This window comes from Geotrypetes seraphini, chromosome 4 (assembly GCF_902459505.1).
Source record: "Geotrypetes seraphini chromosome 4, aGeoSer1.1, whole genome shotgun sequence".
NCBI lineage: Eukaryota > Metazoa > Chordata > Amphibia > Gymnophiona > Dermophiidae > Geotrypetes > Geotrypetes seraphini.
The window spans coordinates 210,507,368-210,795,725 of record NC_047087.1 but is presented as its reverse complement, the minus strand read 5'-3'; the positions used below and the strand labels follow the sequence as shown (position 1 = coordinate 210,795,725).

General features: G+C 40.9%; 2 protein-coding genes across 4 annotated transcripts; both read right to left on the bottom strand.

Annotated features, from left to right (window-relative positions):
• Positions 1-63,576: 63,576 nt before the first annotated feature.
• Positions 63,577-89,573, bottom strand: LOC117359034. Its single transcript, XM_033941129.1, has 7 exons — positions 89,450-89,573; positions 84,678-84,809; positions 80,468-80,566; positions 77,306-77,404; positions 70,290-70,403; positions 68,478-68,540; positions 63,577-63,820 (listed from the first exon to the last, which is right to left on the bottom strand). Exons 1-7 carry the CDS (start codon positions 89,547-89,549, stop codon positions 63,768-63,770), a joined length of 660 nt encoding a protein of 219 aa, XP_033797020.1. The 5' UTR covers positions 89,550-89,573; the 3' UTR covers positions 63,577-63,767.
• A 42,192-nt stretch (positions 89,574-131,765) lies between these two features.
• Positions 131,766-287,092, bottom strand: LOC117360152 (hornerin-like). 3 transcript variants are annotated; one of them, XM_033943886.1, is made up of 13 exons: positions 286,931-287,092; positions 284,705-284,815; positions 283,724-283,906; positions 281,833-282,015; positions 229,331-229,513; positions 210,143-210,325; positions 188,502-188,612; positions 140,021-140,095; positions 138,089-138,202; positions 136,496-136,609; positions 135,285-135,398; positions 133,135-133,227; positions 131,766-132,017 (listed from the first exon to the last, which is right to left on the bottom strand). In XM_033943886.1, exons 1-13 carry the CDS (start codon positions 287,037-287,039, stop codon positions 131,962-131,964), a joined length of 1,629 nt encoding a protein of 542 aa, XP_033799777.1. In that variant the 5' UTR covers positions 287,040-287,092; the 3' UTR covers positions 131,766-131,961. The 3 variants fall into 3 exon arrangements, with proteins under 3 accessions (XP_033799777.1, XP_033799778.1, XP_033799779.1); XM_033943887.1 differs by lacking the exon at positions 136,496-136,609; XM_033943888.1 differs by lacking the exons at positions 131,766-132,017; positions 133,135-133,227; positions 135,285-135,398; ... (1 more) ...; positions 138,089-138,202; positions 140,021-140,095 and adding exons at positions 179,437-179,662; positions 184,167-184,247; positions 186,589-186,702; positions 187,529-187,603.
• Positions 287,093-288,358: the final 1,266 nt, after the last annotated feature.

Sequence of the window (288,358 nt, the reverse complement as noted above, 5' to 3'; positions counted from 1 at the left end):
CATTTCATTGATAAATTACGATTGTAAAATCTATGCCAAAGTGTTGGCAGACCGCTTAGCTATGTGCATGCCATCTTTAATATCTCCTTTAATGTATGTTGTCAAATGGCTTCAAATAATACTAGGGTTCTCTGCCACATTCAAATTCAAGCTATTAAATCTCGTGTACCCATCTGCCTTATGGCACTAGATGCTGAAAAAGCATTCGACCATGTTGAATGGGTGTATCTCTTTGACACACTATATTGGTTTCATCTTGGTAATTTTTTTATCAATATGATACGAGTTCTTTATTCTCATCCACAAGTACAGGTTTTTCATGATGGATGTTATACGGATTCATTTCTACTTTCTTGTGGTACCAGGCAAGGGTGTCCATTATCTTCCCTATTGTTCAATCTAGCGTTAGATCCTTTACTACGTAGCATTCAATCACATCCACTTATTCAGGGTGTACATGTGGATGGCACTTCTACAGCAGTCATCAAATTAATGGCCTTTGCCGATGATGTATTCTTATATTTGGTTCATCCTGATAAATCCATTCCGGCTGTACTGCTTATTGCAACACTTTGGTTCCCTATCTAGGTATACAGTGAACAATGACAAAACAGAGGTTATATCCTTCAATGTACATTGTACTCTACAAATGAATTCAGCCTTTTCACTTAAATGGGTTCCCACACATCTTACGTATTTAGGTCTTCACTTTTCGCAATTTAGGGAAGATACTTTACACTATAATATGGACACTTTTCTTTCCTCATTGAAGACTACATGCCAATCTTGATCTCCTCTATGGCTTACATGGTGGGGGAGATTGGGAGCGGTTAGGATGACATTAGCACCTAGAATTCTATATTTATTGGAGATGTTACCTTATTCTTTTCCTGATACCTTTTTCAAGCAGGTTGATTCTATTCTGACTACATTTATCTGGGGTGAGAAATGTCCTAGAATATCTCACAAGACCCTAAAACGTATCAGATTTGCGGGTGGAGTGAACTTCCCAGATTTTAAATTATATATGACTGTATTTCACCTTAGGGGAGTTCATTGGTGGCTTACATCTAGTACTGTTGATCCCACACCTGTATGGCTCTTCTTAGAATCTCAGTTGGTTCATCCATTCCCGCTAGCGCTCACTATTGGGTCTCCTACATTGCCAGCTACCCAGAATCCTATCCTGGATGCAGCACTCGAGGCAATACAAACCTTAGATGTCTGGACAGCTCATCCTCATAATGGTACTCTGCATATGTCTCTGTGGGGCAACCCTGCATTACAAATTGCAGACAAACCTATATTTAGGAAACGCTGGATTTGATGTGATATTTATACTTTGAGAGAGATTCTGATTGATAATACTCTCATTCCCTTTGCTGATTTACGATCCACGTATGGTCTTTTAGTCTCGCAGAGATCTCCTGCACACAATTAAGTCATTGTGTTAGACAATTTTTGGCTTCCCATACTATTACTCTAGGGGATTCGTTGTCAGATGTTATGACTCTTTTGCATATTGGCACCTCACATCCTTCTATTATACCTATATGAATATGGCTGCCTGCAGGAAACCCCATCCCATACAATCTCTTTGGGAATATGACCGTCAGATGGTCTTCTTTTTGGGATAAGGTTTCTCGGCCTATTGGTTTGGCTACTATTTTACAATCTATGTACTATTTAGCCCACAAAGCCTTTTGTACTCCCATTAAGGGGAAGTCCCTGGACAAATATCTTTTCGATCAATGTTGGAGTTGCCAGAGGGCAGTAGGGACTCTTCAGCATTTATTGTTGAGTGTCCTTCAGTACAACGCTACTGGGAAGAGATTTGTCAGATCATAACTGATATATTATATCTTAACGCCTCACTTTCCTATGCTATACTTATTCTCTGAGCTTTGGCTCTCCCTGATAAGCTGACCATTGAGACTTTCACTTTATTTAATATCAGGATAGCAGTAGCCTTTCAAACTGTTTTGTCTCATTAGAAAACAACCTCGCACGCTACTGTTCAACAATGGTAGCGTACTATTACATTGTTAAGTATGTATGAATATCACAGTGCAGAACGTAATAATACAGTTTTTAGATATGATCTCCTTTTACATAGTTTTGTACCCTTGGCATCCGCTATGTAGATGTACCTATTTTAGTATGGCATTCCTTCCTGATGATGTTGCTTTCCAGATGTCTGTTTTATATCTCACTCTGTTATTGTTAGACTTGCTTCACTCATATATTGCAGTTCCATATTACTGTATGACATATCGCTCTGTTCTTGTTTCTGTATGTCTTTTCTTTTGTATTTTGTTACACAACATAACAAAATAAAATGATTGAACAGAAAAAAACCCAAAAAACACAGCAGTACAAATTACCATAGAAGGAAAAGAGCTATGTAATAGAGGTGATCTGAGGGCTACTGGGGAAAGGAAAACACTGGAGGAGGATGAAACCTTTCCAAATCAGCTTGGACACCATTAACCCCCCCCCCACACACACACACACACATACACAAAAATACACTCCAAACCCCCTAGCAAATTTGTTATGCCAAACTGCAGCCATGCCCATCACACCCTGAACATGAATCAGATCTGCAAACAGAACTTTTTATATTGATCAAAATTCATTGCCAGTAAATAAGACTACAACCCTCTCAACTGCTTCACTCTGTGCTGGTTAACTTCTGCCCCACGTTTGTATATACAACCATATTTGCAAGCCCTACTAGTAATTGCCACTCCATGTTGGTCAACTTATACCCCTTTGTCTGTATAAATAACTGTTTAGATTGTAAGGGACTGCATATGTCTGGTAGCACTATAGAAATAATTAGTAGTAGTAGCAGTAGTAGTAGCAGATCTGTATGTATGTTAACTTGTAACCCATTCTGAGCTTTCTGGGAGGATGGGATATGAAACTAACTAATTAACTAACTACCCCCCTTTACAAAACTGCAAAACATTTTTTAGCGTCAGCCAGCGCACTGAATGGTATGCACTGCTCCGATGTTCATGAGAACTCTATGAGCATCGGAGCTGCGTACAACATTCTGTGCGTCAGTTGGCACTAAAAAATGCTTTCGCGGTTTTATAAAAAAAGGGGGGGGGTTAAATAAATAAATAAAATGTGCTGTTCTAGGCAACCATCTATTTTATTTATATAAGAAAGTTATAGCCCAATTTTATCCAAGGCGTATTATAATATAACATGCATAATATGAACAATCCATGCCTGAAGAAAACCTAATTCTAACTAAGGACCTGGTCCTATACCTTAAGTAGTTTTGGGGCCAGCTTTGTTTACCTGGGCAGGTAAGAATGAGCAAACATGAAATAAAAAAATTCAGCTATTACACTTTCTCACATTGCATCAGGATTTACTAGCTAGAAAGAAAAGAAAAACTATTAGATAAGGCCTGATCCAAGAGCAAGTGAGAATGTGGATTAGTAGCTATGAATTAATAAATGAAAACTGGATAATCTGGAATAAAATGATCAGAAATACAAAAAGTTTAAAAACAGGGACTTTAAGTTACCATATGGATTTGATATATGTCATGTGCTTGATGGATATAGGGAGGCAAGCTAAGACATTTTTGTGATTGATGACTACCATATCAAATGTACTCCAGATGAGAAGATTAGGTTTCTTATAGAGTTTCTTTGTGTTAGAGTGACCAGCCTGAACTAGGCCAATCCTCAGGGAAATGTAGGCAGACAGGAGTTGGCTTTTGACCTGGTATCCACATACCAGGGGGCCCTGGTTTACCATGACTTGAGTTTGCTAAGGACAAATCTAAACCATATGTGTATCATGGTATGAATTGATCCAAAGTTAGCTATCAGAAAGTTAGGAAAAATTATATAATAGAAATTTACTTAGGTAGTTATAGGTAATATGTTAAAAAAACCAATGTAGATTAGGAATATAAAGATTAGGAATATAGTTTATTTTAATCTTCATATATCTGAAATCCTGAAGAGATCCTGATAAGGCAACAGATGGTGTTTGACCTCTGACCTTGAGCAACTTTTTCTACTTCATTGGAGAGCAACTTTTTTCTACGTAGAACCTTGATGGGAGGGGTACCTGCTCCTTTCCATCTTTTCTTTGTTCAGTCTTTGTGAGACAAAGATCTCAGAATAGAGAAGAACACTGACATTTACAGGAAAGAATATAAAATCTGAGGAGTTTTGTAAGTGTATTATAATATTGATCTATGTATTTCTTCTTTTTATAAAATATGTAAGCTTAATGTGAGAATGTAACTTTTTTAGATATAAGAATGTAATTTGTGACACGCCTATATGAAGCTAGCCTTATATGGGAATAAATAATGTGAACCAATTAGACTGCAGATGGATTGTAACGAAGGAATGTCGTCATTTAGGATATATATGGACATGTAACTGATAAGACATTGGAATTGTTAGGAGCAAGGCCAGCGTTTTTGGCTTCTGTAATAATTCTCTGATGCAAAAGATACTCAATTGATTTGCAAATAAAATTAATTGCGTACACTTATGACCTAATATTGATATCTAATAAAAAATAAGATTTTTGGATTTTATGAAAATATTTTGCATCATTATTTTTTTAATTTCATTTTCATTTTACAACCCTAGAAAGCTATAAGTACGCATGTGCGCAATTAAATGGCACCCCAGATGGGACATGTGCGTACTGTGCGTTTCTAGGTTCCATTTTTTGAACCGTTGGGTTTCGTTTGAAAGTGCAACATAAGGTATGTCTGTTCTTTGAGTAACAGACTGGGGGGCCCTTTTTGAAGCTACGGAATACCGTAAGTTATATTTTAGGAATTAATGCTTTGTATATAGGCATAGTGTTTGGGGATATTGTATTATATGTTTAGTTTGTTAAGATTTGTGGGTATAGAGAAAAATTGTATCTTCATTGCTTTATGACTTTATTTCTGCTGTCTTTCTGGCCAGATCTTTCTTTCTTTCTCTCTCTGTTTTTTCCTCTCGGGGTTTACAGCTGTCCTGTTAAGGTTGGCTGTGAGGGGCAGTGTATTTTGTAAATACCTCCTGGGGTTTGTTTCTTAAAGTGTTTGTTTTGAAGTGTTTTGTTTGCTAAGAGGAGAAAGTATTTAGGTGATTTAGGACTTGTTTGAGAGTAATTGTGAATAGTCATGTTGCCGATAGAAGCAATAAAAAAAGCTAATCCATTGTTATCTAATGAGATACAGCATTTTCATGATAAATGGTGTAGAAAAGCAGTAATTAACACTGAATCCTGGACATGGCCGAAAGAAGGGTCTGTATTATGGTCAGACTTATGTTGTTTGCGCATGTGGATTTTAGATTCAAAGAAAGGAAAATCCCAGCAGAAACATTTAGAATACTGGCATTTGTGGGATGAATTATGTGAGAATTCTCCAGGATCCCCAACACCAGTTGTTAAAGATAAAAATACAGGTCTTTCTACGGGTCAAGGGGGGAGTTTGGAGCCCCCACCATATTTAGAGCCTGGGAAGGTTACAAGCAGTCTATATCCACTTCTTACGAGTACTCCTGAAGTAGCAATTGGTTATACACCTTTAAATGTAGCTAAAGAAAAGACCCCCCTATCCACTGTGGGTCAAACCTCCATACCCACGGCACCAACATCAGATAGCCAGACTAAAGACTGGGTCTATGTATCTGGAGTCTTACAAATGAAACCTGTAGAGACAGATTCTGAGACATCCACAAATGCAGATGCAGAAGAGGAGGTGATTGTTCGAAAACCTAAAAACCCTGTAACGGGGAAGCTAAAAGGGCTTCAGACACGTCAATCAGATTTAACTATGAAAGCCCTGCAGAATTTAGAAGAACAGACAGATATATTACATAAGTGGGTAGAAGACTTATCAACAACGGGAGTTCAGGATAGAGGTGCAGCTGCTTATGTAAGCCAGGCTATGATACCTAGGGATTATGTAGCGCAGCAGGAAAATTCCTGGCTCTATGTGGTCCCATGGTGTGATAATTTGGCTGGCTGGACTGAAGTATCCAGCGCACAGATGGAGATATGGCCCAGAAATGGTTCTTTAGATCCAAGTAAATTAGATATAGCACGATTTTGCATACGGGATGGGAAAGGAGATCCACAATGGGATTACCCATATATGCAAAAGGGTTTAAGAATCTGGGAGAAATATGAACAAAGCAATGTAAATAAATCTCAGGAGCTTAGAAATGAGGGATCACCCATTTTACAAGCACCCCTGATTTATAAACCCCTAACAGGAGGAGGTGTAGCCACTACATATATACCCTGGTCTTTTACGGACCAGGAAAATATTAAGAAACAGTTACCCTCTATGTTAGGAGGAGCCAGTAATTGGATAGCAAAATTTGAACAAATAACGGCAGGATATACACTAGCAATAGGGGATATTAAGCGGATGCTATACCTTTGTCTAGGGGGTCAAGCTAGCCAAATTTTTACACAGGCAGGATTTCCAACCTTAAACATTACTAACTCTGCACACGATGGTTCATCATTTAATGCAGTTAGACCCCAGATTTGGCATGCGATGCGTATGTTATATCCTGATCATAAAGATATGAACAGAGTAATTGCACACAAATTTAAAGTAGGAATGGATATTTATGAGTTTATAAAACGGTTTGAGGATAATTGGGAGAAAGAAACAGGAGAGCCTGTGTTCGCACAAGGAATGATAGCTGTAGCTTTTCAGATGTTGAAAACTACTTTACCTAAAAATATACAAGCCAGATTAGATGCTGTAGTTGGTTTGGAAAACAAGGCTTGGGCAGAGATAGTGTCCCATATCACTCACTATTGCAGATTAACTGAAGATGAGCTAAGTAAACAGGATAAGGAATTAGTGCAACTGCAGAAAAAGGTTCTGACAATGCAAATTAAAGAGGAACAAGCAAAAGGAAAAAACCAAGAAAAGAATGATATAGTTGTGGAACTGGCTCAAATTAATAGGGCTAAGAATCCAGAAAGGTCGCAAGTGAGATGCTGGCAGTGTGGATTGATGGGACATTATAAGAATGAGTGTAGAAATGAAGCAGTAAGTCGAGGAAGATTTAGAGGAAGTGGTATAATGCGGGGACAAGGAAGAGGAAATTTTAGGAGTGTACGAGGACAAGGTAGGACCGGAGGATGGCAACCCTGGACAGCGCAGCAGCCACAATTCTGGGAACCTGAACCTGTGTCAGGAGAGGGATTTGGAAGACAGGATTGACTATCTCAGTATATTTCTTTCAAAATTCCAAAAGGTAAAAAGGGGGATCCATGTCTTCAAATTAAAGTAAATGGACATAATTATAATTTTATTGTGGATACTGGAGCCACTATGACTACGTTAAATTTTATCCCTGTAGGAGCAGTACTTTCAAAAGAGAGTATTACTACCATGGGGATAGAAGGGCAGGAAAATGAAAAATATTTACTAGAAAATGTATCTCTGCAAATTGAAGGAAAATGGTTGCATATGCAAGTGGTATATGCGCCTGAATGTCCAGTGAATTTATTAGGAAGAGATGCACTGCATAAATTGGAAGCCACAATTGTGTTTGAACCAGAATTACCATGCCAGTGGGATGAAAGGCAGGGAGTTCTGGAAACTTGTCTATGGACATCGTTACGAACAGGAGAACAGACAAGTAATCCTCCATCATTTGTGCATTCAATATTATTGAGTGTACAAGATGATATGGGTGTTCTGGGTCAAACACTAGATACTACATTTTGGATAGGATTACCACCTCCTAAGGAGAATTTACCCTCTAAGAAAGAGGAAATAATGAAGTATGTATTGGACCATGTACCAGAGGAATTATGGAAGAAATATGGCAAAGTTAAAACTGTAGATTCTATTCAAATTGAAATGTTAAAAGAAGGTATAGGACCGAAAATAGCACAATATCCATTGAAGCCAGCAGCTATAGCAGGAAGTATTCCTATAATTGAAGAATTAGTAAAAGAAGGGATTTTAGAAGAATGTTCATCTGCCTGGAATACTCCTTTGTTTCCCATACAGAAATCAGATGACTCATACAGAATAGTGCATGATTTGAGGGGTTTGAATAAATTAATTCAGTCTGAGTATCCTGTAGTTGCAAATCCTGTAACAATCCTGAATGAGGTCCCTTTAGGATCTTATTTGACTGTCATTGATTTGAAAAATGCATTCTATACTATTCCATTACATCCAAAGTCACGTCCTTATACAGCCTTTACCTTTGATGGTAAGCGCTATTGTTGGGCACGTCTCCCTCAGGGGCTTTCAGAGAGTCCTTCTGTGTTTTCAAGGATATTAATGCATGATTTGCAAATTTTTAAAGAACGGCTTCCACCAGAAATACATTTGATTTCTTATGTAGATGATTTGTTATTGTCTGCGCCTACTGTGGAAGATAATGTGAAATATACTATTGAACTATTGAATTTTCTGTGTGAATATGGTTATGTGGTTAATAAGGAGAAATTACAAATAGCAGAAGAAGAGGTTACCTTTTTAGGGTATCGTGTAGGCAAGTCAGTACGAGCCTTAACTAAAGATTTAGTACAGGAAATAGAAAAAACACCCTTGCCACAGACAGTAAAGGAATTACGAGGATTCTTAGGACTCCTTAATTATTGTAGACAATGGATACCGTGTTTAAGTACTAGGACACTTCCTTTGAGGGCTAAATTGAAAGGAAATGTTCAGAGCAGAGACAGAATTCAATTAGATTCAGCACTGGTGGTGCTGATACAGGAGTTAAAACAAGCAATTAGAGATGCTCCACAGTTTGTTTTACCTTTGATTGGGACAGAAGTGCAAGTACATTTACATATTGGAAACCCTGGATGGGGTGCAGTTTTACAACAAAATGACAATGTTTGTGGATATTTATCTGGAAGTTTTACACCTGTGGAAATGGGTTTTTCTCAGTGTGAAAAAGGTGTAGTGGCAGCTGCAACATTGGTAGGAAAACTTATGGATTTGTTGCCATACAGTCATATCACAGTACATACTTCCCATGATATTTTGAATATTTTAAAATTGCCAGAAGTAGTGTTTACTAGTCAGCGTATAGGGAAGTATTTGGCTCTGCTTACCACTGGTTTAGTGGATGTGCAACCAAAAATGAAGGATAAAGATCCAGCACAAGTGTTTTATGCTTTTTTAGGAATACAAGACAGTACTGAGCACGAGTGTTCAGTTTTGATCCCACAGCAACAAATGTTGCTACAATATGATAAACCCCTAGGTGAGGGATATATTTGTTTTATAGATGGTTCCAGTGCTACAAACAGAGCAGCATTTGCTATCACAACGTATGATAGGGATGCTGACAGCACTGAATGGAAAACTTATTGTTTACCATCAGATCAATATTCAGCCCAGACTGCAGAATTAGCAGCATTAGTCCAGGTGTTACAGGACAATATAGGAAGGAAAGTTACTGTTTATTCAGATTCTGCATATGCTTTAGGAGTAGCAAAATTGCATTTAACGACATGGAAAAAGAGAGGATTCATAGACTCTGGAGGTCATCCAGTTCAACATTTACCTTTGATAGAGAGATTGGATAGATTATTGCAGCAATACCCAGACAAAACATTGGCATTATGTAAAATTAAGGCCCATGATAAGAAAGATGAATCGTGGGAGCAATATATGCATAATCAGACAGATTTAGCAGCAAAATGGGCTGTAGAGCAACAGGGCATAATGCTAGTGCAGACTAGAGCTAGGAGCAAGATTACAAAGGAACAAGACGAGCAAAGACGACTGCTCCTAGATGGCGTAACAGAGGAAGAGATTCAACAATGGACAAATTTACAATGTCAGTGTATAGAAGGTATCTGGTATAATTCGTCAGGTGTGCCATGTATGGCACAGGTACCTCTGGTGATAATGATCCAACAAATGCACAATGCCTTACATGAAAGTGCAGCTACTTTAATTAGTCAATTGTCACAGAAAATCTGGCATCCTAATTTAGAAAAAATAGTAAGACAGATTGTATTACGTTGTGCTGTATGTGTAAAAACTAATCCTAGAGGTACTTGTGTAGCACCAGGCACTCTACCTATCCCGCAGGGACCTTTTCAGAAGTGGCATGTGGATTTTACAGACATGATAACACCTTGTAAAGGTAAGAGGTATCTGTTACTTTGTGTTTGTCCTTTTTCGGGCTGGATTGAAGCCTACCCCTGTAAAAAAGAAACAGCAGGAGAAGTGGCAAAGGTATTCTTAAATGAAATTATTCCAAGACATGGAATTCCTTATGAGATAGCCACGGATAATGCCAGCCACTTTAAAAATGCATTATTACAAGAATTGGCAAATTCACTATTGATTAAGCACAAATTCATAACAGTTTACCATCCTCAATCAAACAGCTTTGTTGAAAAATCGAATGATTTAATAAAAACTGCATTACGAAAAATTATGCCATTGGAGTCTAAAGACTGGCTAAAATATTTACCAGCAGCACTCTATGTAGTGCGTAATAGGCATATGCCTAGATTTGCTTTGACTCCTTTCCAAATTGCCACTGGAAGAAAGATGCCCCTTGCTTTTGTGAAACCGGGAAATTGTACTAATGATACTTTATTTTCTGATTATGTTGTAGCTTTACAGACAGCTATAGCAGAGATTCAATCACGACGAACTCCAAGTAGTGTGGACCAAGCACTTCCAGTTTACAGATTCCATCAGGATCAGTGGGTGTATAAGAGGTTACATACAAGAAATATATGGACTCAGCCATACTTTTATGGACCTTTTCAAGTGGAAGTGGTGTTCCCTTATGCAGTGAAATTAAAAGGGTATACACCGTTAGTACACGTGAAAGACATTAAACCAGCACCCATTGCTAATACCTGATTACCTGAGCATATCTATTGTTTCTGCAAGGAAATCAAGGACTAGAGACATTATTAGTAGTTCATCTCATTGCTATATTTGCATATTTTCAATACTGTTTATTTTTAGTTATACTAATTAGGTATTAATTTTAGCCATGTTACTTATTTGGTGTTCTCCATTACTATTCTTTACTTTTTTCCACCACACTTTTGCAGAATGGAATCTTTTCTTACCTATAGTAGGTCAGGGAAATTCCTATGAACAAATGAAATTTCGTGTAGCTAGGTATGCTAATGTAAGCAATTGCTGGGTTTGTGCCCAGCTTCCACAACACACTAGTGGGTTACCTTTTCGACCTTTTGCATGGAATGTTTCTGATCTTTGTTATTATTCTCTTTATCTTATGCCACGTAATGGCTTAGTTGCACCACAGTTTAGTCATGAGGGAAATTGTTCCTCTATAGTTCAATATTCTCTTCTTCAAACATTTACTCGTTATGCTTTTAGTTTTGACCCAAATAAACCACCAGCCCCAGTTTTAGTTAGACCAATGCGAGGATTTCTTTGTTACCATTCTAAAAGGACAGATAAAACCACCTGGTATGCTGGAAAGAGTTCATGTCAATATTATGTTACTTCAGATGGTCCAAATATTTCTCTTTCACTGGGAAATATTACTGTTTCTACCTATTTTACTGACAGGCAACAATTTGCCTGGCTCACAGGTGTTAGTAATTATTTGTTACCCTCTTATGCTGACTGCTGGTGGATTTGTGGCCCATATGCATACAGATGGCTTCACGAGGGATGGTATGGGACCTGCTATATCGGGTTCCTATTACCCCCTGTGAGAATCCTATCTGAATTGCCTCCTATCCGACCAAAAAGAAATACTCCTCTCATTTCTGAAGGGGAAAGATTTGCTATGATCCTTTTACCTAGTTATGGAGTAGGTAAATTAGTTCAAATTATAAAAAAATTATCCACCCTTATTGAAACTATGGGTAATGAAACAACAGCAGTTACTCAATCTCTGTCACTAGAGCTCAGACAAACACGCATTGTAGCTCTTCAAAATAGGATGGCACTCGACTATCTCCTAGCAGCCCAGGGGGGTACATGTGCCATCATTGGACAAGAATGTTGTACTTATATTCCTGACTCCTTCTCTGACCAGCAAGCACATATCACATCTCTAGACAAGGCATTGCAGAATTGGGAACAATTTAAGGTAGAGAATAAGGGTTGGTTTGATTGGCTAACTGCATGGATGCCTAATATATCATGGGTTAAAGGCCTATTGGGTGTTTTGATAGGCCTGGCTTTTGTGTTTCTGATTGTGTGTTGTAGTTTATCCTGTATAATTGGCATTGGAAAAACATGTTTGCAGAAAGTGACTCCCAATCTTACGCTGATCCAGAGAACAAGTCATGCCCAAAGCAACCTCAGAACAGAGCAAGGTAAGGCCACTAAAGCTCCAGGTGTGGGTCCTGGTGTGGCACTCCACTCCACGACCCAAGGGGGGGCTAAGGACCTGGTCCTATACCTTAAGTAGTTTTGGGGCCAGCTTTGTTTACCTGGGCAGGTAAGAATGAGCAAACATGAAATAAAAAAATTCAGCTATTACACTTTCTCACATTGCATCAGGATTTACTAGCTAGAAAGAAAAGAAAAACTATTAGATAAGGCCTGATCCAAGAGCAAGTGAGAATGTGGATTAGTAGCTATGAATTAATAAATGAAAACTGGATAATCTGGAATAAAATGATCAGAAATACAAAAAGTTTAAAAACAGGGACTTTAAGTTACCATATGGATTTGATATATGTCATGTGCTTGATGGATATAGGGAGGCAAGCTAAGACATTTTTGTGATTGATGACTACCATATCAAATGTACTCCAGATGAGAAGATTAGGTTTCTTATAGAGTTTCTTTGTGTTAGAGTGACCAGCCTGAACTAGGCCAATCCTCAGGGAAATGTAGGCAGACAGGAGTTGGCTTTTGACCTGGTATCCACATACCAGGGGGCCCTGGTTTACCATGACTTGAGTTTGCTAAGGACAAATCTAAACCATATGTGTATCATGGTATGAATTGATCCAAAGTTAGCTATCAGAAAGTTAGGAAAAATTATATAATAGAAATTTACTTAGGTAGTTATAGGTAATATGTTAAAAAAACCAATGTAGATTAGGAATATAAAGATTAGGAATATAGTTTATTTTAATCTTCATATATCTGAAATCCTGAAGAGATCCTGATAAGGCAACAGATGGTGTTTGACCTCTGACCTTGAGCAACTTTTTCTACTTCATTGGAGAGCAACTTTTTTCTACGTAGAACCTTGATGGGAGGGGTACCTGCTCCTTTCCATCTTTTCTTTGTTCAGTCTTTGTGAGACAAAGATCTCAGAATAGAGAAGAACACTGACATTTACAGGAAAGAATATAAAATCTGAGGAGTTTTGTAAGTGTATTATAATATTGATCTATGTATTTCTTCTTTTTATAAAATATGTAAGCTTAATGTGAGAATGTAACTTTTTTAGATATAAGAATGTAATTTGTGACACGCCTATATGAAGCTAGCCTTATATGGGAATAAATAATGTGAACCAATTAGACTGCAGATGGATTGTAACGAAGGAATGTCGTCATTTAGGATATATATGGACATGTAACTGATAAGACATTGGAATTGTTAGGAGCAAGGCCAGCGTTTTTGGCTTCTGTAATAATTCTCTGATGCAAAAGATACTCAATTGATTTGCAAATAAAATTAATTGCGTACACTTATGACCTAATATTGATATCTAATAAAAAATAAGATTTTTGGATTTTATGAAAATATTTTGCATCATTATTTTTTTAATTTCATTTTCATTTTACAACCCTAGAAAGCTATAAGTACGCATGTGCGCAATTATAACAAAGCAGATTAAAAAAAAAATCTTTAAGAGAACCTATAGGGGGCAAATCTATTGGAAAGTTAAAATGTTACTCAATTTGAAAACTAGACATATCTGAAGCTATGTACACAGGATCTGTTATTCAGACTGTGGGAGACAGTCTGGCTATCTCATGCGTTTGGCAGCGAACCCAGAAATTCAATGCCGAGCCATATCCAGCGACTAACATTGAATTTACAGTGTGTTTTTTTGGCCTCTAGAAATATAGCTGGTTAAGCTGATATTCATCAGCTAGCCAGATAAATTATAGGGGCCAAAGATAGACCTGCTATTATGCAGGTCTATCTAGCCACTCAACTTAACTGGTCACCACATATCATTCCCATCAAGTTTGGCTACATATATGGTTGGCATGGTAACTTCACATCAACAAAAAATGAAGAAAACAAAAAAATTTGTCCAAAAAACAAAAATCTCATATGACAGAGAACAAAAAACATTGATTGATTGTTTATCCCAACAAGAGCAAAGAATGTTTGAATAAATTGTTGCCTTGGGAAACATAAGGTCTGGTAATTTAATGTTTACTTGATTCTATTTTTTGTTCTCTATCATATGAGATGGTAACTTCACAACCAGCATTTAAATATGGATGATCTGGGCCTACATGGAGTGGTGGGCGAGTTTCTGGTCACGTTGTTGGGCAGACTGGATGGACTGTGAGCGTATTTTTCTGCTGTCATTTACTGTGCTAGTGGCATGAAGTCAACTAAGCTGTGTGCCTGCAAGATACAATCCTGGAACCTAAGACTTTTGTCCCAGTATAAGAACCTATGATGAAGATTCCCCTGGGCGGAAGAAAGAGATCATGAAATTGCTTGGAATCCATAGAGGGATTTATAGTAATGACCAAAGATTAGCAATTACCTCCATTTTCAAGTTTCAAGTTTATTAAAAATGTGTTATATCGCCTAATCAGACTTCTAGGCGGTATACATCAAAATAAAAAAATAAAAGGGTATAACATAAATCACAAAATAACAGTAAAAGACTTTTAAAACCGAACAATATTTTGTGCATATTAATACAGTGGCAAACAAAATGGGTTAAAACAAACTGAAACGATGGGGAAAAGGGAGATAACTACATTATATCAAGTAAAGAACGGAAAAGGGAAGATACAAGAGGGAGGGGTAGATGGAAAAGTTTAATGTTGAGAATGTTGTAGGTAAAAAATAAATAAATTTATGACTGATATTTAACAATGTACACCAAAACAAAGCAATTTTTAAAGCAAGCTATAAATTTATATTCTATTTTAGCAGATATTTTCTGCTAGATATCAGTATTAACAGTGATGTTCTTTGTTCTTAATAACTGTCTGTATATGTCCTTGCATTGATATGGCCAGTTTTCTGCAGAATTCCAGAATTATCACCTGTGTCCACACAGCTTTATTCCAGTGTATAAGGTCTGCTTTAGATGCTGGATTCTGTATGGCCACTTTCTGCTTCATCACAGTCCACACATTTTCAATAGTCTTCAAATCTGGGCTGTTGCTAGGCCAAGGTTCTATCAGTTGTATCTGTTCCTGAGCCAGCCATGCCGCAATAGATTTTGCTCCATGGCACAGTGTATCATCCTGTTGGAAATTAATTACCTTGTGAATTAGCATATAGTTTGGCAATTTCTCCTTCAAAATATTCAAATAAACAGTTCTTCTGATTGTGATTTGTTTTGGAATAAGCCACAGACCTGCTTGACCAAATCCTGAAACTGTACTCCAAACCCTAAGGTTCGGTGCTTGGTTCTTTGTGGGTATAACATACCTCAGGTTATATCTCTGATATATAGGTCTCCTTACATGTCTACAGAAGTTGTAGAACTGACTGGAAGTGCTTTCATCTGAAAACATAATTTGCTTAGAGGGTGCTGCAGGGGTTTTTAGAAGAAAATTATGTTTTCAGCACTACCCTGACCCACGTGAACAACAAGTTCACCATTGCTCACAGCACCAGGAGGTAAGTGCATTTTTCAGGGGTCAGAGCACATTTCCACCCAAACGTGCTACAGACATTTCTGAAGCCTGTATGAAAGACCTGGGTGTGAATAAACTTCAATGAACACCTGGTAGGAATAGACACACAGTTTTGCAACAAAGCAATAACAAATATTTATTGCACAAAGTGAAATAAAATATAACTTAATTCTAAACAATTAAAAAGCTTTGCAGCATAATAAAGTGCTTATATCAAATCAAAACTGGTACCAATATAAAGTGCTTTTCTTTAAAAATATCTGAAACCATACATTAAAAGCATTTCTTTAAACTTCAGCCCCATAAATTGTAACATATTCATGTATTATTTTCTTCTAGACCCAAGCTAGTGTGACCCATTGCTTCTCAAATGTATTTAGTTTTCTATTCTGTTCTCTTAGGGGAGCTCAAGAATGATTTATGTGAATGTATTCTGGTACTCAAGCATTTTTCTCTGTCCCTGACAAGCTCACAGTCTATCTAATGTACCTGGGGCAATGGGAGGATTGGGTGCTTTGCCCAGGTTCACAAGAAACAGTGTGGGTTTGAACTCAAAGCTTCAGGGTGCTGAGGCTGTAACTTTAGCCACTGCACCACAATCTCCCCCCTGTAGTTCAGAGGCTCAGATAAGTACTCTTTACTCTTACTCTGTTTGCTTTTGGTTAACTATTGTTTTAAATTTATAGTTAAATTGCTTTCCCCCTTTTTAGGTTCAAAAATATTTCTCTCACAAGAACCACATGGAATTATAAAAAAATCAGTTCTCATTGCAAGTCCAGCAGCTAGGAAAGAGTCCAGTGGAACTCTATTTTTTTCTGTTTGGAAAGAGTCTAAGCAGATTACCGTTAACTGCCAGATGGGATGGGGTAGAGGAGAGATGGACTAAATGGAATTTTGTTGTAAATAGTTAACCATAGACACTTTCAGGTCTATTCATCCTAGCAGAGAGTTATCATAAAGCAAGTGTCACCAGTCAATAAATCTTTTGTTAAAAAGACATTGGGCCTGATATTGAGACTGTGGGAAGTGGCCCAGTGACCCCGGATATTCAATTTTGGGGCTGTATCCGGCCACTGGCATTGAATATCCAGGTCAAATTTTGCTGCCTCGGACTTAGCCAACTAAGCCAATATTCAGTGGCTGAGTGGCTGTCCGGCTAAAGCATAGCAGTGAAAGATATACTTACATTTTAGGCAGGTCTATCTAGCTGCTAGACTTAGCTTGCCAGCCGCTGAATAATGGTGGTCACTGGCTATGTCACATGATATGGCTGGTCACTGGCTAATTTGATAAGCAGGATATTCAATGGGAGATAGCTGGATATCTCTCACTGAATATGAGTAGCTGTCCAAACAATGCTTATCCATTTCCAGGAGCCATTTCCAGATGACTAAGTCCTGCTGAATATCAAGGGAATTGTTTTCATTACCTCTGACGTTTGACATAAAAAAATTCCACTTTAAAAGCATTCTTGGAGTGAGAGTGCTTATTGTTTTTGAACTTTGTATAAAGATGGATAGGGTGGTACCTTAAATCCCCTTAAATCCCATGGCCTACCAAGATTCAGCCTAGCTTTGGCCTGCACTCAGCTTGACATCAGATATATTCTGTTTTGTACATCCCAAAATGATTAACCAGTGCCTACGGTGAGTGGGACTAGCAAAGGATTGGATTGGATAGATTGAATTTATTAATTTTATATACCACCAGTCAACAGGAACCTCCTGAGTTGAGGGAAGACATCATGGACTGTTTGGAATCAGATACTGAGATACAGAGCAGAGAATGTGCAGTGATGAAAGTTTCAGAAGCAGTGGCAGAGAGTTCAAGAGATAGCAGAGCTGATTGTAAGAGCCCAGGACAACCGAGGATTGGCCAAAACACCACCAAGACAGGCTGGAAGGCTCTAAATTCCAAATAAGATTATTTGAAGTAACTGAGGACGTCGGTCATGGAAAGAAAACCATGGTACCTCTTCATAATGAGTAGAGTAACCAGTGTTATAGGAGTGGCATAAAACTGCAAAAAGACTTGAGGAACAACATGATCAGCAGAAAAAAAGATTAAAGTTTGAACAACAGTATAATTAAGACTATAGATAGTAAATTCCCAAGAAAGCTGCAAAACAGGAACAAGAGGAAGACTTCATCAGCTTGCTAAGAGACTGACTTCAGAGCAATGCGGTGAGAACAGTACCAATCAAAATAAAAAGTTACAAAAAAACCAAACCTATAGACCTTGACGGTCGGATTCTGTAAACAGTACCTAAATCATCAGGTACCTTGAAAAAAATGTTCCTGCCATGTGTCAATCACACTTAGGCACTGTTTACAGAATCACGTTTAATGGCGCCTACCACAAAAATTAGCTAACAATAATGTAGGCCAAGGCTTTACTGGCCTATATTGCAGGCACCAAAGTTATTTTGATAATTACGTCTAGCAGTGTCTATCTATCTCTGCCCCCAAACAAGCCCTTTGAGACATTAGGTGTCAATAGGGGCCATGCGATAGGCACTTCATTTTATAGAATCAGGTAGGCGTCTATCGGCTAATTAAGGTTTTTTTTTGTTTAGTTTAGTTTTTTTTTTTCAATTATGAGCTTGTTAAAGCTCATTTAAGTAATTGATGAAGGCACTGATTTTGGTGCCTAGTGATGCCTGGCTTAGGTACGTCTTACAGAATCTGGCCCAAAATATATATATCAAAAGCCTACTCTGACAAAATAACTTAGACCGATAGCTCGCCAAGGCAAAGTAAGTCGATCATCCAGGATTCACTTTGCATTGGTGATCTATCAGGCCGATCAGTCTTCCTCTCCCTCACGTCAATTCGGAGAGGAAGTTCGGGCCAGCCAATCGCTGCCTGGCTGGGCGGAACTTCCTCTCCGATGGCAGAATTGACGTCGGGGAGAGGAAGACTGATCGGCCCGAAGCAGGGAGAGCATGGAGTGGCATCGGCGTCGGCTTTGGGGCCTGTAATCCATTGGTGGCGTTTGGGTCCTGTTCCCCGATGGCAGCGGCAGTGGCTTGGGGAAGGGCAGGGAGAAAGAAAGAAAGGGGGCAGGCAGGGAATCAGAAGGAAAGAAGAGAAACAGAAAAAAAGAAAGGGGGCATGAAGAGAGAAAGAAAGAAAGGTCAGGGAGAGAGGAAGAAAAAGTTAGGGGAGGGAATGAGGTGTGGAGGAGAGGAAGCATACAGGCTGAAAGAAAGATTGGATGCACAGTCAGAAGAAGAAAGTACAACCAGAGACTCATGAAATCACCAGACAAGGTAGGAAAAATGATTTTATTTTAAATTTAGTGATCAAAATGTGTCTGAATTTATATCTGCGGTCTATATTTTACAATATGGTCCCCTTTTACTAAACCGCAATAGTGGTTTTTAGCGCAGGGAGCCTATGAGCGTCGAGAGCAGCGCTGGGCATTCAGCGCAGCTCCCTGCACTAAAAACCGCTATTGTGGTTTAGTAAAAAGGGAGGGGGGTGGGTATTTGTCTTATTTTTGTATGGTTGTTACTGAGGTGACAGTGCATAGAGTCATCTGCTTTGACCTCTTTGGAAAAAACCCCGGAATAGGAATGATAATTAACAGTTCTATGCGTACAGTGTGCGTTGTGTTTTTTTAAAATTTTATTGTTGGTAGATCATTTTGACTTGGTCATTTTAAAAGTAGCTTGCGAGTCAAAAAACTGTGGGCACCCCTGACTTAGACACTTGGGAGAGTAGGCTTCACCCAAGTTAAACAATCCTTTTATCCAAAACGAGCCTCAGAGCTACAGGCCCGGCCAGGAACGCCAGAGCCTTTGTATTCAGCTATACAGCTGACCTGCTATAATCATCAGCTCCTCTTACAGCTAGCACTTACCCAGGAACAAACTCCACCCATGGGAGAAAAATACCTAAGGTATTACTAGCTATAGAGACAAAATCAAACCAAAAGCACTAAACTCCCCAGTGTCTAAGAGTGTGATAATACAAAGAACATACATTTAACAAAACAAACACATAGACAAGCCAAGTACTTAGCTGCTCAGTCCAGGGACTTCAACAGAAACAAAGTTTTCACACAGCAATTCTGCAAACACTGAAGTTATCTCCTTTTGATCATAGTTCACAATTGCAAATCTCCAGCTCTCTCTTTAAACAAACAAATTCACAGTTCACAGATCCCTGGAAGGTTTCAAACCACTGAGGGTACACATCTCCTTCTTAAATAACTCAGTCCCAGGCTCATGTGCAGCTTCCATCCGTACTTCTGGCAAGAAGCCAAAAAATTCAAAACAAATCCCTTCCTCTTACAAAAGCCTTGTTTCACTCCATTCCATTTCTTCAGGAGATAAAAGGTTGGATAAAAGGTTTGTTTAACTTAGGTGAAGCCTACTCTCCCGAGTGTCTAAGTTATTTTGTCAGAGTAGGTTTTTGATGTAGTTTATTTAGCTGACATAAGTTACCTTGAGTGTTGTGCAACCAAAATGTATATATACAATGCCTGTTAGGCCCATAAAATTGCATAAACTCTTCCTTTCTGCTTTGACCGGGGAAGAAAATTAAGACTGTGGGAATGATGAGGAGATAGGATTGAAAAATGTGGGGGACGGTGAGGGGATGAGATTACGAAGTATGCTTCACTGTGGGGATGGAATAGGAATGGGAAAAAAATATTTTATAGCGGGGAGGGAATGGGGATGACTCTTTGTCCCCATAATCACTCTCTAGTGCAGTGCTATCCCTGGGGCATAGTGATTAATTGGCTAGACAAATAAATGACTGTAAGACTATCCAATGCCTTGAACACCAATAAGTCACGTAATATGCAGCCAAAGTAGCTGGATCAGTGCTGGCAAAACAAGTATCAACATTTTTCCTCAAGCACTTAACTCAGTGTCTCGCACACTTTTTCGAGCCAGGGCACACTAAACCTAGGGCTCCTTTTACAAAGGTGAGTTAGGGCTTTAATGCGCGGAATAGCGCACGCTAAAATGCCACACGCGCTAGCCGCTACCGCCTCCTCTTGAGCAGGCAGTAGTTTTTCGGCTAGCGTGCCATAGCACACGCTAATCTGGCGCGTGTGCTAAAAATGCTAGCGCACCTTCGTAAAAGGAGCCCCTAGTGTCCCTGGCTTCAGATCCTCAGAAATGCGCCGACATCATAATATGCGCAAAGGCCCTTCACATGAGCCTTAAGCTGAGAGAAGAACCTGCGCTGAAGCGAAGGGCCAGCAGAGAGAAGAGGTGCCGGCGTCGAGTGATTGCTTACAGGACATGCCTCTCTCCATGAGAGTCATGACTGTAGACCAGTGTTCTTCAACCACTGGTCCATGGACCAGTGCCGGTCCACAGAAATTTCCTGCCAGTCCACAGGGCCAGCACGTGCATCAGACCCAAAACAGTGTTCTTCAACCGCCGGTCCACGGTGCGATCGATGTGGCATTATCTTCAAGCCAGCTCCTTCTTCCAAACTGATTCAGTGCACAAAGCCACGGGCAGTGGCTCCTACGGGCATCCTGCGCCTGAACCGGAAGCCTTCTGCAACATCAGAGGGAAGGATTCCAGATGAGGCACGGGACGTGCAAGGTGCAATTAGAACTATTATGGGGGCGGGGTCTGGGGTGGAGATTGGGTAGAGATGGGCGGGGTCTGGTCCACGACAGCCCAGTGTTCTTCAACCGCCGGTCCAAGGACCGATGCCAGTCCACAGAATAATTATTTTATTTCTGCCGGTCCATAGGTGTAACAAGTTTGAAAAACACTGCTGTAGACAGTCATTCGGCACTGGCATCTCTCCTCTTCCCCAGTGTACCGTGGCACACCTGAAATCTCAGGAGGCACACTGGTATGCCGCAGCACACAGTTTGCGATACACTGACTGAACTAATCTGGCAAATTTATTTTGTACCATTTGCAACTGGTAAATATCCCTCTGTGACAGCCCCCCCCCCCCAAAGCCTGTATTATTATAAAAAATCAAGTTGTAACATTACTAGTGGTCTGGCTACCAAAGCAAGGTTTTGTTCAGAGGATATGACCATAACTGGCAGTTAAGACTTAGAACCAAAAAGACCTTCTCTCCATTTTAAACATGATTGTTTCAACAACGTTTTACATGATGTTTTATTTTGATTCTGATTATTTTGATATGGTCTTGTTAAATTGTATTCAGCATTAAATACTACTATTATTTATCATTTCTATAGTGCTGAAAGGTGTACGCAGCGCTGTGCATTTATCATTCAATAATATACGGTCCATTCTCATAAGAGCTTATAATCTAATTTGGACAGACAGACAGGAATTGCTTGTCTTTTTATGGAGTCATGCAAACCGTTTTAACAACTGATACAAAGCAGGATATAAAATTAATGAATTCAATACAATCCAATTTTTGAAATATTATCCTTTAACTTCAAACTCAAATCCATTCAAATCTCTAAATCCCAAATGAATCACTTAAAACACAAATCAGAACTATTCTCAAAAGGGGGGAGGCTCCCTCATCTGATCAGATGTCCTCAAATTCTCACTCATAGCAGCATTCAATTTCAAATGGCATTGACTCCTGTAAACCCTGCTCCATCTGATTCTTAGACATAAGGATTAACACTTGCACATCATCAACATAAGCAAAGAAATATAATACTACCTTATGCTTAGCTAAAAATAATAAAAAAAAATGGGTAGGAGGTACAAAATGAACAAGCATGGGGACAGAACTGAACCCTGAAGCACACTGTGAGCCAAGGGCCAAGAACTCAAAAGATTGATCCTCTACATCCCATCAAATATGACTAAAATCACTGTAAGATCCCTTCACTGAGGCCCATCTTAGGAATGCATTGCATTATCATTCTTTGACTCACAGTGCCAAATGCCACTGCCACATCCAACAATAATAAAACACCCTGCTGACTCTGATCCAATGGCTGATGCATGTTGACTAAGAGAATCACCAGTAGCATTTTGATACTATGAAAACAGCAGATGTCCGCCTGGTTATCATCCAGCACATCATTTGCCTTCAGATAGTCCAGCGGCTGATGAGACATGATCTTAATAATATTCTCTAAAAAGGGCTCATTTGGGATAGACACATCTCAGGCTGAGAATTACCCTTCAAAATGGTATCAAAAGGGCTGTCTTCAACAAAGACTGAAACCCCCATCTCATAATGATGCATTCACCATGTGGTTGGGCTTAACTAAAACAAAAGGGCTCCAGCCAATCACCTGCAATGATACCAAGATATGAAGGATATGACTGATTACAACTTAAATAGAGATGCACATGCAAAGGAAGAAGTCATCTTAATCATCATCATTATCAACAACAATAGGAAGAAGTCTTGCACATGAGAGATTGTGAGTGAGAGAACCATCTTATTTTGATCTCAAGGCATGCTGCGTTGCTGCATCCTGCTCTTTCAGCTCTCATTGTGAGAAAGATGACTCTACCAACATACAAATTAATATATTTTTAATTATTTGATTACAACGTAGTTGACAGGTTCAGTAGCATTTGCTGATAGAGAGAATGAGGGGCATAATCAAAAGAAATGTCTAAGTCTGATTTGGACGTAGGGCGCTAGTCACCCAAAGTCAGCAGCGGCAAAATGTCCATTCTTGAAAAGTACGTCCAAAATAAAAATTATTTTTTTAAAAAAAAATCATCTATCTGTATGTCTAGGCGTTTGATCATCCAGACTGCTACTACATCTATCTTTATACCACTTTCTCAACCAAAAATTCATTCAAGTCTGAAACGTCAAGAACAAGACCTTTTGGACATGGGTGCCAGCATTGTGATGGACCGGCTACCCAGACATAGCAAGAGAGCAGCGGGGCACTTTACAGGGTGCCATATAAATATCTCACCACAACTCTCTTATAGGTCATGGTGAAACCCTCAAAACACCCCCTAAACCCACTATACCTAACTGTCTACAACCCCAATAGCCCTTATGGCTGCAGGTAGCACCTATATGGCAGTAGGGTTTTGGGTTTTTTTGGTGGGCTCACATTTTCCACTAATGATGTAGTAGTTAGAATGGCTTAAGGGCCTGGGTCCTCTTCTCTATGGTTCACTAGCTTCCCCCCCCCCCCCCCCGACTACTTAAGCCACCTCTGTGCAGCTCTACTAGGCTTTCCTATTCCAATTGCTGATGTTCTGGAGGTGGACATGTACATTTTTATTCTGAACTTTGTGGGGGGTGCAACGGGGTCAGTGAACATGGGGCAGGGGTCTTTACTTTGTCCCAGAAGCAGTTATCTGGTCACTTTGGATACCTTTTGGGCACTTATATGTGTCTTTACATCCTCTAAATCACAGTTCTTCAACCGCCGGTCCGCGGACCGGTACTGGTCCGCAGGAAATTTTTGCCGGTCCGCGCAGGACCGGCAAGATTGACTCATTTGAACTTCCTGCCGGTCCGCGCAGGACCGGCAAGATCAGCATCGGAAGCGTGCGCTGGGCCGGAGAGATCTTGGGGAGCCTCCTAGAGTGGCTTTCTCCCCTGTCTGCAGCTCTCCTTTACTTCCCAGCGCACCGATTCACGAAGGCAGCCTCGGGGCTTTTGCTGAGTCGCGGCTGCCTCTGATGATGCAACTTCCTCTTTCCTCAGAGGCGGCGCGACCCAACAAAGGACCCGAGGCTGCCTTCGTGAATCGCTGCACTGGGAAGTAAGAAGAGCTGCTGGGAGGGGAGAAAACCACTATCGGTCTGGGAAGCTGCTGGGCAGGAAAAAAAAGGGACAGCTGCTACTGGAGAGGGAGAAGGAGAAGGAGAGATGCATCTGGGAGGGGAGGAGGGAAAGGAATCTGGGAAGCTGCTGGGCCAGGAAAAAAAAGGACAGCTGCTACTGGAGAGGGAGAAGAAGGAGAGATGCTTCTGGGAGGGGAGGGGAGGAGGGAAAGGAATCTGGGAAGCTGCTGGGCTAGGAAAAAAAGGGACAGCTGCTACTGGAGAGGGAGAAGGAGACAGAGAGATGCTTCTGGGAGGGGAGGAGGGAAAGGAATCTGGGAAGCTGCTGGGCAAGATAAAAAAAGGGACAGCTGCTACTGGACAGGGAGAAGAAGAAGGAGAGATGCTTCTGGGAGGGGAGGAGGGAAAGGAATCTGGGAAGCTGCTGGGCAAGGAAAAAAAGGTACAGCTGCTACTGGAGAGGGAGAAGGAGAGATGCTTCTGGGAGGGGAGGAGGGAAAGGAATCTGGGAAGCTGCTGGGCAAGGAAAAAAAAGGGACAGCTGCTACTGGAGAGGGAGACGGAGAGATGCTGCTGGGAGGGGAGGAAGGGAAGAGAGTTACTGCTGGACAGGAGGAGGAGGGAAGGGAGAATGAAAAAAGGAAGGAAACAGCTGGCAGAGAGATTAGAGGAGGGGAAGGGGAGACATAGGCATGAGAAAGTAGAGAGATTGATGATAGGAAGGGGTCAGCAGAAAAATAAGCAGAGGGACAACGATGATAGATCTGGTGTAGGAGAGATAAAATGAAGAGAGCAGTGAAGCTGGAATGAATCATGTAAATAGGAGAGAGGGGCACAAGCTGGATGGAAAGGGGAGAGGGACATAGAAAGAAGACAGATACCATATGGAAGGGGGAGAGGACAGATAGTGGATGGAAGGGGCAGATGCTGGATTGAAGAGACAGAGAGGGCATACGCTGGAAGGAAGAGAGTGCAAAAAAGATTGAAAGCAGAAACCAGAGACGACAAAAGGTAGAAAAAAATAATTGTATTTCTATTTTGTGATTAGAATATATCAGATTTGAAATATATATCCTGCTAGAGCTGGTGTTAGACATAACTGGGGACTGCAAAACCCAGGCAGTGCTTCTTTAGCTTTCAGCTGGCTTAGGGCGCTCTCTGACCAGGGGGCAGTTGCCCTAGTTGCACTCCCCTAAAACTATTCCTGTCATGTGTTACTTCAGTATTCTGTTAGCATGATATTTCTGTGTAGCATTCTGTAATAATTTGGCTTGTTCAGTTTTCTTGATAGTAGAGGGGATATATGTGAAGGGGAGGGGAGACAGGGGTTTTGTTGATCCTTGCTCTGAATTATTTGTATTTATAAAATGACAATTGTACAGAATATTGTTTCTTTTTATACTTTAATAAAATACATTCAATATAAAATCATAACTGAGGCTTGTGTGGATGGGATCAGATGATTTGTGGGGACCGAGCTCGCGGAGATGGGGCGGAAACGGGATTTTTAAATTTTAGTCCTAGTAGTTTGCCGGTCCACAAAATAATTATTTTTTTTCTGCCGGTCCACGGGTGTAAAAAGGTTGAAGAACACTGCTCTAAATCACAACGTATAAGTTCCATCTATGCAGTCTCATCAAAACTTTGATTATCTTTGTAGGCTGACTAAGTCTAGGTCAGCCCATATCCTGCCCACATCACACTCTAACAACTCCTCCAAAATCTTCCCTTTCAGCTCTCGACGCACAGCGGGATTCAGAGGCTTAAAAAGTCCCTGGATACGTCTACAAAGCCATTTCAATTATCGGCACTGGACGACCTGTCTTTTAGATAGTCCAAGTACCGATAATTGTATTTCAGTTTCGATTATGAGCCCCAATGTGTATTAGAATCATTTGATTTCTGTTCATTTTACTACCTTACACATCTGTCTTAGAAAATAGTTTTTGGGTTCTTAGAACTGTCCTAGAAGTTTTATTTCTGTTTGCACTGTATCTGTGTTGTTTTACTAAATAAATATGTGAAGTTTTTAAGTTTGATTTAAAATTTGATTCTGTCGCTTATCTGGACTTCTAAGCGAGTTACAAGCAAGAAAATAAGGGGATAAAATAAACATCAATAAAATACCAATGATTGTGACATAATCATTTTAAAACAATGTATGATTCCAGTGAGTAAACTATTACAGTAATCTATTTTTGAAATAACCAGAGAGTGGACCAGAATGTTCAAAGATTTGGGTTCTAAACATTTTGAGAGTGAACAAATCATGTGGAGTTTGAAGAAACAGGACTTAACCACGTTACCTATGTGTTCATGGAATGACAATTTTTGTTGAAAATGACCCCTAGAATTTTTATTGATGAGATGCAATCAATTGGGATATTATTTAGTGAAATTGGGGCACAAAATGAGATACCTTCTTTCTAGGGGAAAATCATTGTTTTTGTTTTGGTAGTGTTTAGCGCTAACATGTTTTCATATACATAAGTGAGTGTCTATGGGAAAAGATTATTTATTTATTCATTTAAAAAATTTGCATTCCACTCTATCAACATTTTTAGGTGGATTCCAACAAATATACATAATTTATAACAAATACTGAAAATGACTAAAGTCTCAGATTCAAAATGTTGAGAATGGCCAATTTTCCATGTCATGGGTCCATTTTTGAACTCCTGTAACTTTTTTATTTTGTCATATAAAAAGATGTAGTTTAGACAGTTAGATTACAAATTGTTCGTTCCAACAGAATTCATTGAAAACTAATCGTTTGGCTTAAGGTGACTTTAGTCAACTTTTTTCAGAGATGGTAGCATATACTCCTGGCGCCTATTGTTCCTATCAGTAGATTGTAAGCAGTGAACTTCAGAATCTATTTTGGTGTGTCCTAACCCTAGATGTAATTGTGCTGGTAGCCTTAACAAATATTTCTGTTCTGTGTTGATGGCTGAAGCACCGGTAGAGAAGTGGTAGACCCTGATCAATTTTCAGAGTGTTATGTTCATGAGGAGCTACTTAAATTAAAAATAGACAAAGCAATGGGACTGAATGGTGTACATCTGAGGGTGCTGAAAGAACAAAGGGAAGTTCTGGTGGCTCCACTGATTGACCTTTTCAATGCTTCTCTAGAGTCAGGAATGGTACCAGAGAAGGATGGATGTAGTCCTTCTACACAAAAGTGGAAGTAAGAAAGAAGTAGGGAATTACAGGCCAGTAAGTCTGACTTATGTGGTAAGCAAATTAATTGAAACAGGAAATGGTGAAGTTTCTGGAATCCAGTAGATTAAAGGACCGGTGGCAACATGAATTCAATAAAGGTAGGTCTAGTCAGACAAATCTGATCAATTTCTTTGACTGGGTGACCGGAGAATTGGATAGAGGGAGTGCACTAGATGTGATGTATTTAGATTTTAGCAAAGCCTTTGACAGACGTCTAACAAATAAATTGAGTGGCCTTGGGATGGGCCCCAAAGTGAAGGGCTGGGTCAGGAACTGGTTGAATGGAAGACGACACAGCGTAGTGGACAATGAAGATTGCTTTGAGGAAAGGGATGTTACCAGTGGAGTGCCTCATGGTTCTGTTCTTGGGCCTTTTCTTTTTAACATTTTTATAAGTGATATTAATGAAGGGCTGTCAGGTATGATTTGCCTCTTTGCAGATGATGCAGTAGAGTAGACACCCCGGATGGTGTGAATAACATGAAGAAAGACCTAACAAAGCTTGAAGAATGGTCTGAAATTTGGCAGCTAAAATTTAATACTTAAGAAATGCAACGTCATGCATTTGGGCTGCAAAACCCGAAGGAATAGTAGAATTTAGGGAGGTGAAGAACTTATGTGCAAGGACTTGGGTGTGATTGTATGGGACGATCTTAAGATGGTCAAACAGGTTGAACAGGTGATGGTGAAAACTAGAAGCATGCTAGAGTGCATAGGAAGAGGTATGTCCAGTATTGATACCTCTGTATAAGACTCTGGTGAGACCTCATTCAGAATATTGTGTACAATTCTGGAGACCACACTTTCAAAAAGATATAAAAAGGATGGTCCAGAGGAAGGCTACTAAAATGGTGCATGGTCTTCATCATAAGGCGTATGGGGGCAGACTTAAAGATCTCAATATATATACTTTGAAGAGGGGAAATATGATAGAGACATTTAAATACCTGCGTGGCATAAATGTGCATGAGTCCAGTTTCTTTTATTTGAAAGGAAGCTCTGGAATGAGAGGGCATAGGATAAAGTTAAGAGGTGATAGGCTCAGGAGTAATCTAAGGAAATACTTTTTTTACAGAAATGGTGGTAGATGCGTTGAACAGTCTCTCGGAAGAAATGGTGGAGACATAGATTGTGTCTGAATTCAAGAGGGCATGGGACAGGCATGTGGGATTTCTTAGGGAGAGTAGAAGATAGTGGATGCAGCAGATGGACAGACTGGATGGGCCATTTGGCCTTTATCTGTCATTATGTTTCTCTGTTTAATTTATTAGCACTCTAAAATTTTAGTGCACATAATTAATTTAATATTTACAATGTTCAATGTGGCACGGACAAGAGGACATGGGCTGAAGCTAAGGGGGACAAGTTCAAGACAAATATCAGGAAGTTCTGCTTCACACAATGAGTGGTGGACACCTGGAATGCTCTCCCAGAAGAGGTAATTGCGGAATCCACCATTCTAGGATTTAAGGGTAAGTTAGATGTACATCTCCTTATGAGTGGCATGAAGTGACATGGGTAGGGGTAGGCTAGATGCACTTCTCTATACGAGAAGCTTGGAGCGATATGGGGACCAAAACTATGCCAGGGTACACCTGGCGGGGCCTCCGCGTGTGTGGATCGCCGGACTTGATGGACCTAGGGTCTGTTCCGGAGATGGCGCTTCTTATGTTCTTATTAATTAATTATTAATGTAGATATTCCTGATTAATTAATATGAATATGCTTGATTTGCTTACAATAAAATTGCTAATCCATGCTTATTTTTGGGTCCTATTGCAAAACTGCGCTGCCAAGCAGTGCACGTTAAATGCCTAACTGCCTGCTCTATTCCTATTGGAGGTTTGGCATTTAGCTATGTAAAAGTCCGCCTTTAGTTCTTAAACCAACCTTTGAAATAAATTGAAACAAAAAAAATCTTAAAATTGGGAAAAAGTCTAAAAATTGCCCGAAAATCAATAGTCTTACTTTCTTAATTTGAATTTACACAAAAACATTCAGGTCATTCAATATTTTGTAGAAGTCACGTGTTTACCAATTTGTGGCAAATGCATATCTCCCCTATTTTTGGCCCCCTTTTATCAAGCCACGGTAGAATCTTTTAGTGCTGGCTGGTGAGGAATTATTATTATTATTATTATTATTATTAGGTTCTTATATCCCGCCATACCCAAAGAGTTCTAGGCGGTTTACATTCGTTACATTAGGATCCGGTCTGAACCCGGATTTACAAAAATTTTATCGGAATTGCAGGTAGCGCGGAAGGAGGCACAGGTTTATCGTAGTTGGGTTAGAGGATAAAATGGAGGGAGTGGGAAACCAGAAGAGGGGGGGGAGAGGGAGGTGGGGTGGGGGGATTGGAGTGTATGCGGGGAGTAAGGACTAAGGGTCTTGTTCGCGGAAGAGGTGTGTTTTGAGAAGTTTTCTGAAATATAGGTAGGTCGGGGCCTCTAGCATCATTTGGGCTAGCCAAGGGTTCAGCTTGGCCGCCTGGAAGGCGAAGGTTTTGTCGATGAATCTTTTGAGCTGGCATGATTTTATGGAGGGGAAGGTAAACAACTGGATTCTGCGGGATTTCTTGTTGGTGCAATACATATTGAAATGTGGGGAGAGGTATTTTGGTGAGAGACCAAATACTGTCTTGTAACAGATGCAGGCGAACTTGAAGAGGACTCGGGATTCGAAGGGTAGCCAGTGCAGTTGGTGGTAGAAGGGGGTGATGTGTTCCCATTTGTTCAGGCCGAAAATGAGGCAACAGAGCATTTACCTCAGTGACCAGCGGTAAAATGCTCTACCGCGGCTTAATATAAGGGGGCCTAAATGTTATACAAGGTCTATACAAAATGTTTCATGACTGAGTTTATAAAAAAATTATAAAACAATTTTACTTATTCTATTGAGTCCCCTTCAAAGTACTCCCTTTTCCTACATATACACTTTTCCCAACATCGTTTCCAATTCTGGGAACAGTCCTTAAATGCATCTTCAGGAATCGCCAAAAGTTGCTGTGTCAAATTTTGCTTTATGTCTTCAATGGTGTCAAATCACTTTCGTTTCAGCGTGCAAGGAACCACTGTCCACAATTTCCCGAGTGTCACTTAAAAAAACAGCATATAATTGTTTCACTGCTATGACCTGCTTGTTTTGGATGAAGCACATTTGTTTTTTCTATAAATATGTCTGTAGTTGTTCTAATACAATTTATTCAGTGACCTGACCAGGAAAGCATAAATTTGAGATAAGTCTATAACTGTGTGGTTGTGTAATATCAAATTTAGAAGATTTAAGAACTGGGGAAATAAATGAATGCTTCCTAGTATCTGGGCATCGCCCTGATTCTAAACTCTGGTTAACCATATGTAATAATAATGGTACTATATAGTAGAGAAGGACACGGTGACAAAATTCATCACCGTTCCCGTCCCCGCGGATAACCGCGGGAAACCATCTTCATGTCATTCTTTAAGGAGAGAGGGAAGAATCAGAGTATAATTGGGCACAACCACTGACCCACAAGCTTTTGCTTTGAAGAATGCTGGTGTAGAAGGACCGAGGTTGAAATAGACACTAGAAAATGACATGGGATTATTTCCCGCGGTTATCCGCGGGGACGGGAACGGTGATGAATTTTGTCACCGTGTCATTCTCTACTATATAGTCCATTCCTATCCTTGCACATCCAAGAAAGGGGTAATGGATCATGAGATTTTGAAATATTTTGTATCTTAGTAGCTATTTTAGATAGATGTGGTAGTAAATATACTTCAAAATATTCCAATTTGGCTTTAGGGACACTCTCAGAGGCAAATGATGTTTCTTACTGTGTGATGGTTTAATTAGTATCACGAGGTGATAAGATTTCCTAAAGTGGTAGATGGAGTTAGGATGGGGTTAGGATATAAGTAGAAGCTTCTTTCCTCTGAGTCAGAGAATTAAATCATGAAAAAAGATCCTTAGACTGATTGCAGCTTATTGAAGTAATCCTTCTTATCTGATTTTAATTGCTTATTATATATTAAAAAAATTATTTATTTATTTTTTTAATGTACTTTATTAACAGTATCAGAATGCATAAAAACATTGCATACAGTCAAGGCTATGTGAGCCAGCCACAATGCAAGAACAGTGACAACAATGCGTATAGTAGTGAATAATGGAACCTTATCATCTTAAATAATAAAATACTAGCTGCGCATGCGCACTTGCCTCGCGTGTTCCCTGATCCCTTTTCTGTCGGGATGTGGCAAGACAAGTGCCACATCCCGACAGTGCGCTTATTACGTCACTGAGAGCAGCGAATGCAGGAAGCAGAGTAAAAAAAAAAACAACCGAGTGAGCCGGGCTGCTGAGAAAGCGCGGGAGGCCTGGCCCGGGCTGCGGACGGGTAAGGAGCTGGGGCAGTGAGCCTTCCCTGCAGCTGAAATGGAGCCTGGCCACCCTCTGCGACAGACCATAGGAGTCCGAGTCCTTTTCCGCTCACCCCCCTTCCCGTGGACCAAACTACCTTGGCGATTCAAGCAGTGTGTGCAGCAGTCTTCACATGCTGCTTCGGGCCCTTCTACTTCCCTGATTTGCTCTGCCGCGTCTCTGATGATGTAATCAGGGACGTGCCAGAGTAAATCAGGGCAGTAGAAGGACCCGAAGCAGCGTGTGAAGACTGGTGCACACGCTGCTTGAATCGCCGGGTAGGTAGTCAGGTCCGTGGGAAGGGAAGGGGGGGAGGACACAAGGACTCTGGGGAGAATGGCAGACACCGGCCCTGTACTAACTCCCGTGGACAGGGGGAGCAGGAAGGCGTGCTGATGGATAGGGGTGGGGGAAATGAAGGGAGGCCTATTGCTGGACAGAGGGAGTAGGAAGAGGTGATGATGGACAGGGGGGGAAAAAGGAAGGGAGGCTTATTGCTTGACAGGGGGAACAGGAAGAGGTGCTGATGGACAGGGGGGGAAAAATGAAGGGAGGCCTACTGCTGGACAGGGGGAGCAGGAAGAGGTGCTGATGGACGGGGGGGGAAATGAAGGGAGGCCTACTGCTGGACAGGGGGAGCAGGAAGAGGTGCTGATGGACGGGGGGGAAGGAATGGAGGCCTATTGTTGAACAGGGGGAGCAGGAAGAGGTGCTGATGGACACGGGGGGGGTGGAGGCCTACTGCTGGACATGGGGAGCAGGAAGAGGTGCTGATGGACTGGGGGGGAATGAAGGGAGGCCTACTGCTGGACAGAGGGAGCAGGAAGAGGTGATGATGGACGGGGGGAGGAATGGAGGCCTATTGTTGGACAGGGGGAGCAGGAAGAGGTGCTGATGGACACGGGGGGGGGGGCTGGGGAATGAAGGGAGGCCTACTACTGGACATGGGGAGCAGGAAAAGGTGCTGATGGACAGGGGGGAAATGAAGGGAGGCCTACTGCTGGACAGAGGGAGCAGGAAGAGGTGATGATGGACACGGGGGAAAAATGAAGGGAGGCTTACTGCTGGACAGGGGGAGCAGGAAGAGGTGCTGATGGACAGGGGGGAGGTAAAACAAAGGGAGAAGGGCTGCTGCTGGATAAGGGGAGCAGTGAAGGGGTGGTGGTGGACACAGGGGAGGTAAAAATAAGGGAGAATGGACAGGAAAAAGCGGCTAAGGAGACAGAGAGAGAAAGAAATAAAGACAAACACACATATATTCTAGCACCCGTTAATGTAACGGGCTATAAAGCTAGTAATACAAGAAAAGAGTAATTCAGAAGCCATCACGGGTTCTATGTTTCCACCATAAACATTCAGTATGGTGGATTTGCTTTTTTTTAAGTTAGTCCATCATTGTACCGTCCATGTTGCTTTAAGTTAGTGGAATGAACAGGGACAAGAGGTGCTAACTGGTCCATCGCCTTATGTGGAGTCGTGCCAAGCGTACGCTTGCTTCTCTAGGGGTAAACTGAGATAATCCTCAGGAAAGTTGCAGGACACAGGTGTAAGTTTTCTGGGTCAAGATGCTTCAGTTTGCGTATCAAAGTGGGAGAATTATTTTGCTGAGTACGTAATAATTGAGATGATTTGTGTTTTTTTTTTTAAGTAAATGTATTTCCCACTCATTCTTTGTGGAGCAGTATTAGATCATGGGCCTATATTTAGCCCAGGAATGTATCATATAAAGTTAAGAACCAGCCCTGGTGCTTAGCTGTATGCATAAATTCATTTAATTAGTTCTGCTTTATGTAGATCTAAATGCCACCGCCACAGATCATCTGTTTTATTTGGCAGGCCTAAATTAAAAGGATAATTTATCAATCCAACAGCTGAATATCACAGCTAAATGGATACATTTTGGTGTTGTCTCTGTACCTCCCTTAACCTAGCCCCTTTTTAAAAAGGACACTGATGAGTTAAATGACCTGATATTCAAATAATTATGAAACTATCCAGAAAAACAAGTTATACATACTGTATGTCACCCATTGGTGAACATATAACATGCTATGAATATCAGACTTTTTTTTTATATATATAAAGTCTTTATTCATTTTAAAACATATTCAATAAGTGAAAACATAATGAATTAAACATTTTACACTGTAGACATCACTTAAATTTTACAAGATTCATATATATTGATACCCTCCCTCACCCAATCTAATCTTTATCATTAAAATTACTGTAAAATATTTCATAGTTTCAAAAATATATAATACATATTTTAAAATAGAAAATAAACATATATAACCATTCAGACTTATTTATCAAACCACGAAAAATACCACCCTTCCTGGCCACCATGAGAACGGGCTACTGGGCTTGATGGACCATTGGTCTAACTCAGTAAGGCTATTCTTATGTTCTCCTTTCTGATAATCCCCCTAGTGTTGCTGTTTTTCAAGCCTGACAGCACAGGAATTAACTAAACTAGCTTTACCCTCTTGCTGATGCCATTAGCTCAACTATTTCAAGAAGACTGTCTCCAGAAATGAGTCAGCATAAAAGGACCAGCAAATGGGCATATGCCTCCATGCATGAGCACCCATCCCCCTTCCCCTACCAGATATCCTTTGTGTGTCAAAGACTAGTATTTAATGCCATTGCATTGTTGCTTTGATCCCTGGTGACATCAGAGCTGGCAGCAGGATAAAGGGCAGCCCTGTTTCAAAGGTCATACATTAAACTGTAGTAGAAATGCCTGTCTGAGAGGAAGTTTTCAGTGCACACCCTACTTATTCAGCAGTTTTAGCTCTGAGCCTTGTTCTTGCCATTCTGTTGAGAATTTGAGATCAAAAGATATGTAGGGTGAAGAGCCAATCCGATACTATGAGCAATTTCCTGAATGGAGATGGAGCTGTTTTATATTATTATTCATGTACTGATTCATTTGAAGTGTTACTTATATTTCCTATATTTAGAAATGTTGTGTGTGTGTGTGTGAGTCCCCCAATAAAATTGGGTACACTTAAAAGAGATAGCTGTCATTTTTTAAAACATAAAATACAAGGAAAGAATCACCCCTAGGCAGATATAACAATCACGGAAAGTAGGGATGAGACAATGGACCCCCCCCCCCAAGAAGATGAACCCGAGTCTCAGAGGTAAATGGCATTCACAATATGTATTCATTGACATGGAACCATGTTTTGGTGGCTCCCCACCTGCTGCAGGAGTCATATTGTCTAAATAAAATCAAAGCCATGCATCCAAATCAGCACAATTATAATAATAAGACACAAAAGTAAATGAATCCAAAAATTACATATAAAAATGAGTGGTGCTCTTTAAAAAAAAAAAAAAAATCAAATAACAATATAATAAAACTATATATCTCCAACTATAAATAATTGTGGGTTTATATGCAAAATATATATATATATTGTATACACGAGGAGCCACTAAGCCCAACCAACAAAGTTGGGGCAGTCTCCATCAAGGGCTATACACTTACCCAGTGATTTTCCACTTTTATCGATCCATATTTTTCCGATGGAATGAAAAAAATGAGAAATCATTGGACTAAGGGGCTGATTCTATAAATGGCGCCTAAGATAGATGTCTATTTTTTAGGCATCTAAATGCATAGATGTCCAAATAGATTGAATAATGAACATTATTAATGACTTCAATGAACAATAATTGAAACACAGGCATCCAAACATTGTGTGCAATTCTCTTAAAATGTGCCTAAAATTTTGAATGGAAAAAAAAACACACCTAGAAAGACAGGCATGGGCGTGGTTTCAATACAGATGTCCTTTTATAGAATCACTTAGCATTCAGCGTTCTTAAACCTTCTAAAATGTCTATATTTTAGCCTAAATTGTAGGTGTTATAAAAGCAAGTCTAGTTTTAAGCATCCCGAATTAGGCATTCTTTAGGCGTCTCTACATATGTGTGTATTTAGGTGTAAAAAGCATACTCCTGTTTAACAATAATGGAAAAAGATGTTTAACAATGCATTACTCAAGGAAATCTAATGAAAATAATATATTTCATACCCATAATATATATATTTCATGCCTCATTCCCAAATGTTAGGAAAATAGCAAGAGAAACACTACTCACGGTGGCTGTTGCTCAGAGCAAGTGAGCATTTTTGATGTACAAGCTTGACATTATCATGACATCATCAATATGGTTGATTGCCACTAAAAATGACATCATCAATATGGTTGATTGCCACTAAAAATGTAGGAACATGTGCTAGGTTATCTGTCTATCTCTGGGTTTCCTGTGGATTTGAACCCACCTCCTGGGGAACATGGAAGAGGCAGCCTTAACTACTGAGCCACATCCAACACCTTGTTGACTTGTCTTCCTGCCATCTGAGATGATATCTTAGATCATAGCCATCTTTTGGAGAAAGACCAAACAGCACATATCTGTGAGTCTCTTGTGGATTTGATCCAGGGAGCAGGCAGCACATCTATGATACTACATCATCCCTACACTTTCAGGCCATCCTAAACCACAACATAAATGTTCAGAGAAAGCCTTCATTTCTGTCCGTATACTGCAAGTCTCTTTTATATGGGAACTATCATCCACCAATATGTACAGATGGGCTACTAAATAGATGATGTGGCTCAGTGGTTACAGCTGCTTCTTCCATCTTCCCCAGGTGATGAGTTCATACCCATAGGAAACCTAGAGATGTATGCTATGTGGTTGTGTTTTCCTTACTATAATTCCCATGGTACTTTCACAACCACTTTTTGGTCTCATAAGAGAGTATGGGTTATGGACAGGTGTCTAACAGTTATCAAGAGGATTATGGTGTTTGCATATGCACTCTGCAGTTCCCTGGGTCAGGAGGGAAAATCATTTTTATAGATAGCTGTGGTCTCCTTAGGCATCATCCCACATGTCAGGAACACCTGGCTACAAGGCAGCTGATGTGGTTCAGTGGTTAAGGCTGCTTCTTCCATCTTCCCCAGGTGGTGGTTTCAAATACACAGGAAGCTCAGAGCTAGCACATGTTCCTATTTTTTTTGTGGCAATCAGCCATCAAAGTGGATACTGATGATGTTAAGCTTGTGTATCAAAAATGTCCACTTGCTCTGAACAACAGCCACCGTGAGCAGTGTTTGTCTTGGTATTTTCCTAGCATTTGGGAATAAAGTTTAGTATATTTGCAAAATCGGCACCTTGGAAACCGAGTTTGACTCGATTTATGAGCGCCACCCCCCGTGAACCGGCATCCCCCCAAGCAATCAGGCATCCCCCCGCTCGCGTCATCCCCCACCTATGATCCTACATCCCCCCCGAACACCGAAATAACATCCCTTACCCCGATTTGGCACCGGCACCAACGCACAGGACATGTCGGTGCCGGTGCCCGAAGATTCTCCCTCTTGGCAGTGCTGGGCTAGGCTGTGCGGCAGAGATCCTCCCTCTTGCCTGTACTGGGCTGGACTGGGTCTTGAGCATTTACGCATGCTCAAAGCCTTCTGGTCTCTCTCTCTCCGAGATTCTGAGAATCTGAGAATCTCGGAGAGTGTGAGACCAGAAGGCCTTGAGCATGCGCAAATCCCTGTATGTTGGTAACCCCACGTGGGGGTGGGGGTGGGAAGGGGGGCTGTGCAGTCTGTAGGGTTGCAACAGAAGCCAGTACGGCAGGTGATTCTTTCTGCTTTATGTCACAGTCTGTAGTAGTCACAAGAGAGGCAGAGGCTCATTATAGGCATGGCACATGGTTCATAGAGTCTGCTAATTGACTGACTATTTCCTAAGAAGCCCAGAAAAATGGGGACCCACTAGGGTTACCATATGGAACCAGAAAAAGAAGGAGGGACTGAGCCATCAGGAGTTTAGTTGCAATGCTTTAAATGGAAGTAAAACCCAGATCTCTCAGTCATCCTCTGTCTAACAGAGTTAGTCATCCTCTATACAACCATATGGCTATCCTCAGAACAAGTTCCCCTGTGAGTTGGAAACATATTGTAATTGCCTAATTGGTTGATAGTAAATATATATGAGTTGAAATATGTATCCTGCTAGAGCTGGTGTTAGATATGGCTGGCAAAGAAATTTTGAGGAACCAGGCTGCACCTTGCTCAGCTTATGGCATGCTAGTTTAGGGTTACCAAATGCCTCCAAAAAAGGGGATGCGATGAGATATCCATGTTTTACCTCCATTGTAAGCAATGGAAGTAAAACCCAGAATAGATGTCTCAATCTGTCCTCTGTTTTCTGGAGCCATATGATTACTCTAAGCGTGCTGAACTCTCTGGGTAGGGTTCCAAGGAGGAGGGGGGAGGGTTGGGGGGGGGGTAAGAGGGAGGAAGAGAGAGTGACCAAAACCAGAAATGGGATAAGAAGGGAGGAAGAAATGTTTAGCCACTGGAGAGAAAGATGTTTATGTTTATGTTTATTTTATTAATTTGATGAATCGCTTATCCATAATTTACTAAGCGATTTACAATAAGATACAAAAGCATTTTAAAAAACATATTGATAATATTAAGTAAAAGCTAAAAAACAGACTCATGAACAGACAAACACAAAGACACATAATGATAAAAGGGGAAAAGTTACATAATAGATGTTTTGAGAAGAAAAAAGGGAATATTCAAGGAAAAAACATAAGGAGGGATGACTTAACTACAGTAATTAAAAGTATTTATATTAAAGACTAAAAGCATCTTTAAAAAGGAAAGTTTTTAATTTATTTTTAAAAAGACTGAGTTCCTTTTCATTTCTTATGTATTGTGGCAAAGAGTTCCAAGTCTGGGGGGCCACAATTGAAAACATGTCATGACGTCTGGTACCTACCACTTTTAAAGAAGGGACTGCCAGTAATCCTTGTGCTAAAGAACGAAGAGAACGTGATAAATTATATGGGATAAGCATCCGATTTATAAATGATGGTTCATTTGTGGATAGAGTTTTAAATACTAGCAACAAAATTTTATATGTAATGCGATGAGTAATGGAGAGCCAATGTGACTCGATCAAATAAGGAGTTACATGGTCATACTTTTTACCATTGTATAAAAGTTTGACTGCAATATTTTGAATTATTTGTAAATGTTTTTTTTCTTTTTGTGTAATATTAATTAGTAATGCATTACAATAGTCAAGCTTTGTTATAATCAGTGAGTGTAATAAAATATTTAAAGATTTAGGTTCAAGAAATTTAGAAATTGAACGGATCATTTGCAATCTATAGAGACAAGATTTGATAGTGTTACTAATATGTTCATGATAAGAAAAATTTTCATCAATCACAACCCCAAGTATTTTTAATGAAGAAACTAAATCTATATGAATATTATTGATGATAAAAGTAGTAGCTAGCTTTATTCCTTGTTTCCATGAGAAAAGTATTGCTTTTGTTTTAAGGATATTTAATGCTAATCTATTTTCCGCAAGCCAATTTTTGATTGTGTCGAGTTTTTTATTAATCTGGGAGATTTCTTCTGTATGTTTGGGATTTAAAGGGTGAGACAGCTGAATGTCATCTGCATAGGTGTATGGAGTAAAGCCGATAGATTGGCATAAACTTAGTAACGGTGAAAGAAAAATGTTAAACGGTAAAGGTGATAATATAGATCCTTGAGGGATTCCATAGCTGAGGGAGTAAGGTTTTGAACTTGTATTGTTGAAATGGACTGTATATTGTCTGTTTGCTAAAAAAGAAACGAACCATTGTAAGACCTGATCGCAAACACCAATAGATTTTAATCTATCTAAAAGTACAGCATGGTCTATTGTATCGAATGCAGCCGATAGGTCCAAAGAAAAAAGTATAACGGAATTATGGTGATCTAGGTGATAGTTTATATTTGTTGTAAGCCCGATCAATGAGTATTCTGTGCTGTGGTATTTTCTAAAGCCAGTTTGATTCGGGTGTAAAACGTTAGTGGATTCGGCGAAGTCAGACAATTGTTCAAAGACTACTCTCTCGGTTAATTTGGCCAGAAATGGGATGTTAGTGATAGAACGGTAATTTGAAACTTCCTCAGAACTAATTGTCCGATCTTTCAATATAGGTGAAATTTTTGCATTTTTCCAAGATACTGGCACGAAACCTGTACTAAGACTTTTTAAAATAAAGGAGTGAATAAAGGGGCCTAAGTAAGAAAAATTTTTTTTCAGAATTATTGGAGGAATAATTTCTGATCGTGAACCCTTGATGTTAATTCTTTGGAGAAGATCTTCAATATGTTCTAGAGAAGGTAAGTTAAAGGTGGAACATTTAGCAGTGGGAAGATAGGTATTATGAAAATGCCAGACTATGAGGACCAAGGAGGTGATTCAGGGTGCAAGGGAGAAAGGGATGGGATTCAGAGGGAGACAGAACTGCAGATGGAGTGAGAGAGGCAATTGAAGAGGCTGGAACCTGAGAGAGGGAAAGGCAGGAATGAATTTCAGGTTTCAGGATAGGAGAATTCTACACAAAACATTACAGATAAACTTTGCAGAATGTTGAAATATTGTGCACTGAATTTTCTAAAATTATGCGCAAATTTAAATAAATATTTGCAAAGATTTCTACCAGGAGTTATATATGCACTGCAGACAACAGCAATTGTAAAGAGTTTGGTTAACACCTAAGATGGCACAGACCTGAGGCTGTAAAGCATGCGAAAGTGCAAATAAGGTCAATGAGGCACCTCAGGAACAGGCCCTGTAATTAAAGCAGTGAGTCAGACGCACAGAGAATTCCAATGGAAAAAGTATTTTATTGACATGTTCCAATACATAGTCAGAGTACATTCAGGTCCCCCACCCCCCAAATATAGATGGCAGAGTACATTCTGGTGCTTACAAAATATAGATGTCACAGTCTATTCCGGTGCCCCCAATAGATGGCAGAGTACATTCAGATCTCATCTCATAGAGATCCCCTCCCCCTCTCCCTCCCCCTCCAACTATGATGCCCACAACAGGAGATGCAGCTGATGAGGACTGGCCTTCTGGTCAGGTGGCTACCTGGAACCTTGATCTGCAATGAGACCACTGTGACATAGAGATGCGGAGGAAGTCCAGCAGAATCACAGGGTCCATGGCAACACGATTACCTTGGGGAAGGTGGCAGAGGGCATAGAGGGTCCTAATGGAGTCCCTTGCCCTTGCCCCAGCCAAGCCCTTGGCCCCGGCCCTGGGACTGAGCGCCAGGGGTAGACCCCTGGCTGGTGGAGGCCTGGCTGGAGGAGATCTGTGGGGTAGGCTGAGCTCTAGGATCTCCATGTGGGTGAGCCTGAGTGATGAGTGGGTGAGAAGGTTCGCGAGGGCAGCCTGCATGGCTTTGTGAGCATGCTGGTTGGTGGCATGCTCATCGACCAGGGAGGCAATTAGCTCACATATTGCTAGCACCTCTCTGGCAATGACATTCACAGCTGTCCTTATAGATGACACCTCTTCTCGTAGCCCCATGATCTCTGCTCTGACCAAGCCTTGCTCCTGGTGGATGTTGCTGCCAACATCCACCCTTCGCTGGGCTTCCAAGGTGTTGATGCAGGGCTTGATGGTCCCCTAGCTCATCACCAATATCCAAATCCTCTTCCTCCTCTTCTAACTTCCTCAGGTATCCCATATCATCACCCACCTCCTCCTCCACCACTTCCCCCTCCACCATTGCCCTGATGGTCTCTTGTTGCTCTCATGGGGAAAGAAGGGTTGGTGCTCCTGCTGCTGGTGTAGCTGATGTTCTCTGAGGAGGAGGAACCGCTTGAGATAATTCAGGCTGCTCTCTCTTCTCCTCTTCCCCTTCCTCCCTGGCAGCAGCTGGAGTTTGGGACGTATCTTGATCATCTGCAAAAAAGACAGAAAATGAGACATCAGTATGGGCAGACCTGTTAAGTAAGCACAAAAATGGATGACATAGCTGCAGATTAAGACACAATTTCTTCTCTAGTTTCATGTTTTTAATATACTGACTATTGCCATCACATGCAAGTAGTTAACAATATAAGTACAGTAGAATCTCAGTTATCTGGCACCCATGGGGATTGCTGGATGCTGGATAACTATTTTTCTGGTTGCTTGAGAGTAGTTAGGAAAGAAGGCATGTCTAACTCAGACCTCAATTCCCTTCTTCCATCTCCGAAGCAGCAGACGGGGTGGCGGCAATCCTATTTGTATAGCCCTGACGGAACAGCACAAGCTAAATGCCAAGCCGCCATAGGAATAGAATGGGCAGCTTGGCATTTAGCTTGCACAGCTCAGCAGCGTGATTTTGTAAAAAAAAAAAAAAAAAAGAAAAGGGGGGGTATATTAACTAATCCATGAGTTCTAGGATATAACTGAGCCTTCTTATATGAAAATAGCTAAGCGCTGCCATATCAGTGTGTCATATAAAATCATAGATTATATGCAGGAACCTTCAAGACAGAAGCAAACATGATAAAAAAAAAACCTGTATCTAAATATTTCTGAGACAATCCCAAATTGATTTTATGTGAGCATGCTAACTTTAAACTGAGAACAATTTAGGCCCTTTTTCTCAAGGTGTATTAGTGTTTTTTTTATTGCCAGCTGTTGCGGTAAAAGCTCTGATGCTCATAGGAATTCTATGAGAGTCAGAGCTTTTACTGCAGCAGCCAGCGATAAAAATCCCTAAAATGGCTTAATAAAAGAGGTCCTTAATTTGGAGAACCATTTTGATTTCTAAATTGTTTTGATTACAACCCGATGGGAGACAAAAGATGGTGTACATGCAGGGCCGGATTTTCCTATAGGCTAACTAGGCTTCAGCCTAGGGCTTCAAGATCCGTGTCACATTTTTTATAAAGGTTAGTACCAATAACAACATGTTTCATTTAACATATTGATATATATCACAGTAATGATGTATTTTATTATCTCTCATGTAATTTACAAACTTAAAAATGGGAGGTGAAAGGGCCTCATAAGTGGAATAGCCTAGGGCCTCTTTTCATCTAAATCTGGCCCTGTGTACATGCAGCAGAAGTAGAGACCACCATATGGCATAACCAAAAGATTACACATATGAAAGGGATAAAAGAAACATACCTGCTCGCAAAGAGACCTTAAGGGTCACAACAGCGTCTAACTCATTCTGTGTGGGAAAATGAGCTGCATGTGCAATAGCTGTTCTTATACAAGATAGAAGCCTCATTTTAACCCAGAATCCAGACTTATTTTATGTTCGAGATATAAGCTTCATTTTGATTCAAGATACAAGCTTTGTTTTGATTCCAATATTCCCACTCTGTTCTTATGCAAAATACATGCCTCTTACCAATCTTGATGACGCCAAACATAAACAATATATATAGAAACCCATTTAATTGACTTAAAATCATGTATACATTTACATTCATTATTAATGAAGGTGCAAGGGCCTGTTGGACACCCAAGATGAGATCATACAGCTCATTCATACTGACTGGAGCCTGAATAAAAAAATGTATAAGTTAATATACAAAAACTATATTTTATGCTAGATTAATAACAAAACAAAACACATAAATGGAATTATACCTTTTCCAAAACATAAAACCCATTCCTGAATTGACAAATCTACAATTAGAACACAGAGAGATTCTCCCCCAGATTATATTTATACATAGATAAAGATACACATGATGTTTGGTATTCATATTGCCCAATACAAGAAAAAGGAAAACAAACAAAAATGAAAATAGAAACAGCAAAAATGAGGGAAAAAAGGGAAGCAAAAAGGGGAGAGGGAGAAGAGGAAAGGAAAGGGAAAGTGGAAAGGGGAAAAAGAGGAGAAAAGGGGAAGGAGAAGACGGAGATGGGGATAGATAAGTAGGAAAATAAAAGGAAGGGGAAGGAGAAATGGAAAGGGAAAAGGATGAAGGATAAAGAAAAAAGAGAAGAGGAAAGGAGAGGAGGGGCAAGCAAAAGGGAAAGGGAGGGAGGAGAAGAAAGGAAAAAAATGGAAGGAAAGAGGAAGGAAAAGGGGAAAGGGAGAAGAAAAGAAAATAAAAAAAGGAGAAGGGCAGAAGGAGGGGGCATGTATAGAAGGGAAAGGGGAGGAGAGACAGGAAAGGAAAAGGGAAATATAGAATGGGAAGTAGAAGGGAGGGAAGGGCTGAAGCTAAGTAATAAATTTGATACAATATAATACTACAGAAAAGGCCTAAGATCCATTTCAAGATTTAATCCATTGGGTATGACTGAATTAAAATGAAATATTATCCTTTGCTTTTCACATAGTAAAATTAAGGTCAATCACCTCTTCTCTTACTGGGTCTGTTTGTTTTAATCACTAAGAACTTGAAATCACTGACATAGAGGCCTGCTTTATTCTAGTGATTGACCAGAGGGGCTGATATCACATTGTGGTTGATATAGCTATGATTCTCTATGATCCATGTCTTGATCATCCTTTTAGTTTTTCCTATGAGAACAGGGATATTGGTTGATCTATATTCTACAAGTAGAAGGCCATTTTCGATTGGATGTCTAAGCCATGTTTTCAATATCAAATTGCCTAGGATGTATAAGGACAATAGCATTTTATTCTCCACCTGGTGTACATTAAAATTTATTAAGAATTTAACACCTATTCCGATCCATCAATCCACATGTCAATCTCTATGGTTAAACTCCAAGATACAAATCGGTGAGTCTAAAATCCTCTGAAAACATTGGCTGCAGGCAGATATATGTACCTTAGATCACAGTTCTTCAACCGCCGGTCCGCGCAGGACCGGCGAGATCAACTTCTTCAATTTCCTGCCAGTCCGCGCAGGACCGGCAAGATCGAGGAGCGCAGGGCCGGAGAGATAATGGGGAGCCTCAGACTGTGCTTTCTTCCCTCCCAGCGGCTCTCCTTACAAGTGCAGCGATTCAGGAAGGAAGCCTTGGAGCTTTTGCTGAGTCGGGCTACCTCTGATGATGCAACTTCCGCTTTCCTCAGAGGCGGTGCGACCCAACAAAGGACCCGAGGCTGCCTTACTGAATCGAAGCACTGGCAAGTAAGGAGAGTTGCTGGGAGGGGAGAAAGCTGATGGGCATGGTGGAAAAAAAAAGGGACAGCTGCTACTGGACCTGGAGAGGGAGAAGGAGAGCTGCTGCTGGGAGGGGAGGAGGGAAAGGAGTCTGGGAAGCTGCTGGGCAAGGGGAAAAAGGGACAGCTGCTACTGGACCTGGATAGGGATAAAGAGAGATGCTGCTGGGAGGAGGAGGGAAAGGAGTCTGGGAAGCTGCTGGGTAAGGGGGAAAAAGGGACAGCTGCTACTGGACCTGGAGAGGGAGAAGGAGAGATGCTGCTGGGAGGGGAGGAGGGAAAGGAAGCTGGGAAGCTGCTGGGTAAGGGGGAAAAAGGGACAGCTGCTACTGGACCTGGAGAGGGAGAAGGAGAGATGCTGCTGGGAGGGGAGGAGGGAAAGGAGTCTGGGAAGCTGCTGGGCAAGGGGGGGAAAGGGACAGCTGCTACTGGACCTGGAGGGAGGGAGAAGGAGAGATGCTGCTGGGAGGGGAGAAGGGAAAGGAAAAGGAAGAGAGTTACTGCTGGACAGGGGGAGGAGGGAAGGGAGAATAAAAAAAGGAAGAAAACAGCTTGCAGGGAGATTAGAGGAAGGGAAGGGGAGAGATAGGAATGAGATGGGAAGGGGGATCAACTGAGAAATTGAGAGGGACAAAGATGCTAGATCTGGTGTAGGAGAGATAAAAATGAAGAGAGCAGTGAAGCTGGAGTGAATTGTGTAAAAAGGAGAGAGGGGCATAGGCTGGATGGAAAGGGGAGAGGGGCATAGAAAGAAGACAAATACCATATGGAAGGGGGAGAGGTCAGACAGTAGATGGAAGGGGCAGATGCTGGATTGAAGAGACAGAGAGGGCAGACGCTGGAAGGAAGAGAGTGAAAAGAAGATGAAAGCAGAAACCAGAGACAACAAAAGGTAGAAACAAATAATTTTATTTCTATTTTGTGATTAGAATATATCAGATTTGAAATATATATCCTGCTAGAGACATAACTGGGGACTGCAGTATTCTGTTAGCATGATATTTCTATGAACTTGGCTTGTTCAGTTTTCTTGATAGTAGAGGGGATATATGTGAAGGGGAGGGGAGACAGGGGTTTTGTTAGTCCGTGCTCTGTATATTTGTATTTATAAAATCACAATTGTTCAGAATATTGTTTCTTTTTATACTTTAATAAAATACGTTCAATATAAAATCATAATTGCGGCTTGTGCAGATGGGATCAGATGGTTTGCGGGGACCGAGCTCGGGGTTTTTAAATTTTAGTCCTATTAGTTTGCCGGTCCACAAAATAATTCTTTTATTTCTGCCGGTCCACGGGTGTAAAAAGGTTGAAGAAAACTGCCTTAGATGATGTGATCTCCACTGGGAAATTGCTAAATTTATTACAATTGCAACAATCGTTTGCCATTTTAAAGTTTCAAGCTTATAAATGGTTGCAGTTGAAACAGACCATTCAGAAAGGGTTCCCTGAACGTCAAAATTTTAAAACTCAGTATAGCTTGCTGGGCCTATGTTTCCAGACAAATTTGCTAGGGCATCAGACCACCAAATGGTATTAATTAATATCTGAATATTTGAACAAGAAGCCTAAAACTAGTCTAAAAGACATTTGGAGCATTGAGATAAAGCAGCAGATTTCTGCTACTCAATGGCCACAGATTTGGACTTGGAGGATGAGATGTACAACGTCAGCATCTATGAGACAAACTTGTTTTTTTCTGTTGCATAGAGTTTTTTGGACCCCAGTTTGTTTGCAGAAGTTAGACAGTTCAAAATCTAATAGATGCTGGCACTGTCATCTTGAAATAGGGACACTGGATCATTTGTTGTTCTTTTGTCCTTTGATACTCAACTTCTGGAAATCAATATGGGGACAAATCAATTTGATTCTGGAGTCTTCGATTCTGTTGTCTTATGAGGTGGTGATCTGTGGTACATTGTTGACACCTAAACTTCCATTGGATAGATATAAAAGCAGACTATTTGCCATAATGACTGGGATAGCCATGCAAATGGTTACTAAAAACTGGAAAAATTGGGATAGACTTAATTTCTCATATTGGTAGGGTTCTTTATGTTTATGTTACAAATATGAGAAAATGAATTCAGAAATTACGTGTAATAATAAGCTATTTAAATTAACGTGGGGTCCATTGACAAATTTTGTTAACACTGATTATCTGGATTATCCCCTTATTTCCTATTTGATTTACACATCCAGGGAGGGGGATGGGTGGGAGGAAGGGGGGTATTATATTTTCTTGTATTCATTAACCAAATGAAAGTGCTCTTTATGATTTTTACTGTATGTATCCACTTTGTTTCTATTCTTGAATCGGGGAGGGGGGAATGTTTTGTAGTATTTCTTTGATCGATTGAAAGTGCTGTCTTGGAGTCAATTGTATGCATATTTTAATGCACTGTTTTTGAATGGAAAATTAATAAAGAGTTAAAAAAATAGATGTCTGTGTGATGAGTTTGCTGAAACTCTTCCCAAACCTACTGTACCCACTAGTCTACCACCCCAATAGCACTTATGGCTGCAGATGGCACCTATATTGCAGTATACCGTGTTTCCCCGAAAATAAGACACTGTCATATTAAGTTGGGGCCCAAAAAAAGGCACTAGGTCTTATTTTTGGGGAGGTCTTTTTTTTCATGTACAATTATTATGTCTCCCTTCCTCTCCTCCACCCCAATTCTTCCTATTTCCTTTCTCTCTCCCACATGTGCAGCATCTTTCATCCCCTCTCACCCATTCCCATGTGCAGTATCTTTCATCCCTCTCCCCTCCTAACCCCGTTGTGCATCAGAACCCTTGCAGCTTATATCCCTCCCTTCCTCCCATCCCCTTTCGCCCTCTACTTATGAGGTATTTAGGAAACATCTAAAAACACACCTGTTCCTAAAACATCTTGACAACTGATCCACTTATCTCTTTCCTCTCAATAGCGACCTACTGTCCTTTTGATCACTTTTCTCCTCAACAATGAATTTCCTGTCTAATTACTTCTCTTTCTTCTTCCCCTCTTGAAGTCAGTCAATTTGTACCTTTGCTTAATCTTTTGTAAACCGCATAGAACTTCACGGTATTGCGGTATATAAGCTGTTATTATTATTATTATCCCCCGTGAAGCATTTTTTAATCCCTCCCATCCCTGCCGAAGCGCACACCCGCTCTCTCTGCTGACCCTTTCATTTTTACCACCCATCTAAACCCCGACCACGAGACTGAAATACTGTACCTTATAACAAATCGCATCATTGGCAGCACAGGCCTCATTGCGGCTTTCTCACACCCAGGCGTTCCTCTGCCGCATTGCTGATGACCCGGTTCAGATGGATGGGAGAGATGGAAGGGTTGCGGGAGAAGTATTGCTTCTGCTGGCAACTAGGGCTTATTTTCGGGGGTAGGGCTTATATTAAGACCAATCATGCTAGGGTTTATTTTTGGGGTAGGTCTTATTTTTGGGGAAACATGGTAGTAGGATATTGGGTTCTCACTAGTGCTGCCCGATTCAGGAAAAAATATTTCGATTTGATTCGATTCGATTCAGCCTATTGAATCGATTTTTAGATTTGATTCGATTCGATTTTCCTGCCCAAATGAGTATTTTTTCAAACAACCTGGTGGGTTTATTTTATAGCCTCTTCACCCCCTTTGCCCTTTCCTAACCACACTGGCGTTATGGTGTAAACAAAATAAACAAAAAAGACTTTTCCTCTCTGTTAAATCCTAGCTCACGTTCGTGATCTAACACCACCTCTGGCAGGATACATATTTCAAATCTGACATATTGTAATCACAAAATAGAAAATAAAATTATTTTTCTACTTTTTATTGTCTGGTCATTATTCAGATCTTGTTGGTCCCAGGCTCTGGTTCTGATAACTCACTTTCCAGGATCACCTTCTTTCTTCGTGCTAACCATCCATCTTCTATCTCTGTACTCCCCTTCTGTTTCCCTTCCCTCTCTCGGAGGTCTGGCATCTTTCCTTTTTTTCGTCTCCATCCCCAGATCCACCTTTTCTCAATTACCCTTTCATCCAGCATATCTCCCTCCTTCCCCACCACCCCAGGTTCCACCAGCTCTCCCTTTCTCTTTCCAACTACCTTCCTATCCAGTATCTCTACCGCCCCCTGTGTACAACTTCTCTCCCTTTCTGTTCCTTCCCTCCCTAAATCCCATTATTCACCATCTCTCTCCCTCTTCTGTTTTTAGATCCATTATTTCTTCTATCCCTCCCCCCATTTCCCCTCTCCCTCCCCTAACTCCCCTCTCCTCCAAGTTCATCTCTCCCTCCCCCAAGTCCATCCATCTTTCCTCCTCCATCTTCTCCACATCTCTCCTTCTCCAGTCCACCAACTCCAAGTCCATATCACTTATCCCCTCAGCTCTGACTCCCAACACAGAAGCCCAGTATTTGGCAGGCAGAGGGCAGCACTCGTGTATTGTGGCACCTACCAAGAGCTCTGGGCCCTTCACACAGCGGTCATACACTTTTGCTGTGAGTTGCAGAAGATGTGGGCCTTGCCAAAGCCGCGTGAGAAGTGTCTCCGCACTGCAGCACTTCCCAATGCGCTCGCACCACTTCTTGGGAGCCCCTGTGCAGCACCACATCACCCGGTGCTCACAGGTGCGCGGGGCTCTGGCCGTCATGTGGTCGATGAAAGGCCAGCCGCTGGCAGGACCCGGAAGAGCAGAAGCGCGCCACTGAGCAGCAGCAGCAGCAAGAACGATGCATGCAGGTGGCGAATCGAGGGCGTTTGCTGGGCTCCGGGGGGAAGCATGAGCATGCATGTGGGAAGATGAGGCACAGTCATCTGCTTCTAGCCATCCAATTAAAAATCACCTTGTTGCCGCCGTTCTGCTCCCAGAGGTCCCCTCGGCTTTCCCTCTGCCACTGGAGTCCTTGCTTCTGGTGTAACTTCCGGTTTCGCAAAACCGTAAGTTACATTAGATGGAAGGATTCCGGTGGTAGAAAGAAAGCTCGAACGGATCTCTAGCAAGGGAGCAGATGAATCGGTGAGTTCAATTTTTTACAAAATCAAATCGATTCGAATCGATTCACCCGAAGTGAATCGGTGAATCAATTCGAATCGTGAATCAGGCAGCACTAATTCTCACATTTTCCACCATAAATGTAGTGATTAGAATGGCTTATGGGCCTGGGTCTTCCTTTCTATGGCTAACTAGCCCTCCCACCAGACTACTTAAGACACCTGTATGATGCTCTAATAGGATTTCCCATTCAGATTTTTGGGGGTAGAAGTGACAACTGGGGAAGTACATGTGTGTGGGATTGTAACTTAATCCCTGCAGTGGTCATCTGATCAGTTTGCATATCATTTTAGCACTTACAGTAGACTCTTTTAAAACAGATCTAGCTCTAGATGTCTAAGTTTCATCCAGGATGTCTTGGAAAAGTCTAAGCCTGCCCAAAGCCTACTCATAACACACCTCAAACACACTGCCCTTTAATTTTGGACTCATAGCAGTTGAGATGCCTAGCAAGATGTCCAGAAAGTCAGTTTCAAAAATCGGTGCTTTTAAGGTTCTGGTAATTAGGACATCCAAGTGCCAATTTTATGATGTCTTTTGGATGTCTGCTATTTTTGAAAATGAGCCCTGTAGTGTTACAATCAGTTGTGATTCATTGTAAGGTCACAGAGTTATGGGTTCAGTGAAAGTTGTAGTGATTATACATTGCTGACATATACTTCATCTACCACATTGCATGTGTCCCCTATACACAATGTCATCAGAAACTGGCTATAATGTGGGTAAAGATAAGGGTTCATGCTTTTCTTTCAGATACTTACTCTTGAATGTGCAATTGGTAATCTCTTTTCTCTGAAGCATTTATGGCTTTCTAAGATATACTAGTGCTTCTGGATCACACTATGAATATTACTTGCAAGATGAGAAAACATAGGGCTCCTTTTACTAAGCTGCGCTTGCATTTTAGCGTACACTGTAGAATAGCATGCGCTGCCCCCCCCCCACCCCCGCTATGCAGAAAAACTAATGCCAGCTCAATGGAGGCGTTAGCATCTAGCGTGCACGGAATTGCAGTGTGCGCTAAAACAGCTAGCACAGCTTAGTATAAGGAGCCCATAGGGTCATACAATGTCTGGTATAGATCTTTCTCTTTGAACTGTCAATAACTCCTCCCTATTTTTTGTTTTTTATTGGATATATTTCTTGTGATATCCCCTAGTGTAAAATCTATTTGACAAGTTTGCCTAAGTTTTAGTGCTAGACTAATGCCTGCTGAAACCTGGTGTAAATGTTGGCACCCAAATAATTGAGTTTTAAAGTGTTTAGTTTTAATCTATCCTGCAGTTTTGTCTTTTAGTCAGTAGATGGCATAAGAACATAATAATAGCTTTACTAGGTCAGACCAATGGTCCATCTAGCCCAGTATCCTGTCTTCACGGAGACCAATCCAAGTCACAAGTACCTGGCAAAAACCCAAATAATAGCAGCATTCCAGATCATTAGTGCTGAGTCTTCTGGACTATTGTAATATTGTTTATTTATCATTAGTACTGAGACTTCTGGACTATTGTAATACGACTAAGCAAAATATTACCAGATTACATTTGATCCAGAATATTGCGGTAAGAATGATTTATGGTCTAAAGAAATATGATCATGTAACCTCTTTCTACCATGAGTTGCACTGGCTCCTCGTGGAAGCACACATTATCTTTAAATTCGGTTGCATATGTTACAAAGTCATCTATGACCTAGCCCCACTTTATTTAGATGACAGATTTTCAATTGAATCCCATAAAATATTAGAAAATCACATGCTCTGTTTACATTTCCCTCTGTTAAAGGCTGCAAAGGTAAGAAATACATAGTAACATAGTAAATGATTTGATAAATACCATGATCATCTGCTTTCATTTCAAGCAGCTTTTCATGACAAAAGACTAGATTCACTAACGGCATGGATTAGATCCGATCTGTGAGAGATCTGACCTGTGAGGGATCCGATCCGTGTCTGTGGGGCTGATTCATGAATCGCCCTCATGTAAATGAGGGCGATCAGAATCACACCCCCAACCGAGCGGACTTGCACTGTGAGGAATGGCAGGAGAGTTGGGGTGGTAGGAGAGATTCGGGGTGAGAGCAGGGCAGCGAGTCGTGGCGGCAGGATAGATTTGGGGCTAGATCCGGAGATGGGACAGAGAGCAGATTGTGGCAGGCAGGAGCTGAGAGCAGGAGATTGGGCAGGCAGGAGATCGGGGCTGAGAGCAGAGAAGCAGGGCAAAGAGCAAGGCGGCAGAAGGCAGGGCAGTCAGAAAGGACCTGAGCGACTGGTCCTTAGCAGTCGCTTATTTTTGGATCGGTCAGCCCAGTCGGTGTCCCTCATTTCTTTTAGTGAATCACTTCCTGCATACATTTGAATGCCGTTCTCCCTCATTTGCATGTGCGGATCAGAGGATGATCGGGACAAAGGTTGGGTCGGTGGGAAATCGGGTCACAAAGGGGTTGCTAAGTGGTCAGAAGTTGATCGGTGGGCTTAGTGAATCTAGCTCAAAGACTTTCGTTCACTGTTACTTCTCACTCTTATTAACACGTTAGGAAACAATTGAAGTCTTATATTTTCCCTAAGTACTTGGCTGAGTAGTTATCTATGGCCTTTTATATATATATATATATATATATATTATGTAATTTTTGTAAACCGCATTGAACTTATAGTTATGCGGTATAGAAATACAATGTTATGTTATCTTGCCAAGTGCTTGTGACCTTGGTTGGCCACTGCTGGAAACAGGATACTGGGCTTGATGGACCTTCGGTCTATCCCAGTACGGCGACTCTTATGTTCTTATTTTCTTATTCAGCCCTTTACTGCATAAGCTGAATCACTTTAAAGATAGAGCTGCTATTTATGTGGTCCAATTTAAGCAGTTTTCTTATACGGTCAATTGCATAAGTGACAACTTCGTCCTTGAAACACCCACGTTAACCAGTTTCTGCTTAGACGCTAACTATGAATTTTAAGCAGCGCAAACCAGTTAAGTGTTGTTGAATATTGGTAGCTATAACATCAAATGCACATCAAAATTTTTGTCTCAAAATTCTCATGTCAACATACTCAAAACTTCTCAGGATATCACATGACTCTTCAACTTCTTTAAACTTTTACGGGCTTCAGCGGTGGCACTTAGAGCTCGATTTCTCTCATTGCTCTAAGATTTATGCACACACCACATCATTAGCCCTTTCAGTCTTAATTTCAACATACTATTTTTCACTTTAAATATAATTTTAAATAATTAAATAGCTGGTTTTCACTTAAATATTTTACTTATCTTAGAACTGTACTAGTCCATTGGCAACGGAGAACATATCCAACATGTTTCGCCAATAAAATGGCTTTGTTGAGGACTTCCCCTTATTGTGCCGAAAATCATTTGACCCAGCTCTTTATGGACTAAACCAGTGAAAATCAGCTATTTAATTATTTAAAATTGTATTTAAAGTGAGAGAATTGAAGAGTCGTATGTTGAAATTAAATTTGAAAGGGCTAATGACAAGGCGGGTGCATAAATCTTAGAGCAATGAGAGAAAATGAGCTCTAAGTGGCACTGCTGAAGCCTGTAAAATTTTAAAGGAGTTGAGGAGTCATGTGATATCATGAGAAATTTGGAGTACTTTGAATATTGGTGGTTAGGCAGCTCTAGACAACTTAAGCAGGAAGAAGTCTCTCCTGCCTGATTAAATCTCTTGGAATATTGGCTGATAAAAGTCTACATTATAACCAGGGAGTATTGCATTTTGCAGTTGCTGATGTAGACATGACCTCTCAATAGTAACATAGTAAATGATAGCAGATAAAGACCTGAGTGGTCCATTCACCAACCATACATGCTCCATAAATTAATTTAGTTTAAATTGTCCTTTTTCTTAAATATTTCTGGCCAGAAACCCAGAGTAGAGAATGACATGGTGACAAAATTCATCACTGTTCTCGTCCCCGCGGATAACCGCGGGAAACTATCTTCATGTCATTCTTTAAGGAGAGAGGGAAGAATCAGAGTATGAATTGCCACAACCACTGACCCACAAGCTTTGCTTTGAAGAATGTTGGTGTAGAAGGACTGAGGTTGAAATAGACACTAGAAAATGACATGGGATTATTTCCCGCGGTTATCCGCGGGGACGGAAACGGTGATGAATTTTGTCACCGTGTCATTCTCTAACCTAGAGCCCTGCCCAGTAGTGTGCTTAGGTACCATCTACTGGAGTCTCTATCAAAGCTCACTCCAGCCCATCTTAACCATCCCAGCCATTGAAACCCTCCCCAGCCCATCCTCAACTGAATGTCCATATATGGGACAAAGGCCATGCAAGCCTGCACAGTATTGGCCTTAGTTCCTTCAATGTATACCCATTATTTTCAGATTAGAGATCCTCTGTGTTCATCCCATGCTTGTTTGAACTCTGTCACCGTTTTCTTCTCCAACCACTTCCTTCGGGAGCGCATTCAACACATCAACCACCCTTTCCTTAAAGAAGAATTTCCTAACAATACTCTTGAATCTACCACCCCTCAACCTCAAATTATGCCCTCTGGTTTTACCATTTTCCTTTCTCTGGAATAGATTTTGTTCTATGTTAATATCTTTGAAGTATTTCAACGTCTGAATCATATCTCCCCTGTCCCTTCTTTCCTCTAGGGTATACATATTCAGGGCTTCCAGTCTCTCCTCAAACGTCTTCTGGCACAAACCTCCTATCATTTTTGCCACATTCCTCTGGACCGCTTCAAGTTTCAAGTTTCAAGTTTATTAGATGGCTTGATTAACCGCTTTAAACAAAGTTTCTAAGCGGTGTACATTTAAAAAGTTACATAGATTAGGTAACAAAACAGACCATACAATTAATAAATAAACTTATTATGCTAAAAATTAACAATATTAAACACAAGGTAAGGAGGGATGAAATACAATTTGTAAAGTAAAGAGAAGACATCAAAGGAAAATACAAAGGGTAATAAGACATTTGAGGGGAATAAAATAAACAAAACAATAAGATAAAAGATTAACTTACAAATGCATCTCTAAAAAGGAAAGTTTTTAACAAGAGAAGATAAATTGTCTCCTTGTATTGATAATTTTTAGAGAGGGAATAGTCTTTTTATGTGCTTAGGTTCCATCTACTGGAGTCTCCATCAAAGCTCACTCCAGCCCATCTTAACCATCCCAGCCATCGAAACCCTCCCCAGCTCATCCTCAACTGAATGTCCATATACGGGACCCAGGCTGTGCAAGCCTGCCCAGTAACTTCAGCCCATCAAGTTTGTTCAAGAGCCTTCTATAAGGAACCGCGTCTAGGGCTTTGCTGAAATCTAAGTAAATTATGTCTAGCCCATGCCCTTGATCCAGTTTTCCAGTCACTCAAAGAATTAAATCAGATTCATCTGGCACGATTTACCTTTGTCACATCATGATAAATTTGAGCTTTACCCCCTCTTCTACGAAACTGCGATAGCAGTTTCTAGCGCAGAGAGCCGTGCTGAATCCTCGGATCCTGTAGCCTCGGATCCTCGGTTGCCTCGGATCCTGTAGCCTATTTGATTCTAGGAATTTCACTATCGCCGGCAGCTGTGATAAAAGCTCTGATGCTCATAGGAATTCTGTGAGTGTCGGAGCTTTTACCACAGCAGAAGGCGATAAAAAAACCCTAACTATTGCTACAACTACTATTAATTATTTCACTATCGCCAGCTACTGTGGTAAAAGCTTTGATGCTCAAAGAAATTCTATGAGTGTCAGAGCTTTTACCGCAGCAGATATCATGGAACAGTTAGTCTAACCTTGAGGACTAGTAATTCCAATTATGCAGTTAATATGTGGTAGCAAACTTTATCTGTACAGCAGCCCAGCCAAAAATGCTGGGAGCATCTCTAACAGTTAGAACATAAGAATAGCCATGCTGGGTCAGACCAATGGTCCCTCAATCCCAGTAGCCTGTATTCATGGTGGCCAATCCAGGTCACTAGTACCTGGCCAAAACACAAAGAGTAGCAAAAAAAAAAAAAAAAAATAGGATTTTATATACCGCCTATCAAGGTTATCTAAGCGTTTTTTTTTTTACAATCAGGTACTCAAGCATTTTTCCCTCTCTGTCCCGGTGGGCTCACAATCTATCTAACGTACCTGGGGCTATGGAGGATTAAGTGACTTGCCCAGGGTCACAAGGAGCAGCGCGGGGTTTGAACCCACAACCCCAGGGTGCTGAGGCTGTAGATCCAACCACTGCGCCACACACTCCTCATTCCATGCTACCGATCCAGGGCAAAGAGGTGTTATTATTATTATTATTTTACCAAATATGCATTTTTCTTTTGCAGTTAATGTCATTTAGATACAAAATCCTAGTGCAACTTAATAAATAGTCACCTAAGAAACAGGCCTCCTTTTATAAAACCGCGTTTTTCTTCTTTGTGACACTGCAGTGCTGCGTGCGTCTGGTAACGCTATAGAAATAATAGTAGATGTAGCAGTAGTTAAGGTTTTTATTGCCTTCTGCTGCGGTAAAAGCTCCGACACTCATAGAATTCCTATGAGCAACGGAGCTTTAACCTAATGTGGCTTGATAAAAGAGGGCTTTAGGGGGTCGCTTTTACTAAACTGCGTTAAACATTTCACATGGAGTTTACCAGATAGTAACTGCTGTCACAGAACTGCATTAAGGGGCTTTGTGGTATTTTGCAGTTAGCACTCGGTAAACCATGCACCATGTGCATTTTGTGTAAAGAGGTTTCTCATGATTGGAGAATGGGTGTGGAAGGTGTTTTGTGGTGAGCATGCTAGCTGACGACACACAGTTGACAAAGGACTACTTATTGTCTCCCAAGTACTACATACTAATGGATTTTTTAACACAGGACATGTAAAGACAAAGGCTGGACCACCCTCCTCCCCCAATGGTTGCTACATGTTATTTACAGCTACTGCTCAGTAAAGTCCTTCATTAAGTTGCAATAACTGCAAATTTTACTGCAGGACAGTAAAAGGGTCCCTATATGTAAATATACCATGCAATAGAAAAAAAATGGATAAATGTTTTAAGAAAATGTTTTTCCAAACCTCAGATTCCTTTATAAACCATTATTCATTCTTTTCATTGTAAAAGCAAAAATGTTTGTGGAGGTTCCATTTCTGAGCGGATAGCCCAGTTCTGCATCAGGGCAGAGATATCTTCAATGGGCAACTGGTCTGATATCTCCCTAGCAAACTCCAATAATTTCAATCTATTTAAGTTTTTGATAAGAACTCATGCTTTGAATGATTTCATCAGGGCTTCAGTCAAGCCAGATTGTCTACTTAACATCCAGATCAGCTGATCTGATGGTCTATTGATATTCTCTATGGGTCAAAAATTGAAAATCAGTGGAATCCAAGATGGCAACCAGCTAGATGCCATTTGAAAGCACTCACTCTAATTTCATTAAAAACTTTTCCTACTGTCTGCTATGGGGAAAAAGTGAAGAGTGCTAATACTTTGGTGCTTAGGTCATCTTCTTGGCCAATGGACAGCTCTGTTTTCTGGCCTGATCCAGTGGCATTATTTGCTCCAGGAAGCTTGCTTAAAATGCCAAATGCAGAAGAAGGCTTGTTGGTTTCTTGAGCTTGACGTCATACTGCGTTCAGTACAGCAAATGGCCCTGCCGAGGCCACAGGGAACTATCATGCATGATCGTACTTTGAGTGCTGGAAGTGTTTTGTCAGCCCCCAAAGTGAAGGCTCCAAATATAGCCCTTACCACAGTGGTGGTAATGGAGGGAAAATCTGGCCCAGGCCCCACAAGAATACCAGGAGTCTCCTATCAATCTGGGTGAATTGATTTGGTGCAGAATGCAGGCTTTGATTTGTCTTCAAGATTTGGAACTTCCTCCCCTTTTGTTCAGTTCCTCCCCTTTTGTTCAGTGCTGAGACATTCTCTTTTGAAGTGTTATGGGATAGAATCATGGGTTTGGAGAAGTCACTATCTGGTAAAATAACTTCCTTAGTAGAGAAAGTGGGCAATTTCAATCAACAGCAAGATTATTTTAAAACTGTGTAAGTGGATCTTAAACCAATGTGATAGAAATGAGAAACAATCTCAAGAAAAAGAATCTTTGTAAAAGATATGACTAACATTTGTAGACAAGCAATTAGAGTTTGTGAATTTTTCTGCTATGGTCAGGGGTGGCCATATAATGAGGCCAACTGAAGCAGCAGCCTCTTTAGGGAGCAGCATCATGCTAATGGCCCTCTCTGCTGCTCCTCTTCCCGGCATCTAAGACTTTCATCCTTCTCCCCACAATCGGCATTTTTCCCATTCTACCCTCCCTGCCGCCGTGGCAGCGACTACCTTTAGTTTTCTGTAAAAGTCACCGGGTGGCAGAAGGGGTTCCATGCTGCTAGTCCCTGTGCCTTCTCTCCACTGCAGCCCGTCCTCTCTGACATCTTCCTGTTTCTAATGGGGCAGCCTGCAATAGAGAAAAGACGCAGGGACCAGCGGCAAGGAATCCCTACCGCTGCCCAGTGACTTTTACAGAAAACTAAAGGTAGATGCCATGGCGGTGGTGGGGGTTTAGAATGGGAAAAATACCGATTGTGGAGAGAAGGGTAAAAGCCTTAGATGCTGGGAAAGGGAGTGGCAGCAAGATGCAGCTCCTTCAACCATGCTGCCTAAAAATAGATATTGAACTCGGGGGAGGGAGTGGGAGAAGGGAGGGATGTTGGACTCAAGTGAGGAAAGGAGGGAAAGATGGGGTAAGGGAGGGAGGGAGAGATATCAGATTTGGGAGATGGATAGGGAAGCAGAGGGGTTAGAAGAGGGACAAGGAGAAATGGCAGAGGAGCTTGAAGGGTGATAGGGACAGATAGACTTTGGGGAGGATGGAGGGGGCAGGAGAGGGAGATATGGCCTTGAAGAAGGATGGAGGGGATGTGAAAGATAGAGATGCCTAAAGTGATGAAAGGGGATCAGGAACAGATGGTAGAGGGTGTGAAAGGGGGAAACAGAGAGAGAGTGAAGGGGGAAAATGGGAAGAGAGACGGACTTGATGAAGAGGGGGAAAATGAAGAGAGAGAGATGGACTTGCTAGATGGGGAAAATATATAGAGAGAGATGGGAATAGGAGGCTGGGGAAGGGGCAAGATGGGAAATGGGAGAGCTAGGGGGTGAGAAAAGGAGGCAAAAAAAAAAAAGGAAGGAAAGAGCTAAAAAGGAAAAATCAGTAGGTCAGAGACAGATATTGTAAACTGAGGGAACAAAGCAGAAGAAAGACAGGAAAGCAGACAAGTAACTGGAACCGGCATAATACAACATAGAACCATTCAGAAAACAAAAGTAGAATAAAGTGTTTTATTTGAAATATATTAATTAAAATATGTTAGCTTTGGGAAATATTAATTGCAGATGTGTTTATACTGTATTCAGGTTTTGTATTTCACAATGTACTTGGTAGTTGAGAGCTTTGTGTTGCTATTGCTCAGATAAGATGAAAATCAGTGAATTTTTTTTTTTGGTATGGTGACTTCTATGAAGAAATGTTCTAGTTCTGATCTGCATGTTGTGGGGAGGTAGAATATCAGCTTCCATATAACAAATTTTATTATGAAGAACCATGGGGTAGAAGGAGATATACATAGATGGATCAGAAACTGGTTGTCAGATAGGAAATAGAGGGTAGGAGTGAAGGGCCACTACTCGGACTGGAGGAGGGTCACGAGTGGTATTCCACAGGGCTCGGTGCTCGGACCGTTGTTATTTAATATATTTATAAATGATCTAGAAACAGGGACGAAGTGCAAGATAATAAAATTTGTGGACGACACCAAACTATTTAGTGCAGCTCGGACTAAAGAGGACTGCGAAGAATTGCAAAGGGACTTGAACAAACTAGGGGAACGGGCGACGAGATAGCAGATGAAGTTCAACATTGAGAAATGTAAAGTACTACATGTGGGAAGCAGAAACCCGAGGTACAACTATACGATGGGAGGGATGTTATTGAAGGAGAGTACCCAAGAAAGGGACTTAGGGGTAATGGTGGACATGACAATGAAGCCAACGGCACAGTACACAGCGGCCGCTAAGAGAGCGAATAGAATGCTAGGTATAATCAAGAAGGGTATTACTACCAGAATGAAAGAAGTTATCCTGCCGTTGTATCGGGCGATGGTGTGTCTGCATCTGGAATACTGAATCCAATATTGGTCGCCGTACCTTAAGAAGGATATGGCGTTACTCTAGAGGGTTCAGAGGAGAGCGACACGTCTGATAAAAGATATAGAAAACCTTTCATATGCTGAGAGATTGGAGAAACTGGGACTCTTTTCCCTGGAGAAGAGGAGACTTAGAGGGGATATGATACAGACTTACAAGATCATGAAGGGCATAGAGAGAGTGGAGAGGGACAGATTCTTCAAACTTTTGAAAAATAAAAGAATAAGAGGGCATTCGGAAAAGTTGAAAGGGGACGGATTCAAAACGAATGCTAGGAAGTTCTTCTTTATCCAATGTGTGGTGGACACCTGGAATGCGCTTTCAGAGGGAGTAATATGGCAGAGCACGGTACTGGGATTCAAGAAAGGATTGGACAATTTCCTGCTGGAAAAGAGGATAGAGGGGTATAGATAGAGGATTACTGCACAGGTCCTGGACCTGTTGGGCCGCCGCTTGAGCGGACTGCTGGGCACGATGGACCTCAGGTCTGACCCAGAGGAGGCATTGCTTATGTTCTTATGTTCTTATATTAAACTGAGCTTTTCTTTTGCTTTCTTTCTCATTTTGCTTCTTGTTCTTTGAGCATCATATATCTCCTTCATGTTTTTGCTGAAAATCAGGTTAAATATGTGTGAGTTTGGCAGGATCTATTATTTTGCTTTAAACATGGGTGACCTGGTCATAAAAACAGTGGTGTGTGAGGCTCTACTGTCATTTACTGTGTTACTGAAGCTACTAACCTCTAAGGAGCTGCTATCATAGGCAGTTGGCCAGCCTTGTCTAATAGTTGGGGCAGCTCTTGCCCCACCGGATGCTTGGGGGGGGGGGGGAGCTCATACTTTGCCTCAGGCAGCAGATTGTCTTGAGCCATCCCTGGCTATGGTTACTACTGTTCCTAAGGTTCCTGCCAAATTGATTCTACCTTTAGTTAAAGCATATTATTTACCACAAGGGAAGAAAAAGGATGATCCAGTTCAAACTTCTTCAGCAGATATGAATAATTTGAAACTGACCAAATCAAAACCTTTGGCTTCCACTTGGTTGCAAATTGTGCTTTAGAACCAGATACAAGTAGAGACTGGCTTCTTATTTTAAACTTCAGGGCATAGAATACTATGTACATGAACTCTAACCCCTCTTCTACGAAACTGCAATAGCAGTTTCTAGCGCAGAGAGCCGTGCTGAATGCCCCATGCTGCTCCCAACGCTCATAGAGTTCCTATGAGCGTCCGGAGCAGCGCGGGCCATTCAGCGCGACTCTCTGAGCTAGAAACTGCTATTGCAGTTTCGAAGAAGAGGGGGTAAAGCTCAAATTTATCATGATGTGACAAAGATCACACAAAATAGGAGGAGGCAGTTCTTATTGTTCTGACCCACTGTTGTTAAAAAATAGGGGGGGGGGTAGGGGGTTAGGTGTTTTTTTTTTCAGCCTCAGCATCTTGCATCATTTATGAGCACCACAGAAACTGAAATATTCCAGCTGATGCTGTCCATTTCCTATTTAATTTACTAAGCCGCGTTAGGGCTTTAACGCGCAGAATAGCGTGCGCTAAATTGCCACACGTGCGAGACCTAAATGCCAGCATTGAACTGGCATTAGTTCTAGCTGTGTAGCACGGATTTAGCACACGCTAAAATGCTGCGTGCGCTAAAAACGCTAACGCAGCTTAGTAAAAGGAGCCCATAGTGGATCCATAAAAAAAATTTTTCCCTTGTTTGAAAGTAATTTCTTTTTTCATGTAGGGGTCTATTTCTATAACAGATTGGTTGCTTATGTTACCAACCCCCCCTTAACAAGCTGTGCTACCGAGTAGAGAATGACACAGTGACTGTTACCCGCGGCTAGCCGCAGGTAGCCGCGGATAACCCACCGAAATGGGGGGTGAAGTGCTCACTGTGGGTACAGGGACAAGGCCATCCACCGCTCCGGGGAGCGGTGAATGGCCTTGTTCCCGCAGTTAAGGGAAGGAATGCAAGCAGTCACTTATCGCGCGCGGCCCCCTCCTTCCTACCTACCCGAATCTATCTATCTATCTCCCTCCCTCCCCCTTACCTTTACAGTGCGTTATAAATTTGAGTAACTTGTTTAGAGATTCCGGAGCCTGCGTGCGGTTGCTTCAGAGGAGAAGCTTCTGCCCATAGATGCATGTGACTGCTCGCAGGCTACAGCAGCTTGAACAAGTTACTCTAAACATAAAATGCACCACGAAGGTAAGGGAGAGGGAGAGAGATGCTCGGACCGCTTGAGGGATGCTAAAGGGTGGTGAGGTGGCAAGAGGAAAGGGTGGTGGTGGAAATGAAATGGACACTGAAGGGGGGTGGAGAGGAAGAGACGCTGAAAGGAAATGGGGAACAGATAGTGGGGAGAAGATGCTGAAGGGAAATAAGGAAGACAGAGTGGGGAGAAGACGCTGAAGGGAAATGGGGAACAGAGACAGAGAGGCCAGATTATGGGGGTGGAGCGGAGAGAAGAAGATGGATGCCAGACCAATTGGGGGGGGGGGTGAAGGGAGAGACACAATAACAGAGATGCAGAGAGAAGACAGACAGTGGATGGAAGGAATTGAATGAGAAGATGAGGAAAGCAGAAACCAGACAACAAAGGTAGAAACAAAAATTCTATTTCTTTTCTTTTTTTTTTTTTTTTTTGCTTTAGGATAAAGTAGTATTTTAGTTGTGTTTGATAAAAATTTATAAACAAAGCCCTGCCAGCTGAACATCTTTCTCTAGTTCAGCAGCCAGAACTTTGATTTATAAGGAAGGAATAAGTTAAATATTGCAGTAGTGAGGCTTGTATTGATGCTGCGAGGATAAAAGTCATGGGGACGGAGCGAGGAGAGTGGTTGTGGGGATGGGGTGGGGACAGTGGTTGCGGGGATGGGGACAAATATTTTTCCCTGTGTCATTCTCTACTACCGAGCAGCGCAAGCTAAATGCTGAGCCACCCATTCTATTCCTATGGGTGGCTCGGCATTTAGCTTTTGATGCTTGGCAGTGCAGTTTGATAAAAGGTGTGTGTGTGGGGGAGGGGGGAAATTAGTTTATCAAACCTGATTTAAAAAATCATTTGAAAACCAATAATTGTAATAGTAAATAATACCTCCACAATACAGATACTTTTTCCATGAATTTAATTTATTGGATTGTGATCACAAACTATTTTCCTAAGAATTTAAGAAATTCCATAAATTTAGATAACAGTCAGAAAATTGTAAGATTAAAAGATCCGCAGACGAACAGGATTTGCTTTTGTCAGTAAAGTTGTTTTAACATTTCAGAAAATTTTATTTAAGCAACTGATAAATTTTGACTAGGAATGAAATAGATAATTTAATAAATTCAAACTTTTAACCGCAGGACTGTCAGGCAATTTTATAATTATTGGATACAATTGTTGCTTAGCATTTCCATCTTCAGTTCTTTCTTGTACCTGGGCACTGTTTCTGGACATCTCCATACTGTACGCCTAAAATGTGAAGCACAGAATTAGTGGAGGCATACCATATCACATTTTAACTGGTATCTTAAGTAGAGTTGGGAAGCTAAAACTTTATTGCGCTACCATTATCCACTTTTTTAAATTTAAATTCTAAAACAAATGTCATTAAGGTTGCACACTTTTTTGGGGTGCATGTCCAAATTGTGTATGCAATTTAGGACTCATTTTCCAAAACTGTGGTAGCAATTCCCCTGCGACTAAAGCATCGAAGCCCATTCAATTCCTGTGGGCATCGGTACATTTGTCACAGGAGAATCACTATGGCAGCTTTGAAAAAGGGGTCCTTAATTGCTTAACAAACCAATTAGCACTAATAATTGGGCACTAGAAATCATTGGCATTAATTGAAATTTATGCATGCACCTTTACAATCCCTGTTCTATAAAGATGTACAGTAGAATCTCAGTTATCCCATGGGGATTAGTGGGTGCCAGATGACTGCTTTTCTGGTTGCTTGAGAGTAGTTAGGAAAGATGGAGTGTCTAACCCAGATCTTAATTCCCTCCCTCCAGCTCTGAAGCAGCAGAAGCTGCGGCAGTGACGGTCCTGAACCATAACCTCCCTCCTTCCAGTCCTGAAACAAGCCCTCAGGCAAGCCCCGAAGCAGTGGCAACAATGCTCAGCTGTGAAAACCCCTCTCTTCCTCCTCCCTCCTTTCCTCTCTTCCTTATCCAAAGCAGTGACACATCAGAGAAAAGGCCCTGCTGAGGCTAGCCACAAGCAGCTTGTTTTCAGCAGCTGCCTCTGTTGACCGGCTGCTGCTTTGGGTAAGGAAGAGAGGAAGGGAGAGAGAAAGAGGGATGGAGGAGGGGTTACAACTCAGCTCTGCTGCTGCTACTTTGGGGGCCTTTTTTTTTTTTTTTCCACAGAAATTTGTTTTGCCAGTTGGGTAAGAGTGCCAGTTGCTTGAATACCAGTTAATTGAGATTCTACTGTACATGTAAATTTTTTCATGTGGATCTGAAAAGAGGGCATGGCCTTGGTAGGGGCATGGATGAATCAGGGGCAGTTCTAGGATTTCCACATGGTGTTAGAGAATTCTGGGGATCCGTTTCTAATTTAAGCATGCGGATTTACACCAGCGTGTATTCCTCACAACCAAAATTGGGGGCAGATCTTGGCACTAAATTCTATTCTACAAAGAGCACCCATTGTACAGCAACATTTATAGAATAGCACTTAAGGCTCCTTTTACAAAGCTGCGATAGCGTTTTTAGCGCATGCAGAATTTTAGCACGCGCTAAACAAGCGCTATGTGGCTAGAACTAATGCCAGCTCAATGCTGGCATTAGTGTCTAGCGTGCGCGGCAGTTTGGTGCGTGCAAAGTGCAGTTTTGTAAAAGGAGCCCTTAGTATGCTTTTTTGGGGGGGGGGCATCCAAATATGGGCTCCATTTACAGAATTAAATCTTGTGTGCAAAGAGATGGCACTCTTCTTAAAGATGGCACACTCTTTTCTCAATAGCATGCACGCGTGTGAACCACTGTGCCTGTGCATGCACGCAAAAATTATTGGGATAACATGCACACTCTGTTAGAAGTGGGCACTCTTTGGATATAGCAATCCATTCTATAACTGGGCGCTAGAGTTAAACACCTAGATGCAGCATGCTAAGAGCAAATTCTATAAAGGCATCTGGGCACCAAGATTCCATTATAGAATACTAGCCTAAATTAGCATCTATAGGCACACCCACTTAATCCATGTCAATAACTGGCAAAAATGCACATACCTAAATGCAACATTTTAGCATGTAACATACAATATTCTGCAAGGTACACAAATAAGTAGGAGCTCCGTCATGCACTGCCTCTGCTCCTCCCATGTATAAGCATCACTTATAGAACAGCACTAAAGCCCGGATTCTCTATAGGGTGCCAACAGCGGTGGCTGCCTAAAAAGTGGCCACTGATCATGTGTCAATCACGCGACTGCACCCTACTGATAATTGTGGCTCCGCGAAAAATAGGCACTGGAAATGTAGGACAGGGTTTTCCAGAACCAGCTCAACTTACAACTTTCCTGACACAGAAATGCCTGGAAAAGGAAGGAACATCAGCTAGCTAAATGTAGAAATATAAGCCCCTTGAATCAGTCATCATACTTTTCTGTATAAAGTTTATTCTTTGAATTCACTCGTAGATTCTTGGATCAATTTGAAGACTTGAGATTGTGTGACTAGTGTGAAGTTATTGAAAAGGAATTTTCTTTTATTAGTTTCCATAAGGCGTTGTATTCCTATAAACTTTCTGTATAAAATGTTTGATTTTGTTAAAATGTAAAAATTGATAAATAAATAAAGAAGTAGTGTTAAATTTTGTCAGGTGTGGGAGCACTTCTGGCAGGACCTCACACCGCGTGCTCGCAGTAGACTTTTGAATCTTTAAGATTTTATTCCCACTCTCAGCTGTTGGACTGACCATGGACTCTTGGGGAGGGGGGGGGGGGGATGGGAGGGGAACTGATTATATTGTTGAAAATGTTATTTCCTGAATGGTACTACTGTTTGTATTTGCATCTTACTGCTGGAATAATAAAAATCATTTAAACATAAAAAGAAGTAGTGTTAGGTGATACAGAATTAATTTTTTCTGCCATTGAATATTTGGAGTTTCAAGTTTATTCAAAAAATTTTTAAACCGCCCAATCAGCCTTCTAGGCAGTGACACTATGTTAAAAACATATATGGGGTAACTATACATCCTTTAAAACAATAATCATTATTTAAAACAATACCAAAACAAACAGGAATAAAAAAAGGGAAGAAGGATAGAACTACAATTTATCAAGTAAGAAAGAACAAAAGGGAGGGAGTCTTTACATTATAAAAAGTTCTAGGGGCGGTTCACAACAAGGTGAGCTAATACATGGAATACAGATAAAATACAAATTAGAATAATGGACTTAAAAACAGATAAAGACAGAAAGCATTTACAATATAATGCTGAAAATACCGACATGGCAGAGAAAGAAGTAATACATAGAACAGATAAAATACATCAGGTTGAATATAGGGAACTTGATTGAAAAAATGAAGCAGAATGCATTAAGATATCAGCCTATCAAAGAGTTGAGTCTTTAGCAATTTTCTAAAATTAAGATAGGAAGAGACATTTAACATAATTTTTCCAAGCCATACATTCAATTTAGCGGCTTGAAATGAGAGGGTTCTCTCAAGGAACTTCTTATAACGACAGGATTTTATGGAGGGATATGAAAACAAGTGCACTCTACATGTGGTATTTTTGGCGTGACTCAAAGAAAAATGAGACACAAGATAACCTGGTAACAAACCCGAAACGGATTTATAACAAATACAAGAAAATATATGCCGTGAATCGTGCCTACATGGGCACTTTAGGTCCTTAATGCCTCTTCCGGTGTTAGCCGCACCCATAGTGGCATGTGGTGGCCTAAAGCAGTGTTCTTCAACCTTTTTACACATATGGACCGGCAGAAATAAAATAATTATTTTGTGGACCGGCATCGGTCTGAGGACCGGCGGTTGAAGAACACTGGGCTAAGTCGTGGGCCAGACCCCGCCCATCTCTACCCAATCTCCACCCCAGACCCCACCCCCATAATAGTACTAATTGTAACACTATTTTTCCCATTTATTTTTCACAGATACACAATATAATCTTATTAACAACACATAATGGTTAACCACAAAATTAAACTACACAAAGCACACTGACAGCAGATGTAGATTCTCAAAATTGACATAATTCAATCACTAAATTCAAAAATAAAATCATTCCCCCTACCTTTGTTGCCTCCCTCCCTCCATGCTATGCTTTACCTTCTGGCCTTCTCCCGCCTGGCCAGTTTATGCCGCTCCCGGTGTTATCTTCAGGCCGGCTCCCTCTTCCTCATTGATGCAGTGCACAAAGCTGCGGGCAGCGGCTCCTTGAACGTCCCATGCCTCATCTGGAAGCCTTCCCTCTGACGTTGCAAGTCAGAGAGAAGACTTCTGGTTCAGGTGCAGGACGCGCGTAGGAGCCACTGCCCATGGTTTTGCGCACTGAATCAGTGAGGAAGAGGGAGCTGGCTCGAAGATAGCGCCACATCAATCGCACCGTGGACCGACAGTTGAAGAACACTGTTTTGGGCCTGATGCAAGTGCTGGTCCTGTGGACCGTCAGGAAATTTCTGTGGACCGGCACCGGTCCATGGACCAGTGGTTGAAGAATACTGGCCTAAAGCACTTATGTAGGCATGATTCTAGCATGTATTAGGAGCCAGTAGGTGTTTTAATGGTGCCATGTCGTGTCATTTTAAACGGTATTTGGTAGCTAGCTTAGGTGACGGTAGGGCACCTACCAGCGCCTAAATATAGGTGCCATTTCTAAATTACCCCCTGAGTGTGCACACAGCACTTATATGCATACTGTATGTTCACATACCTGTTTAAGTGCTAGTATTTTTTAATTTTTGCGTGAAAGTCATCAAAGGGCAGTACCACATTATCACATGCTAATCATGTTAGTGCATGCTAAACATTAAAGATGCCCATTGCAATCGTTTGGGAATCTTTAGTATTTAGCGCACTCTAATCTTTAGCATGCGCAGATGACCAAGTTGCGCCTGATCGCATCTACTATAAAAGTAAGGCAGCTCGTACCTGATCTGGCGGGTGAAGAGGAACTTTGGTTCTGGCACGTTGATACAGAGCCACTTGTTGAAACTAAGGAATGGCAAACAATTAAAAAAACTTTTATTATCTAGCATTATTTTGTTTAGTTATATAAATAGCAATAGTTTCTAATTAAATCTATGTGTTTTGATTTATCAACTTGAAAGCAAGGGAAGCAATTCCACACACACACACAAAATAAATCTATGTATAGTCCAAATAAAACTCTTATTACTCTCACATAGCTTCCTAATCATTAATCATACAAAATATGTATATTATTAAAAAGTTCAAAATAAAGAAAACGAATCCCCAAAGAATAATATGACACAAAAAAGTGTTATAGTATCGGAGCAATGTACTCAAATCACATAATTAGAAATATTATACATGTTTATTAATTTAAAAATTGCAAACTATCATTATACGTTCATAAAGCAACATAAACATACCAACACACAAACATTACAAACAGACCAAGTGTTAGAAGACTGGCTGCCTTTTTTGGCATTTCATCTTTGTGTTTGAGATTGTTTTCTGATCATTCAACCAATTACACTTTTCAATGATAGCACATTTGCTCTTGCACTTGTTGGACTTGAACTCAAATTCGTTCCTGATGTTTGCCTTGTGATGTTCTCCCGCTGGACTGTCTGCAACCATCTTGCTTGCTTTACTCTTTGTGGACATTGTTCCAGGAAGACTTTGAACTCTTAAGCTATGCGATTTATGAATTTTATAATACAGTCATATTCATATATATCTCTCTATGATTTTTTGTGGCCCTTCCAGCGCTGTTTCTTATATACTGTTTGTTATATGTTATATGGTGCTTGGTCTATTTGTAATGTTTGTGTGTTGGTATGTGTATGTTGCTTTATGAAAGTATTGTGATATTTTGCAATTTTTAAATTAATAAACATGTATAATATTTCTAATTATGTGATTTGAGTACATTGCTCCGATACTATAACACTTTTTTGTGTCATATTATTCTTTGGGGATTCTTTTTCTTTATTTTGAAGTTTATTTCTGAATCTCCTTGTTTATTAGTTATAGCTCTCTGTTTTGCTTTTATTATTAAAAAGTGCCATTTGCACCAGGAATTTTAAAGCAGGAGAGACCGGCATTGACAAGGCAGACAGTCAGCATTCTGAGGGATCCCTCTAAAAACAGTAGCCAAAATAAGTAAGATTTCAATACATTGTTAAGTGGGTATAGTATATTGTTTTAAACTAATGGCCTCTTTTACAAAGCCGTGCTAGAATCTCAGCGAGAGGGAGAATTAGAAGTCCTTGAACATGCACAGATGCATGCTCAAGGCAGGCAGGCAGAAGCAGAAGCCGGAAGATCTTCTAGGCACACTGCACTAGACGGGGGGGGGGGGGAAGTTTAAGTTGTTTGGGCAAGGGGGTCAGTTCGCGCGGGGGTGTGTGCCGGTTAGAGCGAGGGAGCCATTGCGAGCAGGGGGGAGCGATGCCAGTTATCGGGGGGTGGTGGTGGGGGGATGGGAACGTATCAAAGCGAGTTTCCATTATTTTCTATGGGGAAACTCGCTTTGATAAATGAGCATTTTGGATTACGAGCATGCTCCTGGAACAGATTATGCTCGTAATCCAAGGTACCACTGTATATATAATTTTTTTAATTCTTTATTGATTTTTAAATAATAGTGCACTACAATGAATTATCAAGAGCAAATTAGAAAAAGCACTTTACACATACAAAGCTTACAAACATATCATAGCTATATTAAGCTTACTTTTACAGAAATTGATAATATTGTGAAGAAAAACTCACGGTTTTGCCTTTGGCTTGGCTGTGTGCATGTGTTCTCTATTGGAGCCTTTGAGCACTGTGACTGCATATAACACTGCCCCTCATCACTGCCACCTTTGTAGATTACATCTGTCTCTATGTAGAGTAAGAAAAAGCAGGAAAATAAAACTTTCTGAGAAACTCTAATATTGTATGATTGATTAGGTGGTAAAGCTAACATTCTATTTGCTTTCTTAGCTGCCGCCACACATTGAGTTGAGGGTTTCAATGTATCCTACACAATGATAATTAGATCCTTTTCCTGTGCAGGGACTCCTAACACAAAACCCAGCATCATGGAGAGGGTGGGTCATGCCTAGAATGCACTCCTGAGGGAGGTGGCAGAGAGGGTTTCAATGTATCATTAACGATGACACCTAGATTCTTTTTCTGAGTAATAACACCTAATGTGGAACCTTGTATCATATAACTATAGTTTGGGTTCCCCTTTCCCACATGTATCACTTTGCTCCTATTCACATTAAAAGTTATCTGCCATTTTGATGTTCAGTATTTCAGTCTCGTGAGGTCCTCTTGTGATTTAAGAACTTTGTGTCATCACAAATTTAATTACCTCACTAACCAGGATACAACCAGGTTGTGGGCACTAACGTTTAAAAAGGAGATAGAGCAGCTTTTAAACTGAGATGCGGGGGAAAGACGACAGTCACCCAGGAGCGGATGGTTCAGTGTGAGGTATCCTTGACAGATACTATTGAAACAGGGTATTTAGGGAGTCCCAATAGAGAGGTTTCAATAATGGTGAAAGAAAGCCAGGAGGGTTTAAGAGGAAGGCAAAGTAAAAGACTCAAATTTTCCCTGTCTTCTCAGAAGCCTGTAGGTTCAAAGAAAACCCACAATTTTAAGTGTCTATACAAATGCTAGAAGCCTAAAATATAAAATAGGAGAGTCAGAGTATATAGCACTGAATGATGAGGTAGATATAATAGGCATCTCAGAGACCTGGTGGAAGGAGGACAATCAATGGGACACTGTATTACCTGGATATAAATTATATTGTAAGGATAGAGTAGATCAAATTGAGGTGGGGTTGCGCTATACTGTAAGTTAAAGAGGGAATTGAATCAAATAAAATAAACGTTCTACATGACATAGATAGTAGTATGGAATCCATATGGATAGAAATTCCATGTATGAAGGGAAGGAATATAAAGGTATTACCATCCCCCGGGACATGAGCAGACAGATGAAGAAATATTATCAGAGATTAGGAATGCTGGAGAATTGGGAAATAGTATAATAATGGGTGATTCAAAATTGACTGGTTAAATGTTACACATCAGGGCGTGCTAGGGAGGTAAAATTCCTGGACATCATAAATGACAGTTTCTTGGAGCAACTGACCCAGGAACTGACAAGAGGGGGAGCTATTTTAGATTTGGTCCTTAGTGGAATGCAAGGCATAGTACAGAAGTTAACTGTGTTGGGTCCACTGGGAAATAGTGATCAAATTTGAGCTGATATCGGAAGTGACGTCGCAAAAGAAATCTACTGTAGAAGCATTTAATTTTTGAAAAGGCGACTATGATAAAATGAGGAAAATGGTTTAAAAGAAGTTAAAAGGATCAGTTGCAAAGGTTAGGACTGGAAAACAAGTGTGGATGTTATTTATAAATACGACTGTGGAAGCCCAGACCAGATGTATTCCACATATCAGCAAAGGTGGAAAGAAGAGAAAATGAGAGCCGTGAGGTTAAAAGGTGAAGTAAAAGAGGCTATTAGAGAAAAAAAATTCTTTAAAAAATGGAAAAAGGATCTGAATGAAGAAAATAAGAAGAGACACAAGCACTGGCAAGTTAGATACAAAGCATTGATAAAGAAAGCTAAGAGAGAATATGAATTGAAATGTGCAAAAGAGACAAAAACTCATAACAACTTTTTTAGGTACAATAGAAACAGAAAATCTGAGAGTGAATCTGTGGGACAGTTGTAAAGAAAGATATAGTGGCACTAGAAAAGGTTCAAAGAAGAGTGATCAAGATAATAAAGGGGATGAAACTCCTCTCGTATGAGGAAAGACAAAAAAGGTTAGGGCTCTTCAGCTTGGAAAAGAGACAGCTGAGTGGAGTAGAATGGGTGGAGTAGAGTAGAGTGGAGTAGAATGGGTACAAGTGGATCAATTTTTCATGCCGTCAAAAATTACAAGGCTCGGGGGCACTCGATGAAGTTACAGGGAAATACTTTAAAAACCAATAGGAGGAAATATTTTTTCACTCAGAGAATAGTTAAGCTCTGGAACGCATTGCCAGAAGTTGTGGTAAGAGTGGATAGCATTGCTGGTTTTAAGAAAGGTTTTGGACAATTTCCTGGAGGAAAGATCCATAGTCTGTTATTGAGAAAGACATGGGGAAGCCACTGCTTGCCCTGGTCAGTAGCATAGAATGTTGCTACTCTTTTGGTTTTGGCCAGGGACCCAACCTGTGGGCGGGGTTTCTGCCGTCTGGGCTAATCTGGCCCTATTCTGGACCCGGCTGGCCTGCTGGATGGGCGGGCTTGGCACCCGTCCATCTGGCCAACTAAAAGGTATGGGGAAGGGGGGTGGCGGGGGTCATGAGGTTGGCCGGTGGGGTCGTGGGTCGGCGGGGGGGGGCGATCGGGGGTTCTGAGGGGGTGGTCATTGGGGGGAGGGGGGTTGTGTCGAAGGCAGGAGGGCCTGGGATCCCTCCTGCCCGTATTGTAGTGGGGGATGGGGGTAGGGGGTCGCCGGGGCCAGGAGGGATTGGGATCCCTCCTGGCCCAATCCATTCGGGGGGGGGGTCACCAGGGCCAGAAGAGCTTGGGCTCTCTCCTGGCCCGTTGTGTCGGAGGGGGGGTCGCCGGGGCCAGGAGGGCTTGGGCTCCCTCCTGGCCATATCGAGTCAGGGAGGGGCACAATCGCCGGGGCAAGAGAGCTTGGGCTCCCTCTTGCCCCAATGTTGTGTGTGTGTGTGGGGGTGATGCTTCATGGCAGGAGAGATGCCTCATCTCCCCTACTGCGATGTCATCACTCTTCTAGCCGAACTGCCACGACCCGCGGCAGTTCGGGTAGAGGAGTGATGGCATCGCGGTAGGGGAGATGAGGCATCTCTCCTGCCGCGATGCTTGCGGTGGAGAGGTAGGCAGGTTGCTGGGGCCGCTGAGCTGATCGCAGCAGCCACAATCAGCTTAGCGGCCCCTTTTTTGGCACTTAGACCTGGTTTGACTTCATCTAAGTCAAAAAGGTCTAAGTGCCGACTAGGCAACCTGCCTACGGTTTTGGTTATGCCTGTTGTACGCCTAGGTGTAGGTCGGCCCACCTCCCGCCCACCGCCCTCCCTTTCCCCTCCTCTAAACACGCCTCTTTTCTCTCTGTGCGTTTAGAGGCAGGGGAAAGGCCTAAGCTGTTTTTAGATACGTCTAAAAAACAGCTTTGGTTATGGGTACTTGGACGATCAGGCTTTTTGATTGTCCAAGTAGCCATTTAGGACACTTTTTTGACGTTTTTTTTTTTGATTATGAACCCCATAGTGATTTGCCTTTCGAGAATAGATATTTTCCCAGTGTCAACTTTGGGCATTTAGTGCCATACATCCGAATTGGACTTAGACATATGTTTTGATTATGCTCCTCCATATCAATACACTACCAAAAAAGGCAAGAAAGACCAACAGTTTTATTCTATAAATATTGTCCCAAGTATCAGAGTTTCGGCATATAATCATGCCTTCTTCAGGGGACTCTAAGAAAAGCAATAAAAATATGAAAACAAAAAAAACTAAAATCTTGCATACGTAGAAAATAAACAGTGTGTGGTGCAGTGGTTAAAGCTACAGCCTCAGCACCCTGGAATTGTGAGTTCAAACCCACACTGCTCCCTGTGACCCTGGGTAAGTCACTTAATCTCCCCATTGCCCCAGGTACATTAGATTGATTATGAGCCCACTGGGACAGACAGGGAAAAATGCTTGAGTCCCTGAATAAATTAATGTAAACCATTCTGAGCTCTCCTGGGATAACAGTATAGAAAAATGAATGAATAAATATATTTTCTTTTATGCTTGTACATTTCTGTTTTTGTTCAAGTACGATAGTTGTGTGATATGATCTTTGTATTTCACATCAAAAGCTGTACAAGGTTTAACAGTTATATTCATGAACTTGCCACCGTGTACTTACATTGGCAGCATTATACAAGCAGCTTGGCAAGGTTTCATAACCTTGGTATATCAGTGTCTCACAGCTGTGTTCATGTCGATGTGTAGTGGTGTCTTGCTGAGTGGCATACATTATTGTTGTTGCATGTTTTTGTGTGTCGGAGCTTGAATTAGAGCAACGAACAAGCATTAAATTTCTTATTAAACTTGGCAAGAATTGAAGTTAAATCAGGGACATGTTAGTCCAAGTGTATGGGGACAATGCCATGAAGAAAATGGCAGTGTACAAATGGATTAAATGTTTTCTGAGGGAAGAGAAAGCGTCACTGATGAAGAGAGGTCAGGGCTGCCAGTAACAAGCATGAAAACATTGCAAAAATTTGTCAAAATCATTGGCTGACTGTGAGCATAGCAGACCAAGGGCTCTTTTTACAAAGGCGCGCTAGGGCCTTTACGTATGGAATAGCGCACGCTAAATTGCCGCAAATGCTAGCCGCTACTGCCTCCTTTTGAGCAGGCGATAGATTTTTGGCTAGAGCACGCTACAGCGCATGCTAATCCGGTGCGTGCGTTAAAAACACTAGCGCACCTTTGTAAAAGGAGCCCCAAGTCAGGGCCGGATTTAGATGAAAAGAGGCCCTAGGCTATTCCACTTATGAGGCCCTTTCACCTCCCATTTTTAAGTTTGTAAATTACATGAGAGATAATAAAATACATCATTACTGTGATATATATCAATATGTTAAATGAAACATGTTGTTATTGGTACTAACCTTTATAAAAAATGTGACACGGATCTTGAGGCCCTAGGCTGAAGCCTAGTTAGCCTAATTAGCCTATAGGAAAATCCGGCCCTGCCCCAAGTAAACACTGATAGAGAAACAGTTAGGAAAATCATAACTAAAAATCTTGGCATGTCCTTCATGGCTCTTGCATCACAACTATGCACCAGCTCACAGGGCATTATCTGTGAGGGAGTTTTTAGCTAGTAAACAAGTTTCAAGTTTAATAAAGATTTGATATACCACCTTATCATTTGTTTCAAAGTGGTTGTAGAATAAAAATTAGGGTAAAAACAAATAAAACATTGAATATAACTTCACAAAGGACAAAAAAACATTACTGGACAAACAAGAATGAATGGGAAGAAGGGAAGAACTACAATAATTAAAGAAAAGTAAGGTATAAAGGGAAAAGCAAGAGGATGAGATTAAAAACAAGTGGATTGATAAAGAAGAAAAAATTTAAAAATCCTTAAAAGGACATTTGAATTTGAAAAGCGTCTTTAAAAAGGAATGTCTTAAGAAAAGACTTAAATTTCTCGAGGTTAGTTATCTTTCTTAGTGCATTTGGTGCTGAGTTCTAGAGGGAAGGGGAAACTACCGAAAAGGTGGAGGGGCATAATAAAAAAAAACGTCGAAGTCTCCTTTTGGCCTAAGGCCTTAAACGTCCAAAAGGAGTTTTTTTAAAAAATAATGGCCTGCCTCTACGTTCAGCTGTTTAAATGCCCAGACCACCACTATGTCTACACTAACACCATATAATCAACCTAAAAAAAAGCCTAAGTCCCAAACATCCAAAACAAGGGCATTTAGGCAAAAGAAGAGCTAGTCCTTCACCTAAAAGCTGGATTGTGTAACCGGTGTCTGTCAAACAACACCGGTTACAGAATTCCCCCCCCCCCCCACAACAATTGGGGCAAGAGGAAGCCCAAACCCTCTTGCCCTGTGGCACCCCCAAACTTTCTGACATTATCGGGGCAGGAGGAAGACCAAGTCCTCCTGCCCCGCGGCACCCCCGAACTCCCCGACACTATCGCGGCAGGAGGGAAACCAAGCCCTCCTGCTCCGCGGCACCCCCAAACTTCCTGACACTATCGGGGAAGAAGGGAGCCTAAGCCCTCCTGCCCCGCAGCACCCCCGAACCCCCGATGAAGATCAGAGCAAGAGGGAGCCCAAGCCCTCTTGCCCCACGACACCCCCGAACCCCCCCGACATGATCGGGCAGGAAGAAGCCCAAGCTCTCCTGCCCTCGATGCAAGCCCTCCCGAACCCTCAATCGCCCCCCCCCACCGACCTGCGACCCCCCCCACCGACCCCACGACCCCCCCATCCCCATTCCCCCCTCACCGTACCTTCCAAAACGTTGGTCGGACGGACGGGTGCCAAGCCCGTCCATCCGACAGGCCAGCCATCCATTGAATGGCTGGCCTTAGGACCTGATTGACCCAGGCGGCTCAAATCCCACCGGAATAAGCCCAGTAGGCTTAAGCCCCTCCTATGGGGTGCTCCTCTGATCCCTTTTATATTGGGGGGATGATGTTAAAAAATTATCAAACCCGGGTGTCACTTACCCTAGGTACACCACTGTTTGAGGGTATCTACAATGAATATGCATTAGGTAGATTTACATATAATTTGGGTTGTGTATATAAATTTATCTCATGCATATTCATTGATGATATTCTGAAAACCTGACAGGGTATATCCCAAGGACTCGGTAAAGAACCCCTGTTTAAACCAATGATCACGTTGACTGCAATTGGCTTGGATGTGTTGATTATAAATAGATGTTTCTTGAGAAAACCTGACTTTATAGAAAATAATCTCTTTTTTGATACTTAGTACATTTTTCAGTACATGGTATAGAGGTTTATACAGTATGTCTGAAGTAATATAAAGCAGTAAAAATATTGTGAAAGATAAAAGCAAGTTGAACTTGGCCACTAGAAGTACAATTTATACAAATCAACAAATGAATTCAATCTTCCACACAACAACATGTTACCCAGAAACTTCTTCAAATATCTCAGTTATTTTAAGCCTACTTTTCTAGAAATTGTTAATATTATAAAGAAAAACTTACGGTTCTGGCTATGGCCTGACTGTCTGCATTGGTTCTCTACTGAAACCTGTGAGTCCTGTGATTGCTGGTTATACTCATACTGTCTTCCATTATTACCACCTACATAGAAAGAACAAGAATAAATGTTCTGTGAGTCTCTAATATTGTATAATTGATTAGATGATAAATCTTCATTCACAACTTCCTGATTTTTTATACTGTTTGTCCAACCCAGATATTGTATAAAAAGGCTTTGTCCGGATCCTGTGAGCCCTGACTACATCCAGAGTATAACAAAAAGGAGAACAGAATCCACACAAAGCCCATATTCTCTAAATGGCACCTTAACTTATGTGTCCTACCGGCACCTAAGTTAAGTCCAAAATGCTGTCTAAAATGGCACTTAAAATAGATTTCAAGGTACCTAAAAACAGCACCGGAATTGCACCTCTGGAGGCACCTACTGGCACCTAATGCCTCTATAGGCATGACTAATGCCGGAAGTAATATTAGACACTGGTAGGCACCTCTGGAGGCACGATTTACATCAAAGGTAGGGACCAGAAATGTAGGCATTGATAACCCTGGCCTACATTTCCAGTGCCTACCTTTGACCCAAAATCGGCAGCCATTTTTAAGGCAGCCGCTGATAATGGCAGCTACCTTAACTTATGTGCCAGTAAACGTAACGTGACCATTTATTTTTTTCATCAAAACGGGACATCTATTACTATTCAGTCCCGCCCCCCAATCCCGCCCTAGCCCCACCCCAATCACTCTAGCCCCACCCCCAATCCCACCCTAACCCCGCCCCCAATTTCTTTCATTCATTTTTCATGTACACACAATATCTTATTATTTCATAATGGTAACCATAAAATTTTAAAAAAATACACAGCACCCTATATGCAGAGAAAATGTTAATTATCATTTATATTTGGAGGGTTTTCAACGATATCACCTCAGTAACTATAGAAAAATAGACAAATATAGTGCAAAATATAGACAGCAGATATAAATTCTCAAAACTGACACATTTTTATCACTAAATTGAAAATAAAATCATTTTTCCTACCTTTGCTGTCTGGTGATTTCATGAATCTCTGGTTGCGTTTCCTCTGACTGTGCATCTTATCTTTCATTTCTTTCTGCACTCAGGCCCAACAATTGTCCCTTTCTATTCCCTCCCTCCTTCCTTCCTATGTCCTTAGTGCTCCCAGTGCCTTCCTATGTCCTTAGTGTCCTCAGCGCTTCCTTCCTATGTCCTTAGTGCCCCTTCCTATGTCCTTAGTGTCCCCAGCGCCCCCTTCCTATGTCCTTAGTGCCTCCAGATCCAGTGTCAGTTCTCCTTTGTACCTTTGTTCCAGGTTTCCCTCTCTCTCTCTCTCTCCCTCCTCTGTTATGATCTTGCCTCTCTCTGCTCTTCCTCAGGGGCTCTCCCCCTCTGTCTGTACCTCCCAAAGCCCTGCTTCTGCCTCCTGTCTTTCCCCTTTGGTCCAGGCCTTTATCTCTCTAGTCTTTCTTCTACTTACAACCCCCCCTTCTCTGCCATTTTTTCTCCTTCCTTTATCCCTCCTTCCTATGTCCCCTCACTGCCTTCCAGCATTGTCCCACCCCCTCCCAAAAAGCCTCCCCCAAAGCCAGTCTGCCTGCCTACCTCCCCCAGAGCCAACCAGAGCTGAGTTCCAGAGGGAAGGGGAAACTACCAAAAAGGTGGAGGGGCATAATAAAAAAAACCGTCTAAGTCTCCTTTTGGCCTAAGGCCTTAAACGTCCAAAAGGAGTTTTTTTTTTAATAATGGCCTGCCTCTACGTTCAGCTGTTTAAATGCCCAGACCACCACTATGTCTACACTAACACCATATAATCAACCTAAAAAAAAGCCTAAGTCCCAAATGTCCAAAACAAGGGCATTTAGGCAAAAGAAGAGCTAGTCCTTCACCTAAAAGCTGGATTGTGTAACCGGTGTCTGTCAAACAACACCGGTTACAGAATTCCCCCCCCCCCACAACAATTGGGGCAAGAGGAAGCCCAAACAATCTTGCCCTGTGGCACCCCCAAACTCTCTGACATTATCGGGGCAGGAGGAAGACCAAGCCCTCCTGCTCCGCGGCACCCCCGAACTCCCCGACACTATCGCGGCAGGAGGGAAACCAAGCCCTCCTGCTCTGCGGCACCCCCAAACTTCCTGACACTATCGGGGAAGAAGGGAGCCTAAGCCCTCCTGCCCTGCAGCACCCCCGAACCCCCGATGAAGATCAGAGCAAGAAGGAGCCCAAGCCCTCTTGCCCCACGACACCCCCGAACCCCCCCGACATGATCGGGCAGGAAGAAGCCCAAGCTCTCCTGCCCTCGATGCAAGCCCCCCCGAACCCTCAATCGCCCCCCCCACTGACCTGCGACCCCCCCACCGACCCCACGACCCCCCCATCCCCATTCCCCCCTCACCGTACCTTCAAAAACGTTGGTCGGACGGACGGGTGCCAAGCCCGTCCTTCCGACAGGCCAGCCATCCATTGAATGACTGGCCTTAGGACCTGATTGACCCAGGCGGCTCAAATCCCGCCGGAATAAGCCCAGTAGGCTTAAGCCCCTCCTATGGGGTGCTCCTCTGATCCCTTTTATATTGGGGGGATGATGTTAAAAAATTATCAAACCCGGGTGTCACTTACCCTAGGTACACCACTGTTTGAGGGTATCTACAATGAATATGCATTAGGTAGATTTACATATAATTTGGGTTGTGTATGTAAATTTATCTCATGCATATTCATTGATGATATTCTGAAAACCTGACTGGGTATATCCCAAGGACTCGGTTAAGAACCCCTGTTTAAACCAATGATCACGTTGACTGCAATTGGCTTGGATGTGTTGATTATAAATAGATGTTTCTTGAGAAAACCTGACTTTATAGAAAATAATCTCTTTTTTGATACTTAGTACATTTTTCAGTACATGGTATAGAGGTTTATACAGTATGTCTGAAGTAATATAAAGCAGAAAAAATATTGTGAAAGATAAAAGCAAGTTGAACTTGGCCACTAGAAGTACAATTTATACAAATCAACAAATGAATTCAATCTTCCACACAACAACATGTTACCCAGAAACTTCTTCAAATATCTCAGTTATTTTAAGCCTACTTTTCTAGAAATTGTTAATATTATAAAGAAAAACTTACGGTTCTGGCTATGGCCTGACTGTCTGCATTGGTTCTCTACTGAAACCTGTGAGTCCTGTGATTGCTGGTTATACTCATACTGTCTTCCATTATTACCACCTACATAGAAAGAACAAGAATAAATGTTCTGTGAGTCTCTAATATTGTATAATTGATTAGATGATAAATCTTCATTCACAACTTCCTGATTTTTTATACTGTTTGTCCAACCCAGATATTGTATAAAAAGGCTTTGTCCGGATCCTGTGAGCCCTGACTACATCCAGAGTATAACAAAAAGGAGAACAGAATCCACACAAAGCCCATATTCTCTAAATGGCACCTTAACTTATGTGTCCTACCGGCACCTAAGTTAAGTCCAAAATGCTGTCTAAAATGGCACTTAAAATAAATTTCAAGGTACCTAAAAACAGCACCGGAATTGCACCTCTGGAGGCACCTACTGGCACCTAATGCCTCTATAGGCATGACTAATGCCGGAAGTAATATTAGACACTGGTAGGCACCTCTGGAGGCACGATTTACATCAAAGGTAGGGACCAGAAATGTAGGCATTGATAACCCTGGCCTACATTTCCAGTGCCTACCTTTGACCCACAATCGGCAGCCATTTTTAAGGCAGCCGCTGATAATGGCAGCTACTTTAACTTATGTGCCAGTAAACGTAACGTGACCATTTATTTTTTTCATCAAAACGGGACATCTATTACTATTCAGTCCCGCCCCCCAATCCCGCCCTAGCCCCACCCCAATCACTCTAGCCCCACCCCCAATCCCACCCTAACCCCGCCCCCAATTTCTTTCATTCATATTTCATGTACACACAATATCTTATTATTTCATAATGGTAACCATAAAATTTTAAAAAAACACAAAGCACCCTATATGCAGAGAAAATGTTAATTATCATTTATATTTGGAGGGTTTTCAACGATGTCATCTCAGTAACTATAGAAAAATAGACAAATATAGTGCAAAATATAGACAGCAGATATAAATTCTCAAAACTGACACATTTTTATCACTAAATTGAAAATAAAATCATTTTTCCTACCTTTGCTGTCTGGTGATTTCATGAGTCTCTGGTTGCGTTTCCTCTGACTGTGCATCCTATCTTTCATTTCTTTCTGCATTCAGGCCCAACAATTGTCCCTTTCTATTCCCTCCCTCCTTCCTTCCTATGTCCTTAGTGCTCCCAGTGCCTTCCTATGTCCTTAGTGTCCTCAGCGCTTCCTTCCTATGTCCTTAGTGCCCCTTTCTATGTCCTTAGTGCCCCCAGTGCCTCCAGTGCCTCCTTCCTATGTCCTTAGTGTCCCCAGCGCCCCTTCCTATGTCCTTAGTGCCTCCAGATCCAGTGTCAGTTCTCCTTTGTACCTTTGTTCCAGGTCTCCCTCTCTCTCTCTCTCTCCCTCCTCTGTTATGATCTTGCCTCTCTCTGCTCTTCCTCAGGGGCTCTCCCCCTCTGTCTGTACCTCCCAAAGTCCTGCTTCTGCATCCTGTCTTTCCCCTTTGGTCCAGGCCTTTATCTCTCTAGTCTTTCTTCTACTTACAACCCCCCCTTCTCTGCCATTTTTTCTCCTTCCTTTATCCCTCCTTCCTATGTCCCCTCACTGCCTTCCAGCCTTTGTCCCTCCCCCTCACAAAAAGCCTCCCCCAAAGCCAGTCTGCCTGCCTACCTCCCCCAGAGCCAGCCTGCCTGCCTACCTCCCCCAGAGCAGCCTGCCTGCCTCCTCCAAAGCCAGCCTGTCTGTCTCCCCCAAAGCCAGCCAGTCTGCCTGCCTACCTCCCCCAGAGCCAACCAACCTGCCTGCCTACTTCCCCCAAAGCCAGCCTCCCCCAGAGCCAGCCTGCCTGCCTACCTCCCCCAGTGCCAGCCTGCCTGCCTTCTCCAAAGCCAGCCTGCCTGTCTCCCCCAAAGTCAGCCAGTCTGCCTGCCTACCTCCCCCAGAGCCAGCCAGCCTGCCTGCCTACCTCCCTCAAAGCCAGTCTGCCTGCCTACCTCCCCAAGAGCCAGCCTGTCTGTCTCCCCCAAAGTCAGTCAGTCTGCCTGCCTACCTCCCCCAGAGCCAACCAACCTGCCTGCCTACTTCCCCCAAAGCCAGCCTCCCCCAGAGCCAGCCTGCCTGCCTACCTCCCCCAGTGCCAGCCTGCCTGCCTTCTCCAAAGCCAGCCTGCCTGTCTCCCCCAAAGTCAGCCAGTCTGCCTGCCTACCTCCCCCAGAGCCAGCCAGCCTGCCTGCCTACCTCCCTCAAAGCCAGTCTGCCTGCCTACCTCCCCAAGAGCCAGCCTGTCTGTCTCCCCCAAAGTCAGTCAGTCTGCCTGCCTACCTCCCCCAAAGCAGGCCTCCCCCAAAACCAGTCTGCCTGCCTACCTCCCCCAGAGCCAGCCTGCCTGTCTCCACCAAAGTCAGCAAGCCTGCCTGCCTACCTCCCCCAAAGCCTGCCTACCTACCTCCCTCCCCCAGAGCCAGCCAACCAGCCAGCCTGCCTGCCTGCCTGCCTATCTCCTTCCCCCCTACCGCGGAAAACAAAAGCTTCCCTCCAGGCCCGATTTAAACTTCCCCTGGTCCACCGCCACTGCTCCTCTGCTTACCTCCCTGCCACTACTTGCACCCGGAAGCCTTCTTCCCGACGTCAATTCTAACGTTGGAGAGGACGTTCTGGGCCAGCCAGGCAGCGATTGGCTGGCCTGGAACGTCCTCTCAGACGTCAGAATTGACGTCAGGAAGAAGACTTCCTGGTGCGAGTAGTGGCAGGGAGCTGAGCAGAGGATCGCCTGATCCATTGTCCCCACGCACAGCTTTGGGATGCTGTCCCTGAAAACGGGACATTTTGGCGTCCCGAAGATGTGTGTGGGGACAACGGGACAGGGGACCCGAAAACGGGACTGTCCCGTTCAAAACGGGATATATGGTCACCTTAATTAAACGCCCTAACAGCACCTAAGTTAAGTCCAAAAAGCTGTTTAAAATGGTACTTAAAAGAAATTTCAAAGTGCCTAAAAAAAATGGTGCCAGAATCACACCTCTGGAGGTGCCAGCCAGCGCCTAATGCCACTTTAGCCAACAAAAAGTGTAATACAATATACAAACAAATAATAATAATCAAATAAGGACTTATAATCAATCAGTATCAATACAAAAATAAAGCTCCCTCTCCCATCCAACATTTTCCATCAGGGAATAATACCTCCCACCCACCCTCCACTGGATGTGTGGGTACTAAAACAACAGGAAATAAAGATAAAGATCGATTGGGCGGCTTATAAAATTCCTAAATAAACTTGAAAAACTTGAAACTTGTAACAACTCTACAAAAGACACAGCCATGTTTTTGACTTCAGTGCCTGCATAAGAAGTCATAAAATCATTGTGATATGTGTCATTGTGACATATATCTCAAAGACTGTGTGACTCCTGATGCCGGCATTGCCATCAAAACACATCCGTGTAAAGTCTTTGTATTCAACATTATGCATGAATGAGTCCTCTCTCCACTGTATGGATGCAACATTAGGATTTTGGACAGTGAATAAAATAAACATTTTTGACAGAAGTGGTTTCACATTTAATAACTCGCTGTCCTGGTTCATCCAGTTTTGCTATCTTCATTGTTTGCTACATCCAGAACATTGCACACATACTGTACATCTTCAGCCTTGTCAGTATGTATCATTGCATCATTGATATCTGTGACCCCATTTCTTCTATGGCTTCACAGTATGCTAGGGTGGTATTTCTCATCTCGGTCCTGGAGTACGCCTTTACCAGTCAGGTTTTCAGGATATCCACAATGAATAGGCATGAAGGAAATTGACATATAGTTAAAGCCAATGTATGCAAATCACATTTATACATATTCATTGTGAGTATCCTGTAAACCTGACTGGCAAGAGGGTACTCCAGGATCGAGTTGAGAAACAATGTGCTAAGGCATGGTCATCCTGGCAAACTAAAACCAGGCTTGTGGATTAACTTTGGGTGTTTAGTGCAGCAATGTACAAGCCCAGGTCCAGATATTCTAAAGATTATAGAAACCCTCCAGGCCTATGAACAATTTCATAAAATCACTTTGTCAATAGAACAGTGACGTTCATCACATTTAAATTGTTCTCGTCCCTTTTTTTTGAAAAGCAGACCACTTCAAAGATTGTGTGGCAACCTATTAACTTAATGATAAGTAAATAAATATTTGAAGTAAACAAAACTTACAATCCCTTGTGTGACCTAAGTTTCGGAGAGCATCATCAGGTTCATTTTGAACATCATCATGTTTAAATGAGATTGTTGAATTATGGATGCTCATCAAACTAACCTCAGCATTGTAGTCAGATATGTCATCATCTAGTCACAGAAGGAAAAAAATAGGGATTGTGATTAAGTGACATTCATATCTCTGCTTGAATTTGCATCGGATCTTCATTTATTGCTTTCTTACAGCCCCATACGCTAATTCTTAACCCCTGACGTCTACAGTAGGTCATTATGTTTCATGCTAGTTCTAAAGTCCCCTCTAGCTAGCCTAGTCTTCAAGGTATATATTGATGAGTGGAGGTGTCGCCTAGTAGGAACTTGGGAAAGCCATTTTTTTATGGCGGGTCTGCATGAGGCAGAGGCGTAGGGGCGGTCACTCCTGCCGCACTTCACTGCTGGACCACCAGGCTTTGAAGGTGGGGTATGGAGAAGTCTGGGAAGCATGAGAGAGATGGAGTGGTAGAGATTTGCGAATAACCAATCTCGTGAATCCTAAACCTGAGAATATGGATAGGGTGAGGGGGGTACATTTATGCCTCAATTTAAGTGCCACAGAGGGGTGCCCTTAGCACTAGTTCTATAGTTGGTTAAGGTCATGCCTAAGCTGTTATATAATATTAATGCAAATCTGTTCTGGAGAATCAAAAGTTAGGATGCCTACTTACAGCGAGTCAATGGCTAATGTAAGTGATGCACCTAAGTGTACAATGCAATACATGCACCTTAGAAATATACCTATTAATGTAGTACTAGTACTGGGCTAGGATTCTTCTGGAACTATTAAGGTCACTAACTGCACTATGAATGACCTCTTTACTGATTTTTGCATTACTTCACTGCCCTTCTGGAAAGGAAAACAATTGTAATACAATTGTATTTGAGTAGTGACCAATTTATCAATCCAAGAAATACTAGGCATCCAGATGGTCAAGAGGTAGAATATCATAGAAGCGTAAACTAACCTATGCACTTGTAATAATGAATCTGTTTTTTAATGTATTCTTGTGATCTCTTTGTGTGCCAAATTCTTTATACAAGGGGCTGGCTTCTGTCCAGAATTTAAAATATAACCTGTCTACCTTTTAAGGCTTGTATGTCCTCATATAGTGATACATTAATAAGCAATTGTTAATCTGAACACAGGCTAGTGCATTTTTATTTCCACAATAGTATTCTATAAATTGCTTGTGCCACTTGGAAAAATGCCCTTGACAAGCCCACACTCCACTCACCTGTACACTGACAATTGCACGCTGAGGGCCAGATTCTATAAACAGCGCCTAAGCATGTCTGCATTGTAGGTGCCACTCCATGTGGTTGTCAATCAACCACTTGGGGCTCCTTTTACAAAGGTGTACTAGCGTTTTTAGTGCACGTATCGGATTAGCGTGCGCTAGCCAAAAAACTACCGCCTGCTCAAGAGGAGGTGGTAGCATCTAGCGCGCATAGCATTTTAGCGCACATTATTCTGCGCGCTAAGGCCTTAATGCACCTTTGTAAAAGGAGCCCTTGGTGTCACTTATAGAATCACACCAAGTGGCACCTAAGTGGACTTAGGTATTACTAGCTGCTGTAGAAGAAGTCGCTGGTACCTTAGTCCAGGTTTTACTGGGCATAATTTACTGACGACTCACTTAGATGCCTACTGACACCTAAGTCAATCACATCTATTCTCTGATTTATTATTTATATTCATTAGATTAGTTATATGGAGGCTTTTTTGTGCCTATGAAAGATATTGAGGCCACATATGAGGTATTGTGACATGCTGTTGTAGCTGTTCATCTCTGGACCTATGAGGCTTTTTTCCTCTATTCTAGGTAGATTGAGATCTGTTTTGTTGGATTTTGCAGTTGGAAGGGGGGAGCGTCATGGGTTCGGGGGTATCAGCGGATGGGATGGGTCATGGGTTCAGCGGGGCCTGCAAGCAGGAGGGAGTGGTCATCCCTCCAGTCTATCACAGTTTGGGGATACTTCAGGAGTTCCAGTAGGAGGGAGTGGGCATCCCTCCTGCAGATGTCAGGGGTCACCTGCTGCAGCCACTCAGATGATCATGGCAGGGGTATTCCCCCCAATTAGCGGAGTCAGCAGAACTTCTCAAAGTTGTGGCTTTGGGGAGCACTGCCAGCTCAGCTGATTTGGGACAACTTCCTCTGCAGCGATCAGCTTATGGCTGCTGCTGCTGCCTGACTTTAGGATCCTGAGGCACCATAAATGTAGGCTAGGGTTTTCCAAGTCTACATTTCAGCCACCTATCTTGCTGTGAATCATGGCTAGGTAGCTGCTTTAGCCTGTCTAATGCGACTTCCAGCGTTGGCTACACCTGCTTTGGCGTTCCGTAGCCTAAAGCGGCTACCTAGCTTCAATGCCAGCTGCCTTTCATTTAGGTGTCGGTAGGCACGTCATCTCTGCCGTGTTTTGGCATTTCTGATGGTATTCTTCAATTAACTTAGGCATTGGCAGGGCACCTGTTATTGCTGCCTAAATAGGATGCAGTAAGTGCTCCCTTGTTAGCCCTATGCAGGTGCCATGCATTAATGAAAACATCAGCGTACAACCTGCAATAAAATATATTTTTAAAGCTCCCCAAAATGCTATGTTGAATCTGCAATTAGCATGCATCAAAATCCTGCAATACCACATATTAAACCTAGATTCTAGTGCATTTTAGTAAAAGTGCTCCTAAGTGGGTTAGGCACACTGTTTATGGAATAGTTTCTAGAACTTACGTGCCTAATTGTCACATGTGCACGCACCAGTACTATGTAAACTATGTGCACTGGTGGCTAAATTTAGGTACCAGCTTTTATTTGTAATTACCCAAGGAACTTTCTCCTGCTTTAAATTCTTTTCTTAACCCAACATGTCTGATCATCACATATGAGGAAGTGTTGAAAAGTTCTCAGCCTAACCAACCAACTTCCTAAATTCTGAGCGTTATTTTGCCACTGTAGCTGAAAACAGAGTTATCTTAGTTCATTAAATGCCAATTTGCAGAAACAAAATTCTATGTTTTTTGACATTGATTGAACCATATCCACATTATTCTTTTCTTGTTTGGGCTGAGAACTTTCCAGCACCCCCTCGTAGACAGTCCTTAGCTGAGTCAGTATACAAGTACTTCTTCCAGAAATCAACAATTGAAAACAGGCATGATCCTGGAGGATTGGAAGATAGCCAATGTTACGCCCATCTTTAAAAAGGGATCAAGAGATGGCTCGGGAAACTACGGTCCGGTGAGTCTGACCTCGGTTCTGGGGAAAGTGGCGGAAGCACTGATAAAAGAAAACATCGATGAACATTTTGAAAGAAACGAACTTCTGATAACCAGCCAACATGGTTTCTGCAAGGGGAGATCATGCCTAACTAACTTATTGCACTTCTTCGAAGGAATCAACAAACGGATGGACAGAGGAGACCCCATAGACATCATATACCTAGATTTCCAAAAAGCCTTTGACAAGGTGCCTCATGAACATCTACTCCGGAAACTGAAGAACCATGGGGTGGAAGGAGACGTTCATAGATGGATCAGAAACTGGTTGGCGGGCAGGAAACAGAGGGTAGGAGTGAAGGGCCACTACTCAGACTGGAGGAGGGTCATGAGTGGTGTCCTGCAGGGCTCGGTGCTCAGGCCGCTGCTATTCAATATATTCATAAATGATCTAGAAACAGGGACGAAGTGTGAGATAATAAAATTTGTGGACGACACCAAACTATTTAGTGGAGCTCAGACTAAAGAGGACTGCGAAGAATTGCAAAGGGACTTGAACAAACTAGGGGAATGGGCAACGAGATGGCAGATGAAGTTCAACGTTGAGAAATGTAAAGTATTACATGTGGGAAGCAGAAACCCGAGGTACAATTATACGATGGGAGGGATGTTATTGAATGAGAGTACCCATGAAAGGGACTTGGGGTTAATGGTGGACATGACAATGAAGCCGACGGCACAGTGTGCAGTGGCCGCTAAGAGAGCGAATAGAATGCTAGGTATAATCAAGAAGGGTATTACAACCAGAACGAAAGAAGTTATCCTGCCGTTGTATCTTGCGATGGTGCGTCCGCTTCTGGAGTACTGCGTCCAATATTGGTCGCCGTACCTTAAAAAGGATATGGCATTACTCGAGAAGGTTCAGAGAAGAACGACACGTCTGATAAAAGGTATGGAAAACCTTTTATATACTGAGAGATTGGAGAAACTGGGTCTCTTTTCCCTGAAGAAGAGAAGACAGAGGGGATATGATAGAGACTTACAAGATCATGAAGGGCATAGAGAGAGTAGAGAGGGACAGATTCTTCAAATTTCAAAAAATAAAAGAACAAGAAGGCATTCGGAAAAGTTGAAAGGGGACAGATTCAAAACGAATGCTAGGAAGTTCTTCTTTACCCAAAGTGTGGTGGACACCTGGAATGCGCTTCCAGAGGACGTAATAGGGCAGGTATGGTACTGGGGTTTAAGAAAGGATTGGACAATTTCCTGCTAGAAAAGGGGATAGAGGGGTATAGATAGAGGATTACTGCACAGGTCTTGGACCTGTTGGGCCGCTGCGTGAGCGGACTGCTGGGCACGATGGGCCTCAGGTCTGACCCAGCGGAGGCATTGCTTATGTTCTTATGTCTCAAATCCAGGTATTCTACATTACATTGTGCTGCACCAAGCCAATAAACCAGCCCAGTTTAAAAATAATTTCTAAGAAGAATAATTATTATAATGAAAAACAACTTACGATCAGACACAGATGTTTCTATGGTGCATGGGGCACCACCTGGTTCCTGATGACACTCTGCCTTTGGAGCTGTTTGTCTTCTACGACCCTTGGTAGCCATGTTTTCTTTAACTTTTTAAAGAGGTTGTGAATAAAAATGATACGGTGAGGTTTTGCTCTTGTCTGTATAAACAGAACACTTATATACAAAAGTTTTTTCCTCCTTTTGCGAAATGGGCATCATGTGAGCTGTGATTGAAATGTTGAAACAACCAATAAGAATGTAGCTTTACCCATATGACTAAGGTTTTATTGATGATAGGTAAGTACTTCAAAGTTGACATTTCAATTGCTTAATAATAAGGTGGATGTCACGTTGAATACTGTACTCTTTAATGTTTTGGTGAATCATTTCCTACAGTTATCCTATTAAATATCTTTTCCAAATTAAACAGAGAATGACAGGGTCAGAGGTTAGAAGGAAAGAAAGAATCATGATTCAAAGGCAGTGGTTCAAGCTACCAGCCCTACTCCTGTGCTATACTGAATCATCAGATTCATTGATCAGATATATTTAATGTAGAAGATAATATTATATCATGTCATCTAGGTTGAAAGATCTATTAAGTGCCTCTTTTGGGATTAAGTTTACAAAATAGTTTTCAGGGAGACACCTTGTTTTAGGTATGTAAAAGACCTCATATAACTACCCCACCTTTTTATGAGTGACAAGAATATGAATATTTTTATAAGTCCTTTGTGTAGGTATGTTTAGGGATGCAGTTTGGGTGGAATGCAGGAAAAGTCATGAAGCGCATGTGTAGATCATAAAATATGCTTCTATGAGAAAACTTTACCAAAGTACATTTACATCTGTTACCAAACAAGAATAAACTGCCTCTTCCCTCTCCATGTCAAACCCAGAGAAAATCACTCTTCGAGTCCATCTTCGAGTTCCAAGGCCAAGATTTGAAATTGCCTTCCAGCAACAGATTCCTAGCTACGTTCAATTCAAGAATTCACTAAAAACACATCTATTCTCACTATAATCCAGGATTTGAACTCTATATTATCTGATCCTTCATGTTATTGTCATGTAGGGTTATCAGATTTTCCTGAAAGAAATTCCGGACCCATGGCCAAACCCCAGGCCCACCCAGTTCTGCCCCGTTCTGCATGTGCCATACCCTGTTCTGCCCCAGCCATACCCCCAGATGGCATCCGCGCATACGTGGATGCGACACAATGACATCCCGTGCACGCATGCACTCACATGATGTCACTGCATTGCATCTTTGCAAGCGCGAATGCCCCTTTCAGACGCGACTTTGACAAGAAGGTTTTCAAAACCCAAAGTGCCGGGTTTTGAAAAGCCGTCTGGAACTCCAGACATATCCTCGAAAAGTTGGACATGTCCAGAGAAATACAGACGTCTGGTAACCCTACTGTCAAGAATCCTTATTAATCTTATATAAGCCACAATGATTCCTAGCAGACAATTGTAGGGTAAAAGAAAGAATATGGCATGGTATATGGCATGATAAATGTATATGGTTGCATTTTAGCCACAATTGTGCCACTTTTATGAGGCTCAGGGCCGACAACCTATGGACCAAACATCCATGACTGCGATGTCACTGGCCCATAAGTTAAACTATGGCTTAAACACTCTTCAACTCCTCCCTAGTCAAGACAGGATATGGCTTCATAGAGTAGTTGTCGCGAGGTGGAAGGACCAGCGTCAGAGGAGGGAGGTCCCTCCTGATGCTGCTGTTTAATTCTGATGCTGGCCCTCCTCATGGCACCTGGCCTATGAAGCTGTATCATCTTGGGACCAGGCAGTAGCGACAGAGGAAGAAGAAGAGAACTGGCCTGAGGGGGTGGGGCCTGGGGGTGGTGAAATAAAAGTTGGTTCCAGGCACAGGGCGTTGGGCACCAAAACAAAAGTCGGTCCTGTGTGCCATAGCCTTTTGAGCCAGCCCTAAAGACACTTGAATGAAAATTTTCAAAAGGATGTCCAAGTCAGAAGAGAGACATACAGCTCATAACATCCAAGATGGATGGCCGTCTCACATGTATGTTCCAACAGGATTTCCTGTTTGAAAATACATGAGATGGACATCAGTGTGCTGAGGATGTCCAGCATGAACAGCCATTTTACAAACTGCAGTGTCCAACATATACATGGCAAAAAAACAGGAACAAGAACATCTGTCTGGCAGCCTTATTAGAAGAATGGCCACACAGCCAGCCCTGCAGAGCAGAAGAACAGCCTAGTAGCATGGAATGTTGCTGCTCTTTGGGTTTTGGCCAGGTACTAGTGACCTGGATTGGCCATCATGAGGACATTGCAGTGCTACTGGGCTTGATGGACCATTGGTTTGACCCATTAAGATTATTCTTATTGCAGTGGACCTTAAACCAAAGGACTCAGTTTCAAATCCTACTTATTTTGTTTTGGAATTGTGAGCTCTCCAGTAACAGAAAATACCTGCTGTACCTGAATGTATCCCTCCTTCAGCGCTGCAGCAGGTGGATAATATATGACACTCTCATCCCCACCTCCATGGTTAGGTGCACTATATATCTTTCTGTTACTGGAGGGCTCACAAAAAAAGGAATTAAAATGGAATATTAACCTGGGTCACACACAAAAAAATTGCCATAGAACGGCTGCAAAATACTCATTACATAAAATTAATAAGATATGTGTCTCATGGCTGGCCCAACATCAGTTTCTAAAGGAATCCCAACTAAGAGGAGAAAAAAGCCTCAAAAATATATCAGTAGTACTTTACAACAAGTAAACAAAAGCTACCTTCTTATTATCATAGGCAAAAAAATCCCTACACTTTCAATGTCTCTAATAGTCTTCAAGTGAACAGACAGCCGACCATGTGAACAAGTTTGTGACTTATCTGCTGTTGCTGTAGATCGCTGCTGACATTTCAAAAGCCTGGGAGGGGCCTTAGGAACCTGAGCCAATCAGGGCCATAGTTCCCTCCCAATGCATCCCAGAATGCTCAAGGAGGTTCAGAACCACCATTTTGAATAGGCAGGCCTAGAGACAGGAGGGTGTAGGCATCCCTCCTGCCAATCTTCTGAATAAAAAAGTATGGGGTGGGGTCAGAGATTGTTGGAGCATCCTTCCTGCTGATCTTAAAAAAAAAAGTACTGGGATATGGGGGACTAGCATTACCAGGGGGGAGAGGGGTGGTCGAACTACTTTTATTATTTTATTTTACTTCACATTTTATTTTATTTATGGGAGAAGCTGTTGTGTAGGTGTTGAAAAATTTTAGACCTGATTCTTCTGCATGGTGGCATTCCTTGTAGTGAATCACCCACAGGGGTCAGTGCTGGGACCTCTCCTGTTCTATATATTTATTAATGACCTGGAAAGGGGGACAAAATGTGAGGTTATCAAATTTGCTGATGACACCAAACTCTGCAGCAGGGTTAGAAGCACGGAAGACTGTGAAGACCTGCAAAGGGACCTAACGAGACTTGAAGAATGGGCAAAAAAGTGGCAAATGAGTTTTAACGCAGAGAAATGCAAGGTCATGCATGTAGGGAAAAAGAACCCGATGTTCAGCTACAAAATGGGGGGATCAGTGCTAGGGGTGAGCAATCTTGAAAGAGACCTTGGGGTGATGGTGGACTCAACAATGAAAACATCGGCAAAGTGTGCGACAGCCTCAAAGAAAGCAAACAGAATGTATCGTGCAATGGTGCGCCCACATCTGGAGTACTGTGTCCAGTACTGGTCGCCGCACCTCAAGAAGGACATGGCAGTACTTGAGGGGGTCCAGAGAAGAGCGACTAAACTGATAAAAGGTATGGAAAATTATTCATACGCTGACAAGATGAAAATGCTGGGGTTGTTCTCCCTGGAAAAGTGGAGACTTAGAGGAGACATGATAGAAACCTTCAAAATCCTAAAGGGATAGAGAGGGTAGACAGGGATAGATTCTTCAGACTGTGGGGAACCACAAGTACTAGGGGTCACTTGGAGAAATTGAAAGGGACAGGTTTAGAACAAATGCTAGGAAGTTCTTTTTTACCCAGAGGGTGGTGGACACATGGAACGCGCTTCCGGAGGATGTGATAGGCCAGAGCACATTACAGGGGTTCAAGGAAGGTTTGGATAGGTTCCTGGAGGATAAGGGGATTGAGGGGTATAGATAGAACTAGAGGTAGGTTATAGAAGTGGTCAGAAACCACTTCACAGGTCACAGACCTGATGGGCCGCCACGGGAGCGGACCGCTGGGCGTGATGGACCTCTGGTCTGACCCAGTGGAGGCAACTTCTTATGTTCTTATGTTCCTTCCTTTCCCCTGGTCTGGCATCTGTCTCCTTTCCTCCCCCCTTATCCTGGCATTTCTCCCTCCCCCTCTAGTATCTCCTTTCCCTCCCTCCTATAGACTTGGCATTTCTCATTCCTCTCCCTTTTCCTTCTCCCTCCTTCCCTCTCCCCTGCAGGAGCAGCATTTCTCCCCTCCCCCTTCCCTGTGCAGCAGCAATATTTCTCCACTCCTTCCCCTGTGCAGAAGCAGCATTTCTCCCCCTCCCCTGTGCAGCAGCAGCATTTCTCCCCCTCCCCTGTGCAGCAGAAGCATTTCTCCCCTCCTTTCCTGTGCAGCAGCAGCATTTCTTCTGTGCCTCCCTCTGGTGAGTGTTTAGCTGCTGGCCGGCTCCCTTGCTGTCTGCAGCAGTTTTTCCACTCAAAGACATGGGCGTCATCTCTTCGCATGATCCACAGCCGCGTCGGAAGCCTTCTCTATGATGTCATGATATCAGAGGGAACGCTTCCGATGCAGCCAAGGAGTTGACGCCTGTGGCTTTGAGCGGAAAAACCACTGCAAGCAGTAAGGGAGCCGGTCAGCAGCTAAACAGTTGCTAGAGGGAGGCACAGAAGGAAAGAAGGACAGACAACCCTGATTTAAAGTTTACTGCCGCTGCTAGTGGTTAAGGAAAGCAGCAACGACAGAATAGGGAGGGTGGTTCTGGCAGCAGAATAGGAAGGGTGGTTCCAGTGGCAGGTCCCTCTGACCATTTCAAGTCCTAGACCCGTGCCTACTGGACCTACCCTTTAATCTGGCCCTGGCTGTCGTTGCCTTACTTTCTGATCAGTGCCTGAGTGCTGATTGGCTCAGGCACTGAAATTAAGGCTTAACAGCTCAGACCCCCCTTCCCCACACAAATTAAAATAATTTTAAAAAACAACCAAAATTGAAGATTGGCAGGAGAGATGCCTACTCTCTCCTGCCACGTCACTCATATTAACCCACCCCTCTCCTGCTGCCACATTCTTCCTCTGCCAAGCAACACCTCTCATCCAGTGCATTCAGGGAGGGGCCTAAGGCTCTGAATGGCCCAGACGCATAAGGCCCCACCTGTAGGAGGAGCCTTAAACAACTTGAAGAGGTTAGCCAGCTGGCTGGAGAGAGTACATAAGAATAGTCTCACTGGGTCAGCCCAATGGTCCATCAAGCCCAGTAGCCCGTTCCACGGTGGCCAATCCAGGTCATCAGTACCTGGTCAAAACCCAAGGTGTAACAATATTCCATGCAACCGATCCAGGGCAAGCAGTGGCTTCCCTTGTGTCTTTCTCAATAACAGACTATGGACTTTTCCTCCAGGAACATGTCCAAACCTTTTTTAAAACCAGCTACATTAACTACACTTACCACATCCTCTGGCAATGCGTTCCAGAGCTTAACTATACTCTGAGTGACAAAATATTTCCTCCTATTGGTTTTAAAAGTATTAGGAGGAAATATTTTGTCACTCAGAGAATAGTAGGCATCCCTCCGGCCATCCATCTAACAAAGGTAAGGGGGAGAGGGCGGGGGTCATCTGAGGCACGGAGGGAGGGTATTGTGTGGTGGTGGGAGAGCATCTGAGGGGGGTTGGGATATGTTTTTTAGCGGCAGGAGAGATTGTGCATATCTCCTGCTGCTGGGGGGGATGTGTTGTTTGGCGGCGAGAGAGATTGGGCATCTCTCCCACTGCCAGGGGGGGTGTTGGGGTGTGTGTTGGTTGGCGGTGGGAAAAATTGATCATCCCTCCTGCTGTCGAATGGAGGGTTACTTGAATTCGGTGGCTCAGTTTTTTAGTTTGTTTTTTTTGCATTTATTCTGCACATGTGCCCATCACTATTACCAGCGAGGGGCACATGCAAATTTAGTGAATCTTCGCTACTCTCCGCCAACCTCATTTGCATGAGCATTTTTGGGAGACTGACTCACTTTAAAAAAATTGCTTCTATAACGGCAGCGACAGCGGCCCGTTGGTTTTTTACATTGATTTTTGAGAATCTAGGCCTCAGTGGCTGCTACGACAGTCGGTAGCAGTGAAGGAAAACCCTTTTAACATCAGCAGGGGAGTTTTTTGTGCCAATAAGAGTGCTTTAATGACTGTTACTGCCATGGAAAGCTGTTGTGCATTGGGGGCCTAACTTAAGTCATCCTTTTTAGGCTTGGAAATTTCTTCCCTTTCAGGAATTGTTGGATGTCCTAATCTTGGTCCCTCCCTAGTCCTGCCCAAAACATACCCACAACATATCCATTTATTATTTGGACATTGCAGTGCTGGAAGTCCCTTTTCTGCCTTTGCCAAATCAGGATTTGGATGTTTCAAGAACATGTTAAAAGTCATTTAATCCGTTTTAAGGTGTGGCTTTCCAAAACTATCTCTGTGTAACAATTATCATCTCATTTGACCTCAGGGTTTGTGCATTTCAACACTCAAGATAATTTTTTTTTTTTTTTTTTTTGCAAGAAGTACATATATAAAACTGGTAGGTGTTGCCCATGTTTATTCTGATAACATGGATTTATTTTTAATACAGTGTATTAGTTATTAATATATTTACTGGTTGAAACTGAAGCTTAGTTATGTAATTCATTAACTGACCAAGCTCAAAAATAGGTAAACATTTCAAAAAATTGATTTTTATATAATATCTCACTTGTGGGGCAGATACGGAAACGTTCCACTTGCTATACACAGTTTGATTGAACGAAAATACATAGAAATATTTTATTTATTATTTTATTGTATAAATTTCTATACCGTCTATAGCCTAAACAGTTTACAAAATCTTACATACATAAATTTTAAGACAATATAAAAAACAAATGAACATAAATAATCAGATCCTCAGAAAATCAGCAATCAGGACAAATTAATGCCTAAAAAAAGGCTTTTACAAACGATTATGTACTTTGTGTTTTACTCAAACCAGATCACACTATGGGGCTTAATTTTGAAATAGTGGTACCTAATTCCTAGGTGCCTTTTGGAGCAGTTGTTAGTCAACTGTAGGCATCGTTTACAGAATCAAGTCTCTTGGTGCCTAACTCGATTTAGGCACTCATAGACATTACAATATTAGATGCCGTGATATTAGGCCAGGATTTTCCTGGCCTAATTTACTGGTACCTAACAGAGGCATCTACTGGTGCCTAAGTTATACCATGCCTATTATCCACCCTTAACCATTAAAACACCAACTAAAGTCAATTATAAAAATTTGGACTTGTGTGTGGAATTTGGCTATGTGCTGCTAGATGCTGCTGATGTAGATGCCATTTATAGAATCAGCCCCAAAGTGGCAGATGGATGTTTTTGTGTTGTTTTTTTCCAAAAAAGTCCAAATATCCATGTTCAAAAATGATTTGTAAGACATGGTTTATACAGTTCATTTAAATCTCAAAGGGGTATGTTGGAAGCACTTTTAAGACAGGCTTATAATTCGGAAGACTTTCTGTGATAATGGAATGTTGTAAAAATGTCCAGGGCATTAAATAGGACATTTTTGACTAGACCTACTGCCCTGGCTAAGAGGCAGCTTTTTGGCCTAGCCTCCTGGAATACTTTTTGGATACAGGGAAAGAGTCTCACCCACTCCGGACTTTCATTTATTCATGAAATGCCAAATTGATCGGTTGGAGACGGTAAGGAGGCCGGCCCTCTCCTAGTAAGAATAGACTGTAAGGCAGAGGCCATGTCTCTGCCTTGTCTACAAAGAAAGCAGCTATGTCAAAGCTTAAGGGGGAAAACTGAATATTCAGTCTAAGCTCCTAGAACTGCCCCCTTGGATAAATTGAGCAGATCTAACTTCATTCAGACTTCCAGAGCCCTGCTGCCCTGGCCACAAGGTAGCTTTTCAGCACAGTCTCCTGGAATACTTTTTCAGATACAGGTAGAGGGTATCACCCCTTATGGACTTCCAAGGCTGATGCCATCTGGTGGCCATTAGTAGTATCGTACCTGAGAATGCCCCAGCTGAAACACAACATAAAATATTTATTTATGACCTGCTGTTAGAAGGAGGAGTAGAAATTTGTTTCCCCGAAGAAGGGGAACATCCAATACCCATCCCCAGCTGTCCAGGCTATTCGATACATTGTTCATCTTTCAGAACCCACTGTCAATCTGGACTTTTGGGACTTCTGCCAGGTACATTGATCTGAATTGGCCAATTTTGGAAACGGGACACTGGGCTAGATGGACCATTGGTCTGACCCACAGTATGAGTGTTCTTATGTTCTTATGAACCTGCAGGCAGGTTAATCCCTTCTCTCCAAGGCTGGGTGCAGGCTGGAGGACATCAGGCTCTTTATCCTCCTTCACAACTCAGGAATCTCCTGTCCAGGTGGTTGCTGGATCCTTACCTTATCTCTCTCTTTCTTTCTCTCCGGGTCAGAGGGATCGTAATTGGAGAGGTTGGAGTCAGCTATGGAGGGGTCAAAGTAGCAGGGGTCGGAGTTGGAGGGGACATGGTCAGAGGAATCAGAAGGGTGGGAGGAATTGGGGTAAAGGGGGCCAGAGTCATAGGGATATGAGGGATCGGTGTGGGAAGGGTCAGAGTCATATGAGTTGGATGAGTTAGAATTGGAGAGGTTGGAGTCGGACAGGTCAGAGTGGTCAGAGTGGTCAGTGTTAGAGGGGTATGAGTGGTTGCTCAGAGGGGCAGGAGGGATAAAGATCAGAGAAATAGGGAGGGTCAGGGTCATAGAGATTGGAGTTTGAGGGTTTGGAGACTGAGGAGTAGGAATTGGAATCAGAGGTGTCAGGGTTAGAGGAGTTGGGGCCGAAAGATTGGAGGAGTGGGAGGGGTCTGGGTCAGAGGGGTTTAAGTCAAAGGGATGAAAGTTCAGGGTCAAAGGGGTGGGAGGGATCAGGGTCGGAGGGATGGGAGGGATTGGAATTGGAGAATTTATAGTCAGTGGGGTCAGAGTTGGAAGGGTCAGAGTTGGAGGGATGGAAGGAATCAGGGTTCAAGGGATCAGAAGTGTGTGAGGGATCAAATGGGTTGGAGTTGGAAGGGGTCAGGTTGAAAGGGGACAGAGGGATTGGGGTCATGGAGTAGGAGGGGTCATGGTCATAGAAGTGGTTGAGGTCAGTATGGAAGGGTCTGATTCAGAGGAGTCAGAGTTGGAGGGATCGAGGTCATAGGGATCAGAGGGGTAAGACGGATAGGGGTTAGAGGGGTTAGAGTGTTAGTAGAGGTGGGAGACGATAAGGAGACTGGCCCTTTCTGGGTCTGAGAAGACCTGTAAGGCAAAGGCCACTTCTCTGCCTTGTCTACAAAGAAAGTGGGTACACCAAAGCTTAAGGGGGAAAACTCAACATTCAGTCCATGCTCCTGGAACTACCCTTTCGATATATTGAGCAAATCTGACCTAATTCAGACTTCTAAAGCCCTGCTGCCCTGGCCAAGCGGCAGCTTTTTGGACCAGCCTCCTGGAACTTTTTTTCGGATACGGGGAGAGGATCTCACCCTCTTCGGGCTTCCATTCATACATGAGATGCCAAATCCATTGGTGGGAGATGGAAAAGAGGCTGGCCTTCTCCGAGTTGGAGAAGATATGTAGGGAAGAGGCCACTTCTCAGCCTTGTCTATAAAGCAAGTGAGTATACCAAAGCTTAAGGGTACAAACTCAATATTCAGTCTAAGCTCCTGGATACATTGAGCAGACCTGACCTCATTTAGACTCCCAAACACTGCTTCTCTGGCCAAGATTAAGATTTTTGGCCCGGATATGCGGAGAGGGTCTCACCCCCTCCGGACTTCCATTCGTGCCTGAGATGCCAAATCAATGTGGGAGACAGTAAGGATGCCGGCCCTCTCTGAGTAGACCTGTATGGCAGAGGCCACTTTCCTGCCTTCTCTACAGAGAAAGCAGGTACACTAAACCTTAAAGAGGCAAACTCAATATTCAATCCAGGCTCCTGCAACTGCCCCTTGGATATATTGAACAGATCTTTCCTCAGTCAGACTTCCAGACCCTTGGCAAGAGGTGGTCAGCAGGGTGGGAGGGTCAGATGGGTCAAGGTTAAAAGGATTGAAGTCAGAGGGGTCAAATTTCAGAGGGAATCAGGGTTGGAGGAGTAGGAAGGGAAGAAGGGATCAGGTTGGGAGGGGTCAAAGGGATTGAGGTCTGAGGGATAAGAGGGTTAAAGGTTGGAGGGAAAGGAGTGGGGCGGGATTGAGGTCAGAGGGGTGGGGATCAGGTTTAGAGGGATCAGAGTTGGAGGCGTTTGAGTTAGAGGGATTGAGGTTGGAGGGATAGGAGGGGTGGGAGGTGTTAGGTTGGGAAGGGTTAGAGGGATTGGGGTCAGACTCAGAGGGGTTGGGGTCATAGGGGTGGGAGGCAGAGGGATTGAGGTCATAAGGGAATCCACATTCTGCACCCCCCAACTATAAGGACTGGCATTTTTCTTGATTTATATATACCCCTGCTGCTATGGAATATGCTTGTAACTGGCCTCATATCTACTGCGCCTCCTGAGCTGATGCTAACACCAAAGTCACATTGTCAGCATAGGCCACTATTCGGAAAATGCTACCTCCCCCTATATCAATTCCTCTCAAATTTCCGCCCTGATCCAAATGTCTTATCAAAGGGTTGATTATTAGGCCATATAACTGGGAAACTCCTTGTCCCCCCCCCCCCATAAAATGGGTGTTTCTGTTTCCAGTCGCCCTTGATTCCCCTATATCCCCTGATTGTATTCCTCCCTCCTCCCCCTGATTGTGCTGTGTCTGAGGACCTTTACTGATGGGATGCCCTAGTATTCCACACAAATTGCATAATATCAATGCACATTCATTCCCCACATGCTCCCTGCAACCACACTTTATGCAAATTATTTGGAGCAAGACATGCTACAATGCCTGTGTGACCCACAGTGAAAACACAGTTTTGGTTGGCCCTTATAAAAGCACGGTATCTTTTCTCGTCCTATAAAGGCCACTGCTAGAATATGCTGGGTCACATTCCCTCTCTGGTTCAGTTTCATCTGGGTACTCCATTCCGAAAGCTTCTTATCATATACAATAAGTGACCAGGGCAGGATTAATTCGTTGAGGGCCCCTAGGCACACAAGAACACTGGGCCCCATTCCACGCCCCACCTCACCATGCGCCCAGGCAGAAACAGGAAGCTTTGGGTAAGCAGCACCACTTGCAAAATTACAGTTCCCGTTGCCTTTCTTACCCGCGTTGCTTGTCTTACTGTCCGTCGTTGGGGAAGGGGGGAATCGCATTGCTGATCAATGCTGGAGGGGCCCATCGCCATTTGGAAAAAACAATGTTGATGCCCTCCTTCATCGAGCCCCCATGACCATTTTGTGCCCTAGGCATGTGCCTACTGGGCCTATTGGTTAATCCTGCCCTGTAAGTGACCATGTTAGGAGAGAGAAAAAAGGTTCTCAGAAACCCGATCAAAATATATTTAGAACCAAATTAGTTTGAGACTTATCAGTTCCAGACTTCAGTCATTGATCCTAAAAAAAACCCTCTCTCTTATCTCACAGTGCACAATTTAAACATTCAACCTAAATACTATGAATAGGGATATATCCCAAATATATAATAAGTATATGATATCCTGGAGCTTAATTAATATTCCACATATTCACAGTGCACTATTAGAACTTCAGCTTAAACACTCTGAGCAAAGAAATGTGGAAATACCCCATATTCATGTCTTTATACCAATCAATCAAAGGATCCCACACCTACATAAATTGTGTAACTGTTTCAGAACATCATAAAAGCAAATTGCTCAATTTGTGCTCATTTATGTAAATTTCTTAATTCATGCTCATACTTATAGTTATATAAAAATACATCAGAAGCACAATATTTAATTGCTGCTTTGACTTATCTTAATATGCAGACTTATCTCATCAGTCAGCACTTGTTGAAGAATGCAGCTGAATCCCAAAATGGGACTCGTTTCGCCGAAATCAATGGCTTCTTTCGGAGTTTCAATAATATTGCTGCATCTTATTCTAAAACATAACTTAATCCATGGTGAGCACAAAATAACATCAATAAACTCAAATGTACAATCAATAAAGACTTAAATGGCACTTACTGCTGAGCAACAAATTAGTTTGTGACGTGCTAATGGCACCAAAGATAAAAAAGACGCTACATGTGCACTTTAAATACTTATTCTTGTGATCACAGTGCATGTGTTGATACTATCCATCTGGTGTTTACTTATTGATCCAACAAATGCTTAAATATCATCAACATGATTGTGTATATCAAATAAACATATAAAGTCACAAAAAAACAATTGAAAAATCCATTAAATAATACCAACATCAAACTATCCATAAGCATACACAAGATGTCCCACTCACTCAAGTTGACAAATGTCAAACAAACATTCAGCTCCAACATGATGTTAAAAACCTTGTGGTTTTACTGTTTGTAGTCTATGAATCCAGCGAGCCTCACACTTTAATAGTCTCTTTCTTCTGTTGCCACCTCTTAGAAGACTGGGTTCAAAGACTATCGCAAAGCATTTCAAATCTTAAAAAATATGTTATAAATTATTGCAGTGTTCCACATAAGGTTCAGTGATCCTTCCATGTTTCAAATTAAATCTATGCTCAAGCATCCATATACGGAAGGATCTAGTAGACATGCCAACATATAGCTTGTTAGACAGACAAATTATAACATATATGATGAATGTGGAATTACAATTCAAATAATGATAGATCTTATAAATCTTATTGTCTGCTGGATTCTTAAACTCTTTTAACTGCAAGGCACTGGAACAAATACTGCAACTCAAGCATTAAAAAAAACAACAAACATTTAGGCAATGGAGACTGATGTAATTTCCATTCTGCAAAAGTCTGAGACTTAGAGTGCTAGATTCTGTAGAGGACACCTGGTCTCAGCAGCCAACGAAGCGGCTTTTGAGAATCACAAATGGGTGTCTTATATAGAATTGTATCTGTCCTAAAGGACAGATGCCTAACCACCCCGATTCTCTTATCAGCATTCATGTCACAGACGCCAGTTAGAGAATCGTGTTGCCACTGAGCTGATCACTTCAAGGGAATCTCCCTGTGGCAATCAGTTTAGTGACCACAGCCGCGACAGGGAACCCATCACCCTGTGAAGACAACTGACAGAAGGGATGCCTCCCACCCCCAAATGGCCACAGCAGGAGGAGTGCCCAATTCATCCTGCTACCACCCCCCCTCAGACATTCCCCGGCAGGAGGTATGCCCACTCCCTCCTGCTGGAACCCCCCTCCTCCAAAGATCACCCGCAAGAGGGATGCCCAGTCCCTCCTGCCAGACCCCCCCTAAGATCATTGGCAGGAGGGATGCCCAGTCCCTCCTGCTGGAACCCACTCTCACCCCCTAAGATCATTGGCAGGAGGGATGCCCAGGACCTCCTACGGGAACCCCCTCCCCACTCCCCCTAAGATCATTAGCAGGAGGGATGCTCAGTCCCTCCTGCCAGAACTCCCCCTTAAAGACATGCCTCCACCCTGATCCCCCAAGCACACCCAGACCCCACCAGTACCTATTTTCCATTGACTGGCTGTAGGGATGCTTACTCCCTCTAGCCGGTGGGCCCACCTCCACAGAATAGCAGGCCTTCCCCTTCCCGGTGAATCATGGGATGCACTGGGGAGGGACCTAAGACCCTGATTGGCCCAGGCACCTATGCACTGGGGAGGGACCTAAGACCCTGATTGGCCCAGGCACCTAAGGCCCTTCCAATAGGAAGGGCCTTAGGCACCTGGGCCAACCAGAATCTTAGGCCTCTCTCTCAGTGCATTCTGGGATGCACTGGGAGTGTCCTAAAACTCTGATTAGCCAGATCCCTTAGGCCACTTATCTGAATCAAAGGGAAATCATAGTTACTACCTGTCATAGCTCCATTTTGATCCTTCTTCAGGGGCAGAAATGGATTAACATTTTTTCTGCATGCAAAAACGGCATCTGTAACAGGAATACTCCTTACATTTTTTTTTTCTTATTTTTTCATTGTTTGAGATCTTCTGACTTATGGTCACCTTACATGATCTTGACTGAGTGGACCTATCTTAAAAAAAAAAAAAGCACTTAACATATAGTTTTGAACACATCATTGGGATTTTGATACTTGCTTTGTATGAAGCAGACTCATTTAGTCACAAGTATTTGCTAGTGCCACGTTTGAGATACCATCTCGGAATAAAACTACCTGTGTTACCGAGAACAGTTCCCCAGTATTGAGGTCTCTTTAATCAAATCTTATATCTTGAAGTGGTCTGTATATGTGCCTTGCTTTGAGATTGGCCCACGGGGGTGTATTCCCTTGTCACATACTGTATACCAACGATATATATATATTTTTAGCAATATTTGTTTGGTAACATTTGGTTTATTGGTAGATATAAGGTTTTTGTAGATTTACGGATTCTTTAAACTTATTAATATTCTCGGTATTATCTTTAAATTGTGCCTCAAATTGTTCACCAGGTAAACACTCTTTTTACTTCTTAATGTCAGTATTTAATTTTTTTTGTTCATTGACCACCCTATTACTGTTTTCAGTAATTAACAACATTAAATCTAGAGAGCATTTATTAAGGATTCTATTCCATTTGTCAAGGAAAGCAGCATCCTGTTTAAAAACTGTGGTTCCTTAATCATTCTTAATCTCCTATTAATACATTCCAATTTATAGTATTCAGTTAATATAGCACTGTTAAGTACTAAGTTAATCACAGATTTCATCTGATTCACTATTAATGTTCACATGTCAGAGTTGGTGATGTTGAAAGAAGGAATGTCAAATTGTTAGGGCGCTTCCAATAACATGCCAGCATATTCACTAGTAAAACTGAAACCTGTTTTCCACATATAGCAGTGGCCCTCTCTCTAGACAAGTGCAACACATTCATACACAAAAAGAAAGATGGAAAAAGAAGCAAACAAGCATAACTTTCACAAAATAACCAAGCTTCCTATCATATACAGTAAGCGACTGTGTTAGGAGAGAGAAAAAAGGATCTCGGAAACTTGCTCAGAACATGTTTAGAACCAAATTAGTTTGAGACTTATCAGTTCCAGATTTCTATCATTGATCCTTAAAAAAACCCCTCTCTCTTATCTCACGGTGCACAATTTAAACCTTCAACCTAAACACTGTGAACAGGGTTTTATCACAAATATATAATAAGTATATGATAACATGCAGTTTAATTAATATTCCACTATGCAGCACACTATTAGAAATCTCACAAGAAGGGTAAAAAGTCAAAGTCCTGGTTTAATCCAAAGGGATGCATGGTGTTCATCTCAAAAATGGTCTGCTGTTCCGCACGGAGTAACATTTGATCAAGGTTAGCTCCCCTTATATGTTGTTTGATGGCTTTCAATACAAAAAATATATTTCATCCACTGTATGTTGTTGAGTAATCCAATGTTCAACCAAAGGTACCGATTTAACTAGTCTGGAAACACAACTCTGATGTAGAGAGTTGCACGGGGACAGAAATTCCACCTATCCCTGCCCGTCCATGCCAGGATCCTCTCCGTCCCCACCTGTCCCCGCCAGGATCCTCTCCGTCCCCACCCCGCCCCCCGCAAGGAATTCCCTCCATCCCCGCCCATCCCCATAAAAAGCAGGGAATTAACTTCTGACAGGATCATCAATTCCACAGTTTCTTTTGTGTTTGCGCTGCTGTTTTCTTTGTGGAATCTCTTTGTTGGAACCCTTTTTTTTGTTTTCTGTTCAGGTAATTAACTTATAAACCCCCTCTTTTACTAAGGCTGACATGTCCATTATATTATATGGATGAACCCTGTTTCCAAAGCCTTCAACCCCCATTGGGAGTCCCGTTGGCTAGAGGGGGGTCCCCGTGGGAGTCCCATGGGCCAGAGGGGGGTCCCCGAAGGGAGTCCCATGGGTTAGGGGGGGATTCCCGTGGGATTCCCGCGATCCCCGTTCCCTTGCAGACCTCTACTCTGATGCTCTATGATATGAAAGCATACCATCCTTTTGGTCTTGCCAACATATCACAAATCAGCAGTTCCAAAGTTTTATCATCAATGAAATCATGGTATTTTATTTATTTATTTAGGTGTGTCTTATTTGTACCACCAACTTTTAAATAATGGGGCATAGCACATTGTGTGTTCAAACAATAATTTTGGCAGTGGTTGTTCATGACCTCTTTAAACAATATTATGTATTCTAGATTTTTCTTTTGATGCTCTGCACCTTATGTTTATATAATGAGTTCTGTAGTATTTTAAATTGGGCTATCATGCCATATTTGTTTCATCTGTGATCTGGCTCATATATTTTAGTTGTAATTTTATATATATTTACAATCATACAATCATTTTTCATCATACTCAAATGAAAATCTTTCTACTCACAGATAAAAGAGTTCTATATTTTATTAATATTCAGTTGTTCTAAAAATTATATTAAGATTTTATTGTTTATTGTTATATGTGCGTGCTTAATCCAGTTATTTGTTTTTGTGTTTAGTCTTCATAGTTGCCTATATTTCATTATTATGTGATGTTGTTATTTTTTAATTTGTTTTTAATTGTTTCTGATGACATTTTAATTTTACAGCTATTTTGGATTTTATTGTACCTCTGTATAACAATCAAGTTATATGGTATGGGGCTTAAATACTTCTAAAAACCCACCCAAGTCGGCACTCGGTCTTCCTAAAAGACAAGTCGTCCATGTGCCGATAATCAAAATGGCTTTTTTGGATGTATCCATGGACATTTTAGGTCTCTAAATCTCGCTGTGTGCCCAGAGCTGAAAGGGACATTTTTGGAGGAGTGGCTAGGGTGGGATGTGGGCGGGATGTGGGCCAACCTAGACTTACTTATCCTGCAGATATAAAGAAGGAACACCAGATCATCTTCTTTCCATACAAAGGAAAATGAATCAAATAGTCCTTAGTACAATGCACATTAAGTGGCAGAATTTCTGATTTACTCCAGTTTATCTTATATTCTGAAAATGTTCCAAATTTCTCTATCAATTCAAGCAAGCATGGAATGGAAGTTTCTGGATTCCTCAAATAAAGCAGTATATCATCTGCATAGGCAGAGAACTTTGTATTCCCAGTCTGTACGAAGAATACCCTGTATCCATTTTGCTTGTTGAATAGCTAATAACAAGGGTTCTAATACAATATCAAAAAGCAAAGGAGATAATAGACTGCCTTGTCTAACCCACCCTCCGCAAGTTAAAACACTCTGATAAAATTATTATTAATATACAATCTTGCAGTTGGGGAGTTATACAATGATTGAATCATTTGTATAAATCCAGAACCTATACCAAACCATTCTAGAGCTTGATACATAAAGGTCAATTCCACCCGATCAAAAGCTTTCTCTGCATCCAAGGACACAGAGAAAGCTGGTTCATTCATGGCTTTTGTTAAATTTAACATATGAAAACTAACCTGGTATTACTAGAGGAAATGCCTCTTTGCAACAAATCCAGTTGGTGCATATCAATAATAAAAAGGAGAGCCTTAGCCAACCATAAAGCCAATGTTTTAGCTAAAAGTTTTCCATCTACATTAATTAGTGAAATAGGCCTGTAGTTTTGAAACCAAAGTTGAATCTTTATTTGGCTTTGGTAAAATGATTGTTAATGATTCTGCCATAGTACCATGTGAAGGCAAACCTTTAGTTAGTGATACTGATATAAATTTAATAAATAGGGTATTTTCACTATCATAAGAACAGGCCACTGTTGTGGTGTGCAGCTAAATTGCATGGCCAAAAGGGCATGCCCACAGGGGTATGGCAGTCTCCTTGGGAGCTCCTTGGAAAACCAAGAAGTGACAAGGAATGCCAATAGGACTTGTAAAATCCTGAAACTTGGATGAACTAGCTTCCTCATATACATGTTATTAAAACTGGTATTTGGTTTGATATAAGAAAGAAAAATAAAACTGAACTGGTTGGAACTTCCATACCTGTCATTAAGGGCCCCATGGATAGACATGTGTTACAAGGAACTACATTGAGAAAGATAACTAATAGCTCACTATAAGAGGGAATTTATTTAAACCCCTTGGCTAGAACTCCTCCACCTTAGCCAACTTTGTTAACTGGTCTCCAAAATGCAGGACAGGTGGATCAAGAATTATTAAGAAGTTAGTTTTCCACTGGAATTGACAGCTAAACTTTTGTCTTTAAATCAGGATGTTACTATTAAAGATATATGGACTGTTTTCTGATGTACAGAATAATTATTGAGAGAGGTTGTAGGGTACTTCAATTATGTGTCTTCACATCTGATTCAATTTCTAAGTTCAAAGAGGTAGAAAATAAAATAGATAAATTGTCTTCTCAAGTTCAAAATATTGAAAATAGGATATCTTCTTTGTAGACTACTAGTATAGCAACAAATAAAATTGGCTGCATTAGCCTTGAATATTCAAAGCCAGGGTATATCCAGCTTTGATCATGAAAATATCTGGGTTAGTGCGGCTAAGTTAATTGGGCAAGGGCAGAATATTCAGATCTGTGCCCAGTTAACTTGGCAGATAAAGTTAGGACAGCCTTTTTTTGCTGTTCTAACATTATTCATATACTTTGCTAGTTAGTGGACTGGATATTGCAGCTAAGTAGCAGGTTCTGCCCCAAACTCTACCCCTGGAAGGCCTTTATTCTAGATCAAGGGTTTCCAAAGTACGGCCCAAAGGCCACATCATGGCCCACAATATGATTTTATTCTGACCCATAGAAGAAATTGTTTGGAAAATGCACCAATTGGACTAATTTTACAGTGAGAAATTCATAAAAAAAACAAACAAATCACAGGGTGTTGATAGATTTCAAATGCATTAATTTAAATTGTTTTTCAAAATATAATTGATATTCTCCATATTACGTCAATATTATTCACAACTTTAATACTGAATTGTAATTGTATACTTTGCGGTTTTTCTTTGTACTTGTACTTGTTTGCGGCATTGTAGGTAGCTCTGTCGCTGTGACTAATATTTAATTTGAATCTGGAAGGTTTGTTACTAGTCATTTATAATTGTCCATAAGAATACTGGCAGTGGTGCAGTGTAATACTCAATTTGGTAATTGCATAAATTTATAGTTAAAGTTGCAAATTCACGTATTCACATATTTGCTTGTACGGAGTTCTCGTGATTTGCTGATGTCCCAAGTCAAATTTCAAATGGAAATTATTAAACTTCAGGCAAAATGAACATATTGAAGATAAATACAAGGAAGGAAACTTGATCGATTTTTATAAATTTTGAACTCTGAGCAGTTTCCAAATTTGAAGTAATTTGCTTGTAAATTTATCTCCAGTTTTGGGACAACATATCTTTGTGAACAAACTTTTCCCGAATGAAATATATAAAATTAAAAATACTGGCCAAATTTATCTGATGAACATTTGAAGTCTCTACTTGTAATTAGCATTTCAAAATTTGAACCTCAGTTTAATAAGATTTTTAAAAACACAAAAACAGTTCCATCATTCACATTAATGATTTTATTATAATTTGTGGTGAAAATATGAGAATTTGATGGCAGTGTTCGTCGTCATTAATATATGATAATTTAATTTCACATACTCTGTAATTAGTTTATAAAATTTTCTGCTTTCACTAAAACATATATCTAGAGTTATTTATTTATTTTACTATGGCCCACTGAAAAGTGCTGAAGTACCCAATGTGGTTCTCGTGGCAAAAAGTTTGGAGACCCCTGCTCTAGATGGTTAGGAAATTGCAGTTATATCCAATATTTGATGGTACAACCTAAGATTAAGTTGCTGATGAACATTGGCAGTCCAGTTAAATTGCTTTGAATGTTGACCTCTAATTAATTTGTTTAGTTGAATGGATTAGAATTTATTTTAGGATGCCTTAATCCTTAAAGTGAGGCCTGATTCCAGAATTCCCTAGTAATTAACCATCTCAAAAGTAGGTGAAGATTCCTAGCAAATATATTAAGGTAGATTTTCATACCTACTACATCCATCAGATGGAACCTTCTCTCATTCATAGTCATTGTAATTATATTGAAAACCAAATTGTTGGTGGTTCACTAGTACAGGGCTGAGGATCACTGATTTACATATTTAGGTTATAGAAAACTCTATGCAACTAATACAAGCAAGAACAGCCATTCATCATTGGAACATGAATTTTAGATTTCCCTCAGACATGATCACATTACTTTTTTTTTTTTTAATGTTTTTAGCTATCTATTTGTATGAAATGTATGTGTGTACTTTTCACTCGATAGACTTTGCAAGATTTTCAGTGTGTGTGAATGTATTTGTAAGTGTTCACTTGGAAAATTATTCCAGGAATAGGTCCTACACATGTTTAAATCTACTAATGTGTGGGTATTGTTTGTTCACTTCTTATATTCTTTTGGGAACTTGTCAGGTACTTGTGGTCTGGATTAGTCATTGTTGGAAACAGGATACTGGGACTGATCAACCTTTGGTCTGTCTGAATATGGCAATACTAATGTTCCTAAATATGGACATATATTGGAATATTCAAAGTGTTCATACAGTTCTAAACAATGTCCAATCCTCACTGCCATGAATGCCTCTCCCTACAGCAGGTAAAATTATGCAAGAAATTGCATTCCTATGTTCTTAGAGGCCCTTCTATTAAGATACACTATGAAATGAACTTACAGCAACACATTTATTGTGAGATATTTCTGTGTACTAAGCCCATTTCTAATGTATCCCTAAAATGGGGCTTTTTTTCTTTATGCGTGTTCACACTAATTTTTCCATTAGTATATGAGATCTGCAATAATATTAATGCAGGATCACTTATTGCCTTCTATTTAAAACACTTCCCCAAGAATCCTGTTCCTCAGACAAATTGCTTTTATCTGTACCTTTATCCTCTACTTCCAATTCCAAACTTCATTCCTTTCAACTTGCTGCCCCTTATGCCTGGAATAAACTACCTGAGTCTGTCCTCCACAACCTTTCCCTCATTCAAATGGGGGCTGAAAACCTACTTTTTTTGAGATGGCCTTCAACTTATACCCTACTCCCCTTTGCTCTCTGCTCACTACTCTAGCCAGCATTTTAACCATCCCCTCTAACTGTAACCCCTACCCTGGCATCCTGTTTGTCTGTCTTGATTGTTTAGATTGGAAGCGCATTCAAGAAGGGACTCTCACCTTTGCGACTCTATACAGCACTACATATGTCTGGTAGCGCTCTAGAAATAGTAATACTACTAGTATTACTATTTCTAGTACTATTTCTATTACTATTACTAGTAATACTACTAATAGTAGTAGTAGTAAAACGATGTTAGCTGTATAACACTCCACACCTATTCTCCATCTATGACATGCCCCTTCCTGAAAAAAAATACAAAAAAGGTGGGATTAGCATACAGTAACAGGTAAATTGCTAAGCCTTTTTTTCTTGCCTTAAGGGCATGCCAGTACAGAATCGGGTGTTCAAATAAATAGTCAAAACCAGAGCACACCCTATAAATTGCACCAAAAGTGTCAACTTTAACAATGGGAATGGACCTCAGAGACCTGAGAATCAGGCAGTAGATTGCTAGTTATTATTGCAGATCAATGTCTCAATCATCGGCCCAGACCCAAGTCAGTAATTACGTTATAAATTTTGTAAATTTTATATCCTTTTGAAATTTTTTTTATAAATATATATGTTTCTTTAAATATTAAACTTAATCTAAGACTTTTTTTTAACTTCTTAAAGAACAGGTGGTGCATATTCTTAAAAAAAAAAAAACACATATCTTTCTATAGAATTTTTATTGAATTCTTATATATGTAATTTTTTTAAATCTTGTCATTAAATAAACTTCATTCTTAAAATTACCATCACTTAGCTTTACAGTAATTCTTCAGTGCCATAGTTATCTTCCACCACATTTATCTGATGTTCAAACTTACTGCCCTTAAGACTCTTGTGATTTCTTTTGGCAAGTCTGGCTTCCATATTGCAAATGGAGGGAAATAAATAATTTGCTTAGAAAATCTGTAGCTCGGACTGCTTGTTGACTCCCTATGGCAAATGTATGGTTGACTGGGGAAGGGAGGAGTGAGGGGGGGAGGGGAATGTCTCTGTATATGTTGTGCTACTTTCTGTGGGCATCCAAATTGTGTTCCTACTTGATATGAGTAAATAAAGATGATTTAAAAAATTTGGTATGGGAAATTATTACATCATATTGTAAGTTGTTTTTGTTTTTTTTAATCCTTAACAAATTAATACATCTTTGGGTGGAGGGAGGGGGGTCTGCCATTACATTTGATCATGTAGCTGAAAATTACCACAATAGACATAGACAGAGGGTATGTACCTCACAGATATGGGTCCTAATACTATGTTTATGTTTATTAAAATTTGATATCCCATCAAAGCTTACAACAGTTCTCAGCAGCTAACAATTAAAAATAAATATATGAAAAGGAAAGGAACTCCATAAAATACAGGAAAAACCTATTCAATCACACACACACAAACAAAACAAAACAAACCCCTCCCCCCCAAATATCAACCAGTGCTGTTTTCGGCTCTCAGCGAGGGCCTTTTTCCACCACATTGAAAATTGGTGTGTGTATTTAAGGAGGCAAAGCCCCTGAGGAAACCAAGAGTGAAACAGTTGGGCAGCTGTCGGGCATAACGATAAGTGCCTTTCCTTTACAGCACTTTATGCACTTTATAATCTATAGAGAGCCTGTTTAAAATTAATTTATGAATTTTTTTTTTATTTTATTTTGCATATGTCATCTTGCCAAGACTAATGATGAAAATACCATCCCAGCAAGGGCACAAAAAAAGTTAATAAGTAGTGACTTGGGTGTTTTTAGGTCTGGCATAAAAATTCACTTGATACAAGTTTTGTCTTCAATAGTTTGTATTTTGTATTGATTTATTGGACATTTCTTGATTTTCCTTGTTTAGTCCACTTGTCTAGAATGACACACCTATTGAACTGGAAAAAGAGATTATGTCTCCCACCCTGTCCTTTCTGCACCTGCCTACTGCCTAGTTCTGTTTATGCTTCTCCAAGTGGTTTCTTGTATGTCAGTCAGCCCTTTGGGCCCTGAAGAATACTGTATAATATGTTTTGGCATCTCCAGGGGTACTCCCTGAGCTCCTTAGAATGCTTCTGTTTGCTGTTATTTGTTGGTTCAGTGTTCATTATTTTGTTTAAGCAAAACAGTTGGTTTATTTGGGAACTTTCCCAGGTTTGTACCTACTTTACATTGTGTCCATAGAGCTCTTCAATGCTTAGGTAATAACTGCAGATGGCAGTGGAGCTCTCTGGGAAGTAGGAGGGACACAAAAAAAATCTGGAGTGAATTCCTTCTGCATATGGTTCACAAGCATGGAGAGATAATCCTCTTGTCTAGAATGACAAACCTATCTACTGGAAAAGATATTATCAAGGTAACAACATAATCTCTTTATTTCATATTCTTGCTGATCTAGCTATACAGGAGAAATGCAAAGGACTTTTCACATTCCATCATATAGCACAGAAATAGAGATCAACAACTTTCAACACAGATATGTCTGATCAGGAAATATGCTGATGTAATGCAACAAAGGAATAAAAATGGTCAAGGTTCTTCATCCTTTAAATACTGATTCTCCCTTCCCATTATGCCTCTGATTTTCTGTTACCATGTTCAGTTTGGAAAATGATTCATGAAAACATTACACAGACTCCAACATGCTTTTTCAATATACCATGATGTCAATTTAAACAGCCTAAATAGGAAATTATTCTGGGTATAATCTGCCATACCAATGGGTAATTAAATAAATTGTTCTAATCTTCACCTCCTAGTAACACCTAATCCTTCTGGTAAAACTACATTCCTATTGGTTCTCCAAGTGTCCACCAAATCATATTTAATATCTATTTTCTATAATGAGCATAAAACTCATATATATAAATGGTTTGTTTATACAGAGAAGGCCAGATCATCATATTTTCCATTTTTCTACACAGCTAGAAGCAAATATATCTGACAAGGGTAGTGAAGAGCAGAGTACCAAGAAAATGCAGTGCCAACAGGATGGAGGCCTACAGGAAATTCAAGATCAAGTCAATGAGAGTAAGTTATTATTAATATTGCATTTCTTTGAAAATGTTTTAAAACTTAGAAAATGTTTTGGACCATTAGTTCAAGGGCAATGTTGTACAATGATTTGGACAGGTGGAACTTTTTTAGTCATGGAGATTTGACTGACTTCCATTGTGAACTTTGATGCTTTGTTTCAGGGTCGTATTGGTACACCCATGTTTCGTCACCAGTGATAACAAGGCCTAAAACATCATCTTATCTTTCCGAAAGGTCTTAGTCAAAACTCATAAAGGGGGGAGAAAGAAACTTCTCCAGTTGGATGTGGGTGATCAAAACTTCAATATGCACAAAAATACAAGTCACTCCTCTATATCACTAGCAATCAATTTAAATACTTGACACTCTGCTCTAAATTTTAAATATAAAGTATATGCTCAGAGACCTTGAGGCTTGAAAAAGAGGGACCAAATCCTAAAGTATAGCCTCGCAACCCAATCATGACATATGCTTCCACAGTTGATAACTTTTTCATAGCTGTGCTAGACAGTCAACTTCTTCAATGTAAATCAAATTTTCAAAAGATAAGTATAACACTTATCTGCTTTAAGGTTCCCCTAGACGTACAGATGCCCATATAAAGGTTTTTGAACAACTTATTGAAAAGGACATTTTAGCATTGGTGAGTCAGGGAAGCCAGGTCAAACACAACCTGACGTCAGAACAGCGGAAGGTGATTACAGCTTTGGAAACAGATGAAAGTATAGTCATCCGACCCGTGGATAAAGAGGGCAGGGTGATTGTTATAGACACTTCCTCATATGTTCAGGAGGCAAAGCACCAGCTAGTGGATGAAACATATTACCAAGTAATAGATCATGATCCCACAGATTATCTCACTGATGTTATTTCACACATTTTGTTGCAAGCTTTAGAAACAGGGGTTATCAGTGATGGAGAATTTACATTTTTACAGTGCAAATATCCTAAAATACCGGTCATATACAGTATAGTTTTTACCAAAAATTCATTTGGTTAACCTTCCTGGTCGCCCTATAGTTGCTGGGATTGACTCAGTGTTGGAACCTCTTTCTGAATTCATTGATCTTCAGCTCTAAAATGAAGTTCCACAGATCACTTCATATGTTAAGTACATAAGTATGCAAATTTAATTGGCAGTCCTCATAGAACAGGACATAGGCAGGTGTACACTTAAATCCAAATAAGTGTTATTCAACTCTAATGCCAATATTTGGCTGTTAGCACGCAATTGATTAATTAGTTTGTGAGCACATCTGGGCTCCATGCCCATATTTGGACAACCTAAATAGAATCTGAAGGTTATCATGTGGTAAGTATAATGTGCTAGCCAGCTAATACGTCCACACTCCATCCATGCCATGTCTTCTGATAGAGAAATTCTAAAACATTTGGCAGTGTGTGCTTTATTCAGCATTGTGAAAACAGGGAAACTACTGGAAAACCCCTGAATGCAATCATTTATTAACCTGTTTTCATGTGTTAACCATGAGTTAAAAACTGAACACACTTTTTTAGAAGGGACCCTTAGTTCTTCCATACAACTAATGAACCTAATATCATACTTTTTGGATTAGAAAAGGATATAAACAAAAGTAATCACGTAAGAGATTTCAATCCACAGTTTGAAGGTATGTAAAAACAGAAAATTCCATAAAGAGCTGTAAAAAAAGTTATTGCTTTATCCAAACATGTGTTCAGCTGTCAAAAATGACATCCAAATAGTCAGTAGGGAACCCCGTTTGAAGCATTAGCTGAATCTGGTAGTAGAATGTGAAGAACAATGCAGTTGATATTGAGGAGGATAAGTGACTATCAGAGGGACTTTTTGTGTCATTGGAAGTAGAAAAGTCACCATGTATATCCCTAAAGCATGATGGCAAAACATGACATTGAGATGGGTACATTCACTACTGACCATTCAGTTAAATATAATTTATAACAGCTGGACATTTCTTTGTGTGAAACAATAGATTCCACTACAAATTTAGAAAAATCTATATTTATTTCCCATAGACTTACAGTTTTTTGTTGCTTTCTCAGCAACTGCTTTGAATTTCAAAGTGAAATTTTACAGCTTTATTCATTGATACAATCTAATCTTTATGTGCCAAGTGGAATAAGATTATCTTTAAACACAATGAAGTTACAGACCTTTTAGCGATTTACACACATTCAAAATGTTTGTACCGTAAAACTACCGTTTAAAAAAAAATAAATTAAAAAGCAAGGTACCAGCTTACTGTTAATGATGCCACAATGATTGTAGACTTTTGTACAAAGGACCAGTGACCTCCAAGTTCACCGAATCTAAACCCCGTAGACTTTCAATTCTAGGGAACAATTTTTAAGGCCTATCACAAGCTCCAACCAAAGCCACAAGCAATTGCGAAACTCAAAGAAGTGCTACAGATGATCTGGGACAGCCTTCCACAGGGATCAATCAAAAAGGCTGTTAAGAACTTTCCAAAGCAAATGAAGGCCTGTGTTAAAGCTGGTGGTAGGCACTTGGGGTTGGATTCTATAAAAAATGCCTAAATCAGTAAGCACTTAGAAAAAAGATATCAGATGCATGTCAATCAGTTGCTTAGTAAGGGGATGGACGGATCAGGAAGTGATGTCAGAGGGAGAGCCGAGGCCAGCGCAGGCAGCAGGTTGGAGCTGCTGCTCATGCTGGCAAAGTTAAAGCTATATGGGTGGGGAGTTGGGGGGAGGGGTGGGGAAGGAGCAGGGATGGAGAAAAGGGCAGGAATTCCACCGTCCCAGGTGCCTCATACTCTCACTATGCCACTGATGTCAATCATGCTTAGGTGCTGCTCATAGAATCATGTCTAATGATGCCTATCATAAAACTTAGGTGCCGGTAATATAGGCCAAGATTTTACTGGTCTACATTGCAGGCACATAAGTTCTTTTGAGAATCGTGCCTAGCAGCACCTATCTCTGTTTCTGCTCCCAAACCCACCCATTTTGGCGTTAGGTACCACTAAATGCCATACAAAAGGAATCAGGTAGGTGCCTATTGGCCAATTATGAGCTTGTTAACTTAGGCACCTCTTATAGAATCTGGCAGACTAGATGGGCCATTTATCTGCCGTCATGTCTCTATGTTTCTTTGAGCATTCACAGTGGCCACAATATTCTAACTTATGGTTAATTGTATCTTTTGAATGATATTTTACTGTGATTTAGCTCAAACATTTTTAACATGCAAAAAGCACAAGGTAGTAATGCTAAAATATCAGCAACATGAAAATAGCTTAAGAAGTATGACCACATCACAGCCACCTACCTAGACACACACTGGCTCCCAGTACAAGCACACATACTTTTCAAATTCCACTGCATGCTTTTCAAAGACCTATATGGCAATGTACCAGCCTACTTGAACAATCACCTAATTCAGAAGAACTCATCCAGACCAAGGAGAACACAGACACCCTTCACTCACCCCCCCCCCATTAAAGGAATACAGCAAAAGAACATGCATGATGGACTATTCACCACGCAAGCAGCAAAACTAGACTGCCACCTCTCCAATTTACTGATCTCAGCACCAAACTACAAAACCTTCAGAAGAATAATAAAAACCATGTTGTTCAGGAAATTCATCAAGACAAGTTCATGATATAACCGAGTACCTCAATCAATCTCCAGACCCTAAACATTCCAACCAAATAGCTATCTTGTAATCTTCTGGATTTGACCAGAATCTCTTCTTTTTGTAATCCGCCTAGAACCGCAAAGTATTGGCAGAATAAAAGACACCAATGTAATGTAATAATCAAATGTTTAATATGATGTCTAAATAAGTACATAAACTTTCTTGTTGAAATTTAAAGTGGTTGCTAGAAAAACTGCAAAAATCTTTAGGAGGTTTCTTTTTTGCCTAACCCTGTAGACAAGACTAGAATTTCACAGAATCTTTCTTATTCTGTTCTACTCTGTCTACCCAGAGACAAATGTACTTTCCAAGGGCAATGATGGAGTACCGTATAGTCTGAAGTCCCAGAATTCACAGGATCCAGTTGATAAACTGTACAAAAAATCAAATGAACCTGAGCATCGTAAGTATTTCATTTTAAACTATAAACAATTTGCATAAAAGCTCATTTTTAAATATTGCAGTTTAGAGGCATTTGAAAAAAGCTTCTAATTTTAAAAGGGTCCTTTTCACTAAAGTGTATTAAGCAGTTACCCTCAAATTCTCTGTACAGTGGCATAAATTGTGCACACAAAGTGGTGTGCACAGCTGATTAGCGTACACAACTTAAATGTTTAACAAGATCAATCAGTGCTGATAATTGGCAATTGACACTTCATTATTGACGCTAATTGCAATAATTATGTTACACACAGAACTTGGTAGGTGCATTCTATTATGTGATACACATCAGTTCTAGTGTGCAAATCTTAAAAAGGGATGTGACTAGGAGAAGAATGCGGGCAGATCATGGACATTCCTAAAAGTTCCATGCAATGATATACACTTTCCCCTCCAAATCCACGGTTTCTGCATCCGCGGATTCGGTTATTCGCGATTTTTAAACAAAATTTTTTAAAAATTTTTTGGGCTATTTTAAGCCTTGTAAGGCCCCCCTCCTTAAGTCTTACCTGGTGGTCTAGTAGATTTTCAGGGCAGAAGCGATCTACCCACGCTACTTCCCAGTGCAGATCGCTCATAGGAAATGGCTACCTTGAGCTCCCGTAATCTACGGGAACTCACGGCAGCCATTTCCTATTGGCGATCTGCTTGGGGCAGGAGCTTAGGGAGATCGCTCCTGCCCCGAAAGCCTGCTAGACCACCAGGAAAGGCCGGGATGCCGGGGGGAAGGCGGGAGGGAGGCAGGGGTAGGTCAAAGCCGGACCAGCAGATATTTGCGGTATTTCCCTATTTGCGGTCCGGCTCTGCCTCCTATCCCCCGTGAATAACGAGGGAGAAGTACTTCTCCTTTGTCTCTCTATCCATTTTCTCCTGTTCATCCCTTCTGTCATATGGCTTCTGCTACATAAGATCCATTGGCCAACAAGTCTCCTAATCATCATCATAAGTCTACACTCCCTAGCACCCCATCACAATCACTACTTATTCTCTAGCATCACTGCTATTTTGGGCAGCCAGTAAGCCTCCCTTTATCTTCTCCTAACACTCACTGATAGAGTGACAAAGTAACATACTAAACGATGGAAGATAAAGGCCAATATAGTTCAGCAATAGCTGGTCTCATGATAGCAGGAGCCAGACGTCTACTGAAATAGTACTGCTTAGGGAATTATGTCTTCCAGCTCAGGAAAGTACTCAAGGATGGATTACTTTTTGATTTGCAGTTTAAGTAATCTTTATTCAAAGATAGTTTCTTTATGCTATGTAATGTTGTATTAATTCTACAAGTTAAGTATGCTAAGTATGACAGTATAATAAAATTGAGAGGGCTGGTTACATTTTTCTATTCCCTTACATATTGTAAATGTTATCCTCCTCCCCCACCAGTTTGTCCCAAGAAGTAGATGCTGTCTCAAGGGGCAGGTGTCTATATCTCATTTTTATGACCCCCAAATTGTGGAATGCTCTTCCACTCACCGTTTAAGTCTACATTAAAGACACATATTTTGTATCTGTCTATGGAACCTCTTAACTTGTTTCTGATGGGTGAAAGTTATTGCTGCATACATTGCTTTTTAAATTTATTTTGACTGTGATCTTTCTGCTATGTGATTGCTTAATTTTCCTATTTTGTAATGATGTTCTTTTCTTGTATCATTATTCCTTAGTCTGCAAACCACTTTGTTCCTTTTTTGGTTAAGGCGGTATAGAAGTGATGAAATAAACCTAAACCTCTACACAAAGCAGACTGACATCACCCCTATACTATTTTATGCATTCCCAGTGATTGCACATATTAAGCAACCCTTTTGCTTCTCTGCCTATAGACTCTCCCTTTTCCATCTGAAGCTTCCTTCCTTTCATTTGCATAGATATGATCAGTAGCATGCATCCTTTGTAAACTTTATTTGCACAGACTAGACATTTTCTCTCATTAGGGATGTACACAATAGGCAAGTGAGATGAAAACGGGCTGGATGGTCTCTAGCCAGAATAGGCAACTTTAAGGCAAACTTGCACTTAATTCACTGTGACCAACAGACATGCAAGAAACTCATGTACTGTATCTAGTCACAGTTACTGTAATGGGTGGAAGAACACCATAGATATTCAATAGAATTGTCCTCAGCTACAGTAATGACTTGCTGTACAAATGTAAAGGATAATTCTATAACTAGGCATTTGTGGATGTGCACCACTTTGAAAGCATAATTGCACAGAAAAGTTGCACTTATATGTATAGGTGCCCTAAGAGCTATTCTATAAAGGTGTATGTAAGTGCACAAATGCATGAGAATGTGCACATCTGCGGAACATGGGCAGCACTACCAGTTACACAGTTCTGTAAGTTGCACATGCCCTTGTTACATTTATGTACCAGCAGTTACGCCAGATCTATGGCTGGTATAACTCTGGTCACTCAAATATAAGGTATGTCCATGCTGGGTTATGCTAGAAATCCTTAATGGAACCATTATAAAAATGACTCTCAATATGCAGCATCGGGCCCTAAAAGGAGCACCCGCTTATAGCATCACCTGCTTATTGAGTGAATTTCAGTGCAACTTGACCACTCAGTTGTCACTTCTTTCTCTTCTAATAGATACTAGCAGCTCTTCCTCCTCCTCCTCTGAGGAAGATGACGATGATGATGACGGTGATGATGATGATGACAATGATGATGACGACAACGATGATGACAACGACGATGATGACGACAATGATGATGATGACGATGATAAGGAAGAGGATGATGATGATAAAGAGGAAGAAGAAGGAGAGAAGAATGAAGATAAGGAGGAAAAGAAAGAAGATGGGGAGGAAGAGGATGAAGGCAAGGAGACAAAGAAAGAAGAAGAGGAGGAGCAAAAAGACAGTCAGAATTCAGAGATAGCAACTGCCCCAAAAGCTCTCCCCTGTTCAGTACTCTCTAAGCCATCCCATTTAATCTGTGACTTTTCCCCTATCTGTGCAGCACCTTCTAATGTTTTGGCCCAGGAAGGTGGTGCAATTTTATTTTCAGAGGAGGTGGTCACTCCATCTGACTTAACACAATCTAGATGCTCTGCCCCTCAAAACCCCTCAGTTCTTGAGACTAAGTCTTCAACAAGTACAGAGTCTGTTCAGATCCAGCTCCTGCAGACTATAAAGGGTGTACAAAGACACATGACAGATTTGTTGGCAGAAGTACATGCTATTGGTGCCTTTGTTCAGCAAGTCGCCTGTGCTCTTGAGTCCATTGGGAGGTTTTTAGCATCTAATGTAACTAATGCAACTATTTCTCAAGGACCAGACCATAACTGAGTTGGCACTTTGGATGCCTGGTGAGTAGGTAGACTTGTAGATAGAGAATGACACAGGGAAAAATTTTTCCCTGTCTCCGTGGGAACTTATTTTCCCGTCCCATCCTAGCAAGTCGGCGTACGCCCCGGTTGCCAGCCCTGAGGGTGTGCTCCCGGCCTTGCCGTTCAGTCCCCCCTACCCCGAAGGACCGCCCCACTGACCTTCCTGCACCATTTATGAAGCAGTACTGCAGCAGGATCTGCGATGTCAGCGATCCCTGAGCTGCTTGGGCGCTGCTTCCCTGCGCCGCGGTCCCGCCCCTCCTCTGACATCAGAGGAGTGGGCGGGATCGCGGCGCAGGAAGCAGCGCCGAAGCAGCGCAGGGATCACTGACATCGCGATCCTGCTACGGGCTGCTTCATAGGTGGTGCGGAGAAGCCAGGGGGGCGAGCGGTCCTTCGGGGTGGGTCGGAGAATCATGCCTTCAGGGTGGGGTGGGCGGGCAGGCAGGCTTTCAAGGGGGAGGGGGGTGACAGGCAGGCAGGCAGGCCTTCAAGGGGGGGTAAGCAGGCCCTTCAAGGGGGGGGATAGGCCAGGCCTTCAAAGGGGGGGGACAGGCCTTCGGGGGGTGTGCAGACCTTCAAGGGGGGTGCAGGCCTTCAAGAGGGGGCAGGCCTACAGAGGGGGTGGGGACAGGCCTACAAGGGGGTGGGACAGGCCTTCAAAAGGGGGACAGGCCTTCGGGGGGTGCAGGCTTCAGGGGGTGCAGGCCTTCAAGGGCGGGGAAGGACTTCAAGGGGGGGGACAGGCAGGCGGCCTTCAAGGGGGGGGACAGGCCTACAAGGGGGGTGGGACAGGCTTCAAGGGGGGGTGCAGGCCTTCAAGGGGGGACAGAAGACCTTTAAGGGGGGACAGGCCTTAGGGGGGGACCAAAGTACATGGAGGGAAGGGGGTGTTCAAAGAGATGTGCATATGCCAAACTTGGGGGGGGGAGAAATAATGGGTTCTGAAAATAGAGGAGAGGGAGAGAGATGATGGACCATGGGTGATTTAGGGAGGGAAGGAACAGAAAGGGAGAGAAATTGGACACAAGGGATGGTGTGGAGGAGGGATAGAGATACTGGATGGGGGTAATTGGGAAAAAGAAAGGGAGAGATGGTGGACTCTGGGGTGGTGGGGAAGGAGGGAGAGATGCCGGATGAAAGGGTAGTTAAGAAAAGGTGGATCTGTGGAGGGAGATGAAAAATAGGAAAGATAACCAGACTTCCTGGGGAGGGAAGGGAAATGGAAAGGGGAGGACAGAGTTGGCAGATGGATGGTTAGGCATGCAGAAAGAAGAAAGAAGGAGACCCTGGCAAGCAAGTTATCAGAAGAAAACCAGAACCTATGGACCAACAAGATTTGAAATATAACCAGACAACAAAAGGTAGAAAAATTAATTTTATTTTTCTGTTTTGTGATTACAATATGTCAGATTTGAAATGTGTATCCTGCCAGAGCTGGTGTTGGACTGCAAACGTGAGCTAGGATTTAACAGAGAGAGGAAAAGTCCTTTTTGTTTCTTTATTTTATTTACACCACAGCGCCAGTGTGGTTAGGAGAAGCCAAAGGGGGTGAAAAGCTATAAAACCCACCAGGATTTTTGAAAAAAATCACCCAACTGGGCAGGAAAATCGAATTGAAAAACCAATTTAAAAGGCTGAATCGAATCAAAATTTTTTTTCCTGAATCTGGCAGCATTAGTTTGCGCTACTGTCTTAGACTTTAGGACCTGGGATTGGGGAAAGATGGCATCCTCAGTACTTTATAATGCAAGTGAAACGAGGATTTGGTCAGACTTTTGAAGGGTCTGCAGAAGAAAAATATTGTATAGGCCGGGGACATGAGACAGCAGGAAATGGGAACTTTTCTTCCTTCTATTTTTGTGAATGGAAAGGCTGAGGATGTCAGAGAGTTCAGTTAAAATATGTGCTTAATAAGAAAATATAATAATGTGTTTTATAAAGTTTATAGCATTGCTGGCCTACCCGGTGAGGTGTTCCTAGTGGTGGTGGCGGCAGCGTGTCAATGTGTTGAGAGGAAGAGGTGGTCTGGGAAATTCTGCTGAGCAAACTCCGGGCCCATTTCCACCCCCCAGTTAGTCTACTCCACTCAACTGGTTCACACACTGAGTGGGTCTTTGGGTGTTGTTTTGGGATCTCTTCCAGTGGTTTATCAGTATCTCCTTCTGGTTCAAAGAAGGAAACTTTGTTATCCTTAGCATTGACCTACAGAATATGTTTGTAACAGCGCTGCTTGTGTGGCATTAGGCTATGTAGTGATCGAAAGAAAAAAACAGACCTTTGCACATTTTTGCACTATATGGTGGGTGTATGAGGAGATTCACATTTCCTGCACAGCTAAGTCCATGTGAAGTTACCTTGTGCTGTATTTGACATCTAGCAAGGTCTCTGTTTGAAAGGAAAGATCTAAACTTAAAAATGAAGTGGCCAGAAGTTGAGGTAAAAGCAGATAGTGTAGCTGGTTTTAAGAAAGATTTGGACACATTCCTGGAGGAAAAGTCCATAATCTGTTATTAAGACATGGGGGAAGTATCTGCTTGCCCTGGATCGGTAGCATGGAATGTTGCTACTCTTTGGGTTTTGACCAGGTATTAGTGTCCTGGATTGGCTAGCATGAGAATGGGCTACTGGGCATGATGGACCATTGGTCTGACCCAGTTAGGCTATTCTTATGTTATGTTCTCATCTGTAGGGGCCTTTGTTTTCACTTCTTATTTTAATGTATTTTTTTTCTGGGAACTTATCAGTGTTTTTTATAGTGGGAACAAAAATGGAAGAGAATTAATGTGTGTGGGATGAGGGGGTAACTAATTTCTTCAACTAAATAATTCAATCCACCTCAAACAGACATAGGAGAACTCACGCACCATTCACACACCCTCCAACCAAAAACGTCAAAAGAAAAAAACTGTTCGACAACCTCCTAGCCATTCGAGCTGCAGCACTCGACCCCCAACTCTACAACCTATTGACCTCGACCACAGACTACAAAACCTTCAAAAAGAAATAAAAACCCTTCTATTCAAAAAATACATAAAACCGAACTAACACAATCAGAACTGTCCCAAGCATCACCTGCAACTACTCCATATGTACTTCTGATGTCATGACAATTCAGACATAATTTATGTTATGTTATGTTTGGAATATAAGAAAATTTTCACTGCCTGTTTCTATTCTGACCATTTATTCCGTTTCATGGTCATTACAAAAAATATTTTTTTACATGGGGGGGGTGTCAAAAAATGATGGGCCCCGGGTGCCACATACCCTAGGTACGCCACTGGGGATGGGCACAAATTTGTCCCCGTGTCATTCTCTTCTTATAGGCCACAACTCACAGGTTGATCATTTGTTGTCAAATTGAAAACCCAGTATGACATAGTAACAATACAGTGAGGTTGTGGGTGCCATTGCCCATTACACAGATTCATATATGTCATTTATTTTTTTGTTTTAACTGCTAGTTGATTGTAAATTATGTAGTAATTATTTATGGTGTTTCATATTTTTTAAATCTGGTGTTATGTCTTTATTTAACTACTAGGGTGATAAATACCTGATAATGCAATGAAGGATTAAATGGCAGACACCATAAGAGTTCAGAGATCACCAATTAGCTACAATTCTGAACAGCATAATCCTTCCAACATAATGTTATAGAAGGTTCAAATTTTTATCCCAAAACAACAGAGATAAAAGGGCCCTTTTACTAAGCTGTGGTAAGTACTAACATGTGCTAATCACAGTTACAATCAGGGCCAGATTTTCCTAAAGGCTAACTAGGCTTTAGCCTAGGGCCTCAAGATCAAGAGGGGCTTACATTCAAATTGTTAGCAAAATTAAAATTACACTATTCTAAAAACAGTGAACCGAAAATAAGGAGAAATTCTACGCTTCAGGATCGGAACCAGCTCCGGCCGCAACGGGGCGCCGACTCGGCTTCTCCCTTTCTTTTTCTCACCCTGGGAGGAGGATTGGGGAGGGAAAGACGTTAGTCCAGAAACAGCTGGGCAAAGCCCAGCCCCGCGGGGAGAGAGGCAAAATGTGGATCCGTCAGGACAGGGCGGCCCAGACTAGCATCGGGGGGGTGGATTAGGGGGTTTCAGTGGAAGGGGGATGGGAGGCAGGCAGGCTGGCATGGGGGGGGGGTTAATGGAAGGCAGGCAGGCAGGATGGCATGGGGGGGTATTCAATGGAAGGGGGATGGGAGGCAGGCAGGCATCGGAGGGGGGTGAGGTGAGGAAGGACGCACTGGGGGCACTATGGACATAGGAAGGGGCAATGTTGTGTGTTATGTTTGATTAGTTATTGTTACAAGTACTATATATGGTGCTGAGAATAAATGTCCAAATAAGTGTTCTCGACTTTTTTTTATTTATTATCCGTGTCACATTTTTTTTATAAAGGTTAGTACCATTAACAACATGTTTCATTTAACATATTGATATATATCACAGTAATGATGTATTTTATTATCTCTCATGTAATTTACAAACTTAAAAATGGGAGGTGAAAGGGCCTCATAAGTGGAATAGCCTAGGGCCTCTTTTCATCTAAATCCGGCCCTGGTTACAATGCTTTACTATGGGACACGCTCTTATGGCAGTTTTGGTACACACTAAAAAAATTTTTAATAGCTTCGGAGTGGCGAATGGATATATTCTGACTTAATTGGTTAACATAGCTACTTTGCCGTATGCTAACTGATTAGTTCGTGGATAGCATGTGAGCACCTTACTGCCTATACCAGGGGTAGGCAATTCCGGTCCTCGAGAGCCGGAGCCAGGTCAGGTTTTCAGTATATCCACAATGAATATGTATGAGATGGATTTGCATGCACTGCCTCCTTGAGATGCAAATCTATCTCATGCATATTTATTGTGGATATCCTGAAAACCTGACCTGGCTCCAGCTCTCGAGGACCGGAATTGCCTACCCCTGGCCTATACAAAAGGCTCATGCACTAAAGGCCACACGTTTAATAACAAAATTAGATCATAGCCATTAATGCTGGAAATAGAAAAATCACCCATTTTACCTCTGCGGTAAAAATGTCTTTAGTGTGCTGGAATGATCCACATAAGGACATGTTGAGGCCACTTTTTACTGCAGCTTAGTAAAAGGTGAAAATCATGTTGCCTTTTTAGATATAAAGGCTGATTCAGGCCTTGGATGAGGTATAACTAGTTCAGGAAAGATAGGAGTATGTAGTTCTGGAAAGGGCCACATCTTCTAACTACATCTCCAGGAGAGTCTCAGTGCTGCTATCACCGAAGGCCACAGAGGGTATACAAAAGCTCATGAATGTTAGGGTTACCAGACATCCAGATATACCCAGGCATGTCCTCTTTTTAGAGGACATGTCCAGGCATCTGGATGGCTTTTCAAATCCGGGCACTTTGTCCGGGTTTTGAAAAGCTTCCAGTTTGGGACTGCGTCAGGAGGGCACCTTTGCATGCATGAATACGTGGTGACATCATGCGCATGTATGTGACATCATCACATCACACCTGCACATGCACAGATGCCCTCCCAACGCGGCTCCAAGCACGAGAAAGGTTGAAGGGAGCAGGGCTGGGTGGGAGAGGCTGGGGCAAAATGGGGCATGACTTGGGGCGGATGGGGTGGGGCTGGGTAGAACTGGGCAGGCCTGGGAGGCCTGTTTGTGCCTCTCAGCCCAGATTGGAAGAAGGACTTAGAAGGGAGAGCAGGAAGAGGAATGGGAAAGGTGCAGGCTTTGAGAAACGGATGTTAAACAGAAAGCTGACATGATGTAAAGTGAAGAAATACTAACCCCTCACGCAGCCTTAGTGGTGAAACAGGGATTTCCCTGTCGGGTATTTTCAGTGTTTTGCTGTTGGAGTGGACATGGTATTTCAGAGTCTGACTGCAGAAGTGGATGTATAGGAACAGTTGAGGATTCTGTTCGTGGCTTATAGAATCTTCTTGCAGTTGGAAGAAGCAGTCCATTTATGTCTGTGACTTGGATTTTTGAGTTTTCTCCTTGATGCCAGCCATGCTTTATTATTATAGTCTAAGAAGTGGAGTTTTTATCAGAGCCATGAAGCCTGAGGTCTATTTCTTCACTTCTTAATTTTTGTTTAATGATTTACATTTAAGTATGGCTGTGGCAGAGAAAGGCTCATAAACTAAGGCTAGAATAATTGAGTGTGTATATTTGTGAATTGTAAGGGTACAGTTCCCCAATAGCACATTCAAGGGTCACAAACTGACAGAGCAATCTTCTGCATCAAGTTGTATAACACACTGTTATACAATAAGCTAAACAATTATAGGAAATATGGAAAACTGTTCTCAGAGTTACCTGTATGTGAATGGGCAGCCCTTTTTTTTTTTCATCCAACATCCCTCCATCTGGCTTGCTTACTTCCCTCCCACAAAATGGCTACCTTTTTTGTTTGGTTGGATCAGATTGGATCTTGACTGATCATCCAAGAAGAAGCCAAATCACCTCATTACTAGGTAAATAGTGGTGCTCAGAGAGTCTTAAATAGCAAAACTAAACCACATTTAGGTGCTATGAATACCTGGGTCAACAGCAATGCTCACAATATGGAAGGTAGTCATGCTGGCAGTAGACAGGGTATTTTCATGATACATTGCAAAGTCCCTTTAGATTCTAAACATATGTATCAAATATTCGTTGTGTTATGTGCATACATGTGAGGGAATTCACTGTGGTTTTGAGGGAGAGGGATACAAAGAAGAGGCAACATTCCTAGGTTCAAATCTTGCCTAATTTGTACTGACTTCTCAAAACAGAAAATCTGTTGGATGATATTTAGGAAAACAAACATACATATCAGAATACGACCAGCCTCTTAGGGCTCCTTTTACAAAGGCGGGTTAGGGCCTTAACGCGCGGAATAGCATGTGCTAAAAATGCCGCGTGTGCTAGCCACTACCACCTCCTTTTGAGCAGGTGATAGATTTTTGGCTAGCGCACGCTATAGTGTGCGCTAATCCGGTGTGTGCGGTAAAACCCATAACGCACCTTCGAAAAAGGAGCCCTTAGTTTCAAAGCTACACATATAAGTACTTAACCCCTCCCCCTTTTATGAAGCCAGTGGCAGCCAATCACATATGCTACCATGATGCCAGCACTGGTGTCTTTTATCCACTAAAGAGTTACGCGGGGAGAGAAATCAAATCCGTTCCTACCCATCCTTGCTGGAATCAAACCCATACCTGCACATCCCTACTGGAATCAAATCTATCCCCACAAGTTATTTCATTTAATAATGCTACTGAATTAGAGGCTCTGGTAGAGACCTATTTACAAATAATGAAAGACACTTTATTAATTTAGAAATATTAATTGGGAAGAATGCATACTTTGTAAATAGGTCTCTGACAGAGCCTCTAATGTAAATATAAGATATAAATACTCCAGTTGATGAGGACCCTTAAGCTATGTACTTTCTCTCTTGTGCAGAAAATCAAAAAAATAAAAAAATCACAAATTCTGTCTCACTTCAGGACATGTGACCTATTTCAATTCTCAGCCTAAAAAGAACAACAATGCAACACAAATCAGACTAGTGCAAGGGAGGTTCTATGGTGGCCTTAAATTCCTGCTGCTCACCTCTGATTTTATTAGTTGTTTTAACCACTAACTCCCATAAATTTAAGTTTTGTAAATATATTTTTCTTTTTTACTTTTTCCTTCCCTCTCTTTAATAATAAGAGCTATGGGGTTCATAATAAAAAAAAAAAAACGTCTAAAAAGTGGCCTAATGGTTACTTGGATGATCAAAAAGCCTGATCGTCTAAGTACCCATAATCAAAGCTGGTTTTAGACGTATCTAAAACCAGCTTAGGCCTTTCCCCTGCCTCTAGACGCACAGAGAGAAAAGAGGCATTTTTAGAGGAGGGGAAGGGCTGGCGGTGGGGGGGAGGTGGGCCAACCTAGACCTAGGCGTGCAGCAGGTATAAACAAAACCTTAGGCAGGTTGCCTAGTCGGCACTTATACGCTTTGACTTAGACGAAGTCAAAACAGGTCTAAGTGCCGAAAAAGGGGCCGCTGAGCTGATCGTGGCTGCTGCGATCAGCTCAGCAACCTGCCTACCCCCTACAGCAATGATCACGGCAGGAGAGATGCCTCATCTCCCCTACTGCATTGCCATCACTCCTCTACCCGAACTGCCGCGACCCGTGGCAGGAGAGATGCCCTATCTCTCCTGACGCGGGTTGTGTCAGTTCGGGTAGAGGAGTGATGGCATCACGGTAAGGGAGATGAGGCATCTCTCCTACTGCGATACATCACCGTCCCCAACAACATCAGGGAAAGAGAGAGCCCAAGCCCTCTTGCCCCGTGATCCCCAACCCCCCCCCCCCTGCCAAGTCCGATGGGGCCAGGAGGGAGCCCAAGCCCTCCTGCCCGTGATCTCTAATCCCCCCTGAGTCCAATGGGGCAAGGAGGAAGCCCATGCCCTCCTGGCCTCTCGCCCCCCACCCCCTACAAGATCAGGAAGGAGGGAGCCCAACCCCTCCTGCCCAGGCGGACCCCCCTACTCCCCACCCCCGCTACAATATGGGCAGGAGGGATCCCAGGCCCTCCTGCCCTCAACACAACCCCCCAATGACCGCCCCGAACCCCTGATCGCCCCCCCGCTGACCTGCGATCCCCCCGCCATCCCTATGATCCCCCACCCCCAATCCCACCCCCATATCTGTTAAATGTTGGCTGGATGGATGAGTTCCAAGCCCGCCCATCCAGCTGGCCAGCCGGCCTCGGAATGGGGCCGGATTGGCCCAGGTGGCTGAAATCCCGCCCACAGGTGGGGCCTAAGGTGCCTGAGCCAACCAGAATAGGCCCGGGAGCCTTAGACCCCTTCTGTGGGCGGGGCCTTAGGCACATCGGGTTTCGGGGGGAGGCGGTCGTTGGGGGGGTTGTGTCGAGGGCAGGAGGGCCTGGGATCTCTCCTGCCCGTATTGTAGCGGGGGGTGAGGGGCAGGGGGTCCACCTGGGCAGGAGGGGTTGGGCTCCCTCCTGCCTGATCTTGTAGGGGGTGGGGGGCGAGAGGCCAGGAGGGCTTGGGCTCCCTCCTGGCACCATCGGACTCAGGGGAGATTAGAGATCGCAGAGCAGGAGGGCTTGGGCTCCCTTCTGCCCTGAACGTAATCGGGGGGGGGGGGGGGCCGCGGGACAGGAGAGCTTGGGTTCCCTCTTGCCCCGATGTCGTCGGAGAGGTAGGGGGTGCTGCGGGGCAAGAGGGCTTGGACTCCCTCATGCCCCGATGTCGTGGGGGGGGTGGATTCTGTAACTGGTGTTGTTTTTGACAAACACCGGTTACAGAATCCAGCTTTTAGGCAGAGGACTGGCTCCTCCTTCGCCTAAAAGCCCTTGTGTTGGACGTTTGGGGCTTAGGCGTTTTTTTGGTTCATTATGGGGTATAAGTTTAGATGTAGTGGTGGTCTGGGCGTTTAAACAGCTGAACATAGAGGCAGGGCATTATCAAAAAAACCTCCTTTTGGACGTTTTTTTTTATTATGGACATTTTCCCTGCTTCTGCTTTCAATGTTTAAGGCCTTAGGCCAAAAGGGGACTTAGACATTTTTTTTGCTTATGCCCCTCCACCAGTTCAAACAATTACTTTTTTTCTCTGATGCTCCAATGAAAATGAATAAATAAAAACTTTTTTCCCCTTGATCAAGGCTTCACTGGAATTGCTCAGTAAAGCTTTCCCAAACTAATTCAACTCTTTTACGCTTCTTCATGCTTCCAGTGCAGGTGATCGAGGCCAGCAGCATCCCAGACTTTAAGAATAAATGGGATACCTACGTGGGATCCTACGAGGGTGAAGATAAGGAATAGGGTCACTAGGATATAGACATAAGGGGGTTGGTCAGTTTAGTGGGCAGACTTGATGGGCTGTATCCCTTTTCTGCCCTCATCTTTCTATGTTTCTATGTTTCTTGATAAAAAATTTCTGTTTTTCAAAACGTTTCTTTAATATTAGAGTAATTGATTTACAATTCCTCAAAACACTCCCCAATAGGTATTTGCTCATTTTAAACAACAACTTATAATTCTTCCTCGGTATTCATGACCTGCTCTCTGCCTCTCCCAACTCTCCTGCTCTCTGCTGCCCTTTCCTGCAGTGCGAGCCTGTGGTTTTAACCCGCTTTAAATATAATATAATTTGGTAATTTATGGTGAGTTGAGCACCCATAATCATTTTGAAAAGTTGGCTCCTATGCTTAGTGGCACTGTAAATTCAGGAAAATCTCTTTTGCAGTGATCTGGTTCTAATATTACAAGAAGGATCAGAGGAATTATGGAAGATTTCAACCTGCACAGTTTCTTTGGATAGAACTGCTTCTATGTTTCCCTAGGAATAATATTTGTAAGAAACAACTAAGCTCCTGAGAGTCACTGCTGGTCCGTATCTTTGTATTAAACAATCAGCAGACAAATATGATGTGCTTGTTAAGATTGCTTTTATTAAATCCAACATGAATTTTGATGGCAATGTTTCAAATTAGTGTTATGAGATGGCAAAAGTTTTAAATTAATATTATAAGTTAAATCTTTTAAAATCAGAATGATCAGTTTTAATGGAGAGGTTACAAGGCATGATTCCAATTTATTGAAAGTAGAGTTTCAGTCTTGCTTTTTCACTTCTTTTGTCCACCAATGAATTGGTTCTGCTGGCTTGTGTTTTGATATCCACCTAGAATAAGAACCACAAAATTGGATGAGGTATACCCTATCAAACTCAAGCTTCCTACACACTGCCTAATACTTCATTCCTTAAGTAAGGATAGAAACATAGATAAATGACGACAGATAAAGACCAAATGGCCCATCCACAACATCCACTATCTTCTCTTTTCCCTAAGAGATCCCTCATGTAATTTTTCACAGAGATAAAGATCTCCTCTGAACTGTACTGTATACAATACTCTTTTGTCACATTCCACATTCTAGGTTGACTTGTTTCAACTCTTTATTTGCTGTCTTCTTATAGTGTTAAGAAAATATTTATTTTATATTGTATGGTTCTGGAAATTAAATCTGAATCTGGAAATGTAAAGTAAAGCTTTTATATAAGATAAAGCACAGAAAAATAGCCATTGCTCAATCATATACAGATTATTAATATTGTAACACATAGAAAGACAGCTGATAAAGAAAAAAAAATAACCCATCCAATCTGTCCAACTTAGATTCCTCCATTTTGTGTAGATACCACATATACTTGAATATAAGCTAACCAGCCTATAAGCTGTTAGCCCTGTCCCCCCAAAAAGGAGGAAATAAGGACTCGAATATAAGCAAGGGGGGATGGGGTTAACTTTCAAGTGCCTTGGTGGCTCTATACCCAGCCCCCTCCCTTTCTTTCCTGCCCTGAGAGGCTCTGCAACCCCTCCCTTCCTGCCCTGTATCCTCTCTCTCCCTCCTGATGCCTTGCAGGCCTCCACCTGGCCTGCCGTAAAACCTGGTGGTCCTGTGGTGGGCATGGACAGGAGGGATCGCTTCTGCCTCCTATAATGGTTGGCATAAGGACTCACCTAAGCACATATGCGCATATGTATTTACCCTGTTAAGCTAATATTCTATAAAGGAAAGTAGATGTCTTTATGGATTAAGTTTCTAATTATAAAATGATCCTCAAATTGGACAGGTTCTTATTATAAATAAAAACACAATGTGAATTTTTGCTGGTCTGAGGCCAATTTAAAAATCATGAGGATATTTCAGATTTAAATCAATCTGAAGAACTTTTGTAACCTTATTCTGTTTCTAAAATGTTTCTATTATTATAAAATAAACCTTCAGAGCATTACCTTGGCCAAAGTTTTGGGCTCCACTCTGCGAGTACTGTGATGTCTGACCATACTGTCCTCCATCATAGCCACCTTGGGAAAACGAGCTTGATTCTAACGTGCAAGGAAGTAAGAAGAGTGCTTTTGTGATATTTTTATCTTCTCAGCTTCAATGTAATATAGCCATTGATTCTCAATTACCAGGAGATGTTGCCCTATTTTGACTTCCTTCTATAACTGATACAGATACTGTCATACAAAAGCCCTGCTGACTATATTTTTGCAAAAAGGTCAGATCAAAGCTGTTTCCATGATTGGTGTTGATGCTGATTCTGTCTGATACTTCTGTACATTTTAGCATGTTTTAATACATTTTTCTTTTATTGTTTTGTTTTTTTTAGTTTATTTATTAAGGTAGGTGCCTTAAGACACAGCTTAAGACACATTTTCAAAAGATACATCCAACTTTTTTTCATTTCGAAAATCATCTATATGTCCTGCCGATCTGATCATCCAAGCCACTAAATCGTCTATCTTTATACCCCATTTTCGTCCAACTTTCCATCCAAGTCCAAAACACCTAGAACAAGCCCTGTTGGACGTGGGAGGGGTCTGCAAAGTGATGGACTGCACACCCAGACATGCCACCTAAATAGTGGAGTACCTTACAGGGCACTGCTGTGAACTTCAAAAAAAGGGTGCCATGACTTCTCCTCCCTACAGCTCCCTTATAGGTTATGATGAGCCCCCCAAACCACCTCCAGAATCCCCTAGACCCACTTATCTACCACACCAATAGCCCTTATGGCTGCAGGAGCCACTTATATGCCAGTACAAAAGGGTTTTGGGGGTGTATAGGGGAGTGTACATGTTTAAGTATCAATGCAGTGATTCCAGGGGCTTATGGGCATGGGTCCTCCTCTCTATGGGTCCCTAACCCACCCCCAAGATGACTTAAGCTGCCTCTGGGCTGGACGACTAGGCTTTCCTATGCAAGGCGGCCAGGTGATGATGGTCTGGAGGCTGAATTTTAAAGTTATGATTAAAATTTTTATGGGGGTGATCACTGGAGTAGTGTGTGGGGGTCTGTTTTATGTGTTTGCAGTGCTTATCTGGTGACTTTAGGTAGGTTTTTGTGACTTAGACCATGTTTTACATGGTCTAAGTCACAACGTCCAAGTTCCGTCTAGGCTCTGTTGTAAAACTTTCGGTTATACATGCTGTACGACTAAGTCTAAGCCGGCCCACGTCCCTAGATGATAATACATAACATAACATAACTTTATTCTTCTATACCACCACAATCAATTTATGGGCGGTTTACACTGAAGAGAGCTAGACAATCAGTGAAGTACAAAATACAAATAGCAAGAGTATAACAATTTCCTAAGAGTAGTCAGAATAAAATTATTGTTATTAATATAACTTCTATTTAGGAAATGAATTTATTAAACAGTACACTCTTTCCGAAATGCGCCATAAGACAGCCATTGATGTAATTACCTAACCAGGACTGCTGCTTGCTTGTTTGAAACGAAAAAGTCCTATCCAGAAAAAACCTATATCTATAACCAGTAATTTTTGGATAGGCAAATAAATTACAATTTCTGGTTATCCTTGTAGGACTGTATAGCACAAAATGAGACAATCCCCAAATCAGCTTAAAGCATATACAAGAGAATTCAAATATTACTCGTGCCTCCACCGGCAACCAGTGCAACAGTCTATAGTAAGGACTAATGTGGTTATACGTAATGTGTGAAGAAAATGAACTTATTCACTGTGTCAATAAAAGAATCAACATTTTGCAATTAAAATATTTTCTAAGAATGCTGGAACGTCAACAGCATTACCCATAATGTTTCATGTAATGTTAGTCCTGAAATGAGAGGGAAAAATCAGATTATTTTTTCCCAGAGTCAGAGTGCACAATAGTTTAGACATTATTTCTAAAATAAAAACAAAAAACAATACCAAAGCAAAACAAGATGAAAACAAAAACTAAATGAAATTTCCTAAAAATGACATGGAAAATTAAACAAAGGAAAAATGGAGGGCCCTACACCCCTTGAAATTTAAATTGTTCTGAAAGCCAGTTATTTTGAAGATATAAAGCAGTTATTTTTAAGAAAACATTCTAATAAATGTCATTGTAATGAATTAAAACTTACGACCAAATCCTGAACCTTTCTGTTGCATTGAGCTGTCAACTGAAATTTGGGAATTCTGTGAGCTCTGATTCCACTGGTTCCCAGAAGCACCTCCCTGGCCACTAGTAAAGGTTTCTAATAATACAGAAGAGAATAGAATTAGATTTGTTTCTTTTGAGAGAGTGCACACTCTTAATAACACTGAAGATACACAGTTGTACCCTTCTACGAAACCATGTCTGCATTCAATTAATTAGTACGAGGGGCCACTGAGACGTTCTCAGTCCAACTAATAAAGTTGGGGCAGAATCCATCAAGGGCTATTCACTTAGTCCAGTGATTTTCCAGGCAGGAGGGATCCCAAGCCTTTCTGCCAACACCCCTGAACCCCTGACAATACCGGCAGGAGGGCCTAGGCCCTCCTGCCAAAACAAAGACCCCCACCTCCCTGCGAACCTCCCCGACAATACCTGCAGGAGAGAGCACAAGCCCTCCTGTCGGAAGACAAAACCCTTCAACCCTCCCCGAGCAGGCAGGAAAGAGCCCAAACCCTCCTACCAGAAGGCGAAACCCTCACTCCCCTCAAATACAGGCAGAAGGGATCCCAGGCCCTCCTGCCCAAGGTGCACCCCCTGTAACCCCCTGTGAACCACCGATTGCTCCCCAAACCCCCGAATGGCCTCTCCGCTACCCAGACTCCCTTTAACCTTGGACACCACCCTAATCCCCAACATCCCTACAACTTACCTTAACGTTGGCCAGCTGGACGGGTCCCAAGCCCAGCAGCTGGCAGACCCACTATCCTTGGATTGCAGGCCTAGGGCCTGATTGGCCTAAGTGCCTAAGGCCCCGCCCCTAGGAGGTGCCTTAGGTGTCTGGGCCAACTGGAATTGGCCCAGTTGCCTTAGGCCCCTCCTGTGGGTGGGGCCTTAGGCACATGGGGCTGGTTCGGGGGGTTTCGCCTTCCAGCAGGAGGGCTTCAGCTCCCTTCTACCGGTATTGTTGGGGGGGGGGGGGGGTTCCTCGGGATTGTGTGTGTGGGCCTGCATCTTTGGCAGGAGGGCCAGACTGTCCTCCTGCTGTTATTGTTAGGGGGGCAGCGGGGGGAAAATGTAGCATCATACACCCTTTGAAATTTAAACTGTTCTGAAAGCCAGTTATTTTGAAGATATGAAGCAGTTATTTTTAGAAAAACATTGTAACAAATGTGATTGCAATGAATTAAAACTTACGACCATAGACTGGACCTTTCTGCTGCATTAAGTTGTTAACTGCACTCTGAGAACTCTGTGAACTCTGATTCCACTGGTTTCCAGAAGCACCTCCCTGGCCAGTAATGAAGGCTTCTAATAATACAGAAGAGAATAGAATTAGATTTGTTTCTTTTGAGAGAGTTCACACTATTAATAATGCTGAAGATACACAGTGATGCCCTTCTACTAAACCATGTCTGCATTCAATTAGCAATTAGTACGAGGGATCACTGAAAGTTCTCAGTCCAACCAACAAAGTTGGGGCAGAATTCATTGAGGGCTATGCATTTAGTCCAGTGATTTTCCACTTTTTTTTCATTGCGTCAGAAAACTACTGAACCAAAAAGGTGGAAAATCGCTGGACTAAGTGTATAGCCTTAAGTGGAGATTGCCCCAACTGTGTTAATAAAAGAATCAACATTTTGCAATTAAAAACAGAATGTTGGAATGTCCCCATGTTGTTTCATGTAATGTTACTCCTGAAGTAAGAGGGTCAGATTCAATATGGACTCTTCTTCAAGAGTGCATACATTTCACAAAGAGAGTGCATTCTTTAATGATCAGTGCACACTCTTTGTGAAAGACTGCAGCACACTGCTCCAGACAATGTCTCTACAATGTAAAAAAAAAACACAAAACAATACCAAAATAAAACAAGATGAAACAAAAAACTAAGGGCTCCTTTTACTAAGGTGCGCTAGCGTTTTTAGCGCGGGCAAACCACGCCCTAAATGAAAAATACTAACGCGAGCTCTATGGAGGTGTTAGCGTTTAGCATGCGGGGCATTGTAGCGCATACTAAGCGCGCGTTAAAACTGCAAGCGCACCTTGGTAAAAGGAACCCTAAATGAAATAGATAGGCACATACTTTCAGATTGCCACATATGTACATGCCTGCTGCCTAAATGTTTGCTGTTGCTTATAAAGCAGACTCTCAGTTAACCGGCACCCATGGGGATAAATGTAGTTTCTGATTGCTTGAGAGTTACTGTTAATAATAGGCCTCTTCACCTAACTCCCCTGCCCATGACCGATGGATTACAAAGAAATATATATTGGTATGTATCCCAGTTTGTGTCACGTTAAGAAAAACTTCTATTGAAAAATCTTGCATTGTAAATATGGCAAATTTAACTTGTAACTGCCTATGTGTGTCAAATTAGGATAAAACTTGTATTGGAAAATTTGGAGTTAGAGATAACTATGGCAAATTGTAACTTGAAAACTGTATATTATGTATATTAGTATTAGACCCTAGTATGTATCAAGTAAGGATAAAAACTTGTATTGTAAACTTGTACTGTAATAATGGCAAATCTTGTTCAAATCGTAACCTGTTAACTGTATATTATGTATGGTTAACCTGTAACCTGCTCTTTGGGGAAAACGGGATAGAAAATGAATTATATAAATTAATAAATAACATGGGAAACTAAACAAAGGAAAAATGTAGGGCTCTACATGCCTTGAAATTTAAACTGTTTTGAATGCCTGTTATTTTAAAGATATAAAGCAGTTATTTTTTAGAAAAAATCATTCTAACAAATGTTACTGTAATGAATTAAAACTTACGACCATAGACTGGACCTTTCTGTTGCATTAAGTTGTCAACTGCAATCTGAGAACTCTGTGAGCTCTGATTCCACTGGTTTCCAGAAGCACCTCCCTGACCACTAATGAAGGTTTCTAATAATACAGAATAGAACAGAATTAGATTTGTTTCTTTTGGAAGAGTTCACACTATTAATAACACTGAAAATACGCAGTAGTGCCCTCCTACTAAGCCATGTCTGTATTCAATTAGAAATTAGTATGAGGGGCCACTGAAAAGCTCTTAGTCCAACCTATATAGTTGGGGCAGTCTTCATCAAGGGCTGTACACTTAGTTTAGTGATATTCCACTTTTTTCATTCCGTCGGAGAAATACTGAACAAGAAAAGGTGGAAAATCACTGGACTAAATGTATAGCCCTCAATGAAGACTGCTCCAACTTTGTTGGTTGAGCTGAAAACTTTCAATGGTCCCTCATATGTAGAACAAAACTTAATGTGGGAGCACTTTGCTATTTTTTCTGTTTAGGAGTGCTCCTGTGTTAACTGTGTTTTAAGGGGCACACAAATTTAGTAGTGGGTCAATAACATTGACTGAACTGCTAGCAGAAGTGAAGGAAGGCCGGGGGGGGGGGGGAGGGCAAGGGGGAAAAAGAAGTTATGTAGTTTCTAAGATATATGATTGTGTTGCTTGGTTGGGAATGCATGTTTGCTATGGAGTGAAACGAGGGAGTGATTGGTGGAATGGTTATGGCTGTTGTGATTGGGCCGTGTACTGAGTGGAAATGTGGAGAGTTGAGGGGATTATTTGGTAGTTCAGGACTGTGGGGAAAAGAGGGTGGTTTAGGGTGTGTGTGTGGTAAGAGAGAGGGATGAGAGGTTGGTAGGATTAAGAAGTTTTTCCTGCCTACCCTGTTCCATAGTGATTTCTGGGTTTTGCAGTTCTGGGATTTGAAGTTTGGGTTGGGAAACGGTTGTTTGGTTTGCTTCTTTGGGGACTTTTTATTTTTTTTGGGGGGATGGAAATTGATTTCTTCTAGGCGGTCAATGATAAGTTTATGGTATTGATACAGTTATTGATGAAGGGTAGCTACATGTGTGCGATACCGCCACAGGTATTAGTGAAGCCGGGCAGCACCGCAGGTCTCATGGGGGGAGGGAGTAAAGATTGGATAAATGTCAAGAAAAATGCAGTATGAATTTGGGGGGGCTGGCAGCTAGGTCATTACCAACTAGTTGTCATGGGATTGTTGTTTATGAAGACCACTTTGGAAAATTGCATTTAATAATTCATGGTTGTAGGGTTATATTATTGTTGTTAAATAAACTGCGGCCAGAATTTATTATCCACACACAAAATTGTATTGAGTGATTATTTATGGAAATTATTCATTTGTTATGAGCGTTGAGAGCAGTGTGAATCTCAATGTTAGACCAGTTAATACGTGGGACGTCTTACATGCTAGGTGGCTAATGAATCCTCACCCACTCTCTCTCTGACAGAAAAATTCAGAAAACTTTATTAACCAAGGTTTAATGCTGAGAAACAAGCAAAACCCTTTTACACTATAACATAGCAGTCTATTTTGGTGTATTAACCACTCATTAAGGGCCTTGTAAAAGGGGTCCTAAGACTTTAACATGTTTTAATTAATAGGGATCCAAAATGTCATGTTTCCCAGTCCTTTTGATTGTAAAAAAATGTTGTTGATATTTTTCCTATCATTTCGGAAGAATGTACATTCTAATCTAGAAGATCTGAAACATAGTTTAAGAACTGAACTACGGTCTCCCATGTAGTACTGTGCCACCATGCTACTGGGTCACTGGGGTAATCCCCGATCATGACATATATCACAAAAAATAAATTCAAAACTTTTCATCTTCATTTAAATCATAGTATCAATTCCTCATACATTTTTTAAAGAAAATATTATAATAAATTAAAACTTACGATCAGAGACTTGAATCTGCGAACTATAACCTCCTTGGTTTCCACAGCCTGTGCCCTGGCCAGTTGATGATATTTCTAATATTGTAGAATAGAAGAGAATTAGAAGTATAATTCTGTAAGGGTCTAAAATGGTCATGAACATTCACTTGCCAAATCCCTGCTTCCATTTTAATTTTGATTCAGTTTAATAAAGCCATCATAACTGCAATGCTTCGTCAAAAGCCACAAATCATAATTCTCTCTGCAGTCTGATGTGCATGTACCCTGATTCTGAACAGTATGGGGGTAATTCTCAAAACGTCACCTGGAGTTAGGTTCCAGAATGCTGAGTGCTGAGAATGCACAGCTTCCATTACAGAATACTACTGTAAGTATACATTTAGTTACCTAAATTAGGGGGCGAGCACTTATGCCAGTTAAATTGATAGTGTAAAAGCTTGTACAATACAATAGGCAATTAGGAAGTAACTGCTGGTATTCTATAACCCACATGTAAAACCATACACACCCCTGACCCACTCATGCCCTTTTCAGATCCTTCTCCCTTGCAGTTGCATACTCTGGAATTTACAGATATAATTTATATAAAATAGATTAGATGTAGTTATGGATGTAACTTCTTATTGCCAATTGAATCCAATTATAGCCAATAATTGATCATTAATGCCAATTAGCACCTTGTTATTTAATTAAATTCTATAACTTGAGCACCCAACTTTGCATTCAGATCACAAAGTTGGGCCTGCAGCTTTATAGAATTATGCGGTAAGTTTCATTGTTTATAAAGGAAGGTTGGTCGCCCTTCCAAGAACAATAAACCTGCCTCTCTGCGCATCCCATGTTAGTGCTGTCCAGAGAAACTGAAACCTAGATTACAAACTGTATCTAATCTTTATGCAAGTGAATTAAGTTGTTTATTTTTTTATTATAATTTCAATAAAATACAAACATAAATAAATAACTTTCCCATATAGAAGCAGTGTGCTACACACCACAACCTTTTTGGGTACAATGTAGGTCATGTTATATATCTTAGAAATAAACCTATCACCCTTTTATCTTAAGTGAAATTAAATTATGCTTCAATTCCTCTGCATTATAACATAAAGGCAATCGTCTCTAAGAAACGGAGTAATTCTATGAATGCAAATATCTCTAAAAAGTGTACCATACTTGTTTCTTTGGAAAAAGTTATGTAATGATATAAAACTTACGACTAGAGTTTTGATATATCTGTTGAGAGGAGCCAGTTTGAGAGTTCTTGGCCCCACTGGTTTCCCACAGCCACTGCCCTGGCCAGTTGAAGATATTTCTAAAGATGCAGAATGGAAGAAAATTAGAAGTGTGATTCTGTAAGATTTCATATGTTGTACTTGAAAATGTCATGAGCATTCAGAATTTCCTGGGATTTATTCCCCCCTCCCCTCAACACACACCTCACATCATTAATTTGATCCAGTTTAACAAACGTCATAACTGTGATGCTAGCTAAATACCATACATCATAATTCTCTTTGCAGTCTGATGTACATGTACCCCTGAAATTGGACAGTGAGTCCCAGTGTTTTGGGTGACAGATGGATCTCCCTTCCTTTCAGGAAAATGTGAGCAGCCCATCTAGAAGAGCTGAACTAGGATAGGAGCTATGGCGTCCCATTTAGCAGTATGCTACTGAACTACTGGGTTATGGGGCCCACCCAAGGCCATGGCAATCAAGTTTCATTTGAAGTGAAATAAAATTATACCATTAGTTTTGAAGCTACACTTGCTCCATATTACATTTTAGAATTTGATGGTCATTGAATATAACTGACACAGCTGTGCTATACATTCTGACGACAGGAGTATTTTATGTTGATTTTTGTCTTTTTAAAATATTTGGTGCTTTCCTATTTTGAAATGTTTTTACTGTATCCCTCCTAGAATCACTGATCAAAGTGAAATATAATTATTATTTTTATAAATATTAAATACAAAACATGTCTAAAAATTCACTCAATACTTTGTGACATATTTCCAATGGAAAATCTATAGTAATGAATTAAAACTTACGGACCATATCCTTGATTGTTCTGTTGGAAGGGGCCACCCGAAACCTGAGAGCTCTGTGAGCTCTGGGCTCATCTGGTTTCCATAGCCCACTGCTCTGGCCAAACTGAAGATGGTTTCTAATGATGAAGAATAGAACAGTGTGAATAAATGTTTGAAAACCGTCCATGAGCATTCAGATACTTCCTGGAATTTTCTACTCTCCCCCTCCCTATTGCATTTCTTACTTGATCCAATTTAACAAATCTATTATTACTGAAATACTTAGTCATAAGAAACATTTCCCTGCAATCTGATGTGTATGCACCGTAAATCTGGACAGTAGGTTTCAGGGTTTAAGAGACAGGTTGGAGATACTTTCTTTTAGCATCTCTAAACACCACATCTGTAGCATTCCAGTTTTAGCCTATCTTGCGGAGCTGAAACTAGGATTAAAAATTGAGCTTTGGCCTTCCAAATAATAGTGTACTGGGTAGTCTAAATCTAAATCTAAACCTTAGGTTTGTATACCGCATCATCTCTACATTCGTAAAGCTCGACACGGTTAACAAGAGTTAGGGTAGAAAGGAACTCCAGTGGAGGGAAGAGGCAAAATGAAGAGAAAATTTAGAAGACTAGAATAACCAGAGAGGGAGGAGGAGTTACATTTTTGAGAATAACCAAGTTTTCAGATGTTTACGGAAGAGTTGGAGGGAGCTCAGATTCTTAAGAGGGGAGGTAAGGTATGTTCCAGAGCTGAGTAATTCTGAAAGGGAGGGAAGAAGAACCTAGTTTTCCTACAGTGAAAACGCCTTTTATGAGAGGGAAAGGAAAGTTTCAGTTTTTGGGTGGATCCTGGCATAATTAGGGGTTAGAGGAGTTCCAAGAAAGAGGAATGAAGGGAGGGAGAATACCATGTAGGATCTTGAAGTGAGGCAGGCACATTTGAAATGGGACTCTGGAGATAATCGGAAGCCAGTGGAGCTCTGGATAAAAGCGGTGTGACGTGGTCTCGAATTTGCTTTTTGCGAAGATAAGCTTAGCAGCGGTACTTCCTGAATCGCTGGAGTCTTTGAAGGTTTTCTCTTGTTAGCCTAAGGTAGAGAGAGTCTGCAGTAGTCCAGTCTAGAAAGGATGGTGGATTGGACAAGGACGGCAAAGTGTTTTTGGTGGAAACAGGATCTCACCTTTTCTCAGCATGTGAAGGCTGAAGAAACATTTTTTTACTAGGGAGTTGAGGTGGTCGTTGTGAAGGAAAGTGTAGAGTCAATGATGACTCCCAGAAGTTTACTTGAATATTCAAGATGCAGAGTGGGGCCAGTAGACAGGTGGGATGGAGGTAGGGCAGTTGGCCCATTCTTGGCCGAGCAGAGAAGTTTTGTTTTAGATTCGTTCAGTTTAATCCTGCACAATGTGGGCCCAGGATTGAAGGTTCGATTATAATGAGGATACTGTTCGCCGAGAGGTTGGTGAGGTTCCGTTCGGTCTCGAGGAGGACAAAGATGTCGTCAATGCGTAAGTGTAGAGTTGTTTCAAGGGGGGAGAGATGGAGGAGAGAGAGGTGAGCCTATGTGGGACTCTCCACAGATCGGGTTCCAGGGGGAGGAAGAAGTGCCCATTCATGTTGACTATGTAGGAGTGGGAGCGTAAGAACTTCGAGAACCAGTCAAGGACTGTGGAGTTTATGCCTATCTCGGTGAGTTGGTAAATTAGAATATCATGATGGACGACATCAAAGCTGCAGAGAGGTCGAATTGAAAAAGGACAGCGAACTTGTTGCGAGAATGGAGATACTGAACTTTTGAGATTAAGGAGGTCAGAAAGGAATTCGGTGCTGAAATTGGGACGGAAGCCTTATTGGTAGGATTGAAGAATGGTGAATTTCTCAAGGTAGGAAGATAGTTGAGTGGATATGATGGACTCTAGCATCTTGGTAAGAAGGGGAATGTTAGCTATTGGACGGTAGCTGGATGGTGTAGAGGGGTCAAGCTCAGGTTTTTTTCAGTAGTGGGGATTAAGGAAATATGGCCCATTTCTGGGGAGAAAAGACCCGAATGGAGGGCGGAGTTTATGAGAATGGTTAAGAGATGAGATTGGCCTGAGGGGGAGTGTTCTCGTAGAGGTAGGAGGGGAAAGGATCCAAGGTACAGTTGCAGGATTTCAATTTGAGGCAGAGATTATAGACCAGGTATTCGGAAACAAGTTCGAAGGAAGACCAGGATCTGTCTGCTGGGATAGGGTAGGAGTAGGTTGGGGTCAATTGGAATCAGAGAATTTGTAGTCAATAGTAGAATCATTCTTCCCTTGCATTAAAATGTTTTCAGAGTTCATGAAGTGAACATAAGAACATAACGGTTACCATACTGGGACAAATAGAAGGTCCATCAAGCCCAGTATCCTGTTTCCAACAGTGGCCAACCCAGGTTACAAGTACCTGACAAGATTCCAAGGAGTAAAATACATTTTATGTTGCTTATCCTAGGAATAAGCAGTGGATTTCCCCAAGTCCTTCTCAATAATGGCTTATAGACTTTTGTTTTAGGAAATTATCCCAAACTCTTTTTAAGCCCTGCTATACTAACTGCTTTTACCCACATTCTATGGTAACAAAATTCCACAGTTTAATTACATGTTCAGTGTAAAAGATCACACAGCATGTTTTATACAGTGTCTACACCAAAAAGTATTTTGAATTAAAACCTAAGTCCTAAGTCCTTCCACATGAACTGCCTTTACCAATTGCTGATGCTTCTGATAATACAGAAAAGAAGAAGAAATTATAATCTCTGATACTTTCTATTATCTGCATGAACATTTCATTAACTTTCATTTGCTATTATCTGCAAAATTTCCCCCATTTTTATGTTTTGTCCCATGCAATTCTTTGTCATAAGCTGGAGCAAATGCACCCTGAATTTATACTGCACTTTCACTGTTTCAGGGGCTGTTTCGTTTCTCTCCAATAGGCTATGGGGAAATTGATCAAGCAGTGTTAGGACTTAACATGCCTTTAATATGCTTTAAGGGAATTATTGCATATCAAATTCTAAAGTCCATTTTATACCTGTGGCTTTTTTACTGTTTAATACATGCCAATTCTTTTAAGGCACATTGGGGTACTTAAAACCCTAATGCTGCTTGATGTATCTCCTCCCCCCCTATAAATACCATCCATAGAGGCTGAGCCTTAGCCTTCCCAACCTCAGTCCATATCTTCTACATAGATATGTGCCACCCTTTCACTGGGTTTATAGGTTTAACCCTAAATCAGTAACAATTTATTTAAAAGTGAAATATTGTTCTACTAGAATATTGGAACTGTAATACACTTGCAAAGGCAATAAAGAAAATTAACAATCACTGCATCATAACGAAATACAACTTACGATTATAGCCTTGACTTGTGTTTTGGCATGAGTTGTTGCCTTGATCCTGTTGGTATGTTGTCTGCTGATTCCACTGGCTGCTAGTACCCTTGCCAGACATCGTTCTCTCTATCTTTCTACAGCAGTGTGGGAGAAGTAGAGTGGCTGTGTGAGTCTTTGGTCTGGTCTGTATGAACTTGCCATTTATATACACAAGTATCGCTCCTCCCTGTGCCAAAATAGCATTACATGTACAATTAGGAGGTTAACATAACCTATATAATTATGATAATTCTCTAATAATTTTCTGTCTCACAGGTTAGGTAGATATCATTTATCATACCTTTTTATTTTCATTATTTACTATGATGTGGTATATGTTTATTGTATAAATTATACCTTGTCATTTTTTGGGATTGACTCATTTTACATATTAGAGGCCACTTTACCATACCTGACCTGTAGGGTAATTTTATAAAGATATTTTCATGCATATTTGACAATATACGCATGCATAATTATTATTATATCTATTATTCAGATTTAGCTTATGTTCTTCAATAACAGTTCAAGGCCACTTACATTCTTTTAATATTTCCCAATCTATATCCTTACATAGAAATACAGTGACAGATAAAGGCCAAATGGCCCATCTAGTCAGCCCATCCACAACATCATCTATAGTATCTGAAGTCTGGAGGGTGGCCAATGTTATTCCGATTTTTTAAAAAGGGCTCCAGGGGAGATCTGAAAATTTACAGACCGGTAAGCCTCACTTCAGTGCCGGGCAAAATGGTGGAAACAATTATAAAAAATAAATAGACAAACATGATTTAATGAGACGGAGTCAGCAATGGTTCAGCCGAGGGAGATCTTGCCTCACAAATTTGCTTGACATCTTTGAAGGTGTGAATAAACATGTGGATACAGGTGAGACAATTGATATAATGTATCTAGATTTTCAGAAAGCTTATGATAAAGTTCCTCATGAGAGGCTTCTGAGAAAATTAAAGTGTCATGGGATAGGTGGCAAAGTTCAGTTGTGGATTAGGAATTGGTTATCAGATAGGAAACAAAAGGTAGGGTTAAATGGTCCTTTTTCTCAATTGAGGAGAGTAAACAGTGGAGTGTTGCAAGGGGTCTGTACTAGGAACAGTGCTATTTAACTTATTTAGAAATTATTTGGAAATTGGAATGACGAGTGAGGTGATTAAATTTGTAGATGACACTAAATTGTTCAAAGTTATTAAAATGCATGCTGATTGTGAAAAATTGCAGGTGTACCTTAGGAAATTGGGCGTCCAAATGACAGATGAAATTTAATGTGGACAAATGCAAAGTGATGCACATTAGGAAGAATAACATGAATCGCAGTTACCGGATGCTAGGGTCCATCTTGGGGATTAGCGCCCAAGAAAAGGATCTAGGTATCATCGTAGACAATACAATGAAACCTTCTGCACAATGTGTGGCAGCGGCCAAAAAAGCAAACAGAATGCTAGGAGTTATTAAAAAAAGGGATGGTTAACAAGACTAAGAATGTTTTTAATGCCCCTGTATTGCTCCATGGTGCGACATCATCTGGAGTATTGCGTTCAATTATGGTCTCTTATCTCAAGAAAGATATAGTGGCACTAGAAAAGGTTCAAAGAAGAGCAACCAAGATGATAAAGGGGATGGAACTTCTTTCGTATGAGGAAAAACTAAAATGGTTAGAGCTCTTCAGCTTGGAAAAGATATGGCTGAGGGGTGATATGATTGAAGTCTACAAAATCCTGAGTGGAGTAGAATGGGTACAAGTGGATTGATTTTTCACTCTGTCAAAAATTAAAAATACTAGAGGACACTCGAAGTTACAGGGAAATACTTTTAAAACCAATAGGAGGAAATTTTTTTTCACTCAAAGAATAGTTAAGCTCTGGAACGCATTGCCAAAGGTTGTGGTAAGAGCAGATAGTGTAGCTGGTTTTAAGAAAGGTATGGACAAGTTCCTGGAGGAAAAATCCATAGTCTGTTATTAAGAAAGACCTGAGGGAAGCCACTGCATGCCCTGGATCATTAGCATAGAATATTGCTACTCCTTGGCCAGGGCTACTGGGCTTGATGGACCATTGGTCTGACCCAGTAAGGCTATTTTTATGTTTTTATGTTCACTATCTCTTCCTCTCCCAAGAGATCCCAGTGCTTTCTTGAATTCAGGCACAGTCTATGTCTCCAGTCTCCACCACCTCTACTGGGAGACTATTCCATGCATCCACCACTTTTTCTATAAAATGTATTTCCTTAGATTACTCCTGTGCCTCTTACATATGACAAGAAGGTATGTCCTTGTGTGTGAGTTTAGTATAGCCATATTCTAGAGCAGGTTTGAGTGGAGTATGATTGGAATTCCAATTTAGACTCATACTTTATGAACTATGTGCTATCACATATATTCTTGAGTTGGTGCATGCATATATGGGTTCATTTTACCAATGATTTCTGAAGGATTTCTTCTGCTAATTTTTTTAGAGACATAAAGGTGCCTATGAGGGCCATTTTCAAAATGACTTCTAAGTCCAAATTTGGACGTTACCGATAAAACATCCAAAATCAAAAACATTCAAGTATGGGAAATAAAATTCTGGATCTAAAAGCAGTGATGGAAGAAGTTTGATATATTGGCGATCTCAGAGACATGGTTCATGGAGAACCATGACTGGGATGCAGTTATACCAGGCTATAATCTGTTCAGGAAAGACAGGGTAGGAAGAAAAGGAGGGGGGAGTAGTGTTACATGTTAAAGATCAAATTAGAGCTACACAATTGCTGGATCTGCAGGGCAAGGAAGAGGCACTATAGATCAATTTAGAAAGAAGCAATGGTAAATATATTGACATTAGTGTGATATACTAGCCTCCTTCACAGATGGAAAAAGTGGACAGAAATTTAATAGTAGACATTCAGAATATATCTAAAAAAGATGAAGTTATACTAATTGGTGATTTTAACATGTCGGATGTTGATTGGGGTATTCCTATTGCAGGATCTTCTAGAAGTAGTGCGATCCTGGATTCTCTACAAGGAGAACTGTTCCAGCAGTTGGTAATGGAACCCACGAGTGCTTACAAATGGGGAAAGTGTTTCTGATGTTACAGTGGGTGATCATCTGGCATTTAGAGCTCCTTTTACGAAGCCACATTAGCGGTTTAACGTGCGTAATAGCGCACGCTAATTTGCCAGCTGCACTAGCCGCTACCGCCTCCTCTTGAGCAGGTGGTAGTTTTTCGGCTAGCGCGGGGGTTATCGTGCACTAAAAAGGTACGTGCGATAAAGCCGCTAATGTGGCTTCATAAAAGGAGCCCTTAATGATTATTGCATGGTACGGTTTAATATTAAGACGGACATAGAGAGGGCTCATTCAAAAGTAAAGCTAACTTTGTTCAGATGGGGAATTACATCAATGAATTGTCTGGATGGGAATGTCTGGAAGGAGTAGAAATGCAATGGGCAAAACTGAAAGGAGATATTGTAAGGGCCAGAAGGTGTACATCCGAGGGTGCTGAAGGAACTTAGGGAAGTTCCGGTTGGCTCCACTGACTGACCTTTTCAATGCTTCTCTAGAGTCTGGAGTGGTACCGGAGGACTGGAAAAGGGTGAATGTGGTCTCTCTACACAAAATTGGAAGTAAGGCAGAAGTAGGGAATTACAGGACAGTAAGTCTGACTTCTGTGGTAAGCAAATTAATGGAAACGCTTTTAAAGTAGAGAATGGTGAAGTTTCTAGAATCCAGTGGATTACAGGACAGAGGCAAAATGGATTCACTAGAGATAGGTCTTGTCAGACAAATCTGATCATTTTTTTTGACTGGGTGACCAGAGAATTGGATAGAGGGAGTGCACTAGATATGGTGTATTTAGATTTTAGCAAAGCCTTTGACAGTGTAGCACACAGATGGCTAATAAATAAACTGAGTGCTCTTGGGATGGGCCCCAAAGTGATGCCTGGGTCAGGAACTGGTTAAGTGGAAGACAACTGAGGGTAGTGGTCAATGGAGATCGCTCTGAGGAAAGGGATGTTACCAGTGGTGTGCCTCAAGGTTCTGTTCTTGTACCTGTTCTTTTTAACATTTTTATATACGATATTGCTGCAGGACTGTCGGGTAAGATTTGCCTCTTGTGGATAATACCAAAATCTGCAATAAAATAGACACCCTGGATGGTGTGAATGACATGAAGAAAGACATAGCGAAGCTTGAAAAATGGTCTGAAATTTGGCAGCTAAAATTTAATGCAAGGTCATGCTAAAATGCTAAAATTTAAATGCAAGGTCATGTATTTGGATTGCAAAAACCTGAAGGAACAGTACAGTTTAGGGGGTGAAGAACTTTTGTGCACAATAGAACGGGACTTGGGTGTGATTGTATGTAATGATTTTAAGGTGGCCAAACAGGTTGAAAAGGTGATGGAAAAAGCTAGAAGGATGCTAGGGTGTATAGGAAGAGGTATGGCCAGTAGGAAAATAAGGTATTGATGCTCCTGTATAAGACTCTGGTGAGACCTCATTTAGAATATTGTATACAATTCTGGAGAATGCATCTTAAAAAAGATATAAAAAGGATGGAGTTGGTCCAGAGGAAGGCAACTAAAGTGGTGCGTGGTCTTCATCATAAGGCGTATAGGGACAGACTTAAAGATCTCAATATATATACTTTACAGGAAAGGCGGGAGAGGGGAGATATGATAGAGACATTTAAATACCTATGTGGCATAAATGTACATGAGTCGAATCTCTTTCAATTGAAAAGAAGCTCTGGAATGAGAGGGCATAGGATGAAGTTAAGAGGTGAAAGGCTCCGGAGTATTCAAAGGAAATACTTTTTTACAGAAAGGGTGGTAGATGCGTGGAACAGTCTCCCGGAAGAAATGGTGGACACAGATACTGTGTCTGAATTCAAGAAGGCTTGGGATAGGCACATGGGATCTCTCAGAAAGAGAAAGAGATAATGATTAATGCGGATGGGCAGACTAGATGGGCCATTTGGCCTTTATATGCCATCATGTTTGTATGTTTCATTTTTGAATGGTGAACTGCTAGACATACAAATATTTTTTTTTTTTCAAAAATTGCTTACGTGGCTGTCTAGACTATCGGAACGTCCACATCACCAAAACATGCAAAGATATTCCCAATTATTGATTGAAAAAAATGCCTATGTTGGAAACATCCAAATGGTCTGCATTAGGATGTGGGAGGGGCCAACTTTGTAATGGACTGGTTACCCAAACATACCAACAGAGCATTGGGACACTTTAGAAGGCACTACTGTGAAGTTCACATAAAGGGTACCACATGTATATCTAACCATAACCCCCTTATATTTTATGGTGATACTTCCAAAACTGCTCGTAAACCTACTATACCTACCTGTATCCCATCCCAAAAGCCATCATAGCTGCAGATGCCACTTATATGGCAGTATAGTAGATTTTTGGTAGGTTTTGGTGGACTCAACACTCCCCCCCCAAAAAAAAATAAATAAAAAAAGAAGAAGAAAAAGTAGAACAGTAGCATCTGGTAGGGGAAAGGTTAGCAGAGCAGCCCGGTGGATGGGCTAATAAGCCATAGAGAGGAGGACCCAGGCCCTTAAGTGTGGAAAGTGGAATGTATGAGTCCACCAAAACCTACCATATAAGTGCCACCTGCAGCCATAAGAGCTATTGGGGTGGTAGAAAAGTGGACCTGATAGGTTTTGGTGGAGTTCTGTAGGGATCACCACAGATTATAAGAGAGTACATCTGAAGTTCACAGCAGTGCCTCTAAGGTTCCCCACTACTCTTTCGGCATGTCTATGTGGCCAGTCCATTTTAATTATAATGGTCTAGATTTGGACTTTTTCTACTTGGATGTTTCTATGGTCTCACACTTTCCACCACAAATATAGTGATTAGATTGTCCTTTGGTCCTGGGTCCTCCTCTCTATGGTTCATTAACCCTTCCACCAGGCTACTAAGACATCTGTGTGATGCTCTACTAGGCTTTCTCATACTGGATGTTGTTGTTCTAGAGACAGGCATGTACTGTTTTATTCTTGTTTCGGGGGGGCTGGTAAAGGGTTAGTGATCACTGGGAAAGTGTAGGGGGGTCATTACTTAATCACTCCAGTGTTCATCTGGTCGGTTTGGGTACCTTTTTGGCAGATGCTTCTAAAACAGGTCTAACTTGACACATCTAAGTTCTATCCAGGGTATCCTGCAAAAGGTTTGATTATCACTACAAAACGTCCAGGTATAACCTGCCCTACAGCCAACCCGAATCCCACCCAAAACATGACTCTAACACACCCCTTTCTGAGTTGGATGTTTTGAAGGGGTGAATGTTCCACAAAACATCTAAGTTTTTGTTTCAATGATTGCACTTAGACTTTTTTCAGAGAAAAACATCCAAGTGCTGATTTTTTGACATTTTTGTGTTTTCAAAATGCTCCTATATGCGTCTTTATAATTTAATCTATAAATAGTGCTTTTTTATATGGAGTTCGTACACTTTAGAGAATGATGCTTAGTACCAATTATTTTTACAGTACCTGTTTTCCAACATCATTTATAGAATCCATCCCTTTCTGCATATTTAGGTCAAATAATATAAGAACATAAGAATAGTCTTACTGGGTCAGACCAATGGCCCATCAAGCCCAGTAACCCATTCTCACGGTGACCAATCCAGGTCACTATTACCTGGCCAAAACCCAAGGTATAGCAATGTGAGAGTTCCTGAGAATTCAGCTGGCCAGGGGTACTCTAGCACAGGTTTGGGATCTCTGTTTTGTAAACTGGAAACAAAAGCTAGGCAAAATGTTTCAGTATTAATAAAAATACAGTGGAACCTGGTTTGCGAGTAATGCGGTTTGCGAGTGTTTTACAAAACGAGCTAAACACTCACGCAAACCTTAACTCGCAAACTGAGCATGTCCCGATAAACGAGCACCTTCCCCTGCTCAACCGGCATCGCACCCCCGAACCGGCATCAAACCCTCTCCCTTCGTGAACGCCCCCCCCCCATGAGAAACGCATCGCATCCCCGTGCTAGAAGCGGCATCCGCCCGCCCTCCCTCCCAAACAAGTTCCTTACCCCATCTGTGCTTGCCAGTGCGAGTGACAGAGATCCCTCCTCTTGCATGGGCTGGGCCTTGAGCATCTGCGCATGCTCAAGGCCTTCTGGCTCTCGTTCTCTCCGAGATCTCGGAGAGAACGAGATCTCAGAGCGAAAAGGCGGGATCTTTCTGTCATTTACACCGTCAAGCACAGATGGGGTAAGGAGCTTGTTTGGGAGGGCGGGCGGGCGGATGCATGCTTCAAGCACGGGGGTGTGATGCGGTTCTCACGGAGGGAGGCATTCATATGGGGGTGCGATGCCGATTTGAGCGAGGGGAGGGGGGGGGTGATGGAGCAGCGCCGGTAGCCTGGGGGGGAGGAGGAGGTGGATCGAATCAAAGCGAGTTTCCCTTATTCCTATGGGGAAACTCGCTTTGATATATGAGCAATTTGGTTTACGAGCATGCTTCTGGAATGAATTATGCTCATAAACCAAGGTTCCACTGTACCTTGTTTTTAGTTCAATAATATTAATTTACTTTTTTTTCCAAATCACAAATAACAGAACATCCCCACATCCACCAAGGCACCAACAAGAGCCAGGTTTTATACATTTATACATCAGTCTGACAATAAGAATCCAACAAACCCCATACTTTAAAAAAATATAGCAAACATTTCTGTTTTACAGCAGTCACTTTCTCCTACTTTCGCACCAAACAGCATTCATTCCACCATATATAATCTGGAAGTTCAGAACTATTCCAGCAAGTTAAAATTTGCTGAATCGCTAAATCCATTAATACATCAAATAACTTAGCCTCTGCTTTATTTAACACTGTAGCCAAGACTGCAGAACAACCAGTCTGTAAGTTAGTGGAACATGAAATTTAAAAATAGCTAAAACTCTTTCCCTTGCTGATTTCCAAAACAAATGTACACAAGAACAAGCAAATAACATATGTTGAAAGGTCCCCATGTCCATGCAACAGGATCAATAAACACCTGACCCCCCCCACCCCCTACACACACACACACACACACACTTGACAACCGTGACACTTTATAGGGTGCCCAAAGGTCCCAATGAGTCACATAAAAGAGGGCCTGTGTCACTGAAACTGAGAGGGTAGGCCTACAAGCCCTTGTCCAAAATGTCATCCAGTCATCATTACATTTTATTAAGTGAATCAATGCGGTTTATAGAGGATGAAAACAAGGCTGGCAAAGCAAGGAACTACAACTTGCTGAGAGGAAAAGTGAAAGGTATGGGAAAAGGAAATTAAAGAGAGCTCTACTCCACTAAAGCCCAGATTCTGCAAATGGCATCTGAAGTATGTAAATCTCTGTGCTGTGCCCAAACTCTGCTCCTGAACATGCCTACACTAGGGTCACTTCTTGGTTGACCAGGATGTGACGTCTGAAGGGAGCCAAGGCTGGCGTGAGCTGCAGGTGGAAGATGCTCGCGTTGGCGAACATTTCAAGAGGTATGCAAGGGTGAGGGGATACCCAAGAAACGGGGAAGAGTGGGAGGGCAGATGAGGCACCTCAGCCTAAGGCACCAACCTGCCTCGCTATGCCACTTGTTAGATCAACTGCCATACCACTCTGAGGTTGTAAGTTTAATTTCCACTGCAGCTCCTTGTGACTCTGGGCAAGTCACATAACAATTGCCCCAGGTCAAAATAAATACCTGTCTAAAATATATAAACCTGTTTTGATTGTAATACACAGAAAAAGCAGTATATCAAGTCCCATCCCCTTTACCCTTGTTATCATATGTTCTTTACACATGCTGTCCCTGGGGTAATTTTTACATTTATAATCCTTTATAGAATTACAAATCCTTTATAGAATTATTGCCATCATTCAAGGTTACAAATGAAACTTCCTTTATAGAATTACAGCACCACCACCACCATTCAAAGTTTTTCCCAAAGGATAGTTTGGCTCAGGAGACAGCCGTATCAAACTTTGAAGCTTTGTTTTCATTGGAAAAAGTATTTAAGAATAGTGAAGAGATGTAAATATAACTTTATAATGCTGCATCATTTATGTATTATTTAAAGTATGTCCCGTGTAATTATTAGTTCTTGGAACAGAGAACTGATGATCTAGGGAACTGACCTGGTTCACTAGAATACGTTCCACTCTGTGACCTTGGGCGGTTCATTCAATATCTTTTTGCTCACACTTATATTGGAATCAGGGCTGGGTTAACACTAGCCAAACGTATGTATTTATGGGCCCCTCTGCCTGGTAGCCCCTCCCTCTCTAAATTATTTTACTTATATATCCTTTAATGATGGCCACTTGTGAATTTTCATATGCCTTCCCTGCAGTTGTGGCCCACCCACACCCCTTTCTGTGAAAACAGCACAATCACAGAAACATTATAAACTCAATAAAGTAACCACCCTTAGTACCCCATGCTACCCTAAAGCCCTCAGAGGGAGGGCCGAGCAGGAGTTAAAACTACCCAAAACTACCCTGCTTAATCCACCCATCGGCCTTGATTTTCTTCACAACAAACAAAATATTATTGTCTCCTCACACACCCTCCAGCCCTCAATTTTGCTCTGCCAATTGATAACCCTCACTCCCAATCATATCATGGCTCAACAGAACTGCTGAGTCTCCCACTTTCATTGGGACACCCTCACATTAGTGGTACATGAGGCACAATTTCCTGTTGAGCAGCCTACCCGTGCCAAGATAGGAAATCTTCATAAAATGTCATCTCTCCATGCCACAGCAGCTGAAACTATTTTATAAAGGCATAGAGAGACCACTCCTTTTGCCTTTGGCTGCCAATTGACTGGGCCAGGGGTGGAGCTATTGGCGGGTCTGAGCAGAGCAATGGACTATGCTGGGGACCAACCATGAATGTACCACTGAGTGGATTGGAGTGGACCCCTTAGCAGCTCTGGCCAAAGTCTACCTCTTCTTTTATCCGCTCAGCAACAAAATGCCTCCATTTTATTGCTCCTATCACCCCCTATTCCTCCAGACTCCTTTTCCTCACTTTTTTGTGCTTTTATAATTTAAATTACATAATCACCTTCTCCCTTTCCTTTTACCTCCCTCAACCCTCCTTATTCCTTGTTCCAACTTTTTAACACTTTCAACAAATTCCTCTCCTTCCCTCCCCCTCAAACTAATATCTATGCCACCAGCACCATGGCCAATATTACTTGGCCCTCAACTAATTCCTTGGGCCTTCATAATTTTCAAAACATCATCTACACCTGGGCTACCTTTAAAACATGCTACTTTAACAATAACTCATACTATTTTAACACATGTCCCTTTTTTTATACAATGAGCAGTAGTAGCTAATAACTGAGCTAACAGAAATAATATGTCATTTATAAATATGGCACTCATTTCAGAAGATAAAAATGTCTCAAAAATGGCACAAAGTACCAGATGGGTGTTATTCCCGGGAAAAGTCCAAGTTGCAATTTTCCAAACTCAGATTTGAGATGGATTTCATCTAAATTGCAAAAAGGCATGTCGGTGACATTTTAGGTGGGTATTTTCTGCTATAGTGGAAGGGCCCAGAATTTGGACATTTTCCTGGGATAATGGAAGAAGTAAAAAATTTCTAGGGCAAAAATTGGGTTGTTTTTAATCTGGACCTGTTTCAATCAAAACTAAGGCCCAGATGCACTAAAGAGGATTGGTAAAACCGTATGGATGTGCTCCGATCCGATTTTTGGCCAATTCAAAAAGAGCTATTCATGTACTAAAAAGTTTGCATGCAAATGATTCATGCGGGGGTTCATCGTAGAAAGAGGGTAATCCCCAACTCTCCCATCCAATTTATTTATGTGAGAGCGACTCTCACACATGCACAGAGTCAGCAGGGGAAGCCCGAACAGGAGAGAGGCAGGGGAAATCCTCCTGCCATTCAGCTGTTTGGGGCAGAAAACCTTTTTTTTTTTTTTTTTTTTTTAAATGGGCACAGATGATGTGCATGTTATACATGCCCAATATCTGCCTCATTAACACCCTTCCCCCCGCCGATGACTGCCCTCCCCAATGAGTCCCAATGAACGTGAAAGCAGCACCAGGAATCCCTCTCACCCGCGCTAGCATAAATTGGCAGGAGGGATTCTCATTCCCTCCTGCCATGCCACCTCCCCCACAAAAGAAAAAAATGGCAGATTCTGCCATGGCAACCACCCACTCTGTAGCAGCAAAACAGAAAGAGGGGTACCCACTCTCTCCTGCCATGATGACCCCAAACCCCGTGTGAGAAAAAATGGCAGAAGGGACGCCTACTCCCTCCTGAAATGCTGACAACCTCCCCCCATGGCAGCGAAATGGCAGGAAGGATGCACACTCTCTCATGCCACTGGATGCTCTCCCGAACCCCCATACTGTTTTTTTGAAGATGGAAGCAGGACATTAGATGATGTTATATCTAATGGAAATCTGCTTGATTTTTCACAACTGCAACATTCATTTGGAATTTTAAGATCTCAACAATATAGGTGGTTGCAGTTGAAGCAGGCTATTTAGAGTGGGTTCCCTGAATGGAAAAATTTTAAAACTTATTTTAGCCTGCAGATCCTTTGCTACCAAACTGATCTAGTAGGACATCAGGCTGCCCAGTGGTACAAATTGATTTCTGGATTTTTAAACAAACATCCAAAAAACAGTCTTAGAGACATCTGGAGCATCGAGATAAAACAGTATATTTCTGTGTCTCGTTGGCCACAAATTTGGACTTGGAGATTGAAATGTACAGCATCAGCATCTATGAGGCAAACATGGTTATTTTTGTTACATAGGATTTTTTGGACCCCGGTTTGATTAAATAAAATAGATAGTTCTAAGTCTAATAGATGCTGGCATTGCCATATTGATATAGGGACTTTTTGGATCATCTGCTATATTTTTGTCCGTTTATATTTATATTTTGGAAGTCAATTTGGGGACAAATAAATCTAGTTTTGGATTCAAATGTTCCACTATCATATGAGGCTATAATTTGTGGAACAATATTACATGTGAAACCCACTCTAGATAAATATAAGAGTCATCTATTTATGATCATGACAGACATAGCCATTTAATTGATCACAAGTAATTGGAAAAACCATGACAGAATAAGTTACACTTTTTGGTGGGTGAACGTGTGCACTACGTACAGATATGAAAGAATTAATGCAGAGTGTAGGGGATTTAGTGGTGTATTTAATAAAGTTTGGAGCCCATTGACTAAATTTGTAAAATTATAATAATGTATATTTATCTAATCTTTCCTTTTGTTCATTTACCTTTACACATCCATGGGGAGAGCGGGGTTGGAGGGAGGGGAATACATATTAATGGTGACATTTGGGTAAATTTATTCTTCATTTATACTATATATCTCTTATAATAAAATGCTAAACACGCATGCGCACTCTCACCGCCGTGTTGCCTGATCTGTAGTTCCGTGGCCGGCAGAGTGCGCATGCGGGCTTGCCGGCTCTGGCCAGACAAAGTTCATTTTTTAGTTCAAAGCACCGCCACAGCTTCTCTATCGAACCTCACCAGAGTCGGAAAAGACTTCCGACTCTGGCGGGCTTTGAGAGAGGAGACGCAGCATCGGCTTTGAACTAAAAAATGAACTTTGTCTGGCCGGGCATCTGGGGTCTGCAATGCGATGGTGCGTGCGCACGGAAGGCAGACATTGTGTGAGCAGGGCAGGATGACCGACTCCCGAAATAGGCAGCTGCACACTGGCCACTTCAATGCTTCCTCCTTGGCTGCTCAACGAAATGCGACAAAATAATGAACAAGCAAAAAGACCCACGCGGAGGGAGAATAGACCTGTGAGGATGGTGGACCAGGTGTGAGTTGTGGAGGGTCCATCAGGGTAAAGGACTGGGGACGGGCAGCCTGCCCAAAGATTCATTGCAGTGGCCAGGGAGGGGGTTGGGTTTGAATTAGTGCAGGCTCTGGTGTTGAGGTGTTTTTGACAGAGCAGGAAAGAGGTGCTACTGGGCCGGGGGAGCAATGAAGAGGGACAGAGGGAGCAGGAAAGAGGTGCTGCTGGACAGGAAATTAGAGTGGGGAGGGAAATGCTGCTGGTGAGAAAAGGGGGCTTGGTCTGAAAGGGAACAGATGGGAGAAGGGGGCTGGGGGGTAAAAATGGGTTTGGAGCTAGGGCTGAAAATAGGGGACATGTGAGGGAAGGAGTCTTTACTAGCACCGATTAATGTAATGGGCTAAAACACTAGTTATGTTATATTATGATACTATTATATGTAGGAAAACTGAAAATCTTGAATAATATATATGTTACCTGTACACTTGGGCTTGCAGCAGATAGCTGGGAGGGCTGAGCCGAGCACGTGGCAACCAGAGAGAGACCGGAGCAGAGAGGAGGAATATCAGGGAGTGCAGGGAGAGATCGGAGCAGAGAGGAGGAGTACCGGGGAGTTCAGAGAGAGACCGGAGATGAGAGGAGCAGTACCGGAGAGTGCAGAGAGAGATCGGAGAAGTGCAGAGAGATTGCTAGGACAAGGAGAAGAGAGGGGCTAAGGCGGAATGGGCAGAGCAGAGCCCAGGGGAAGAGGTGAGAGATAGCTCCGCCTACCCCCGACGTCACCAGCCGATCCCTCCCATAAAAGGGGAGGAGCCAACGGCGCGCAGCCGTTCGGCGCTCGCCTTAGCGAGAGCGCCTTTGCGAAGGAGCCTTGAGAAGGAGCCCAGGCAGCCCAGCAGCAAAAATCTAACTAAGGTACTTTTTTTCTCTTCTCACTCTTCTCTCTCTCTACTCTTTCAGCTAGCTGCGCGCCAGGCACCACCCATACGCACCGTGGGACATAGGAATAGGAAAGAAGAAATGGAGGCAGTAGGAGCCCAGCAGAGCTACCCAGTATACTGCATTGAATGTCATATGTATGACTACCTCCCCTCTGGGAAGCGGGCGTACATATGCAGTCGATGCCAGGAACTGGATAGCCTGAAGAAGGAGGTCGGGAGACTGCAGGTTCGAGTACAGGAACTGGAGGGACTCTGCACCATAGAGGAGCAGTGCTGGGCAACAGAAGACACCGCCAGAGAGGACCACATCACATAACAAGTTAGGGAACTCGAGAAGTTCATCGAGGAGGCCTGCAGGATGGTGGAGGCACAGGACCATAAGCACATCAGGATGGAACTAACAGACGGACGACAAAATCCACCAGACGCCATGGGAGTAGGACCTTGTGGAGAATCTGGACAGGCAGATGAGGAGGAAACCCGACAGAACCTGGAGGAGGGACTAGAGGACTGCACCACCGATACAGACCTGAGACCAGAGAGACAGTTGAGGAAGAGGAGATCTGCTATCGAAGTGGGAGACTCAATCCTGAGAGGAGTGGACAGTCACATAGCTGGAGGGAGAGAGGACCGTCTAGTGACATGTCTCCCGGGGGCAAGAACGAAGGACATCACCGACAGAATCGAAAGGATCCTGGAAGGGGCCGAGACAGAGGAGACAGCTGTAGTAATCCATGTTGGAACCAACGACATCAGCTGGAGGGACTACAACAGGACTGCACTAACCGATCAGTTCAGGATCCTGGGGAGGAAACTGAAACTGAGGGCATGGAAGATAGCCTTCTCAGAGATCCTGCCAATACCTAGAGCGGACAGAAGGAGGCAGAGCGAACTACAAGCAATAAACGGTTGGCTCAGGAGATGGTGCGAGGAGGAGGGTTTCCTTTTTGCACGGAACTGGACAACATTCCTGGGAAAGAATAAGCTCTACAGGAGAGACGGACTGCACTTGAGCACGACTGGGACAAGGATGCTGGCACGCAACGTCCAGAGCGTCATTGATTTGGCTTTAAACTGAGGAAGAGGGGAAAGCCGGCAGTCGATCTGACACATCGGACAAAAGTATCAAGTAAGGATACTGAGCAGGGACATTGTAAAAGAGGGCTGGGGACTGAGTGAGAACTTTTGGGAAAAGGACCTAAGGATACAACACAGGGGCCCAGGGCCATGGACATAGAGCAAGGACATTGTAAAAAAAGGGATCGGGACTGAGAGTGAACTTTTGGAAAAAGAACCTAATGACACAATGCAGGGGACCCAGGCCAAAGATATTGAACAAGGACACTGTAAAAGAGGGCTCAGGTCTGAGTGGGAACTTTTTGAAAAAGGACCTAAGGGAAAATTGCAGGGGTCTAGTGCACGAATAAAACTGGCAAGCAGCACTAATAGAGAACAACGGAATCCAGAGGGACAACCAAAAACAGGGAAACAGGCTGAGGACGAAACAGACACACCACAGGAGGAGGATGACCGAGACGAGGCTTGGGGTCTGGCAACTCACGAGGGGGCCAGGAGTGCCAAACCACGAGAAAAAACAGCAAGAAAGGCAAACAAACGGGACTTACTTTGCCTATACACTAATGCTAGGAGCCTAAGGGCTAAAATGGGAGAGCTGGAAATCCTAGCCAGCAAAAAGGGCCTAGACATAATTGGAGTCACAGAAACGTGGTGGACTGATGACAATGAATGGGATGTGGCTTTACCAGGATTAAAATTCTACAGGAGAGATAGGTCACACAAAAAGGGTGGAGGAATAGCGCTATATATAAAAGATTTCATACCTTCAACTAGGATGGAAACAACAGTAAGGGCAGACGACTTGGAATCACTGTGGGTTAAGCTACCAGGAGGAACTGGAGCAGACATAAAATTGGGTCTGTACTATCGCCCACCTGGACAAACAGAAGAAATCGACCAGGATCTGGAGGCTGAACTGAGGCAGGTATGCAAAAGCGGAAGTGTGGTGGTGATGGGAGACTTCAACTACCCGGGAATAAACTGGAGTATTGGGCACTCAAACTGCATGAGGGAGACCAAATTCCTGGAGGTCACGAGGGATTGCTTCATGGAACAGCTGGCCACGGAACCAACACGGGGTGATGCCACTCTTGACTTAATCCTCAACGGTCTAGGGGGACCCGCTAAGGAGGTGGCGGTACTAGCCCCACTAGGAAACAGCGATCACAACACGATCCAGTACAGGCTAGAAATTGGATCATCAAAGGTGAAAAGAACTACAACGACTGCACTTAACTTCAAAAAAGGAAATTATGATGCCATGAGGAAAATGGTGGGACAGAAACTCAACGACAGCGCAAGGAAGATGGAGTCCGTAGAAAATGCCTGGACCATACTCAAGGGCACAGTGCACGAAGCACAGAACCTGTGCATCCCCAAGTACAGGAAAGAGTGTGCCAAAAATATAGAACAAAAAACCCAGTGTGGATAACAAATGCAGTGAAAAAGGCGATAAGTGACAAGAAAGCATCATTCAAAAAATGGAAAAAGAACCAAAAGGAACACAAAAAACACCAAAAGGAGTGTCATCGAGTTGTTAGGAAAGCAAAAAAAGAATATGAAGAGAGACTGGCAGGGGAAACAACAAACTTCAAATCATTCTTTAGGTACGTAAAGGGGAAGCAACCAGCAAGGGAGGAAGTGGGACCCTTGGATGATGGGGACAGAAAGGGAGTGGTAAAAAAAGGAAAAGGAGATAGCTGACAGGCTAAATAAGTTCTTCACGTCAGTTTTCACGAGGGAGGACACAACCAACATTCCGGAGCACGAGGAGATGTAAAAGGAGAGCAGGATGAAAATCTGGTCCAGCTAGAGGTGAGCAAAGTGGATGTCCTCAGGTAGATAAACAGGCTAAAGAGCGACAAATCGCCAGGTACGGATGGCATTCACCCAAGGGTACTCAAGGAACTAAGGAACGAAATAGCTGAGCCACTTCAACAAATATGCAACCTATCCCTAAAAACTGGAGAGATTCCGGAAGACTGGAAAATAGCAAATGTCACGCCCATCTTCAAGAAAGGCTCAAGGGGAGACCCAGGAAACTACAGGCCGGTGAGCTTGACCTCGGTCCCGGGAATGATGATGGAAGCACTGATTAAAGACAGCATCTGGGAACACATCGACAACTATGGGCAGCTAAAGTAGAGCCAGCATGGCTTCTGCAAGGGCAGGTCATGCCTCACAAACTTATTATACTTCTTTGAGGGGTAACCAGCCAGGTGGATAAAGGGGAATCCATAGATATCATTTACCTTGACTTCCAAAAAGCCTTCGACAAGGTGCCACAAGAATGACTACTAAGGAAGCTATGGAACCATGGGGTGCAAGGGGAGGTCCACCGATGGATCAAAAACTGGCTGGCAGACAGGAAACAGAGGGTTGGAGTAAAGGGATGTTACTCAGACTGGCAATGGGTCACGAGTGGAGTTCCACAGGGGTCGGTGCTGGGACCACTCCTATTCAATATATTCATTAACGACCTGGAGGCAGGAACAAAATGTGAGGTTATTAAATTTGTGGATGATACCAAACTATATCGCAAGGTCAATAACATGGAGGACTGCGAAGATCTCCAAAAAGATCTGACAACACTGGAAAAATGGGCCAAAAAGTGGCAAATGAGTTTCAACATAGGGAAATGCAAGGTCATGCATATAGGGAAAAAAACCCCAATGTTCACTTACAAAATGGGGGGATCAGCGCTAGGGATGAGCGACCTTGAAAGAGACCTGGGAGTGATGGTAGACACAACATTGAAGGCGTCGGCGCAGTGTGCCACGGCCTCAAGGAAAGCAAACAGAATGTTGGGTATCATTAAGAAGGGTATCATGACCAGGACAAAGGAAGTCATCCTGCCACTGTATCGTGCTATGGTGTGCCCGCACCTAGAGTATTGTGTTCAGTTCTGGTCGCCGTACCTCAAGAAGGACATGGAGGTACTTGAGAGGGTCCAGAGAAGAGCAACTAAGCTAATAAAGGGCATGGAGGACCTCTCATATACTGACAGACTGAAAAAGCTAGGGCTTTTCTCCCTGGAAAAGCGGAGACTTAGAGGAGACATGATAGAAACCTTCAAGATCATAAGGGCATAGACAGGGACAGATTTTACAAATTAAGGGGATCAATAAGTACAAGGGGGCAATCAGAGAAATTGAAAGGGGAGAGGTTTAGAACAAACGCCAGGAAGTTCTTTTTCACACAGAGGGTGGTGGATACATGGAACGCGCTACTAGAGGATGTGATAAACAGGAGCACGCTACAGGGGTTCAAAGAAGCTTTGGATAGGTACTTGGAAGACAAAGGGATTGAGGGGTACAGATAAGAGTAGAGGTAGATTATAGGGATGGGATTAGAGGTAAGTTACAAAATTAATCAGGGACCACTGTTCAGGCACTAGGCCTGATGGGCCGCCGTGGGAGCAGACCGCTGAGCAAGATGGACCTCTGGTCTGACTCAGCGGGGGCAACTTCTTATGTTCTTATGTTCTTATGTATGTAATACCTACTGTTCTTTTATTTGTGTGGCCCTGTTTTAGATTAAAAATCAATAAAGATTAAAAAAAAGAAGAAGATGGAAGCAGGAGGGAAGCACGGTCTCTCCACCTTCAAAGCCCGCCGATCCAAAATGGCCTGATTGGCTCAGATGCTTTATGCCCCTCCCCATGTATCACATGGGATACAGAGGGAGGCCCTGATTAGTGGGCCATGAATTTGGATGGGCCGTGCTTCTTTCCTGCTTCCATCTTTGAAGTAAAGTATGGGGTGGGTAGCAGCAGGGAGTAAGTATGAGCATCCAGTAGCAGCAGGGAATGTGCATCCCTCCAGCCTTTTATGGCGGAGGAAGGGGAGGATAGGAGATGATTTGGGGGCACCTAGGGTAGGAGTGAGCCTTCAGTGGCAGGAGGGAGTGGGCATTCCTTCTACCATTTTTTCTCATGCAGGGAGGTAGGGTCACCATGGTAGGAGGGAGTGGGCATCCCTCCTGCAGTTTTCGCTGCAGTGGGGGGTTCCTGTTGCTGGTGCCGGTTCATCAGGGGGGATGTCAGAGAGAGCCAAGTTTCCAAGTATATTTATAATTTGATATACCGACCATCAACAAGTATCTGGTCAGTTTACAATACTAAAATTTAAGTTATAAAATATAAAATAAGATAGGGCAAAGTGTAGACTGGACAAGGATGGAAACATAGACAAGATAGATATGAGATGTGCTGGGGGAGTGGAAGATATGAAATTACATCAAAAAATAAAAATTTAAGGGTGGAAAGAGGGGAAGGGAAAAAAGAGAGGGGAAAGGGAAGTTGCTTCTTAACAGCGGTTCTCGATGTTTGTAGAAGATGGATGGAGTTATCAAAAGAGTTTTTGTGGCGGAGATATGTGTGCTTGTTTCTCTTTTTTTTATGGGGCAGATACTGTGCCCATTAAAAAAAAAAGGCTAAACTTTGGTTAGACAGGTAAGGATCACTAAAAGCGATCACTTTTTTTTGTGCATCGGGAAGCCATATTAGAACATCAATCACTCTACTAGTTTCCATGGCATTTCAATATTAATAAGCTTATTTGCATGGTCAGACTGGAGAATGAACAATCGTGCAGAAAACCACATGGGGAGGCCAGTGGCGTAGTAAGGGTGAGAGGCACCAAAGGAAGTTGTGTCCCTTCCCCACCATGTGTGCACCCCTTCCCTTTCCCCGTATCCCCTTTGATGTCACTTCCTAGGTGCAGGTCCCGGAAGTGACATCAAAGAGAGCACCAAAAAGGTATGGGGGTAGGCATGTGGTGTGCGTGGCAAGAAGTGAGGAGCGAGCGAGCGAATGGGTGGGAGAGCAAGCAGGGGGCCGGGCTGGGGGTGGGGGCAGAGAGGAGGATGGGTGCCACTGCACCTTTAGGGAGACCGCACCACCCTTACTTTGCCACTGGGTGAGCCATTTTCTGCATCGGGTGGCAAATGCAATCATCATAAAGCTGTAAAAACAGGTTTAGTGACGATTGCTGCTTTTAGTGCATCTAGGCCTAAGTCACAAATGGTGCCTCAAGTGACCAGCTGACTAGATTAAGGTATAATCCCCCTCTACCACTGAAATATATTATATTTATAGCATATACCAGGGTCTGTGACAGCTTCAGATATTATGGTCATTCCTATTAGAATAGCAAGCTGAACCCGGGAATAGGCTGTAGTCAGTGCAGTGGACTGTAGATAAAGGTCCTAGGTCCATATCACACTATAACTAATGCATTTATGTTGAAAATTGTGAGCATTTCAAAACCCAAAAAATATCAATTGTATCTTGTACCCGACAGTATGGAGCAGGACCTGCTCTTATTGGAACATTGGTCCTCGACTTGGCAGCTGGGCTTTAATGCCAAAAAATGTAAGGTCATGCACCTTGGCAGGAAAAACCCATGCAGAACTTACACTCTGAATGGTGAGACCTTAGCTAGGACTGGGGAAGAACGTGATTTGGGAGTAATCATTAGTGAAGACATGAAAACTGCCAAGCAGGTGGAGAAAGCTGCATCCAAGGCTAGACAAATGGTGGGATGCATCCGTAGAGGTTTCGTCAGCCGGAGGCCCGAAGTTATAATGCCCCTGTACAGATCCATGGTGAGACCTCATCTTGAATATTGTGTTCAATTCTGGAGACCACATTATCAAAAAGATGTGCGGAGAATCGAGTCGGTTCAGCGAATTACCACCAGGATGGTCTCGGTACTCAAGAACCTCCCATGTGAGGAAAGACTGAATAAACTGCAACTATACTCGCTCGAGGAACGTAGAGAGAGGGGGGACATGATTGAGACTTTTAAATATATCACGGGCCGCATCGAGGTGGAAGACGATATATTCTTTCTTAAAGGACCTTCAACCACAAGAGGTCATCCGCTGAAAATCAAAGGTGGGCAATTTCATGGCGACGCCAGGAAGTATTTCTTCACCGAAAGGGTAGTCGATCATTGGAATGAACTTCCATTGCAGGTGATTAACGCCAGCAGCGTGCTCGATTTCAAAAAGAAATGGGATATGTATGTGGGATCTCTAGCCGGGTGAAGTCTGGGGGTGGGTCATTAACGTGGGCAGACTTGATGGGCTACAGCCCTTTTCTGCTGTCATATTCTATGTTTCTATGTTTCTATCTTTACAGTACATATAAGACCCATGCAGACCTTAGGGCTTTTTTTTTTTGCTGTGGTGTACAGTTAGGCACAGTATGTTTTTAGGTGTTCCAGGAGGGTTCACAATATAAAATAAGAGTGTTAAGATGGGATTTGTACCTGGGATTGAGATGTCCACAGTATTGACAACTAGACTGTCCCTCTGCTTTGCTAAGATGTCTGTGTGGCCATTATACTGGGAATGGTGCCACACAACCATCCCTATGGCTTCTTTTTGTGCTCTATTCTCTACGATATATTTTTTTAAAGGCACTGTACCTAAAAAAAACATGTACTGAGCATGAAAAGTCTTGAAAATAGAGATTTTGAAAACAAAATTCCAGACATTTTTCTAGTTTTAAAATTCCTATATTTATGATAAGAATTTTAGATGTTTTCAACAAAAAGTCTACAATTGGCTTGGACATTATGGCCCTGTTTTAATAAGGTGTGCTAATTGAATTAGTGCACGCTAAACGCTAATGTGTGCATGTTAGTCTATGGATGTGTTAGCATTTAGCGTGTGCGCTAATTCGATTAGTGTGCGCTAATTGGTTAGCACACCTTAGTAAAATAGGGGGTATATTGAAAATGTCCCTCTGTGATATTATGATAATATCAACTATGAAGTTACAAATGTTTTATTTGTTACATATATTACTTTTAATAATACAAACAATTACCTTTAAATACCTTATACAATAAAAATATTATTACATACATCTAGAACACCCCTGAATCGTGCTTTCTTCTTGTTAGTCCATATAATTATATTTCCTTATACCCCATTAAAAAGTCAACAAAAGTTGTCTGCATGTTCATATTGTGATACTTTTGTATCTTTACTCTTCAAAATATATGATGATCGATAGTGTATTGTAGTTCTTCTCATTACTGTTGTTAGTTTAGCTCAACACCAGCTGTTGTTTCGCTTCTCAGCATACTCAGTTGATGAGCGAAATTAAGGGCTGTTCCAAATTAGCTAACCGCCTGCAACACCAAATTTTCAAACACTATTTATCTCTTCAAATTTAAACATTATAATTGAAGTATTTGTGATATTAAAGGGGAATTCATCGTAGGAATATAATGGGTGTCTTTAGTGATTAGCATAGGCTAACGTAATTGGGTACACTAACACGCTTAGTGCCCTTTGAATTCCCCCCTAATTGTGCTTATTGAATATCTCAAAGTCCAACTAAAAGTGGATATAGTTTAATAGTTTTAAAAATACTTGGGGCTCCTTTTACTAAGCCGCACTAACGGTTTTAGCGCACGCACTGGATTAGCGCGTACTAGCCAAAAATCTACCACCTACTCAAAAGGAGGCTGTAGCAGCTAGCGCGCGCTATTCCGCACGTTAACCACTAACGCAGCTTTGTAAAAGGAGCCCTTAATATACCACCCTTCAAAACAGTTAGCAGAGTGATGTACAATTCATAAAAAGAAAGTATAATAACACAATTTAACTACAGAATGCCAATAAAAACAGGAAATAACATTCACCCCAGGAAACTCACACCAACTAACAGCCATTATCACTAATAAAAATGATTAACTCTTTTAAACAATTATAAACAGGTTATTCTGGATGAAAGTCCCAATGCCAATAAAAACAGGAATTAACATTCACCCCAGGAAACTCACACCAACTAACAGCCATTATCAGTAATAAAAATAATTAACTCTTTTAAACAATTATAAACAGGTTATTCTGGATGAAAGTCCCACCCTGGATCTAACCCCCCAAACAAGTGAGATTTTAATTTTGCTTTAAACTCTTTAGGAGAGAACTCAATCCAGAGTTCAATTGGATGTGCAGTCCATAAAACTCTAGTTTTATTAGAAGCTTTCCATAAAACTAGAGATCTAAATTTAAAAAAATGCCCCTTCCCTAGTCAGAGTTAACTAGGCCTCTGCAGAAGGAGGGAGGGCTAATGATGAGGCAGCTGAAGAACACAGGGCTCTTGTTGGATAGTAGGCAGCTAGATCCCGAAAGCAGCTAAATAAGAAGTCTGATGTTTGTAAAGTACCCTATGAATCAATATCAAACATTTATACAATAGTCTAAATTCCATGGACAACCAATGGTATCGCAAATAAGGTAAACTTCACTTGGAACCACCTCTAACAGTCTAATTCCTGCATTTTGCTCTGTCTGTAGATGCCATGATAGATGAACACTTGCAATTTTAGCTAGACTGAAAAGGAAACTTTTTTTTGCTAGGATAATTTTGCAATATGAATTAGTTCTACTGTGGTTAGATTGCTCTGAAAATATTCCTTGGAGTTGTCATCTTTATTTCCATTGATAATCCCTGCCATTATCCAGTTTGTCATCTAATTTGTCAGGATTTAGTATAAAGTCATTTTCATAGCCGGAAATCACATCTCTCCATTAAGCTACTTATTCTCTGAGAGTGAGGGCTAGTGGCAGCATGCTGAAACTGGGTTAGTAATTTGCCAGCTCAGCGACTGTTAGAGGTTCCTAGGGCTCTGAATTAGTTTATGAAATCCTTCCAGGTTTAATTCACACTCAGTCAGGGCAATAAGATACTCACTAGTCAAGTGAATAGATATTTGTAGCTTTCATTTGAAAATGGCAGAAGAGAGGCCCTGGTTGTATTAGAGAAGCTGAATAACTCAATTTCACCAGTTTTAGGCAGTTCCTCTAAAGAGTGTGGACCTCTTTGTTATCTTTCATCTTTGTTAGAGGAATATATTGGGGAAAAAAGTGGAGGAGATGAACTTTGTGAGGGGGAATTGTTTTGAATGGTTTAAATGTGACAGAATAATTGTGGAAGATGATCCTTGTACTGCTGAATATATTAATAAAAGGAATTTACATAAACTTTGTATACATGCCTGGTTTTGCTGCAAATCAAATTTTAAACCAAACCTACATTCCACATTGATCTTTTCATTTAAATAGGTGTTTTCCCACATGAAGTCTCCAAATTCTTATAAAAGTCCACCATTTTTATAGTGATTTTTCCCCACACAACAACATAAAGTCTAACAGACAAATTACCTTATCCATCCAATATCAATTAGCAAAATACCATCTTGTGACCATTATCTCAGGTTCACAAAACTTTTAAAAGCATTTCTGTACCAAGACAGGGAGCCAACCCTGAACTAACTGAAGACGTAATTGTAAAAGCCCATTTCTAAACTTTCCAATGCAATTTCTGAGATATAACAATGAGCCAACGATGACCTACTTGAACTTGTAACTATGTATTTGTAACTATGACCTAACTATATTAATAACTGTACTGATCTACCTGTACTAGCAACTGAATTGAATGTCCAAGTCAAACTGTCCATTTTAACTTCCTGGGTAACTGACCCAACCTTTTGTAATGTAATCTGACCTAGAACTGAGTAGGTAAAGGCGTTATAGAAAACCTGATTAACATAGCATCATAAACTATCACACCCAAGTTTCACTCCTCTGTCATACACAAAAGTTCTTTACCCCCTAAACTGTTGGCCTACTCCAGAGCTCTGGAGCACTACTGAGTATTGCAGGACTGGCCCCCAAACCAAAATATGTACTGACCTGCACTCCAAAATCCAAAACTTCCAACCCAATACACACACACTTGCATAACCTTGTCCTTTCCCTCACCCACCCAACAATGCCTTCCCACTCAAACCCCTTGGTCCGTACAACCATTAATTCCTTCCGCTGCCGAAAGCCCCCCAGTCACTTCCACTGTCAACCCATCACCACTCAGCAAAAGTCCTTTCTCCCATAACCCACGCTCCCTCCTATTCCCTTTCCTTTATTCTTAACCTGCTCGCTGGTGCTTGGCTGCTGTTATTAGCCCCGAGCTGAATGCTGAGGGTCTTTTTACATTTGCAGATTGTTTATTGAAAGCTTCTATACTGCTACTAATGTCTGGGGAGTCAATTCAGAGTGATTTACATGAGCTTCTGTTATGGTGTTACAAAACTGAGTTTGACCCCCTTCTTTTCCTAAGTGCACCATGCATTTTAGCATGCGCTAAATATTACTGTGCGCTAAACATGTGGTAAACACTAATGCATGCATGTTAAGCTCTGGACGCGTTAGCATTTAGTGTGCTTGTTGATATAGCGCGCAATAAATGCACACTAAAACGCTTAGCACACCTTAATAAAAGAGGGCCTGAGTGTTTCTGTGATGGTTTTCTATACATGAGATTCTATATTGTATCTATATGGAATTCTTTATCTTTTGAAATTAGATATGAATATAATTATTTATAATTCCACAAATTATTAAACTCTAGTTATTCAATTCATTTTTTTTCACAATGCTTTTATTACCTAATATGTGTCTTTATGATGTAATGTGATTGCAGGGGAAAAGGATAGAAGGTACCAAGCCTCGAACAACAGCAAAGCAAACAACAAAAAGAGGCACTGGAGATGTCAGATCCAACTTGTGGTCACAATGTCTTTAATTAACAGTTTATACCGTAGAACAATAGTGAGTCCTAAAAATACTAAAACAAACAAGTCCTGACTAGGATCCAAGTTCCGGCGACTCCGTAGCCTTCCTCAGGGGACAAAAGTAAACTAACCCCCTCTTCTACAAAGCTGTGCTGTAACGACTCCAAAGCCCATAGAGATTTAAAGGGCTTCGGGGCTGTTGCTGCACGGCAGCCACTAGTGCGGATTTGTAGAAGAGGGGGTAAAAGAAACATGAACAAATAAACATTTTGACTAGTACATATTATGAACAATTAGTACATTTATATATTCAAAAAATTGTACATAATTAAATGAAAATAAAAGGAAAAACTTGACAGGAACAAAAAACGATTGTGATTTGACGAGAGAGATATATGCTTCAATTAATGTAGATTGCTCTGTATAAGGAGTACTTCTCAACTGAGGAAAACAATCAAAACAATAAACCAATGGATATAAAAAAATTAATAAACAGTTATGATAATGAATTAGTACTATTAATAATTGATTGCTATGATGCCTAAAGAGAATCTGAATATGATCAATATATCAACAGGTGCTTATTTGGACAAATACGATTAATGAATCTTTGAGCACTAAATCAGTATGCTAAAAGACAGCTTAAAGACAGACCAAAATGGATATATTAAAAAATTAATTAAGAATTTTATAATATCAATAATTATTAAAATCATAATATACAATAAAAATGTGTGTATGTGCATAAAATAGGATGATGCAAATATTAAAAATGAGATGATAGATAAACACAAATTTAAAAAGCCCCCATTGGGAATGCACATCCATAGAATAAATAAAAATGTATATGAAAAAAGAGCATTATCCATAAATTGAACGATTAGTTGGTGCATTAGTCATAATTAATCTGAAAACTAAATACAATTTAATAAAGACATATATATATATATATATATATTGAAAAGCAGTGTTTTAATGTGCTAATTAATTACCCATGATCAAGAAACCATGTTTACAGAATGCATTGGGAGCAAAACTGGTATACTAGAGCCTTAATTCGCTTTTGTTTATGTGCATCTATATAACAAGGCAGATTAAAAGCATCTAAGATCGTACTGAAAAAAACATGATGGTAAAGTAATAATTGGTCTCCTTTTACAAAGGTCTCCTTTTACAAAGCCGCACTAGCGGTTTTAGCGCACGCACCAGATTAGTGCGCGCTAGCTGAAATTCTACCGCCTGCTCAAAAGGAGGCAGTCGTGGCTAGCACGTGTGGCAATTTAGCGTGTGCTATTCCTCATGTTCAGGCCCTAGTGCTTTGTAAAAGGAGCCCTTAATCTAATCAATATATGCAGAGAACTAATATGTATTTAAGATGTTTATCACATGATTTTCTATCATCAATTACAATTAAAGCATTTATATACATGCTTGGAATGCTTATGTTACTTCTTGAATGGCTTCCGACACATGGTATGAAAGTATGCATATGATTATAAAATGCATTCATATTGCACCTCATAAACCTAATATCCTATATATCTGTCTTCACGATCCTCAGCAGGGCCACCAGGCACTCAAATATTTTTCATAGTGCTTGGCTTTATACTCCAATTCGTCATCGGATCATTTAATTTATATTTACGTTTATTTTAACTTTATATTTATTGAAATAAATATGTACTAAAAGATATAAGTGATCCAGCTTTCTGTGTTTCGCTAGATGCAGAAAAAGCTTTTGATTGAGTGGAATGGTCCTTTATGTATCAAGCAATGGAATGGTTTGGAATTGGATCAGGATTCATACAAATGATTCAAATGTTGTATAGCTCCCCTACTGCAAGATTATATATTAATAATAACTTTTTAGAATGTTTTAAGTTGCAGAGGGGGGTTAGACAAGGTTGTCCGCTATCTCCTTTGCTTTTTGATATTGTATTAGAACCCTTATTATTAGCAATTCAGTAACATTAGCATTCGCATTCCCGTCACCTGCAACTGAAAGCTAATCACCATCAATCAATAATCACACAACTCAGTTTTATTGGAAGAAATATTTGGTCGCAGCTTTATTATGTGTCTGAATATTATCTCCACTTACAATACAATCTGTGTCCAAAAACCAACAAACCCCCAATGCATATTTCACACACCCCCAGGGAGCTAATCGGTATCGAAACTAGCTCCTGTTAAGTCTTTAAATTTATAACATTCCCCCAAACATGACCCACAGTGACGCAAGGTCATGCTTCCCCTCCCCTCCCCCCAAACATGATCCACTGTGACGCAAGGCCATGCTTCCCCTCACAGCGGTATCACCTACGAGTGTTATATTTATTTATTTATTTATTAACTGCTCATCTCCCAGATACAACTGGGCCAAACCCCATTTTCCGCCCCACCCAAAGCTGCGACCACCTCCCCCCAACCCCATAAGCTCCACTAAACCCACCAAGTCGATATATAACATGTACACCCCCCACCCCACCCCACAACACTGACACAAAACATAACACCAGCACAAATGGGAGGGAGGGAGGGAGGGATAATCTTTTCCTGAAGAGACTACTCTACTGTTCCCCTTTCCTCAAAGAATTCACTCCAGACTGCCACAACATCCAACCAATCACGTGACTGCTCCACTCCATCACCTTAGAAACCTCCCTAATAATTTTTCTTTCTTACAAGCTCTATTAACCCTTTCTTACCTCCTCTTATAAACTTGTCAATCCTTATTCTACAGACCCTTGACAACACCTCATATATTCCCCTCACCCTCTGCCCCCCTCCCCTTCCCATTTTACCCACACCATCATTTAATAAATATTACCCGTCGGTGAAATCAGCTCAGCTAATGTTATATCACATCAGATGAATCTGGTGTTCTTCTAAATATTTAGGTATTTGGATTAAAAATACATTAGAGGAGACAATAAAAATTAATGAAAAACATATATTACAGAAGATTACTGAATTATATGAGCATCCTTTACATATTTCATGGTGGGGAAGAGTTCAAACAGTTAAAATGATGATTTCACGTGTGGTTCGTTACCAAATGGGTATGATACCAGTGTTTTTTCAGGGGTCTTTTTACAAAAAAATAAATAGTATTCTTACAAAATTTATCTGGCAAGGTAAAATAGCTAGAATTGCCTTAGTGACTTTACAAAAATCAATTGGAGAGGGAGGGGTAAATTTTCCAAATTATTATAGGTATCATCAATCCTATATTATGCGCCAAGGTATGTATTGGGTCCTCCCAGAACTCATGGAAAAATTACCAGATTGGTTAAGGCTGGAATGGCAACTCATATCTCCTGTAAGGCTGTGTCATATTATTACCTCACGCTAAACGCTGAGCAGAAGGAAATAATTTTTTTTTTGCCATGAGAATGCATGCAGAGTAAAAAATTGCTCCACTTACAAGTGTACCAGAAAACCTTAAAAGTTCGAGAGGACATGCCGCAAAGTATTACATGCAGAACGCAAATTAAAAATGAATTACAATGAACGCACATTGTGTTGCATACTAACCTTATAATGTATGTATAAACTACAACCATAAATGATAATTAGTATACAGAGAGGGTAAATACAAGTGTAGAATATGTCTAAAGAATGTAACCGGAGAAAAATGAGTGAGGAGGGCTTACTGTGTCAGTGTCTCTACTCCACGAAAAAAGTGTCAAAAGTGTATGCATGGGCAATAGTGTACTATTTAAAGGACTTTTGATATACGTAATGTAAAATGGAGAAAATGACATATGAAAAGGAAAATCCTCTGAGCAACTCCAAGATCAAGGCTGTTTTGAACAGGTGGTTTGCAAAACTTTGAGGGTGGTAAGAAAATGCAGTGCTGGAATGGTCTTATTGAGAGAACCTGGCTAAAAAACTCTGCATGAGCACTGCACTGAAACTGTTCAGGAAAAAATGTATATGTATATTTTAATGAGCTGGAGAAAGTGACTTGATCATATGCATTATACATACTGTAAATATGAGAAATTAGATGATGTATTGTGTTTGTTTATAAAAATAAATTAATTATGAAAGCTTAAAAACGTGAATGAAATGATTGCATTGGATATCAGGGTGATATGTGAATTATATGTATGAATATTAATGATGTAGTAAATGTGCTCTAGAAAGCCTTTATAAACATGTACATATTATATTTATCTTGGTTTGGCAGGAAAATATAATAAAAACAGTAGTATAAACTAACTATAGCAAATACCACTTAACCATGATATAATAGCTTCTATTTACCATGCCATATACGAACACCTGATAATTACATTTTACTGATAATATACAGTATATTTGGACAAAATTACCACTCTGCCATACATCATAGAAACACACTGTAGTCAACGTCTGTGTTCCGACCCCACGGGTGAACAGTGTTTAAATCATGTATGAATTGTTGTTCTATTCTCAGAAGGGTCTGATCTAAATCCTCCACATCGTGGTTTCTTCTCCAAAGTTCTTAATACAAAGAACTTAAGATCTTGCACTGTAATGTCATTTCATGCATTTCTATAATGCAACTTTGTTTTTGTTTAGGTTTTTTGTAAACTATTCTGAGCCATTGGTCTAATATAGTATGTAAGATTCCATATGATATGCATGCTATTCTTCTAAGAGTCACTACTGACTAATATTTTGTATTAAAAGATAAGATGACATAAACAATGTGCTCATTATGATTGCTTTTATTTATTCAACATGAATTTTGTGGGTGGCTGAATTTGTTGTGCATCAAGAAGGGCTTCCTCTAACCTCATACACTGCACACATCCAGCAGCCAAGGAGAGGAGGTGGAAAGAAGAGGCTGGACCAGGACTTTCTGCACTGCTCTCCAATGCTGCCTATCTGCTGACCAGCAGTGGTAAGTCCACAAAATGAGAGTACAACAAGCTGTGCTTTTCACTCTCTCTCCCGCTCTCCCACTAAAATCACACTGCACGACGAGGACAGAGTGAAGGGCTGCTTCCTTCTTCTGTGCCTACCTAGAGCAATTGCTTATGAACCGCAGGTGGTCTCTATATAACCTCCTACAGTACACAAGAGCATACAGTTCTCTAGGCAGGCACAGGGGGCAGACAAAGCCTAATATGGAGACTCTTACAGTGTGATTTCAGTAGGGAAGACAGGGATTGAGAGTGAACAGCATAGCAGTTGCCTGCCTTGCCTATGTACAACAGAAGTGCACAGTAGGGTGAGGCAAAGCAAGGTTAATGTGGTAGGTGAGTGGGGCGTAATGAAAGGTGACTGAGTACCATGTGGCAGGAGCATGGCAGTATGGATGGGAAGGGTAACCATTTTTATTTTGTGTCCTCTTTCTTGTCTCCACAAGTATGGTAACCCTAGCCTAATCTACATCATCTACAGCACCCAGTGTCTCTTAATCTCATGTTCTCATGCAATGCTTTGCATCTAAAATTGATTCTGACCTTAAAAGCATCTGTTGACCCTCAATCACCAAAATGTCTACAACTTTTTTCCTCCTCGCCATTATTTCTAACCCTCTAGGCTTCCTGGTCTACTTTCACTTTACCTTCCTTTATTACCTTCACTACCCTATTCTCTTCCATACATCTCACAACCTGTCCTCTTGATCCCATAATTGGTATTACTGGTCCAGTGTTTGTTTTTCTTCTTTCCTATTTAACCATACTTTTGTGGTCTACTCAAACTTCTCAATGTCATTATCTTATTGTCTTAACTGTGGTTTCCCTCAGGTTTCCATTTCTCCACAGCTTTTTAATCTCATTAGTCTGTTGGTAACACTAATTCAATCATTCAATATCAAATTCTACATCTATACAGACATCTTACTATTGTTCTCTCTTAAAATTGACTTACAACTCTTTCAAGACTGCCTTGTAGTTTTGGCTAATTTGACCTCTAATAATAAGGTAAAACTAAAATGCAGACCCCCCTCCCCCCTCCCAGCAACCTGTTGGATCACCATCTCCCAATCCTCTTTGGCCTTCCTATTCACCCTATGCATTTTTCCAATATTTAGGAGTTTGGCTGGATTCACACTTGTCTTTCACTAAACAAATTTCTGAGGTAACTTGATGAGGATTCTTATCACTTTGTCTTTTCCACACTGTTTGTCCTACTTTAGACCATGACTCGTTGCACACATCATCACCACCTGATTAGACTACTGTATTATGAAGTATGCTGATCTTCCTCTAATCTAAATTAAGCAACTACAAACACTCCAAAATTGCAGCTCACTTCTTATTCAAAGTCAAGAGATAGAATCATGTTTCCCCATTACTTTTTAAGTTACACAGGATCCCTTTTAAACATTACATCATCTTTAAATTCTTATGCAGATCCCACATATCTCTCAGCTCTTACTATTCGTCATAAGCCATCGCGTAACCTTCGCTTATTTGATGCCAACCAACTAGTACTCTGTAACTCTTGACTGATTCACTATGAATCTACTCATCAGTCTGATTTCTTTTTTTTTGGTACCCAAACTTTGGAACAATCTTCTAAATAATATTCATAATGAGGAATCCTTCTCCAAATTTAAATCGTTCTTAAAGACCTTAGGCTGGTAATAATATTATGAAGTATTATCTACATGAAGGTAATGGAACATTCTCCCAGTAGAGGTGGTAGAGAGTAGGATGATATCAAAATTCAAAAAAGCATACACGTTCTAATCTACTTCGGATTTTGTAGACTTCAATCATATCTCCCCTCAGCTGTCTCTTTTCCAAGCTGAAGAGTCCCAACCTTTTTAGTCTCTCCTCATACAAGAAGAGTTTCATCCCCTTTATCATTTAAGTCGCTCTTCTTTGAACTTTATTTAGTGCCGCTATATCTTTTATGAAATAAGGAAACTAGAACTGAACGCAATACTAAAGGTAAGTTTGCACCATTGAGCAGCAATACAGAGGCATTATAACATTCTTAGTCTTAGAAACATAGAAACATGATGGCAGATAAAGGCTATGTGGCCTATCTAGTCTGCCCATCCACAGTAATCATTATCAATTTCTCTCTCTGAGAGATCCCACGTGTCTATCCCTCTTGAATTCAGACACAGTCTCTGTTTCCACCACCTCTTTCGGGAGACTATTCCATGCATCTACCACCCTTTCTGTAAAAAAAAGCATTTCCTTAGATTACTCTGGAGCCTGTCACCACTTAACTTCATCCTGTGTCCTCTCATTGCAGAGTTTCCTTTCAAATGAATGAAACTCGACTCATGCACATTTATATTATATAGATATTTAAACGACTCTATCATCTTGTTTGCCATCCCTTTTCTAAAAACTCCTAGTATCTTGTTTGCTTTTTTGGCTGCTGCTGTCCATTGGTTGGAAGATTTCAGCGTATTGTCTTTCTTTACCAGCACCCAACTTATTGTGTTTTTAAGCTTATATGATAGTCCGTATAACCCTTTAAAACACCCATGCTTCTTCCCTTGCCATGTCCCCTTTTAAGTTGTACACTAGAGGATTTAGGACCAAATTGTCATAGAATAGGGTGCAATAAGATGTGTGTACAAATTCCAATTAGGGCAATTAAGCACAATGATATATTGCTAACTTATCTATTACCATGCCTAAATTTTAGAGTCCTATATTGCTCCCATATGTTCTTAAGCTGAAGACATTTTCTATATGTCCCATTAGAGTTCTCTACTTAGTGAACTGGTTCTAATCCTACAAGAAGGATCAGAAGGATCAGAGGAGTAATAGCTCTTTGTGTTATGGAAGATTTCAACCTACACAGTTTATTTGGATGGAACTGCTTTTGTGTTCCCTAGGAATAATAAGCAACAAACCAGAAAAAGAAAAAGAACCAAAAGTCCAACTTCGTCTGCAGTGAAAAAACAAACCAGAGCAAACAAACCAAAAAAACTGCAGACTTGTACACGGTGCAGGCAAATTTTATTTGGACAAATAAATCTTAACTAAAAACCTTTTACCAGGCAGGGGACCCAACATGGTCCGTGTTTCGGACAACCTTCATCAGGGGTCCATGGTGATAAAAAAAAAAGGAAAAATGTCACAAAAAAAAGGAAGAAGCCTGGAAAAAATAGCGTTTGGTAGCACACCAGTGAATCACCAAAATGCAATGCAAGTTCGTCACAGTAAAAACTTGCATTGCATTTTGGCGATTCACTGGTGTGCTACCAAACGCTATTTTTTCCAGACTTCTTCCTTTTTTTTGTGGCATTTTTCCTTTTTTTCTTTATCACCATGGACCCCTGATGAAGGTTGTCCGAAACACGGACCGTGTTGGGTCCCCTGCCTGGTAAAAGGTTTTTAGTTAAGATTTATTTGTCCAAATAAAATTTGCCTGCACCGTGTACAAGTCTGCAGTTTTTTTGGTTTGTTTGCCCTAGGAATAATATCCATAAGAAAAAAACTAAGCTTCTGTTTTCCTGAGAGACATTGCTGGCCCATATTTTGTATTAAACAATCAGCAGACAAATATGATACACTCATTAAGGTTGCTTTTATTAAATCAATGTGAATTTTGATGACAATGTTTTCAATGAATGTAATGAGATGACAATGTTTCAAATTAATGTTTTAAGATACATCTTTCAAAATCAGAATTATCACCAATTTAAATGGAAAGGTTACAAGGCATGGTTCTAATTTGTGGAAAGTAGAGTTTCAGTCTTGCTTTTTCACTTCTTTGATCCACCAATGAATTGGTTCTGCTGGCTTGTGTTTTGATATCCACCTAGCATAAGAAACACAAATTAGATGAAATATACCCTATCAAACATTCTCAGGCTCCCTGAACACTTCCTAATACTTAATTCCCTATGTAAGGATAGAAACATATAAGCATGATGGCAGATAAAGGCCAAATGACCCATCCAGTCTGCCTATCCACATCTACTATCTCCTCTTCTCCCTAAGAGATCCCTCATGCAATTTCCTACAGAAAGAGATGAAGATTGCCTCTGAACTGTGTACAATACTCAGTTGAACTTACTCACTGATATTGAGGATAAGGGAAATAATTGATATAGCATCCAGCTTATGTTTAAGTGGAGTTTTTTGAGCTTTACAATACTCAGTTTGCATATTCTACATTCTAGGTTGACTTGTAACTCTTTTTATTTGCTGTCTTATAGTGTTAATGAAATATTTATTTTATATTCTATATTTCTGGAAACTAAATCTAAATCTGGAAAACATGTAAAAGCTTTATATGAGATAATGCACAGAAAAGCAGCCATTGTTCCATCAGATAAAGATTATTATTAATATTGTGACACACAGAAATACAGCTCATTAAGAATAAAATAACCCATCCAGTCTGGCCAACTTATGCCCTTTTTTACTAAGGTACGCTAAGTGTTTTAGCACACATGTAGTGTGTGCTAAATCAGTGCATGCACTAACCTCTAACACATCCATAGGATAACATGCACGTGTTAGCATTTAGCGCATGTTTAGCGTGTGCTAATATTTAGCATGTGCTAAAAAGCATAGGGCTCCTTTTATGAAGGTGCGTTAGGGCCAATAAGAACATAAGAAGTTGCCACCGCTGAGGCAGACAAGAGGTCCATCTCGCCCAGCGGTCCGCTCCCGCGGCGGCCCATCAGGCCCACTGCCTGAACAGTGGTCTCTGACTAATTTTATAATTTACCTCTAATCCTGTCCCTATAACCTTACCTCTACTCCTATCTGTACCCCTCAATCCCTTTGTCCTCCAGGTACCTGTCCAGACCCTCTTTGAAGCCCTGTAGCGTGCTCCTGTTTATCACATCCTCTGGTAGCGCGTTCCATGTATCCACCACCCTCTGGGTGAAAAAGAACTTCCTGGAGTTTGTTCTCAAACTTTCCCCTTTCAATTTCTCTGAGTGCCCCCTTGTACTTGTGGTTCCCCTTAGTTTGAAAAATCTGTCCCTATCCACTTTTTCTATGCCCTTCCCTCTAAGGATTGATGAGGTGTGTGCAAAAAAAAATATGCATGAGCGACAAGTTACATACTCCACAAATTTATGAGCAGGTGCGGAGGACGCATTTTTAAACAAATGTAGTTTATCCTTGTACTCCTTATGTATTTTTAATCATCTATGGAAGTGATTCCCAACCCTGTCCTGGAGGAACACCAGGCCAATCGGGTTTTCAGGCTAGCCCTAATGAATATGCATGAAGCAAATTTGCATGCCTATCACTTCCATCATATGCAAATCTCTCTCATGCATATTCATTAGGGCTAGCCTGAAAACCCGATTGGCCTGGTGTTCCTCCAGGACAGGGTTGGGAATCACTGATCTATGGATATGTTTGTATGTTTATTGTTCAAATGGTTTTATTTATTTCCCCAAATTTATTTTTGTTATACGCATTGAAAATATTTGATATTGCGTTTAAATCAAAATCTCAATAAACTTGAAATGAGTGCCCGTGAGATTGTGGGAGGGTTAAATACTCAAAACTTAGAAGAATAACAATTTACTTAAAGTTTTTGCTTCGCCAGCTTTCTGGTATCTTTACATACAGTGGCGTACCTAGCATATGTAACACCCAGGGTCCATCATTTTTTGGCACCCCCCCCCATCTGTACAAAAAACATGATTTTTAGTAACAAGCCACACATCACACATGAGTACCTAGGAAAAGGAAGCATCTTACATACTGCAGTGAGTAGTACAACATCAATACACCCATTGTAAAACTAAACAAGCCAGACTAGTACAGATCAATCCTACACCTTCAATCCTAACAGAAAACCATGTCTTTCGAACACACAGAACACAGAAAACACCTTCGCTTAGTATGGAATATGTCATCACAAACTAACCCCTCTCCCTTTTACAAAACTGTAGTGTGGATTTTAGCCACAGTGGTAACAGCCCTGACGCTCATAGAATTCTGAGTATCAGAGCTGCTACCACCACGGCTGGCGCTAAAAAACGCTTCACAGTTTTGTAAAAGGGGGGATAAAATAGAAATACACAGCTTCAACGCTCTAGCTCAGGGGTGCCCAAACGTTTTGGCTTGCGAGCTACTTTAGAATGACCAAGTCAAAATGATCTACCAACAATAAAATTAAAAAACACAAAGCACACTATACGCTGAGAAAATGTTAATTATCATTCCTATTCTGGATTTTTTTCAAAGAGGTCAAGGCAGATGACTCTATGCATTGTCATCTCAGTAACAACCATACAAAAATAGACAAATATACCCCCCTCCCTTTTTATTAAACCGCAATAGCAGTTTTTAGCGCTGCTCTCGACGCTCGTAGGCTCCCTGCGCTAAAAAACACTATTGCGGTTTAGTAAAAGGGGGCCATAGTGCAAAATATAGACAGCAGATATAAATTCAGACACATTTTGATAACTAAATTTAAAATAAAATCATTTTTCCTACCTTATCTGGTGATTTCTTGAGTCTCTGGTTGCACATTCATGTTCTGACTGTGCATCCAATCTTTCTTCCCTTCTTTCAGCCTGTATGCTTCCTCTCCTCCAGACCTCATTCCCTCCCCCAACTTTTTCTTCCTCTCTCCCTGCCCTTTCTTTTTTTTCTCTCTCTTGATGCCCCCTTTCTTTTTTTCTGTTTCCCTTCTGTCTCCCTGCCTGCCCCCTTTCTTTCTCCCTACCCTCCACAAAGCTACTGCTGCCACCAGGCCCCAAAGCCACCACCGCAATCATCAGGGGAAACAGGCCCCAAAGTCACCGCTGCAACCATCGGGGGAAACAGGCCCCAAAGCCACTGCTGCGGCTGCCCCAAGCTCTCTTTGCTTCCCCCGACGTCAATTCTGCCATCGGAGAGGAAGTTCCGCCCAGCCAGGCAGCGATTGGCTGGCCCGAACTTCCTCTCCGACTGCAGCCTTAGGGCGGACTGCCCCCCCCCCCCCCGGTATGACACTGAAGACATGGCAGCGGCTCCTCTCACGAATCCCCACCTGCGTCGGAAGTCCAATGCAGTTGGGGATCTTGAGAGGAGCCGCCGCTGCATATTTCAACTTTAAAATACAGGCCGCCGCCGCTTCCTCTCACCTCGCCCTCGAGTGAGCGACAGGAGAAAGCGCATGAGCGACGCCACTGAAAATAGTGAGCAATCGCTCATGCGCTCACCTTAGAGGGAACACTGGTTAGGGCCTTAACGCATAGAATAGCGCACGCTAAAATGCCACATGTGCTAGCTGCTACCGCCTCCTTTTGAGCAGGTGGTAGTTTTTCGGCTAGCGCGCACTATAGCAGGCGCTAATCCGGTACGTGCACTAAAAACGCTAGCGCACCTTAGTAAAAGAGGAGGTTAGATTCCTCCATTTTGTGTAGATAATTGCTGGTGGAAAGAGGAGGACTAATGTATACAGTAGTTTAATTTATATAGAGAAAACTATAGTCATGCTGTGTTATTAAAGGGAGTGCAAAAATGTTTGACTTTAAAGAATCTCTTTGCTTATTATTTGAAAAGGGACCTAAATTATATCTTCTGAACTTTTGTGATACTAAGGAACCTTTTACTTGGCTAGAGTAAGCATTAACATACTTACAGTAGCAATAAAAGGGCTACGTGGAACATGCTCAGACATCCCCTGGCAATATTTGCTTGTGCATGTGCTACTCATGTACTAAAAAATAACATTTATATTTTAGCTTATGTGGTGAGTCTGGAGAGATTTGGTGTGTGATGTGCTAATTCAATAAATGTCTTCAGAAAGGCAGTTAATAAATCACAATAACTAAATTATTGGTTAGCTCAGCTACATTGCCATGTGCTAACCAAATAGCATCCTTGGTACTCTTTGACCAATTTCTAATGCAAATTAGTAAAAGGAATCCCTATTGCATATTTAACAGATGGGGAATGCTTTGGTAGATACTGACAAACCATGACTGAGGATCCCACTTACATATATATCTTCAGGTTTAGGTGCAAATAATTGCACCAGTCTAATGGCTGGCATAAGGCCTCATCTAAGGACATATGTGCAAGGAACGTAGATGTCTTTATAGAATAGGTTTCTAATTATGGCTTCACAATTATAAAATTATCTTCAAATTTGGCAGGTTCTTATAAAGAAAAACACAATGTGGATTTTTGCTGGTACAAGGCCAATTTACTAAAAGTGCTGTATAAATCATGAAAAATGTCATCTTCATATTAAAAACATTGAGGATATTTCAGTTTTAAATCAATCTATAGAACTTTTGCAGCTTTATCCTGTTTTTAAAACAATTCTAGTATTATGAACTAAACCTTCAAATCATTACCTTGGGCTTCACTCTGTGAGTACTGTGATGTCTGACCACACTGTCCTCCATCATAGCCACCTTGGGAAAACGAGCTTGATTCTAACGTGCAAGAGAGTAAGAAGAGTGCTTTTGGGATATTTTCATCTTCTCAGCTTCAATGTAACATAGCAATTGATTCTCATTACCAGGAGATGTTGCCCTATTTTAACTTCCTTCCATAACTGATAGTATTCAGTAGAACAGCTTGCCAGATAAAGTTATACAAAAGCCCTGCTGACTGTATTTCTGTTGTAAGCTCAGAGCATTGCATGTTGCCATGCCTGGTGTTGATGCTGATTCTGTCTGATACTTCTGTACATTTTACCATGTTTTAGTACATTTTTGTTTTATTTCTTTTTCTTGTATGCTATAGAATCCAGCCCTAGGGACCGGATTCCGTAATAGGCACCTAAAAAGATAAGCGCCTATAAAGATGGTGCCTAAAATGATAGGCACCTAAAATATGGCACATTTCAATCACTTTTAGGCACTCAATACAGAATCCCAGTTAGTGCCACCAAACTTAAAACTTAGGCACCTGTAATGTATGCCAGGGTTTTAAAGGCCTACATTATAGGCGCTGTCCTAACTTTGCCTAGGTCAGTCTCCACCTCTAAACATGCCTACTTTACAGTTAGGCGCCGCTAGGCATCATGCACTAGGTGGTGTCTATCACACAATTATTTTTTATGTTTTTCAATTATGAGCTTGTTAGAGCTCATAATTGAAACCAATTTACTAATTAAGTTAGGTGTTTAACTTTAGGTGCCTAACTTCATGGACCTCTTATGGAATTTGCCCCTAAGTATTAATTTCTTGAAATGGCCATGGGCTAACGCTAATATTAGCCTTCTGTGAGAACAAAATGTAATAGAAAATGGCTAGAAGGGTCAATAATGGACTGCCCTCAGCATGCTCTCAAAAGAGACGGTTTTACTTAGGCATCAACTGATAATTTTCAGAGGAGATTATTTTATTTGCCACTGAAAAGCCACGGATAGCCTGGAACAAGTGGCTTGACCAGTAAGCAGCTGTTTTTTTGCCAGTAAATTGTTTTGAATATTGATCAAAAAAGACACCAAAAAGCAGTAAAAGTCAATGGGTTCTCAAAGGGACACAACCTTCATACACATGCACTTGAGAGAAAAAAAGAAAGATAATAAATTATCTTTCATTTTTTTCTTTCAAGTGCATATGTATGCAAGTTGGGTCCCTCTGAGAACCCATTGACCTTTACTGCTTTTTGATGTATCTTTTGAAGTAACTTAGCAGTTATATTCTGGAGAATGTGTGTTTTGAATATTGATCAGCAAATTTACAACATAAGAATATTAGAACATAAGAATACTGGAACAGACTGAAGGCTTGTGAAGCTCAGTATCCTGTTTCCACCCAGGCCCCAAATACCTGCTTTTCCGAGGAATAAGGGACTATAAGTTCCTTATTCCTAAAGGGCTTTGCCTAAGAGAAAATCATGCAGGAGGATACACTTCAATACATTTACTACAGTAGTATTGCTACCACTGCTTTGTGAAAGGGGACCTTAGTGAAAGGGCTTTTTAGAATGGAATTTTCTCATTTCTTATGTTGATGACTCTATGGTTATAATATGTGAAGATATTACTGCAAATAAAATAGGGGGATACTGTGGTTAGAAGTAAATGAACACATTCACAGTGTTAATAAAATAATCAACATTTTTCAATTAAAATATTTTATAAAAATGCGGGAATGCCAACAGCATTCCCCATGTTGTTTCAATGTAATATTAGCCCTGAAATGAGAGGTAAAAATCAGATTTTTTTCCAGGGTCAGATTCAATGTGCACTCTTATTCAAGAGTGCATATTTTTCACAAAGAGTGTGTATTATTTTATGATCTTTGTGAAAGAGTGCACACTCTTCCAGACATTGTCTCTAAACTGAAAACAAAAAACAATACCTAAACAAAACAAAATGAAATAAAAAATCTAACCCCCTTTTTACAAAATCACAAAAGCGTTTTTTTTAACGCTGGTCAGCGCGCTGAATGCACTGCATTGCTCCAGACACTCACAGGAACTTTATGAGCGTCAGTAATTTTGTATAAGAGAAAATGGTAAATCAAATTTAACATAAATAATATGGGAAATTAAATAATGGAAAAATATAGGGTCCTACACCCCCCTGAAATTTAAATTGTTCTGAAAGCCAGATATTTTTAAGATTTAGGGGTCCTTTTACTAAGGCGCACTAGCCGTTTTAGCGCATGCTAAATGCTAATGTGTCCATTATATTTTATGGATGTGTTAGCGTTTAGCGTTCACTAAAACAGCTAGCACGCCTTAGTAAAAGGACCCCATAAAGCAGTTAGTTTTAGCAAAATATTCTAACAAATGTTATTGTAATGAATTAAAACTTACGACCAGAGACTTGACCTATCTGTTCCAATGATTGGTCAACTACAATCTGAGAACTCTGTGAGCTCTGATTCCATTGGTTTCCAGAAGCACCTCCCTTGCCAGCAGTGAAGGTTTCTAATAATGCAGAATAGAACAGAATTAGATTTAATCCTTTTGGAAGAGTTCACACTATTAATAACACTGAAAATGCATAGGGCTGCCATTCTACTAAACCATGTCTGCATTCAATTAGCAATTAGTACGAAAAGTTCTCAGTCCAACCAACAAAGTTGGGGCAGTCTGCATCGAGAGCAATACACTTTTTTCTTTCTCCTAGAAAAATACTGAATGAAAAAAGTGAAACCCAGTGTGGCAAATGTGATGCAGCCCATAAGAATTTAATGGGCCACGTTGCATTTGCTGCTTGGGAATCACTTCCACAGTTTTGTAAAAGGGGCCCTAAGAGTTTAACATGCTTTAGTAATACGGATCAAAAATGTCATGTTTCCCAGTCCTTTTGATTTTAAAATGATGTTGTTGATATTTTCCATGTCATTTTAGAAGAATGTATATTCTAATCTAGGGGATCTGAAACATGGTTTAAGAACTGAAATACAGTCTCCACTATAGTACTGTACCACCATGCCACTGGGTCTCTAGGGTAATCCCCGATCATGACATGTATCCCTAAAAATAAATTCAAACCTTTTCATCTTCATTGAAATCATAGGGCTTCTTTTACGAAGGTGCACTAGCATTTTTAGTGCGCACTGCAATGCCGCGCACGTTAACCCTACACTACACGGAAAATACCAACTCTATGGAGGCATTAGCATCTAGTGCGCGCGGCATTGTAGCATGCGCACCGCTAAAACCGCTAGTGCACCTTTGTAAAAGGAGCCCATAGTGTCAATTCCTCATACACTTTTTAAAGAAAATATTATAATGAATTAAAACTTACCATCAGAGACTTGAACCTGCGAACTATAACTTCCTTGGTTTCCACAGCCTGTGCCCTGGCCAGTTGATGTTATTTCTAATGATGTAAAATAGAAGAGAATTAAAGTATAATTCTGTAAAGGTTTGACATTTTCTTCTTAAAAATGTCATGAACATTCATTTGCCAAATCCCTGCTTCCATTTTAATTTTGATCCAGTTTAATAAAGCCATCATAACTGCAATGCTTCGTCAGAAGCCACAAATCCTAAAAAAAACCTAAAAAAGTGAATCTACCAAAACCCCAAACCCTACTGTACTGCCATATAGGTGGCACCTGCAGCCATAAGGGCTACTGGGGTGGTAGACAGGTAGGTATAGTAGGTTTTAGGGGCTCAGAATGACCTGCAAGGGAGTTGTGATGAGATGTTTATATGGCACCCTTTTTGTGAAGTTCACAGCAGTTCGCTGTAAGGTGCCCCACTACTCTGTTGCCATGTTTGGGTGGCCAGTCCATCACTTTGCTGACCCCACCCACATCCAAAAGGTCTTATTCTAGGCGTTTTGGACTTGGATGATTTTTTGGTATAAAGATAGATGACTTGGTGGTCTGGACAATCAAACGGCTGGACCTAGAAGTAGATGATTTTCGTGAAAAAAAATTTTTGGACATATTTTAGAAGAATGGACTTTGGACGTTTCCGACTTTGGGCAACTAGCAATCTAGGCCCAAAATGTACTTAGACATATTTTTTGATTATGCTGCTCTGCGGGTACTAATGTAGGTCATGACATATCTCTAGAAATAAACTATCAATCCTTCATCTTAAGTGAAAATAAATTATGCTATCAATTCCTTGCATTATAACATTTTCACTATTCATGAATGCAATCATCTCTAAAGAGAAGAAATGAGTAATTCCATGAATGCAAACATCTCTATAAATCATACAATATTTGTTTCTATGGAAAAGTTATGTAATGAATTAAAACTTACGACTAGAGGTTTGATAGTTCTGTTGAGAGGAATCAATTGCAACCTGAGAGCTCTGGGAGCTCTGGCCCCACTGGTTTCCACTGCCACTGTTCTGGCCAGTTGAAGATATTTCTAAAGATGCAGAATAGAAGACAATTAGAAGTATGATCTTGTAAAGATTTCATATGTTCTGCTTTAAAGTGTCAGAAGCATTCAGAATTTCCTGGGATTTACCCTCCCTCCCCCACCCTCCAACATACACCTAACATTATTAACTTAATCCAGTTTAACAAACCAGTCATAACTGTGATGCCTAGCTAAATACCATACATCATAATTCTCTTTGCAGTCTGATGTACATGTACCCTGAAAATGGACAGTGAGTCCCAGTGTTTGGGTGACAGACGGATCTCCCTTCCTTTCAGGAAATGTGAGCATCCCATCTAGAAGAGCTGAACTAGGATTAGAAGCTATAGCCTCCCATGTAGCAGTGTGCTACTGCACTACTGGGTTATGGGGCCAACATAAGGCCATGACAATCAAGTTTTCATTTGAAGTGAAATAAATTATACCATTGGTTCTAAAGCTACACTGGCTCCTTCTCATATTTAGGATTTGATGTTCATTGAATATAACTGACAGAGCTGTTTTATATATTCTGATGACAGCAGTATTTATGTTTGATTTTTGTCTTTTTTAACTATTTGATGCTTCCTATTTTGAAATGTTTTACTGTATTCCTCCTAGAATTGCTGATCAAGTGGGATATATTATTTTCGTAAATATAAATGAAATCTTCTCCAAAGAAAAGAAAAAGAACTGGTTTATAAATACAAATGTCTAAATATCACACAATACTTCTGATACATTTCAATGGAAAATTTATAGTAATGAATTAAAACTTACGGCCATGTCCTTGATTTATTTGTTGAGAGGAGTTAATTAAAACCTGAGAGCTCTGTGAGCTTTGGCTCAACTGGTTTCCATAGTCACTGCTCTGGCCAATTGAAGATGTTTCTAATGATGAAGAATAGAAGAGTGTAAATAAATGCTTGAAAACGTCATGAGCATTCACAACTTCCTGGAATTTTCCACTCCCCTCCCCATTGCATTTCTTATTTAAACAAATTTAACAATCTTATTATTACTTTAATACTTAGGGCTCCTTTTACGAAGCCGCGTTAGCGGTTTAATGCACATAATAACGTGTGCTAATTTGCCGGTGTGCTAGACACTATCACCTCCTCTTGAGCAGGCGTTAGTTATTCAGCTAGCGCGGGGGTTAGTGCGCACTAAAAATGTGTGTGTGATAAAGCCGCTAACGCAGCTTCGTAAAAGGAGCCCTTGGTCATAAGGAACATTTCTCTAAAGTCTGATGTGTATGTTCCCTGAATCTGGACAGTAGGTTTCAGGGTTTGAGAGACAGGTTGGTGTCCCTTTCTTTTAGCAACGCTAAACACTACATCTGTAGCATTCTAGTTTTAGCCTGTCTTGCGGAGCTGAAGCTAGGATTAAAAATTGAGCTTCCAAATAATAGTGTGCTCTCACACTACTGAGTAGTCAATAGTAGAATTATTCTTCCTTGCATTAAAATGTTTTCAGAGTTCATGAAGGAAACATAAGAACATAACAGTTACCATACTGGGACATATAGAAGGTCCATCAAGCCCAGTATCCTGTTTCCAGGATGTCTAAGTTTGACTTTGAACATTTCCCACAAAACTTCCAAAATCTGAAACATCCAAGCAGCCATTTTTGAACGATGACTGCTGGACATCCCAATTTTTTTTTTTTCAAAAAATCATCTACTTGGACATCTAGGCCAGGGACCTCAAAGTCCCTTCTTGAGGGCCGCAATCCAATCGGGTTTTCAGGATTTCCCCAATGAATATGCATTGAAAGCAGTGCATGCACATAGATCTCATGCATATTCATTGGGGAAATCCTGAAAACCCGATTGGATTGCGGCCCTCAAAGAGGGACTTTGAGGTCCCTGATCTAGGCTGTTGTAACATCCAGTCCTTCAAAACAACCAAAATTATACCTCATTTTTGATTTACAAAAATACCCAAGTTGGAAACTTGGATCTAGGAGGGGCCAACCTTGTAAAGGACTGGCTACTCAAACATACCAACAGAGCAGTGGGACACTTTGGAGGGCACTGCTGTGAAGTTCACATATAGAGTACTACATGCACAACTCACCATTACCCCCTTATAATTTATGGTGATCCCTCCAAAATTTCCCCAAAACACAGGTCACAAGTACCTGGCAAGATTCCAAGGAGTAAAACTGATTTTATGCTGCTTATCCTATGAATAGGCAGTGGATTTCCCCAAGCCATCTCAATAATATAGAAACATAGAGTATGACGGTAGAAAAGGGCCGGCGGCCCAACAAGTCTGCCCACTCAAGAGTCCCCACTCCCATGAGAATCTATCTTACAAGCATAACTCTGTAGCGATCCCACTTGTTTGTCCCATCGTCTCTTGAAGTCGAGCACACTACTGGCCTCGACCACCTGGCGTGGTAGATCATTCCATCGATCGATCACCCTTTTGGTGAAGTAGTATTTCCTGGTGTCTCCATGAAATCTTCCCCCTTTAAGTTTTAGCGGATGCCCTCTTGTCACTGTGGGGCCCTTAAGAAAAAAGATTTCTTCCTCCACTTCAATGTGGCCCGAGGTGTATTTGAATGCTTCTATCATGTCCCCTCTTTCTCTGCGCTCTTCGAGAGAATATAAGCGAAGTCTAGTCAGACGTTCTTCATTTGGGAGATCCTTAAGTCCTGAGACCATCTTAGTGGCCATTCTCTGAATCGACTCCATCCTCTTCACATCCTTTTGATAATGCGGCCTCCAGAACAGGACACAGTACCTCAGGTGAGGTCTCACCATGGATCTGTACAACAGCAGTATGACTTCAGGCTTTAGGCTGATAAAGCTTTTTCTGATGCAACCCAGCATTTGTCTAGCCTTTGCTGAAGCTTTCTCCATCTGATTTGCAGCTTTCATGTCTTCTCGGATGAGTACTCCCAAGTCCATTTCTGCAGTAGTTCTTGTTAAGTTTTCACCATTCAAGGTATATGTTCTGCATGGATTTCTGCTTCCAAGATGCATTACTTTACATTTCTTGGCATTAAAGTTTAGTTGCTAAGTACTGGACCATTGTTCCTGCTTATAAACTTTTGTTTTAGGAAATTATCCAAATCTTTGATAAACCTTTCTAAGCTAACTGCTTTTACCACATTTTCCATCCACAAATTCCAGAGTAATTATAGGTTGAATGAAAAAGATCACAGAGTATGTTTTGTACAGTGTCTACACAAAAAATATTTGGAATTAAAATCCTAAGTCGAAAGACTGCCTTTACCAATTGTTGATGTTTCTGATAATACAGAACAGAGTAGCAGAATAAATTAAATTCTCAGAGACTTCCCCCCATCCCATCCCAAAAGTGTAATGAAAAAACTCAGAAGGCATGGGATGGGATGTGGGGTAGGGTAGGGGAAGGTACTGAAAATATGGATATTAATTCTTCGGGACGGCACTTTTCAGAATCAGGGCCTCACTCTCAGTGATGGTTTGGTTTGTTTCCCACAGGGCATGGGGAAATTGATCAAGCAGTGTTAGGACTTAATACACCTTTATCCCTCTTTTAAAAAACTGTTGCATGGTTTTTAGCACCGGCCTCGGCGTTAATAACTCCAACACTCAAAGAATTCTATGAGCATTGGAGTTGTTACCTCTGTGGCCAGTGCTAAAAACCACACTACAGTTTTGTAAAAGGGGGGGGGAAGAAATTATTGCACATCAAATTCTAAAGTCCATTTTATACCTGTGGCCTTTACTGTTTAATGCATATTAATTCCCTTAAGGCACATTTGGAGTACTTAAAACTCTAATGCGATTTGATGAATTCTCCCTCCCCTAAAAATGCTATCCATAGAGGCTGAACCTGGCCTTGCCAACTCAGTCCACATTTTCTACATAGATGTATGCCACCCTTTCACTGGATTTATAGGCTCAACCCTAAATCAGTAACAATTTCTTTATAAGTGAAATATTTTTCTACTAGATTAAGGGAATTGTAATACACTTGCAATGGCAAAAAAAAAGAAGAAAATTAACAATCACTGCATCATAATGAAATATAACTTACGATCATAGCCTTGACTTGTGTTTTGGCATGAGTTGTTGCCTTGATCCTGTTGGTATGTTGTCTGCTGATTCCACTGGCTGCTACTACGACCACCACCCTTGGCAGACATCGTTCTCTCTATCTGTCTACAGCAGTGTGGGAGAAGAAGAGTGGCTGTGTGAGTGGTCTGGTCTGTATGAATTTGCCATTTATATACACAAGTAGTGTTCCTCCCTGTGCCAAAATAGCATTACATGTGCATTGGTGGAGTCCTTAAAATCAATTAGGTTAACTTAGCCTATATAATTATGATAATTATTTAATAATTTTCTGTCTCACAGGTTAGGTAGATATCATTTATCATACTTTTTTATTATCATAATTTGCTATGATGTGATATATGTGTTAATATATAAATTATACCTTGCCATTTTTGGAGATTGAATCATTTTAAATATTAGAGGCCACTTTACCAAACCAAGCAGGGTAATTTTATAAAGATATTTTCATGTATATATGACAATATGGAAGGATAGATTATGCTGCTGAGTTGGCCACTGACCCCTGATAACATGCACACTGAGGAATCCACCCTGTGATGTTTCATGGCAGAGTACAGGAGTGGTTTGCATTGCTTTCTCCTGTGCAATGTATGGCTCCACTATTTATTTATTTCTAAAATTTCTAGACCGCCTATAACTAAGCGGTTAACAACATAAAACATTCACAATGGAAACACTTTCAACTACAGTACAATCACATATTAACTTAACCCCCTCAGTCTACAGCACCTGGTATTCCCAGGTGGTCTCCCATCCAGGTACAACCCTGCTTAGCTTCTGATAGTAAGAATGGGCCTGCCCAGGGCAGCCAGACTATAGGTATATATATGACAATATACATGTATAATTATTATTATTTGGATTTAGTTTATGCTCTTCAGTTATAGTTCAAGGCCACTTACATTCTTATAAAAATCACCCAATCATCCAAAACATGTCTTCTTGGATATCTAGACTGTCGGAATGTCCATACCGCCAAATATTCAAAGTTATAACCAATTTTTCCATGCTTTAATTACCAGTTTGGGTTCATACGGCTCTCAACTCGACATTATAGGCTTGCCCTGACAATTGAGTTGCATAAACTGAGGACTTATCACAAATTTATATTAATATTGAAATTAATTTGTTGGATGTTACATGTTCTGTGATCTCCCAGTATACTCTACAGTATAGGAAGAATTTTTTCATCATTGAGACTTTCTTTCTTATTGGGTTTTTTGAGTCTGTACAAGTATGCTTGCATAGAAACATAATGAAGATAAAGGCCAAATGGCCATCCAGTCAGCCCATCTGCAACATCCACTATCTCCTCCTCCCCAAGAAATCCCACGTGCCTGTCCCATGCTTTCTTGAATTCAGAAACAGTCTTTGTCTCCTGTCTCCAACACATCTACTGGGAGACTATTCCATGTATCTACCACCATTTCTGTAAAAAAAAAAAAAAAAAAAGTATTTCCTTAGATTACTCCTGAGCCCACACATGACAAGAAGGTATGTACTTGTGTGTGAGTTTGGTATAGCCATATTCTAGAGCCAAGTTTCAGTGGAGTGTGATTGGAATTCCAATTTATACTCATATTTTAGGAACTACGTCTATCACATATATTTTAGGAATGTATAATTATACCTACTCTCGAGATGGTGTTTGCATATGTGAGTTCATTTTACTAATGATTTCTGCAGGATTTCTCCTTTTTGGAGACATAAAGGTGCCTATGAGGGCCATTTTTGAAAGGATGTCTAAGTTGACTTTGAACATTTCCTACAAAACTTCCAAAATTAGAAAAATCCAAGCAGCCATTTTTGAATGGTGACTGCTGGACACCAATTTTTTTTTTTTTTTCAAAAATTGTCTACTTGTACATCTTTGCATTTTTATCTACATGGTCTGCTTTTTACTCTGACACATTATTGAAATGTTTTGTATTATCTCCTTGTTGTATTTAACAGGATACTCTATAAGGAATTGTATGTATTGTTTTATGTGCTGTGAGCCGCTTAGAACCTCCCCGGTATGGTGGCATATAAATAAAATTATTATTATTATATTATTATTATCTAGGCTGTTGTATCGTCCAGTCCTTCAAAACATCCAAAATTATACCTGATTTTTGATTTACAAAAATGCCCAAGTTGGAAACGTCTAAAGAGTCTACATTTTGGATGTAGGATGGGCCAACCTTGTAAAGGACTGGCTACTCAAACTTACTAACAGAGCAATGGGACACTTTGGAGAGCACTGCTGTGAAGTTCACATATAGAGTACGACATGCACATCTCACCATTACCCCCTTATAATTTATGGTGATCCCTCCAAAATTTCCTCAAAACATACTATACCCACCTGTATTCCAAACCAATAGCCCTTATGACTTCACGTGGAACTTACATGGCAGTATAGTAGGATTTTAGTGGGTTTTGATGGACTGTCCCCTCCCCCTTCCCAATATAAGAATAATATGGGGAAAGTTAGCAGAGCATCACACAGATGACTTAAACAGCCTGATGGATGGGCCATTGAACCATAAAGAGGAGGACCCAGGCCCAGTCCACCAAAATCTTACTATACTGCTATATAAGTGCCACCTGCAGCCTAAAGGGCTATTGGAGTAGTAGACCGGTGGGTCTAATAGGCTTTGGGGGAGTATTGGAGCAATCACCATAAATTATAATGAGGTACATCTGGCACCATTTATATTTTCACAGCAGTGCCCTCTAAGGTACTCCACTGCTCTGTTGCCTTGTCTTTGTGGCCACTCCATTATAATGGTCTAGATTTGGACTTTTTCATCTTGATGTTTCTGTGGTCTCATGCTTTTCACCATAAATGTAGTGTTTAGATTTTCTTATGAGCCTAGGTCCTCCTCTCTATAACTCATTAGCCCATCCACCAGGCTACTTAAGACACATGTGTGATGCTCTACTAGACTTTCCTATACCAGATGCTGCTTTTCTACAGACATGTATGTACTGTTTTATTTTTGTTTTGGGGAGCTGGGAATGGGTTAGTAACCACTGGGAAAGTGTTTGGGGGTGATTGTTTAATTGCTCCAGTAGTCATCTAGTCAATTTGGGTACATTTTTAGCACTCAGACGCTTTTAAAACAGGTCTAGCTCAGAACGTCTGTTCCATCTGCTAAATGTTGAAGTCTATCCCGGCCCACAGCCCACCCAAATCCCACCCAAAACATAACTCTTACACCCCGCCCCCTCCTTCAAAGCTTCCATTTTGTCAGAACCCCACCCCAATAGTCTCCTTTTTCCAGATTTAATTGCACCCAAATCTAAGCACCACTGATGACTCTGTTTTCAAGTTCCTCCGCTCCCATAGGTTCCCCAGGCCCTCTTGGCAAATCCTACAGGGTTTTAATGAGATCATAGAACATAGAAACATAACGGCAGATAAAGGTTAATGGCTCATCCTGACTGCCCATCCACAACATCCGCTATCTTCTCCTCTCCCTTAAAGATTCCACATGCCTGTCCCATGCTATCTTGAATTCAGATACAGTCTTAATTTCCACAGGAGACTATTCTACGCATCTACCACCCTTTCTTTAAAGAAATATTTTCTTACATTACTCCTGAGCCCATCACCTCTTAACTGGCCTACATTTCAAGCAGATGTGGCCGCTGAGCTTGTCGCGGTGAGGGATCTCCTTGCCGAAATACGTTTAGCAGCCATGGCCACAGCAACCTATCCCCACATGAAGATTACCGGCAGGAGGGATGTCCAGTCCCATCTGCAGAACACCACTATCCCACTCACATCACTGGTAGGAGGGATGCCCAATCCCTCTTGCTGGAACCTCCCCACCCCCGCAAACATCGCTGGCAGGAGGGATGCTCTGTCCCTCCTGCTGGACACCCCCCACCCCGTGAAGTAGCCGCCCCTCCTCCACTTCCCACAGGAACTGGCTGCCTTTTTTGGAGGGCAAGGTTATGGAAAATACTGCAGGCCATGAATATCTGAGCAACCTTCTCAGGTCATGAAATCTGAAGTGGTTCTTGAGCTAGCTAAAGGTGTGCTCGATGATGGCTCTGGTACTTCTGTGTTGCCTATTATATTTCTCCTCTTCACCATTTTGAGGGTGCACAATAGCACAATAGACACTAGCCACACTTACTGTGGATACCCTCTGTCACCTATGGGAGAGAGAGAGGGAGTGATGGGGAGTGGTAGTGAGGTGTAGTTCACCTGCTAAAGTGGGAGCTTGGTGGGAGTTTGAGGGAGGGAGTGTTCGGGGGATGGTAGGGAGGCTAGAGGGTATAGTGTTGCTGTGTCCCTGTGATGCTTATTTAGCAGCCAACTGCCATTGAACTCCCCTTGAGTCACTCTGCTGTAAATTCCAGAATGCTGGAAGATGTACGCATCATGGGTTGAGCCTGGTTATCTAGCACAGTGTTCTTCAACCTTTTTACACCCGTGGACCGGCAGAAATAAAAGAATTATTTTGTGGACTGGCAAACTACTAGGACTAAAATTTAAAAACCCCGCAAACCATCTGATCCCATCTGTACAAGCCACAATTATGATTTATATTGAACGTATTTTATTAAAGTATAAAAAGAAACAATATTCGGAACAATTGTGATTTTATAAATACAAATATACAGAGCACGGACCAACAAAACCCATATCTCCCCTCCCCTTCACATATATCCCCTCTACTATCAAGAAAACTGAACAAGCCAAGCTACATAGAAATATCATGCTAACAGTATACTGCAGTCCCCAGTTATGTCTCTTGCAGGATATATATTTCAAATCTGATATATTCTAATGACAAAATAGAAATAAAATTATTTTTTTCTACCTTTTGTTGTCTCTGGTTTCTGCTTTCATCTTCTTTTCACTCTTTTCCTTCCAGTATCTGCCCGTTCCATCCAATGTCTGCCCTCTCCACCTTCCATATGTATCTGACTTCTTTCTATGCCCCTCTTCCCCGTCCATCCAGCCTGTTCCTCCTCTCTTCTTTTTACATCATTCATTCCAGCTTCACTGCCTTCTTCATTTTTATCTCTCCTACACCATATCTAGCATCTTTATCCCTTTCTCATTTCTCTGCTGACCCCCTTTCCAGCATCAATGTCTCTCTACTTTCTCATTCCTCTCCCTCCCCTTTCCCTCATCTGATCTCTCCATTCCACCCTGACCCCCTTCCCCTCCTGTAATCTCCCTGCCAGCTGTTTCCTTCCTTTTTTTCTTTCTCCCTTCCCTCCTTCCTTTTTTTCCTTCTCCCTTCCCTTCTCCCTCTATCCAACATTAGCTCTCTTCCCATCCCTTTCCCTACTCCCCTCCCAGCAGCATCTCTCCTTCTAACTCTCTCCAAGTCCAGTAACAGCTCTCCATTTATCCAGCAGCTTCCCAGCCTCCTACAGTGGCTTCCTCCCCTTCCAGCAGCTCTCCGAACTTGCCTGCAGGAAGTTGCTGGTAAATCACTGCCCTGGCAAGTAGGAGAGCTGGTGGAAGGGGAGACAGCCACTGTGAAGGCTCCCAAGGATCTTGCTCGCACATTCTGACCATCTCCCTCCACCTGCACCTGAATCTGCAGCTCTCTCCATTCTAATCGTAACTTCCCCGCGGCCCTCTTCAGTAACTCGGCAGGGGCGGCGATCAAGACAGGCTGCCGCCGTCAGGACCTTCACTCTCTGAGTCCCGCCAATTTTGTTTCAACTTTCTGTTTCCGAACAGGCGAGACTCACAGAGGGAAGGCCTGGACGTCGGCAGCATATTTTGATCGCCTAAGGCTGGGAGGAACATTAGTCAGCAGGAACCACAGTCGGGAGGAACCGCAGTTGTCAGGAAATTTAACTGCCGACTTGATCTCGCCAGCCCTGCACGGACCGGCAGAAATTTTCTGCGGACCGGCACCAGTCCACAGACCGGCGGTTGAAGAACTGTGATCTAGCTATCTCCACCTGTGATCTAGCTATCATCCACTATCTCCACCTGAGCATTGCACACAACTTGCATATTCAAAGAATTGAATTCACTCCATGCTTTAGCTCAGGAGAATTTCGAGCCTCTGATTCAAAAATTTTGATGATCTCATTTACAATGTTGTTTTCCGCATTACTCTGTACATGTGATTGAACATCCCGGACCCCTGAGGAAGGAGTGTTTCTCCAAAACACAGATCGTGTTTGGTCCATATTCCATGTATATGAGAGCCATTTTTAGGATTACAGCTTTGTATGTTTTTTTAAATAAAAGATTTCTGTACTTTGTACATTCCATTCTGCAGTCTTTTCCTTGTTTTTGGAGTTCGCCTTAAACTGCAGACCCATTTGATTTTTCTTTGTTTTGCTTTGTAAAACATTCCCCCCCCCCCTTTTTTTACTAAACCAGTTTTTCTTCTTTCTTATTTAATCATATTTTTGTAGTCTACTCAAACTTAGGTGATGGGGTTTTCTTTTCCCCCTTTTTTAAATATTTGCTTTTAAATTTATTTTATAAATTATAAACTGTCTAGATATTCTTTTGTGATAGATGGTATATCAAGATATTAATAAACTTGGAAACTCAATCTCACTATCGTATTGTCTTAACTGTGGTTTCCCACAGGGTTCCATTTCTCCACTGCAACACTAATTCAATCATTCAGTTTCAAATTCTACATCTATATAGACTACATTTTACTAGTGTTCCCTGTGGTCCTGTTTAACACTGTCTTACAACCCTTTCAAGACTGCTTTGTAGCAGGGAAAAAAAACCCAGCAACCTGCTGGATCTCACTGTCCTTACCCATACCTACCATCTCCCCAATCCTCTTTGGCCTTCCTGTTCAACCTATGCATTTTTTCCCCACTATTTAGGAGTTTGGCTGGATTCACACTTGTCTTTCACTAAATTTCTGAGGTAACTTGTTGAGGATTCTTAACACTTTGGACTCCTTTTACTAAACTGTGCTAGTGGTTTTAGCCTCCATAAAGCTGGGTGCACTTCACATAGTGCGGGGAGTGCGTGTGCTAATCTGCAGCGCGCCATAAAAACGCTACCGCAGCTTAGTAAAAGGAGCCCTTTGTCTTTTCCACACTATTTGTCCTGCTTTAGACCATGACTCATTGCACACATTCTCACCACCTGATTAGATTACTGTATTATGAAGTATGTTGATCTTCATCTAATCTAAATTAAGCAACTGCAAACACTCCAAAATTGTGCTGCTCACTTCTTATTTAAAGTCAAGAGGTAGAATCATGGTTATTCATTACTTTTTTAGTTACACAGGATCCCTTTTAAATATTGCATCATCTTTAAATTCTTATGCAGATCCCCCATATCTCTCATCCCTTACTATTCATCATAAGCCATTGCGTAACCTTCGCTCACTTGATGCCAACCAACTAGTACTCCATAACCCTTGACTGATTCACTATGAATCTACTCATCAGTCTGCTTTCTTTCTTTCTTTTTTTTTTTTTTATAGTACCCAAATTTTGGAACAATCTTTTAATATTCAAAATGAGGAATCCTTCTCCAAATTTAAATCGTTCTTAAAGACCTTTTATTTTCAACATGCTTTCTATAAGGGGCCACTGAAAGGTTCTCAGCCTAACCAAGTAGAGCCATGAAACTTACAAGTTATTCCATACTTTTTTGACACTTTTTGTTTCATTTCATATCATTGAAACAATATATCCTTCTAGATGAATACTGACCTATTGTTTTATTGCAAGAAGGACTGCTTCATCTTATATATGCAGGTGTACTAAAGGTATATACAACTAGGCTTTTCCTTCTAATTTTCCTTCTATATTTATCCCTTTAATATTTTAGGATCTCCCCCAAATTGGAGTCTGTTTACCTATATATATTAACACAGTAACACTATAAATGATGGTTGAAACACATATTCTTTTCACAGAGAGGGTGGTGCATGATTGGAATGGTGCATACTTGCAAAACACACTCATATAGGTCAAGGAAGAACTTATCTCTTTCCTCTGTATCCCTATTCATGTAAGGGAAACATCAAATTCTATGGCTCAAAAACAAATTTAAATATTGCTTGAACCATTATTTAAGGATCAAAATCTTATCAATTTCAAAGACAAAAGGGAATAACTAAGTAGCACAAGTGTCAACCTTCTCCAAAGATATTTCTAAAATGTCCGATACATTCAGATTTGTCAGTGAACTGCTTTGATCTACTGTAACATAATGCGATAAATTAATTTTTTTAAATAAACGTAAACAGTGAAATGTACTTAGTGACATAGATGCCAGCTCTTTGGGTGCCTGAACACCCCCAATATTTTTCCCTGTAAGTGTGTAGATCTGAGGCAGCAAGCTCCATGTTGCACAGCTACAGGGAGGGTTTCTGTATCTTAGTTACTGCTCCCATTTTTTTCTGAAGAGACAGAAAGAAGACAGAAGAGAGAACTGCTGTAGCCTAGCAGCTGCCAATGGCAAAGGCAAGCATAGCAGATTGACACTGACAAAAGGAACAGACAGTTTCAGATAACTTTATTGGCATGACAATTTGACTTATGTTGCCAAAATAATAACTATAGCAGTTAAGGAAAAAAAAAAAAAAGACTGAGAGATACTGGGAGAGGAAAAGGATCAAGGAAGGGCTGAAGGTAGGTTTATCATATGGTTCCAGGAAAAGTAGGATGGATTGAGACATCTGGGTTTTATTTCCATTGCACCTGCTATACATTTCATTTAAGGACAGCCTGGTCAATTGAGTTCACAACCGACCATGCTTTAATTTTCTATATATAGACTTGGTCATTTATGTTGAGTCAAATACCCCCAATCATTTTTAAAAGTTGACTCCAAGGCATAGCGGCAGAGAATATTCATGAATATCTCATTTTCTGGATTTTTTTACTCAACTTTTTAAGGCCTTTAGAAAGTACAGGAGAACTGAATTTGAGCTGCAAGTTAGAGATGACCTAAGATTGACACATTTGTCCCTTTATCTAAGGAGCCTCAAGTCCCTGGAGTTTTACAGTATGGGCCACATAAATTTTCCAGATTAACTAAAAAGTCTTATTCTACCCAAGTCACAAAAGATACACCTCTTTTTTTGGAAATGAATCTCTAGAACAAAGCTTCAAAGGATATGGGTAAAAGGATTAGACTAGTAATAATGTTATGAAGTATTTATTTGCATGAAGGTAATGGAACATTCTCCCAGTAGAAGTAGTAGAGACTAGGATGATAACAAAATTCAAAACAGCATTAGACAAATACGTAAGGGCCAGGATTCTATAAATGGAGTCCTGATTGTAGGTGGCCAAATGCTGCCTAACCAGCCAATCGGGATGCACTTTTCCTAAAAAACAAAAACTCCCAAGGCAGGCTGCCTATATTGGAGGTGCCTCCGGGAGCCTAGGGAGATGCTCTAGCCCAGTTAAGCTTGCCTAAGGCTAGGTGTGGTGTGGTTTGGCCAGGAAATAGCCTTAGGCGGACCTAGGCGGCCATTTGCATTTCCCTAGCCCAGCAGGAGATGCGTACAATTTAGGCCAGCAAAATTCTGACCTACATTGTAAGTTGATGCGGCCACTGAGCTTATCGCTGCCATGATAAGTTTAGCGGCCTCAGCCATGGCCACCCCTGAATTATCATGGCAGGAGGGATGCCCAGTCCCTTCTGCCCAGCACCCTCCTAACAATTGCAGGTGGAGGGATGCCCAGTTCCTCCTGTCCAGCACCCCCTAATGATGAGGGATGCCCAGTGACTCCTGCTTGGCACCATCTACGCCCTCCATAGATGACCGGCTGGATACCCCACCCCCCTACCAGATAGTCAAGCCCACCACTTGACCCCCCTCATCACCCAACTGGAGCCCCCTCCTCTACCTGGACTCCTCTAACCCCACCCCAACCCCCAGTCCCCCCTCTAAAATGTTTTTGCTGGCCAGCCAACCGGATCCTATACATAGTCCGGGCCAAGATGTCTAAGAGTGAGCAATGGATTATAGAAGTTAGCAGTCAAAGTATATTGTCCTTAAATGCCAACAATTTCTGTTTTGCTGTTATGTTACAGGTAAAATAACATTTTATAAAAAGGATAACCATTCCAGTGACTAATCCCACTTCCTAGATACAAATGAAATGGTGCTTTACAGTCTACAGTATGAATTGGTAATGATATATTTTATTGCAAAGTAAATTATCAAAAGTGACAAAGTACAATAGTAACAGTCCACTTTTTGCCACAGTCCAAGTGCAATCGAGTGGAAGGAGTTTATTGAATCTTGTTCTGGAATGTAAACTGTTCACAAATAGGAATTCTATAAAAGATGCTCAAAACTCAGCACAGAAAAAAATCTGTACTCAGCATTCTTCTATAAGAGGTTTTTTGAGATGAGTGAGCTTTATAGAATAAGACTCGATTCTCATGCCTAAAGTTGATCGCTGGAAATTATGCAAGCTGAATCCTGGTGTAATTGTGAATTGCTTTATATATTACCTTTCTTTACCAGCACCCAACTCATGACATTTCAGAGCTTAAATGGTGCAAGTCTCAGGGTGCTGGTCTTGGACCAGAGGGCCGCCGCGTGAGCAGACTGCTGGGCACGATGGACCACTGGTCTGACCCAGCAGCAGCAATTCTTATGTTCTTAATTTTATAACAGTCCATGTAACCTTTTAAAACACACATGCTTCTCCCCTTGCCATGTCCTCTTTCGAGTTGCACACTAGAGGATTTAGAACCAAAGTGTTATAGAATAAGGTGCAAGAAGATGTGCGTGCAAATTCTAATTACTGCCAATTAAGCACAGTTAAAGATTATTAAGGCTCATATGATGCCATGTCTAAATTTTAGAGCCATATGTTGCTCCTTAAGAAGGATATGGCGATACTCGAGAGGGTTCAGAAAAGAGCGACACGATTGATAAAAGGTATGGAAAACCTTTCATATGCTGAAAGATTAGAGAAACTGGGGCTCTTTTCCCTGGAGGGGAGGAGGCTTAGAGGGGACATGATAGAGATGTACAAGATCATGAAGGGCATAGAGAAAGTGGAGTGGGACAGATTCTTCAAACTTTCGAAAACTACAAGAACGAGAGGCCATTCGAAAAAATTGAGAGGGGACAGATTCAGAACCAATGCTAGGAAGTTCTTCTTCATTCAAAGGGTGGTGGATACCTGGAATCCACTTCCAGAGGGTGTGATAGGACAGAGTACAGTAATGGGGTTTAAGAAGGGATTAGACGATTTCCTGAAGGAAAAGAGGATAGAAGGGTATAGATAGAGGATTACTATACAGGTCCTGGACCTGATGGGCTGCCGTGTGAGCAGACTGCTGGGCACGATGGACCACTGGTCTGACCCAGCAGAGGCACTGCTTATGTTCTTATGTTCCTATATATTCTTAAATTGAAGATATTTTTTATATGTGCTATTTAATCCCATTAAAGTTCTCTTCTGTAGAGACCTGGTTCTAGTCCTACAAGAAGGATCAGAGGAGTAATAGTTCTTTCTGTTATGGAAGATTTCAACCTACACAGTTTCTTTGGATAGAACTGCTTCTATGTTCCCTAGGAATAATATCTGTAAGAAACAACTAACCTCCTTAGATCCACTGTTGGTCCATATTTTGTATTAAACAATCAGTAGACAAATATGATATGCTTAATAAGATTGCTTTTATTAAATCAATGCAAATTATGATGGCAATGTTTCAAATTAATGTTATGAGATGACAAAAGTTTCAAATTAATGTTATAAGATAAAGCTTTTTAAAATCTGAATGATCGCCAATTTAAATTTTGAGGTTACAAGGCATGGTTCTTATTTGTAGAAAGTTGAGTTTCAGTCTTGCTTTTTCACTTCTTTGGTCCACCAATGAATTGGTTCTGCTGGTTTTTGTTTTGATATCCACCTAGAATGAGAACCACAAAATTTATTTATTTATTCAGTTTTTTAGTCTGTCCTCCCAAAGGAAACCAGAACAGGTAAGAAAGTATATCCATAATAATAGAGACAGGACAGAGATGACATAATTCGCATAAATTACAATATAGATATGACAATAAAACATATGCACTAAGTAGCATCTGGTGAGATTAGATGAAGTATACCCTATCAACTTTCTCAGGCTCCCTGCATACTTTCTAATACTTCATTCCCTATGTAAGGATAGAAACATAGACACATGACGACAGATAAAGACCAAATGGCCCATTCAGTCTGCCCATTCACAGCATTCACTCTCTCCTCTTCTCCCTAAGAGATCCATTGTGCAATTTTCCATTGATAGAGATAAAGATTTCCTCTGAACTGTATACAATACTCAGTTAGCACATTCAACATTCTAAGTTGACATGCTTCAACTCTCCCCCACCCCCCCTTTTATAAAATCATAGTGCGTTTATTAGTGCTGGCTGCAGCAGTAACAGCTCCAGCATTCATAGAATTCCTATGAGCTTTGGAGCTGTTACCGCTGGGGCCAGCACTAAAAAATGTTCTACGGTTTTATAAAAAAAAGGGAGGGGGGCATTTATTGGCTGTCTTTGTTTACTTATAAGAAAATATTTATTTTATTTCTCTGTGTGGAAATTAAATCTAAATCTGGAAAATGTAGAGCAAAACTTTTATATGAGATAATGCACAGAAAAGCAGCTCGGTATCCTCTGTCCAACAGTGGCCAACCCAGGTCCCAAGTACCAAGCTAGACCCCAAGTAGTAAAGGTCCCAAGTATGCTACTTATCCTAGGAATAAGGAGCCAATTTACTAAAGGTGCTGATAAATCATGAAAAATGCCATCTTCATATTAAAAATATTGAGGATATTTCAGATTTAAATCAACCTGAAGAACTTTTGCAACTTTATCCTGTTTCTAAAACAATTCTAGTATTATGAAATAAACCTTCAGATCATTACCTTGGGCTCCACTCTGCGAGTACTGTGATGTCTGACCACACTGTCCTCCATCATAGCCACCTTGAGAAACCAAGCTTGATTCTAACGTGCAAGAGAGTAAGAAGAGTGCTTTTGTGATATTTTCATCTTCTCAGCTTCAATGTAACATAGCAATTGATTCTCATTACCAGGAGATATTGCCCTATTTTAACTTCCTTCCATAACTGATAGTATACAGTAGAACAGCTTGCCAGATACAGTTATACAAAAGCCCTGCTGACTGTATTTCTGTTATAAGCTCAGAGCATGGCTGTTTCCATGACTGGTATTGATGCAGATTCTGTCTGATACTTCTGTACATTTTACCATGTTTTAGTACATTTTTCTTTTTTATTTACTAAGGTAGGTGCCTAACTTTAGGTGCCCCTTATAGAATTATTCCCTAAGAGACGGCTTTTACTTAGGCATCAACTGATAATTGTCAGAGATAACTACTTATTTGCCACTGAAAAGTCACAGATAGCCTAGAGTAAGTGGCTTGAGCAGAAAGCGGCTGTTTCTAGATGGTAAAATTGTTTTGAATATTGATCCGCAAATTTACAACAAAAGATCATAAGAATTGCCATACTGGAACAGACCGAAGGTCCATCAAGCTCAGTATCCTCTGTCCAACAGTGGCCAACACAGGTCCTAAGTACCTAGCTAGATCCCAAGTAATAAAACAGATTTTATGCTACTTATCCTAGGAATAAGGAACTATAAGTAGGCTTAGCCTATGGAAAAGTCATTCAGGAGGATACACTTATTGTTCCTTTTACGAAGGCACAGTAGTAGTGCTTCTGCAGTAAATGCACCAAAGCACATTTAGCTCCTATGGGTTTCAATGCATTTACCACAGCAGTATTGGTACCACAGCTTTATAAAAGGGGACCTTATTGAAAGGGCTTTTTAGTTTGGCATTTTTCCATTTCTCATGTTGAACCAACCTAGATGATCATGTGGTTATAATGTATGAAGATTTTACTGCAAATAGAGGATCCTGTGGTTTGACAAAAATGAACTTATTCACTGTGTCGGTAAAAGAATCAACATTTTGTAATCAAAATATTTTATAAGAATGCTGGAATGTCAACAGCATTACCCATGTTGTTTCAAGTAATGTAAGTCCTGAAATGAGAGGGAAAAATCCGATTTTTTCCAGGGTCAGAATCAATGTGCCAAGAGTGCATAGTTTTCACAAAGAGAGTGTATTCTTTTATGATCAGTACACGCTCTTTGTAAAAGAGTGCACACTGTTCCAGACATTGTCTCTAAAATGAAGACAAAAAAACAATACCAAAACAAAACGAGATGAAACCAAAAACTAAATCAAATTTCCCACAAATAGCATGGGAAATTAAATACAGGAAAAATGTAGGGCCCTACACCCCTTGAAATTTAAACTGTTCTGAAAGGCAGATATTTTAAAGATAGAAAGCAGTTATTTTGACAAAAGGATTCTAACAAATGTTATTGTAATGAATTAAAACTTACGACCAGAGACTTGACCTATCTGTTCCAATGATTGGTCAACTGCAATCTGAGAACTCTGTGAGCTCTGATTCCACTGGTTGCCAGAAGCACCTCCCTGGCCAGTAGTGAAGGATTCTAATAATACAGAATAGAACAGAATTAGATTTGATTCTTTTGGAAGAGGTCACACTACTAATAACACGAAAAATACACAGTGGTGCCCTTCTACTAAGCCATGTGTGCATTCAATTAGCAATTAATATGAGGGGCCGTTGAAAAGTTCTCAGTCCAACCAATAAATCTGGGGCAGAATCAATCGAGGTCTATATACTTAGACCAGTGATTTTCCACTTTTTTCATTCCGTCAGAAAAATACTGAACAACAAAGGTGGAAAATCACTGGACTAACCCCCTCTTCTATTAAACTGCACTAGCAGTTTTTAGCGCAGAGAACCCCACTGAATTGCCCGCGTTGTTCCCGATGCTCACAGGAACTCTATGAGCATCAGGAGCAGCGCGGGCCATTCAGTGCGGCCCTCCACGCTAGAAATTGATAGCGCAGTTTAATAGAAGAGGCCCTAAGTGCATAGCCCGCAGTGGAGACTGCCCCGACTTTGTTGGTTGGGCTGAGAACTTTTCAGCGGCCCCTCGTATGCAGTACCTGGCAAAAGTTAATGTGAGAGCACTTTACTGGTTGCTATTTAGGAGGTGCTAAGTGCTCCTGTGTTAACTGTGCATTGGGCAGTTAACACATGGGAAGTTAAATATGCTAGCTGGCCAATGAATCCCTGACAGAAAAATTAATAAAACTTCATTTGTGTGCAGTTTAATGCAGAGAAATAGGCAAAATCCCTTTCATGCTGTCACATAGTACTATGGCAAATGTGACGCAGCCCATAAGAATTGAAAGGGCTGCGATGCATTTGCTGTGTGGGAATCACTTCCACAGCCTTAGTAATAGGGATCCAAAATGCCATGATTCCCAGTTAATATTTTCCATGTCATTTCAGAATTCTAATCTAAAAGGATCTGAAATATGGTTTAAAAACGGAATTATTGTAAACCCTGTAGTACTGTGCCACCATGCCACTGGTTAAATTGGGGTGAGCCCCGATCTTGACATGTATCACTAAAAATAAATTCAAAACTTTTCATCTTTAGTGAAATTATAGTGTCAATTTTTTGCATTAAAGATTATTCAAAAGTTTCATACATTTTTTTTAAGAAAACATAATGAATTAAAACTTACGATCAGAGTGTTGAATCTGTGAACTATAACTTCCTTGGTTTCCACAGCCTGTGCTCTGGCCAGTTGATGATATTTCTAATTATGTAAAATAGAAGATAATTAGAAGTATGATTCTGTAAAGGTTTGACATTTTCTTCTTAAAAATGTGATGAACATTCATTTGCCAAATCCCTGCTTCCATTTTAATTTTGATCCAGTTTAATAAAGGCACCATAACTGCAATGCTTTGTCAGAAGCCACAAATCATAATTCTCTCTGCAGTCTGATGTGCATGTACCGATTCTGGACCGTTTTGAGTGTAATTCTCTAAACGTCACCTAAAGTTAGGCTCCAGAATATTGAAGGGCAAATTCTATAAGAAGCGTTCAAAAGTTACGTGCCTAATTAGGCACCATTCAATGCAACTCAAGTAAAATTGGGTGCTGTTTAATGAATCACACTGAGCGGAACCTATTTTGGAGGCACCCAAGAAATAGGCCAGCTCCAGGCACAACTAAAAGTTAGGCGCCTAGCTGAGCGCTTAAGCACGCTTAAGAGCAGTAGTTCTGCAACAAGATGCCAAACATGTAGCCACACCCATGCCTCACATGCCTAGCGCCTATATTTTTGAAGGCCGCCTAAATTTTAGAGGCGCCTTGTTACAGAATTGCACTTTTTTGATAGGCCCCTATGTTTCAATCAGTGCTTATTAGAAAGCTTAATTGAGCTTGTTACTCAATTTAGATAGGCGCCTATCTAATTGGGCGCCTCCAAAATAGGTAGCTAACTTCAGAATTTGGGCCTGAGTGCTGAGAATGCACTACTTCCATAATAGAAAGCTATTTATTGTAAGTCTACATTTACTAGCCTAAATTAGGGGCGAGCAATTACGCCAGTTAAATGGATGGTGTAAAAGCTTGCACAAAACTGTAAGCAGTATCTGCTGGTATTCTATAACCCGCATGTAAAACAATATACACACCCCAAACCCACTCATACCCTTTTCAGGTCCTTCTCGCTTGCAGTTGCATGCGCTGGAATTTATACACACAATTTATATAAAATAAATTAGATGACGTTATAGGCCTAATTTCTTATTACCAATTAATGCCAATTGAATCCAATTATAGCCAATAATTGATCATTAATGCAAATTGACACCTTGTTATGCAATTAACCTTCCCTTTTACAAACCCATAGTGTGGTTTTAAGCACCGGCCATGGCGGTAACAGCTCCAATGGCCCATAAAATTTCTATGAGCGTTGGAGTTGTTAGACGAGGAGAGGTGGGAAGGGGAATAAATTCTATAACTTGTGCACCCAACTTTGTGTTTAGGTCAGAAAGGCTTCGTAGAACTAGGCTTTAAGTTTCATTGTTTGAATCAATGGTCCCCAACCCTGTCCTGGAGGACCACTAGCCAGTCGGGTTTTCGGGATAGCCCTACCTAATATGCATGGGGAAGATCTGCACTCTTATCATCTTCATTACATGCAAATCTCTTTCATGCATATTCATTAGGGCCATCCTCAAAACCTGACTGGCTGGTGGTCCTTCAGGACAGGGTTGGGAACCTTGTCTTTGCAGCATCCTATGTCATGGTTATCCAGAGAAACTGAAACTAGGATTAAAAACTGAATCATAACTTCCCATATAAAAGCAGTGTGGGTAAACATGTAGGTCATGACATATTTCTCTAGAAATAAAGAATCAACCCTTCATCTTAAGTGAAAATAAATTATGCTATCAATTCCTTGCATTATAACATTTTCACTGTTCATGAAAGCAATCGTCTCTAAAGAGAAGAAATGAGTAATTCTATGAATGCAAATATCTCTAAAAATCATACAATAATTGTTTCTATGGAAAAATTATGCAATGAATTAAAACTTACGACTAGAGGTTTGATAGTTCTGTTGAGAGGAATCAATTGCAACCTGAGAGCTCTGGGAGCTCTGGCCCCACTGGTTTCCACAGCCACTGCTCTGTTGAGAGGAATCAATTGCAACCTGAGAGCTCTGGGAGCTCTGGCCCCACTGGTTTCCACTGCCACTGTTCTGGCCAGTTGAAGATATTTCTAAAGATGCAGAATAGAAGACAATTAGAAGTATGATCTTGTAAAGATTTCATATGTTCTGCTTTAAAGTGTCAGAAGCATTCAGAATTTCCTGGGATTTACCCTCCGTCCCCCACCCTCCAACATACACCTAACATTATTAACTTAATCCAGTTTAACAAACCAGTCATAACTGTGATGCCTTGCCAAATACCATACATCATTATTCTCTTTGCAGTCTGATGTACATGTACCCTGAAAATGGACAGTGAGTCCCAGTGTTTGGGTGACAGACGGATCTCCCTTCCTTTCAGGAAATGTGAGTATCTCATCTAGAAGAGCTGAACTAGGATTGGAGCTGGGCTGTGGCCTCCCATGTAGCAGTGTGTTATGTGGCCAACTCAAGGCCATGACAATCAAGTTACATTTGAAGTGAAATAAATTATACCATTGGCTCTAAAGCAACACTGGCTCCTTCTTACATTTAAGATTTGATGTTCCTTGAATATAACTGACAGAGCTGTTTTTTATATTCTAATGACAGCAGTATTTATGTTTGATTTTTGTCTTTTTTAAATATTTGATGCTTCCCTCCTAGAATCACTGATTAAGCGATATAACTATTATTTTTGTAAATAGAAATGAAATCTTCAAAAAAAAGAAAAAGAATAGATTTATAAATACAAACATCTCTAAAAATCACACAAGAATTGTGACATATTTTCAATGGAAAATTTATAGCAATGAATTGAAACTTACGGCCATGTCCTTGATTTATCTGTTGAGAGGAGTTAATTAAAACTTGAGAGCTCTGTGAGCTCTGGCCCAACTGGTTTCCATGGTTACTGCTCTGGCCAATTGAAGATGTTTCTAATGATGAAGAATAGAAGAGTATGAATTAATGCTTTAAAACGTCATGAGCATTCAGAACTTCCTGGAATTTTCCACTCCCCTCCTCATTGCATTTCTTTCTTGAACAAATTTAACAATCTTAGTATTACTATAATACTTAGTCATATTTCTCTAAAGTCTGATGTGTATGTTCTTTGAATCTGGACAGTAGGTTTCAGGGTTTGAGAGACAGGTTGGTGTCCCTTTCTTTTAGCATTCCAGTTTTAGCCTGTCTTACGGAGCTAAAACTAGGATTAAAATTAAGCTATGGTCTTCCAAATAATAGTGTGCTGCCACACTGCTGAGGAGTCAATAGTAGAATCATTCTTCCTTGCGTTAAAATGTTTTCAGAGTTCTTGAATTGAACATAAGAGTTGCCATACTGGGACAGATAGAAGGTCCATCAAATTCAGCATACTGTTTGCAAGTGTGGCTAACCCAGGTCACAAGTGCCTGGGAAGATCACAAGGAGTAAAACAGATTTTATGCTGTTTATCCTAGGGATAAGCAGCGGAATTCCCTAATCATCTCAATAAAGGCTTATAGACTTGTGTTAGGAAATTATGCAAACATTTTTTATACTCTGCTAAGCTAACTGCTTTTACCACTGTTTCCAGCAACAAATTCCAGAGTTTAATTACATGTTCAGTGTAAAAAGATCACATAGCATGTCTACACAAAAAACATTTACATGAACTGCCTTTACCAATTGTTGATGTTTCTGATAATACAGAACAGAATAGAAGAAATTAAATTCTCTGCGATTTTGCTGTTGTCTGCTTGAACATTTCATTTGCAAGCCTTCACAGATGCAATTCTTTGTCATAAGTTAAAGACCACAATTTCTTGTGGAGTAAATGCACCCTGAATCTAGACAGTCATGCTCTCTGTTTCAGGGATGGTTTCTCTCCCATAGGCTATGGGGTAATTGATTAAGCAATGTTAGATTTAACACACCTCTAATGTGCTTTAAGGAAATTATTGCACATTAAATTCTAAAGTCCATTTAATACCTGTGGCCTTTAATGTTTAATGCATGTCAATTCCCTTAAGGTACATTGAGCTAATTAAAACCCTAATGCTGCTTGATGAATCCCCCTTCCTCCTAAAAATAGAAGCTGAAGCTGGCCTTGCCAACTCAGTCTACGTCCTCTACATATAAGTGTGCCACCCTTTCACTGGGTTTATAGGCTTAACCCTAAATTAGTAGCAATTTCTTTAAAAGTGGAATATTATTCTAGTAGATTAAGTGAACTGTAATACTTTTACAAAGTCAAAAAGAAAATTAACAATCACTGCATCATAATGAAATACAACTTACGATCATAGCTTTGACTTGTGTTTTGGCATGAGTTGTTGTCTTGATCCTGTTGGTATGTTGTCTGCTGATTCCACTGGCTGCTACTACGACCACCACCCTTGGCAGACATTGTTCTCTCTTTCTACAGCAGTGTGGGAGAAGAAGAATGGCTGTGTGAGTCTTTGGTCTGGTCTGAATGAACTTGCCATTTATATACACAGGTAGTGTTCCTCCCTGTGCCAAAATAGCATTACATGTGCATTGGTGGAGCCCTTAAAATCAATTAGGAGGTTAACATAGACTGCATAATTATGATAATTCTGTAATAATTTCCTGCCTCACAGGTTAGGTAGATATCATTTATCATACTTTTTTATTTTCATCATTTGGTATGATGTGATATATATGTTAATATATAAATTATACCTTGCCATTTTTGGAGATTGAATCATTTTAAATATTAGAGGCCACTTTACCAAACCTGACCTGCAGGGTAATTTTATAAAGATATTTTCATGTATATATGACAATATGGAAGGATGGATTATGCTGCTGAGTTGGCCACTGACCCCTGACAACATGAACACTGAGGAATCCACCCTGTGATGTTTCATGGCAGAGTACAGGAGTGGTTTGCATTGCTTTCTCCTGTGTAATGTATGGCTCCACTATTTATTTATTTCTAAAATTTCTAGACCGCCTATAACTAAGCGGTTAACAACATAAAACATTCACAATGGAAACACTTTCAACTACAGTACAATCACATATTAACTTAACCCCCTCAGTCTACAACACCTGGTATTCCCAGGTGGTCTCCCATCCAGGTACAACCCTGCTTAGCTTCTGATAGTAAGAGTGGGCCTGCCCAGGGCAGCCAGACTATAGGCATATATATGACAATATACATGTATAATTATTATTATTTGGATTTAGTTTATGCTCTTCAGTTATAGTTCAAGGCCACTTACATTCTTATAAAAATCACCCAATCATCCAAAACATGTCTTCGTGGATATCTAGACTGTCGGAATGTCCATACCGCCAAATATTCAAAGTTATAACCAATTTTTCCATGCTTTAATAACCAGTTTGGGTTCATATGGCTCGCAACTCGACATTAGAGGCTTGCCCTGACAATTGAGTTGCATAAACTGAGGACTTATCACAAATTTATATTAATATTGAAATTAATTTGTTGGATGTTACATCTTCTGTGATCTCCCAGTATACTCTACAGTATAGGAAGAATTTTTTCATCATTGAGACTTTCTTTCTTATTGGGTTTTTTGAGTCTGTACAAGTATGCTTGCATAGAAACATGATGAAGATAAAGGCCAAATGGCCATCCAGTCAGCCCATCTGCAACATCCACTATCTCCTCCTCCCCAAGAAATCCCACGTGCCTGTCCCATGCTTTCTTGAATTCAGAAATAGTCTTTGTCTCCTGTCTCCAACACATCTACTGGGAGACTATTCCATGTATCTACCACCATTTCTGTAAAAAAAAAAAAAAAAGTATTTCCTTAGATTACTCCTGAGCCCACACATGACAAGAAGGTATGTACTTGTGTGTGAGTTTGGTATAGCCATATTCTAGAGCCAAGTTTCAGTGGAGTGTGATTGGAATTCCAATTTATACTCATATTTTAGTAACTACGTCTATCACATATATTTTAGGAATGTATAATTATACCTACTCTCGAGATGGTGTTTGCATATGTGAGTTCATTTTACTAATGATTTCTGCAGGATTTCTCCTTTTTGGAGACATAAAGGTGCCTATGAGGGCCATTTTTGAAAGGATGTCTAAGTTGACTTTAAACATTTCCTACAAAACTTCCAAAATTAGAAACATCCAAGCAGCCATTTTTGAATGGTGACTGCTGGACACCAATTTTTTTTTTTTTTTTCAAAAATTGTCTACTTGTACATCTTTGCATTTTAATCTACATGGTCTGCTTTTTACTCTGACACATTATTGAAATGTTTTGTATTATCTCCTTGTTGTATTTAACAGGATACTCTATAAGGAATTGTATGTATTGTTTTATGTGCTGTGAGCCACTTAGAACCTCCCCGGTATGGTGGCATATAAATAAAATTATTATTATTATATTATTATTATCTAGGCTGTTGTATCGTCCAGTCCTTCAAAACATCCAAAATTATACCTGATTTTTGATTTACAAAAATGCCCAAGTTGGAAACGTCTAAATAGTCTACATTTTGGATGTAGGATGGGCCAACCTTGTAAAGGACTGGCTACTCAAACTTACTAACAGAGCAATGGGACACTTTGGAGGGCACTGCTGTGAAGTTCACATATAGAGTACGACATGCACATCTCACCATTACCCCCTTATAATTTATGGTGATCCCTACAAAATTTCCTCAAAACATACTATACCCACCTGTATTCCATCCCAATAGCCCTTATGACTTCAGGTGGAACTTATATGGCAGTATAGTAGGATTTTAGTGGGTTTTGATGGACTGTCCTCTCCCCCTTCCCAATATAAGAATAATATGGGGAATATGGGGAAAGTTAGCAGAGCATCACACAGATCACTTAAGCAGCCTGATGGATGGGCCATTGAACCATAAAGAGGAGGACCCAGGCCCAGTCCACCAAAATCTTACTATACTGCTATATAAGTGCCACCTGCAGCCTAAAGGGCTATTGGAGTGGTAGACAGGTGGGTCTAATAGGCTTTGGGGGAGTATTGGAGCAATAACCATAAATTATAATGAGGTACATCTGGCACCATTTATATTTTCACAGCAGTGCCTTCTAAGGTACTCCACTGCTCTGTTGCCTTGTCTTTGTGGCCACTCCATTATAATGGTCTAGATTTGGACTTTTTCATCTTGATGTTTCTGTGGTCTCATGCTTTTCACCATAAATGTAGTGTTTAGATTTTCTTATGAGCCTAGGTCCTCCTCTCTATAACTCATTAGCCCATTCACCAGGCTACTTAAGACACATGTGTGATGCTCTACTAGACTTTCCTATACCAGATGCTGCTTTTCTACAGACATGTATGTACTGTTTTATTTTTGTTTTGGGGAGCTGGGAATGGGTTAGTAACCACTGGGAAAGTGTTTGGGGGTTATTGTTTAATTGCTCCAGTAGTCATCTAGTCAATTTGGGTACATTTTTAGCACTCAGACGCTTTTAAAACAGGTCTAGCTCAGAACGTCTGTTCCATCTGCTAAATGTTGAAGTCTATCCCGGCCCACAGCCCACCCAAATCCCACCCAAAACATAACTCTTACACCCCGCCCCCTCCTTCAAAGCTTCCATTTTGTCAGAACCCCACCCCAATAGTCTCCTTTTTCCAGAAACCCTTAATTGCACCCAAATCTAAGCACCACTGATGACTCTGTTTTCAAGTTCCTCCGCTCCCATAGGTTCCCCAGGCCCTCTTGGCAAATCCTACAGGGTTTTAATGAGATCATAGAACATAGAAACATAACGGCAGATAAAGGCTAAATGGCTCATCCTGACTGCCCATCCACAACATCCGCTATCTTCTCCTCTCCCTTAAAGATTCCACATGCCTGTCCCATGCTATCTTGAATTCAGATACAGTCTTAATTTCCACAGGAGACTATTCTACGCATCTACCACCCTTTCTTTAAAGAAATATTTTCTTACATTACTCCTGAGCCCATCACCTCTTAACTGGCCTACATTTCAAGCAGATGTGGCCACTGAGCTTGTCACGGTGAGGGATCTCCTTGCCGAAATACGTTTAGCAGCCATGGCCATAGCAACCTATCCCCCCATGAAGATTACCGGCAGGATGGATGCCCAGTCCCATCTGCAGGACACCACTATCCCACTCACATCACTGGAAGGAGGGATGCCCAATCCCTCTTGCTGGAACCTCCCCACCCCCGCAAACATCGCTGGCAGGAGGGATGCTCTGTCCCTCCTGCTGGACACCCCCCACCCCGTGAAGTAGCCGCCCCTCCTCCACTTCCCACAGGAACTGGCTGCCTTTTTTGGAGGGCAAGGTTATGGAAAATACTGCAGGCCATGAATATCTGAGCAACCTTCTCAGGTCATGAAATCTGAAGTGGTTCTTGAGCTAGCTAAAGGTGTGCTCGATGATGGCTCTGGTACTTCTGTGTTGCCTATTATATTTCTCCTCTTCACCATTTTGAGGGTGCACAATAGCACAATAGACACTAGCCACACTTACTGTCACCTATGGGAGAGAGAGAGGGAGCGATGGGGAGTGGTAGTGAGGTGTAGTTCACCTGCTGAAGTGGGAGCTTGGTGGGAGTTTGAGGGAGGGAGTGATGGGGGGATGGTAGGGAGGCTAGAGGGTATAGTGTTGCTGTGTCCCTGTGATGCTTATTTAGCAGCCAACTGCCATTGAACTCCCCTTGAGTCACTCTGCTGTAAATTCCAGAATGCTGGAAGATGTACGCATCATGGGTTGAGCCTGGTTATCTAGCACAGTGTTCTTCAACCTTTTTACACCCATGGACCGGCAGAAATAAAAGAATTATTTTGTGGACTGGCAAACTACTAGGACTAAAATTTAAAAACCCCGCAAACCATCTGATCCCATCTGTACAAGCCGCAATTATGATTTTATATTGAACGTATTTTATTAAAGTATAAAAAGAAACAATATTCGGAACAATTGTGATTTTATAAATACAAATATACAGAGCACGGACCAACAAAACCCCTATCTCCCCTCCCCTTCACATATATCCCCTCTACAATCAAGAAAACTGAACAAGCCAAGTTATTATAGAATGCTACATAGAAATATCATGCTAACAGAATACTGCAGTCCCCAGTTATGTCTCTTGCAGGATATATATTTCAAATCTGATATATTCTAATGACAAAATAGAAATAAAATTATTTTTTTCTACCTTTTGTTGTCTCTGGTTTCTGCTTTCATCTTCTTTTCACTCTTTTCCTTCCAGTATCTGCCCGTTCCATCCAATGTCTGCCCTCTCCCCCTTCCATATGTATCTGACTTCTTTCTATGCCCCTCTTCCCCGTCCATCCAGCCTGTTCCTCCTCTCTCCTTTTTACATCATTCATTCCAGCTTCACTGCCTTCTTCATTTTTATCTCTCCTACACCATATCTAGCATCTTTATCCCTTTCTCATTTCTCTGCTGACCCCCTTTCCAGCATCAATGTCTCTCTACTTTCTCATTCCTCTCTCTCCCCTTTCCCTCATCTGATCTCTCCATTCCACCCTGACTCCCTTCCCCTCCTGTAATCTCCCTGCCAGCTGTTTCCTTCCTTTTTTTCTTTCTCCCTTCCCTCCTTCCTTTTTTTCCTTCTCCCTTCCCTTCTCCCTCTATCCAACATTAGCTCTCTTCCCATCCCTTTCCCTACTCCCCTCCCAGCAGCATCTCTCCTTCTAACTCTCTCCAAGTCCAGTAACAGCTCTCCCTTTATCCAGCAGCTTCCCAGCCTCCTACAGTGGCTTCCTCCCCTTCCAGCAGCTCTCAGAACTTGCCTGCAGGAAGTTGCCGGTAAATCACTGCCCTGGCAAGTAGGAGAGCTGGTGGAAGGGGAGACAGCCACTGTGAAGGCTCCCAAGGATCTTGCTCGCACATGCTGACTATCTCCCTCCACCTGCACCTGAATCTGCAGCTCTCTCCATTCTAATCTTAACTTCCCCGCGGCCCTCTTCAGCAACTCGGCAGGGGCGGCGATCAAGACAGGATGCCGACGTCAGGACCTTCACTCTCTGAGTCCCGCCAATTTTGTTTCAACTTTCTGTTTCCGAACAGGCGAGACTCACAGAGGGAAGGCCCCAACGTCGGCAGCATATTTTGATCGCCTAAGGCTGGGAGGAACATTAGTCAGCAGGAACCGCAGTCGGGAGGAACCGCAGTTGGCAGGAAATTTAACTGCCGACTTGATCTCGCCGGCCCTGCGCGGACCGGCAGAAATTTTCTGCGGACCGGCACCAGTCCACGGACCGGCAGTTGAAGAACTGTGATCTAGCACACACATCCACTATCTCCACCTGAACATTGCTCACAACTTGCATATTCATAGAATTGAATTCACTCCATGCTTTAGCTCAGGAGAATTTCGAGCCTCTGATTCAAAAATTTTGATGATCTCATTTACAATGTTGTTTTCCGCATTACTCTGTACATGTGATTGAACATCCCGGACCCCTGAGGAAGGAGTGTTTCTCCAAAACACAGACCGTGTTTGGTCCAAATTCCATGTACATGAGAGCCATTTTTAGGATTACAGCTTTGTATGTTTTTTTAAATAAAAGATTTCTGTACCTTGTACATTCCATTCTGCAGTCTTTTCCTTGTTTTTGGAGTTCGCCTTAAACTGCAGACCCATTGGATTTTTCTTTGTTTTGCTTTGTAAAACATTAACCTCCCCCCTTTTTTACTAAACCAGTTTTTCTTCTTTCTTATTTAATCATATTTTTGTAGTCTACTCAAACTTCGGTGATGGGGTTTTCTTTTCCCCCTTTTTTTAATATTTGCTTTAAAATTTATTTTATAAATTATAAACTGTCTAGATATTCTTTTGTGATAGATGGTATATCAAGATATTAATAAACTTGGAAACTCAATCTCATTATCGTATTGTCTTAACTGTGGTTTCCCACAGGGTTCCATTTCTCCACTGCTTTTTAATCTCTTCATTAATCTGTTGGCAACACTAATTCAATCATTCAGTATCAAATTCTACATCTATATAGACTACATTTTACTAGTGTTCCCTGTGGTCCTGTTTAACACTGTCTTACAACCCTTTCAAGACTGCTTTGTAGCAGGAAAAAAAAACCCAGCAACCTGCTGGATCTCACTGTCCTTACCCATACCTACCATCTCCCCAATCCTCTTTGGCCTTCCTGTTCAACCTATGCATTTTTTCCCCACTATTTAGGAGTTTGGCTGGATTCACACTTGTCTTTCACTAAATTTCTGAGGTAACTTGTTGAGGATTCTTAACACTTTGGACTCCTTTTACTAAACTGTGCTAGTGGTTTTAGCCTCCATAAAGCTGGGTGCACTTCACATAGTGCGGGGAGTGCGTGTGCTAATCTGCAGCGCGCGCTAATAACGCTACCGCAGCTTAGTAAAAGGAGCCCTTTGTCTTTTCCACACTATTTGTCCTGCTTTAGACCATGACTCATTGCACACATTCTCACCACCTGATTAGATTACTGTATTATGAAGTATGCTGATCTTCATCTAATCTAAATTAAGCAACTGCAAACACTCCAAAATTGTGCTGCTCACTTCTTATTTAAAGTCAAGAGGTAGAATCATGGTTATTCATTACTTTTTTAGTTACACAGGATCCATTTTAAATATTGCATCATCTTTAAATTCTTATGCAGATCCCCCATATCTCTCATCCCTTACTATTCATCATAAGCCATTGCGTAACCTTCGCTCACTTGATGCCAACCAACTAGTCCTCCATAACCCTTGACTGATTACTATGAATCTACTCATCAGTCTGCTTTCTTTCTTTTTTTTTTTTTTATAGTACCCAAATTTTGGAACAATCTTTTAATATTCAAAATGAGGAATCCTTCTCCAAATTTAAATCGTTCTTAAAGACCTTTTATTTTCAACATGCTTTCTATAAGGGGCCACTGAAAGGTTCTCAGCCTAACCAAGTAGAGCCATGAAACTTACAAGTTATTCCATACTTTTTTGACACTTTTTGTTTCATTTCATATCATTGAAACAATATATCCTTCTAGATGAATACTGACCTATTGTTTTATTGCAAGAAGGACTGCTTCATCTTATATATGCAGGTGTACTAAAGGTATATACAACTAGGCTTTTCCTTCTAATTTTCCTTCTATATTTATCCCTTTAATATTTTAGGATCTCCCCCAAATTGGAGTCTGTTTACCTATATATATTAACACAGTAACACTATAAATGATGGTTGAAACACATATTCTTTTCACAGAGAGGGTGGTGCATGATTGGAATGGTGCATACTTGCAAAACACACTCATATAGGTCAAGGAAGAACTTATCTCTTTCCTCTGTATCCCTATTCATGTAAGGGAAACATCAAATTCTATGGCTCAAAAACAAATTTAAATATTGCTTGAACCATTATTTAAGGATCAAAATCTTATCAATTTCAAAGACAAAAGGGAATAACTAAGTAGCACAAGTGTCAACCTTCTCCAAAGATATTTCTAAAATGTCCGATACATTCAGATTTGTCAGTGAACTGCTTTGATCTACTGTAACATAATGCGATAAATTAATTTTTTAAAATAAACGTAAACAGTGAAATGTACTTAGTGACATAGATGCCAGCTCTTTGGGTGCCTGAACACCCCCAATATTTTTCCCTGTAAGTGTGTAGATCTGAGGCAGCAAGCTCCATGTTGCACAGCTACAGGGAGGGTTTCTGTATCTTAGTTACTGCTCCCATTTTTTTTCTGAAGCCTAGACAGAAGAGAGAATTGCTGTAGCCTAGCAGCTGCCAATGGCGAAGGCAAGCATAGCAGATTGACACTGACAAAAGGAACAGACAGTTTCAGATAACTTTATTGGCATGACAATTTGACTTATGTTGCCAAAATAATAACTATAGCAGTTAAGGAAAAAAAAAAAAAAAAGACTGAGAGATACTGGGAGAGGAAAAGGATCAAGGAAGGGCTGAAGGTAGGTTTATCATATGGTTCCAGGAAAAGTAGGATGGATTGAGACATCTGGGTTTTATTTCCATTGCACCTGCTATACATTTCATTTAAGGACAGCCTGGTCAATTGAGTTCACAACCGACCATGCTTTAATTTTCTATATATAGACTTGGTCATTTATGTTGAGTCAAATACCCCCAATCATTTTTAAAAGTTGACTCCAATGCATAGCGGCAGAGTATATTCATGAAAATCTCATTTTCTGGATTTTTTTACTCAACTTTTTAAGGCCTTTAGAAAGTACAGGAGAACTGAATTTGAGCTGCAAGTTAGAGATGACCTAAGATTGACACACTTGTCCCTTTATCTAAGGAGCCTCAAGTCCCTGGAGTTTTACAGCATGGGCCACATAAATTTTCCAGATTAACTAAAAAGTCTTATTCTACCCAAGTCACAAAAGATACACCTCTTTTTTTGGAAATGAATCTCTAGAACAAAGCTTCAAAGGATATGGGTAAAAGGATTAGACTAGTAATAATGTTATGAAGTATTTATTTGCATGAAGGTAATGGAACATTCTCCCAGTAGAAGTAGTAGAGACTAGGATGATAACAAAATTCAAAACAGCATTAGACAAATACGTAAGGGCCCGGATTCTATAAATGGAGTCCTGATTGTAGGTGGCCAACTGCTGCTTAACCAGCCAATCGGGATGCACTTTTCCTAAAAAAACAAAACAAAACAAAAACTCCCAAGGCAGGCTGCCTATATTGGAGGTGCCTCCGGGAGCCTAGGGAGATGCTCTAGCCCACTTAAGCTTGCCTAAGGCTAGGTGTGGTGTGGTTTGGCCAGGAAATAGCCTTAGGCGGACCTAGGCGGCCATTTGCATTTCCCTAGCCCAGCAGGAGATGCGTACAATTTAGGCCAGCAAAATTCTGACCTACATTGTAAGTTGATGCGGCCACTGAGCTTATCACTGCCATGATAAATTTAGCGGCCTCAGCCATGGCCACCCCTGAATTATCATGGCAGGAGGGATGCCCAGTCACTTCTGCCCAGCACCCCCCTAACAATTGCAGGTGTAGGGATGCCCAGTTCCTCCTGTCCAGCACCCCCTAATAATGAGGGATGCCCAGTGACTCCTGCTTGGCACCATCTACGCCCTCCATAGATCACCGGCTGGATACCCCACCTCCCTACCAGATAGTCAAGCCCACCATTTGACCCCCATCATCCCCCAACTGGAGCCCCCTCCTCTACCTGGACTCCTCTAACCCCACCCCAACCCCCAGTCCCCCCTCTAAAATGTTTTTGCTGGCCAGCCAACCGGATCCTATACATAGTCCGGGCCAAGATGTCTAAGAGTGAGCAATGGATTATAGAAGTTAGCAGTCAAAGTATATTGTCCTTAAATGCCAACAATTTCTGTTTTGCTGTTATGTTACAGGTAAAATAACATTTTATGAAAAGGATAACCATTCCAGTGACTAATCCCACTTCCTAGATACAAATGAAATGGTGCTTTACAGTCTACAGTATGAATTGGTAATGATATATTTTATTGCAGAGTAAATTATCAAAAGTGACAAAGTACAATAGTAACAGTCCACTTTTTGCCACAGTCCAAGTGCAATCGAGTGGAAGGAGTTTATTGAATCTTGTTCTGGAATGTAAACTGTTCACAAATAGGAATTCTATAAAAGATGCTCAAAACTCAGCACAGAAAAAAATATGTACTCAGCATTCTTCTATAAGAGGTTTTCTGAGATGAGTGAGCTTTATAGAATAAGACTCGATTCTCGTGCCTAAAGTTGATCGCTGGAAATTATGCAAGCTGAATCCTGGTGTAATTGTGAATTGCTTTATATACTACCTTTCTTTACCAGCACCCAACATTTCAGAGCTTAAATGGTGCTAGTCTCAGGGCGCTGGTCTTGGACCTGATGGGCTGCCGTGTGAGCAGACTGCTGGGCACGATGGACCACTGGTCTGACCCAGCAGAGGCACTGCTTATGTTCTTATGTTCCTATATATTCTTAAATTGAAGATATTTTTTATATGTGCTATTTAATCCCATTAAAGTTCTCTTCTGTAGAGACCTGGTTCTAGTCCTACAAGAAGGATCAGAGGAGTAATAGTTCTTTGTGTTATGGAAGATTTCAACCTACACAGCTTCTTTGGATAGAACTGCTTCTATGTTCCCTAGGAATAATATCTGTAAGAAACAACTAACCTCCTTAGATCCACTGTTGGTCCATATTTTGTATTAAACAATCAGTAGACAAATATGATATGCTTAATAAGATTGCTTTTATTAAATCAATGCAAATTATGATGGCAATGTTTCAAATTAATGTTATGAGATGACAAAAGTTTCAAATTAATGTTATAAGATAAAGCTTTTTAAAATCTGAATGATCGCCAATTTAAATTTTGAGGTTACAAGGCATGGTTCTTATTTGTGGAAAGTTGAGTTTCAGTCTTGCTTTTTCACTTCTTTGGTCCACCAATGAATTGGTTCTGCTGGTTTTTGTTTTGATATCCACCTAGAATGAGAACCACAAAATTTATTTATTTATTCAGTTTTTTAGTCTGTCCTCCCAAAGGAAACCAGAACAGGTAAGAAAGTATATCCATAATAATAGAGACAGGACAGAGATGACATAATTTACATAAATTACAATATAGATATGACAATAAAACATATGCACTAAGTAGCATCTGGTGAGATTAGATGAAGTATACCCTATCAACTTTCTCAGGCTCCCTGCATACTTTCTAATACTTCATTCCCTATGTAAGGATAGAAACATAGACACATGACGACAGATAAAGACCAAATGGCCCATTCAGTCTGCCCATTCACAGCATTCACTCTCTCCTCTTCTCCCTAAGAGATCCATTATGCAATTTTCCATTGATAGAGATAAAGATTTCCTCTGAACTGTATACAATACTCAGTTAGCACATTCAACATTCTAAGTTGACATGCTTCAACTCTCCCCCACCCCCCCTTTTACAAAATCATAGTGCGTTTATTAGTGCTGGCTGCGGCAGTAACAGCTCCAGCACTCATAGAATTCCTATGAGCTTTGGAGCTGTTACCGCTGGGGCCAGCACTAAAAAATGTGCTACGGTTTTATAAAAAAAAAGGGAGGGGGGCATTTATTGGCTGTCTTTGTATACTTATAAGAAAATATTTATTTTATTTCTCTGTGTGGAAATTAAATCTAAATCTGGAAAATGTAGAGCAAAACTTTTATATGAGATAATGCACAGAAAAGCAGCTCGGTATCCTCTGTCCAACAGTGGCCAACCCAGGTCCCAAGTACCAAGCTAGATCCCAAGTAGTAAAGGTCCCAAGTATGCTACTTATCCTAGGAATAAGGAGCCAATTTACTAAAGGTGCTGATAAATCATGAAAAATGCCATCTTCATATTAAAAATATTGAGGATATTTCAGATTTAAATCAACCTGAAGAACTTTTGCAACTTTATCCTGTTTCTAAAACAATTCTAGTATTCTAGTATTATGAAATAAACCTTCAGATCATTACCTTGGGCTCCACTCTGTGAGTACTGTGATGTCTGACCACACTGTCCTCCATCATAGCCACCTTGGGAAACCGAGCTTGATTCTAACGTGCAAGAGAGTAAGAAGAGTGCTTTTGGGATATTTTCATCTTCTCAGCTTCAATGTAACATAGCAATTGATTCTCATTACCAGGAGATGTTGCCCTATTTTAACTTCCTTCCATAACTGATAGTATACAGTAGAACAGCTTGCCAGATACAGTTATACAAAAGCCCTGCTGACTGTATTTCTGTTATAAGCTCAGAGCATGGCTGTTTCCATGACTGGTATTGATGCAGATTCTGTCTGATACTTCTGTACATTTTAGCATGTTTTAGTACATTTTTCTTTTTTATTTACTAAGGTAGATGCCTAACTTTAGGTGCCCCTTATAGAATTATTCCCTAAGAGACGGCTTTTACTTAGGCATCAACTGATAATTGTCAGAGATAACTACTTATTTGCCACTGAAAAGTCACAGATAGCCTAGAGTAAGTGGCTTGAGCAGAAAGCGGCTGTTTCTAGATGGTAAAATTGTTTTGAATATTGATCCGCAAATTTACAACAAAAGATCATAAGAATTGCCATACTGGAACAGAACGAAGGTCCATCAAGCTCAGTATCCTCTGTCCAACAGTGGCCAACACAGGTCCCAAGTACCTAGCTAGATCCCAAGTAGTAAAACAGATTTTATGCTACTTATCCTAGGAATAAGGAACTATAAGTAGGCTTAGCCTATGGAAAAGTCATTCAGGAGGATACACTTATTGTTCCTTTTACGAAGGCACAGTAGTAGTGCTTCTGCAGTAAATGCACCAAAGCGCATTTAGTTCCTATGGGTTTCAATGCATTTACCACAGCAGTATTGGTACCACAGCTTTATAAAAGGGGACCTTATTGAAAGGGCTTTTTAGTTTGGCATTTTTCCATTTCTCATGTTGAACCAACCTAGATGATCATGTGGTTATAATATATGAAGATTTTACTGCAAATAGAGGATCCTGTGGTTTGACACAAATGAACTTATTCACTGTGTCAGTAAAAGAATCAACATTTTGTAATCAAAATATTTTATAAGAATGCTGGAATGTCAACAGCATTACCCATGTTGTTTCAAGTAATGTAAGTCCTGAAATGAGAGGGAAAAATCCGATTTTTTCCAGGATCAGAATCAATGTGCCAAGAGTGCATAGTTTTCACAAAGAGAGTGTATTCTTTTATGATCAGTACACGCTCTTTGTAAAAGAGTGCACACTGTTCCAGACATTGTCTCTAAAATGAAGACAAAAAAACAATACCAAAACAAAACGAGATGAAACCAAAAACTAAATCAAATTTCCCACAAATAGCATGGGAAATTAAATACAGGAAAAATGTAGGGCCCTACACCCCTTGAAATTTAAACTGTTCTGAAAGGCAGTTATTTTAAAGATAGAAAGCAGTTATTTTGACAAAAGGATTCTAACAAATGTTATTGTAATGAATTAAAACTTACGACCAGAGACTTGAGCTATCTGTTCCAATGATTGGTCAACTGCAATCTGAGAACTCTGTGAGCTCTGATTCCACTGGTTGCCAGAAGCACCTCCCTGGCCAGTAGTGAAGGATTCTAATAATACAGAATAGAACAGAATTAGATTTGATTCTTTTGGAAGAGATCACACTACTAATAACACGAAAAATACACAGTGGTGCCCTTCTACTAAGCCATGTGTGCATTCAATTAGCAATTAATATGAGGGGCCGTTGAAAAGTTTTCAGTCCAACCAATAAATCTGGGGCAGAATCATTCGAGGTCTATATACTTAGACCAGTGATTTTCCACTTTTTTCATTCCGTCAGAAAAATACTGAACAACAAAGGTGGAAAATCACTGGACTAACCCCCTCTTCTATTAAACTGCACTAGCAGTTTTTAGCGCAGAGAACCGCACTGAATTGCCCGCATTGTTCCCGATGCTCACAGGAACTCTATGAGCATCAGGAGCAGCACGGGCCATTCAGTGCGGCCCTCCACGCTAGAAATTGCTAGCGCAGTTTAATAGAAGAGGCCCTAAGTGCATAGCCCGCAGTGGAGACTGTCCCAACTTTGTTGGTTGGGCTGAGAACTTTTCAGCGGCCCCTCGTATGCAGTACCTGGCAAAAGTTAATGTGAGAGCACTTTACTGGTTGCTATTTAGGAGGTGCTAAGTGCTCCTGTGTTAACTGTGCATTGGGCAGTTAACACATGGGAAGTTAAATATGCTAGCTGGCCAATGAATCCCTGACAGAAAAATTAATAAAACTTCATTTGTGTGCAGTTTAATGCAGAGAAATAGGCAAAATCCCTTTCATGCTGTCACATAGTACTATGGCAAATGTGACGCAGCCCATAAGAATTGAAAGGGCTGCGATGCATTTGCTGTGTGGGAATCACTTCCACAGCCTTAGAAATAGGGATCCAAAATGCCATGATTCCCAGTTAATATTTTCCATGTCATTTCAGAATTCTAATCTAAAAGGATCTGAAATATGGTTTAAAAACGGAATTATTGTAAACCCTGTAGTACTGTGCCACCATGCCACTGGTTAAATTGGGGTGAGCCCCGATCTTGACATGTATCACTAAAAATAAATTCAAAACTTTTCATCTTTAGTGAAATTATAGTGTCAATTTTTTGCATTAAAGATTATTCAAAAGTTTCATACATTTTTTTAAAGAAAACATAATGAATTAAAACTTACGATCACAGTGTTGAATCTGTGAACTATGACTTCCTTGGTTTCCACAGCCTGTGCTCTGGCCAGTTGATGATATTTCTAATTATGTAAAATAGAAGATAATTAGAAGTATGATTCTGTAAAGGTTTGACATTTTCTTCTTAAAAATGTGATGAACATTCATTTGCCAAATCCCTGCTTCCATTTTAATTTTGATCCAGTTTAATAAAGCCACCATAACTGCAATGCTTTGTCAGAAGCCACAAATCATAATTCTCTCTGCAGTCTGATGTGCATGTACCGATTCTGGACCGTTTTGAGTGTAATTCTCTAAGCGTCACCTAAAGTTAGGCTCCAGAATATTGAAGGGCAAATTCTATAAGAAGCGTTCAAAATTTACGTGCCTAATTAGGCACCATTCAACGCAACTCAAGTAAAATTGGGTGCTGTTTAATGAATCACACTGAGCGGAACCTATTTTGGAGGCACCCAAGAAATAGGCCAGCTCCAGGCACAACTAAAAGTTAGGCGCCTAGCTGAGCGCTTAAGCACGCTTAAGAGCAGTAGTTCTGCAACAAGATGCCTAACATGTAGCCACACCCATGCCTCACATGCCTAGCGCCTATATTTTTGAAGGCCGCCTACATTTTAGAGGCGCCTTGTTACAGAATTGCACTTTTTTGATAGGCCCCTATGTTTCAATCAGTGCTTATTAGAAAGCTTAATTGAGCTTGTTACTCAATTTAGATAGGCGCCTATCTAATTGGGCGCCTCCAAAATAGGTAGCTAACTTCAGAATTTGGGCCTGAGTGCTGAGAATGCACTACTTCCATAATAGAAAGCTATTTATTGTAAGTCTACATTTACTAGCCTAAATTAGGCCTAGCAATTACGCCAGTTAAATGGATGGTGTAAAAGCTTGCACAAAACTGTAAGCAGTATCTGCTGGTATTCTATAACCCGCATGTAAAGCAATATACACACCCCAAACCCACTCATACCCTTTTCAGGTCCTTCTCGCTTGCAGTTGCATGCGCTGGAATTTATACACACAATTTATATAAAATAAATTAGATGACGTTATAGGCCTAATTTCTTATAACCAATTAATGCCAATTGAATCCAATTATAGCCAATAATTGATCATTAATGCAAATTGACACCTTGTTATGCAATTAACCTTCCCTTTTACAAACCCATAGTGTGGTTTTAAGCACCGGCCATGGCGGTAACAGCTCCAATGGCCCATAAAATTTCTATGAGCGTTGGAGTTGTTAGACGAGGAGAGGTGGGAAGGGGAATAAATTCTATAACTTGTGCACCCAACTTTGTGTTTAGGTCAGAAAGGCTTCGTAGAACTAGGCTTTAAGTTTCATTGTTTGAATCAATGGTCCCCAACCCTGTCCTGGAGGACCACTAGCCAGTCGGGTTTTCGGGATAGCCCTACCTAATATGCATGGGGAAGATCTGCACTCTTATCATCTTCATTACATGCAAATCTCTTTCATGCATATTCATTAGGGCCATCCTCAAAACCTGACTGGCTGGTGGTCCTTCAGGACAGGGTTGGGAACTACTGGTTTAAGTGAAACCTTGTCTTTGCAGCATCCTATGTCATGGTTATCCAGAGAAACTGAAACTAGGATTAAAAACTGAATCATAACTTCCCATATAAAAGCAGTGTGGGTAAATATGTAGGTCATGACATATTTCTCTAGAAATAAAGAATCAACCCTTCATCTTAAGTGAAAATAAATTATGCTATCAATTCCTTGCATTATAACATTTTCACTGTTCATGAAAGCAATCGTCTCTAAAGAGAAGAAATGAGTAATTCTATGAATGCAAATATCTCTAAAAATCATACAATAATTGTTTCTATGGAAAAATTATGCAATGAATTAAAACTTACGACTAGAGGTTTGATAGTTCTGTTGAGAGGAATCAATTGCAACCTGAGAGCTCTGGGAGCTCTGGCCCCACTGGTTTCCACAGCCACTGCTCTGTTGAGAGGAATCAATTGCAACCTGAGAGCTCTGGGAGCTCTGGCCCCACTGGTTTCCACTGCCACTGTTCTGGCCAGTTGAAGATATTTCTAAAGATGCAGAATAGAAGACAATTAGAAGTATGATCTTGTAAAGATTTCATATGTTCTGCTTTAACACCCAGAGACCCAGTATTGTAATATTACAACATCACATTTAAGGCTACAAAATAAACCCTCCCCCATTTTTTTTCTTTTTAAAACTTCATGTACATTACTAATAGAACCTATTGTTCAGTTCTGCAACACCATTGGATGGTTGAATGTGTAAATAGGTCTGTTTATCTGGCCATGAAGTCATACAACCCTGTTGCCTGCTTTGGAGTAATGATGTCCATTCCCTCTGCACACCACTGGAGTACTTTCAGAAGTTTGTGACAGAAGATATGATCAACGCTCTGGCAGATAACACAAATCAGTACAGTTTTCAGAAGAAAGGATCATCTATAAACACAAACACAAAGGAAATAGAGCAAATGATTGGCATGTATCTGAAGATGGGTCTTGTCCAAATGCCTGGAGTCCGTATGTACTGGGAAGCAGACACAAGATACAGTCCTGTCGCTGATGTAATGTCACGAAACAGATTCCAGTCTCTGTTGACATCATTACATTTTGTGAACAATCTAACCGTGTCTGAGATGGAACAAAAAAGTGACAAACTCTGGAAACTCAGACCATGGCTTGATGCTTTCAGAGAGAAATGCCTAAAAGTGGTCCCTGAAGAACATAACTCTGTTGATGAAATGATGATCCCTTTCAGGGGGAAATTCAGCAGCATCAAACAGTACATGCGTGGCAAGCCAAACCCATGGGGGTTCAAGCTGTGGGCAAGGACTGGAATCTCTGGTATACTTTGTGATTTTGATGTGTACCAAGGCAGTGTGAATGGAATACGGGCAAGATCTGAACTTGGACTATCAGGGGATGTTGTGATGAAACTTGCTTCCACACTTCCACATAGTCACAACTACAAGATCTATGCAGACAACTTTTTCACCAGCATCCCATTGATAGTTAGGCTGCTGGATTGTGGAATTCATTACACAGGAACAGCCAGACAAGTGCGCCTTCCAAACTGTAATCTTGAGGATGAGAAAAGCTTGAAGAAAAAGGGAAGAGGAAGCTTTGATGTCAGAGTGGAGTCAAATCACAACATTTGTGCTGTGAAATGGTTTGACAACAGACAGGTTACACTTGTGTCTTCCTTTGCTGGCCCACAACCAGTGGAGAAGATTCAACGCTGGGACAAAACTGCCAAAAGATTTGTTGAAGTTGAGAGGCCTTATATCGTGGCTGCCTATAACAAATTCATGGGCGGAGTGGATTTGTTAGACTCATTTGCAGCAAAATACAAGTTTCCACTGAAGTCCTACCGCTGGTACCTTTACATCTTCTGGCACACCATTAACCTAGCTGTGATCAATGCTTGGCTCCTGTACAAAAGGGACTGCAAAGCTTTGGATATCCCAAAGAAACAGATGCTAAACAGGAGAATGTTTCAGGCCCAGTTGGCATCTTCTCTTATCCTGATCGGAACGGCTGGGTCAGTGTCAAAGCGAGGGCGACCATCTGCAAGCCCAGTTTCATCAAGAGGGGGCACCTTGACTTCCCAAAAGAGGCAGTTTACAGATGATGGAGGTTCTTCAGCTGCCATGACAGCCAAAAAGTCAAATGCACACCCTCCAAAGGAAGTTTGCAAGGACATGATTGGACATTTTCCCATCAAAGCCGATAGAGGACGGTGCCGACACTGTGCAAAAGGCTATACCAACACACTTTGCAGGAAGTGCAATGTTCGCCTGTGCTTTTCAGAGCAAAATAACTGTTTTTGGAACTACCATAACTGAATAAATGAACAAATAAAACATGCACATATAGGGCTCGATTCACAAAACCGTGCTATGAAGATAGCACAAGTGCTATTTCATAGCGTGGCCGTTTTTACCCGTATTTGCGCTAACATGAAATTTTTTGTGCAAAAACACGAAATTTCTTGATTACCGTGTCAGAACTCATTCAGAATTTCCTGGGATTTACCCTCCGTCCCCCACCCTCCAACATACACCTAACATTATTAACTTAATCCAGTTTAACAAACCAGTCATAACTGTGATGCCTTGCCAAATACCATACATCATAATTCTCTTTGCAGTCTGGTGTACATGTACCCTGAAAATGGACAGTGAGTCCCAGTGTTTGGGTGACAGACGGATCTCCCTTCCTTTCAGGAAATGTGAGTATCTCATCTAGAAGAGCTGAACTAGGATTGGAGCTGGGCTGTGGCCTCCCATGTAGCAGTGTGTTATGTGGCCAACTCAAGGCCATGACAATCAAGTTACATTTGAAGTGAAATAAATTATACCATTGGCTCTAAAGCAACACTGGCTCCTTCTTACATTTAAGATTTGATGTTCCTTGAATATAACTGACAGAGCTGTTTTTTATATTCTAATGACAGCAGTATTTATGTTTGATTTTTGTCTTTTTTAAATATTTGATGCTTCCCTCCTAGAATCACTGATTAAGCGATATAACTATTATTTTTGTAAATAGAAATGAAATCTTAAAAAAAAAGAAAAAGAATAGATTTATAAATACAAACATCTCTAAAAATCACACAAGAATTGTGACATATTTTCAATGGAAAATTTATAGCAATGAATTAAAACTTACGGCCATGTCCTTGATTTATCTGTTGAGAGGAGTCAATTAAAACCTGAGAGCTCTGTGAGCTCTGGCCCAACTGGTTTCCATGGTTACTGCTCTGGCCAATTGAAGATGTTTCTAATGATGAAGAATAGAAGAGTATGAATTAATGCTTTAAAACGTCATGAGCATTCAGAACTTCCTGGAATTTTCCACTCCCCTCCTCATTGCATTTCTTTCTTGAACAAATTTAACAATCTTAGTATTACTATAATACTTAGTCATATTTCTCTAAAGTCTGATGTGTATGTTCTTTGAATCTGGACAGTAGGTTTCAGGGTTTGAGAGACAGGTTGGTGTCCCTTTCTTTTAGCATTCCAGTTTTAGCCTGTCTTACGGAGCTAAAACTAGGATTAAAATTAAGCTATGGTCTTCCAAATAATAGTGTGCTGCCACACTGCTGAGGAGTCAATAGTAGAATCATTCTTCCTTGCGTTAAAATGTTTTCAGAGTTCTTGAATTGAACATAAGAGTTGCCATACTGGGACAGATAGAAGGTCCATCAAATTCAGCATACTGTTTGCAAGTGTGGCTAACCCAGGTCACAAGTGCCTGGGAAGATCACAAGGAGTAAAACAGATTTTATGCTGTTTATCCTAGGGATAAGCAGCGGAATTCCCTAATCATCTCAATAAATGCTTATAGACTTGTCTTAGGAAATTATGCAAACATTTTTTATACTCTGCTAAGCTAACTGCTTTTACCACTGTTTCCAACAACAAATTCCAGAGTTTAATTACATGTTCAGTGTAAAAAGATCACATAGCATGTCTACACAAAAAAATATTTACATGAACTGCCTTTACCAATTGTTGATGTTTCTGACAATACAGAACAGACTAGAAGAAATTAAATTCTCTGCGATTTTGCTGTTGTCTGCTTGAACATTTCATTTGCAAGCCTTCACAGATGCAATTCTTTGCCATAAGTTAAAGACCACAATTTCTTGTGGAGTAAATGCACCCTGAATCTAGACAGTCATGCTATCTGTTTTAGGGATGGTTTCTCTCCCATAGGCTATGGGGTAATTGATTAAGCAATGTTAGATTTAACACACCTCTAATGTGCTTTAAGGAAATTATTGCACATTAAATTCTAAAGTCCATTTAATACCTGTGGCCTTTAATGTTTAATGCATGTCAATTCCCTTAAGGTACATTGAGCTACTTAAAACCCTAATGCTGCTTGATGAATCCCCCTTCCTCCTAAAAATAGAAGCTGAAGCTGGCCTTGCCAACTCAGTCTACGTCCTCTACATAGAAGTGTGCCACCCTTTCACTGCGTTTATAGGCTTAACCCTAAATTAGTAACAATTTCTTTAAAAGTGGAATATTATTCTAGTAGATTAAGTGAACTCTAATACTTTTACAAAGTCAAAAAGAAAATTAACAATCACTGCATCATAATGAAATACAACTTACGATCATAGCTTTGACTTGTATTTTGGCATGAGTTGTTGTCTTGATCCTGTTGGTATGTTGTCTGCTGATTCCACTGGCTGCTACTACGACCACCACCCTTGGCAGACATTGTTCTCTCTTTCTACAGCAGTGTGGGAGAAGAAGAGTGGCTGTGTGAGTCTTTGGTCTGGTCTGTATGAACTTGCCATTTATATACACAGGTAGTGTTCCTCCCTGTGCCAAAATAGCATTACATGTGCATTGGTGGAGCCCTTAAAATCAATTAGGAGGTTAACATAGACTGTATAATTATGATAATTCTGTAATAATTTTCTGCCTCACAGGTTAGGTAGATATCATTTATCATACTTTTTTATTTTCATCATTTGGTATGATGTGATATATGTGTTAATATATAAATTATACCTTGCCATTTTTGGAGATTGAATCATTTTAAATATTAGAGGCCACTTTACCAAACCTGACCTGCAGGGTAATTTTATAAATATATTTTCATGTATATATGACAATATGGATGGATGGATTATGTTGCTGAGTTGGCCACTGACCCCTGACAACATGCACACTGAGGAATCCACCCTGTGATGTTTCATGGCAGAGTACAGGAGTGGTTTGCATTGCTTTCTCCTGTGCAATGTATGGCTCCACTATTTATTTATTTCTAAAATTTCTAGACCGCCTATAACTAAGCGGTTAACAACATAAAACATTCACAATAGTTAAGTACAGCATAAATGGAAACACTTTCAACTACAGTACAATCACATATTAACTTAACCCCCTCAGTCTACAGCACCTGGTATTCCCAGGTGGTCTCACATCCAGGTAAATCCCTGCTTAGCTTCTGATAGTAAGAGTGGGCCTGCCCAGGGCAGCCAGACTATAGGCATATATATGACAATATACATGTATAATTATTATTATTTGGATTTAGTTTATGCTCTTCAGTTATAGTTCAAAGCCACTTACATTCTTATAAAAATCACCCAGTCACCCAAAACATGTCTATGTGGATATCTAGACTGTTGGAACGTCCAGACCGCCAAACATTCAAAGTTATAAGCAATTTTTCCATGTTTTAATAACCCGTTTGGGTTCATACAGCTCTCAACTCGACATTATAGGCTTGCTCTGACAATCGAGTTGTATAAACTGAGGACCTATCACAAATTTATATTAATATTGAAATTAATTTGTTGGATGTTAAATCTTCTGTGATCTCCCAGTATACTCTACAGTATCATTGAAACTTTCTTTCTTATTGGGTTTTTTGAGACTGTACAAGTATACTTGCATAGAAACATGATGAAGATAAAGGCCAAATGGCCATCCAGTCAGCCCATCTGCAGCATCCACTATCTCCTCCTCCCCAAGAAATCCCACGTGCCTGTCCCACGCTTTCTTGAATTCAGAAACAGTCTTTGTCTTCAGTCTCTAACACATCTACCAGGAAACTATTCCATGTATCTACCACCATTTTATTAAAAAAAAAAAAAAAAAAAGTATTTCCTTAGATTACTCCTGAGCCTACCCATGACAAGAAGGTATGTCCTTATGTGTGAGTTTGGTATAGCCATATTCTAGAGGCAAGTCTGAGTGGAGTGTGATTGGAATTCCAATTTATACTCACACTTTATGAACTATGTCTTATCACATATATTCTAGGATTGGAATTATACCTGCTCTCAAGATGGTATATGCATATGTGGTTCATTTTACCAATGATTCCGCAGGATTTCTCCTGTTATTTTTTAGAGACATAAATGTGCCTATGAAGACTATTTTTGAAAGGACATCTAAGTCCGAATTTGGATGTTTCTCATAAAACTTCCAAATTCAAAGATATCCAAGAAGTCATTTTTGATTGGTGAGCCGCTAGATGTCCAAATATATATATATATTTCAAAACTTGTCAACGTGGATTTCCAGACTGTCAGAACGTCCAGACCGCCAAACATTCAAAGTTATACCCAATTTTTATTTTTTAAAAATGCCTCAGTTGGAAATGTCCAAATGGTCTGCATTTGGATGTAGGAGAAGGTCATTTTTGTAATGAACTGGCTACCCAAATATACCAACAGAGCAGTGGGACACTTTAGAGGACATTGCTGTGAACTTGACATAAAGAGTACCACATGTATATCTAACCATGACCCCCTTATATTTTATGGTGATCCCTCCAAAACTATACCTACCTGTATCCCATCCTAATAGCCATTATGGCTGCAGATGGCACTTATGTGGCAGTATAGTAGGTTTTGGTGGCTGCCCCCCCCAAAAAAAAAAAGAAAAAAAGATGAAATAGTACACACCTATTTTTAGAACAGCAGCATCTGATATGGGAAAGGTTAGCAGAGCATCACACAAGTGTCTTAAGTAGCCTGGTGAATGAGCTAATGAGCCATAGAGAGGAGGACCAGGCCCATAAGTGTGAAAAGTGGAAAATGTGAGTCCACCAAAACCCTCTAAAATCTTACTATACTGCCATATAAGTGCCACCTGCAGCCATAAGAGCTTTTGGGATATTATGTATTACTTAAAGTGTGTCCCATGTAATTATTACTTAGTTCTTGGAACAGAGAACTGCTAATCTAGGGAACTGACCTGGTCAATAGAACACCTTTCAGACAGATGGGTCTAGTAGGTTTGGGGGGGAGTTTTGGAGGGATCACCCTAAATTATAAGGGGGTACATCTGGCACAATTTATGTGAAGTTCGCAGCAGTGATCTTGAAGGTGCCCAACTACTCTTTGGCATGTCTGCGTTGCTAGTCCATTATATTGCTGGCCCTTCCCATATCCAAATGGTCTAGATTTGGAATTTGTCAACTTGGATGTTTCTAGTCTCACACTTCCCACCACAAATATAGTGATTAGATTGTCTTATGGGCTTGTGACCTCCTCTCTATGGCTCATTAGTCACATTAGTGATGCTCCACTAGGCTTTTCCATACCAGATGCTGTTGTTCTACAGATAGGTATGTACTTTTTATTCTTGTTTTGGGGGACTAGGAAAGGCTTAGTGACCACTGGGAAAGTGTAGAGGGGCCATTACTTATTCACTCCAGTGGTCTTCTGATCACTTTGGTTACCTTTTTGGCATTTAGACGTTTCTAAAACAAGTCTAGCTTGGAACAGCTAAGTTCTATCTAGGATGTCCTGCAAAAGGTTCAGTTATTATCACCACAGTGTCCAAATCTAAACCGGGCTTCAGCCCACCCAAATCCCACCCAAAACATGCCTCTAAGATGTCCCTTTCTGAGTTGGATGTTTTTAAGGGGCGAATGTCCCACAAAACATCTAAGCTCTTGTTTTGATTATTGGTACTTAGACATTTTCCAGAGAAAAACATGTAAGTGCTGATTTTTGGACATTTTTGTGTTTTGAAAATGCTCCTATATGCGTCTTTTTAATTTAACCTATAAATAGTGCTATTTTATACGGAGCTCATACTCTAGAGAATGATGCTTAGTGCAATTTTTTTTTTTCAGCACCCGCTTTTCAACACCATTTATAAAATCCATCCCTTTCTGCATTCTTGGGTCAAAGTATTCAAATCTTAACTCTGCCCATGCAGTGCCCAAACTCAACTCCTAAACATGCCTACACCAAGGTCACTTCCTTGTTGTGGGACCAGGACATGACATCAGAAAGGAGCTGATGCCACTGCGAGCAGCAGGTGGGAGATGCTGTTCATCTTGGCTAACATTTCAAGAGGTGGGGCTGGGTGGGAGATGCCCAAGTAATGGGGAAAAGTGAGGGGCGTATGGTGCGATGATGCCAGGTGTCATTATCCAGGGCACCAACCTCCCTCGCTACGCCACTGGTTAGATCAACTTCCTCAGCACTCTGAGGTTGTAAATTTAATTCTCACTGTGACTCTGGGCAAGTCACATAACACTTCATTGCCCTAGGTCCAAAATAAGTACCTGTATAAAATAAGTAAACTAATTTGACTGTACCCACACAGAAAAAGCAGTATATCAAGTCTCATACACTTTACCCTTGTCATAATATGTTCTTTCCACATGTTATCCCTATGGTAATTTTTACTTATAATCCATGCTTACAAATCCTTTATAGAATTACCACCATCATTCAATGTTACAAGTGGAAAATCCTTTATAGAATTACAATGCTACCAGCATTCAAACATTTCCCCAAAGGATAGTTCAGCTCAGAAGACAACAGTGTGCATTAGTTTGCAGTTTAAAACTTTTGTTTTCCTTGTAGAAAGTATTTAGAAACAGTGAAGAAATGTAAATATAACTTTGAATGCTGAATCATTTATGTATTATTTAAAGTGTGTCCCATGTAATTATTACTTAGTTCTTGGAACAGAGAACTGCTGATCTAGGGAACTGACCTGGTTCAATAGAACACCTTTCACTCTGTGACCTTGGGTGGTTCATTCAATATCCTTTTGCTCACACTTATATTGGAATCAGGGCCAGGTTAACACTAGCCAAACATATGTATTTATGGGCTCCTCTGCATGGTATCCCCTTCCTCACCAAATTATTCTACTTATATATCCTTTAATGATGGCCACTTGTGAATTTTCCCATGCCTTCCCTGCAGTTGTGGCCCACCTTCACCCACCTCCTGGAAAAAAACAGAACCACAGAAACATCATAAACTCAACAAAGTAACCAACCCTTAGTACCCTGTGCTGCCCTAAAACACTCAAAGGGAAGGCCAAGCGGGAGTTAAAATTACCCACATTTACACACATCCCTTACCTCCGTACCCATCAGTTCTGATTTTCTTTACAACAAACACTTCTAATGCATCAGAGAAAAAGCCCTGCCGAGGCTGGCCGCAAACAGCCTGTTTTGAGCAATGCCTCCTGCTGACCTGCTGCCACTTTGGAGAAGGAAGGGAGGGAAGGAAGGAAGGAAGGAGCAAGGGGGTTTGGGGCTCAGGACTGCTGACTGCTTCTGCTGCTTTGGGACTTGAGGGAGGGAGGGGGGCTTTGCAGCTCAGGCAGGGCCGCCATCAGGGCAGTACTACCAGTCCTGCATTCAGGGGCCCGGAGCTGACAGGGGGCCTGGACTCCCCCAGGGTCCTAGGCCACAGTTTTTCAACCGCCGGTCCGCAGACCAGTGTCGGTCCGCAGGAAATTTTTGACAGTCCACGCAGGGCCGGCAAGATTGACTCCCTTCAATTTCCTGCCGGTCCGCGCAGGGCCAGCAAGATCAGCAGCTGAAGTCTGCGCTGGGCCGGAGAGATCTTGGGGAGCCTCCGACAGTGGCTTTCTCCCATATCTGCAGCTCTCCTTCACTTACCAGTGCAGCGATTCACAAAGGCAGCCTCCGGGCTTTTGCTGAGTCGCGGCTGCCTCTGATGATGCAACTTCCTCTTTCCTCAGAGGCGGCACGACCCAACAAAGGACCCGAGACTGCCTTCCTGAATCGCTGCACTGGGAAGTAAGGAGAGCTGCTGGGAGGGGAGAAAGCCACTATTGGAGTCTGGGAAGCTGCTGGGCAAGGGGAAACAGGGCAGCTGCTACTGGAGAGGGAGAAGGAAAGATGCTGCTGGGAGGGGAGGAGGGAAAGGAATCTGGGAAGCTGCTGGGCAAGGGAAAAAAAGGGACAGCTGCTACTGGACCTGGAGGGAAGGAGAAGGAGAGATGCTGCTGGGATGGAAGGAGGGAAAGGAGTCTGGGAAGCTGCTGGGCAAGGGATAAAAAAGGGACAGCTGCTACTGGACCTGGAGGGAAGGAGAAGGAGAGATGCTGCTGGGATGGGAGGAGGGAAAGGAGTCTGGGAAGCTGCTGGGCAAGGGAAAAAAAGGGACAGCTGCTACTGGAGAGGGAGAAGGAGAGATGCTGCTGGGAGGGGAGGAAGGGAAGAGAGTTACTGCTGGACAGGAGGAGGAGGGAAGGGAGAATGAAAAAAGGAAGGAAACAGCTGGCAGAGAGATTAGAGGAGGGGAAGGGGAGACACAGGCATGAGAAAGTAGAGAGATTGATGATAGGAAGGGTCAGCAGAAAAATAAGCAGAGAGGGACAACGATGATAGATCTGGTGTAGGAGAGATAAAAATGAAGAGAGCAGTGAAGCTGGAATGAATCATGTAAAAAGGAGAGAGGGAGCACAAGCTGGATGGAAAGAGGAGAGGGGCATAGAAAGAAGACAGATACCATATGGAAGGGGGAGAGGACAGACAGTGGATGGAAAGGGCAGATACTGGATTGAAGAGACAGAGAGGGCAGGCGCTGGAAGGAAGAGAGTAAAAAGAAGATTGAAAGCAGAAACCAGAGACGACAAAAGGTAGAAAAAAATAATTTTATTTCTATTTTGTGATTAGAATATATCAAATTTGAAATATATATCCTGCTAGAGCTGGTGTTAGACATAACTGGGGACTGCAAAACCCAGGCAGTGCTTCTTTAGGTTCCAGCTGGCTTATGGCGCTCTCTGACCATGGGGCAGTTGCCCTAGTTGCACTCCCCTAAAACTATTCCTGTCATGTGTGACTGCAGTATTCTATTAGCATGATATTTCTGTGTAGCATTCTGTAATAATTTGGCTTGTTCAGTTTTCTTGATAGTAGAGGGGATATATGTGAAGGGGAGGGGAGACAGGGGTTTTGTTGATCCTTGCTCTGAATTATTTGTATTTATAAAATGACAATTGTACAGAATATTGTTTCTTTTTATACTTTAATACATTCAATATAAAATCATAACTGAGGCTTGTGTGGATGGGATCAGATGATTTGTGGGGACCGAGCTTACAGAGTTGGGGTGGAAACGGGGTTTTTAAATTTTAGTCCTAGTAATTTGCCAGTCCACAAAATAATTCTTTTTTTTCTGCCGGTCCACGGGTGTAAAAAGGTTGAAGAACACTGTCCTAGGCCACCATAGCACAAATTCCTGTATTATGCTTCTGCTATGCACAACAATAAATAATAAACACTGCTGTCATACTTTTTTTTGTCCCCTGTTGATTTCCTGATAGTACCCCCCCCCCCGTACAAAAGTGGATCCGTCTATCTGGACTGCGGCCGCAGCCGGCGATATACTAGGTGCGTGCCTCTCGTCTCCTGACTCCTTCACCAAGGCCCGCCCTATCTCTACTCCGATTGGCTTGGGCTTAGGGTGCCTAGCCAATTAGGAGACACATCACTTGCCTGCTACTGAATCTGCGAGAGCGGGTCGGCCGGATGACGTCAGCACGTCTCTAGGAGGACAGGACGAGAGGAGCAACACAAGGAGCTGCAGAACTAGTAAGGCAGTGATCAATTTAAACATGCACCTTTCTTCCTCCATCCCATGCACCTTTCTTCCTCCATCCCATAACACACACAGCCTGATGGTGATGATTATCAGATTGATTCATGAATATATAATGATGTTATGAGTGTGCACCTCTTCCTTCCCATCCTCCTTAACATGTCATATACAGCATGTTACATTACACAAAGTCTGTGTAATGTAACATGCTGTATGTGACATGCTGAGGAGGATAGGAAGGAAGAAGTGCACACTCATAACATCATTATATATTCATCCATAGCTGCATGTTAATGATGTGCTCATATGCACTTATTTATCATCATAACATATACATCATCATTAACATGCAGCTGTGGATGTGTAAGGACAGGCTGAGGAGGATGGATGGGAAGGAAGGAAGGTGCACATATCAACATATCGTACATTTTTAACATGTATGATGCAGCTATAGGCAAGCTGAGGAGGATGGGATCATACAGATGTGTATGTTCAGATATGCGCACAGTTGTGTAGTTTTTTCTGATATATTTATTAAGCTTACAGTATTTATAAAAACTCATTTAATACTTGTTACAAAAAATATTGTGCAATTGTGATCTACTTCAGGCCTACAAAGGTCAAAAGAAATCCTTAACTGAGATTTTACATTCAAAAGTGAATTATAGCTATTAGCACTATTATTTATTAGTTATTTATTATGCAGATGTTTGTTAGTTTGTTATTAGTTCAGTATTAGACATATGTTAGTTTAGAATAGATAGGTATAGATTAGTTTAGTTTAGGTTAGGTTAGGGCCCTGCTGAAAGAGTCTACCTTGACATGGTTGCAGGCTTACAAATCTTTTGGTCAAAGAGTGCGGCGACAGAGAAAAGTATGTGTGTATTCGGCCCATGGAAGAAGGGGGGGTCGGGGGGAAGGGGTGCATGGGGGGGCCCAATAGGATTGCTCAGTAAGGGGCCCAGAAATTTCTGATGGCGGTCCTGAGCTCAGGACTGCTGCTGTGCTGGTGCTTTGGGGTGGGAAGGAAGAGGGAACTGAGATCTGTGTTAGACATGGTTTCAAACACAGGACTCTCAATCAACCAGAACAAAATTGGCACTCGGCACTTGTTGCCTCCCTCCCATTCTCAATACCTTGCAAGTACTACACAGACACGCTGTTCTTTGACAATATCAAGTTTCAAGTTTCAAGTTTATTAAATTTTGATTTTACGCAATATCAAATATTTCAATGCGTATTACATAATTGTAATGTACAATAGAAACCAGGGATGACAAATACAAATATGTGGATTTATTAATGGCCGCAGCCGTCAATGCCCTATTACAACATAATCTACAAACAGCAAATAGCGACATACCAAAACTTTTATCTTGCACCATTTATTTACCAATGTATATCATCATATTCATTCACCTGAGCAATTTATATACACATATAGATATGTATATACACACACACCATAGGCACAACCTCATATTGCTGCATCTCAGTCCTTACCACCATCAACTGATCCGTGTCCTGCCCAGCAACTCTGGCTGGGCCACCGTTGTTCTCGAGGAAGAGCCGTTCAAGCTGCCCCGACTTCTCCCCATCCCGTTCAAGGAGGGGCCCTCCACCTGTCGGTTGTTAAAGTCATGTCACACGGCCTCTCCGCTGTCCAATCCGGGAGACAAGCAAGCCTCTGAGGGCTTACCTCTGCAAGGCTATATGTCGCCACATCTTTTGCTATCAACAACTGTAACGCAGTGCTCTTTCTTATCTGTATGCTGTGCCTATGACCCCACTGGGATTCTTTCGCCTACGGCTGCGACTGGTTTCCTATGGGGTGTGAGGGCGGGAACGTCACAACGCTCACATGGCGAGGGCCGAACTGTGGCTTCCGCTACAGTTCGGGTCGCCTCCCTCTGCTCACCCCGCCCCCTAATCTTATGTCCCTGACCCTGATTGGCCCCTCATTCCTAGCCCTATTTCTCTCTACCCGATTTTCCCTTCCTCCCTTCCCTAACTCCCTTTCCCTTCCCCACCCCAGGCAATGGCCTCGGCCATTTTGTCGCCTATCCCCATGGATGCCAGATAACTGAGATTTTACTGTAATGGGCATCTTTATTGGCTAGCATAAGCTAACGTAATTATGTGAACTAACATATTAGGTGCCCTTTGATGAATCACCCTCCCCTTAATTGTGCCTATTGATTATCTCAAATTCCAGCTAAAATTGGACATAGTTTAATAGTTTAAAATACTTAATATACCACCCTTCAAAACAGTTATCAGAGTGATGTACAATTCATTTTAAAAAAAGTATAATATGTTTATGTTCTTATCAGAATTTTATTTATTGATTAACTGATGGAAGGGAGGGGGGAAATAATTTTTTGTTAATAATCTTGGTAAGTTTATTGTGCTTCAATTTTAATATTCTATGTAAATGATTTATTATGCAGAATTGTAGTTTTAAAAATGAACAAAGATTTCCAAAAAAAAAAGTATAATAACACAATTTAACTATATTATACCATTAAAAGCAGGAAATAAGAATATTCACCCAAGTAAAATCACACCAACCGATAGCCATTGACACTAATAAAAAATGATTAACTCATTTAAACAACAATAATACAATTATAAACAGGTTATTCTGAATGAAAGTTCCCCATTGAATCGATCCCCTCAAAGCTGTCCGAAACAAGTATGATTTTAACTTTGCTTTAAACTCTTTGAGAGTACTAAAACCACACAGTCCATAAAACTCTAGTTTAATTTGAAGTATTAGTTAAAACTAGAGATCTAAAAATAATAATAATAAATCTCCTTCCCTAGTAAAAGTTAGCTAGGCCTCTACAGAAGGAGGAGGGCTAACAACAGGCAACTGAAGAACACTGGGCTCTTGTTGGATAGTAAACCACTAGATCTCTAAAGCAGCTAAATAAGTCTGATGTTTTTAAAGTACCCTATGATTCAATATCAAACATTTACACAATGGTCTAAATTCCATGGGCAACCAGTGGTATCACAAATAAAGTGGATCTCACCTTGAACCTTCCCCTAGCAGTCTAATTCCTGCATTTTGCACTAACTGTAGTTGCCACAGAAGAACTCTTCCAATTTTAGCAAGGCTGAAAAGGAAATGTTTTTGCTAGGATAATTTTGCAACATGAATTTGTTCTAATGTGGTTAGATTGCTCTGAAACTGATCCTTGCAGTTGTCATTTTCAGTTCAAATGATAATACCTTAAGTCATTATCCAATTTGTCATCCAGTTTGTCAGGATTTAGTATAAAGTCTTTTTCATGGCTGGAAATTGCATCTTTCCATTAAGCTACTTATTATTTGAGTGAGGGCTAGTGGCAGCTTGCTAAAACTGGGTTAGTAATTTGCCAGCTCAGCAGTTGTTAGTGGTTCCTAGGGCTCTGAACTAGTTTATGAAATCCTTTCAGGTTTAATACACACTCAGAGCCTGATTCTCAAAACAAAAATCTGCCTTTAATGTGCTCACTAAATAGGTTCCAGCTGATTTAGCGTGCACATATTTTAGTGGTGGATTTGCAAAACGGCTTATGGAGGTCTTTTCCAAGTTTTCTAGCAGTCTCCGATACTGCCATGCAAATGTAGTACAACCAGGTCATTAGCAAATTAAAATAATAATAAAAAAATAACAAATGAAAGTTTGGCAGGAGAGATGCCCACTCTCTCCTGCCGTGTCGCCGACACTGCACTGTGGAGGGACCTAAGGCTCTGATTGGCCCAGGTTGTTTAAGGCCCCTCCCAGGATGCAATGGGGTAGAGAAGGTCTACCATTTTGAAAAGGTGGGCCAGCTGGCCAGAGGAAATAGGCATCCCTCCGGTCAGCCATCTAACTAAGGTAACGGGGTGATGTTACGTGGTATCATCAGAGATGGGGGGTGGGAATGTTATGTGGCAACAGGAGAGAGAGAGCATCTCTCCTGCTACTGAGGGAGGTTTGGGCGGGAGAGATTGGCCATCTTTCCTGCTACTGGAGGGGGAAGGGTGTTGCATGGTGGACAGAAAGATTAGGCATCTCTCCTGCTGTTGGGTAGAGGGTTACTTGTCATGGCAGCTCAATTTATTGTTGTTTTTTTGGGGTTTTTTTAACATTTATTCTGCGCATGTGCACATCGCTATCATTACTCTCTGCCAATCTCATTTGCATGAATATTTTTTGGAGAATGACTCGCTTTTTTAAAATCGGTGCTATAACAGCTGCGACAGCGGCCTATCATTATTTTTCACTGATTTTTGAGAATCTAGCCCTCAGTTAGGACAATAAGATAACTCATTGACAAGTGAATAAATATTTGTAGTCTTCATTTGAAAATAGCAGAAGAGAGGCGCTGGTTGTATTGGAGAAACTGAATAACTCAATTTTACCAGTTTTAGTTTAGTTTCAACCTTTTCAAGCCAAGTACCCCTTATGCCTAACAAATACCAACCGAGTACCTTGCCCAAACTCAGCCTCTGACTCCACCCCCAAAATAATAATACTAATTGTAATGCAATTTCTTCCATCCATTTTTCATATACACACAATATAATCTTATTACTACATCATGGTAATCACTAAACCCCCCACAAAGCACATTGTACACAGAGAAAATGTTAATTATCATTTATATTTGGGGGGTTTTCAAAGATGTCAAGGCAGATGACTTTAAAATATGCAATGTTACCTCAGTAACAACTATAGAAAAATAGACAAATATAGTGCAAAATATAAACAGATATAAATTCTCAAAACTGACACATTTTGATCACAAAATTGAAAATAAAATCATTTTTCCTACCTTTGTTGTCTTGTGAGTTCATGAGTCTCTGGTTGCACATCTTCTGACTGTGGATCCAATCTTTCTTTCTCTTGCAGGCATCCACTCCTTCAGACCTCATTCCAATCCCGAACCAACATCTCTCTTTGTCCCTCCAGGAGTCCAACATTTCTTTCTCTCTCATCCCCCAGATCATGTGCAGAATTTTCCACCACTGCCCACCAGCCTCATGCCCATTTCTCCTTATATCACCCCTCTCCAACATCATGCCACATCTCTCCCTCCATCACTATGCCCAACATTCCTCCTCCTTACATCCCCTTTAATCTATCCCTCTGTTCCCTCTCCACCACCATATCCAACATTTCTCCCTCTCATCCTTCTATTCCCCATGGATCTCTACCTCACTCTTCTCTATGCCCAATTTTCATCTTCCTTTCCCCATGTGCACCGTTTCTTTCTCTCACACTCATATACTCAGGCCCAACAATTGTCTCTTTCTATTCCCTCCCGCCCTCCTTCCTATGTTCCAAGTTAGTGCCCCCTTCCTCCCTCCTTTGTGTAAAATGGCCGCACTTACTGTTTTCCCTATTAATGCCCCCTCCCTTATGTCATATTAATGCTTCTCCCTTCCTTCTGTGTTCCGAGTTCACGCCCCCTCCCCCTCACTGCCTTCCAGTGATTTATTATACTATCCAAGCACCTAGGCCACACCCCAACACCCCTTAAGCCCCAACCATAATTTAACTCTACTTTTTACTAAGCTGCAGTAGATTTTTCTACGGTGGCCCAGAGTGCTAAATGCATCGAAGCTCATAGAATTCTTTAGTGGTCCAGGCCACAGTAGTACCATCTACTGTAGCTTAGTGAAAGAGGGCCTAAATTAACAATAATTTTTAACACCTAACATTTTCTATATCAAATCCCTCTTACTTAATGATGCACTTGGGGAGTAGAAATTATTATTATCTAATATAATAAAACGCTAGCCGCGCATGCACACTCCATCTGTGTGTTTTGTTTTCCGTGCGCTGTAGGGCACCACAGGTAGGAGTGCGCATGTGCGCGAAGCTCTCTCTCTCCCTCCCCCCTGAGGCGGATGTCGGCTGCGGTGGCTGTTGGTAGTTGCAGGCCGCCGCGGCTGTCGGCGGCTGCAGGCTGTGGTGGCCGAGCCCGGACAGCATTTAAAAATAAAACAGGCAAGTTTTTAAAGTCCTGAAAAGCCGTCAGCTGTGAAGTATGCAGGCGGCATACTTCACAGCCGATGGCTTTTCAAACCCCCCACCACCACCACTGCCGTTGTACCTTTTAAAACCCTCCAACCCCCCCCCCCAGCTTTGTGGTTAAGGCTTGGCTTCTTCGAGCAGCAGCAGCATTTAAAATTCACTGTTGTTGCCGGCTTCAGGCTTTCCTCTCTGGCGGGTCCTGCCTACTTCATGTTTTCATGAAGACAGGACCAGCCAGAGAGGAAGACCTGAAGCCGGCAACAGCAATTAATTATAAATGCTGCTGCTGCTGCTGCCTGATGAAGTTGAAGGAGGAAAGGGAGAAGAGGGGAGAGAATGGTAGGGCATGGAGATAAGGAGGAAGGTATGGGGGGGGGAGGAAAATGCTGCACAGGGAAGTGGGGTGGGAGGGAAATGCTGCAGCATAGGGAAATAGAGGGGCAGAAAAAAGAAGGGAGGCGTACTGCTGAGCAGGGGGAGCAGGAAAAAGGGGTTGATGGATAGGGGGAAGAGGTGCTGATGGACAGGGGGGGCAGAAAAATGAAGGCAGGGCTACTGCTGGACAGGGGGAGCAGGAAGGAGGTGATGATGGACAGGGGGGAGGTAAAACAAAGGGAGAAGAGCTGCTGCTGGATAAGGTGAGCAGTGATGGGGTGGTGGAGGACATAGGGGAGGTAAAAGGAAGGGATAATGGACAGGGGGAGCAGGCAAGGGATGGTGGTGGACAGCCAAGGGGAAAAAGAAAGAAAGAAAGAAAGAAAGACAGAAATACAGAAAGCGGCTAAGGAGAGAGAAAACAAAATAAAGACAGACACACACACTTATATTCTAGCACCTGTTAATGTAATGGGCTATAAGACTAGTTATTATTATTACGTTAGAGTCTTTTATTCCGCCAATACCTTATAAATCCAAGGAAAGCGTATGTGCTGAAAGATGAGAGGCTGATATGTACAGATGAAGAGGGGTTCCTTGGGGTGATAGTGTCTGAGGATCTAAATGCAACGACACAGTGCAACAAAGTGGTGGTTGTAGCAAGAAGGATGCTGGGCTGTATAGAAAGAGTCATAGCCACCAGAAGAAAGGAGGTGTTGATGACCCTGTACAGGTCATTGGTGAGGCCCCATGTGGAATACTATGTTAAGTTTTGGAGGCCATATCTGGCTAAAGATGTAAAAAGACTTGAAGCGGTCCAGAGAAAAGTGACAAAAATGGTATGAGGCTTGTACCAAAAGATGTACAAGAAGAGATTGGAAGACTTGAATATGTATACTCTAGACTAGAGCAAAGGAGGGACAGGGGAGATATGATACAAATGTTTAAATACTTGAAAGGTATTAATATAGAAACAAATCTTTTCCAGAAAAAGGAAAATGGTAAAACTAGAAGGCATGAACTGAGGTTGCGGGGTGGCAAACTTAGGAGTAAAGTTAGGAAATTCATTTTCACTGAGAGGGCGGTGGATGCCTAGAATACCCTCCTGAGGGAAGTAGTGGAGATGAACACAGTGACAGAATTCAAAAAGTGTGGGACGAACACAGGATCTCTAATTAGAAAATGAATGGTATAAAACAAACTAAGGCCAGTACTAGGCATCCTGTATATGTTGATTTGGTTTAGGATGAGCTGGGGAGGGATTTGATAGAAGCTCCAGTGACAGGATGGTTTTAGGATAAGCTGGAGTGGGCTTCAATGGCAAATCCAGCAGTGAGAAACTAAAGACTGTACTGGGTGGTCTATTGCCCATAAATATTAAAGAAAAGATAATTTAATCATTGAATGTGTAATAAGTGTGAATGTTGGGCAAACTGGATAGACAGTTCAGGTCTTTATCTGCTATCATTTATTATGTTTCCCTTGATTAAAATCCTTTGCTGGGCCAGGGAGCATAAGCAGGTCAAAAAGGAGGGAAGGCCACCACCCATTTGCTTTTCAGCCAAGTACCTCCCCAATTGGCTTTTTGTGAAAATTTTTGCGCTCAATGAGGAACCTAAAGCTCTTTTATGTCTCACAAAGACCCATTTCCATTTCTTCTGTGTGGTTCCATTCAGTAGTATCCATAGGTTTGTCTTCCTCTCCAGCCTCCCAAACCATCCCTGAATCTTCTTGAAATTGTACTCTCCGCATTTCCCACCTGGGGTAAGGACCCTTAAATAATCTACTTCCTGTTATATCCCTTCCTGATTGGTTTCCCCTGTCAAGATCTTCCATTGGATAGGAATACTTGGCACCACCCAGCCCTGAGTTCCATGGGCCCTCCCAGATGCTTCCTCTCTATCCTGAGGAAAGTTTATTTTCTTACCCCTCCCCCAGGGTATGCTAATTTCATACCCTGATGCTGCTTCTAGTTCTATAGCTGTATGTCCTCTAAACATGCTTATTTATTATTTTAAAAAAATTATATTCTGTTTAAAACCTAAGTGGATTTATACTATGTTCTCTAACTGTATGTTCTCTAAGCCTATTGCATGGGCATTGCATCCTTTTATATTCTGGGGGTTTTGTTATCTTTGGGCTTTTAATCTCCTTATCCTTGACCTTGACCTTGACCTGAGGTTCTTCAATCCTATTACTATATCAGATTAGATCAGATTAAATTTATTATTATCATATACGAAAATATCCAGAGGCCCCTCTCCTTGCAAAACTATAACATTTCAGAATGGAAAGTTGCAGAGACTCTGTCCAAAATGCATGCAACATAATGCTGGAAATGGTATAAGTTTAGCTTACTCACTATCACCATTGTGAAGCAAGAGTGAATATAGGCACTTGAACTCCCTGCTTCCTATTATCTATTTTAGGCAGTTGGCAATTCTATTATTTGTAACAAAAATTGGCAGAATCTTACCTTCTGAGGTATAGTTATTGTTAAATAACAAAAATTATTCCCAGTAATTTTATTGTACTTTCAATAAATTATAACTTTTATAATAAATTATGAGTTTATTTATGCAACTTTTTTACCTTTAAGAATCATTTGGTTTTGTTTATAGATATTCATGTTAATATTCAGAGATTTAACTAGCCTGAATCACTTCCTGGTTGGCTAAAATGATTCTTCATGGCTAACCAGTAATTTTCAATGGCACTTATCTTGTTAGTGCTACTAAAACAGAAAATGACCAGTGAGAGATTATGTTAAAATTAGATATTTTGTGGATGTTCTGGAGGTGGAGAAAGCACTTTTGTCAGTTAAGTGCCAATATTTAGTCAGTGTTTGGATAGTTAAATGCCACAAAAAAGTCAGTCCTATCTTAATGTGATGCTCTATACAGTAGCTAGGTTTAACACTGAGGGCACTCAGCAAAACACTTAAGACCACCAGCTGAATATCAGGCCCATTTTTTTAATTTTGGTATTCCACCATTCAAATCACTAATTCCCTTTGGAAATCTGCTAACTAGATTATAGCAACTTTTAATTGTAAACTGAGTCCAATCCTCATATTAAACACAGGAAATATTTTTTAAAATAATTTTTTTACTTGAATATTTTTTGTCTTCATATATTTTTGGCTCTCTGGTTCCTTTTATCATATTCTCACTATCTGTTCCTCTTTTAACTAATTTATCCCTGCATTTTTATCATATATCATATGAGTCTTATATCCCTCAGTTCTCTGCTAGGATTCATTGTGGTTCATAATAAGAGTGATGTTTGGTTACATTTAAGATTTTGCATGTGATAATTCACAATAAGATTGATGATTGGTTACGTTTAGGGTTTGCATATGATAATTCACACAAGAGTGAGTTAGTGTTGGTTATATTCTGTGTTTCCTTACTTATTATGAAGAGAGGAGAGAACATGTACCTACTCTATATGATGAAAAAGCCAAGACCTCATTTATATTTTGTAATCCTGGCCCTAGCCTAATTATTTGTTCATCTACCCTTAGTCATGACCAATTGAGCTGTCAAATCTGAATACAAATTCTTCATCTACATTCCATAGTGTTTTTCCTAAATGCTAACTGCTGCCAGATGAGTTAGTCCTAGATATACTGTACCTATCTAAGATGTACTGCACCTATCTAAGTGCTTGCACCAAAAATCCAGGTATTTGGCATCACCCATTAGTTATGTACTTATAGCTGATATTCAGTGCCATCCATACCCAGATATCTAACTAAGCACAATTAGAACTGCATTATATACAGCTCAATATGATTAGACATCCAGGTACCAGCACTGAATATCCTTATTGCCCAGATAACTTCCATGTCTTTCCAAACTCCTATCCTGTGTATCATCTTGGCACTAAGGCCTGGATTCTCAAACTGGCACTGATTTTTTAGGTGCTGGTAGGCACCCAAACTCAGTTAAAATGCCATTCAAATGTTGTTTTAACTGTTTTCAGGCGCCTATTGATGCCTACAAAATTGGCGCCGGAATCACACCTAAAGAGGTGCTTTAAGCCGCCAAATGCCACTGTGGGCATGCCAGAAGTGGCATTCGTCAGCCTAACGTGCCACTGTAGGTGCGGTTCACATCATGGGTAGGCACCGTAAATGTATACCAGGAAAACTCTGAACTACATTTCTGATGCCTACCTTTGCTGAAGATGTGATTCTGTGCCCAGCGTTGTCACATAATGATCAAACTAGGTATCAGAATGTCTATTCCACTCACTCAATATTCTAGACCACACCATGTAGTAGGTGCCAACTTGGAATTTACTCTCTCAGTTGATGAGAGCACAATTCAAAAAATGAGAACCGTTCAGATTATATACACAGATCCTCCTCTCTTCCTCCAGCTCAAAAGCCCTGATTCTATAAGATTCCAATGGTTAGGTGACTAGATTTGTGCATCTAGCTGATCTAGGCACCTAACTTAATTTTTTTTAATTGGCTTAACCGGTGCTGGTAATTGAAAGTGCTGTCAAAATCCAATTAAAAATTATTTTAAAAATTTAATTTTCTGGGAGACGCCTACCACTTGGAGGTAGGAATCTACAGTGAGGCACCTACTAGCAAGTAGGCAGATTTAAGGACAGAGTTTGGGCAAGGATTGAGTTAGGCGCTGGAAGGCACCTACCTTGCACCTACTTTGGGCGCACTCATTTAGGCCAGGAAAACCTTGGTATAAATGGCAGTGTGTCCAAAGATTTAACACTTAATGGTGCCTAAAAACAATTAGGTACTGCTAGGCTGATCACTGCCATTGTGTTCCCAATCACAACATTTGGCTGCGAGACATAGACACTCATGAAAGCAGATAGAAGAAAAATTGATGCCTTTGAGCTGTGGTGCTGGAGAAGACTTATATGAATCCCATGGACAACTAGGATCACCAACAAAGATGTTCTTGATCATATAAACTCAAAGTTTCCCCTGGAACTCAAGATTACTAGGCAGAAACAAAACTGACTTATTTTGGACATGTGATGAGGGCAAATTCACCGGAAAAGGAGGTGCTACTCGGAATGGTCAGTGGTAAAAGGAAGCAGGGAAGACCAAAGACTCGTTGGCTGGATATCATCAAGAATGACACGGGAATGAACATCAAACAATTGAAAGAAGCCTTGGAAAATAGGGAAACATGATGAGGACTGGCCTACAAAGTATCCAAGGGTCGGACACAACCGAATGGAAACTAGTAGTAGTCAATTTCTATGTTTCTACGCGTGATTTTAGCGGTTGATTGACAACAATGTCAAACAGCACCTAGCCTATTAGGCACCATTTATAGAAATAGTGTCCAAATGATTAGCTGTTACAAGTTGCAGATGTTAGCATTTTTTTGTTAACCTCCCCACCCCCAGTTACTGAATAGGTATAGGAAATGCAGATTCAAGCTATTCGTTAAGCAGATGTTACAGACTTTTCAGTAGAGATTTGGCTGTCAGACACTTTGGCACTGATGGTAATCTTTAGATGTTAATCCTTCTTGTATTAAAAATGGTACCTTTCTCTATATAATCAGACCATGGAGCATGGATGGTTTAGGCAGATACATTCCTGTGAATATCCCCTTTTCCTTCTCTGAGATCAACTGGAGGGCTTCCAGGGTCCCCAACCTAAAAGGTGAAACAAGACAGCAACCTTCTGTAGAATCTGGTACTTGTCATCTTGCATGTATAACACTGCCCTTCTATCAACTGCCTAGACTTCCTATCGAAAAAGCCCCTCCACGTGTTTTTTATCACCAATTTACTCTTTTTAACCCTATAATATGAAATAAATTATGTTATCCCCAAATTAGTTAAGAACAGATCTTTTTAAAATCTTACTCATTTACCCATTTGTGTTTTTCCCTTACACTCTTTACTATTAGCATATTAGAAACAGAGAAACATGACGGCAGATAAAGGCCAAATGGCCCATCCAGTCTGCCCTTCTGCATTAACCATTATCTCTTTCTCTCTCTGAGAGATCCCACGTGCCTATCCCAGGCCCTCTTGAATTCAGACACAGTCTCTGTCTCCACCACCACTTCCGGGAGACTATTCCATGCATCTACCATCCTTTCTGTAAAAAGTATTTCCTTAGATAAATCCTGAGCCTATCACCTCTTAACTTCATCCTATGCCCTTTCATTGCAGAGTTTCCTTTCGAATGAAAGAGACTCAACTCATGCACATTTATATTACATAGGTATTTAAACATCTTCCCTCTTCTGCCTTTCCTCCAAAGTATACAGATTGAGATCCTCATACGCCTTATCACGAAGACCACACACCATTTTAGTAGCCTTCCTCTGGACCGACTACATTCTTTTTATATCTTTTTGAAAGTACGGCCTCCAGAATTGTATACAATATTCTAAATGAGGTCTCACCAGAGTCTTATACAGAGGCATCAATATCTCCTTTTTCCTACTGGCCATACCTCTCCCTATGCAACCTAGCATCCTTCTAGATTTTGCCGTCAGCTTTTCATCCTGTTTGGCTACCTTAAGATCATCACTTAAATCACACCCAAGTCCCGCTCTTCCGTCGTATACATAAGTTCTTCACTCACTAAACTGTACCATTCCCTTGGGTTTTTGCAGCCCAAATACAGCCCAAATGCATGACCTTGCATTTCTTAGCATTAAATTTTAGCTGCCAAATTTCAGACCATTCTTCAAGCTTCAAAAGATCTTTCTTCATATTGTAGTTCTTCCCCTCTTTCCTTATATTTCTTGTTCTGGGTTTTTGTTTTTAATTATCATTGCTTTATTGGTTGTGTTTTTGTTTTTGTATCATTATGGAATTCCCTGTAAGTTTATTTTAATGCTTATTTATTTACTTTTATTGTAGGTTCAAACAATTTTTATTGATGCAAGCACAGCAAATACAACACCAGCACACCCCAAAGGTGCACAGTACAAATAATAATGCATCATATAAAATAATAGAACAAGCATCTAATATAATAAAACGCTAAGCCGCACATGTGTACTCCCACCTGCGTGAGCCCGTTTTCTGTGAGCTGTAGGGCACCGCAGGTAGGAGTGTGCATGTGCGCGAAGCTCTCTCTCTCCCTCCCCCCCCCCCGAGGCGGATGTTGGCTGTCGGCGGCTGCAGGCCGCGGCGGCCGAACCCAGACGGCATTTTAAGGTTGGCTTTTCAAACCCCCCCCCCCCCCAAGGCAGAAACCAAATAGCGGCCCGGGAACAAAAACGGCAAGGTACGATTTGGAGGGGGAGGAAAATACTACTGCTGCACCACATACCCGCAATCAACTAAATTCAAAAGATCGTGAGTTGCACTGAGCTTTCTGCAGTACTCCAAGGGGTTGTGTGGCTGACTCACTTTCAATCCACTACCAAAGTTTATTTCAAAGCCGCGGCAGGCAGGGATCCTGAGAGAAGCCGCTGGGCACTTTTACACACACACACAAAAAAATCCGGCAAGGGACGACATGGAGGGGGAGGGAAATACCGCTACTGCACCACATACCCGCTCTCACTTAATTTAAAGATCGTGCAGTACTCTAACAAGCAAAATACCCTTACAGCTGGAACACCTCCGTGGTAATAGCATGCACATTCAAGACATTGAAGAAAAGGTTGTTTGTTGTTTTTTTTAAAAAAAGCAGTTTGCTGGGCAGGAAAAAATACTTGCATTTTGTTTTGGGTGAAGGGTGTGTGCTGGGGAAGCTGTTAACTATTGTGCATTGATTTAGGTAAAGGACGGTGGGGGGGGGGGGGGTGCTGGGGAAGGGGCTCAGGGAGCAATCTTGCTTTCCTTAGGGGGGGAGGGGTGTGATTGGTGGTTAAAGGAAAGGAGAGCAGGGAAGGGGTGCTGCTGGACATGGGGGAGAGACAGAAAGGAAGAAAGACAGACAGACAGGGCCAGGGAGAAAGAAAGACATGCCTAAGTCTACACATCTATTCGAACACCCGTTAATGTAACGGGCTAAATAACTAGTATACAATAAAAGAGTAACATCAACCAAACTTCCTCTCCTTCCTTCTCTACAAAGGGCAAGTGAGATTATAATAATAATAATAATAATAATAATAACTTTATTTTTCTATACCGCCATAGTCAGTCGACTTCTAGGCAGTTCACATTAAAAGAAGGCTGGACTTTCAGCGAATTACAAATGCATGAGGGGAAAGTTACAGGAGAAAAGGGTTGTAGGGAAGGGAAAGTAAGGGGGGGGAGGGTAGGAATTGCCTGAAGAATTGCTTAAGGGTTTGAAGGGGGAAAAAGCGTAGAGAGTGCGGAATGGTCTGTTTAGGTGATGATTTTGTCAAACAGAGCGGTTTTGATAGATTTTTGGAATGCATGGTAGGTTTGTCTAGTTTTATTTATGTAGTTTCCCAGCCAGGATTGTTGTTGGTTAGCTTGGAACATGAAGGTTCTGTCAAGATAGGATTTGTATTTGCAGCCAGTAATATTAGGATAGGCGAAGATGTTTTTGTTTCTAGTAGTTTGTGTGGGGTTGTGTAGAGCAAAGTGTGCTTGCAGATAGGAAGGTGCTAGGCCCCAGATTTGCTTGAAGTAGATGCATGCAAATTTGAACTGAATTTGCGCTTCCATTGGTAGCCAGTGCAGTTTTTTGTAATATGGGCTAATGTGGTCTTGTTGCAGTCCGAAGATTAGGCGAACTGCAGTGCTTTGTACTAGTCTCAGTTTTTTTATTGTTTTTTGTGGGATACCCAGGTAGATGATGTTACAGTAGTCCAGGGTGGATAGGATCAGCGATTGCACCAGTAACCTGAAGGATGTTGTGTCAAAGTATTTTTTAATAGTCCTTAGCTTCCATAGAGTATAAAAGCATTTCTTCACTGTTAAGTTTGTATGGTCAGCCATGGTCAAGTGTGTGTCGAGTGTGACACCCAGAATTTTTATGGTTTTGGAAATTGGATATTCATGGCTGTTTATTTTTAATGATGTTCTCATTATTTTGTCATTGGGGCTTGCTAAGAAGACTTTTGTTTTCACTGTATTTAGTTTCAGTTTGAAGTTGGTGGTCCAAAGCCCTGTACTCTTATGAACCCCCAAAATGTCACATTACCCCTTCCCCCATCCTGAGCCACTTATCCTATCTTTGACTAATTGGCAGAACCTTCAATACACCCCATTTCCCCTCCTCAAACCCCCCTCTCCTCACCCCCAATGATACTCTCCACCCCGCCCCACCAGTACTCACCATTACTTTCCCAACCCAACTAACTAACAAATTAGGACACCCATCTTAAAACCGCACTGCGACCCTTAGGATGTAAGACTTGCAGATAAGGCTCCCATATATTCAAAAACAACATCTTGCGTTTCCTAGATCCTCCGGCATCTCACGCCTCCCAAATGACCAACTGATGCAATTGGTTCCGCCAATGCCAATATGCCGGAGGATATGGAACCATCCAGCACTGAAGAATACTTTTCCTGGCCAGTAAACTCATCTTTCTACACAAAACTCAATGCCCCCTAGGTAAATGGCCAAAAGCCTCTGGCAAATCCAAGATAAAGTGGTCTGGGGTACTGCGTAAGACTCTCCCAATTAACCCTGACATATAAGAGATTATATGCCTCCAGAAGCACTGAATAATGGGGCAGAACCAAAAGGCATGTCCCAAAGTATGATTCCCAGTCCCACATTTATAATATAGTGGTGTAGGAAGACCTCCACTATAAAACATCTGTGTACGAGTGTAATAAGCACGTAAGGTCACCCTATAATATGTTTCCCGCAACCAAGCACACGAGGTCACCCCAGGCGTCGCCCTCAAAGTACGGGTTATATCCCAATGTCCCAGATTAATCTGCAATTCCTTTTCCCATTTACCCTTGATGCTCTGGTAGTCCCTGGCAGGATGTAAATCTTGCAAACTAGCATAAATGCTAGAGACCGTAAGAGACGTCCCCATTGCTTTCAATGGAAGTAAAACCCAGATGTCTCTATCCATCCTTCTTACTTCCAAAGCTTTCAATGAAAGTAAAGCCAGATATCTCAATCTGTCCTCTTTTTTTCTGGAGCCATATGATAACCCTAAGTAAGGGGGATCATGCCTTAATCCCTACAGTGGTCATCTGTTCGGTTTGGGCATCTTTGGGACAATTAGATGCAACTAAAACAGGTCTAATTGTCAGCGTCTAAGTTCCGTCCAGGATGTCTCGGGAAAGCTTTGATTACTGCTGCAGAATGTTCAGGTCTAAGCCTGCCTGATGCCCATCCATAACACACCTCCCAACATACCCCTTTCAGCTCTGGACACACAGTAGCCTAAAAGTGCTGCTGGATGTCCAGAAAGTCAGTTCTGTTTATTGACACTTGGAAGTCCTGGCTATTAGGACGTCCAAGTACTGACTTGGGCTAGATTTGGGGCATTTCAAAGTTTTGATTATGAGCCTCCTATTCTCATATATCGTAAGCATCTTTGAATAAAAAGGATTTGAAGTTAGTTTTAAACCTGTCCAGAGAGGATTCATGACAAGGGTAAGAGGGCATGACATTCCATAGTGGTGGAGTTGTTACTGAAAATATAGATTTGAGTAGTGTTTGGAGGAAAGGCGGGAGAGGGGAGATATGATAGAGATGTTTAAATACCTATATGGTATAAATGCGCATGATTTGAGTCTCTTTCATTTGAAAGGAAGCTCTGGAATGAAAGGGCATGGGATGAAGTTAAGAAGTGACAGGCTCAGGAGTTATCTAAGGAAATACTTTTTTACAGAAAGGGTGGTAGATATGTGGAAGTGTCTCCCGGAAGTGGTGGTGGAGACAGAGACTGTGTCTGATTTCAAGAAAGCCTGAGATAGGCACATGGGATCTCTTAGAGAGAGGAAGAGATAATGGTTACTGCGGATGGGCAGACTGGATGGGCCATTTGGCCTTTATCTGCCATCATGTTTCTATGTTTCTGTAAATAATATGGTGAAGTGATGGAACCATAGGAAGATTTTCATGACTGGGGCGTAATGTACTTGAGATATTATATGGGACAATTAATCTGTTAATAAAAACCAGAGAATGTTCCTGTCTTGATTTAAAAGTAAGAAGTAGAATTTTATAACTCAATCGGTGACTAATAGGTAGCTAATGAGCATTGATAAGGAGTGGAATGACATGGTCAAGAAACACCAGTGGCTATGGGAGATATCTTAGTAGTTCTCTCCAGAAAGACAGCTGTGTCATGTCCTGCACAGTTTATCAGTGAGTATAATTCATTCTGCAGTAATATCTAAATGTATCTTTTGAACACAAACTTATTGCATAGCAGTGGACCTGCCACAGATAAAAACACATCCATCCTGTTGTCTCTGCAAAGCAGATTGGTTATGTCCCAGGCTGACGTTTAAAATCACAGGCTGAAATTTGGTTAGTTTTGCCAAGTCCTTCCACAGTTCATTTAGAAACAATCCTTAAAAATATTGGGAGTAACTCTGGACAAACATCTTACACTGGTAAAACATTCTGATTTAGTATTTAAGAAAAGTATCTCAGTGCTTTGGAAACTCCGCACTATTAAGAAGTATTTTGACGAAGCCTCTTTTCATCTGTTAGTTCAATCTTGCATCCTGAGTATTCTTGATTATTGTAACATCATATATTTGGGCGCTTTCAAAAAAATTCTCAGGAAATTGAGGGTGGTTCAGAATACGGCTGTTCGCCTTATTTTCGGCTTATAGAAATGGGAACATGTTTCCCCCTTTTATCAAAAGCTCCATTGGCTGCCACTGGAATCCAGAGTTTTGTTTAAGTTTTCATGCATTTGCTACAAAACAGTATTTGGCATGTATTTGGCAGTATTTGGGTTATCTTACTCCTCATTTTACTTTGAGTTATACTAACAAGAGTTCTCGAAGAATTCACTTGTATGCATAGTCCTCAATAAAATTATGTTATTATAAAAGGTTCCTTGAGAGAACCTTTTCTTTTCAGGCAGCCGAACTGAATTTATGGCTGGCCAAAACTGTGTTAGAAGCTTCTTCTTATCTCGATTTCAAAAAAACAGATAAAAACTCAATTATTTAACAGGCTGGGTTTTTTATGTATCTTATTCTTTTAACTTTTTACTTTATTTTAACGTTGTATCCTTCCTATATTGTATGTATTTCTTTTTATATTGTATGCACTTAATCTGTCGAATCTCAAACGATTTGCATTGTTTGTACTATGCTTAACTGTTGTGAACCACCTAGAACTCATAGGTTTGGCGGTATATAAAAATAAATTATTATTATTAAAATGTAAAACGATCATAGGTTATGAGCCTGTCTAGACAGCAATTGACAACATAGCTTTTTCAAAAATATATTAATTTCTGTGAATTATTGGGATATGTATATAATTTTAAAATTGTGATTGTAATCCACTTTGAACTGAAAGGTAATGAGGAATATAAATGCCCATGTTAAATGAAATGAAATTAAAATTGGCACAGGAAGGCACCTACATCAGATTTTAATTTTCACATTGACTTATGCAGTTGTATTACTTGTTTCAAAAACCATGGAACAATCTGATACAGAGTCTGATTAATTAATGTGAAAACTTTATACTGTATGTGATACACTATAGATAACCAGTGAAACTGCTTCAACAGGGGTGTAACATCTTCACATCTCCTTCCCCATAATCATTTTTGTTGCTTAATTCTGGATCACCTGTACTGCTCTACATTGTGACATTTACACACCCAACTATAAATCAAACATTGCACAACTATTTAAAAATCATACATACCTGTACTAGGCCTAGGCTTCTGCTTAATAAGCACACACAGGATTATTTATTCTTTTTTTTTTAATGGGCCACAAGCATACGTCAAAAAAGATGGAGTGGATTTAGAAAAGGTTCAAAGAAGAACGACCATAATGATAAAGGGGATGAAACTCCACTCATGGTGAAAGCCTAAAGAGAGTAGGGATCTTCAGCTTAGAGAATAGACAACTGAGAGGAGATATGATTGAGGTAAATTTGTAAATGTTGTCGCTGGCTTTTACAAAGCTGCGATAGAGGTTTATGCTGAGGGCAGGTGAGGTAAATGCTCCAATGCTCATAAAATTGTCATGAGCATCGGAGCATTTACCTCACTGTCCTGCAGTAGAAACCTCTACCATGGTTTTGTAAAATGAGCCCTGAGTGGTGTAGAATAAATAAAAATGAATCCATTTTTTTACTGTTTTAAAAATTGAAAAGACTAGGGAAATACATTTAAAACAAAGAGGATTTTTATTTTTCACTGAAAGAATAGTTAAGCTCTGGAAATTATTGCTAGAAGATGTGATAACAGCAGTTAGTGTAGCTGGGTCTAAAAAATATTTTGGACATAAGAACATAAGCAATGCCTCTGCTGGGTCAGACCTGAGGTCCATCTTGCCCAGCAGTCCGCTAACGCGGCGGCCCAACAGGTCCAGGACCTGAAGGAAGCCACTGCTTGCTCTCCCTGCCCTACTTGCCCTCGAATACTGTTACTATTTGGGTTTCTGTCAGGTACTTGTGATCTGGTTCATCACCGTGGAAACAGGATACTAGGCTTGATGGGCTATGAGCCTGACCCTGAAAGGCTATTCTTATGCTCTTATGAGCAGACTTTATACTAGCACTTGAATATCATACTTATACAAGAAAAGTTTGTGTTTCTTTCACCCTATACGAGTACACAAAACAATCTATCTCAGTGCTGTCTAACCCTATCAGTTGAAAAAAATCTAATGCTGTGTTAATCAGACTTAAAAAAAGCCTGATCAAGCAGATTTGGTTTTCAGCTTCTGCTAAAGTTGTTTAAAACCATTACTTTCTAGGAGTGATTTTCTTAAAGTAATTCAAAGTAAGATTCTGTCACTGTGCATGCTTGATTACTAATGCATTACTTTTTGGGGTAATGAACTCGAGAGTTAAGGCTTTACAGCTTATTCAGATTGCTACAGCAAAAATGGTTAGTGATGCTCATAAATATGTCCATGTTTCATCTATTCCGAAGCAGTTACACTGGTTGCAAGTGAAATGTAGGGTACAGTTTAAGGGGCTGTTCTAGATTCATCAAATCTTAGTATTTTATTCATGCACTGGCAATCGCTGTGCAAAGGAGATACCTGAGGTCAGGAACAACAATGTGCGTATTTTTGGATAATGAACATTACGTAGCTACAAGGATGGCTGCATTTCTCAGTGCAAATATGAACTTGACTCAGGTGATTGTAGTTGATAATATAAGATTACAAACTGCAACATTGATAGGAGACTTTATTCTACAACCTAATTGAGACTGGATATTAAAAATATATATATTTTTTGTCATCTCCAGGAAATGTTTCTGAATCATAGGATTGGGGCTTTTCCTGATATTTCCAGACATCAATCTTTCCTGAAATTGCGTCCAAGGTTTATGCAGCTAGGGAAAATATTCTGCTTAAATTTTCCATGCAAATATGTGGTGAAGTTACAAATATATTTTCTTCAAATCCATGCACTTAGGGCCAGATTCTGTAATTAGCACTTATGTCAGTGGCTGCCTTAAAAGCCGCCACCGATTGCATGCCAATCACTTGACAGCGCCGGTTACAGAATCACGCCTGATTCAGCCAAGATAAGCAATTGAAATGTAGGATACCCAAAAAAACAATGGGATATAAAGCTACAGAAATCTGGTGCTTTAAATAACTTGTTAACATAATATAGTAACATAGTAAATGATGGCAGATAAGGACCCGAGTAGTCCATCCAATCTGCCCAACCCATTAATTATTTAGCTTAAATTGTCCTTTTACTTAGATATTTCTGGGCCAGAAACCCAGAGCCCTGCCCAGTATTGTGCTTAGGTTCCATCTACTGGAGTCTACATCAAAGCTCTCTCCAGCTCATCTTAACCATAGAAACCCTCCCCAGCCCGTCCTCAACTGAATTTTCATATACAGGACACAGGCCGTGCAAGCCTGCCCAGTACTGTAGTTTCTTCAATGTATACCCATTATTTTCTAATTAGAGATCCTCTGTGTTCAACCCATGCTTGTTTGAACTCTGTCACCATTTTCTTCTCCACCACCTCCCTTGGGAGTGCATTCCACACATCAACCACCCTCTCCGTAAAGAAGAATTTCCTAACATTACTCTTGAATCTACCACCCCTCAATCTCAAATTATGCCATCTGGTTTTGCCATTTTATTTTCTCTGGAATAGATTTTGTTCTATGTTAATACCTTTCAAGTACTTGAACGTCTGTCTCCCCTGTCCCTCCTTTCCTCTAGGGTATACATATTCAGGGCTTCTAGGCTCTTCTCATATGTCTTCTGGTGTAAACCTCTTATCATTTTCATTGCAGAAACAACATAGGCATCAGATATGTCAGTTTACAACATCTATAGTGCTGCTTGTCTTGTGCTCAGAGGTCAGTTGGATCGTGAGACCGTTATGCAAGTAAAATAACCCACTATTTGTCTATTTGCTCTCGATCACTGCACAGATATAATTTATATTTTGACGTTTTTTTTAAACTATTTTCTTATTTGCAATATATCAATGCAGCTGAGCTTACAAAAATATCTTCTTATTTCCAATATAAATTACTTAGTTTTCAAAACTGAATGACAGGCTCCAATTTGTGAAGTGCTTTTAAAGTTGATAAATCGGGTCCTGATGCATTTCGCCGACAGGCTGCTTCAGAGAATCCCGGTTTAAATATTAGATCATTTTATTTGCAGAGTTTCTACAAAAACATATAAAGAACTTCAATGAATATTTATTTAAAACCTCTTTAGTGTATATATTTATAACAACATAAATATTCACGGCACTATAGATGTTGTAAATTGACTTATCTAGTGCCTATGTTGTTTCAGCTGAAATGTAGGCCCAGAAACCTCTGGCCTACTTTTCAGCCATCTATCTATGTCACCATAGGATCCTAAAACCAACTTACAGCAGCGATAAGCTGATTGCAGCAGGGGAATTTATGCCCGATCAGCAAAGTACATGCATGATCTCACTGATAGATCTGCTAAATAGGCTGGAGAAAATATCTCGTCTCCCCTTTTGCTGATTCTAACTCAAAATCAGACTAAGATCAAGCAGGATAAACAAGCTACTAGAGACCTGTTTTTAAAAGGACTTACTCCTTGTGAGTTAAAACATACAATGTAAGGAAGTTGAAGGAATCTGGTATAATTTGCAGGGTATTCCATGTATTGCTTGTATTCCCTTGACTTTATGGGTACAGAAATTATATGCTGATTTACATGAAAGTGCTAGCACAATGATGCATTCCTTGTCCACCCAAGTGTGGCATCCTAAGATGGATAAAATTGTTACACAGACTACAGCACGATATAAGGTGTGAATTAAAGCTAACCCATGAGGCACACACGTTATGCCAGGATCCATGCCTATTCCTAAAGGCCCTTTTCTGAAATAGCATGTAGATTTTACTCTGGAGATAGAGCCCGAAAGGCATCTATGATGAAAACAACAAGCCTATTCAAGGAGTTGTGAGGAAAATATGTCAACCAATTAGCCGTGAACTATTCAGGATGCATTTTATTGATAGTAGCACTATGTAGACTTGACACTGACAGTGTTTTGACAATAATGCCTACTGGCCGACCTTGAAGATCTGCCCCTGTAATAACTAAAAGTGATAGGTTTGGAATGAAGCTCCATGCTTATGGTGTAGAAAACTTGTTCACATTGATGAAAACTCTCCACATTTATAGAAATTATAGCAAATATTGTATCTGCTTTATCAAATTCATTATCTGTAGCATGAACTTTAGCTTTTCAGAATCACAAGGCATTAGACTACTTGCTTGTCTCCCAAGGTGGTACTTGGGCTATTATAGAGGAAGAATGTTGCACATGCATCACAAATGCATATGATGAACAATAAAGCCACATTTCCTTACTCAATAAAGCAATTGAGATATGTGAAAAATTTAAAAGGACAGATTATGGGTGGTTTGATTGACTTATTCCCTCTACTAATTGGTTCGTCAATCTCGTTACATGGGGAAAGAGTTTAAGGAGTTCTCTAATTGGCCTTTATTTGTACTTCTAATATTCTGCAGTTGTGCCACATGTTTAATGGCAAGTGGGAAAAGTCTTCTCAGCTTTCAAGGGAAATAATATTTTTGTGTGTGTATGGGGATATTTATTCAGCCATTTATAATTAGACAGTTTGTCTTATTCTTTAGATATCAGCTTTATGTTTATAATATGTGTCGTTATCTCTCTTGATGTGGGCTTGTAGGTTGATTATTTTGAATGCCAGCTATGGCTCTCCTTCTGAAGTCACTTCCACAACCAGGAAGTGACTTCAGAAGGAGAGGCATGGCCGGCGTGCGCATCCAGTTGGAGATGCTGCTCATGCTTGTGAAGAGCCAAAGAGGTATGGCGGTGTGGAGAGAGAGCTGCCGACGCCCCCACCAAGATGGCACCCAAGGTGGTATACCCCCACCCCCTTACTATGCCACTGCCTTCCCTCACTACCCTCACTATCCTACTATGTTCAGTAGTTCTAAAACCTGATTTCTTGACCCCATACCACCATCCTGATTGAAATCTTCTCATCAAGGTCTCTTGGCCCTAGCCTTAATGATTGTTAACATAAGAACATAAGAAGTGCCATCTCCGGAACAGACCCTAAGTCCATCAAGTCCGGCGATCCGCACACGCGGAGGCCCCGCCAGGTGTACCCTGGCATAGTTTTAGTCCCAATATCACTGTAAGCTTCTCATAAGAGATGTGCATCTAGCTTACCCTTACCTATGTCACCTTAAACATAGAAACATAGAAGATGACGGCAGAAAAGGGCTACAGCCCATCAAGTCTGCCCACTCTGCTTACCCTCCCCCTGTCAATGCCACTCATAAGGAGATGTACATCAAACTTACCCTTAAACCCTAGAACAGTGGATTCCGCAATTACCTCTTCTGGGAGAGCATTCCAGGTGTCCACCACTCATTGCGTGAAGCAGAACTTTCTGATATTTGTCCTGAACTTGTCCCCCCTTAGCTTCAGTCCACGTCCTCTTGTCTGTGTCACATTGGACATTGTAAATAATTTTTTATCCTGCTCTATTTGGTCGATTCCATTCAGTATTTTGAAAGTCTCGATCATATCCCCTCGTAATCTCCTCTTCTCAAGGGAAAACAATCCCAGTCTCTTAAATAGTTCCTCATATTCCAAGTTCTCCATGCCCTTTATTAGCTTCGTTGTCGACTCTGCACCCTCTCGAGTATTTTTAAATCCTTCTTTAGGTATGGAGACCAATGTTGGACGCAATATTCCAAGTGTGATCTGACCATCGCTCTATAAAGCGGTAGTATTACTTTCTCCGATCTACTCGTGATTCCCTTCTTTATCATGCCTAGCATTCTATTTACGTTCTTCGCTGCCGCCACGCATTGTGCTGACAGCTTCATGGTCCTATCGATTAATATGCCCAGGTCCCTTTCCTGTTCAGTTTTTCCCAGAGTTGCACCCGACATACTATAGTTGTGTTCCTTATTTTTTCTGCCTAAGTGCATCACTTTGCATTTTTCCACATTAAACTTCATCTGCCATTTATCTGCCCAATTCTCCAATCGGCTCAAGTCACTCTGGAGTTCCTCACTGTCCTTCTGTGATTTGATTGCCCGGCATAGCTTTGTGTCATCTGCGAACTTGATGATCTCACTAGATGTTCCATCCTCCAGGTCATTTATGAAGATATTAAATAAGATGGGCCCAAGTACAGAGCTCTGGGGCACACCGCTATTCACAGTCTCCCAGTCTGAGAATTTCCCATTTATGCCCACTCTCTGCCTTCTGTTCTCCAGCCATTTGCCTATCCATCTTAGTATGTCTCCTTCTGTATCATGGCCTTGCAGTTTCCTGAGGAATCTTACATGTGGAACCTTGTTGAACGCTTTCTGAAAATCCAAGTATACAATATCCACCGGTTCTCCATTATCAATTTGTCTGTTCACTGTCGCAAAAAATTGAAGTAGGTTCATCAAACATGACTTCCCCTTCTTGAATCCATGTTGGCTGGCTCTCATTAGGTCGTGTGTGTCTAAGTGCCGGGTTATGCTATCCTTGATCAGCGCCTCAACCATCTTCCCAGGGATCGACAGGTCTATAGTTGGCCGGTACTCCTCTTGATCCTTTTTTAAATATCGGCGTGACGTTCGCTATCTTCCAGTCGTCCGGTATCTGTCCTGTTTTGATATACAGGTTGGCAAGTTTTTGCAATAGTTCTCCTATTTCCACTTTTAGCTCTTTCAAGACTCTCGGATGAATTCCGTCCGGTCCAGGAGATTTGTCACTTTTGAGTTTGTCGATCTGGTGGTAAATCTGGTCCAAGTCCACTTCTACTGTGGTAAGGCTGTCCTCTGTTACTCCTTTGGACACTTTCACTGCTTCTGGAATTGTTGCAGTGTCTTCCTTTGTAAAGACAGACGCAAAGAAGGAATTTAGTCTGTCTGTGATTTGTTTGTCATCTCTAGGTTCAGTTCCTAATCTGTAGATAAACTTGTGGATCACATCAGTTCTTAATATAGAATCACTTGATCCATCTAGCCCACTTAACTTCCATCCAATCTCTAATCTCGGGGGGGGGGGCATCCAAAATAACTGAAAAAGTTGTTTACTATCATTGCTTGATTTTACAAATAAAATCTTGACCCTTTACCCATGCCAATCTGGGTTTCACCAGAGGCACAGTACCAAGACTATTATCACTGCTCTTCTGAAAAACCTTCAGATTTCTCTGGACAAGGGCCATATTTCACTTCGTGTGTCTTTAGATCTCTCTGTGGCATATGATCTTGTAGACCACCATCTTCTTTTAGCACGCTTATAAGTCATTGGTATTACTGTTTCAATGTATGATTGGTTCTCTTCTTTCTTATCCAACAAAACAAGTGATTGAGATATAAGAGGGGCCAACATTTTTAGTGGACTGGCCACACAGACATTCCAACAGAGCAGTGGGGCACCTTAGGGGGCACTGCATTGAACATCACAAAAAAAGGCTCAGATACACATCTTACCATAACCCCCTTATAGTGAATGTAAAGACCTCCAAAACCCACCCAAAACCTAATGGACACAATTGTACACCACATCAATAGCCCTTATGCCTGCAGGTGTGACCAATATATAGGTACAATGGGTGTGTTTTGGAAGGCTCACACATTCCATCATAAGTATTGTAGTGGGATATGTGCCTGAATTCCTAACTCTATTGTTAACTAGGCTACTCCTGGAACCTGCTTGCTGCTGTACTAGGACTGGTTATAACATACAAAGCTATCATATAGGCAGGTATATACTGTTTGAATCCCAATTTTGGGGGGTTGGAAGGGGGTCAGTGCATAGGAGGCTACAGGGTTGGTTATGGTTCTGCTCCCCCACCTACCTCCTCCTGGCCACTATACTTTTAAATCTTTGGGCAGCTGCTGCACAGCATCAACGAGCAGGCCTGCCCCTGAACCCTTCATTCTGCATTGTCCCGCCTATACAGGAACAGGAAGTCCCTGCAGAATGAAGACTTCTGGGGTAGGCCTGCTTGTTGATACTGTGCCTGAAGATTTAAATGACAGCGACCGGGGAAGATAGGTGAGGATATTGGGAGCTGGAAAGAGAGGCCGTGCCACAGGGTCCTGCTGGGCCCCCCAAACAAAAAAGTATTCCACTGCCCATGGGTCAGTGACCACTGGAGTGTCTTAAAATCATGCCTTCATCCCTCCAGTGGCCATCTGGTCAGCTTGAGCACTTTTTTTTTGTACTTATTTGTTTTTAAAACAGGCCTAACCCCCAATGTCCAAATTGTGCCCTGAATGTTTTCTAATATGTTTGATTACGGTATTGCAGAAAAACATCTAAATCATAAACCTGGCCTAGCCCCACCTCTACAATGCTCCCTTGAGATTTAGATGCACTGCAGACAAGCACCATATAAATCCTTCTACAAAATATGTTTTGAAAATAGCAAACTGGAAGAATTTGCGAGAAAAACATCCATCTGCCCCTTTATGCCACATTTTTGACATTTTTTCTTTTTGGAAAATAAGTCTCTTAGTATCAAGAAATATCCTAAGCTGATCAGGATCATAGAATAAATAACATACATTTTCAATTTTTATTAAACACTTTGGGCTCCTTATACCAAGCTGCGTTAGGGCTTTAACGCACAGAATAGCATGCGCTACATTGCCCCACGCACTAGACCTTAACGCCAGCATTGAGCTGGTGTTAGTTTTTCTGCATAGCATGCGGTAATTTCCTGTGTGCACTAAAAACACTAGCGCACCTTAGTAAAAGGATAGAAAATGTAAACAAAAAGTCTCCATGAACTTATGTCCTTCCTGTATATCCCTATTTATTTCAGAGAAACATCACATTTAAATGTTGCCTGAGACATGATTTAAGTATCAGAATCTTATCAACTTCAAAGACAAAAGACAATAATGGAGTAGCACAAGTGTCAACCTTCTAAAAAGGTTTATTGAGGTACAGGGGCCTCCTGCATCTACCAACTACTTGGAGCCACTCTGAATGGCTGATATTTTCTTGCCACAGAAGTGGATGACATTTGTTTCAATTACGCTAAGAAAAATGTGGAGCAGAACAACTTAGCTGATCTCATTAAAGTTACGCAGGATGAACAAAACTTTCCGTTTTGGCCTCTGTCTTTTAACTGCTTCAGTTATGTAGACATGTCAGTTGACTGGACAATGGAAAGATTTTTCTCCTTGAAAATATTTTATATTAAACCATTTAAAGAGTAAACTCATTTTTCATGTTTTAATAATAGAGAAATAATTAGCAGTGTTGAGAAAAGGTGTTGCCTCCTAAGGCAGTGTATTGCAGTAGAATTTGACTGCTTAAAAAATATGCAAGATTACTTAGTGTGTCACTGTAAGGAACCCAAACTTATCAGATCTCTGTGTAGTACCTGGAAGGGAGATCATGGAAAAACTAAATGCTGCAGAAGGAAAGTGCAAACCACTGCAATATTTGGGAAAGAGTGTCACAGCCACTATGGTGGGGACTGTGTTTTCCAAAGTCTATAACAGGCAAGGTGGCCTGCTTTCATCACTATTCCATTTAGGGTTGGAAGGAGGGGGGGGTGAGGAACAGCAGCAGCAGGGATTACACTTAGTAAATAAAGACAAGTTTTTCACCCTCTCCAAGGTAGAGAGAACGAGAGGGCAGAGAGTGGCAGAAATCTGGAACGCTCTTCCGGAGGCTGTTATAGGGGAAAACACCCTTCAGGGATTCAAGACAACATTAGACAAGTTCCTGCTGAACCAGAACGTACGCAGGTAGGGCTAGTCTCAGTTAGGGCACTGGTCTTTGACTTAGGGGCCGCCGCGTGAGCAGCGGCAATTCTTATGTTCTTATGTTTCAAAAATATTTAAATGCTAGTGAATCAATTTGATATCCTCACGCTAAAAACTTTGAAAAATTAACTTACTCTGAAGAAAAGATCTCTTCCCGAACTTAACAGCAAGCACACATTCAGCCTGTATAACGCCCAACAGTTTTTCAAAATGGCGTCAGTTTTTAAATAAGATGCTCACAAGAAGAACCAATCAGGACATGGAATGATGTCAAACTTGAGTTCTGGCTAAAAAATGGCGCTCAAATTGAAAACTCTAATTAAAAACAAATATAAGCTAGAAAAAAATTGCAATATAAAATTTTTTAACTAATAATAGAATTAGCTTACTTAATGAAAAGAAAAAATGAAAAAAAAAACAATCAAGCAGAATCATCAAGGCACACTGAATAGCAAATAACAAAAAATGAGTCAGAAAAAGACTTTCCATTCCAAGTTGTTGTTTAAATCAGCAAGTTCCAGGGAGTTCAATTTATGTATCCACCTTTGCTCAGGTTGTGTGAGCAATCTGTCTCTATCACCACCTCTGTAGTTAAACTTCTCAATATATTTTTTTATTTTTCTTTATCTTTATTGAATTTTCAAGATAAGCACAAGATAACCTTGTTCAAGAAAATCAGTTGTAAAAGTACAAATTAAATCAATTGTCCATGGGAAAAACAGTTGTCCATGGGAAATCCACTCCACAGTATGTAATAGTCTGTCCTTGTGATTTGTTGATTGTGATAGAGAATGCAAGTCTCACTGGAATTTGCAATCTCTTAAACTGAAAAGGAAGATCTGTTGGAATAAGTGGTATCCGCGGGATAAATACGGTTTCACCTTGTCCCTTTCCGGTTAAGATAGTCGCTTCAATTACATTGGACAGTAACCTCTTTACACAAAGCCTTGTGCCATTGCAAAGTTTTGGTGGGTCAAGGTTGCTAAGTAAAATAACTGGAGATCCCACAGCTTTTTACATTTTTTCCATTGACATGAATGGGTGAAATATGATTTTATGTTTGTAGCTCCACCCATGTGTGCAGGTGGGCCGCGAGACCCCCAGAACATATCACCCCAGGTAGTGAGGGATCTGCATACCAAGTTTCGTTCAAATCGGTCCCACAGCTTTTTACATTTTTTCCATTGACATGAATGGGTGAAATCTGATTTTCTGTTTGTAGCTCCGCCCACGTGTGCATGTGGGCAGTGAGACCCCCAGAACATATCACCCCAGGTAGTGAGGGATCTGCATACCAATTTGCGTTCAAATCGGTCCCACAGCTTTTTACATTTTTTCCATTGACTTGAATGGGTGAAATCAGATTTTCTGTTTGTAGCTCCGCCCACGTGTGCAGGTGGGCCGCGAGACCCCCAGAACATATCATCCCAGGTAGTGAGGGATCTGCATACCAAGTTTCGTTCAAATCGGTCAAGCCGTTTTTGCGTGATCGCGGCACATACACACCTCCGATTTTATATATATAGATTATCACACCCCTTTCATTGTGCTCTAAGGAAGGGATAAAATGTTTTATTTCAAATTTGAAATGTATTGTTCAAATCTGATATATTATTTTGGTGAAATCTGTTTTCTTTTTCTGTATTGCAAGGAACAAGATTACGCTTGTGAATTGTTGCTTAAAATTTAAATAAAGAATTAAAAAAAAAAAAAAAATCAATTTGCACACGTCACTACCCAGACCAATGATGAGTATATCACCCCCAATAAGGGCACGAAAAATCAATAAAGGAGTGCCTTGGGTGTTTGAGGTCTGGTAATCAAATATACTCGATATGAGTTTGTTCTCTATCGCATTCATAAAATTATTATGTCCACAACAATATCCTCCCTTGCTTTACATCTTTCGTGACTGGATTCTTACAAAGTTAACACCTCTGGTCAATACCCTTTTATCATGCATTACATTAAAGCATCCACAAATAATTGAGTTTTCAGCAATCTATTAAAACTCAATGATCCATGCATAGTTTCAAGGTTCCAGGAAGAGAGATCCATAGCTTTACTCTAGCTATAGAAAACATATATGCTTTTAATCTTACATAATGAACTCTGTCCTTGTAGGGAGAGAGGGGGGTCAGGGACCACTGGAGGCATATGGAGGGATCCTTACTTAATCCCTCCAGTAGTCATCTGGTCAGTTTGGGAACCTTTATTGCACTTACTGTATATTCCTTGGAAACAGGCCTATCCACTGCCAACTCCAGACTCCGTCCCTTCTTTCTTGTGGCACCATATGCCTGGAACAGGCTTCCTGAATCAATGCATTGTGCTCCGTCCCTGGCAGTGTTCAAATCCAAGCTAAAGGCCCAGTTTTTTTAAACTGCTTTCAAATCTTAACTCCCACTCACTGCTGTCAGATACTTATACCCACTATGATCTTCCCAACCCTGAAATGTCCTGTCTAAATTAGATTGTAAGCTCTTCTGAGCAGGGACTGTCTATTGTGTGTTAGAATATAAATATGTGTTAGAATATGCATATGTCTTTCAGTGCTATAGAAATAATAAATAATAAATAGTAGTAGTAGTAGTAGTAGTAGTAGTAGTAGTATCCATGGACATCTAACTTCCTTCCAGGACGTCTTGGGAAACATTTGATTATTGCTGCAAGACATCCATGTTTCAGCCTGCCCAAAGCCCATCAACAACAAGCCTCCAACATGCACCCTTTAGTCTTGGACGCACAGTGGGTAGAATGCCCCAAAAGACTTCCAGAAAGATGGTTTTGAAATTCTTCTTTTGGATGTTTGGCGAGAAAAACATCCAAGCGCCAATTTTTGCCATTTTTTTTAATATCTTTTTTTTTTTTTTAATGCCCATGAAAATGTTATAGGAGACATAAGACTGACGCACATATCCATTTATTAAAAGAGTACACAAGAGTTGCCATTACTGTGAAAGACCCAAGATCTATCAAACCCAGTATCCTATTTCCAACAGTGGCTTATCTAGGTCACAAGTACCTGACAAGATCCCAAGGAGTAAAACACATTTTATGCTGCTTATCCTAGAAATAATCAGTGGATTTCCCCAAGTCCATCTTAATAATGGCTTATGAACTTTTGTTTTAGGAAATTATCCAAACCTTTTTTTTAAACCCTGCTAAGCTAACTGCTTTCACCAAATTCTCAGGCAATGAATTCAAGAGTATAATTGCACATAAAGTGAAAAAATATTTTCTCTGGTTTGTTTTAGATCTACTACTTTTTATCATATGCTCCCTAGTGCTAATATTTTTGGAAAGCATAAACAAGTCATTCACATCTACTTATTCCACTCAGTATTTTATCAACCTCTATCATATCTCCCCTGAGCCTTCTCTTCTCCAGGCTTGATGTCTTAGCCACTTTAGCCTTTCCTGACAGGGAAGTGGTCCCATCCTTTTTAAAATCATTTTTTGTCACCCTTCTTTATACCTTTTCTAATTCTACTATATCTTTTTTTGAGATGTGGCAATCAGAATTGCACATAGTATTCAAGGTATAGCCTCAAGATTGAACAATACAAAGCAATTATAACATTCCCATTTTTGTTTTCAATTCCTAACATTCTGTTTGTTTTCTTAGCTGCTGCTGCACATTGAGCTAAGGATTTCAACGTATCTTCAGCTATGACACCTAGATCCTTTTCTTGGGTGGTGACTCCTAACATGGAACCCTGCATCACATAGCTATAGCTTGGGTTCCTCTTTCTCACATGCACCACTTTGCACTTGCTAATATTAAATGTCACCTGCCCAGTTTTCCAGCCTTGTAAAGTCCTTTTGCAATGTTTCACAATCCTCTTGTGGTTTTAAAACTTTGAACAACTTTGCGTCATTAGTAAATTTAAGCTGGCTTATATCAAGCTGCAAACCACAAAAACTAGGTAAACCAATCCCATGTAGAACAAAACAGGAAAAGAACAAGTGGGGAGTGGGACTGTGCACATCAACTTTGGAATCAACAGGTTTATTAGTCTAAACTCAATTACAAACTGAACACATATAAGTACATAGATATAATGTCCTTAGTCATCACGGGGGCTATGGCCTCCCCAAAACATGGTGTCCTCCCATATCCCAGAATTCTACCTTAAATCTTCGGGCAGCCACCTTGCAGGTCTGCTCCAAAACCCTTCATTCTACTTCCGGGAAAACATATAGTACAACTTCTGTACATTTTAGCATGTTTTAGTACATTTTTGTTTTATTTCTTTTTCATGTATGCTATAGAATCCGTCCTAAGGGTCAGATACTATAAAAGGCGCCTAAAAATATAGGCACCTATAAATATGGCGCCTATCACCTGCCAATCACTCTTAAGTGCCAATTACAGAATTGGGCTTAGTGGCGCCAAACTTAAAACATAGTTGGCTGTAATGTAGGCCAGTGGTTGCCTGAAGATTTAAAACTACAGCACCGGGAGGAGGTGGATAGGTGAGTTGGGAATTTGGGAGAGAAGACGCAGGATTTCACTGGCGCCAGGGTAGATCTCCTGGGGCCCCCCAAAACAGGACAGCATTCTGCTGCCCATGGCTTGCACAGTTTCTTTTGATGGAACTGCTTTTATGTTCCCTGGGAAAAATATCCATAAGAAACAACTAAGCTCCTGTTCTCCTGAGAGTCACTGCTGGCCCATATTTTGTATTAAATCATCAGCAGACAAATATGATACGCTCATTAAGATTGCTTTTATTAAATCAATGCGAATTTTGATGGCAATGTTTCAAATTAATGTTGCAAGATTACAAAGTTTCAAATTAATTTTATAAGATTAATCTTGAAATCAGAATGGTCACCAATTTAAATAGAGAGGTTGCAAGGCATGGTTCTAATTTGTGGAAAGTAGCGTTTCAATCTTGCTTTTTTTCACTTCTTTGGTCCACCAATGAATTGGTTCTGATGGCTTTTGTTTTGATATCCACCTAGAAGAAGAACCACAAAATTAGATGAAGTATACCCTATAAAATTTCTCAGGCTCCCTGCACACTTTCTAATTCTTCATTCCCTATATAAGAATTATCTAAGAAAATAGTTTTTAGATGAAAACATATAGGGCTCCTATTACAAAGGTGCGCTAGCATTTTTAGCGCACGCACTGGATTAGTGCATGCTATAGCACGCGCTAGCCGAAAAACTGCTATCTGCTCAAGAGGAGGCAGTAACGGCTAGCGTGCGCTATTCTTCGTAAAAGGAGCCCATAGTTCAATTTCCCACAGATAGAGATAAAGATCTTCTCCGAACTGTGTGCAATACTCCTTTGGCACATTCCACATTCTTGGTTGACTTTTTTTCAACTCTCTTTATTTTCTGTCTTCAAACAGTGTGAAGAAAATATTTATTTTATATTTAAATATTAATCTGGAAAATGTAGAGTAAACCTTTCATATGAGATAATGCACAGAAAAGCAGCCATTGTTCTTTCATATAAAGGTTATTATTTATAATGTATCACACAGAAATACAGCTGATAAAGAATAAAATAATCCATCCAGTCTGCCCAATTTAGATTCTTCCATTTTGCGTAGAATCTTGCAGGTGGGAAGAGGAGGCCTAATGTATGCTAGTTTAATTTATATAGAGAAAAAAATACTCATGCTGTTATTAAATGGAGTGCTGAAAGGTTTGACTTTAAAGAATCTCTTTGCTTATTATTTGACAAGGGACCTAAATGATCTCTTCTGAATTTCAGTGAACTTTTTTTGATACTAAGGATTCTTTTACTAGGCTACCGTAAGCATTAATGTCCTTACAGTAGCAGAAAAGGGCTGCATGGGGCATGCATGGATATCCCGTGGCAACTTTTGCTTGCATGTGTGCTACCCATGTACTAAAAAATAACTGTAAAATAGGTGCTAACCTGTAAATACTGATTGCATACATACTGTAAAGTAGGGGTAGGGAACTCCGGACCTCGAGAGCCGTATTCCAGTCAGGTTTTCAGGATTTCCCCAACGAATATGCATGAGATCTAGTTGCATGCACTGCTTTCAATGCATATTCATTGGAGAAATCCTAAAAACCCAACTGGATTATGGCTCTCGAGGACCAGAGTTCCTTACCCCTGCTGTAAATGATTAGATTACTAGCATGAACGCACTTATTTGTACACATCCATTTGTGTCACAATTCGAGAAAATATGCACATAGGGGTCATTTTACTGAACTGCAGCAAGTGCTTGTTCATGGTTTCTACAACTTAAAACAGTTTATCATGGGCCATGCTAAAGCATACTGTAGTAAGCTCCTCATGTATGCACTCAGCCCACACGGTCAGTGTTTTCTTCTTGGTTGAGTGAGCATGCCTTGAGGTGCTGAGTAAGCATTTGTGCAGTAATAGGCTAGCGCCTCTATATTACCGCATGCTGTTTAATGCAATTTTACCACTTGAGGATTTACCAGAAAGAAAATGGGTGGCAGGAAGTACTCACAGGGTAATTGGTTTTAATGGCCACGCGCTAATGCCAATAATAGCATATGCTGAATAATACAAAAACCAGAAAATCTGCCATTTTACACCTGCAGTTCTAATATCCTTGGTACTCTTTGACCAGTTTCTAGTGCAAATTAGTCAAAGGAATCCCTAGTGCATGTGCATATTTAACAGATGGGGAATGCTTCAGGTTTAGGTGCAAGTAATTGTACCAGTCTAATGGCTGGCATGAGGACTCACCTAAGTACATATGCGCATATGTAATTACCCTGTGAAGCTAATATTCTTTAAAGGAAAGTAGATGTCTTTATAGATTAGGTTTCTAATTATGGGTGCACAATTATAAAATTAACCTCAAATTGGACAGGTTCTTAAAACCACAATGTGGATTTTTGCTGGTCCAAGGCCAATTTACTAAAGGTGCTGATAAATCATGAAAAATGCCATCTTCATAGTCAAAACATTGAGGATATTATAGTTTTAAATCAATCTGAAGAATTTTTGCAACTTTATCCTGTTTCTAAAATGTTTCTAGTATTATAAAATAAACCTTCAGATCATTACCTTGGCCAATATTTTGGGCTCCGCACTGTCCTCCATCATAGCCACCTTGGGAAACCAAGCTTGATTCTAACGTGCAAGAGAGTAAGAAGAGTGCTTTTGTGATATTTTCATCTTCTCAGCTTCAATGTAACATAGCCTTTGATTCTCAATTACCAGGAGATGTTGCCCTATTTTGACTTCCTTCCAGAACTGATATTATACAGTTGAACAGCTTGCCAGATACAGTTATACAAAAGCCCTGCTGACTGTATTTCTGCAAAAAGATCAGATCACGGCTGTTTCCATGTCCGATACTTCTGTACATTTTAGCATGTTTTAGTGCATTTTTGTTTTATTTCTTTTTTCATGTATACTATAGAATAAGGCCTAAGGGTCAGACACTGTAATAGATGCCTAAAAAGATAAGCGCCTATTACCTGCCAATCACTCTTAGGTGCACATTGCAGAATTGCGCTTAGTGGCGCCAAACTTAAAACTTAGGGCCTCTTCTATCAAACTGCGCTAGCAGTTTGTAGCATAGACAGCCACGTTGAATGGCCCACGCTACTCCTGACGCTCATAAAAACTCTATGAGCGTCGGAAGCAGTGCGGGCCATTCAGCGCAGCTCTCTGCACTTCAAACTGCTAGTGCAGTTTGATAGAAGAGGCCCTTAGGTGACTGTAATGTAGGCCAGGGTTTTAAAAGCCTACATTATAGGTGCCTAAGTCCTTTAGAGAGCTTGTTTAAACTAGAGAGTTGCGCGGGGACAGAAATCCCACCCATCCCCGCCCGTCCCACCAGGATCCTCTCCGTCCCCACCCATCCCCGCAAGGAATTACCTCCATCCCCGCCCGTCCCCATAAAAAGCAGCAATTACTTCTGACAGAATCATCAATTCCAGTGTTTGTGCTGCTGTTTTCCTTGTGGAATCTCTTTGGTGGAACCCTTTTTTTGTTTTCTGTTCAGGTAATTAACTTATAAACTCCCCTCTTTTACTAAGGCTGACGTGTCCATTATATTATATGGACGAACCCTGCTTCCAAAGCCTTCCATCCCCGTGGGAGTCCCGTGTGCCAGAGGGGGGTCCCCGTGAGAATCCCATGGGTTAGGGGGTGATTCCCGCGGGACCCCCGCGGGACCCGTGGGATTCCTGCGATCCCCGTTCCCGTGCAGACCTCTAGTTCAAACTCATAATTGAAGCCAATTTACTTATTAAGGTAGATACCTAACTTTAGGTGCCTGTTTATTTAGGTGCCTAACTTTGGGTACCTCTTATAAAATTTGCCCATAAGGGCTCCTTTTACAAATGCACTAGCGGTTTTAGCACATGCTTTTAGCGTGCTAAAATGCCGCTTGCGCTATCCGCTACTGCCTCCTTTTAAGCAGGTGATAGTTTTTCAGCTAGCGCACGCTATAGCAAGTGCTAATCTTGTGCATGCGCTAAAAAACGCCAGCGCACCTTAGTAAAAGGAGCCTTAAGTGTTAATTTCTTGAAATGGCCATGGGCTAAAGCTAATATTAGCCTTCTGTGAGAACAAAATGTAATAGAAAATGGCTTGATCAGCAAATTTACAACTGAACTATAAATGGGCTTAGCCTACGGGAAAGTCATGAAGGAATGCACATTTATGGCCCCTGTTGCAAATGCACGGTAACAGTGCTGCCAGAGTAAATGCACCAACACCCATTCAATTCCTATTAGCTTTGATGCACTTTCCATGGCAGCATTGCTACCACGGTTTTCTAAAAGGGGACCTAGTGAAAGAACTTTTGAGTTTGGATTTTCCCAACTCTCATGTTGAAGTTGTAACCTAGATGACGATGTGGTTTTAGTGCGTGTCTTCCATTGCCCAATCTTACCCCCCTCCCCTTTTATAGAACTGCACTGTTCTAATGCTCATAGAGATCCTAGGAGCATCGGAGCAGCGCAGTGCATTCAAGGCACCAGTCAGCGCTCTTGCGTGGTTTTGTAAAAAAGAGAGGGGAGGGGTGAGTTTTAGAAAATATTACTGCAAATAAAATAGGGGATCCAGCGGTGTGAAGAAAATGAACTTATTTACAGTATCAATAAAAGGATCAACATTTTGCAATTAAAATATTTTATAGCAATGTTGGGATGTCAACATCATTCCCCAGTTGTTTCATGTAATGCTAGTCCTGAAATGAGAGAAAAAAAATCCAGATTTTTTTTCCAGGATCAGATTCAATGTGCACTCTTCTTCATGAGTGCATAGCTTTCACAATGAAAGTGTATTCTTTTATGACTAGCGCACAATCTCCCCCTCTTCTACTATACCGCGCTAGCAGTTTTAGCAAAGGGAGCCTCACTGAATGGCCTGCGCTGCTCCCGACGCTCATAGGAACTCAATGAGTGTTGGGAGCAGCGTGGGCCATTCAACGCAGCTCCCCATGCTAAAACTGCTAGCACAGTTTAGTAGAAGAAGGTATCTATGTGAAAGATTGCACACTGCTCCAGACATTGTCTCTAAAATGAAAACAAAAACCAATACCAAAACAAAACAAGATGAAACCAAAAACTAAATCAAATTTCTCATAACATTGTAAACTAATCAAATGAAAAATGCAGGACCCTACACATCTTGAGTTTTAAACTGTAAAGATACAAAGCAGATTTTTTTTTTTCTTTTTCAAGATTCTAAAAAATGTTATTGTAACTTACGACCAGAGACTTGACCTATCTGTTCCAATGATTGGTCAACTGCAATCTGAGAACTCTGTGAGCTCTGATTCCACTGGTTTCCAGAAGCTCCTCCCTTGCCAGTAGTGAAGGATTCTAATAATACAGAATAGAACAGAATTAGATTTGATTCTTTTGGAAGAGATCACACTACTAATAACACGAAAAATACACAGTGGTGCCCTTCTACTAAGTCATGTCTGCATTCAATTAGCAATTAGTATACAGTACTTTGCAAAAGTTAATGTGAGAGCACTTTACTGGTTCCTATTTAGGAGGTGCTAAGTGATCCTGTGTTAGCTGTGCATTGGCCAGTTAAGACAAGGGAAGTCTAACTTGCTAGTTTGCTAATGACTCCTCACCCGCACTTTCCCTGATAGAGTAATTCATTTACAAGCAGTTTAATGCTGAGAAATAGATAAAAAAACCCTTTATGCTGTCACATAGTAGTCTATTTTGATGTATTAACCACTCATTAAGAACCTCTTTTAAAACTCAGAAAAGTGAATTCCAGTGCGGCAAAAGCGATGCAGCCCATATGAATTTATCGGGCTGCGTTGCAATTGCTACGTGCAAATCACTTCCACAACCTTGTAAAAGGGGTGCTAAGAGTTTAACATGTTTTAGTAATAGGGACCCAAAATGTCATGTTTCCCAGTCCTTTTCATTTTAAAATGATGTTGTTGATATTTTCCATGTCATTTTGGAAGAATGAACATTCTGATCTAGAGGATCTGAAACAGTTTAATAACTGAATTATGGTCTCCCATATAGTACTTTGCCACGATGCCACTGGGTTACTAGGATAATGCCTGATCATAACATATATCACTAAACAAATTTCAAAACTTTTCATTTTCAGTGAAATTATAGTGTTGATTCCTTGTATTAATGATCACTCAGAAGTTTCATACATTTATTTTTAAAGAAAACTTTATAATTAATTAAAACTTACGATCAGAGTCTTGAATCTGTGAAGTATGGCTTCCCTGGTTTCCACAGCCTGTGCTCTGGCCAGTTGATGCTATTTCTAATGATGCAGAATAGAAGAGAATTAGAAGTATGATTCTGTAAAGGTTTGAGTTTCAAGTTTTTATTAAACTTTGATGAATCACTTATTTATTTTTACTAAGCAAGATACAAAAATAAAAAATTAATAAAATATAAATATATGTTTTTAAACACAATTTAAAATAATGGGGTAGACAATTGGACTTACATTCCAACTAATACAACTACAATTTAGTATTTTTAAAGTTCAGAGGAGAGACATATATGGAAAGAACAATAGGACTGGGAATCCAAAAAGAGATAGAAGAGGAAAAAGGGAAAAAATAAAATATAAAAAAGGGTGCAATTAGAAGAGGAATTTTGTATAAGAACCAAATATATTTTAAGGGTTAAAAGCATCTTTAAAAAGGAAGCTTTTTAAACTACTTTTACATTTTAATTTTGATCCAATTTAATAAAGCCATCATAACTGCAATGCTCGGTCAGAAGCCACAAATCATAATTCTCTCTGCAGTCTGATGTGCATGTACCGATTCTAGACCGTTTTGAGTGTAATTCTCTAAACGTCTCCTAAAGTTAGGTTCCAGAATGCTGAGTACTGAGAATTCACAATTTCCATTACAGAATACTATTGTAAGTCCACATTTACTAGCCCAAACTCCCCCTCCTCTTTTACAAAACCGTGCAAGAGGTTTTTAGCGTCGCCTGGTGCACTGAATACTCTGCACTGCTCAGACGCTCATAGGAACTCTATGAGTGTTGGAGCCATGCAGAGCATTGAGCATGCTGGCCAGCACTAAAACCTCTTGCATGGTTTTATAAAATGTGGGGTAAATTAGCGGTGAGCACTTTTGCCATTTAAATGGCTGGTGTAAAAGCTTTCACAAAACTGTAGGCTGATAGGCAGTAACTGCTGGTATTCTATAACCCGCATGTAAAACATCATACACACCCCTGACCCACTCCAGGTCAGGGGTGGGTTGCATGCTCTGGAATTTACAGACACAATTTATATAAAATAGATTAGATGAAGTTACGGGCATAACGTCTTATTGCCAATTAATGCCAATTGAATCCTTTTATAGCCAATAATTGATCATTAATACAAATTAGCACCTGGTCATGTATTTAAATTGTGCACCCAACTTTGCATTCAGGTCACAAAAAATTGGGCCTGCAGCTTTATGGAACTAGGCTTTAAGCTTCATTGTTTAAATGAAAGTCCGGCCTCCCTTCCAAGAACCATAAACTCTGCTTCTGCAACATCCCATGTCATTCCAGAGAAACTGAAACTAGGATTAAAAACTGAATAATGACTTTCCATATAAAAGCAGTGTGCTACCTCACCACAATATTATGGGTACAAATGTAGGTCATGACATTTATCTCTTAAGAGAAATTAAATTAGGCTACCAATTCCTTGCATTAAAACTTGTATGTAATGAAGGCAATCGTCTCTAAAGAGAAGAAATGAGTAATTCTATGAATGCAAATATCTCTAAAATTCATACAATTATTTCTAATGAAAAGTTATGCAATGAATTAAAACTTACGACTAGAGGTTTGATAGTTCTGTTGAGAGGAGTCAACTGCAACCTGAGAGCTCTGGGAGCTCTGGCCCCACTGGTTTCCACAGCCACTGCTCTGTTGAGAGGAATCAATTGCAACCTGAGAGCTCTGGGAGCTCTGGCCCCACTGGTTTCCACTGCCACTGCTCTGGCCAGTTGAAGATATTTCTAAAGATGCAGAATAGAAGAAAATTAGAAGTATAATTCTGTAAAGGTTGGAGTTTAAAGTTTTTATTGGACTTTGATGAATCACTTATTTAGTTTTACTAAACTAGATACAAAAATCAAAAATTAATAAAATATAAACATATGTTTTTACACAAAATTTAAAATAATGGGGATAGACAATTGGACATACAGACCAATTAATACAAAAAGGGGAGAGGGGATAGAATTACAATTTAGGGCTCCTTTTACAAAGCCGTGCTAGGGCCTTAATGCATGGAATAGCACATGCTAAATTGCCGCACGCGCTAGCCGCTACCGCCTCCTTTTGAGCAGGCGGTAGATTTCCGCTAATCTGGTGTGTGCGTTAAAACTGCTAGCGCGACTTTGTAAAAGGAGCCCTTAGCCTTTTTAAAGTTCAGAGGAGAGACATATATAGAAAGAACAATAGGAAGGGAATCCAAAAAGATAAAGAAGATGAAAAAGGGAAAAAATAAAATAAAAAAGGGTGCAATTATAAAAGGAATATATTTTAAGGGTTAAAAGCATCTTTATAAAGGAAGCTTTTTAAATTAATTTTACATTTTAATTTTGATCCAGTTTAATAAAGCCATCATAACTGCAATGCTCGGTCAGAAGCCACAAATCATAATTCTCTCTGCAGTCTGATGTGCATGTACCGATTCTAGACCATTTTGAGTGTAATTCTCTAAACGTCTCCTAAAGTTAGGTTCCAGAATGCTGAGTACTGAGAATTCACAATTTCCATTACAGAATACTATTGTAAGTCCACATTTACTAGCCCAAACTCCCCCTCCTCTTTTACAAAACCGTGCAAGAGGTTTTTAGCGTCGCCTGGTGCACTGAATACTCTGCACTGCTCAGACGCTCATAGGAACTCTATGAGTGTTGGAGCCATGCAGAGCATTGAGCATGCTGGCCAGCACTAAAACCTCTTGCATGGTTTTATAAAATGTGGGGTAAATTAGCGGCGAGCACTTTTGCCATTTAAATGGCTGGTGTAAAAGCTTTCACAAAACTGTAGGCTGATAGGCAGTAACTGCTGGTATTCTATAACCCGCATGTAAAACATCATACACACCCCTGACCCACTCCAGGTCAGGGGTGGGTTGCATGCTCTGGAATTTACAGACACAATTTATATAAAATAGATTAGATGAAGTTACGGGCATAACTTCTTATTGCCAATTAATGCTAATTGAATCTAGTTATAGCCAATAATTGATCATTAATGTAAATTAGCACCTTGTCATGTAATTAAATTCTATAACTTGTGCACCGAACTTTGCATTCAGGTCACAAAAGTTGGGCCTGCAGCTTTATGGAACTAGGCTTTAAGCTTCATTGTTTAAATGAAAGTCCGGCCTCCCTTCCAAGAACCATAAACTCTGCCTCTGCAACATCCCATGTCATTCCAGAGAAACTGAAACTAGGATTAAAAACTGAATAATGACTTTCCATATAAAAGCAGTGTGCTACCTCACCACAATATTATGGGTACAAATGTAGGTCATGACATTTATCTCTTAAGAGAAATTAAATTAGGCTACCAATTCCTTGCATTAAAACTTGTATGTAATGAAGGCAATCGTCTCTAAAGAGAAGAAATGAGTAATTCTATGAATGCAAATATCTCTAAAATTCATACAATTATTTCTAATGAAAAGTTATGCAATGAATTAAAACTTACGACTAGAGGTTTGATAGTTCTGTTGAGAGGAGTCAACTGCAACCTGAGAGCTCTGGGAGCTCTGACCCCACTGGTTTCCACAGCCACTGCTCTGTTGAGAGGAATCAATTGCAACCTGAGAGCTCTGGGAGCTCTGGCCCCACTGGTTTCCACTGCCACTGCTCTGGCCAGTTGAAGATATTTCTAAAGATGAATAATAGAAGAAAATTAGAAGTGTGATTCTGTAAAGATTTCATATGTTGTACTTGAAAATGTCATAATCATTCAGAATTTCCTGGAATTACCCTCCCCCCCCACTCCAACACACACTGAACATTATTAACTTGATCCAATTTAACAAACCAGTCGTAACTGCAATGCCTAGCCAACTATCATACATCAAAATTCTCTTGCAGTCTGATATGCATTTACCCTGAATATGGACAGTGAGTCCCAGTGTTTGGGAGACAACTGGATCTCCATTCCTTTCAGTAAATGTGAGCAGCCCATCTAGAAGAGCTGAACTAGGATTAGGAGCTGGGCTATGGCCTCCCATGTAGCAGTGTGCTTAGGCTACTGCACTACCAGGTTATGGGGCCAATCCAAGGCCATGACAATCAAGTTTTTATTTGAAGTGAAAATGAATTATACAATTGGTTTTGAAGCTACACTGGCTTCTTATTACATTTAGGATTCGATACAAAGTTATGATGTTCACTGAATATAACTGACAGACTGTGCTATATATTCTGATGACAGGAGTATTTATGTTTATGTAATTTTTGTCTTTTCAAAATATTTGATGTTTCCTATTTTGAATGTTTTACTGTATCTCCCCTAGAATCACTGATCAAGTGAGATATACGGTAACTATTTTTGTAAATAGAAATGAAATCTTCTTCAAGAAAAAGAATAGATTTATAAATACAAACATCTCTAAAGTCACACAAGAATTGTGACATATTTTCAATAGGAAATTTATAGTAATGAATTAAAACTTACGGCCATGTCCTTGATTTATCTGTTTAGAGGAGTCAATTAAAACCTGAGAGCTCTGTGAGCTCTGGCTCAACTGGTTTCCATGGTCACTCGTCTGGCCAATTGATGATGTTTCTAATGATGAAGAATACAGCATTAGAAGTATGATTAAATAACATAACAAAAAACTCACTTGTATACCACAAATACCGCTAAGTTCTATGCGGTTCATAAAAGATAAAGAATACAGATGAATACTGCAACAAAGAACTAACTTCCAAAAGATTCTTGAACACATGTTGCGCATTTAGAACTTCCTGGAATTTTCCACTCCCCCTCACTACCACTGCATTTTTTATTTGATCCAATTTAACAGACATATTATAACTGTAATATGAGAGTCATAAGGAACATTTCTCTGAAGTCTGATGTGTATGTTTCCTGAATCTGGACAGTAGGTTTCGGGGTTTGAGAGATACTGTAGACTGGTCTCCCTTTCTTTTAGCAACTCCAAACACTACCTCTGTAGCATTCCAATTTTAGCCTGTCCTACGGATCTGAAACTAGAATTAGAAACTGAGCTATGGTCTTCCAAATAATAATGTGTTGTCACTCTACTGGGTAGTCAATAGTAGAATAACTTTTCCTTGCATTAAGGGAACATAAGAACATAAGATTTGTCATACTGGAAGAGATAGAAGGTCCATTAAACCCAGTATCCTGTTTCCAACAGTGGCCAATGCAGGTCACAAGTACCTGGCAAGATCCCAAGGAGTAAAACACATTTTATGCTGCTTCTTCTAGGAAGAAGCAGTGGATTTCCCCAAGCCATCTCAATAATGACTTATAGACTTTTGTTTTAGAAAATGATCCAAAGCTTTTTTTTAAACCCTGCTACGCTAACTGCTTTCACCACATTCTCTGTCAAACAATTTCCAGAGTTTAATTACATGTTGAGTGAAAATAGATTAGTGTCTACACATATAAAAATATTTTGAATTAAAACTTATGTCCAGAGGCTTGACCTCCACATAAATGCCCTTTACTAAATGATGTTCCTGATAATACAGAACAGAACAAAAGACATTGAATTCTCTGAAACTTTGCTATTTATTGTCTGCTTGAACATTTCATAAACTTCTTTTTTCTATAATCTGAAAATTTCCCCCCAACCCCCTTTTTTTGTTTTGTTCCATGTAGGCAAGCCTTCACAGATACAATTATTTGTCATTTGTCATTGGGCAGATTGGATGGACCATTCGGGTCTTTATCTGCTGTCATCTACTATGTTACTATGTTACTATTAACTGGAGACCACAATTTCTTCTGGACCAAATGCACCCTGAATCTTGGCAGTCACACTCACTGTTTCAGGGATTGTTTGGTATCTCTCCCGATAGGCTATAAGGAAATTTATCAAGCAATGTTAGGGCTTAACACACCTTTAATGTGTTTTAAGTGAATTATTCTGCATCAAATTCTAAAGCCCATTTTATACCTTTTGGCTTTTTAGGGCCAGATTCTGCAAAAGACACCGCTATCAGCAGCCACCTACAAAAGCGCTGCCCATTGCGTGCCAAGTCATTGCGATGGTGCTGTTTCCAGAATTTAGATTTGTGTGAAAGCTTAGGCGATGGAAATGTAGGCCAGAAATTTGAAAGTCTACATTTCCAGTGCCTACCTTTCATGTGGATCATGTCTATAGAGGCGCCTATCTGTGCCTAATGACATATCCCGCATTAGCCGTGCCTACTTCAGCCGTAGATGCCGGTAGGCACCTCCATAGCCATGATTACAATGCAGCTTCGGGAGGCGCAAATAGACAGATGCATTTTTTATTTAAATGGGATGCTAAGTAGGATTTAAGGAAGCGGGTCACTTAAGTTAGGTGGTGGTACAATGCCTAACACCAACTAACTTAATTCCCTATTTGTAGAATCAGCCTTTTAGTGTTTAATGCATGCTAATTCCCTTAAGGCACATCAAAGTACTTAAAACCTTAATGCGGCTTGATGAATTCCCCCCTAAAATTATTATCCAGAGAGGCCGAACCTGACCTTGACAACTCAGTCCATGTCTTCTACATGGAAATGTGCCACCCTGTCACTGTGTTTATAGGTTCAACCCTAAATCAGTAACAATTTCTTTATAAGTGAAATATTATTCTGCTAGATTATGAGACTTGTAATACACTTGCAAAGGCAATAAAGAAAATTAACAACTACGACATCATAATGAAATACAACTTACGATCATAGCCTTGACTTGTGTTTTGGCATGAGCTGTTGCCTTGATCCTGTTGGTATGTTGTCTGTTGATTCCACTGGCTGCTACTACGACCACCACCCTTGGCAGACATGGCTCTTTCTATCTGTCTACAGCAGTGCGGGAGAAGAAAAGTGGCTGTGTGAGTCTTTGGTCTGGTCTGTATGAACTTGCCTTTTATATACACAAGTAGTGTTCCTCCCTGTGCCAAAATAGCATTACATGTGCATTGGTGGAGCCCTTAAAATCAATTAGGAGGTTAACTTAGCCTATATAATTATGATAATTCTTTAATAAATTTCTGTCTCACAGGTTAGGTAGATATCACTTATCATACTTTCTTATATTCATTATTTGCTAAGATATGGTATACGTGTTATACTTAATGTATAAATTATACCTTGCCATTTTTTTGGATTGAAAAGTTTTACATATTAGAGGCTACTTTACCATACCTGACCTGCAGGGTAATTTTATAAAGATATGTTCATACATATATGATAATATATGCATGCATAATTATTATTATTTGGATTTAGCTGATGCTTTTCAGTAATAGCTCAAGGCCCCTTACATTCTTGTAAAATTACCCAATGTATATGCTGACACATGACAAAAAGGTATGTCCTCGTGTGTGAGTTTGTTATAGCCATGTTCTAGTGCCAAGTTTGAGTGGAGTGTGATTGGAATTCCAATTTATACTCATATATTATGAACTTAGGTCCTCTTTTACTAAGGTGTGCTAACTAATTAGCACACACTAATCAAATTAGCGTGTGCTAAATGCGAATGCATGCACATTAGTCTATGGATGTGTTAGCATTTAGCGCTTGCTAATTCGATTAGTGTGCGCTAATCAGTTAGCGCACCTTAGTAAAAGAGGACATATGTCCTATCACATATATTTTACCTGCTCTCGAGATGGTGTATGCATATGTGGTTTCATCTTTATGATTTCTACAGGATTTCTCCCAATTGGCGGCAGTGGTAAGCATCCTATCGTTGTGAAATATGATCAAATTTCTTTGCTTTCCATATGAGTCTGATAGAGGCATTTTGGATGAGTTGCAGGCACCTAATTTCTTTAAGGAGGATTTCTGTAAACAGAGCATTACAGTAATCAATTCTGGACATTGCCAGTGAGTGGATTAGTATATTAAGTGATTTGGGTTCTAACCATTTGGAAACTGAGTGGATTTGTCGTAGTCTGAAAAACTTGGCTATAACTACACTGCTAATATGCTCATAGAAGGATAGTTTTGATCAAAAATGACCCCTAATATCTTTATGGAAGTAACAGCTTGAAAGGTAGAACCAACCAAAGTAATGAGATGATGGCGTTTAAGTCCTTCTCTTGAAAGAAAAAGCATGATGTTGGATTTGTTGACATTAAGCGCCAACCGATTTGAATCA

Coding starts and splice junctions, on each gene's coding strand:
- LOC117359034 (XM_033941129.1), bottom strand. CDS start 89,549: ATGGCTACCAAGGGTCGTAGAAGACAAACAGCTCCAAAGGCAGAGTGT. Junction 77,405..80,467: donor GTCAGGCCATAGCCAGAACC/GTAAGTTTTTCT, acceptor CTTTCTATGTAG/GTGGTAATAATGGAAGACAG. Junction 63,821..68,477: donor CTCTTCACCCGCCAGATCAG/GTACGAGCTGCC, acceptor TTCACATTTTAG/GCGTACAGTATGGAGATGTC.
- LOC117360152 (XM_033943886.1), bottom strand. CDS start 287,039: ATGTCTGCCAAGGGTGGTGGTCGTAGTAGCAGCCAGTGGAATCAACAG. Junction 210,326..229,330: donor GAACTATCAAACCTCTAGTC/GTAAGTTTTAAT, acceptor CTGCATCTTTAG/AAATATCTTCAACTGGCCAG. Junction 188,613..210,142: donor GAACTATCAAACCTCTAGTC/GTAAGTTTTAAT, acceptor CTGCATCTTTAG/AAATATCTTCAACTGGCCAG.